Genomic DNA, 288,358 nt, shown 5'->3' with positions numbered 1-288,358 from the left:
CAGGAACCGATGGAGAGGGGACCGCAAGGTTGGGCACGGGGCAGGAGCAAGTATGGGGAGGGGGGGTCTATTGGGGCGCAGTGGCAACTCTCGGGGCGGGGACACAGGTGAGAACGCGGAATGAGTGGGGGTGCAGGGGCAGCTTGTGGGCGCACGCCAGGGCGCGGGGCTGAGGCGCAGGGACAGGACAGGTCTGCGGGGGCTCACCTCCGGGCTCAGGATGGGGACGCCTGGGCAGGTCCGGTGGAGGGGAGAGGAGATAGGGGCCCAGGGGTAGCTGAGAGGTATGACCTAGTCTAGGGCACTGGCCAGGGTCGCAGAGGCAGCTCAAGGACTTCAGGAACAGGGGGCAAACTGAGGCTCGCAGACAAGAGCTGGGGGCGGGAAAGAGGGGAGCATGGTTTTAGGAAGCATGGGGAAGAGCTGGGGGGCCAGCGTCCCTGATGGGGCCACAGGAATGCAGTTTGAGATTGGGTCCCTTTTCCAATCTAGAAATCCTATGGCCAGGCAGCAAAGATAGTGTTCCCTTGAAAAGATTAAGGTTCGTGAGATCTGGGAGTTGGTTCAGAAGCAGCTGTAACTTTTGTTATCACTGGGTTTGCCCATTGCTTATGCCTACTTTCTGTTGAGGGCATCAAACAGTACTTGGGGTGCTCTGTGGAATTCCCTGAGGCCCCAGGAACCCTCTTTTTCTGTTCTAGTGCAAACCTCACTTCTCCAAGAGCTGATGATGGATAGGCCTATGCAGAGGGGGGCTCCCCATTCTCTGATAGTTTGGGGGGACACAGGACTTTGGGGAGTCCCCACCAATAAGTCTAGAAAGGGTGGTCTAATGCGAGCAAAGGAAGGCTGAAGGCTGCAAAAGATTTAGGACAAAAAAAGGCCTAATTCGGATTCTGGCAGACTGTAAAGGAAAGCTCTAGTGAAAAAGGACACAAAGAAACAACCTTTAAAGTGGAGTAAACTACACCTGTTCACAGAATAGAAGATCCACCAGAGGCTGGAACAAAGTTGATATGTTCTCAAAATATTTCCAAGTGGGCTGAGCACTGGTGGGTCAATTCATCCCTGTGATCCTAGCTACTCAAGAGGCTGAGATCTGTGGATTGGGTTCAAAGCCAACCTGGGGGGGGGGGGCGGGGGAATCTGTGAGATTCTTATCTCCAGTTGACCAACAACAACAACTATGAAGAAGAAGATGGAGGTGTGGGCTCAAATGGTAGAGCACCAGCTTGGAGAAAAAGAGCTATAGGACTGAGACCAGACTCAGTTAAAATCCTAGCACAAGTACAACACACACACACACACACACACACACACACACACACACACACACACAGAGTTCCAAAGGGTTTATAATTTTTTTTGACCTGTGTTTCATTCGACTTTTGAGGATGCCTTGAAACAAATCAGTTAGGGTTTTCTATGTTTGCTTGTTACTTGTTTTGGAGCTTGGGGTCTCACAATATCATTCCATTAGCCTCTGGCACCCGTATTCAAATATAGGTATGCTTTATAAGTATACTTTCTCATACTCTTGAGTCGCTGGGATTACAGGCAGACCTTCAGGCGATGTTTTTTTTTTTTTTTTTTTGGCCAGTCCTGGGCCTTGGACTCAGGGCCTGAGCACTGTCCCTGGCTTCTTCCCGCTCAAGGCTAGCACTCTGCCACTTGAGCCACAGCGCCGCTTCTGGCCGTTTTCTGTATATGTGGTGCTGGGGAATCGAACCTAGGGCCTCGTGTATCCGAGGCAGGCACTCTTGCCACTAGGCTATATCCCCAGCCCATCAGGTGATGTTTTTTAAAATGTGGTTTGTAATGCTTTCTTCTCACTTCCTGGAGTCTGGACATATGTTTCCTTTTCTAGGGCACCCTGTTCTCTTGCTCTCTGCCCTTCTTCCTTCCCACCTTTTACCTCTCACCCCATCTTCAACCTTCACTCCATGCCTGGTGGGCATCTCAATACCTCTACCCTGCACTAAAGGCTTCCTTTATCTTTAGCTTTTCCCAGAGGACATATTCTCTCATCCTCTCTCCCCCCCCTCCCTCCCTCTCCCTCCCCCTCTCCCTCCCCCCCCCTCTCTCTCTCTCTCTCTCTCTATCTCTCTCTCTCTCTCTCTCTCTCTCTGTCTCTCTCTCTCTCTCTCTCTCTCTCTCTCTCTCTCTCTCTCTCTCTCTCTCTCTCTCTCTCTCTCCTATTTGGATCCCAGATTCAGTTAGAATTTAGGCCTCTTGAGCTGTGACCCCTCCCCCCCTTTGACAAGTTTATTTCCTGTGTATTTGATACATGAACTCTTAGGGTATTTTCTTTTCCAGTGTGACCCTAGCACTTTGCTTGGTACTTAGATATTTGTTGAAAATAGCCTAACATTTCACCCCGCTGTGGTCCACCCTGAATTCATTTCCCTGTTGTGGTGCTCTTGGGGTTTTCCTCACTGCCAGTAATCCCAGAATAAATATCCTCCTCTCGACCTCGATGTGGGGTGAGCCATCAGGTGTCTGAGCTACAAACAGTCTCTTCCTGTAGAATCCCCCTGTATGTTTAACACTGCTTTTCACAGAGATTTTCCTCATTCTTTTCTACATATGGCTAAGTTTCATCATCCTTCTACAGATGAGAAAGCTACAGCTCAGTCCGGCTCAGTGACTGCACAACTTCATAAGAAAGCAAGTGGAAGCTGGAGGATTTGAACTCAAGCCCCCAGAAGAGAAGCGATAGCCTCTTCCTTCCTTTTATTGCAGAAAGCTCAGGATTTTGACCATAGCTGACTGTAGATGGTCCTGAGGGGTTACTTTTGCCTCCTGTGGTGATTATGGGCTTCAATAATTGTTAATTGGGGGTGTGGGGTGTGTGTGTGTGTGTGTGTGTGTGCATGTGTGGGCACACGCCAGTACTAGGGCCTGGACTGAGGGCCTTGCACTCTGACCTGGGTTTTTCAGCTTAAAGCTGGTATTCTACCACCGGAATCACGCCTCTGCTTCATGTTTTTTTGCTGGTTAATTGGAAATAAAAATCTCAAGGACTTTTCTTCTCAGGCCAGCTTCAAACCACAATCTTCAGATCTGAGCCTCCTGTGTAGCTGGAATTTACAGGTATGACCCCCATCCCCACCCCCAGTACCCAGTGAGGTTTCAATGAAAGCACTTAGACTTAATAATCAATGTATATTTATGCTATAGGTTAATATTACATTTATATTATGTAAGTAATTAATTTAATAGGTGGCTATATTCCAGCACTGTTCTGACTAGCAAGTATGGAGGGATTAGGACTTTAACCTCTGTGGACCTCCATGTTCTTATGCGTAAAAGGGAGGAAAAATAACATTATTTCAGCTTTTAGCAAACAAAAACAACCAAGAAAAGAAAAATCCAAACAAACACAGTCTTTTCATTTTCTTTCATTTTTGTTGGGTTTTTTCTTTTTTTGAGACAAGATCTTGCTATGTTTCCCGAGCTGGACTCAAAGTAGTGATCCTCGTGCCTCAGCCTTCTGAGAGATGGGATTACAGGTGTGTACTACCATGCTGACTTGACCAACACTTCGTATAGCATAATAATTTTCTTTTGGCCATTCTAATTTATCTGGAATTATGAATTTCTACCTGAATATCACAAAGTAGTTTCCTGAAGTCTTTCACAGTCATTGTATTAGCCTCACAACCATGAATGGGAGGAATCACACATGCTAAATATTTGAAACTTGATTATAGCCACTAAAGAGCTTGCTGGGCAGGGGCTGCCCCTCTCACCACCACTTACTTAATCCTTGGAGGCTTCTTTTCAACCTGGTCAAGTTCACATTTGGGATCTGGAAGTGTAGAGTGCCACCTGCTGGCCAAAAGCACACTTGCTTACGATCGCCCCTTCCTTCTTCCTCTGCCAGTTAGTTCAGTAATATCACCCAGCCCTCATCTCCAGGCACCCTGAAGACTGTCTGGAGCGGGAGGAGGTACAGTACTGAGTGTATTTCCCCCACCTTCTCATAAAATAACCAGGCAGGAGCAGGGTTTGCCTGGCTCCCTGGTCACTGCTGAGCCTCTAGGCTTCTGCAAAACCACAGCAGAAACCAAAGCAGAAATGGGAGGAAGGTAGGATATTTAATCAAGGGAAAGGACCTAGAGTAAGGGAATGGTAAGGCTCAGAGCTGAGGGATGAAGGGCAAGTGTGCAGGCAAGTGTACCACTAGCACTCTGCCTTGCTAGTCTTTGCATATCTTCTGGAAAATCTCCTCTCAACTTCATTGTTACTCATTTATTGAGAGCCTGTATATATAGCATCTGATGCTATTCATGCTGTTTCATTAAACTTTATGACATACTATCATCCTATGGCAACCGTGTGTGTGTGTGTGTGTGTGTGTGTGTGTGTGTGTGTTAGTACTGGAACTTGAACTTGGGGCTGGGATGTACTATCACTTGAACCACAGCTCTACTTCTGGCTTTCTGCTGGTTAATAGGCGATAAGATTCTCATGACACTGGGACATGATAAATTATACAGGACTGAAGGCATTCACACACAGTGAGACTAAAGAAGGATACTCATAGGGGAGGGACCTGAAGGGGCAATGTCTATGTGCCTCTGATCATATAAAATAATATTTATCAGCTGGCCGCTGGTGGCTCATACCTATAATCCTAGCTACTCAGGAGGCTGAGAGTAGTAAGGAGTGTGGTTCGAAGCCAACCAGAAGTGGCACTATGGTTCAAATGGTAGAGCACTAGCTTTGAACAAAAAAGAGCACACGGACAGCACCCAAACCCAGATGTTCAAACCCTAGGACCAGCAAAAATACAAAACCAAAATAAAAACAAATAATACTTAACAAAATGAACTCCAGGAATTGGAAAAAAATTCTCTGTGTACATTCATAAAACAATTCTCATGGACTTTCCTGCCTGGTCTGGCTTCAAAATTCAATCCTTAGATCTCAGCCTCCTAAGTAGCTGGGATTAGAGGCTTGAACCACCAGTGCCTGGCCTATAGCAGTGCTCTCTTATCAAAACCAGGGAGAAAATAGTTTTGAAAGGCTAAGAACTTGCATGGCCAGCAAATGGGAAAGCTGGAGCTCAAAGAAGTCCATCTGCCTTCAAAGCCCTAAATGTCATGCTGTCTGTGCTCTCTGCCTTCAGTCTCTTGCATACCGCATGCACACAATACACACATATATGTATTTATATATGTACACATATGTATATGTTTATATTATATGTATATTATATGTCTATGTATATGTTTATAAATATGCTTATATTTATTTATTCTTCTTATTTCTTTTGTTAGGGTTGTCCTCAGAGTGGTCACAGGTTCCTTCTGCCCCTGACTATGACCCATGTTGTAAGGAACTGAGCCAGTCCTGGGATCATTGTCATCTAGACCCACCACTTTTGCACCAACTAAAACCAACTTTGTGGACCACCAGGGTGGCTCATGTGGTAAAGTGCTTGCTTTGCAAGTGTGTAACCCTGAGTTCAAACCCCAGCACCACCAAAATAAATAACAACAACTTTGCTGGTGACCCCAAAAGTCAGGGAATTAATAAATCACCTCCTTTCACTTGACCAACATCCATGGAGGCATTGTTGTGGCCACCTAGGCACAGCTTCTCACCTGGGCCAAACCTCTCACCTGGGCAAAGGCTCCTAGTGGCTCCTCGCGTGCCAATTACAAAGGTAGATATGTGTGGCCTCTGATTTTCCCACAGTTTAGAGGTGTCATGTCTTCTCCATTTTTCAGAGTCAGCTGCTCTCCTGCCCCTTACTTACCAGGTAAGCTTTCCTCCAGCCTTAGTAACTTCAGAAGTGGTATTTATGGTGAGTTAACCAGAAGACAGAAACCTTGTACTCCTTCCACCCCCTTAAGTCACATGGCTTCTCAGCCTCAGTTTCCCTCTCCTCTTCTTTCCCTTACCTCCCTTCAAACCTAGACCCTGCCTTTGTTTTCTTCTCTAATCTATCTTTCATGTATTCATCAGACATGTATTCCTACAATACTTACATGATCATGTCCTCACCCCTTGAAGGGCTTTGGTAGTTTACTACCTGAACCAGGACTCATTCTCCCATCTATCTAACCTCAAACCTTCAAACACTTTGGATCTCTACTTCCCTCTTATGTGTGGCCATGGAAAGTGGCTACATATTCTTTTCCCATAGCTTTACACCCATGTTTCACTCCAGTGCTTCTGTGATCATCCTGGATATATGCTGAAGGTACATACCTTTCTACTTTCACCTTTCCTGTTTTTAAATGTTACCCCTCCCCAACCCACTGGCCCTAGATCAGCTGGTATTTCTGCCAAGAAATTCCCAGACTCTGTCTCCTCCAGCACTTTTCGTTGGTAGTACTAGGGTTTGAATTCGGTATATACTTGCCCAATATGCTTGCATGGGGCTGGGAATGTGGCTTAGTGGTAGAGTGCTTGCCTAGCATGCATGAAGCCCTGGGTTTGACTCCTCAGTGCTACATAAACAGAAAAAAAAATATGCTTGCTTGCTCTGTGTGTGTGTGTGTGTGTGTGTGTGTGTGTGTGTGTAACAGTACTAGAGCTTGAATTCAGAACCTCATTCACACTGCACATTGGCTTTACAGCTCATAGTTGATGCTCCACCATTTTGCTGGTTAATTGGAAATGGAGTCTCATGGACTTTTCTTCCCAGGTTGGCTTTGAATCTCCATCCTCCAAATTTCAGTCTTCTGAGTACGTAAAATTAAATTATGAGCCTCTGGCACCCAAATCCTCGACACTTATTTTATTCTATTGTGCCAGTCCTGGGACTTGAATTCAGGGCCTGGCCACTGTCCCTGAGTTTCTATGCTCAAGGCTACTGCTCTACCACTTAAGTCACAGCTCCAGTTATGGCTGTTTTTTTGTTTGTTTGTTTGTTTCTGGTGCTTAGTTGGAGATAAGAGACTCACAGATTTTACTGCCCAGGCTAGCTTCCAACTGTGATTCTCAGATCTCAGGACATGTAACAGTCGTATTTGATCATACCACAATGTAGACCAACAAAGTGTATCACCCTGCATCCCATAAATATACATGATTGCTTATAAATATAATAAAAGTTTAAAAAACGGCAAATAGCATGATAAACCTAATAAAAATGCTTAGCTTTATATAAGGAAAAGGGAACAGATATAGAGCCTAGCAACAAAAGTGTCTTTTCTAAAGTCTATTCTGTGATTTTGAAATCATATCAATTCTTTGCATAATTAAATGGTTAGGATTCAGGTAAAGCTCAGAGATAGAGTCCTTAGCTAACAGGTGTGAAGACCTGGGTTTGATTCCCAGCACCACACAGAAATTAAGTTAAGGAGCTGGGAATATGGCCTAGTGGCAAGAGTGCTTGCCTTGTATAGATGAAGCCCTAGGTTCGATTCCTCAGCACCACATATATAGGAAATGGCCAGAAGGGGCGCTGTGGCTCAAGTGGCAGAGTACTAGCTTTGAGCTAAAAGGAAGCCAGGGACAGTGCTCAGGCCCTGAGTCCAAGCCCCAGGACTGGCAAAAAAACAAAACAAAACAAAAAAAACAGAAAAGAAAAAAGAAAGAAATTAAGTCAAAATGAAAAGTAATAACCATCTAAACATTGGAAAGAAACTGAAGCAAATGACCTAATTCTATTAAACTTGTATAGTATCTTGTTGATGATATTATCAATCTTGAATATATTAACCATAAGCTACTAAATTATCTTTCAGCCCTGGGAGAATACATTAACAATGTTTAAATCTCAGATGATTAAGAATTATAATCTATAATGTTATTGTTAGTGGTGGAGTCAACATGGTCGATTTTGTTTTGGTGGTGGTATTAGGGTTTGAAGTCAGGGCCTCAAGTTTGCTAGACTGGCTAGTGCTCTACCACTTGAGCCACACCTCCAGCCCTGCTTTTTGCTGTGTGTGTGTGTGTGTGTGTGTGTGTGTGTGTGTGTGTGTGTGTGTGTGTGCTGGTTCTGGGGCAAGAACTTGGACCTGGGTGCTATCCCCAGTCATTTTTTTTTGCTCAAGGCTGGTGCTGTACCACTTGAGCCACAACTCTACTTCTGGCTTTTTTTGATAGTTAATTGCAGATAAAATTTTCACAGACTTTCCTGCCTGGGTTGCCTTTGAACCTTGATCCCCAGAACTCAGCCTCCTGAGCAGCTAAGCAGACCTGAGCCACTGTCACCCAGCATTTTGCTGGTTATTTTGTACATGGAATCTAATGAACTTGTTTGTTTAGGCTGGCCTCGATCTGTGATCAAGGGGTGGTGGAAGTGCTGGTCCCACATTGATTAAAGTCCTAGAGCCATTTGTGGCAGCGGGAAGGACCTCTGCTTCCTCATTATGGCATGTCTAGAGTCCAGCTCACAGTGAGTCCCAAATGAAGATCCTGTGGGTTGAAATGAAGTGGCATCAGAGTACCACCCTATTGCTCTGCTGTGCTAGCAAGTCACCACTTAGTTTATTTTTCTTCTCTTTTCCCTCCCTCCTTCCCTTCTGCCCCTTCCTCTCTCCCTCCTCTCTTTATTTCTTTCTTCCGTCCTTTCTTTGTCAGTTCTGGGGCATAACTTGGAGCCTAGGCACTGTCCCTGAGCTTTTATGGTCAAAGCTAATGCTCTAACACTGAGCCACAGCTCCACTTCCAGTTTTCTGATGGTTAATTGGAGATAAGAGTCTCATGGGCTTTCCTGCCCAGACTGGCTTTGAACCATAACCCTCAGATCTCAGCCTCCTGAATAGCTGGAATTACAGACATGAACCACTGGCTCATAGCACCATTTACTTTCTACCAATGGATTTTGACATCTTCTATTCCCCTTTAATCCTCTCCCTAACTGCCTTTCAAAAAAAATCCATTTCACTCATAAGGAAACTGAGGCTCCATGAAGTTAAGTCAGTTCTCAGGATCTCTTAGCTAGTAAATGATACAGCTTGCTCAAAAGTTCCTGGACGATATATGGGTTCAAAGCCATTCAGTCAAATAGTCTTTGAGCAAATCGGTCATTCCTTTGTTCATTTATTAAAAAAACAGTTTATTGGCTATCTGAGGTAGTATATTGGTGATGGGAATACAGAGCTGAATGGAGAATCCTACTCTCCAAGGAGAACAGAGACTCCATTTCTCTACTGCTTAGGATGTGAGTTATACCTTGGAAATTGAAATAAAATATTATGTATAGTTTTAAATTATATACAATTATATATAGTGTGTATATATATATTTAGAAAGAGCCTTGCATATATACATACACATACGTATATTATATAAATATTTGTTTATATTATTAGCTATGATTGGTTGTGTGTAAACCCTGCAGGATGCCCACTTGGAGACCTACTGGGCAGATTACTTAGAGAAACACTGGGAAAACATTGCCTTTTCCTAGAATAGGTAATCCCCAGGTGCTTGTTAAGCTCCAGCCAAGGGCTCTCACCTGTGTTAAGTACTAAGCACTTTCTCCCAGGCCATGAGCATGCACCCTCCACGGGTTCCAGGACTGCCCTGGTGCATCTTCTTTGAGGCAATGACTCTGGTGACTTTTAGTGAATGGTCCTCTAAGGCTCACTCGATGGATTTCGAGCCCCCACCCTGGCATTTACTAGCATAGGACTCTGGACAATTCCCCATTTCACTGCTTCACTTGAAAAATAAGTGTGACAATAATACTGATGTCATAGGATTATTGTTCCCATTAAGAGAGGAAACGTATGCAGGATGGTCACAATGAGTCAAAGGCATGTGAAAACCTACACTGTGCTCCTTCTACCAGAGTGTAAGTGTTGGAGTTTCTCACCAGTGTCTTCTAGAACATTCCACAGACAGGGATGTACTGGAGGGAGAGAGACATACACTAAGTTTCTAACCCTTGCAGCGGGTGTCCAAATCACCCCCAGGCTCAGCTCCAAAGAGTCCAGCTGGGTGCATCTGGTTGGGGAGATTAAATTATTTTTGAATTCCTAACTGAATGTTCTTTTAATGGAAACTTAATGACAAGCATTGAAATAGATTTCCTCCATAACCCCTCCTCCCACCATGCCTGCCCCCCCCCAACCCCCATGGCTCTGGGTTGCACAGTTCCCGATAACCTTTATTCCCTACCCCTGGACTTTTATCTCCCCAATGACAAACAGCCCTTACTGAACAGAAAGAGGAAATTCCAGTCATTGTTCTCAAACTTCTGGCTTCCAAAATAAAATGCTCTATCTCTCCTGTCAAGCTTTGATTGACACGCACTTCCTGTAATGGCAGACAGTAACGGCCCAGGGGCGGACCCAAGGGTTCATTTGCCTTCTTTCCATCAGAGGTTTTCCTCTGTTTGTTCTAGACAGGGGAAAAGCCCCCAGGCTATTCACAGAAGCATCCTGCTGGACCCCCAGCTCTTGGTTTAAGACCAATCTCCAAAGAGAATTCTCTCACAACCAAACCTATCATCCCCTTGGGAAGTTTGTCCTTAAGGTTCAATGTCTGAATCGTGCATGCCTTTTAGTTAGAGGTTTAAACAGTTACTCTACATTGATCATCTCATTTCTTTGACTTGGCCACTTAGAGAAGAATTTTTTCCTCCTATTCTTATTAAAGATGGCATCCCTTAAGTCCTGAAAGGTCAGACTTTCCAAGATACTGTTTGGAATGGATAAATCAGGAAATAGAACAACATGGCAGACCTATCACAATAGTAATACTGATGTGTTAGAGTCAGGAAAACATTTGTGCACTAGAATAAAAAGCTTACCTTCACATGGGCACGCTGGCTTGCTGCTACTTTCTGGTCTTCCCATTTTCTTCACTCACTGAGTTCTTTTTTTTTTCTTTGCCAGTCCTGGCCTTGGACTCAGGGCCTGAGCACTGCCCCTGGCTTCTTTTCGCTCAAGGCTAGCACTCTGCCACTTGAGCCACAGCACCACTTCTGGCCATTTTTTATATATGTGGTGCTGGGGAATCGAACCCAGGGCTTCATGTATGCGAGGCAAGCACTCTTGCCACTAGGCCATATTCCCAGCCCCACTCATTGAGTTCTTGAGCTCTCTTTACCCCCAGATCTCCGAATGCCCTCAGAACTGTCCCAAGTTACCAGCCCCAAGACAACCCATTTCTTAAAGGGCCTTGGTGAATGTATGTTCATGGGTGCTACAGGTTTGATGAGAACTTGTATTAAAGAGGAGACTTCAGCTGGACACCAGAGGCAGTGGCCCATATATGTAATCCTATCTCTGGGGGCTTAAAAACAGAGAATTAAAGTCAGCCTTGGAAGAAATTTCCAAGAAACTATCTCCAATTAACCAGCAAAAATGTTAGGCTGAAGGTATGGCTCAGGTGGTAGAACACACCAGCTCTGAGCAAAAAACAGAATGAAGAGTGTGAGGCCCTGAGTTCAAGCCCTAGTACCAGCACAGAAGAGAGGAGGGAGGAGAAGACAGAGAGGCAGAAAGAGAACAAGTATGGAAGTGCCTTAATATTACTGTTTTATTATTTTTTTGTTGTTTTGCTGGTCTTAGGACTTGAACTCTGGTCCTCAGCACTGTCCCTGGGTTCCTTTTGCTCAAGGATAGTACTCTACACTAGAGCCACAGTGCCACTTCCAGCTTTTTTGTGATTAACTGGAAATAGGAGTCTCATGGCCTTTCCTGCCTGTGCTGGATTTGAACTGTGATCCTCAGATCTCCGCCTCCTGAGTAGCTAGGATTACAGGTGGGAACCATCACGCCTGGCTACCTTGATCTTAATGAAGGAATATTTGCCATGGGAATAACCCAGAAATACACTCATCAGAACCCCTTGTTTTATTCCTTTAACAAAGGGAATAGATTAGTCCTCAGCATTTCACTGCCATTGAGTAGGACAGACCAAAGCATGATGTTGATATGCTTTTGGCTTGAGAGAATTCATTTTCCCACCAGTGCATAAAGGGATAAAGTATAATAAAACCTCACTTCCTGAAGCTTGCAATATTGATTCTTTTGGCCTTGTCAGCAAATTGAGTTGTGGTTCTTACGCACTTACAGCCACAGCATCATCTTCAGTGTGGCCACCTGCATTCCTACCATGACAGCTACTGACAAGATATGAGCCCCTAATCCCATCATAGTTCCCAGGTCAAGGTCAGAAGGACAAGAATGCGCAGGTGGATCTGAACAAAATCAATCCAGTCCTGGAAAGACAATGCTATCCCTTCCAACAATGGTCTTTGTTCCTGTTGTGGCTGCCAAGATTCCTACTGGAGAGGTTTGATGGAGCTAGACAGGAAGGGGTGTGTCTTCAACCTGTCTCACTTCCTCCTGGAGAATCAAACAACAAATGCATTCTACTTCCCTCCTCCCCACCAGTTTTGTCCTTCTAGGACAAAACTGCAAGAATATTTTTCCCAATCGCCTTGTCAGTTAATGCATAATTAAGAACACTTGGAAACTGCATGCAATTTTGGAACTTTATTAATTAACACATTGAACACATCTTTTTATATTCCTAAGCAGCTTAGAATTCCACGTTTTCCCACAATACATTCAAAATAAGGAAGGTAGAGAAATGAACAGGACATTCATATCCAAGCCTTCCCTAAAAGTCCATTAAGTTGGTCCCTTATAAAAAGATGTGGCGTTGGCTCTCAGAGACAGGAATATCTAACAAAGTCCTGTAAAGCCATATCCCACTCCTCTGTATTTCCTATTTCTCTTTCAGACATAGAATTTCAGTATAAGCTCTAGGCAGAGAAACACTGGGTTATCATTGCATCCCTCCCCTAGGTCAACTACAGCTCCACAGTCCCTATCGCCATCTTGGAAGAGCAAGGAATAAGTACACTTTTAATAGATTTGTAGTGCCTTCACTCATTTGTTGTAAATTGAAAGAGCTATCACTAGTCGGCTCAACTCAAGCATTCCTGCCTTACAGAAAGATGTTCATTGATATTCTACAGTATAGATTCAGCCTATGTCTAAATGTACCATGTGAGATCATTTGGACCAAAGCCCAGGGTGGGCCACGGCACTTGAGCAGGCCACAAAAACAAGTTCCAGTCATGTGATTCCTCCCCACTATGGGTATGGAATGGTGCAGAGTGTCTGGGCTGTGTCTTCTCTTTCCCTTTCTCCCCACATGACCCAGACTCCACTGAGGGCTCCAAACACCAGAGCTGGAGAAGGTCAGAATTTCAACCATTCTCTGTATAACCATCTCTGGTTGCCATCAGTGAGTTAGTTCACTGCCCTTAAATCATGAGACGTTTTCTTCATTGATAGAAGTCAGTATTAAAATAGAAGGAATGTTTTTCTTAGACATAGAATCAAAAGCAAGAAATAGAGCTGTCTTCTGATCCTGTCTAAAGCTTTGAAATTCTTCAAGAAGCCTCTACAAAAATATCTCCTTTAGTCTGTCAAGATGGCAGATGATATTTGTCTATCCTCCATCAACATTACGTGATCTCAAATAACCACATTCAAGATTCCTAGTGAGCTCCTCTGGCTTCTGTATGCAGTTTCACACGAAAGCATCACATGCTTTAACACGGCAGGGCTCTGTGTCCTGTAGGATCACAGTTTGACGGTCGTTGTACCAGTAGTCCTAGCCAGTTCTCTTTCCACTTTCAGACACTCCAAATGCTGATCAGTTCATAATGCCTCTGGTCCCTTACGTCCTTGAAGACTTCTTCCTGTTGAAAAACCCACTGCTACATTTTAGTGTCATCGGTTTCATCAACTTCTGATAGGATGAAGTTGGGGTTGTCGTAGCCTCTCTTCATCCTAGCTCTGGCATCTTTCTCGTTATAAAGGCACATAGCACAGTGAGGAGTCTCCACTTCCACTGTCTTGCTAAAGTTGTGGAAGTCGACTCGGTATTTCCCTTCCTTGGTCTTAGAGACTATCGGAACAAAGCGGTAGCCCCAGAGCACCTCCTCTGGGACATAGGATGTGCGAACTTGGCAAGTAGCACTGGTCGATTCCACTGTGCCATCTAAAAACACCACTAGTTCAAAGTCCTGCTGGGAAAGGGTTTCTGCTGCCATGTGGAAGAAAGGGCTGTTGTGGTCAATGATGTGGTAGATTGTCAGTGGGGAGATGAAGAACAAATTTTCATTGCCAGCATCGACTACAAAGTTGATGTTGGTCTGGTCCAAAATAATGGTCTCTCCTTCAGGAGTGATTGTGGTCTTCAGGAGCTTTCCATATATGTGGCTGCCAATAAGAAGGCTCTTCCTAAGATTGGCCACTCGAATTAAAAGGCAGAGTTTGCCACCCCGCTTGCTGATCACTGCATGTTTGCTGAACGTAATGGTCTTGGCACGTTTTTTGGGTCTGGAGATCTTGGCTAAGATGGCGCCACACATGAATGAATTGATGATAACACCAAGAATGGACTGGAAAATGAGCAGAAAGATGGCAGTGGCACATTGTTCTGTCACACACCTGAATCCATACCCTATGGTCACCTGAGTCTCCAGAGAAAACAGAAAGGCTGAGGTCATGCCATTAATATTCTCCACGCAAGGAGTGTGATTGTCAGCAGGATGGAACTCTGGGAGATCTTTGTGGACATAGGCTACCACGTACCACAGGAGACCAAAGAGGAACCAACTCCCCAGGAAGGCTGTGATGAACACCGTCATTTTGTACCTCCATTTGAGCTCAAGCACTGTCGTCCAGATGTCCACAAAGAATATGAACCTGGACTGTGCATTCACATTGCCAAATTCTATGTTACACCTTCCATCTTTGGAAACGAGTCGTGTTCTTTGCCGAGAATGCCCAAAACAGCGAGCAACAAACCATTTCCGGAGATGTTTGAACATCCTGATCTACAAACACAGCAAAGGAAAAGAAAATAGGATTTTTGTCAATAACAGTCATGAATCAGATAACAGACATACCTATATACAAATAGGCCATCCAGAATGCAGGCTTACTAGTGGATACCCCCATGCTATTCTCAGTACAAACTTTCCACTGCATGACCATATTTCTTAAATGTAAAATTTATGAGAGAGACGTGAATTGAAGGAAACTCAAAAGTGGTATAGCCAAGAATTTCCTGATTTCAATCGTCACAACAGACCTGAAAAAATTTTGTGATAGCCAGTTATGACCTGTACTTTATTTGATATTATCATTGCAATCTCCTTCCCTTAAAATTTTTAGCCTTCTGCTTAGCTGTGATTACGAAATCGTAAGTTCAAGTCCTGCTTATATTTTTGTGACATGTAAAAATAAGCAGCTGCTGGGCACAATGGTATATGCTCATAATCCCAGCTACTTCAGAACATAGACAAGAGTTATAGTTAGAGACTAGCCCAGGTAAAAAGTTAGTGAGATTCTAGCTCAAAGTATAAGCTGGGAATGCTGATGCATGTCTATAATCCTGGATACTCAGGAAACACATAGAAAGATCTTATCTTAAGGTCAGGCCCAGGCAAAAATGTAGGAAACACTGTAAAAAATAACTTAAAGCCCAAAAGGGCAAGATGGTGCTAGTGTTGAGCTGAATAGCTCAAGGACAGTGCCCAGGCCCAGAGTTCAAGCCCCAAGACCAACAAAAGAAAAAAAAACTAAGCCCAGCTCCAGTGGAGCTACTCAGGAGGCTGAGATCTGAGGATCATGATTTAAAGCTAACTGGGGCAGGAAAGTCTGTGAGACTCTTAACCAGAAATCCAGAAAGTGGCACTGTGGCTCATGTGGTTGAGCTGAAGAGCTTAGAGTCAGTGCCTAGGTCCAGAGTTCAAGCCCCATGACCCACCAAAAACAAAACAAACAAAAAGGGCAAGATGGCATAGCTCAAGTGGTAAGCACCTAGCTAGCAAGTACAATGCCCTGAGATCAAAATCCAGGCAACACACACACACACACACACACACACACACACACACACACACACACACAGTATAATGTAAGAATGACACGTTCTGTTAGGCATTGGTGGTGGTTCACGCCTCTAATCCTAGCTTTGCGGGAGTCTGAGAGCCTCAGATCTCAGAAGTAACAGGAAGGCAGGTGAGATTCTTATCTCCAAGTAACTATCCCCCCAAAAGCTAGAAATGGTGCTGTGGCTCAAGTGGTAGAGCACTAACCTTGAGCAAAAAAAGCCCATGTACAGTCCAGATCCTAAGTTCAAGTCCCAGGATGGGCACACAAATGAAGGAAGGCAGGAAGGCAGGAAGGCAGGATGGCAGGAAGGCAGGAAGGAAGGAAGGAAGGAAGGAAGGAAGGAAGGAAGGAAGGAAGGAAGGAAGGAAGGAAGGAAGGAAGGAAGGAAGGAAGGAAGGAAGGAAGGAAAGAAGAGAAGGAGGGAGGGAGGGAGGAAGGGAGGGAGGGAGGAAGGGAGAAAGGGAGGAAGGGAGAGAGGAAGGGAGGGAGGGAGGAAGATTCATCAATATATCAATATACTACCTAAAATGCCCAGTGTCCAGCTACTGATACTCATATATCATGAGACCTTCTGACTCAATTCAGTTTGGTCATTTGTCATATAAAAGAAGCAAGACTCAGAAATTTTACATGACTTCTCCAAAGTCATGGAACAAACCAGCAACAAGAGAGCTAACGTCCGCTCCCTGGCTGCACCTCAGAGGATGTGGGCCACAGTGCCCCTCATAGTCGCTTCCCCATTCTAAAGCTCGATTTTCCTAAAACACTTTAAGACAGGCACAATATGGGTGAAAATCTTTTTTGTACCGGGCACGGGTAGATCACGTCTTATCTTAGCTGCATAGAAAGTTCAAATCTGAAGGTTCTCAGCCAGCCCAGGCACTAAAGTCTGTGAGATTCAATCCCCAAAATAACCAACAAAACGCTAGACTGGAGGTGTGGTTTTGGTGGCCAAGCACCAGCCTAGAAAGGAACTCAAGTGAGAGCAGGAAACTGAGTTCAAGATTTCAGTATTAAAAAAAAATGTATGTTTTCAAATGTTCGGTAGTATTTAGAACAAAGCTTTCTCTGTGGCCTACAAAGTCTGTTTCTAGACTTTTTTTCTCACTGTGTGCTGGTTTTTCAAAAGGTATTTTTCAAAATACTATTGTATGAGACTCACTATCATTAACTTCATCTTTCCTTCACTGCGGTTGAGCTATAGAACGGGGGAGCATTGACTTAAATTGCATTTCATAAATGCAAAAACATGTCGCATTCATTCCTAGATCCAAGCTTCCCACGCAGTCTATGAAAGCTTACTGTTTATTCCATTAGCGAAGGAATTCATATCTTCAAAACACAATCTGAAGCTGAGTGCTGTCATCTGCAATTGTGGCTATCCAGGAGGCTGAGATCTGAGGATCACAGTTCAAAGCCAACCAGAGCTGTGGCTCAAGTAATAGAACAGTAGCCTTGAGCAAAAAAAAAGCCCTGAGTTCAAGCCCTAGTATTGGCGCACATATACACAGACAAACCACAATCTGTTTAATGGTTTCTGTTTGACAGAAAAATAGTAAAGAGAATTTCCCCCTAAACAGCCAACACTAGTGAAACTCAGGAGTTATAAACACCTGACCACATCTTCTCCTATGCCAAAGAAACTCAAAGGTGTATCCACTAGGGTTAGCAATATCTTTGTGGTATTTTTTTCATCCAATGCAAATAAGTTTTTTAAATAGATTTCAAAATCCCCCTCTTTCATAAAAAAGGTATTTGGTCATGAAAAAAAAACCAGGAAGTGAAACCCACTGAAGTGATAGCATGTAAACCCAAAGTGATATTCCAATGTCTCCTTCATAGCTTTGACCTAGATCATACAGGAAGCCAATGCTCAGTAGTAGTGGTAGAGACAAAAGTCACAGATGTGGTGATTTGAAAATGTTAGGGACTGGCTGCGAAGACATGAGAGAGCCAAAGGCCTTGCCTTGCACACACTCAGAGGGCCATGCTCAGCTCTCACTAACCTCATGTCCCCAAACGGGATGAGGGGAGGGCCCCAGTTGAGATGCAAAGCGGGAGATGCAGGCTCCTTCCCCACCCCAAACCCCAGCTCTTCACTGGTCCTGCACAGACATCCTTTTGCCTGGCCTACACCCACTGGGGACTGATGCCCTCGCTAAGGTATGTGGATGTTCAAACTACTTAGAAAGCTTTCCACTGAGTGGATCTTACCTACTGCCCTGCTCCCGCAACCCACATTTCCCTATGGAACCAGGAATGAACCACATTCTCTTTGTCAGATGGTTTCTAATACACCAGTTTCTAAGCTTTTCTTTCCTAGCATCCTTTTCCTCCAGCCTTCTGGAATTCCCTGATATCTCTTCTGGAATAGTCTGGATTTCCACAACTGTCTTCATCAAACAGAAGTTATCTGTCTAGTCTTGCAAAGAGTGAAACAAAAGCAATCCATCACCTTCGATGCTTTTGCAGATTGTCTGAACTTACCAACGTCCTAAACACACTCTCGCTGGAATCATCCATGGCTGGAGAAAGCAAGGAAGTAGCAGCATTAGGTGCTGTGTCGAAGCCTGATGGAATCATTTGGGCCTGGCCAAATTTAGCACGGGTTTCAACCAGTAGATTGATGCTAATTTGTATTAGCTTGAAAAACACCAATTCAGCAGGGTTGTGTGGTTTAAACCAAAGCAAGTGGTTGTTCTCAGCCCTTGCTCTGAGCTGGGTATATATATATTTTCAAACCTCACATGGCTTGAATACCGTCATGCTAAGACATGACAAAGCACCAGCTAAGGTCCGCAGGAGCAGATGTAGATTGGACGCCAGCTTTGCCCTGCTCTCCTTTGCCACGCTCTCTTGCTCACTCGCTGTTCTAAAATCATGCCAAATGACTTGGCCAGAAACAAGCTAGTTATCACCAATCTCCCGGCCATTTCTCTGACACACCAAGATAATGAATTTTCCGAGTTTACAAGATACAGGTGGATAGAGGGACATTAAGAGATGTAGTTGTTAGTTAGATCATACCAGGAAGAAACCAAATAACTACGTTAATCTCTCTCCCAACAAATGGCCATTGTTATGTAAGAAACTAAGACGGTAAAGAGAGCCTTTATTGTTGTTTTAATTCTGGGAAAATTGGCCTTTACTGAAATTGTGTCTTACATGTACTGGATAAGCCAATGCTGTTGATCTATTTGTTCTAAAGTGAGAAAAATTCCACTTAGAGGAAGCAAAGATACAGGATAAATTCATTCACCAACCAAACCTGTCATTCACACAGCAGATACATCATCACACATAACCTACTTTGCTTGGACAGTTGCACTTAATCAGGCCACAGACAAAGCCAATGTATACTTTTTTGGTGATTAGAGATTATTCCTGGTGAGTGGATTATATAACATGACCAGTTTTGTGCATGTGTGTGTGTGTGTGTGTGTGTGTGTGTGTGTGTTTAGGTTCCTTTCTACTGAAATCAGTAAATCTTAAGAGCAAGCACAGGGCTGCACATTAGCTAATATTTAACCAAGGCATCCTTGGTGGTCTGGTAGCACAAGTGGATTGCATTGTTGCCACTTGTTCTCTATTGCCCAAGCATTTTCGTTCTGTAAATAGCTTCTGCTCAGAAAAGAGACTTCTTGAACACTTCCCACACATGGATTGTGTGCTTCTTCTGTCAGATTTCAAAGAGAAATTTCCTGTTCTCAAGAGGCCAACCATTAAGGGATGAGTAAACAAGACACACGGGCAGTTACAACATGGTGTGGTGTGTCCAACCGCAAAAGGACTACATTTCTACAAAATCCCTGCTAGCTGTAGATCCAGCTTCTGGGAAGGTATTCCAACTGGGTGCAGTTGTAATGATCTAATTCATTTATTGGTCACCATTCAGCCATGATATATAGATACTAACTAGCCTCTGGACCAGCCATTGGCTGGACATCACACAACCAATCCCCTGACATCACAGAGCCAATCCTGTGACATCACACAGCCAATCCCCTGACATCACAGAGCTAATCCTGTGATATCTCACAGCTAATCCTGTGGACACCATTCTTACCACCAGTTTGCTCTCAGGCACGTTGGTGGCAAGCAGATGAGCCCACAAACAGCCAAACACAGAGTGATGGCATGATAGGAACAGTGGGAGGCACAGCAGTGACATGGAGGCCAAGGCCTGGAGATGTGTTAGAGTTACACAGACTTGCTGAATGATGAGAAATAAGCAAATCATTATGTACATAAAAGCAAGGAGTTTGCTGTTGTTCTTCTCAGCAGCTGGTGGCTGCCCCACCAGAAGAGATACTCCAGAGAGGAGTTCCTGTGTGACCATCCTATATTTAAGTGTATGTGGATTCAACAGAAGGGACAGAAGGAAGCCAAGTATATAGGGCTGCAGGAAGTTCCAGGACAACAAATTCAAAAGCACTGGAGGGCCTTGGTGTGACCCTAGGCTGGAAAGGCAAGCAAATCCCAGCCTGCCATTTTCTATTCACTACATTTGAATTACAGACCTACAGGAGAATTGGGCTTTGTTCAGAACACCCAGCTAACTCCTATTGTTAACACTGAAGTCTCTTCTGTTGAACAATCCTTACACACACACACACACACACGATTTCCTTGACATATTTTGCTCTTGAATCTCTTGTCTCTCTCTGAAAATACACTCTTCATTTGCATGTAACACCCTCTTCATTTGCAGGAAGGTGCCCATAGCTCAAAGTCACTGCTACAATTTGAAGAACCTTAATGCAAAGGCTGTTTTACAGGCATCCACGGTGATGATTTATTTTTCTTGTGTCCATTCTGGGGCTTAAACTCAGGGCTTGCCTTCTTGCTTGGCTTTTTCACTCAAGGCTGACACTCTAGCACTTGAGCTACACCTTTCCTTCTGGTTTTTTGCTGGTGAATTGGAAATGGAAGTTTCACAGACTTTTCTGCACAAATTGTAATCCTCAGGTTACAGAGTAGCTAGATTACAGGTATGAGGCAATGGTGCCCTGTGAATTGGGGTTTCTTATACACTTATCGCATAGTCTTCCTCCCATCCCAATCCCAGCAGCTCAACAGGCACTCTATCAGTTGTCTGTATCACCTCTGATTTAGAAGTACAAAGGCTTATTTCATTGCTATTAAAAAAAATGCAAAGACCTTTACTACCATCTACCTTTTAGCCAAACCTCTTGCAGCTCATACCCACATTTAGTTACCTTCAGAACATTTTCTGAGAGACAAGCATTTATGTAAGAAGTAGGAAATAGAAGCTTGATGGCCGATGACATGATTTTTCTGTAGTCCCTCAGCAAGAACAGTGCCAAAGAAATTCATGTTTTGGGGAATGTCTACCACTCTGTTGTGGGCCAGGAATTGATTGAATCAAACATTTCTAGAGAACCTTCCATAACCCTGTCTCCCATGAGACTTTGGGTCCTGTCTTAATCAACATAATGGAACATATACTTTATTTATTGAACACCTACTAGGTACCAACTACTATGCAGGTAGCATTCTCTGCTCTCACGTTCCTTCAAGAGAGCCAGTCTTGCATTAAAAAAAAAAAAAGTCATGAAAGAGTCAAAGGCCTAGAGTCTAAGCCCCCTACCAGCACACGCACGCACTCCAGTACCAACACACACACACACACACACACACACACACACACAAAACCAACCAAGTTCCTCTCAGAGATGTAATTCAGTGATTACAATACAGCAGATTTCCTGACTTGAAGGGCTGAGGGCATAGTATTAAGGTTGTCCTGCTCTACACACCTTTGCTAAGGAGCTAAAACCAGTGCATCCAACTGCAACATCAGAGCACTTCCTGTTTTCTATGAAAATCATCTCTGTCAGATGGCTAACGCCCAGCCTGATTTACAAACCTTCAGCTCCTCTAGAAACACGAAGTCACCTAGCTCCCGGAAGTGGCTCTACCATACCCAGAGCCTACAGTAGCTGAGGTGACATTTCCTCTGGTTTGAGAATGCTAGGGACATTCTCTCACCTCTTCAGTATGATTGGGTGGCTCACTTAGGGTCCCCTTGAAGTCCTTTTTTTTTTTTTTAATTTGTTTTGTTTTTGTTGCCAGTCCTGGGGCTTGAACTCAGTCCCTGGCTTCTTTTTGCTCAAGGCTAGCACTCTACCTCTTGAGCCACAGCGCCACTTCTGGCTTTTTTCTAGATATCTGGTGCTGAGGAATGAAACCCAGGGCTTCATGTATACGAGGCAGGCACTTTACCACTAGGCCATATTCCCAGCCACCACCACCCCCCTCCCCCCGCCCGGAGTCCTTTTTAGATAGAACTTGGCAAGACTGGTGGAAACATCTCTCCTGGGCTTGTAGGCGTGCTCAAGAGCACCCGAGACCCCAGGCTTCTTCTAGAAGCACTGAAAAATGTGATGGGAAAATAGAACAAGTAGATCCCAGGACCTTGAGGCCAAGTGCAATTGCCTCTAGGCGTGAAAGCAGCACATGACAGCTCAGGTGCCTTGCTCACTCCATCCAGAGAAGGGAGCTTGGAAATGAAACCCAAGAAACCCTGAGTTCCCATGACTTTGGCTTCATGGACGCCCTGTGTTCTGTAGGTATCTCTGGAGCAAGCCAGGCACAGTGGCGTTTCTAACTAATCCAATGTGTTCTGCAGGAGATAGTTATAAAAAGGTAGAACACCAAGGTGAGCATTCCCCCCAGAATGAAGAGCAGTCACAGGAAAGCTTGGTAGAACAGACAGGCACCATCTTAGGTAGGCAGAGATGTGGATTTGACCCCAGCTCTGCTATTAGATCACAGCCAGATGATCTAAGCAAGCCACTTCGTTTTTCTGAGCCTCCGTTTCCTAATCTGTGAAATGGCCCTAGTCATGTTCTTCCGAAAGTCATAGGCTAGACATTGCTGGCTCATGCCTATAAGTCTAGCTATCAGGGAGGCTGGGATCTGAGAACTGTGTTTCAAAGCAGCCAGTGCAGAAAAGTTCATGAGGTGAGATGCTCATTTCCAATTAACCAGCAAAACGCCAGAAGTGGAACTGTGGTGGCTCAAGTGGCAGAGTGCTAGCCTTCAGCAATAAAGCTAAGGGATTGTGTCTAGGCCCTGAGTTCAAGTGCTAGAACAGACACCAAAAAAGTATCATGGCATGATTTACATGCAATGATACATATGAAGCTCCCAGAACACAGCCACCAAACTATGCACAATGGCCCTTTTTTTTTATTGATTCGCAAACGAAGCTAGTTTGATGAGGGTCACTAACTCGGGCCTCCCTTGTGTCTACCACACAGAGGTGAATGGGGTGTGCAGGGTGTCACAGCCAAAGGAGGACCTACATCTAAGAGAGGAGACCAAGGATGGCCATACATCATGTCTATGATGCGTGAAAGCTACAGAGCCTAGTTCCCAGCATGGATCAGAAAGACCTGGAAATGGCAAACATGTTTTCCTCTAGGACTCCAGATGCCTTCTCATGGGGAGAAGAGGATGGAATAGAGAAAGAGAATTATCCTTGGCATGGCTGAACAGAAGTATGGTACCCAGGCAAGATGCTGTATTTCTCTTTCACAGCCATTAGCCACACCCTTTGAAGAGAAGGAAGCCCAAGAACTGTGGGAGAAAATCTGGTGTGCTCATAGCATGATCTCACTCTTCTCCTATTGAAAGCAAACAATATTATTGAACATGAATATCAGACAAGACTACTCTGATCATAGTGGATGCGGCTAAAAGCAAGGCCTGTCTGTAACCTCATCTGAACACAGACAAAAACACAAGGAAAATCCAAACCACAAAAATAGCCAAATAGGCCCCTCTCCTAGCTGGGATGAGAGATTGATACTGTGTTTTTTGTGTTTGGTTTTTTTTTAACCAAGACTAGTATGCTAGTCCTCTCTCCTTCAAGATAATAACAATAAGATTAAGTATAATAACAGAACTGCCCCTACTTCCTTCCAAAGCAAAATACTACTTCCCTAAACTTAAACCCATGTCTCCTAAAGAAAGCCCCAAACCCCACACAAGTCCTTCCTGACCCCTCCAGAAATCTTCCCCAGGCTCTGCCAGGCTATGGAAAGCCCATTTCTGAAACTCTTTAGCAGTAGGCCATGAACCCAGCCAAAAGCCATGAGCTCCTCCCAATGATTGTTCCAGAAGTTAACCTGCACATATACACATTTTATACCTCTGTTGGCATTCTTATGGAACTGCAAAGAATCAAAGAAACTACCAAGTTAAATGTAGAGCTTCACCAAAAGGAGTTAGTTTTCACGCTTGGGATTTAGAGGCTATTTAGCCAACTCCTTTACCTCAGTCCTGAAGTAATTATACTCTCACCACAAAGGCCTCTGTCTCTTCCTGTGTCCCAGTGGTAATGACTTGGGAGCCATGATGTTCCTACCAGTAGAATCAGTATGGGAGCTAGTAAAACTGAACCTGGGATAAGTGTTCTTAAGAGTGTCCCACGTTAGGGTGATAGGTACGCATGTATTGTGGGGTTAAAAAATGTTTTGACTGGACACCAGTGCTTACATCTGTAATCATAGTTACACAGGAGGCTGAGATCTGAGGATCACCGTTCAAAGACAACTTGGGCAAGGAAGTCCATGAGACCCGATCTCCAATGAACCTCTAAAAAGCCAGACATGGAGATGTGATAGAATGCTATCCCTCAGCAAAACAAAGCAAAACCCCAAACAAATATCCTAAAGAAGAGCACTTCTGGCCCTGAGTTTAAGCCCTAGTAGCTGCATGTGCACGCACACAAATCAATGCTTTGAAGGATGGCTACTTCCTCAGTCTACACTTCCAATATCACTTCCTATTGTTTCTCATAGTTGTTTCCTAAGGTCTTGGAAATGCTAGCATTTTATAGCCATGCAAAGAAGGACCTAAAGGGGGCACTCTGTCTCTGTTTTGTTCAGAGGTCAGTACTGGGGATTGAACTCGGGGTCTTACACCAGATAGGCAGGAAATCTATGACTTGAACCATGCCTCTGGCCTTTTATGCTTTTGTTATTTTTGTCCGGTAAGGTCTTATGTGTATGTGTGGCCCAGCCTAGGACCACAGTCCTCTTATCTGCATCTCCCAAATAGCTGGAACAGTAAGCGTAAATCACTACCTCTGAATTCTTGGTTGAGATGAGGGACTCACGTTCATGTTTTCTCTGAACTGGATTTAAACGATAACCCTTCCAATCCTTACCTCTTGAGGGGCTGGGATTACAGGTATGAGTTGTGTGGAGTTTTAAAGACAGAGCAGAGCATCCCTGGGGACAATGAGATTGGTGACCGGAGAATGAGGGAAGCCTAGAGACAAGAGAGAAGACAAACTCACAATTACACTCTTGGAGCGACATGGCTCCTTCTCCAGAGATTTTTCTTTTATAAAGGAATTGTCTGCTTAACTCTAGAGTATAGCACTTTACTAAGGGAAAGTATTGCTTTACTGTGCATGAGTGGACTGAGCAGGAGGTAATGGTAAATTGAAGTAGAAGTTGAGGTGCTCAGTCCAAAATAGATGAAGACCAATTATGTGTTGAATGGAAGTTCCCTGTCTTGCAGCTCCAGGAAAGCTATGCAACCTTCATCAACAGTGACCCCTGGAGCTCAGTCTAAGCAGTGCTCTGTAGGGTTAGCCTGCAGTGTTGTGTAACTTTAAAAAACAAAACAAAACAAAAAACATGTATTGAATTATCTTATTTAGACATCATAGCAATTTCAAAAGCCTGAGAACTAATAAAGATTGGGCAATGTGGACAAGGTCACAACGCAGAAAAGCAAAAGATTAGAAGAATCTGACCTGCCTGACTGATGCGTCTTTACTTCTAAGCCCTATGGCACACTCTGAAGAGCGGATAAACAGTGTTGAAGGAAAGGCAAACATTTAATCAGCACCAGCTCACTCGGTGCTGGGAATGGTGGCTCCTCACACATCTCTGTGCTGTGTATAGAAGGATAAGAGCTAGTGAGAGTCTGAAGATGTTATGGGCACTGACATGGAAAGGCAAGGAATGCCTGATTAATGGAGAGTGAACAGGTTCCCACGAACCAGGAAGAGCATGTGCAAAGACATGGAAGAGGAGGAGAGGCACAGGAAATATGGTTGGGGTGCTGGATGGAGAAAGCCTAGAGCACACTGGATTGGACCCAAGAATACACACTGGAAAAGGCCACAGGCCCAGATGTCACTAGTCTCATGATGCTAGGCAATAAAATTGAGTTAACTGGGTATGTGGCTGAAAATTTTATAAAATGAAGCATTTCCCCTCCATCATGCACAAATTGTCCTGGCTCAGGAAATAGTACAAGAAGGACATCTTCTATTTGAGATGTGTATTGACTTTTATAGGATGAATTCTGAATCATCAACAGCAGCATTTGATATATTGGCCAATGGCTAGTGTGCACATTCCAGGCCCCCCACCCCAACTCAGTGGGTGAAGAGCAGCTTTCCTGATGGTGAGAGGAGTCCTGGCTACTCACTGTTCTAGCGGAGAACAAAACCTTCACCTTAGCCTCAGTGCCCAGTTCACTCCCAGGACGCAGCCAGGAATACAGAGACAAAAGACTCAGATGGGGGGTTCCAACCTTGCCCCATTCCAGCTGTGACAGCTAGGTGAATCTCTTAACCTCTGGCAGCAGGCTTGCTTCACCTGCTGCTTCTTCCGTTAAGAGTACTTAATACTCAGATCTCCATCACCCTTCCTCACCTGACTTGAATGTCATTTCTGAGATTTACACGTCGGCTAAAGGTTGAGGGATTTCCTGCCTACTTCTGTCCCCCTGTAAGTCAGAGCATCTACTTTCGCAATATTTGAGTATAGTCTACTTTTTATTTGTAGTATGAACTATGAGTTAAATTTACCTGTTTGCCTTTGTGCTCTCTAGGGACAATGGCCTCAACTGTCTCTTCTTCTGAGATGTGCCCCGTGTCTGCCTACCCCAGTTCCAGGCAGAGACAGAGGCTCAATTAATGTCTATCTGTCAGGAAGGTAAGCAGATACAGAGAGGTACAAATGATTCCCTGTTCTTGGCTTTCAAAAGGGGCCATGTGAGGGGCTGGGGATATAGCCTAGTGGCAAGAGTGCCTGCCTCGGATACACGAGGCCCTAGGTTCGATTCCCCAGCACCACATATACAGAAAACGGCCAGAAGCGGCGCTGTGGCTCAAGTGGCAGAGTGCTAGCCTCGAGCAAAAAGGAAGCCAGGGACAGTGCTCAGGCCCTGAGTCCAAGGCCCAGGACTGGCCAAAAAAAAAAAAAAGGGCCATGTGGAAGGCATCTGTCTGGGTTTTTGATAGCCTTCTGTACCCCACCGCTTGTTTATTTACAAGTCCCTATGCAAACAAGCCATTTGTCTCTGAAGAGAAGCGATGCTTCTCAAAGCTGCCAATGTGAATAAACCTCTGGACCAATCAGAGCTGCTGGATTTGAGATCTCAATTGTTGGGTTTGGTATCTGCTATACTGTCTTGTCAGGACACAGGATTGTGTGAGGGAAGCCCAGCATGGAACATACTGCTAAACTACAACGCAAATGGTAACTGTCTGGAAAGACAGAATATGTCCTTCCAGAAGAACCCTGGGTAAAATAATTTCAATCAGGTTGGACGAGACAAAAAGGGCCCCCAACCCCCCCCCCACACCCCCATGGAGGGACCCCCATGTGTCAGTTCTGTTTCTGGTGGACTTGACTTTAGCACAAGTTCTCAGACCGCTTAACTTGGTCTCTACCCAGACCTTTCTGGTCAGTATCCTAACTGGTAAATTCTAATTTCCAGTGATTTTTAAGATTGAACATTAAAATCACATCATGATCCACAGACTTTTCTAGCTGGGTGGTCTATTTATTCTCATTACTACTGAAAAGAACACGATTACACTGAAAATATCATTGTACATGCCTGGAGGTATAATCTTACATGAAAACCAAGAGATGATCTCAAAAGTATGTGACCAGAAATTGTGTGGAGGATGTGCCTTCACACACACACACACACACACACACACACACACACACACACGGATATTAGATACTGAGAGGAATCCTATAGTGGATTCTTGTGTAAAGTGTAGTTTTTGCCAATCAAATAATCATCCTCTCTCTTGTTTATCTTGTAATGGTGTGTGGCGATAGGGGTTGTTTTGATGGAAAGTGGAGAGACACATTTATAATAACCCTATTCTTAAGTTTCACATATTGAGCCATCCACTCCAAATGGCACTGTAATTTAATGAAAGAATCGAAATGTTTACAAAAAAAAAGGTTGTATTTATTACGTGTGTAGAGATCCTGTTATTAGTCCAACCCTTCTAGTTTTTCTGTGGTTTGGTTTGGTATTACCTCAACTCAGCCCTTTCCAGACCAGAAAGGAATGAATTCCATGTGGACAAGAGGCCTGAACATACTCCCTGTCTGTCTGAAACAAGAAAGCTCTCTTTGCTTTAAAGGATATGTATAGAGTTCCCCAACCTTGACAATTTATAAAAAAAATGGGGTACAGTTTGCTAGTGCCATGAGTTAGATGCCTAGAAATCAGTACCCAAGCCGCTGTATCCACAGGCTATAAGGTCGGCTGAGCTCAGCTTGGCAGACAGGCAAGACGGAAGTCATGGAATACCCACCCATTCCTGGTTTTAGATGGAGATTTCTGAGGCCTTCTAGCTCCACAGCTCACTGCCATACCTCATCAGTGGCCTTCTGGGTGAGTTGTAACCAGTGGGTTTGTTGGGGAAAGGGACTCTGAAAGTTGGTTACTTATGAATGCTAACATGGGGTACTCTTGCGTGTCTTTTGCTCCTCTGTAAAATGGATACATTCATATGTATCTATGGCTGGTTATTTATTTATTTATTGTGCCAATGCTAGGGCTTGAATTTAGGACATCACATTCTCGCTTAGCTTTTTCTGCAAAGGCTCTCACTCTACCATTTGAGCCATATCTCTCTACTTTTGGCCTTTTGCTTGGCTAGTTGAATAGCACAATCTCTCAGGCTTTTCTGTCCAGGCTGGCTTTGAACTGTGATCCTTCAGATCTCAGCCTCCTGAGTAGCTAGGATTACAGGAGTAAGTCATCAGCACCCGGCTCATATGTATCTTACAGATGGACAGAAAGGACTTTGGCCATGCTGGGATCTAGGAGGTCTTAACTCTGCCAGTGCTAAATACTACCTGTAGCTCTAACTTCCCCTCCAAGTTCCAGCCTCATACAGAATGGAAAAATCCCATCATGCATCATCCATAGTGCCTTTAATTCCGGGCCTCTTTTCTCCATTGTCAAGGCTGTGCCAACCTCAGGCCTCCACAGGACAGTGGACTCCCTGAGAGCTGGCCTTCCCCTGGATCCTACTGCCATACCTTTGGAGCCGACAAAGGTCAATGATTACCAGTTTTGGCTTGAATTCTGCCGAGCCATCAGGGTGGCATTAATGGGGCGGCACATCATCCACCCTCCCACATCCAAGTGCTTTCTGGGAAAGCCCTGAGGCCCACAAGGAAGCAGAGCCAATGGCCCTGGTGACCTTTGTTCCATGACACAGAGCCGTCCTCTGGCACACACTGGATTCCACTCTTCAAGGCTCTTCTTGCAGGCAGTTGGCATGGACCCCTACTTGTCACCCGGCAGAGCCCATCCAGGAAGCCAGCCAGCTCAGAATAGGGACACTATCCCATGGACTTCCCATCTCCTGAGGCTACTACAGCAAGACACTTGAGCAACTTTCAGCCTGATCTTCTATCAGTCTCTAGAACAAGGAGGGAAAGCAAAAGGGGACCACCCAGAGTCATGCCGGGCCCAGCGACTGCAGCCCTCACCTCTGGAAAGACCAGTGGAGCCTACAGCAGGCAGGCCGCTGACGCATGTTCAACCATGCCTTTCCTCTCTTCTCACCCAGTCCTGTGTACACTGACCTGGAAAAGGTGAAACAAAATTCCACTCTGTTTCTCCTTCTTTGCCCTTCTGTCTTAATTCATCAAAGCTGAGAGAAGCTCTGCATTCAAAATGATCCTGTACCTCTCTGAGCTTCAGTTTTTTCATAATGAACCAGTGATTATAGGTGCTTTGTTGTTCGGTGGATTAAGTTAAATATGTACATGTTCATACAAAAACTTGTTATAGGAGTTAATAGTAGCATCATTATTCACCATAGTTCAGAAAGAGGACACAAACCATCTGCCTATCCACTGAGAAATCCAAAAATAAGACATGGTATACGTAATGGATGGAATATCATTTGGCCCTAGAGAGGAATGAAGTTCGATACAAGATTCAACATCTATGAAACTTGAAAGCATGATGCTAAGTGAAAGAGGCCAGAGGGTCTATGTTTCTTTTGACATGAGAAGTTTAGAGCAGCCAACTCTATAGAGAAAGATAAGAGTGGTCCATAGATAGCTGCCCAAGGGTTGAGGGGAAATGTGAACCAAGAATGACAGTTAATGGTTACAAAGTTCTTTTAGAGACGGTGAAAATATTCTAAGATCGCTTGTGGTAATGGTTATGTGATTTTGTGAATACACACACACACACACACACACACACAACTGAAATACATTTCGAATGGGGAGTATTATGGGAATTATATCTCCAACGGAAATGCACTTCTTTAATGGGGAGTGCAATGGGAACTATGTCTCAGTAAGGCCAATGTAGGCAAAATTGCATCTCTGTCACATGATAGAGACTCAATAAATAGACTCTGCCACCCACATCTGGCATCACAAGATCTCATGTGAAGTGGCACCTCCCTTTCTTACCAAGAGGCTATCTGATCCTGAAGGCATCACAGCTAAAATCACCTTTCTCTCTTAAGAACCCTGGTGTACACGTTTTCTTCTTGGGCTGCCCCTCACTACTAACATGGAGTTGAGCCAGCAGCTACAGCATCTCCTCTCTCAGGGTCTGGGTTAGTCCTCCAAGGTTGACCAGGTGGAGTTCAAGGAGGTGCACAGGAGGTAGAGCCCTAGCCCCCCCTCCCACCAACCACTTCCTGCGCCTGGGCTCCTCCCATCATCCCCAGACACCTAGGCCCCTCCTACCATCCCCTGCCCCTAGGTCCCACCATCTTCTGATAGAGGGCCTAGAGTCCTTCTGTGAATGTGATCTGAGCCCCTGGCTGGAGGGCGACACCCAGCGTGACTGCCTTTACGGGCTTCCAGGCCTTCTCTTCCCACCAGAAGATCAGACCAGGGAACCCCCTGGCTCTGAGTAGCCACAGGCATATATGAGAGAGATTCCTCCCCTGACCCATGCATGCACTTCTCCATCTCTAGGCCTCCCCTGTAAGCATTATGCCACACCTTGCTTCATCCATAACTCATGCTCAGATTCATTCTTTTCCTCGCTCTGCTTTTTTCTTATTCTGTTGGTTTCTTGCTCTGAAGTCTTATATTTCTGGAGCCAGCTGAACTCTGCCTCCCTGGAGGCTTGGCAGTATATCACAGGTTAGCCGGAACCAGCCAAGACCAGTAAACTCCTGCATGCCCCACAGGTCCCCCATCCCATTTCCTCCTCTATCCTGTCTGACTCCCCCTCCCCCCCCACACACAGAAAGAGAAGGATGAAGATCCCCAAGCAAGGCTAGGAGGAAAACTGATATGGAGACAGAAAACCAGCCATCACCATCCCAGGAGATTGCCCCATTTTGTGAAGCCAGTGGGACAATGTTTCTTGTGAGCTTCCTGGGAGCTGGTGGCTCACACCTGTGACCCTACTTACCCCAGCAGGCTGGGAGCTGAGAATTGAGTTCGAATCCAGCCTGGGCAGAGAAGTACACAACACTCTTATCCCTAATTAACCAGCAAAATGCCAAAAGTAGAGGTATGGTTCAAGTGGTGGAATGCCAGCCTTGATAGAAAAAGCCAAGCGAGAGTTCAAAACTCTGTACTGGCACACACACACACACACACACACACACCACCACCACCACCACCACCACCACCAGCACCAGCACCAGCACCACCACCACCACCACCACACACACCGAGTATACAACAGATCACCCTTTCTCTATTTTCAGTGGTCCACCTTAAAAAAGAGAACTTCCAGCTGATTTCACACAGATCATAATGACCAGTTTGATAGCATAGCACCAGGTCCTAACCTCTATCATATTATATATCATAATTTCATGATGTGTCTGGGGGAAGAAACTCCAGTAAAGCCCTGTCAAGTCATGAGCCCTGAGTGCTTTGGAAAGAAATGAGGGCATTCTACCTACAGAGCACGTGCAGGCTCCCCACGATTCTGGCCTTGAAACTTCTGTCTGAGGCTGACTTGAATTCCAGCTCTGCTATTTGCTGGTCCGTGACCAGCCATCGCCTAGGGGAGTTTGCAGAGTTAATTTCCCCCATGTAATCGATTAGAGCTGGAAGACAGAAAAAAAAAAAAAAGAAATCACTAAGAAACCTAGGAGCAATAAAGACCCTGGTGCTCATTGCAGGTCCTTCCCTCCCTCCCTCCCTCCCCTCCTCTCTCTCTCTCTCTCTGTCTCTCTCTCTCTCTCTCTCCCTCTCTCTCTCTCTGTATCCTAGGACTTGAACTCATGGCCTGGGCACTGTCTCTGAACTTCTTTGGCTCAAGGTTAGCACTCTACTACTTGAGCTACAGCTCCACTCCTGACTTTTCTAGTGTTTAATTGGAGGTAAGAGTTTCATGGTCTTTCCTGTCCAGGCTGGCTTGGAGCTGTGATTCTCAAATCTCAGCCTCCTGACTAGCTAGGACTATAGGCATGAGCCACTGGCACCCGGCTTTTTTCTTTCCTTCTTTCTCCTTTTTTTTATTTTTTTTATTTTTTATTCAAATTTTTATTATCAAACTGATGTACAGAGAAGTTACAGTTTCATACGTTAGGCATTGGATACATTTCTTGTAGCTTTCCATACAAATTGAATATCTTCTAGCTCATGTAGATTTGTTTTTCCTAACTCACTTTTCTCACATCCACACTCCTAGTAACTTTTCATTGTCAGCAATAAACTTTTCCTGACATGTCCCACCTTGCTTTACTCCTCCGAGAATATAGGACAGAAAGAGGATATCCAGAAATTGTGAAGAAGTTTTCACAACTAGGCTTAGCACGGATGACAATTGTGGCTCCATGCCACACCTGAAGGAGACAAGGTCTGAGCTGTGACCAGTCTGATGACTGCAGACATTGCTACTGGAAGACCAGTGAGTGGAGTTGGCAAAGCAAAGATAGGGGTCTGACAGGTGCCTGAAAGGCAGGGATGGGCTGGAAGATGATGTCACCCTTGGTGTGAACTACATCAAGTCTACCATACTAACCGGATATATTACTATACTTTGCCGCAGTCACTCTTTCCATGAACTCTTCAGTATCTAACCTGAAATAGTGCCCATAAGTGAGCAGCAGTGTGGTAGCTCCAGTCTTGACTTCACTTCTTTCCATCTCTTCTCACTACCAGCTGTAGGCTTGCCTGTTTATCTGATGATGATCTGAGTTCAGTTAATGTCTATCTTAGAAGCACAGGAATTCTACAGATAGTATTAAATGCCTGCCAGTGAAGGTCAGTTGGATGAGGGGCCTAGGTGTGCAGTGCCTATCCACTCTATACTGTGTGTATGTGTGTGTGTGTGTGCTCCAGTACTAGGACTTGAACTCAGAACCTCAAGGTCTTGATTGGCTTTTCCCATTCAATGCTGCCACTCTTCCACTTGAGCCACACCTCCACTTCTAGCTTTTATTCCTGATTTTTCTGATTGGGTTAGCTTAAATGTATGATCTTCAGATCTCACATCTTGACTGACTAAGATTACAGGCAGGAGTCACTGGCACCCAGTTTCTGCTACTGTTTATCACCAATAGCATGCCTGGGGCCTGAGCAGCCTCCCTAGTGGGGAAAGGATGAATAGAGAAGACTACTGGAGAGAGAATAAGCTCTTCTCCAACTTGAAGCTGAAGTTATGTTTTACTTGCTCACCCAACTAACAACCAGGCAAATATCCAGGCCTGGTGTGAAAACCATTCATGGCGGATTCAATAAGTATAGGCACTGACTCAGACAGGGCTAGTCCTTAAGAATTGGATGCAACTGTAGACATTTTTCCTTCATCATTTTAAGCATGGAATGGGACATGCATCTCCTGTGTTTTGAGTTCCATTGTGTGCCTGAAATCATACATAAGAAATGAACACAATTCTGAGCATTTGTTTATATTATCTTAAAAAAAAATCTACTCTAGCGTTTATTGACTTGCCAAGGGTTTACAAGGTTTAAAGAGTGCAAAGAGAGAGGTACTTGGGGAAGGACTGGAGCCAACAGAGTACAAGAAGCTTTGGGATGAGGAGGGAGACAGAGGATATGGGCAAGTGAAGCAGTTGGCAATGGAGAGAAATGAGCAAATACAGTCATTATAGTCAATTGACATACATAGGTGGAAATGGAACTGGGTAAATTGAGGAGATGGGGGAGAATGATGAAAGGGTGGCATTGGCCAAAATGCATTGTATTTAATGTTGAACTGAAATCCCCTTGTGTAGCTACTTAAAGAGATATATTTTTTTTTTTAAAAAAAAGAAAGAAACACTATGAACCAAGTAGAAGCACTCACAGAGACCCCACACCACGCCAGTGAAAAAGGAATACAACAGTAATTCCTGAAGTGAAAGGTATAGGAGAGAATCAATTAAATGTTGGAACCACATTTAGCCATGTTTTGTTGACACTTCACCTCTGTTAGAATGGCTCATTCTCTCTGGCTTAGTTGTAATAAGTATGTTGATGGATGAATGAGGAAATGGCCAAGAGGTGTGTACCTTTCATAATGGTTTGAAAATGAAATGAGACAATGTGTATTTAAAAACACTCTGTGCTGTATAACATTCTCTTGAATCTAGTTGAATCTAAGGTGCACGGGGGCGGGGGGTGGGAGGGGGGGAGGTGTCCTCTAACTTATGGAAGAATCACCCAGAACTAGTAATCATGGGACTTATGGTACCCTTGGCATTGTTTATGGGTAAACTCAATAGTAACCACTACTTCATGGCCTAGACAATATATACTCAGAATAATAACTATTAGTTATTCCCATTGTGGCAAGGAAGAAATTAAAGATCAGAAAAGCTAAAGAAGTCAACCAAAGTGTCAGAAGGTTAAAATTCAGTCTGGTGTAGTATTCAACTGGTGTCATATCTCTCAACCGTAGGTGTTAATTATTGGGTGGACTTCATTAAAATGTACTCCTTCCTAGGTAACTTTCTGTGACAAAGGATTGGCAATGTATGTGCTCTGCAAGACCCTCATAGTGTCCAGGGTAGTCACCATGCCAGGTGACTAAAGGCATACCCTGAGGAATGGGTTTATCCTGGAGAGTTAGGGTTGAAAAGTTGATCCTTGCTTGACATGAAATTACCACAGTACAAAGGAGCAAACCCTATTCAGTGCCTGGTCTCTGCCATGAGCTACGGTAGGGCATCGCAGGAAGTATTTTATGCAGTCCTCGCAGTGACTGGAACTTGGGGCCTGGATGCTATCCCTTAGCATTTTTTGCTCAAAGATAATATTATAGTACTGAAGCCACAGCTCCACTTCTGGCTTTTTGCTGGTTTGTTGGCAGTAAGTATCTCTCAGATTTATCTGTTTGGGTTAAGCTTTAAACCTCAGTCTTTGGATCTCAGCTTCCTGATTAGCTAGGGTTACAGGCATGAGTTACCAGCGCCCAGCCAGATGAGCAAATCCTAACATCTGTCATGGAGGTGGGCCAAGCAGGGAGGGAGGCCTAGGGCAAGGCTGCTGATTTTCTCACTTCCTTTCCTTCTTTATTTGTTTCCCTTGTCTTTGCTGGTTCCTCCCTTCTTTCCCTCTTGTCTAGATTCTTTGGAATACTGTTGTGTATTGGGAGCTGCTAAGGGATTGGGTACACAACATTATTAAGGCTGATATTAAGGGAGGCAGTGGGAAATCTGGACAGATAATTAAAGGGAACCTAATAAATACAATGATGATCGATTGCAATAAAGACTTAGAAAGAAAATGACTTAGACGGGAAGTGACCTTGGTGAGGATCAGTGGATGGGTGCTGGGTGCTGATAACCCAGTGAAGAGGAGCCAAGAAGGACCTTCATACTCTACTTCACAGACCTGCTTCCTGCCAGGGTGCTGCTTAGACACTTGTAGCATTTCACACACACACACACACACACACACTGGTGAGCTCTGAGAGAAGGCCTCTCTAGCCTAGAGTGGGCACAATTAAGCCTCCATTTCTCCATCTGTCAAATGGTACCAATAGTATCCGCCTATCGGCGCCATCGTACAGATTTTGGAGAAGTAAAGCCAGCTTTGCAGGACTTCAGGAAAGTGAATGATTTGGATTTCTAGCAAGAAGGGCTCACTTAGATGAAAGAAGTTAGGACTTGTAACTGAAAGAACAAAGTTTCCAATGAAGACTTTTTGTTGTTGTTGTTGTTGCCAGTCCTGGGGATTGAACTCTGGGCCTGGGCGCTGTCCCTGAGCTCTTTTTGTTTAAGGCCAGCACTCTACCATTTGAGCCACAGTGCCCCTTCCAGCTTTTTTGTGATTAATTGGAGATAAGAGTCTCACAGACTTTCCTGCCATGGCTGGCTTTAAACCATTATCCTCAGATCTAAAACTCCTGCATAGCTAGAATTACAGGCATGAGCCCCCAGTGCCTGGCTTCCAATGAAAACTCTTACCTACGCTACCAGTCTAATATAGAAGCAATAACAATCCATTTGGCCTAAATGCCTGACACTTCCTTGGTTCCACAGTGTGACATGGTTTATAAATTAATATAAAAACAAATTGTTTAAATGTATCAGTCCCTTGAAGCATAAAATGAGCTCGGAAACTCAGGAAATCCCTTTGCCATTACTGAAGCAGAGATTCCAATGGATTCTGTCTCAAGAAAAGTCACCGAATAGGTTAGTTGAAAATCAGTCTTCCACCATCCTAAGTATAGGCCTTTGTGACCTGTAGCAGCTGGGCCAAGGGACAGGGGACATGAGAGCCCAGAAGCAAGATGACCCCAATGGACAGACAAAATAAAATACAAGAACAGAAAGAAGAAAACTTTGTCCAGAGATGCTAAGAAAAATGAAAGCCAGAATGGCTTCAGGACCCAGGCAAGACCAAGACAGAAGAAAGCCTAGTAGGGTGCAGAAGAGCTGGCTTTGCAGGCATGAGAACTGGGTGAGAACCACATGAACAGGCCTCACCTCAGCCCCTTCCTGGGTATAGCACTTTCCACCTAGAACACTAGGAAGAGCAAAACCCTACTCTGTTTCATGGAAGGGATTATTCTCTTAAGTCTGGGCAGGAAATGCCAACAGCATAGACAGAACTAGCATTTCTCTGTGGGCACCATGCCTTCTCTCCAGCCTGGTACCAGGCAGAACTTAGAGAGGATTTAATATCATTTGATGAGGAGTTTTGATCTTTGTAGTGTGTGTGGGGGGGGTGCCAATACTAAGGCTTGAACTCAGGGCATTTTTTGCTCAAAGCTGGCACTGTACCACTTGAGCCACACCTCCACTTCTGTCATTTTTTTTTTTTGCTGGTTAACTGGAGGGAAAAGTCTCATGACTTTGCTGCCCAACCTGGCTTTGAACAGCAATCTTCAAGTCTCATCCTCCTGAGTAGCTAGGATTCCAGGCATGATCCACCAGCACCCAGCTGAGTTTTGATCTTTTTGAAGGTGAGGTTTATGATCCCCTGTGGTGACACGACAGTGGCAGGGCCTAATCTCACTGACAGCCAGCGATCACAAAGGAACCAATTTATACACAGCCATGTGCTGCATTACTAAGCCAGTAAAGGTACTGCCATGTTCTGTAGGATGGATTGGACAGCCCAGTTAGTCACTGTCCAATGTGCTCTATGGTTTTCTGGTGTGCAATGTGGCACATTGCATCTACCATCACACCCGTTCTCTCAATGTGACTGAAACTTCTGCAGGGTAGAGACTCCTCTTCATGCTTTATACACAAGTCACTGAAGTACAGTCTTTAAAGGAGTCCTTTACCATGATCCTATGACTGGGCATGTGCCTTATCTCTGAGCTTGATTCAAGCTCTCTATACTCCATGCATAATTCATCAGTGAGCCAATCCTCTGAAAGCATCGGAATCTCTGGTGCTTGAATTGAGTTGCCTAGGTCTCCAAGCACGAGACTGGGATCACTCTAATCTCTCTGAACATCTCACCATTGGACTCCATCTCCACAGGGCCACATTTCGTGGGGACTTTTCCCGTGAGGTGCTAACAACAGTTTATTTGAGGTTGCCAGGTTCTATAGGGCTCTCCAAGGACAAATAGCAAACCTGAAGAGAGCCAGAAAGCTCCCAAGAATTCATCAAGGGCAATGAACCGTGAGCTTTCCCTTAGGGGGAGTCACCTGAGAGCCTGTTGGTTGTTCTAATTCGGCAAAGACCATATTAATCTGCTACTTTCAACTATGTTTGCTGCATATTTAAATGGTCTCCCTGGGGATAAAGTGGCACGTACCCCGAGATAGCCTGGTAAATACAATTCCTGAGTCCAAGCCAAAAAGCATGGGTGTTTGTGCAATGGAAGGAGAGGAGGGGGCTGGAAAATTCTAATGAAATGGAAAGTTCTTGCTTATATTTCAGAGTATTTTAAACAGGATCTCAAAAGTCTAGGTGGGTCTCATGTAACTAACTGGGATGCAAAATTTACAAGAATCCTTCCTGTAGAACATAATGTGGGACAGATGCATGCTGGGATTGATTGTGTTGCATCCTGGGAAACTCACTCCAGAAAATAGCAAGGAGGTTAATTAATTAATTTATTTATTTATTTATTTATTTATTTATTGTTGAGTAAGGGAATCATTGACCTAAAGAGTTGCTGGACGATGTCAGACTAACATTTTTCCTATAGCCTGTGACCAAGCTATTTCCTCCTCTGGGCTTTAGTGTGTTTGTTTTTTCATTTATACAAAGGATGAACTAGACTCAAAGATTAAAGTTAATATTTCAGAACATTTTTAACAGGATGATGTTGTATTGGTTTTGTATTTGGCAGCAAGAGTCCTTACAAGAGGTTGGTGAGAAGAATATATGTGGGGCAGAACAACTTTGAGTCCTCAATCATTTTGAAGTTTCCTGTTGTCTGCCATATTCATGGCTTATACCTGTAATCCTAGCTGCTCAGGAGGCTGAGATCTGAGGACTACATTCCCAAACCAGCCCAGACAGGAAGATACACATGACTCTTAGCTCCAATGAAATGCCAAAAAAGCCAAAAATAGAGCTGTGGCTCAATATTAGAGTACTTGCCTTGAGGAAAAATGGCTCAGGGACAGTGCAGAGGCTCTGAGTTCAAGCCACAGGAGTGGCTTACACACACACACACACACACACACACACACACACACACACGCCATCAGGAATTTGCATTGCTCTTCTTCCTTTTTTCTGGAGGATTCTAACAAAGTGTTGGCAAGAATACCTGACATTGCTTCTAAGCATCCTTCACAATAATCTCAGGAGAGGAGAAGGCAGTATAAGTGTTCAAAGGAAGACTTAAAAACTAGTCAACCTATGTCAGTATCCTTAGCTAGCTAGCTACTGGGAAAACTCTGACTTAATCTAATAAGATTCAAGCAAATTATTCAATGGTGACTTGAGCAAGTGACACAATGCATCTTTCTGGCACATTCATCTTCCTGGGTTTTGCAAAAGCTAAGCTGATATCACTGCAGGCCCCTATCAGGACTTTAAGGGTCAGTGCCATCTACAGATCAAGACAGGGGATTGTTTCACCATAGTAAGTCAAGAGTTGGACCCAGAAGCACTGATTTTTTTTTCTAGACACACAGACCTGTGGGAATTCACTGCATAGTTTCAAGGATGTTTACTGGAGTCAGACAGACTCAGTGCTGAATGCCAGCTCTGTCATGTACCACTCTGTGCCACTTGGTCTAGCACTTCTCAAATAGGGCAACATGAAAGGCTGTCACGTGTCTCAAGGTGCTGCTGTCTTTAGTTCTGGAGCTCAGGAAGGGCTTGAGCCATAACTTTCCAGCTGCAGCAGCCTCATCCCTACACCCCAACATGCCTCACAAACGCCACCATGCTCTATGGAGCCAGGGAGGGGACACTGTGGCAACACTGGCTCAAGTTCCCTTTACCTCCCTGCTGAAAGAGACTGAGATGAGGAATGACCCCCAGGAAAGATTCAGCCCAGGAGCTATCTTAGCTCAACCTAGGGTACAATTGGTACCCCATTCATTGGTACAATGAATGAAGGTGCAATACTAGCCTCTTACTGGGGTTGGAGGTGTGGCTCAGGTGGTAGAGTGCCAGCCAATGAGCGAAAGCATCATATATGGAGCTCAAGTCTCCATCTCAGACCAACAAAGAAAAGAGAAACCAGAGCCTCTTACTCCTGACACGGTTTCAACCTGACTGTGCCACAGTAAGTCTGATCTGCACCCCACAGGGTGCCACATGCTGGTGTTTAGCAGAGATTCACAAATGAGATGACCACAGATTCAAAGCAATTCTCACTTAAAACCTGGACACCTGGCAGGGGTTGGCGGAGGGAAGACACACCGACTGTGATTTCTCACTGGGCTCAAGTCTATCTTCTCCCCAGATTTATGCATTTCAATGATGCACAAAAAGGAAAGAAGAGAAAGTATTGGAAATGTGTTTCCTGCCCAACACTACCATATATACACTCCCAGGGTGCACTAGTTCCTTTCTCCGAGTCTGAGCCCCTGAGGTAGAGCTGGCAGTGTTAATTGTAAAGAAAACACTCTCTGCCTTAAACTGTGCTCACTGTGTGGGTTTTGGAGTCATTGTCACATCTCAGGCTCTACTTTGCCCTCAGCTGTCCCCTTCAGTGCCAACCACACACTAGGTCTTGATTACTAGGCATATTCGTAATCTCTTACCTAACGTCCCTAGCAATGCTCTGACCCACCTTACCCTCCACATGAGGCAACTGGCTAAGATGTGATCATGTCTCCTCCTCACTGTCTTCCAGTCTTCCAGGCTCTTTGGTGTCATCACTTGCTCTCTATGACTTCATGACATCATGGTATTTCTCCCATACACCTTCACTCTGGACTGCAAGTTTCCTCAGCAAAGCACCGTTTCTAACTTACAAGCTCTCATCAGGCTATGTATTAGCATCCTGGGGCCTCACACCACACACTGTAAGTTTACTTACTATAAACTTGTAGAAAAGTAAAGGAAGAAAAAATATTATATGTGAAGAGAAGCAAGATTGTTGTCATCAAGGCATCTTTAACGGTGTAGCAAAGAGGAGTTCAGTGTGAGTCAAACACAGGACCAAACTGAGGAGACACAGAAGTAGTTTCATGAGAAACAATTAGGAAGCTTTCACTTTTTGAAGCCACAGGGCACAAGGGGGGAAAAAAGCAAAACATGTGAGTCACAGCTAAATCCTTGGAAAACCACTGAGCTGTGAAAAGGTCCAGAGTAGATCTGTAACCCAACCCAGAAAAATACCTTTCAAAGGAAAGAGCAAGGACATGCATGGGGAATTTTGAATCTGCTTTAAGGAGAAAGTTATGCTTCACTTGTCATTATAAGCATTTTATATTAATTTTTTAATGTCAGAACAGACAAAAGAAAGCAACAGCATCCAAGATTCAAGACCCTTACATACGCAACCCATACATTGTGATTTTTGCAAGTTCAGTCTTATACCTAAATAGACTTGATCACTTACTATGCAGAAGGAAATCCATCGTCATGACCTGAATAGCAAAGAAGAAGAAAAAATCTTGGCATAGCTCAGACTTTCCCAGATAACCCTATCCATTTTTCCTTTTAAAAGCTGACCCAGTGGGGAAACATTTACGCAAAACAATGACAGGGAAGATGTTAAAAGCTGTGCCTATGGCTGAAGTGAACCAAAACTTGTAACAGAAGGGGTCTGATGAGCCATGTCTATTACAGCTTCCACACACCAATCACTAAGGATCATTCTGTTCTTGATGCCCAATTAAAGTGTAAGGGAGATCCTATTTTTCCTGTATATTCCCAATTGCCAAAAGCCCACCCTCTTTAGAGCAACTATGTACAGACTCTATCAGATTCCAGGAGCTCCTCCTCCTGCCAGAGCATAAATACACATACACAGCTGGATTCACAGTCAGAGCGTTTGTCTCAGCAATACTTAGAGAAATCAACAATATCTTTAGGAAAATCCAAATGACACAAAATTCCATAAAGTACCATGTCCAAAAAATGTGCAAAAGCACTAGGGTGGAGATAAACAAAAAAAATGCCTTACTAATTTGCCTTTTCCAGGTAGGCCTTTGCCAAGCTGGACCTCACTAGCATCTTTGTGGAGAAAGCCCCCTAGATGGGTCTGGGAGGAATAGAAAGGTTGCCTTCACACACAGGTGCTCTATGCATATCTCTGGTCCAAGAAGACTGCAACAGGTCTGAGATGCCTTCCAGCCACAGGGCTGTGAAATGGCCAAGCAGATATAATCCCTCCTACTAATCTACCTATAACCACCAGATCATGAGCATCCCAGGAGTGATTTAAAACCACACTTTTGTCCTTGGGGAGTGGATGGACAAGTCTGTCTACATTTGTGGTAGGAGAAAAGAGGGCTAAGTTTCCATGAGAATTAACTCAACCAGACTAATTTTTTTCCTGCAAAGAGACAACGAGACAGTTCTCCTCTTACCTCCTGGATTGCCTGTGTAAATGGAGAGACAACAACTCATTTGCTTGGTCCCCCAAAATGCAGCCAAATCCTTGATGAGAATAAATCCTTGTACTTTTGATCCAATGGTTTAGGTGTCCAAGGTGAAGGTACTGGGGAGGGGGTGGGGAGGAGACCCTGTTGGTTTTTATGAGTCTGTGGGTCAGCTCAGACTGGCTGCCCTGACTCATCTGTATGCAACAGGTCTCAAAGAACATAGTTTACTTTATAACCGGATCCAAGGGTAGGCGTGGCAAATGGGCAAGATACACCAAAGGTGTTGAGCTGCCAAGGCTAATTAAGAATGATTTAAGGAAGCACATGGTGGGGGGAATCTGAAGGCCAGTGTTCATGGGACCATGTTTAAATCAAATGAATGAGCTTCCAAGGGGCTGGTTGCTCTAAGGTGGGGAGTCAGGAGGCTTTAAGAAGCCCATCTAATGTGACCCTCCCCCCCACCCCACCGCTTTCCTGCTTAATAACTTACTCAGCTATCCTAAAAGTCAGGCCGACCTGGCTTTCCTTCGGCCTTTCTCTTGACACTGGCTATAGGACAGCGTAGAACTTTATCACACAGACTTTGCAGTCAACGGGCAGGGCTGAGCCCCTTCTCCAAGAAAGAAAATGTGGTGGGAACAAAGACAATGTGGGTAGGATATTGCTCTTGCCATTGGATAAACCACATAGAAACTCAGGATATTCCACCCCTGCAGTCACCTCCTGTGGTTCCTCTAGAGAGGGAGTGCTCCTTTTATATCACTCTGGGTTGTTCCCTTCCCAGTTTCCTCCAGGTCAGGCTGCCTTCTGTGAACCCTCACACTGCTCCCCCGTCAGACATATCAGAACACAGTCTCCATAGTACGCTAACCCTGTGCACTGGACAGCAACCTGTGAATACAGGCTGTCCACACATTCCTTCTGATGACATGAGATCCCAGCCTTTAATTAGGGAGTGGAAGTTACTGCCAGGCACACCAGTGGCTTCCACTTGTAATCTGAGCTACTCGGGAGACTAAGATCTGAGAACTGAGATTCAAAGCCAGACCAGACAAGGAAGTGCATGAGACTCTTGTCTCCAATTGACCAACAGAATGTCACAAGTAGAGATTTGGCTCAAGAACACCAGCCTTGAGCAAAATAAAAGCTAAAGGACAGAATCTAGGTCCTGAGTTCAAGCCCCATACCAGCAGCAACAAAAGAAAAAGGAGGAGAAAGAGGAAAAAGAAGGAGGAGAAGAAGGAAGAGGAGGAGGAGGAGGAGAGGAAAAGGAAGAGAGGAGGAGGGGGAGGAAAGGAGGAGAAGGAGAAGGAAAAGGAAGAGGAAGAGGAGGAAGAAGAAGAGGAGGAGGAGGAGGAGAAGGAGGAGGACAGGAAGAGGAAAAGGAGGAGGAGGAGGAAGAAAAGGAGGAAGAGGAGGAAAAGGGACAGGAAGAAGAGGAAGAGGAGGAGGAAGAAAAGGAAGAAAAAGGAGGAGGAGGAGGAAGAAGAGGAGGAGGAGGAAGGAGGAGGAGGATGAAGGAGGAGGAGGAGGAGGAGGAGGAGGAGGAGGAGGAGGAGGAGGAGGAGGAGGAGGAGGAGGAGGAAGGGAAGTTATTAGAAGCTCAGAAAAAATGTTCAAGTAGCATCCTAGCTCAGAGACCCTGTGCCAATGACAGGCGCCACGCCACTGTCTCCCACAGGAGACCTGATACATCCCGATGTTCACAGGATAAAATAGACATCAATGCAAAATTACAGGAGAGAAGAAAATTCCACCTTCTGATATATGTATAAGTCTGATCAGACAGATGTTAGAGAGAAGGAAAAAGAACAGTCAGTAGCTGAGGTCTTGCAAATTGTGATTTAATCTGCAGTTTGAGAGTTTCAGGAGGTGATTAAGTCATGAGGACCACAGCCCTCAGGGATGGTATCGGGACCCATATAGAAAGGGCTGGATGGAATGGGTTCTCTTTCTTCTGCTGTGGAGGCACAAGGCGCACCTGCTTTTGCCTTTCTGCCTTCCACCATGGAAAGATACAACATTGAAAGGCAAATGTTAGAAATAGAGTACACCATCTAGATCTAGGACTAGGAGGAATACCTTTTGATTGCTTACAAACCACCTCCTCTTGTATATTTTGTTACAGCAGCACAAGCAGATGGGTGTAAGTAAAACCTGTTATATGGCAATATTTCCCATGTGATGTTTGATCATAAAAGAACTTTATCAGGAAATAATAGTACCAAGGGCAGTGGGGGCGGGGAGGGGAGAACAATAGGATGAAAGAATCAAAGCTTATACTAAGTGTAACCTTAACCTTTCCCTCCATACAATGTTTCCTTGTGGATACTCCAGTTCCCAGAGGTTGCTTTCCCATCCCTAGGTCTGTTTCGTCTTCTGAAAACACCTCCTTTCTCAATCTCCTCTGTGTGGCTCTCTACCTACCTTTCCTCATCTTCCAACCCCATCTATTGGGATATTCTCAAACGCCATACTCACCCTACCCAATTTTAAGCAGAACTGGGTGTGAAGACCACAAGGACACAGCCTGCAGACCTCCAAAAGTAAGGAGAATAGGGCCCTTACACGTGCACTGAAATGACCTGAATGAATCCCTGCATGGTCACGTGGACACTTCCCTCAGAGGCCACGCCACAGGCTGGGATACTTCCTCCATCCTGCCCTCCCTCTCTCCTACATTTTAGGGTCACCTTGAATCACAGCCTGATGGCTATCTCTAACTTCCTTCCAATTTCTTCTCATCTGTACACTTTTCATCCATTATATGGCCTGTCTCTTGAAGAACCCTATTGGCCTGTTCAGACAAGATGGGAAGGGTCACCAGATTTGGCAGGAGAGATGTGGCGATCCCACAGAATGGGGGCTTTATCCATTCAATGTGCCAAGCAATGGTCCCAGGAGCTGGTGCTGTGCTTCCCCACCAACATGACTGCGGGTTTACCTTTTCATCCTGCCAGCTATCCAGCCCTTAGCTGTAGCAGGGCAAACACACATACCAACACGCGCTTCTCAAAGGTAAACAGTACGTCTCACAGATAGTGCAGAATAAACCCCAAATGAGGAAAATAAATGTTTTCTTAACAGCTTTATCCAATGGCAAGGTAGGAACCTCTTACACAATGGCCCCAGAAAGTCTCATTATTATGCCAACCAGGCAGTGACCTTTTCTTTGTCCCCTACCTCTTGCTCCCAACCTTCAAACCTAGGCCCCTTTGTACTTCCTGGGAATAAGAAGCCCATTGCTAAGCAACAGGGGAGGGCAGAGCTGATGCATTCTTTCTGTTCTATAGATCTTAGTGTTTAATGAGCAAGTAAAGACTATTGACTTGACATATTGCTGGACTTCCGTGAAATGAATAGGACTCTTCCCTCAGCCCCCCGCCCCATATCTCTTGTAGAGATAATCTCCTCCTACTCTGACATCTGTCTGTGGCTCCACCACCTCTATAGGCAGAGAGAGAGAGAAAGAGAGAGAGAGAGAGAGAGAGAGAGAGAGAGAGAGAGAATATCCTAGGTCCTCAGACACAGCAGGTGGTAGCAGAGTATGGAGGTTCCCCCACACACACACTGTCTAACTGTATTGACTTTGTTGACAAAAAGCATTAGCCTGAATGAGGATCAAAGTCCAAAGAGTGATTTCCTTAAGGTGCTGATGGCTCTCGCCTATAACCCAAACTCCTCAGGAGGCTGAGATCCGAGGGTCACTATTCATATGAAGCCAGTTGAGACAGACTAATCTGAGACTCTTCAGACAAAAGTGATAAGTGGAAGTATGGCTCAAGTGGCAGTCAAGTGAGAACACAAGGCCTGTGTTCAAGATCTAGTAGCACACATGTGTGCACACACACACACACACACACACACACACGCATGCATGCACGCACTCACAGGAAATTTGGAGCATACCAAAAATATTGCCCAATTCAGATCCTGTTTGAAACCCAGAAGCCTTTAGCGGTGCCTGTCTGGTTTAGGGAAAAACTAGACATTCCTAGTCATGCAACAGACAGGGATATATGACAGATTCCAAAAAGCAAGACTCCCGGAGCAGGTGAGGGAACAGACCACGGAAAGCAGGCAGGGTTTCTTTTTTTTGCAAAACAGAACTGAATTCTGGGTCTGAGGAGGGGAAGGAGCCTAGTGAACAACCTACAGAAGGGCAGCCAGGCAGGGCAGAGTTCTTCCTGGTGTGAAAATGGAAGGGGAGGAGCTTACACAGAGTGCTCCCCTCTGAGCTAAGACTCTGCACACTGCCTCAAGGTTCCTGGTGGCACCCCTGTTCCCATGTCCAGAGGGGTCAAAAAGAACTCTTGTTCCTGGGTACGTTTCTGGCCTGTGATGAAGCTGAGGTTCCAATTCAGACCTATCACTGTTAAGACTCTGGTACCATAGGTATTCTATGCAAAGTCCCAGGTTCATTCTTTTGGTATTCAGGTGGAGGGGAGGGGTAAACAACAGAATCTTAAGCTAGCTGGGAGCTGGTGGCTCACAAATCTAATCCTAGCTACTCAGGAGGCTGAGATCTGAGGATTGCAGTCTGAAGCCAGCTCAGGCAGGAAAGTCTGTGAGACTCTTCTCTCCAATAAACAATTTAGAAAAAGCCAGAAGGGGCACTGAGGCTCAAGTGGTAGAGCACTAGCCCTGAGAAAAATCAATTCAGGGACAGCACCCAGGCTCAGAGTTAAGCCCCAGGACCAGCAAAAAACAAACAAAAAACAATCTTAAGATTAAAATATAGTGAATTTAATGAGTGATTTTTTTTTCTCTACAGAAATAAGAGTAAAGAACTCAAAAGGTAAAAAATCCACAGAGAGTCAGAAAGGAGAGAATATCAATCAGGACATTTTAACAAAATTTAGGAAGCTGGAAACAAATGAAGACTTCAGAGTCGCAAGCCATAAGCCCTAGCCTGTTAAGAAAGTCCGCACGGGGTGAGCTGGGAGCTTTCAGAATCTAGAGTCAGGAGAGCCCAGCTATCTGCAGGGCTGATGTGCTAGGCTGACAGAAGTAGCCAAAGCAAAAGAAAGCTCGGTAGTAGAGTCCTGGCAAGGATTGCAAAACAAAAAAGATAAAATGAATTGGCACAATCTTCCCCCTCTGCTTTTAAGATCCTGTTGTTTGAACTTGGGATCTCACAATTGCTCTTCTGGTGCTTTACCACATTAACCACACCTCCAGCCCGGGTTTTTGCTGGTCCTTTTTTAGATGAAGTCTAGAGGACTTTTTTCTGGCCTGGAGTCACTATCATCTGGATCTCAGAGTCCTGTGTAGCTATATTATAGGTGACTGGCAGAGGCCTTTTTTGTTTTAATCTTTGAGGAACTTGTAGGAAATAAGGGAGAAGGAGCAAACATTGAGAGAAGGTCTCTGTCTCATTCTGTTGGAACCTCTGGCCTCTCTTGAACCACAATTTTCAAGGCCACAGAAGTACGCCATCCTTCTTTCAGGCGAAAATGGTGCCCTAACTGTGAGTGACCAAGAGGTGTTCTTACCCATCATGCACTGGTGGGTAGGTGGAAAGGTGGAGGAGTCCTCCATTTGGCATAGTCAACATCATCTGTTGGAGTATCACTCATTTGCAAAAATTGGCCACTAATCTCCTTTCTAAAGGTTTGTGTGAAAGCAGGGCCCTTCGTCTCCAAATTTAACGCCAAAGCTAATGCTCAGGTTCTGGACCAGCAACTTAGGATGTGGGTTTTACTTTTTTTTTTTTCTGGTAGTCTATATTTCCCTCTCATTAACACTGTCTTGGAGAGAGCAGGTCTTGTTTATCGATGTGAGAAGCATCTATAACCACCCACATGTGTCTCATAGTCAGACAGGAATAGAAAGCAGTGTCAAAGGAGAGACTTCAGCTTTTTGAGGTACACTTATCCCACAGCTAGGATGGCAAGCACTTTTTTTTTTATTAAGAACAAATCTTGAGAACTGTGAGCTCAAACTTTGATCCTCTGGATCTCAGCCTCCCAAGTAGTCAGGATTACAGACACGAGCGACCAGCACCAGGTGGTGGTGAGAAAATATCACCACAATCTTACCCATTTTGCAAGGCAAGAACCTTGACAAGTTATTTAAACACAGAGAGCCCAGGTTGAAATATTAACTTCACCTTACTACATACTACTGCCCTGTGCCTTCCATCTGTAGTTAGGGTGATTGTCTTCTCCAGGTGGTCCACCCCTGGGAGTGCCCTGATTTGACTTAGAGATGTCAGTGCTGGAGAGTCCATCACCATAAAAACACATCGCCCCCCTACTTCCCATCCCTCCTCCTGCCTCCAGCTCCTAAATGGGACAGCACAGGACCAAAGATGTGGCTCCAATAATTCTCTCATCTTTCAGGCATGCTTTTCTTGAGAAGCACTATCTGATAAGAATATTGGAAACATCCAAATGTGTTTGCAACAAAAGAAAACTAAAGAATCCACTGAGGTGATGAGAAGAAAGGTGTGTGCTAGGTTTTGTAAAGAGTCATCTGCAACAAATAAAATGCTTTCTCTCCAAAACACTGGCTGCTACTTCAAGAGGAACAAACCAACTCATTCAGTGAGAAATTCCTGGTCAAGAGATTTTCCTATTTTTTAAGTTTTTGGCAGAACTGGAATTTTAACTCAGGGCCTTGCATTTGGTAGGCACTGTAGCCACATAGAACCTTGTAGGCACATAGAACCTTGATCCTCCTATTTTATACTACTTCTTGTAGCTAAGAGCACAGGTGAGTGCCATCATACTCAATTTCCTCCACTGAGATGGAATCTCACAAACTTTCCAGCCTGGGCTGATCTAGAACCTCAGTCTTCCCAATCTCAACTTCCCACAAAGGTAGAGTGACAGGTCTGAGCCATCAAGTCCCTGACACCCAATGAATTTCTTTATAACAGGGAGACTTCAGGCATTGCTTATTGGTATAGCATTTGCCTAACATGCACAAGGTCCTACGTGCTATCAACCAGTCATAAACACACACACACACACACACACACACACACACACACACACACACACATACACCTTGTTGAAGGAGTCACAGTAGTCACTTTGAGAGTTCTAAAGATGAATAAAACATGGCTCTCCTGTCCTTCAAGAGTTCAATATTTTATAGAGGAGAAGTTGGTGATAAACCCAGTGAGGCAGAAATATCCAGGAAATATTACTAACACATACAAGAAGCAATTACTTCTAGCTGGAAAACTTCCGGAGGATTCTTCCATAGTCACATGTAGGAAGAAAGAATTACCGTATATGGCCTTGACAAAGGTGGACAGTGGATACAGAAGAAATAGATAAGAAGCCAGAAAGCAGAATCAGAACACTCTCAAGAAGCAACTTCAAGGGAAAAATGAAGGTAGGTTAAGCAGAGCAGACAAGTACAGAATATCCCGTGGTACCCACTGGGATTTTGACCTTCAAAATCTGTAGGGATAAACATCCTAATGCAGGAGCCGTGGATCTCTCTATAAGTTGATGCTCATCATTTCTGTTTGTATTTTATATTATTTATCTTCAGGAATGTTGCCATGCTATACCCAGAATTTCCTATCTACCACTATTGTTTCCTATTTTGACATTTCTAGAAAAATCTTTTGTGCTGGTATTGGACCAGAACCCCTCCGGATCTTGCTCTACTTTCTTATTTATGGGTGGTTCTCTATTGCTTGAATCATGTCTCTGGTCCATCTAGAGTAGTGCTTGGCTTCGATAGAGATACTTTGCATTGTAGGAAGACAGACCTGTGGGATTTCCCTAGACTTTTCCACTGTGTGTTTAAGATATTGAGTTCTTGATTCTCCATTGCCTCACATGTACCCCCACAAAATTGGAAGTCAAACTACATAAATTGACACATTCCTGGCGGGTCAGCTCATGTGTTAGCTGAATGCTCTGGGAAGTGCAGGGAGGGGGCAGATGCACCTAGGAGGCACCCATGCCAGGCTAGCATATTCATGAGTCCCAGTACACATACCTTGGGCTGGAAATTGCCAGGATTTTCAGGAACAAAGTAGGGAACACTATCTATCCCCAGCCCAGTGACCTTGAAGTTGACCTTTCCACAGCCACATTGGCAGATGTGGACAGTCTTCCCCTGCTGTAATCAAGCCCTCGCTTCAACTCATGGTTCAGAGATTTTCCTCCCCACCCCCATACCTATACTCATACTGTGGGGGGAAATCTTTGATACTCAGGATAAACCACAAAATCCAGGTGTTGCTCAGAATATGGAGTCATCAGTCTGGATCTCATTGGCTTCGGACCTGGGTTTCTACTGGTGCTGTATGCCTTACAGGCCCTGGAGGTTGGGTCATAAGGACTTCCATCGGAGGTTGGGAAAAACACATGTTAGAATAAGGGCCTCAAATGAGCCTCAGGGAGCATGGGTAGTAGGAAAAACACTGAAGTTGAGAGTCACAAAATCTAGGCTGGAGGTATGACTTTGTCACCTCATGAAAGTACAACCTTGGGGTGCTTACATAACCTTCCTGAATCGTAATATACCACTTTCTATTGTGCTGTGTAGTATGAAAATCCAATGTAAGCAAGGACTGGGAAGTTCTCTGGTCATACTCAGCCGTGGTCATCTAGTACGTACTCAACTGTCACACTGGGGCAGAAACAATGGTCTCAGTGTCCCAGGGGACAAGGTGGGGTGGTGAAATGGAAGCGGTGGGTAGCAGGGTTGATTTCTGAAGGCTGAAAAAGACAAGCCTTGATTTAGATTCAGGTCCCAGTCTGCAAGACCATCCACCTTTAATAAAGGGGTTTGGGGGTTCTAGGACAATCATCACAGAGGCCTCTCTTGATCTGGGCATCACATATCATGTTCTTTTCTAAAAAAATAAAATACTCTTTTTGTGAGTGTGCTTTTACTTTATCTATTTGTTTTTTGATTTTTAAAGTTATCTTTAAGCAGTTGTTCTAAGGAGCTGACATTCCCCAGTCCCCCTATTCAACATTCTCACTCATCCCTCTCAACCCACTTTCTCAATTTTAGGTTATGTATTTTAGGGTTTTTTTTTGCTTTTTAACAAATAAGTTTATGTTACAGTGCACCTTGACCTCTGTCATAACTTCAAAATCTTCACCATCACCCCACCCCACTTTAACCCACCATTTCCCTTCTATTGTTCAATTTTGTGGTATGGACAATGAATTCATGCCTGCATTCGCCCCCTCTTTCCCCACTTCATTCTTCTGTCCCACTCCCCTTGTCTCGACCCTACCTTCTTGCAAGTACCCATTTCCTGATACTTATTTTGTTGGGCTGTTATGTATGTGACCCATTAAGCAAGGAAGAGTAGCTGCAGAGGTGGCTCTGGCCCTACAAGGCCCACAGATAAATTATCTGTCCCTATTACTTCAGTTGCACTGGTATCTTAGAGCAGAAGTAGCCTAGGGCACACCCATTTCCTATGGCCCACCCACACCTGGGCACTCCAGCCTTACCCTCCCTGCCTAGCAAGCAGAAACCAGGAGCCCACATCCTGCACCCCCTCCTCTGGTCTCATTTAGTAAGAGTCTCCTGAGGAGGAGGATCCCCCCTTGGCCTCTCTCTCCCCAACAGACTCAGGACTTGGTTCTCCCTTTAAAGATGGCAGTAGGTCTAAGGATTCCCAGGGTTCTCTATGGGGTAGGTGATGCTCTAAGAACAATTGCTCAATGAGTGTTTTTGATGTTACTAAAAAGGAAGGCAGGTGGCCCCTTTCTCTGAGACTTAATGTTACCTTGTGTGAGTCTCTAGTCCCCTGGCAGAGGCAGGGAAGTCACGCTAGCAAGTGAGCGCCCTTTGGTCCCATCCAATCTCCCTTCACCAAGTGTTTCAAGAGGCCATGGCAGCTGAGGGTGAGCCAGGGAGGAGTCTAAAACCACTCGTCTCTAGATAAAGCCTAATATCAGGAGAAAGATAGAATGGATGACATTGACCTAGGAGCACTGGGCTCATCAAATGACATGTTGAATGTTAGCCCCTTGGAACAACTACTTGAAGACAATAAAATTACAGTTTAAAAAAAAGCAAAGAGAAAAACCTTACCTCATTGTGTCCTTAGGCAAAGAGTGAACCAATACAGCTGAAGAAAAAGAAAAATTCAGCCCTAGATTCACTGGGAGACACTTTCCAGGAAAAGGCCAAGTTCCCAGCCTCTACCATTCCAGCTCACTGAGCACCCCCTTCCTCCTTGCTTAATAGCCCAGACTAATCAGCACATCCCTGACTGACTCTAGGTTCACCTAGAAATATTCCAATCGTGCTTTGGCTCCTAATCCAACTCCCCCCTGCAGGGAGCAATGCGCCCATCAAGCCATCCTGTGGATTCTAGTCCCTAGCACGGTGACAGGGCTCACTGTATATTCATTAATGAATTAGCATTCTCATCTCGATAGACATCAGAAAGGCAGACTGTAATTAAGGAAGATAGATGTTCTCAGGAGATGACTGTTCAGGAAATCAGGTATCTGAATATTCAAGAAACTTTGGCAAATACTGTAAGGTATGGCTCTCCTGGAAAACAACCAAGCTGACATCCATGGAAACACCCAAACATCCCATTAGCTGTGTCCACAGAAGAAAAGCTCCCTGTAGGGACAGAGAACACAGTCTCACCATCTCTACATGGCCAGAATCTAGCCCAAAGCCTACTGCAGAGCAAGGAGTCAGCAGATGTTTGTAGAACAGATGATTAAAAATGAATAAATGACCAGTGCCAAGATGATGAATTAAAGAAATGCTTCTAAAGCCCAATACTGGTGGCTCACACCTGCAATCCTAGCTACTTGAGAGACTGAAATCTGAGGATTGTGGTCAGAAGCCAGCCAGGGCATAAACGTCTGTGAGATTCTTATCTCCAATTAACCAACTAAAATAATGTTGGAAGTGGAGGTTTGATTCAGATGGTAGAGTACCATCCTTGAGTAAAAAACCCAAGTGAAAGATTAAGAGATCCCTGAGTTGAAGCCTCAGTACTGGAATTTAAAAAAATAAAGAAAGAAGAAAGAGAGGGTGAGGAAGAGGAGGAGAAGGAGAAAGAGAAGGAGAAGGTTCTACTTTCACTGTCCTTAGAAATCCCCAATGGCCTAAAACCTCAAGGGTAAGAAGATCTGGAGAGGAGCCAATAATAACAGCATTGACATCCAGAAAGCATACGTGTTCCATACTTGTACCATAAGTTATTCACCTTTCCACTCCTGTAACAAATATCTGAGCAATTAAACTCAAAAAGGGATAAGTGTGGGGTGGTTTTTTTTTTTTTTTTTGCCTTGTAATTTATATGTTCCAGTCCATAATCCTGAGGGCTCTGATGTTTGGGGCTTGTGACAAGGAGTGCATCGTGGCACAACAAAATTCATCACTTCAAGGTTGGGAAGCAAAAAGGATGGGAAGAGGAAACAACTGAGATCCAACAATCCCCTTCAAGAACACACCTCTCAATGACCTAAAGACCTCTCAGGAGGCCGCACCCTTTAAAGGTTCTACCACCTCCCAATGGTGCCCAAACTGAGGACCAAGCCTTTACATGGGCCTTTGAAGATTGTCAGGATTTAGCATGAAGGAAGAATCTAACACAATTGACACTTCCAAATCCCAAACTAGAGAGTTGTCTGTGGTGTGTTTCTCTGTGGAAGCGCAGTAAGCAAAGCAACAAAAAGAAGACAGGGAAAAATAAAAGTCCCTTGACTAAGAAACATACCACATCACTTCATGGTGAGTTTATAATGACCCCAAAGAAAGGGAATCGAGTAAACATATCTACACTCCCAACTCTCATCACCTTCATTCCAGTCGGCTGATGGGCAGGATTCCAACCTTCAAGTATGAGATTTAAAGGGTCATTTCTGAGGAATCTATATTTAAAAAAACACCCAGAAGCCTTGCAGGTGTCCATTACCACCCACAGCTTCCGGTCTTCACACCAGGTTGCCAGGTTTCTGGGGGAAAACTAGAGAGAAAACACCGGCATGAAAAAGCATTTTAGTAGAAATAGAGACTAGTGAAGAGAAGGAAGCTTGAAATAGAGTGGTACCAAAACAAATAAACTTTCAGAAAATAAAAAGGAAGAGTATGGGAAATTAAAACATGACAGCAATAACAAAAATCTCAGTGGAAGAGTTGGGAGAAAGTATTGAGACATAGAATAAAAAATACAAAGGGCCAAAAGTAGGAGAAGAAAAAGCAAATGAGAAGTCTACAGTATAAATCAGCTCCCAACAGAATTTTGCAGACAACAATACTCCAACATAGTATTGTACCCACCAAACAATGGAATATAATCCCATTACTAATGAATAAGATATGGGAAAGGTACAATAGTGATGATGGCAAAGAAGCTAAGTTTCCATCATCAATGGTAAAAAAGTTAAAAGCCAATCATAGACAGTCATTAAGACAAGTAAGTCTAATAAAAGTATTATAAACCTGTCATCTGGAGATATACAATAAAACCAAGAGGAACAAGGAGCCAAAAGAAATGAAAGCGGTGGCCTGTGAAGACTGAGAGGTAAAATAAGATGCCTGTTTTCAATTCAAACTACTTAGACCAATCGGATCCTTCAAATATGTGTGTGTGTGTGTGTGTGTGTGTGTGTGTGTGTGTTCTACTTTAACAAAGCAAAAACTAAAGATGAACTCTGTAGTCTCCCTACTGTAAAATTTTCTCTTTTGACCACGAGATGGAGCTATTGACCCCTCATGGAAACAGTAAGCAGGCAAGGGTCCATGCATTTCTAAGGATTTTTGTTGGTTGTTTTTTTTTTATTTTGTGTTTCTTTTCCAAACCAATGAAGTTAGAAACAAATTAGCCCCATCCATTTTCTCAGCTTTCCAAATATTATTCCCTTTTACAGAGCGGGAGGAAAAACTCATTTGCCCCTTGCAGTGTCGTAATTGAAAGCTCAGCATGGAGGGGACAAAGTCCAGAGCCCTACAGCCACTCCACCTCCTTCTATCTAGTCACACCCAGGTTGATTTCAGTTAAAAAAAATTTTTTTTTAAGCCAGTGGTGCAGCTACTCCTGGATCCTATCTCTGTGAAAATCAAGCTTCTCTTGGAGCAAGTCAGGTGGAGCTTGAGATGCTGCAATTCTGATATATTCCCAGAAGGTGTCACTGTCACTGTCAGACTTTGCAACATTGTGTTGAAATTCCTTGCCACTGTCACCCTGGACCACCCCTCTTTCAGTTACCAGGCCACCAAGGTTCCCTCTGCCTCACAGACTGTGCCATACGGCTTCACCTGCTTACAGTTTACTAAAATCTTAAGTTCAGTTTCCTGATCGCTGTAGCACACTTCACTGTGCGACACCCACACATGCTGTAGTATATAAAATGAATACAAATTCCTTCTTGGCAAGGTTCTGTGGGATGGTAGCACTGGACGATGCCCATCTCATTTTCCTCCATCCCTTCGTGGTATCACCACATGGAGCTGCTGTCCTCTTGAGCCCGTTGAAGGCCAACAATGAATTGTCAGGCAATCTTTTCTGTCCCTGGGGGCTCACTTCCTCCCAACAAGAGTCATTGATTGGGCTGGGGATATGGCCTAGTGGCAAGAGTGCTCGCCTCGTATACATGAGGCCCTGGGTTCGATTCCCCAGCACCACATATACAGGAAACGGACAGAAGTGGCGCTGTGGCTCAAGTGGCAGAGTGCTAGCCTTGAGCAAAAAGTAGCCAGGGACAGTGCTCAGGCCCTGAGTCCAAGGCCCAGGACTGGCCAAAAAAAGAGTCATTGATCATCTGCTACAGTATCAGATTCTGTGCTTGGCCCTGAGAGTTGGTGGGGCTCGGCAGTGACCAAGACAAATGAGGTCCCCACAATCATGGAGGCCCCCAAATCATTCATTGGAAAAAAAAATACCCACATGAGTAAAAAATACACAAACCACCCCTAGAGAACTCACAATGGCTTTATGATGCTCCCCAATCCTGAAATCTATAATAATTACTTCATATAGACAGAATAAAAAGTCCCGTTTCATTGCTTGGGACACCAGGTCCTTCTAAGCAAAGATGCAAAGATAGACAGGCATTCTGTTTTTCTGTCCTAGCTTGCTAGAGCTGCCATCACTAAAGACTGTACCGTAGGACTGAGCCCTTAAATAAAAAAAATCATTTTTTTTAATCAGTCCTGGGCCTTGAACTCAGGGCCTGAGCTGTCCCTGGCTTCTTTTTGCTCAAGGCTAGCACTCTGCCACTTGAGCCACAGCGCCCTTTCTGGCTGTTTCCTGTATATGTGGTGCTGAGGAATTGAACCTAGGGCCTCATGTATACGGGGCCATATTCCCAGCCCCCAAATAAGAAAATCTTGTTCACCCTGTTGTGGTGACTGCAAGCTCAGATCAAGCTATTGATGGGTCTGGTTTCTCCTCAGGCCTCCCTCTCTTGTCCTCATATGGTCTTTGCTTTGTGCAGAACACCTTTGGTGCTTTTTTTTTTTTTTCCAATGTCCCCTTCTTACAAAAGCATCCCCCAAATTGGATTTGTCCAAATGGTCCCATTTTCATTTAAGTGTTTCTTTAATACAGTTATCTCCTGAAGTACTAGGGGTTAGGATTTCAATCTACAAATTCAAAAGGGACACAAACCAGCCTGCATAACAATTAGAAAGATGATTTTACAATCTAACAAAAGTGAATCCTACTTTTTAAAAACAACTCTCTGAAATCCACTATTGTTATCTGTGTTAATAAGAAGCTATACTTACGTGAGCCTGTTTCCTCAGAAGGTTAGGAGCATTACAAGCAATTATGGCTCAAAGCACAGAGTAGAGCACAGAGCATAGTAGGACCTTAGTTAATTCTAACTTCTGTCATTGTTCACCTTTCCCTTCGTTGTGGTCCCTAAACACACGTTGCATGGGGACAGCCAGGCCCCTGTCTCCTTTCTGGCCTAAGTTCTTGGCTTAGTTCTCTCTGTATAACCTGGCAGACAGAAGTCAACCCTTAGCTACTCTTTCTAAATGTCCTGGATGTACTTGGTAATTCCATACTACCAGCCAATTATCACCTACAAATTAAAAACCCCACATTGTTAATGTGCCTGCTAACCTTTCCTGCCCTTCCAATTAGTCAGGAGGCATCTTTATCAAAGCCCATCAATTATGCTTTGTAGTTTTTGTCTCACAACATCTACTAAGATGTCACAAACACAGCAGGCCTTGATCAATCAGAAACAGCATGTAAATTCAAAAGGACTCATTGTTGTCCCCCACTTCTTATTTGGGAAACAGGGGCTAGATTGCCAGTCCTAGAAAATACCTAAAACCATGTAAGCATCAAACCTCTACATGCAGTCTTTCCTCTTCATCAATGTACCCATTTAATACTACCCCCCCTCATTCTAACTAAGCATTTCTAATGCAATGTGGTTGTCACTTTTGCATTGTGAGTTGTAACAATAAAACGAATAGAAATTTATTTTTTCCTCTTCCTCAACTTCACAGATAGAAGTCTTCTTACAAAGACCACAGCATCCTGGGGCTAGACAAGTTTTCTTTCCTTCTTAGGTTGAGAATACCCACCATCTCACCTAAAAGATGCACTTTATGGCTTCTCTTCACTTTATGGCAAATAGGTTCCTCTGCTCTTGTGTTTTGGAGTCATTACTAAGTAAAATGATGTTTCCTTAAACATTTACTTGAACACAGTATTATCACCGAGCACAAGGGTACCCCAACAATCAAGCTGATAACCTGTAGCTAGCAGGTGCCGGATAGAGGGACTGGTTCACCTGCTGGATGGATCAGACTTCATCACGCTACTCAGAATGCCTTACAGTTTAAAACTTAGTGATTTATTATTTCTGGATTTTTCTGATTGATGTTTTCAGATCACAGCTGACTGCATGTAACTGAAATCCAGGAAAGCACAGGTGAAAAGGAATCATTATGTATATGGCCAACATTTACTGACTGATTGTGTGTGTGTGTGTGTGTGTGTGTATGTGTGTGTAGTGCTTAGTATAAAGGCATTGTGAGAAAATGAAGGAAGAGGTGACACTGTTCAAAAAGAAGTGGACTTGTTACCTGACTTATGTGACTGTCCATCACCTTTAAAATAAAAATTTTTAAATAAATGCATAAATTAAATTTACTTAAATAAAACAAAAAAAGACATTATGAGAAAGAGAAACATTATCAGGCTAGTGATTCTGTCTTGGAAGAAAAGGAGATGATGTGAGGTAAGTGTAACAGCATTGGTAGTGTTTTGTTTGGAGTGCTATTGAGGCTTGAACTTAGGGCCTCATGCGCTCACTTAGTGTGGGGTGGGGTGTCAGTATGGGGGCTAAAATTCAGGACCTGAATGCTGTCTGTCCCTTAGCTTTTTCCACTGCAGGCTGGCACTCTACCCCTTGAGCCACATCTTTACTTCTGACTTTTTGGTGGTTAATAGGAGATTGAAGTCTTTCCAATTTGTCTGCCAAATCTGCTTTGAACCAATGTCCTCAGAGCTCAGCCTCCTGAGTAGCTAGAATTACAGACATGAGTCATTGGTGCTTGACTTATTCTCTTCTCTAAACTGTGTGACAACCACATGACTACTTGTTAAATAGTGAGAAATTGTATTTTAATAATTAATTCATAGCTGTGGTTTATCTGAGAGAGTCTCCTGACCTAAGGAAAAAAGCACGTCAAATATTTGTCTTGCCCAAAAAGAGATTGAGTGAAAATTTCAAACAACAACTCCACAAACTCTTTTAATTAATATTTTATCTGGCAGAAATATTTATGAGACATTACCAGTTCCATACACGCAAATGGAATTTCTATAAATAGGAGAAAAAAACAATTTCCTGTGAGTGTCATATTCCAAAGAGAAATTTTAATTGTGAATTCATCTCCTGCTTATGAAGGAAGGTAAGAGGCAGATGAAAGGGGACAGAGGAGGTAGGTCTGCGTGCTAATTAACAGTGGTCATAGCCTTACATTCTCTGTTACTTTCCAGCATCTCAATGATCAGACAATAAGATAGACCCCCTTTTGAAGCCCCCTGAGTAGTTTAAAAATCTTTCCATCTATTCGTAAATGCCATTTCTGATCTTTGGGTGACCTTAAGTTTGCACCGAATTAGTCAGGACTAGAATGACCATACTTCTCACTCTTCAGGTCCTGGCTGAGAACTGTTACCTGGTCCAGGTTTATATTACTGCTGGAATATTTACAGAGTGAGGTTTCCCAGACCATTCAAGTTGTTTTAAATCAGATAGGCACTGGTTACTTAGGAGGCTGAGATCTGAGGATCACAGTTCAAAGCCAGCTCAGGCAGGAAAATACATGAGACTTTCCTACCCACTCAGGAGGCTGAGATCTGAGGATCACAGTTCAAAGCCAGCTCAAGCAGGAAAGTCCATGAGACTCTTATCTCCAATTAATCACCAAAAGGCCAGAAATGGAGCTGTGGCTCAAGTAGTAGTGCACCAGCCTTGAGCAAAAAAGCCAAGGGACAGTCCCCTCCCTGCAAATCAACCAAGGCAGAGGGAATATTACAGTCTTGATACTTATTCAAAGGCCACTCACTGCTGCTCTGGGACACAGCTCTTGACCATGATGCTTTGACTGTGCTATGTGGACTGCAGTAGTCACATAGCCAGGCCTCTACCAAGGACTGGGAAATGAAGGATGCAAACATGTTCTTCTCAGGGATACCCATAAGATCAACCAGCAGCCAACATAGATGAGCTCAAAGGCAGGCCAAGGCTCCTAAAGGAGACAGAAAGTCAGGGCTTAGTGTGGTCATGCTGAGTCACCAGCCTCTCTACAGAGAATAGAGGGGTGACCCCAGGGCAGGCCCTGTCCCCCCATTACCCCAAGGGACAGGGCAGAGGACTGCAGGTTCTGCTGTCCACGGCATGGACAGATTTGATGCACTCCAATCCCAGTGACATTTTTCTCATTGTTCCTGAATCTACACATCTCTCCCTTACAGCGATCATTCATGTGATAAACAGGTGTTGGGAACGCCACAGGCTTTCAGTCAGGGCCTGCATTGAACCCCAAAGGCTGGGTAACAGACACAGAGAGCCCAACTGTCACCACCAAGTAAGACCAGCCACACTGGATCCATGAAGCCCCAGAAACACCTGCTGGTCCTCCCCAGACACCACCCCTCCCTTGGCAGGGTGGGGTCTGCCTGTGTCTCCCCTACAGCTCAGACAAATTACATAATAGATTCATGTTCACATCTTTCCTCAAGATGGTGAGGCCCAGGAGGTAGAGAAGTCCCAACAAGGTCTAGGAACTGTTCATCTCGATCATCAGAGGGTCATTTCCCTGCCATTTCTACCCAGCTGCAAGACACTTGTTCTGGGGGAAGATGGAAGGGCAGAGAGAGTCTGGGGACAGCTGAGCTCCTCCTCCTCCTCCTCCTCCTCCTCCTCCTCCTCCTCCTCCTCCTCCTCCTCCTCCTCCTCCCTCTCCCTCCCCCCCCCACTCCTCCTTTCTTCTTTCCTTCTTCTTCCTTCTCCTTTTCCTCCTTCTGGTACCAGGGCTTGAACTCAGGGCTTTGCTGTCTCCCTTAACTATTTGCTCAAGGCTTTGCCCTCTACCATTTGAGCCACACTTCCACTTTCAGCTTCTTGCTGGTTAATTGGAGATGGGAATCTCATGGACTTTTCTGGCTTTCAAAGTTGAATCCTCAGACCTCAGCCTCCTGAGTAGTGAGGATTGCAGGTGTGAGCTTCTGCCTTCACCTCCAGCCAGCCCATCACAACCCCCACACCTCCATTCCAGCCACAGCAGTGGGGAGCTGACACCCAGACTCCAGGAAATGGCCCCCACCTGATGCTCTCCATCTCAGAAAAGGTACCCATATCCTGCCACCCATCCTTACCGCTCAAGGTGGGGTGCCTGCACAGCCCCCACCCCCCAAGCCTCTCACCTGCTGCTTCCTCCCCATAAACTCACTCTCATGCACGCGGTTGCTCAGGCAAGGGCACACGCGCAGGGGAGCGGGGGGGGGGGGGGATTCCCACACAGGCGGCAGCCGCTCGCATACATTGATTCACACACACTAGCACCCAGCTGCCCCACCCTTGGCACCTGCGGAGGGGAGGCACCCCAACATCAGCCGGGATGCAGCAGAGATTGACAGGAAGCTGTAGAGGAGGGACGGTGGGTTGGCAAAGGGAGCCCAGGGGAGTTCCCTCTCTGCCTCCCCCCTCCATCCAACTCTTAGGAAACATCGGGTGTCTAGGGGATCGCCTGTAGCCTCCGCCCCTGCCCCCAGTCACTGCCTTCCACCGCCGATGGCCCTTTAAATAGCGTTATTATCTAGAGATCCTTTTGTATTGGGGAAGAGAAGAGAAGCCAGAGAACCGAAGGAAGAGGGAACTAAGGGAGGGAGGGAGGAGGGCGAGAAAGGAGAAGGGAAGGAGGGCGCAGGAGCCAGCGCCTCTGGTAGCTCCTGGCCAATGAAGGGACGGGGTGGTCTAGACACCGGTGCCCACAGGACCCACGACAAGGGAGAGGCTCTAAGCAGGGTCATGGCCAAGGCTGCAGAGCCCTGTCAAAAGCCCTGATCTCCCTGCAGCACCCAGCCTCTGAGAGACAGCCCAGAAGTTCGCATCCTGACAACTCGAAAGCTCCCATCTGGACAAGTAAGTTGGCTGCTTTTCCTCCCCCATTTCCTTCCCGGCTCTGAGCTTCTGGAAGGTAGGACTGACCTTCTCTGGGGTGCCCTGTATCCCAGGTAGCATACTTCTCCCTCCCCACTCTCCAGGCTGCCAGACTGGGGACAGGTGGGATTCAAAACCATGGCTCAGAGCTGGTCCAAAGTTCAGCCAGGGAAGCTGAAACTATCTTAAGCCTTGGCTGCCCCTGGGTGGGGCATCCAGCTTCCTGAGGGCTGCAAACATCTGTGCTCTAGTCCCAGACCTCCATATAGGTGGCGGGGAGGATGGACACAGACCGAACCATCCATCTTTGGTTTATAAGCCAGGCACGTAGGAGGAAGAGAGGAAGATTTGACTGCCCTTGATGGAAGGCTCAGAGAGGGTCAGGGTGTGGTGTGGGTGGCCGTGCCCTCTGCTTAATCTTGCTTTTTCTTTGAAGTGTGGCCACATTGGGAACTTGGTTTGTTATTTCTGCCCTCCCTGCTGCCAGGTCGCTTCCTGTATGCCTCCTTTCTTCTTGCTAAATGTCTCTTAGATGGTTCAGAAAGGCCAGGGTCTGTGCTCCAAGGTCAGAAGATGGGAGAATAGGGAAGAATTCTTGTCCTGATCTTTTTTTTTTTTTTTTTTTTTATCAGTTGTGAGGCTTGAACTCAAGGCCTGGGCACTAACCTTGAGGCTCTTGGTGCTCAAGGCTAGTGCTCTACCACTTGAGTCACTGCACCACTTCCGGTTTTTGAATGATTAGAAATAAGAATCTCATAGGAACTTTTCTGCCGAGGCTGGCTTCAAACCATGATCCTCAGATCTCAGCCTCCTAAGTAGTTGTGAGCCACTAGTGCCTGCCTTTGATCTTTTTCTGTTCATGCCTGGGTTGCTGCTCTGGGAGCCCCTGAAGTTATAGGGTAGACTTAGGGCAGAGTGGCCTCCTCTGATAGAGTTTGGAACCCCACCCCACCCCCAAACAGGAGGTTGGGAGTGGATGGAGAGGGGGAGGGTAAACACTCCCCAGCTCCAACTACTTATTCTCTTCTGATCCTTTTAAAGAAGCAGTTTCCCATCCTTTACCAGGTGAGAAATGGCAGCCCAGAGAGGTTGTGTAACTTTGCCCAAGGTCCTCAGCTTACAAAAGGAGAATCTCTTCTGTGTCCAACTACAAAATATACTTGCTCTTCATCCGAAACAAGCTCTGATCCACAGACAGAGACTGCTCCCATGTGGGGAAGAAGGGAGTGAAAAGAAGCCCATCTGTATGGATCCTAGCTAGGATGGAGTTCAGTGAGTTTATCCTGACCCCAGTCATTTGAGACAGAGCTTGCTTCTTCTCTTGATTTCTAGATGAGAATGAAGCTAATAGAATTGTGAGCACTGAATGTAGTGTTGTTATCCTTGAAGCCTTCTGACCTCTGGTTTCAAATCCAGGGTCTTTCCATGATCAAACACCAACCGCGCAAGCCTTCTCAGATCTATGCTTTCAGCTTAGAAGCAGCTGTGTATCCCATCCGCTGGCTCTCTGAATTCTGGGGGATGAATAGAACAGAGTCAGAGATGTAGGAATCCAGCCCTGGGCTGGGGTCTAACAGGAAAAGCTTCCTTGAGATTACAAACTACTGATCTGAGATGCTTTCTTCTGCCCTGGCCCCAGGGCCTTGAGGGTGACTGTGGTTCCTGGAATTCCTACAGAGAGGAGAGCCAGCCTTCAGCCACAGCTCTCCAAGGTTGCTCTCAAGTACCTACTCCCAGGCAGCATTTCCTACTTCCGGTGGAAGGTCTGTCTTCCACAGAAAACAAGTGCCCTCTAGCAAGTAAGCAGTTCAGGAGAAAGCAAGGAGGAAGGGAGGGCAGTGAAAATGGGCCATGTTGCTTGCTCCCTCTGCCCAGGGCTGGCCCAAAGCTGAGCTGCCTGTTCTGTCTGATGCAGTAGGGTTTCCCAAGCTGGGCTGTGTCCCCCCAGAGGCTTGTCCTTGTTCTGTGGGTCCAGCAGACACATCAGCATGGCTCTGTCCCTGGGTTCTCTCAGCCTCGCTGCCCCCGGTACAGGCTGTTACATAGCAAGGTCCCTTAGGGGTTTTCTTCAAGCACTTGATGGGAGCCCCCCAAAGGCTGTGGTGATCAGTAAAGAGATTTATTCCATAGAAGGGAGTGGGTACCTCTTTTCCACTTCTTATATATTCTTAAAATGACAGAAACTCTGACTTTCACGTGTGGAGCAAACACACACACACACACACACACACACACGTGGGTATGATGTGCATGCATGCACTTAAAAAGCTATACCTACTTCTGTTTTGTTTTTTTAAAATTTTAATTAATTGTTTTGTTTTTGTGCTGGTACTGGGACTTGAACTTAGCACCTGAATGTTGTCTCCTACCTTTTGCTTTCAAGGCTGGTGCTCTACCACTTGAGCAACAACTTCACTTTCGGCTGTCTGATGGTTAAGTGTATATAAGAGTGTCCTCGGCTGGCTTTGAACCTCGGTCTTCATATATCAGCTTCCTGAGTAGTTAGGATTGCAGGTATGAATCATTGGCACCTAGCTATTCTGTAAATCAGTTTAACTCACACTTATTTGATCATTTAGCATGTGCCAGGAATCATTAAATTTTGAAGACCTTGAAATGAGATCCTTTTGGGCAGGCGTATGTTTTCTATTTCTAAGAATGTTTGCAAAAGCTTATTTGCATTTCCTAAGCCAACACTGATTGGATTTTTAGATGGGAGGACAAAGGAGAGAAAACAGGGGGCCGGGAGTAGTTCAAAGGAGTCATTTTTAGATTAAACTTGCACCCTGTGCGAACTACAAACTAGCCATTGAGAGCTGGCAGTATTTGTAAGAGAGGACAAATCAGACAACCATGATGACAGCTTGTCCGTAGCCACAAAAGAAGCTTTCTGTGCCTTCTAACCAAAGAATGAGAGTTCAGACACAAAAGACTGTAAGCTCACCTTTGAATAAAATTACGTGTGTGTGTGTGTGTGTGTGTGTGTGTGTGTGTGTGTGTATTTCAAAGCAACTAGGGAAATGGCTATCTCTGAGATTATTTTAAAAACAGAAAGGACAGAATCCCTGGGGACAGATAACTGGCTTCAGTATCTACTTCCTCCTACCTTGACATTCTGATAAGGGAGCTATTCTCGCCCCTGGAGCCCAGAATGGCAGCAAGCCTTGCCAAGAGCTGTGTTGAGTTAAATGTCAGAGCCAAACCTTTAACCCGGGACCCTGGAGATGCTGGTTGGGGCTTTCAGTGTTAAGTTCCATTATCATCCTAATCACAGCAGTCTGGGGGCAAAGGTCAGGGAGAATGTGGTCAGTTGGCAGGTGGTAACAGCAGGAATGGGCCACCAAGGATAAACCCATCTGGTGTAGGAGGGGCAATGAGGCTGAGGACATTGGAGGTGAGGAGAAAGGGGGTGAGGCTGGCAGGCTCACCCCCCTGCCTTTGACTTGCTTGTTTGGGGCTTAATATACTTCCAGCCCCTAACCTCTCACATTTCAGATTCTCAATCTGACAAACCACCAAGTCCCAAAGCCATCTTCCTACATTCTCTCTTGGACTCAGAAAGGAAGCAAGAAGAGGGGAGCAAGAACCACAAGGACTTCTCATGCTGCCTAGGACCTCAGATTCCCCACCCCCACCCCCACCCCAAACACAGACACACAATACACTCCACCAGACTCTGCCACTGAGCATTTGGCACCGTGATAAGGGACTTAAGCTCAGGAGAGCAACAGGCATGAGGTGCTTCCTCTGCTCCAGGAAATTGACCATCTCCAGGGCTAACACAAGCTGCAGGTGTCCAGGCCCAGAGATCATGACAGCCAGGTAACTGTGCGAAAGCCAGCAGCCCCACTGAGCACCAAGATACAAGGCCTCTTTGGCCCAAGTCAGGTGGCCTGGGTTGTTCTGCAGGGAACTCTTAGTCAGTTGGGCTCAATAAGTCACTCACATCTTTTCAAAAATTGGTGTGGAGCCCTGAGAGAAAAGATACAAAGAGAGAAGCTGGTGCCTCATCTCCAGTGGGCACAAAGGGAGAAGATGGGATTCTTGGCAAAGGGTTCCTGCTGAAGAATAAATTATAATCTAGGTGGTAGGTGCTGTGAAGATGTGCAGAAAGCTTGAGGAGGAAGAGCTGGCTTTGGGGCATCAGAAAAGTTCTACCCGGTCTTCCAAAACACACCTGCTGGTGCATAGATGGAGGCTGCCCAGAAAGCAGCTTAGAGAGGAGACAGCACAAATGAGACGCAGGGTAATGCAGAGGAAGGCTGGAAGAGGGAAGGCTAAAAATGCAAGCCTGGGCCTGGGCTTGGGCTCCTGGGAGGCTCCTGGCCTCCATCGAGTCACCAGCAGATGGTTTTGGAAGACCCAGTAGGACTTTGCTGAGCCCCAACCCCCAGGCCTGGCAAAGCCAGCTCTCCCTCCCCTGGCTCTCTGCACATCTCCCTCACAGGACCTACCTAGGATGTAATTTATTCCTGGGGGATGCCAACCCTGCCTCATCTCTGGCCGCCTCCTCCCACTCCTTGCAAGTGCTCACACTTGATTACATTTTGCTTCCTCCCTTCCTTCCTGTCTCTGTTTGGCTCTTTCTCCCTCCACTTTTATCTTTTTTTTTTTTTCTCATTCCTCCTCTTGGCCCTACCTGCCTTAAGCACTGCTTTAGCCTAGTCCCTCTTCCAATTATATTCATTCTCTTTTTTAAAATATAGATATTAAGTGTTTTTAATTTTAGATAATTGTAGATTTCACTTACAGTTTAAGAAATAATGCAGAGCACCAGTTCATGTCCGTAGTCCCAGCTAATCAGGAGACTGAGATTTGAGACTCAAGGTTCAGAGCCAGCCTGGACAATCTGAGAGACTCTTATCTCCAACTAGCCAGCAAGAAGCCATAGTGAGTTTGTGACTCAAGTGGTAGAGTGCTAAAGCTGAGCAAAAAATGCGAAGCAAAACGTGAGGCCCTGGGTTCAAGCCCCAGTATCAGTATTAATGATGTATAATTAGGATACACGTTGCATGTAAGCTTTTAGGACGGCTTTTTTATTCAATAAAATTTTCTGGAGATTTATTCAGGTGTGTGTGTGTGTGTGTGTGTGTGTGTGTGTGATATTTATGTGTAGTAGCCCACATTATGACTGTACCATAGTTTATTTAACCATCTACCCATTGGGAGATATTTGAGTTGTTCCTGGTTGGGGGTTACTATGAATAAACCTTCTCTGAATATTTGTGCACTGGTTTTTGTGTTAACCTACTTTTCACTTCTCTTGGATAAATGCCCAGAAGTATAATTGCTGGTTCATATGATAGTTGTATGTTTAGTTTAAAAAACAAAACAGAACAATGTCAAAACTGTTTTCTATTGTGACTTCCATTTTACATTCCTTCAACTGCTGTAGCAGTGATTGAGTTTCTCTATATCCTTGCCAAGATTTGGTGGGGGTAATATTTTTTTTTCTTTTAGCCTTTCTTATAGATTTGTAGTGATATCTCACAATGAGTGATTTTTGTTGTGGTGGTGGTTGTTGTTGGGAGTGGGTCTTGTTTGTTTGATTTATTTTGTTTTCCTTTTATGAGAAAGGATTCAAGCATATAGTCCAGGTGGGCCTCAAACTCATGATCCTCTTACCTCAGCCTCCAAAGTACCAGGATTACAGGCCTATGCCACAATGCTCCTACTTCACTGTGATTTTAGTTTGCATTTTTCTAACGATGAATGTGTAAAGTCCACCCCCAGAGGTCTCCATGCAGATGTCCCTGTTTAAGTCTGTGCCCAGTACCTGTGTTACCTAGGTAACTGGTACACCTGGAGGCAGTTACCTCCCCCTTCTCTGAGGTCATATCCAGTCCACCTGGCCATGCCTCCCACCTTTTCCTATATAATCCAGCTCAACACGAGTCCCCGCTCTTTTCCCTTTTTGCCCTCTTTCCTTTTCTCTCTTGCTCTTTCCTTTTCTTTCTTTCTTTCTCCCCTTGTCTTCCTCTTTCTCTCTTTTCCCTCTTTTTCTCTTCTTTCTTCCCATCTGTCTCCCCACACCTCCATCTTGTGTGGGCTGGCAATTTGCTCTCCCCCCAATAAACTCTTCTCTGATTCAACCATGTGGTGAGCCTTACAGAATGAGGCTCACCATTTTCCCATGCACCTATTTGTCCTCTCTACATCCTTTTCCGTACACTGAGTTTGGCCCATTTGCTAACTGAATTAGGTTTTGTGTTGTTGTTTTGAGAGTTCTCTGTGTAAGATAGATACTAGTCCTTTGTCAGATGTGGGGTTGTTGAAGGTTTATTTTTCAGTTTTTCTTATTAGGTATTATGCAGTCTAAGAACTCTTTGACCAGCTTAGATTTTATAGCAGTTTGCCCATATTCTTTTCAAAAGTTTTGTAGTTGTATCTTTTGCATTTAAGTCCAAGATCCATTTTGAGTTAATTTTTAAAATAATGTCTGAGGTCAAAGTTGGTTTTTGCTTTTGGTTTTTAATTAGTTGGAAAAGCTATTTTACTTTGCACTTGTGTGTGTGTGTGTGTGCGTGTGTGTGTGTGTGTGTGTGTGTGTGTGTGTGTGTGTGTGTCCTGGTTCTGGAACTTGATGTCAGGATCTAGGTGTAGTCTTTGAGCATTTCTGCTTAAGACTTGTGCTCTATCACTTAAGCCACAGCTCCACTTTCTGTTTTTTTGTGTGTGTGTGTAGTACTTAATTGGACACAAGAGCCTCACAGGAAGCTGGGCATTAGTGACTCATGCCTCAAATCCTAGCTACTCAGGAGGCTGAGATCTGAGGATGGCAGTTCTAAGCCAGCCTAGGCAGGTAAGTCCCTGAGAGTCTTATCATCAATAAATTACTCAGAAAAATCTGCAAGTGGTGCTGTGGCTCAAGTGATAGAGTGCTGGCCTTGAGCCAAAGAAGCTCAGGGACAGTACATAGGTCCTGAGTTCAAGCCCTGGAACATTCTCTCTCTCTCTCTCTCTCTCTCTCTCTCTCTCTCTCTCTCTCTCTCGTGCACACACACACACACACACACACACACACACACACTCACACGAGCCTCACTGGCATTCCTGCCAAGGCTGGCATTGAACCAGGATCCTCAGATCTCAGCCTTCTGAGTAGCTGGGATTAAAGGCATGAGCCACTGGCACCCAGCTTACTTTGCACTTTTTCTGAAAACAAATTGAACATCGTTGCAAAGATTATTTGGGGTTCTCTGTTCTTCCAATACCAAATTAGTCCTGTTCACTGTAGCTATTTAATAAGTCCAGAAACTAGTAAGTTGATTCCTTATTCTTTTTCAAAATTTTATTTTTGACAGTTGTGGGGCTTGAGCTCCGGGCCTGGGCACTGTCTCTAAGTTCTTTCGCTCAAGGCTAGCACTCTACCACTTTGAGCCACAGCACCACTTCCACTTCCGGTGTTCTGGTGGATAGTAGGAGATAAAAGTCTCAACGACTTTCCTGCCGGCTGGCTTCCACCTGTGATCCTCAGATCTCAGCCTCCTAAGTAGCTAGGATTACAAGTGTGAGGTCCTGGTGCCAGGCTCAAAATTATTTTATCTAGGCTATTTGTTTGTCTTTATTAGTTTTAGATATTTATCTCTATCTAAAAGCATCTGTGAGATTTTGTTAGGAACTGCATTAAACCTGTTTGTCAACCTGAAGAGAGCTGCCATCTTTACTCTGACTCTTTCAATACACTAACACCGTTAGGTGATTACCCCTTTTGTTTGTTACTTTGTACTTCTCAGAAGTTCTTTTTGCTCTGCCAGGAGCTAAAACTGTGGGACCTTGGGCATTATTTCATTTCTTAGGCCTTTCTGGAAAATGGATCTGATAGCACCTGCCTTGAAATGACCTGGAAAAAGTCAAAGAAAAAGGTGGCAAACAGGAAGGGCCTAACAGGAGATGTTCAGTGATGTGTGTCCCCTCTACCAATTCATTTATTCCCCCTTTTTCCCCAACTCTCACTCTATGTCCACTCAGTTGTAATTCACTTTGTCTTCCCCCTACATCCTTTATTCCACCCTCCCCACACCGTCTTCCATTCTCAATCCCTTACTCTAATTCTCCTCTCCTCTTCTCTTCACATTACCTCTCATTCATTCTCCCATGGCATTCATCTCCTTCCTCTCTCTCTGGCCCTGAGGCCTTTCCTCTTCCTTGCTTTCTGAGACCTTGAGTAAGAATCCAGAGCCACTCACCCTGGGTTTTAATCCAGCATCTTACCCTTTGTGCCTCAGTTTCCTCCCCTATAACATAAGGAGAAATAGTAACTGCATCAAGTATTTGCAGAGAGAACAAATGAGTGAATATAAACAAATCATTCAGAATAAAATCCGGTATTACAGTATGCCCTGCCCCCAGTAGGTTTCTGCTATAATTCTTAGGATTGTCCCTGTTTATGTCTATTTCCCTGCCTCTGTCTCATACCTGGTTCATCTTTCTCCTCTCACCATCCCTTCTTTCTCAATTGTTTATAAACTGAGGCTTGTTCACGTGTTTGCCTTCTTGCTGCTGTCTTCCATGTCATATTCTAACCATCACTAAGAAGCTGGCACGGGCCCAGGAAATCTGTCCCTGGGGCCATAGAAAGGAAACAAGTGGTTTTTCATTTTGATTTAATTATTAATCCTCTTTATTATTTAATGCAGAGTGCATACAGTGTGGGGTTACAGTGAAGAAGATGTAACTGTGTTGCTCGCTCTCAGAGAGACGGCATGCAGGGAGAAGTACAAGACAGGCAGATAACACATGTAGGGAAAATGTGAAAGGAATTAATTTGATTTTTATGCCCTTTTATTCGTGGTTTTGTTCATACATCTTCTCCAGAGGCCTAGGAGAGGGCCCGTGGACTGTGCTAGAAGACATAATGAAGTATTAGAGTGAACAGATGTGAGGGGCTTTGTGTGGGCCTCCCAGAGCTGGCCAGGTAGGACCTGGGAGCTAAGCAGCCGAGGTGTTGAGTGATAAGAGCACAGTCCTGCACCCTAGATGAACTGTATGAGAATCAGTTACTTCAAGCTGGGTGCTGATGGCTCATGTCTGTAATCCAGAAAGCTCAGAGCTGAGGATAGAGGTTTGAAGCCAGCCCAGGAAGACAAATGCAAGAGACTCTTATCTCTAATTAACCAATCAACAAAAAAGCCAGAAGTGAAGGTAAGGATCAAGAGGTAAGGTACCAGCTTTGAGCAGAAAAAGCAAAGCACTATCTCTAGGCCCTGAGTTCTGACCCCTAGAGTGGCACCAAAAAAAAAAAAAAAAAAAAAAAAAAGATAAAAGGAGCTCACATTGACTAAGCTTTTCAGACTCTACACTCCATGCCTCAAATTAGGCCAAATATCAGCTTAAAAAAAAAAAAAAAACAAACAAAAAAACTGCCCCGATAGCTTTTGACTCACTTAGATGTACTCAAGTGAGATCTCTTAAAACTGTTTTTTTTTATCTCTGTATTTTATCTAAAGAATTAAACTCCCCAAGCAAAATGCAAGCTTTGTCTCTTCTTGTTTCAGACAAGAATGTTGTCTTCCTTGAAAAACCCTTAAGTAAAGCACCGTTTAGGACTCTATTTTCCTTTTTATCTCTCTTATAAATTCTCACGTGTTTTTATTTCTTTAATGACAAAATAATCCACGACACTTCTAATTGGACACTGGTTTGTCTCTAGATACCCAGGAAGTAATGCAGGCAATTTGATTACTTCCTTCCACTTGAAAGAGGAGGGAGGTGGGTGAGAAAAGGATGCAACTTGAGTCATGGTGACTTTTCTCTTCTTTATCTGGGCTTATTGAGGTTCCTGAGGCCTCATTCACCTTCTAGTACCCCCGCTGTGACAGAAATCTTAGCCACTGCTAGGCCTGTGGTGAAAATGTTCAGTGTTTGTAGTTCATAAAACATCACAATCAGTGTTTCTGAGGTCAGCATCCTAGTAGTAGCCAGCATTCGTGTGCTCTTAGGCAACGTAACCTGGGCAATCCTACAATGGGAGCCAACCCAAAGGCTCTAGAAGAATGCAAAATAGATGAGAATTGCATTTTATAGGAATAAACTTGTCCAACACTAATATTGCTATTATTTTATACCACATATCTGATCTTAATCCATGCCAATTTGGATCACAGGGGCAAAAGTATATTACACTAGAATCCAACAGGATAGAATTTTCCTGCTGAAATGGTAGATATGTCTTTAATCTGGTGAATTATTATGGATTTTCATTTCATACAGAGAGAGATTCAAAGTGGGGGACGTATGGAATAAGATGTGATTCAGAGTATAAGATGTGAGATTGGATGCATGTTTTAGGCAGTAGATCACCAGCCAATGAGCAAAGCATCAGATATGAGTTTGAGTCCCAATCTTAGATAAGAGAGAGGAAGAGAAAGAGAGAGGCAGAGAGAGAGAGACAGAGAGAGAGTGTTTAAGATGTAACTAGGACTATAATTCAGAACCAAGGTCACATGGCTGTGATGGACAAGAAATGGGAGACTGGGTGATTGAGGGCTTTGGAGTTAGGCCAGGGTCAGTTCAAAGTGGAAAAGTGGGGTTCTGCTACTTCTGAGCTGTGTGACCTTGGGCAAGTTCCCTCTCTGCTATGAATCTTCTTGAGATAAATGGAGCACTTGTTTCAAACAGAAGCAAAGCCAGGCACCAGTGGCTCATGCCTGTAATCCTAGCTACCCAGGAGGCTGAGATCTAAGGATGAAAGTTTGAAGTAAACCCAGGCAGTTAAAGCAAGTAAGATCTTGCTGGAAGTAGAGCTGTGACTCAAGTGGTAGAGTTTCATTCTTGATTGAAAAAGCTAAGGGACAGCACCCAGGCCCTGAGTACCAGTATGTATATGTGTGTGTATATACATATATACACATGTGCATGTATACATACATATGTACATTTATACATACATATGTGCATACATGCACACATGCATATATAAACATGCATGAATATGTGTGTGTGTGTGTGTGTGTCACACAAAGGAATGCAAAGGGCATGGGGAACTAGTCCTCTCCACCTTTGACTTCCTTCTCAATAGTAATCCTACCTGTGCTGATGACCTAGATCCAACGGCTCCCCTCTGAGAGACAGAGATGCCCAAGCAGGGAAAACCTGTGAATCTGTGACTGCAGGGTTGGGGTGGGGGTTCTATCTGACACTGGGCCCCTCACCCCCTGAGGAGATCTAGCTGCAATACCACCAGTTCCCTGTGCAGCAGCCCTGCAGTGAGACCCACGTATCCACAGACAGCTGTCTGGTGATGAAGTGTCCTGTCTGACACCAGCTATTCCTGGATCCACATTGTCCCCTATGTCCACAGCCCCCCAGAACCCCCCTCCCAGATCCTGGCACACCACACACACACCTCTCAGCCACAGAGGATCATTTCCACTCTGGCCAGGGGAGAACTTAGAAGGAGCCCTTTCCTGGGCCTTCAGCTTAGGGAAGAACTAAAAGGATGGTGCATTCCCACAATGAGCCCAGGACAATGGGGAACAGGTTGGGCATAAAAATCAGCCCCCGCACTCTGACTACACCATGTGACAGAGCTCCACGCCCTGTGCCACCATTCCCTAACCAATAGGAATCAACTCCATCCATTACATGTGGGCCAGGGACCAGCTTAGGACAGCACCTGCTACCCCCACCCTGTCCTTACAGTCCTCTTCCTCTGAAAGTGTTTGTAGCATTCACAGTCTGAAATCTCTTCAGGTTGAGAACCATTAGTACTGTCCGTGAAGGAAAGGTACCTAAGATGCTGGTTTGTGAGGAGGCAGAAGCCATACTATAGGTGAAGGCTGGTCTAGCCACCATCTGCCCATCTGCCCCACACAAAGGGCCATCCCAAGAGTTCCATTAGGGCAGAGAGAGAGACAGAGACAGAGACAGACAGAAAGAGAGAGAGAGAGAGAGAGAGAGAGAGAGAGAGAGAGTCCCATGGAGCCAAGGCTGATAGCACCATGTATCCAGTAGGAGAAGCTTTGATACTCTGATGTATGCCAAGCACCAGCTGTGTCGGCTCCCTGGGGGAACATGCAGATTTGGGGAACTCCAAGCCTCATGAGTCAGGCCCTGCACTTCAGCAAGCTCTCCCTGAGAGGAAAACACAGGAGAGTCATGGAAGTGAGTCTCTACCACCCCCCACCCCCCACCCCCCCCCCACCCCCGCCCCGTGGCATAGCATGAAGCAAATTCCCAGTTCACTGACTGACTAATTGAGTGAAGGAAAGAAGCCTTGCTTCTCTGGGCAATCGCACCTACTCCATCCTGTTACACGACCCAGACTAACAGGAGTTAAACAACCAGGAATTCAGGAACCGACCCTTTAAATTGATAGAACTCGAGAATAAGTTAATGGAACAAATAAGTTGCTAAATGATGAGGTTTTTAAACAGAAGACCCAGTGGGCTTTTAAAGATTTTCTACTACTGGTTTCCATGTCATTAAACCTCAGAGTGCACTAAAGAGAATTTGGTTTTTAAGACTGGAAATTTGGCAAAGCTAGGAAACCAGGAATGGGCCACAGGGATAATCCTTGGGGTGACTTGAACACAAGATCTAGGATGCTGGAGCCATGGACCCACCCTACCCTCACCCCCTCAAACAAGAGGGACTTTCAAGGGAGGGGCCTGGGCTTTGTCTGCCTTGCATCCCGTTTCTGGGCCAGCTTGCTGGATCCCTTCTCACCAGGTCCCTCCTGGCCTCTATTCCTCTATTCCAGCTATTCCTGCTTGGAGTAGGAGGAGGCCCCCACTCCCCTGGCTTCACTCCTGGTAGACTCTGAGCGGGTGACTGCCAGGAGACTACAGGGGAAAGGAGAGGTGAGAATTGCTTTCTAGCACCAAGAGGGGCACTGTCTGAGCCTGTCTGTGGGAGGCTGTGTGGTTCAGGGAGCTCCCTGTCCTGCTGCACTCTGGAGCTGCAGGTCCCCCAGTTGCCCAGTGCCCCCCAGGCCCCAGGCTCCCACTCCTGTCATTCCAAGGCAGTGCAATGGCACCGAGGAAGCTAGAAGCAGGGGTGACAATGCCAGGAACAGACCACAGTGCAAAGGAAGCTCTCCAGCCCAGCACCAGCAAGGTTCTGCCTCAGTGGGGACCAACGGAAGAAAAGTTCTTCCTAGCTTCTTGGGGGCTCCCAACTAGGGTTCCGTGGGAGCTGGAGACATTCTGGAGCCCTGCCAGCCATGTCCACTCCTCCAGGCTCAGACACTGAGGACATGTGCATCCTAGCTCTGCTCCCTGCCAGAGAATAATCTTGTGGTTCTATTGGTTCCAGGACTGGTGAATAATAAAACGATTACTCCTTTGTGTAAATGGTGTAGCATCTGCATATAATCCATTAACTCTTCTGTGTGAGCCAAATCAGCTCTAGATTTCTGATGCTGACTTTTTTTTCATATGTTTTGAAAATATTTGTACCAAATTATCTTTTTATTTAAAAAAGACTGTATTCATTCAGTAAAAAAAAAAAAACCCAAAAATTATGCTTTTGGCAATAATCAGGGATTGCTGTCTAACTAGTTGAGCCACAACTCTTTTCGCCTTTGCTTTAGTTTACTTTTCAGATAAAGTCTCACTTTCACTTTGCTGTGGTTTTCTGCCTCCATTCTCCAGAAGCTGAGATGATAGTGTGCACAGTGGTGCCTGGCTCTACATGATTATTTTTTCTGAATATTTTTGGTCTGTAGTTGATTGAATCTATGAATGTGGAACCCACATATACAAAGGGCCAGTTAGGAGAACGCTTATAAGCCAAGTATTATAAACTTCTCAGCAGCTCTCTTTGATGAGTTCTATCATCCCCATTTTATAGATATTTGAGGCTTACAGGAGCGACTTTGAGTGCCTCGGTTTAAGGAAGAACAAGAACAAAAGCAGGTGACCTGATGCTTAACCCTTCTGTACCCAGCAACTCTTCCTGTACTCTTCTCTATTCAGCTCACAGTTGTGCAGAAGTCCAGCCGTGGGTGGCAATGTCTCTATTTGCTCAAGCCACAGTCAAGATGGCTTATGGGGTCACTCTTCCCATTTCAGACTCACTCCCCAGCTCTGGTGGTTGTTGGAATTCAATTCTTCTTTCAGTGAAGAACCAAGGTCTCTATTGCCTTTTTCTTTTCTTTTTTGTCAGTTGTGGGGCTTGAACTCATGGCCTGAGCATTGTCCCTGAGCTCTTTTTCTCAAGGCTAATGCTACCACTTCGAACCACAATGCCAACTCCAGTTTTCTAGTGATTACTTGGAGATAAGAGTCTCGTGGACTTTCCTGCCTGGGCTGGCTTTGAACTGTGATCGATCCTCAGATCTCAGCCTCCTGAGTATCTAGAATTTCAGGCATGAGCCCCCAGCACCCAGCCCCACTGCCTTGCTGTCTATCCAGCTGTGCCAGTCCCTTGAGGTCACCACCTCCTTGCCACATGGCTCCCTCCATCATTAAAGCAACAAAGGAGAAGAAAGCTCCTTCTCCTCTAACTCTAGTGATTTAATCCACTGTAAGGAAAGCTCAATCCTTTCCAAGGGCTTTAATGATTAGAGACTCATCCCCCATGACCTTTCTGGGTACCTAGGAAGCTAGAAGTGAAAGTGACAATGACTGTGACAGACCATCATACAAAGGAAACCCTTGCACCTGCACCAGCAAGGTGCCAACTGGGCCCTGTACCAGAACCCAAGCCAGGGCATGCAGGTCCTGTCCTAAATCCTCAGACTGTAGATTATTATAGAGAGGTATAATTATATAATTATACTCTCTGCTAACCTGGACAGCCCTTGGAGAGACTGGGAAATCTATCTATTCATCATCGTTTTTGGAGCTTTTTCATATTATAACAAATGATTACACTCATCAGATTCCTGCAGAATAGTACTCAAATATGTTGCTATGAGCTATAGAAATGTCTCCTCCATTACTTTCACTCCAATCTCATCCATGTTCCACACCCCAGGGAGAGCAGATGTTGGCTTGGCTGATGTGAGAAAGGAGAAGTGCATGGATGAAGATGTTTGTGACCTGTATTTTCGTGGAGAGAGACAGTCTGAGCTTAGACTTCCAACCAGTTCTCTCTAGAAAACTCCACTGATCCCCAAGCCAATTGCCTATCATGTTACTACACCAGCTGCTGGTGTTCTAGGCCACCCTAAGACACAGAGCCTTCTCCTGTGCTGGGTGTCTTTTTTTTTTTTTTTTTTTTTTTTTGAGATCCCGTTAAATGGATGACACATTCACTCACCCATCAGCTAAAATACGACTCCTTTTTTATTTGGTTTCTTTTGAGTCTCTCTCCACGTGTGTTTTATATCAAAGGGGTTAAGCCTCTTTGCTGGACTTGAAGCCTTCTTTCTGAAGAGCTTTCATTGTGTCTCAGCAAATCTTCCCCTCCATGGGCACAGAGAAGGCCAGAAAAAGAAAGGCAGTAACAGGGTGAGGCGGTAGAATAGAATCCACTCAAGTGTGCTCGTCCTGTGTCCTGCAGAGAGCAACCCACAAGCCGGTGCCTTTCTTCCTGCCTGCTCTCTACACACATTTCTGCACAAATCCAAAGTTCAAAGAGGCAGTGCTAGAATATAAACTACAGAAGGGCTGGGTCTGCATTTATCTCCTCCACTGCTTTATGGTCAGCTCCCAGCCGGAGTGGGTGGGGGCTGAACTATAGTAGTTCCTCAATTAGGGTTTGCTGAATGGAAGCCTAATGAATAGATTCCATCTTGGAAACCTGATTAAAGTCCATCTTTGTTGTTCTGAAAATCTGTTCAGCTTGATGGGCACAGACTGGAGACCAGGACATATAGGATGGGCATGTAGCTTACCATTCAAAGAAATCTGAATCATAAAGACTCTGTGCCAGGGCTGGGGATATAGCCTAGCGGCAAGAGTACCTGCCTCGGATACACGAGGCCCTAGGTTCGATTCCCCAGCACCACATATACAGAAAACGGCCAGAAGCGGCACTGTGGCTCAGGTGGCAGAGTGCTAGCCTTGAGCGGGAAGAAGCCAGGGACAGTGCTCAGGCCCTGAGTCCAAGGCCCAGGACTGGCAAAAAAAAAAAAAAGACTCTGTGCCAAGCAGCTAAATGCCTACCCTGCGGATTAGCTTCAGATCATTGGTTCAGGTGCTCCTTGCTTCTCTCTTCATATCCAAAGTGAGGCTTATGATTCATTATAGTGTGTGTGTGTGTGTGTGTGTGTGTGTGTGTGTGTGTGTGCCAGTACTACAGCATGAACTCAGGTCCTCTGTTCCTTAGGTCTTTCACTCAAGGATGGTCATTCTACCACTTGAGCCACAGCTCCACTTCCAGCTTTTTACTGGCTAGTTGAAGATGCCAATTTTATGGACTTACCTGGCCAGGCTCACATTGAACTGTGGTCCTTGGATCTCAGTCTCCTGAAGAGCTAGGATTATGGCTGTGTGCCATCTGCTCCCTGCTTACCTTATTTAAATTCAAGGAGCATTTATGAATATATACAACTATGTAACCTGATGGTGGAGAGACATTCTGGAAACAATGCACCATTTGATGATCATTTTGTGCAAACATACACAAATTAAAGTGGCTAAGATGGGCCCAGCACCATGGCTCAAGCTTGGACTTCTATCTACTTGTGAGTTGGAGCATAAGGATAATATTCAAAGCCAGCTACAGCAAGAAGCTATCAAGATATCATGTGAATCAATAAGCCAAGTGTGGTAGTGTGAGTTTGTGATCCCAGCTATGCCAGAGTCATAGGTAGGAGGATATCTGTCCAGACTGGTCTGAGCAAGAGAGAGAGACAGACAGAGAGAGAGAGAGAGAGAGAGAGAGAGAGAGAGAGAGAGAGAGAGAGAGAGAGAGAGAACACTAAAGCAGAGAGGGCTGAGAGTATGGTTCAAGTAGCTATTAGCCTGCCAAACAGGCATGAGGCCCACTGTTGTTTATGCCAGCCATCAGTGATCCAAGTGTCTTTATGCAGTTCATGACTGTGTGTATAAACTTACAATTATATCATATATGCTTTCTAGTAATCATTATAACACCTCTCGTATCTGGAGAGTCATAGCATATTGTCTGCGATTTTTGGCAGAGGAAATTGAGGTAAGAAACATGAGGATTCTTGGTCCAGAAACTACAGGTCAAGTTGTTGAACACTGAGCTAGAATCCAAGTCTTACCCTGAATAGAGCAAGAAATCCCTTCCATGAATGATTCTGGCACACGTGGAGATTGTGTCAATGTCTTCGTGGGAAGTAAACAGCCTTTCCCTGTCTGACAGCTATGGAGAGTGTTCAGCCCTGGCTTGAGGTGTCCTAGAAAACATCTTCACATTTCTACAGCAGTGCCAGCCTTCTCCTACAAGAACATATGAGAGTGGGTTTAAAAATAAAGAAGGAAACAGTGCAGAAAATCAGCACAAAGCTGTTTTCCCTCCAGAGCCAGAGGGCAGGAACGAACACTTTCCCAAGTGCCCTGCCATGACTCTTTCTCACGGCCCTGCCCCAGCCCTACCTAGCACCTGTATGTGGCTGGGAAAGACACAGACATAGACAGGGTCTCCAGGAGTTTATGAGGCTGGGAAGGTGGCAGCCTACCACACCAGCTCAAAGCAACTCCAAGGAGGTTTTCACTACAGAAAAAAGCTAGTCTTGGTTCTGAACCAAATTTCTTAAACCCCTATTCCTTGCACCCCAACCTAGGAAGAGAAGAGTCCTGTGTGGATTCTGCACAGTAGCCCTATACATGGCCATCCTGGTCTCATTTGTCTTTGTAATGGCCATGTTCAGGAGCAGGGAGCAGGTGGCTCTGCGCAGAATGGCAAGAGGCTAATGGATGGCTAAGACAAATAGCCCTTAGAATCGCTCTTCCCTATGACATTTAAAGGCTTCCTTGAAATGGCTGCAGTCACCAGGGTAGCAACAGATAAGTCAACCAGTGTCTTCTGATTTACCCAGGATGGGTGAAATCATCTTGATTGGCCAAGGGTACAGTGACATATAGGCCATTCCAAGAGCAGTTCTATCCATATCTTGGCATTCTACCTACTTACCCCCATGGCTGGAGTCACCCCCAAAGTGGAATGGAAGTATTCTCACAAAGGACTGTCCCACACTGTGCCAAGTTGAGGAAAGTACTGAAGCCAAGCGGGTCAGAGGAGAAGGTTTACTGGGGGAACTTGTATCCTCGGGAGAGTCAGTGGTCTGATAGTGCCAGGGTGTGAAGTTTTATGGAGATTTTATGGAATTTGGCTCAGGTTCAAGGTAGCTTTTACAAGTGAGGAATGTGTCTGATCTCTCAACGCTTAGAGCAACAGTCTAAATCAGTGTATTAGTCTCTGAAAATGTTGAAGGCTTGGATTTGAGCCTGTCTGAAGAAAATAACAGTAGGTCCAGGCACAGAATGGTCAAAGGCAACCATTTCTGGTTTCTGAAGAATGAGAGTGGGGCGGGAATGAGTAAACTCCATGAAACTCAGGAACATTTTTGTGAAGAAAGACGGAGTGACAATGTCTCCTCAAGTGATATCTCCCAGAATCCAAGCTCACAGAATATTCTGGAAGGGGCAGTTCATCAGTCTAAGCTTGAATGATGGAACATCACTGTCTGGGGAACACTGTACAGTCAGGGTTTGAGCTCTACAGTGAGCCCCAGGCTGTGTGAGCTTAATTACTCTGACAAATGGACCCTTTGTAATTATCTGTCTGGTAAATTTGCAGAAGGATTAAATGTGGTAGGAATAAATGAGCTTTATGGCAGGATTAAATATACATAATCCTGCTATAAAGCTAATTTACATCCATATGTATGTATGTATTATATATGCGTAATTCTTACACATTGCCTGGCTCCCGGTGTCCAGAGATTCAAGCAGCTCTCATTAATTTGCAGAGATTCTTTGGGTTCTTTTTCTACAGAATCTTGAAAACACACTTAAAATGGGTTTCAGTTCATTGTAAGGGAAAGAGTAAACTGGGTATCACCGGTGTTTGGGGGTGTCTCTTTGAAATGTGACATAACCTCCCAAAGTAGTCTTTTTTGAAAGCCTTGGGTCCTGTACATCTCAATTTCATAGGGAATAATTTGATCAAAGTTTTAAGGGTGGAGCTACGTGGCAATTTGTCATTTTAGTGAGCTCTCAGGCAAGCCAAACTCCCCACGCAGACAGCAGGCGCTTCCACTTGGTGAATCAGACCTACGCTGCCTTTTCCTTTCTGTCTGCGGCTTTAAGAATTAGATGAAAGAAAAGAGGCAGACAAGTATAAAGGACGGAGCACAAGCTTTGCGCCAGGTAAGCAGGAATCCAAATGTCAGCTTTAGCACTTTCTTGTTTGGCAGCCTAGGGATAACCACTTCCCCTGTTTGGGAAGCTGTTTTCTTAATTTGTCATCTGTTCATTCAGAAAGTTTTTGAATACATAAACCTGGCCAGACTGTATTCTAGCTGCATGAAATGTACCAAGAACAAAGGGACCTTTTGTGGAATACACCTTGTAATGGAGGGAAAGGGCTCATTCAAAATCCACAGACTACACAGTCTATAGAAGGGATGGCTATTGTGGTTACAAGTGGCACTCTGTCTGTAGTGCGTATAATATAGTATGTATTTAATAGATTCTGGTCCTCATTATTTTTAAATTAATGCCATATTTCTCTAAATCTTTTACTTATTTCATGTGTTCCTTGCCTCTACTTGTTCACTCAACAAAATTGTGTGTGAGTGTGTGTGTGTGCACATGCATGCACACGCACACACCAGTCCCGGGGCTTAAATTCAAGGTTTGGGTGCTGTCCTCTAACTCTTTTGGCTCAAGGCTAGCACTGTGTCACTAGCTCAAGGATAGCTCCACTTCTGGCTTTTTTGGGTGTTCATTGGAGTTAATGGTTTCCTGCCAGGGCTGACTTTGAACAGTGATCCTCAAATCTCAGCTTCCTGAGTAGCTAGGATTACAGTTGTGAGCCATCCAGGCCCCCAAAGCTCAACAAATCCAACAAAGATCACCCATGAGCACCCCCAGGCTGGAGTGACTATTAATCTTGGTTCTCTGGGAATCACAAGAGCCCTCTTCACTCACGATAATCTTTTTATTTTATTTTATTTTGTTAGTAACTCCACGTGTCCCAGCTATGGCTGGTGATTCTAGGAATGCCATGAACCAGGACATGGAGATTGGGGTGACTTCCCAGAACCCCACGAAGATTCCGAAGCAGGCTCGTGATTATGTACCCATTGCCACCGACCGCACTCGCCTGCTGGCCGAAGGCAAGAAGCCCCGGCAGCGCTACATGGAGAAGAGCGGGAAATGTAACGTCCACCACGGCAACGTGCAGGAAACCTACCGCTACCTGAGTGACCTCTTCACCACCCTGGTGGACCTCAAGTGGCGCTTCAACCTGCTGGTTTTCACCATGGTCTACACCATCACCTGGCTCTTCTTTGGTTTCATCTGGTGGCTCATCGCGTACATCCGGGGTGATCTGGACCATGTGGGTGACCAGGAGTGGATTCCTTGTGTGGAAAACCTCAGTGGCTTTGTGTCTGCTTTCTTGTTCTCCATTGAGACAGAGACCACCATCGGCTATGGCTTCAGGGTCATCACAGAGAAGTGTCCAGAAGGGATCATTCTCCTCCTGGTCCAGGCTATCCTGGGCTCCATCGTCAATGCGTTCATGGTGGGTTGTATGTTTGTCAAGATCAGCCAGCCCAAGAAGAGAGCTGAGACCCTCATGTTCTCCAACAATGCGGTCATCTCCATGCGGGACGAGAAGCTGTGCCTCATGTTCCGGGTGGGCGACCTCCGGAACTCCCACATCGTGGAGGCGTCCATCCGGGCCAAGCTCATCAAATCTCGGCAGACCAAAGAAGGGGAGTTCATCCCCCTGAACCAGACCGACATTAACGTGGGCTTTGATACTGGCGATGACCGCCTCTTCCTGGTGTCCCCACTCATCATCTCCCACGAGATCAATGAGAAGAGTCCTTTCTGGGAGATGTCGAGGGCTCAGCTGGATCAGGAGGAGTTCGAAGTGGTGGTCATTCTAGAAGGGATGGTGGAAGCAACAGGTAAGACATCTGTCTTCTTTCTAGTCCAGTTACCAGCCAGGAACAAGGGTCACTGGGATATGGAACTGGGAAGTTTGTGTGTGAGAAATCGCATATAGTTTGTCTGGTCTCTAATGTGATTTGAAAGGTTCTGTCACTCAAGTTGGAGTAAATGACAATAGCTTGCATTGCTGGATTGGTCCAACTTTCAGAAACAGATCTAAGATGTAAGCACATATAGAGACTGGAAGCCTCTCATGTTCTTGGTAGATATAAACAGAGGCCAAACAAGAACAGGTGCTCCCCTGACAGCTACAACTCTCCTTGAGAAATCTGGGGTGATACGAGGAACTGAGAGTTTTTGTTGTTGTTGTTGCTGCTGCTGCTGTTTTGTTGCCAGTACTGAGGTTTGAACTCAGGATGTGGGCACAGTCCTGAAGCTTTTTTTGCTCAAGGCTGGTGTTCTACTATTTAAGTGACACCTCTACTTCTGACTTTTTGCTGGTTAATAGGAGTTAAGAGTTTCATGGACTTTGCCTGTCTGGGCTAGCTTCTAACCTTGATCCTCAGATCTCAGCTTCCTTAGTAGCTAGGATTACAGGTGTGAGCCACCGGTGCCTGACAGGAGCTGGTGCTTTAGAGCAGGACCTTGTGATTTCACACGCACTCCAAATATCATCACCAGGAGGGGAAGTGTGCTGTATGCAGCCTTTTCTAAACTCATGGGGATTTGCACTCTTCTTCCTTAGAGACACGTGTTCCATTGGCCCCTCCTTGGAGCAGCCTCCCTCCCAAAGGCAAGCATAGCTTTGTTTGCATAACCAGTGCATCCACACAGAGATGTGCTATCCACTTATATATGCCTGAAAAGATGGCCCCTTTGTCCAGACTGGTGCTCTCCTGCTCAGCCAGCAGCTGGGAGCCGTGGGCTTCCACATTTCTCAGCCACACAGCCATGTTTAGCAGATGGCTCTGAGGTGGCTCCAAGGAACATGGTGCCTAAGGAAGCTTGAGTTCTGCCTAGGATCCACACATCCCATCCCACATTTTGGGGCAGGGTTCCCCCAAGGAGGAGAGCCTACTTACAACATACCACAGCCACATCTTCCTCCTCCTCTTCCTCCTTCATCTTGTACCAGGTAAGCCAAGCAGCAGGCCAGGCCCTCACTATGTTGTCCAGAGAACTCAGGCATCCTCAGAATGATGCACCTTTCTATTCTTAAGTTTCTTGCAGACACAGGCTAGGTCTGGCTTGCATTTTATTTTACAGATGTGGATGCTTGGCCTTGAGTACCTGAAGCAGACACTAAGTACTCAGATCCAGGCCTTACATTCTCAAGTCCACACCACAGAGGCCCCTCAATCTTAGGGCCTCTTAGTGGCCAAGCATACTTGCCTAGCTTTGGAGAGCTGGTTACTGGATGGAGGACTCAGTCAGGTCTCTAGTTTCTCAGTCAGTGGAACCAGGCAGGGGTGCTAGCAAGCTCTAGGGACTGTGCCAGAGGGGCTGCTGGGCCATCTGCTGGGGGCTGGAGCCTGAACAGGCAGCATATGGTGGCAGCTGTGAGAGCCCTTGGGGCTGAGGACAGGCAGAATGTAGGAAGCTGCCTCTTGTAGAGGGCTGGAGACACTCAGGTCACTCTGCCCTTGGTGACAGAGTCATAATGAGAATGTACGCGCACTTTCTTGGAATTTGCTCAGATCAGAGGTCAAGAAGGAAGGATCAAATGAAAGGCAGGGAGGCAAAGAAGCAAGCTATGCCACACCATCCTCACAGCTGCTATCTCTGCTAGTGGGGAAAGCACCCACATCCCTCCCCCCACCCCACCCCGCCGCCCCGAGACTGATTGCTCACTCTGCCCACAGTCCCCTCCCACGAAGCCAGAACACAAACCTGCCCTAATTGCTTGACCTCCTCCCCTCAACCTGGGCTACTCTGTCTCCATCAGGAGAGGCAGGATTCCGCCCCCCCACCCCCATCCCCTGGAGAGACCCTGAGAAGTCAGGAGGCAAATCACTCACATATCTGTTCAGAACTCAGTACCTGAGGAGCTTAGTTGTCCTCCTCATGAAACCAAGAGTTTAGCTAGATTCGAGTAACATATACTCTGTCGCAGCCTACCTGTGTGAGTTTGGATTCTTGCTCGACTTGTCAACCCATCAGGAATGCTAATCTCACGAGGTTGTTGGGGAGAATGTATATAATGGAGCACCCAGGCAACGTGTCCTCCCTGACACTGTCCTGGAAAGTGACAGAATGAGTCACGAGCAGCCAGGGACAGAATCAAGAACTTTCTTGCAAGGCAGCTCGCTAGAAGATGAGCAGGCACAGCTCAGAAAGTTGGTCCCAAAGAGGTTTTGGTCCTTGGTTTGCTGTCATCTCGGGGGCTCTGGGAGCCAGTGGTTTTAGATGGATCGGGGCCCAGTTTGGAGGTGGAGGATTACACTTCTGCTGGGGCTAGGGAGTATGCAAAAAGGAATAAGGATTGAATGGAGAGGCCTGGCCTAGACAAGCCTCCCCATGACAGTCAAGAGCAGGCCAGAAGCCCATTGAGTTTGCAGTCCCCTGGGGGTGCCTGGGTACCGGAGCACAGGCAGGTGGGAAGTAGCCTTTGGCTTGGGTTTGGTTTGTAGGACATCCTCTCTCAGAGAAGTGTCCAAAGCGCACAAACTCGTCCTTTCCTAAGCTCAAAGATGAAATAGAAAGCTGTTTTCCTGTGATCCTATGCTCAGAGGCTTCCTCATCCATAAACAAGGCTGAGAGAGAGAGAGAGAGAGAGAGAGAGAGAGAGAGAGAGAGCAATACCTAAAAATAACACAGGCATGGCAAGGGCTGTGTGGGGAGGGCACGGAGGCACCAGAACATCTTCAGATCAAGAAGTCTGTCTGGGAGGGGGGTGATTGCTCCCTTTCCTGTGTGTGCATATGGGTGTGCACGAACATGCACGTGTGCAGGAGTGTACATATGTGTCTACTCCATCTGTCCATATGTGTCTTCTCCAAACAATCCCCTTATGTTCTGAATATCTGCTGGCTCTTCTGTGTTCCTTCATTCTGAATTTATCTTTATTTTAGCTCCTCTCCTGCCTCCCCTCCTGTCTCAGTCTTCTGTACCTGAACACTAGTTTCAAGAATCAAGTCTTTGCCTTCAACTATCCTCCAAATTATTCACTCTGGTCTCTAGAGATGTGCTCTGGAATTTTGCATGTTTGCCTCTAGTTTTCTGCCCCCGTCACATCCTGAGTTCCTTGAGGACTATGTCTTTTTTGGCACAAATAGATGTTCAAGAAATGCTTAATGAGAAATAGGTGCAGTGGTAGGGCATCTGACTGTGGAAATGCTTAATGAATGATTGGTAGGTTATTGAATAGATGGAAGGATGGATGAATGGATGGGTAGGTAAATAGGTGGATGGATGACTGGACAGACTGATAGATTACTGTGTAGATGTAAAGATGAGTGGGTGAAGGATGGGTACATGAGTGGATGGATGGATAGATGAGTAGATGGGTGAATTGATGGATAATTGGATAGATTGATAGATTACTGGATTAAGGATGTCTGGGTGAAGGATGAGTACATGGTGGATGGGTGGACAAATGGGTGGATCATTAGAATGACAAATTATTGAATAGACGGAGGGATGGCTGGGTGAATGGATGGATAATTCGATAGATAGTTGACAAGATGGAAGGATGGGTGGGTGGATGGATGGATGGTAGATTGTATCATAGTGCATGTGACATCTATTTTCTCAGGTATGACCTGCCAAGCACGAAGCTCCTACATGGATACAGAGGTGCTGTGGGGCCACCGGTTCACACCAGTTCTTACCTTGGAGAAGGGCTTCTATGAGGTGGACTACAACACCTTCCACGACACCTATGAAACCAATACACCCAGCTGCTGTGCCAAGGAGCTGGCAGAAATGAAGCGGGAAGGCCGACTCCTCCAGTGCCTTCCTAGCCCCCCAATGCTCGGGGCCTGTACTGAGGCAGAGCAGGATGCAGAGGCTGAACAGGATATACAAGATAAGACTGATGTGCTACGTGGGTCCCAGGAGACCAGGGGCTCGGTGTGAGGACTCCGCCCTCCCCACAGCTTCCCCTTGCTACCCTCCATGGCACTTATTATAGAGTAAGGGAGAACAGAAAGGGCAATGAGCTGTGGGTGTAGTTTGGAGGCCCAGACCCTGTGGACCCCCACTCTGTGGGGAGAAGCAGCATATATACTCACCTTCACGTCAGGCTCAGGGCCTCTGGACAAGTGGCCCAGGCCTAGGCCCCGGGGGCAGTGCTGCCTCTTCTCAAGCTTCTGTCCACACTGGATAAAGGTTGGGCCCGATGGGTTTCCAACAGTGAGAGTGGCGATGTGGCCTCTCTCTTCTCTCTGCCCACTGGCCCCAGTCACTTCCCTCTCTGGCTCTCAAAACCCCCTCTAGGGACTCTTGACTCCCCCTCTACTTCCTACCACAGAGTCATGTCCATAGATCAGGGAGGATCCATTTTGCCAGATGAAGACTCTGGCCTCCAGCTTGGGGATGAGTTCACACCGAGCCCTTGTGAACCAAGGGCTTGTCCAAGTCATAGGGGTAATTTTAAATCTTGAAATCGGAGGCCAAGCACCATGTACTAAGAGCTACAGAGTGCAAGGCCCTCCCCCGTCTCCATCATCCATTGAGTACGTGTGTTCTATACCACGCTGGTGGCGTCTACTGTAGTAACTGCTTTAGAGGAACTCTGAGCGCCGATTAGCACAGGCACAGGCCGCACTGTGACTGTCCAGCTCACTCTCAGTACACGGCGCCCTCCACTTCCCACCCAAGGGAGTTGGTTTGTGTTTTATTTTATTTTATTTCTGTGGGACTTTTTTGGCCCCAGAACCTCCAAGTGATTCTATTCTTCATTGTAGTTTTCTCCCACAATCCGGAGCACCTGTGATGGAATCCTGATGGAAAGCTGACTTGAACAGGGTCATATGGAGCCCTGAGGTGGGTGGAGGCAGGGCAGAGGGGAAAGGAGAAGTGTTAAAAAACAACAACAACAAAAAAAAAAAAAACAACTTAAGCATCTGGAGCTGGGCTTGATGTCACACACCTGTAATCTCAGCATTTGGGGCGGAGACTGAGGCAGGAGGATCACTTTTTTTAGGATAACCTGGGCTACACAACAAGATCAGATCCTCTCTCTCTCTCACACACACACACACACAAAGAAGAGGAAGAGGAAGAGAAGGAGGAAGAGCAGAAAGAGGAGGAGGAGAAAGAGGAGGAGGAGGAGGAGGAGGAGGAGGAAGAGGAAGAGAAGGAAGAGGAGGAGGAGGAGGAGGAGGAAGAATCTCTCCCAGTCACTACTTTAGTGCTCAGCCCATATCAGGGTGTATAGTGGGAGGTGAATCAGAAATGACAGGTGACTGTAGAAACAGCTGCACTGTCAGCCCCAGCTGGACCCAAGTCCCAGGCTGGTGCTGAGAAGCTTCTGAAACTTACTTCAACAGGATGGGCTAGGCAAGGGAAGAAAGATGAGAGCCAGGGAAGGGGTGGGGAAAGGCTGCTTCTTCCTACTTTGGGAGAGAATCCAGGAAGGAAGAAGGTTGAGAGAAGGAGTAGAAGACTTACAATCAACAGCTTTTGAGCTTTTTCTCTTTCAAAGGAGGAGGGGTGCAGCTTTTCACTCAAGATTAGTGCTGTACCACTTCAGCGACAGCTTCACTTCTGGCTTTTGGGTGATTAATTGGAGAGAAGAATCTCATGGCCTTTCTTGCCTATGCTGATTTAGAGCTGCTTTCCTCAGATCTCAGCCACCTGAGTAGGTAGGATTGCAATGTGAGCCATCAGCACCTGGCTAGAAGTTCTCCAATAAACATGGGACAATTAAATACAGAGTCTGATGGCATTTCCATGGCTAACCTTCAAATTACTGCTCCTCCGCACAAACCACTTGCTGTAGGTCACAGTCTTTATTGCGTGGCTCAGAGCCCATATCTCAATGATTGCCAGATTGCTAAGCCATACTTTAAAGACTGGGTCCCTCAGATTGAGCCACTCCCAAATCCTAAAGAAATAACACATTTGTCAGACTCTCAAAGTTTGAGGCACTGACTTCCTGCCTTAACTCTCATGTATCCTCACATCATGGAGAAACTTCTAGATCAAGAAGATAAATTTCAGGGCTGAGAATATGGCCTAGTGGTAAAGTGCTCACCTCATATACATGAAGCTCTGGGTTCGATTCCTCAGCACCACATATATAGAAAAAAGCCGGAAGTGGTTCTATGGCTCAAGAGGTAGAGTGCTAGCCTTGAGCAAAAAGAAGCCAGGGACAGTGCTCAGGCCCTGAGTCCATGCCCCAGGACTGGCAACAAAAACAAAAAACAAATAAACAAAAAGAAGATAAATTCTCACAGGTCTTCTTCTCTCCAACAATCTGGTACCTGCTAGATGTTGTGCTATTGCCACAGGACCAGAGTAAAAAGGACATTGGCTCCACCTCTTCCATTCAGATCCAGCCCCCATGGCTTCTGTGAGATCTGGGAGGCCATCCCTTCCCACTATTACTTTCTGCTACTTTGAGATCCCAGCTCCAGTAGCTGACATTGATAGGGAAGACACCCTATTTGTCGGGGCACTTGTCCTATGTACCTCTGTTCACACTTCTATCTTGTGGCCTGCCTCAACTGTGTGTCTTCTGTCATGCAAGGACCACAACAACTTAAAAACAACTTAAATTGCTTGTACTGAAGTTGCCAAAAAAAAAAAGAGAGAAAAAGCAAAAGTTGCCCACTGTGTTTTTAGACAGTGCTCTGAAAATATCTCTGAATGTATACCACTGAATGAACCCCATGGCACTTCTGCATGTTGGCATTTGATTTTCAAAACACTGCAGAGAATGTCTTTGAGACCCTTTGTTACCAATAAGCTTGTGGAGGTACAAAGAGGTACCCTAGCTTGCTTAAGGCCAGAGAGGAAAGGCAAGCCTTTAGTACCAAGAGCTTTCTCAGCAGCATTCCCTAGGGAATAAGGAAAGCTTCACCCCTTTGGATGGTGCCAGGAGATGAATGTGGGGTGTTTGTGTGTGTGTGTGTGTGTGTGTGTATGTGTGTGTGTTGGTGTAAAACTGAGGCTTCCATCCATCAGCAGCATTCTCCTGTGGCTGGATAATTGGAAAACGCCTCATTCTGATTCCCCGAGAGCTAATGAGCTGTGAAAAGAGACAAGACAAAGAAGAATTGCTTTCAGGAGAGAAGCTACTTTACTCTGCTGGACTTAGGTTTTTGCTAATGACATCTCCTTAAACTGCTGGGTCCAATCTTTTCTTCCTGTGTAGGATTTGCCAGTCTTCTTATGAAAAAGGACACCATTACACTGCTAAAAATAACACGTAATAAAGTGGATTCAACCTCACAAAAAGAACTACCTTATTTAAAATAGATGACCACTGGTTTCCCATTCAGATGCATTGCCAATTTGGGGGGAAAAAACAACTCTTCATGGTGTGCTTTAGTTTAAAAGGGCAACGTAAGCATCTAGATGGAAACTGAAGTGGATGTATGGGCAAAGATGAAAAGACACAACTGCCCCAGGCATCAGGGTTCAGTCCCAATAGGCAAAGATCAATTCAAGATGGTGGCAAATGCAGCTAAACACAGCAGTATGAATTCACGTATTAGCCCGTTCATTATGCCCTCAAGTAACACCCACCTGTTCATTAATGCTAACTACTCCAAATCTATATCACCGGAAGTCGTGAGTAATTTGAAAATATTCTCTTCCTTTGAGGCCTTTAAAAACACCCACTGTAGGGACATCCTTGACGGATGGCCTGACGTCACAAAATAATTGATGTGATGAGCTGTGGGAGGCAACAGAGGAAGCTGTGGTGGTTGCCACGAACGCAGTCTACAAAGCAATATTGTGGGTTGGGGATGGGACAGCACACTGCAGTGTGTGGTCACATTTCCCATGAGGACCCAGTGCCCACCCTGCATAGTAACCAGACAGAAGCTAATGAGCTCACAGAACCTGCTGTTAGCAGTGGGCATGAGCTCCTGGTGACACTGAGGGCACAACTATTTTCCAGAACTGATGGAGGGGAAAAAAAACTAGGCCTGAAGTGGCTGGCACCCCTTTTACTTGCAGACTACACTTCAAGTTTTGTTGAAAGTTAGACTCCCACTAAACTACATACATGTTCATGGGGACTCATGGTTCCTAAATTTGCCAGTCAACCCCGAATTACAATTTGAGGAAGAACCAGACAGATTTACCCAATAAGAAGCAAAACATTGGAACATTACACTCAACCCTTTCCCCCCAGACTAGAAGATCCCCCCTTGCCCTATGAGTCAGAAGATCAGCACGCGTGTGCACAGAGTCCACGTCTCTTCAGACCCACTGGAGTCCAGCAGGAGGTGTGTTGACTTGTTTGTGGTAAATAAGCACTGAGTTTGGGAAGTAGAAATTTGGCTGATTCCCTCCTCTCTCTCTGTCTGTCTCTAGAGGACTGTTTACTTTTACTCAGAAGCTGCTGTTCAAATAATCCTAAAGTCCTCTGTGGTGGAGGCAAACATCCTAATTCCCAGGGGGACATATTACTGAGAATTGGGGCTTCTTTCCTCTATTCAGTGACAAAAGCACGAGTAGAGAAGGCCAGGCTGAGTGGGGGAGGCTTGCTTCCAGGATGGAAATGGTTGATGTCTATGTACTATGTACTTGCTTTTAGGGTCCTTTTGTATGCAGGTCACTAAATGTCACTGTGATCTTCTCAATCATCCCTTAAGTGAACTCACTTCCTGGAAGCCACTGTCCGGACAGCTCCGTGTGATTTGGACTTTGAGGGAGTCACGTGTCCTCTCCTCACTGGGCTGTGGTTACCTGGAGATGTGAGTAATCGCAGCCATTCAGGAATTCACCAGCCATCTGTTTGCCTCCCAGAGGGGAGCCCGCTGGCTCTGGCCCACAGAGACATCTGGGAAAGCAGGAAGAGCATCCACTCCGCTGACTGCACCCCAGTGGATGAGAACCGGCTGGGTGACTCCCCTGTTCATGCCCATCCAATAATTGCATTTGGCCGGGCTCCCTGCTCTCCTCATACGCAGCCCTCTCCTTCAAAATAACCAGACTAGAATGCTCCCCTCCAATAGGCCCCCATCTTCAGGGGTTCTTGTCACCATTGTGTATATGAGGAGGGATACCTGTGGGGGAGCTGTTCCTATTTGTGGGCCCCTGTGTCTCACCCAGCAGAACCTGGACGTGAGCCCACTAGCCATCCTTTCTGATCATTTCCTCTGAGCTCAGTAGAGCTTTGATAGCCAATCCAACACCTTTCTCATCATAGTAGAGGTTGAAAAATATGCACCAGAAAACAATAGCTCAGTGGTAGAGTTCCTGCTTAGCATGTGAAAGGCCCTGGGCTCAATCCCCAGCACCAATAAAGAAAACAGAATCTGACTCCACATAAAGTCTAAAGGACCTCTGACTTGCTACTACTTCATTTTTCTTACACATTCCACCACCATACTTACCGAGTATCTGTTCTAGAAGCAGGAAGAGGCACTGTGGAATCAGTTGTGATCAAGACTGACTTAGACCATCTGGACAATGAGAAGAAAAATGCCTCTGATTGGAGGATATTTTTATATACAATGGAAATTCATGGCTCACAAGTCTGACGGCTGAGACATCCAAGATCAAGGAGGCCCGTTCCTCACAGGTGATCACTTCAACAATGTCGTCACATTGCAGAAATGCCAAGTAACATCCTTCCTTTGAAAAGGGCCCTAATCTCATTGCTGAGGGCTCTACCCTCATGACTTAATCATCCTCCCAATACCTAATAGCTGCATGTCCCACATACTAATACTGTCATTTTAGGGGTCAGTTTTTAACATATGAATTTTGAGGTGACATAAGTATTCAGACCATAACCAAGATGATACGGTTTCTCATCTCCATGGAATTTATTGTCTAGTAGGAGAAGGAAGAGATGGAGAAAAAGCACACAAACTAGAATTACCCCTGCTAAACAGGTATGAAGGAGACCAAGACGCTGAGCTGGAAAGGGGCAGGACACAGGACTCTTAAGGGATCTAATTTGGTGCTGAAACCTAAGATAATAAAAAGAACTGAGCAGGCAAAGGGGGCGGGGGGGGGGGCGGCGGGGTGAGTGGCTCTATCGGAAAGGAGTGGAATGGGACCTGTGCGATGGTATAGCCAGCCCTTCATCTCTTCCTGGGCATCTGGGTCCTGGGTATGTGGTGGCACTTTCTGAACAGCTCATTCTGGCTGGGTTCAGTGATGTCCTCTGAGGTCTAAATGCAATGGATCACTTGAGCCACTCTGAGAAAATTCTTTCTAAGTATTAAGTATACATCTCCTCTAGCTTTTCTCCTTTTCTCCTGGGTACTGACACTAGAATTCAGGGCCTCATGTTCTTGCTCGATTCGCTTGTACTTTACCACTGGAGCCATACCTCCCACTCAGTATTTTGCTCATTCATTGGAGATAGTGTCTCACAGATTTTTTTCAGCCTGGATTGGCATTGAACCTCAGCCCTCCTATTCCCACCTCCTGAATAGCTGGGATTCCAGGTGTGAGCTAGAAGCAACCAAATGTCAGATTGTTTGAGGGCCCTCCTGAGCCCCACCTACCACAGCCCAAGTCCAACTTGCTCCAGGTCACACATGTGGCTGGAAAGCAAGTCACAGGGCCAGGCATCAGGAGTCAAGCCATGCTGGGACCACTTCGGATCCCAGAGACAGCCTTCGCTGCACAGCCTTAATCCTGATAGCGCCTCTGCATCCAAATAGGCAGCAGCCGAGAGAGAAACCTGGTCTCTGACAGCATCTATTGTATAAGGGAAATGTATTCTGCAAGGCAGTGCTACTGTGTGACAGACAGGCATCCTGAACACTGCGATGGAGCCATGTGAAGCTCTCCCTCCCTTCCCCCTAATGGCCTCTCCTCCTCTCCTTCATCTCCCTTTTCCTCTTCTTCCTCCTCCTCTTTTTCCTCTTTTGGACAGACTGTGTACCCCAAGTTGACTGTATGTCTCTGTCCTAGTGCCTCAGCTTCCAGAGCACTGGATTTATAGGCACAATCTCCTTCTTCACCTAAAATGAGATTATACATTGGATGTGGGAAGGGGCTGAAAGGAAAGCCTTGGGAGAGGCTGGAGGCATGGGAAGCTGCAAAGGCCTAGAGCAGGTTTGTCACATTAAGAGCAGTGGGCCTACTGGAAGGTTTCATTGTCTTACATTGGTTGTTCTGGTCTGGTTTGGAGAATGGATTGGGAAAGGCCAGAAGTGATGGTGCCTTGGACTAAAAGCAGTGGAGCTGAGGAGCTGAGGAGCTGAGGAGCTGAGGAGCTGAGGTGCTGAGGGGTGTAGTGCAACTTGAGAAAGTCACAAGCAATCATCTACAGAACAATCCATCATAACCAGGGCGGACAGGGTGCCCTCACCCGGCACTCTGGCTTAGCAGATCCCAGAGCCTGGCTGCACTGGAATAGAATCTAACGGGGTAGAAGGAGATTAAGTATGGGCTGGTTTCAGACCAAATCACTGACTTTGCACGCTTGCATTGGTGGAGACTCAGAAGGCCTTTGAAGTTACACATGTAGACTCAGAAGAGCAAGGGAGAGTCCTGGAGTCATGGGCTTGTAAATGGGGCTTGCTGCTGACTTCCCAGATGAGATCTTCCTAGAAGAAAGAAGAGCATGGACAGAGGTGCTGCAGGGGACCTTTGAGGCACTACCACATTCAATGAGAGGAGGAGGAGTCCCAGAAGGAGGCAGGAAAGGAGCTCTCCTTCCAGCTTTAAGCAAGCTAAAAAGACCCGCCTAGGCACCAATCAACCAATCAACAGGCTGCATCTAGAACCCTTGTGATCATCCAAAGGCCTCCTGCTCTGAAGTGGCTCGGCCCGCCTAAGGTAGAGCCACCTTCAGACTTCCCACTACAGTTCCCCTGCCCACTCCCAGAAGCACCTACGTCCTAGTTTGGCCATACAGGAGGGTAGATGCTGGTTCCCTTCTTCTCTCCCTCCCCACTCCTCTCCCCCCTCCTCCTTCTCTGCTCTGCTCCCATTCCCCTCCTTTTCCTTTCCCTCCCCTCCACTCCTTCCCCCTTCCCTCCTCTTTCCCCCTTCCCCTCTCCTTTCCCCTTCCATCCCTCCCTTCTCCTTCCCCCTCCTCTTTTCTCCCCTCCCCTCCCCTCTTCTCTCCACTTCCCTCTGAATGTGGCTGAGGTTTCTTTTTTCCTGCATGCCATATCATCTAGGCTGTTCTGACTTTTTCTCCTAATTAGTTCTTTTTTTACCTGGTAGCTTTGTGATTTCTTTTGATTTCCACTGCCCATTCACAGTGCCTTATTTTCATTTTTTGAAACATTGCTTTAAACTCCCTGTCACCCTGTTGGTTTCTATTGTGGTATCTGACATGCAGCTAGCTTAGCAGAATGAATTTACATATTCTCCTTACAGATTTGCATTTCCATTTCCACTGGAGAAAAGAAAGTTGAATCCTAGGAAAGAGTTGGTGGGCAGAAAGGTCTATGGAATGAACTGGTGGTTTCTTTTGCAATTAGAGGTCTTAGGGAGGAAAACTTAAGTAACCCTAGGCAAGGAATTCTGATTATTAATAGCATAAAATTGGATTCCTCCATCACGACCTCCCAACTCAGTTCCACCCTGATTCAATTTATATTTAATTTTTATTCTAATTTAATTTATATTTACTATTCTTAGAAGGATTTGTTCTGGAAGATAATCCAAACTACTTGGTGGTAGTTTCAACGAAATGTCCCAAATAGTTCTACATTTTAAATTAATTTTCAAAAAGTCATTGTATCTTGTGAGTTTGTCCCAGCCCTAGGAATATCATCTAGGCATCTTGAGTTCTTTCTCTCCACAAAACAGAGAATTATGAGGCATGGAAGTGGGAGCAGAAGCATGTTTACTTCAAAGTAAGAGTAAGATACCAGGGGAAATGGAGGAAAGCCTTTTCACTGCAGGTGGGTTGGTTTAAGCCAGACTCCTGACTTATGCCATGTGAGGTCTTGTCTATCTGCTTCCTAGGTGAGGAGGAGGAGGAGAGTATATACTTCCTGGTGTAAGAGAAAGAGAAGTGTAGTCCAGAAAGCAGTAGCCCAATGTAGGCTGGTAAGATTCCACTTTTCTAGCCCTTTATAACCCATTCTCAGCTGTTCTAGCATCTGATTGGGTCATTACCCTTCTTTTCCTCCATAAGTGCTCCAGCCTTTCATTCACTTATTCTGCAGCTGTTTATACACTTTGCATATACACAGTGTATATGCACACTGGCCTGTTTTATGCCCCAAATCACACTAAGCCCTGTTCAGGATTCTACAGTGGCATGAGAGACAAAATCTGGTTGCACCTCACATACACTCCATGCTACACACACACACACACACATACACACACACACACACACAGGGACCCATCTTACATAACGGCTCCCCTTTATTCCTGGACATAGGACAGATGCAAGTTCTTCTAGAAGAGCATCCCTTTCCTCTTTGGTTTGAGTGATTGGTAGTGAGAATGGGGCTCAAATTCATGGACTTGGGATGCTCAGAGGCCTTTAGAAGTGATGGTTGTCTTCTGATGTGGACATTTGATGGAATTATTTGCGCAGGAATCAGACAGTTACTTTCCATGACGGATCTGCTCCTCCAATAGGAGAGACACAGGTGGAAATGAGCCACCATAGAGAATGGTAATAAATTAATCTACAACAAATAGCATCCAGAAAATTGTTTGCCATGGTCCTAGAGCAAAACAATGACCTCAGCTCCAGACTGCCCAGGCCTGGCAGACACACGCTCTGAGCAGACCCGAATCACATCCTAATTGTGTGGCCAGCACTGCAAAGAGGCCACAGTCCAGCTCTTCAGAAACCTAGCCATAGGACAAGGGCAAGCAAGACAGTCCATGTGAACATGGCATCGAACTGGCTGTGCAGATAACCTCTTCCCACTCCCTCAACTCTCCCCACCCGACCATGATGTACCAAATGACAGGGGCCACCACAGATGAGCTGTTGGCAGGAGATCCTCTAGACCCTCCACCTGGCTCTACATCTTTCTTAGCATTTCTTTCCCTATAATATTCAGTTGATTTTTCTCTTATTCCTTGTTCTTTGCCATTTAACATGTGGTCCTTCGGTCTTGCACTCTGCTGTAGCCAGGATGGTCACATGCCTTCAGGATGCCTACGTTGAAATCCTCACCCCTAGAATGATGGTATAGTAAAAGAGTCTTTGAGAGGTGATCAGCATTAGGTCAGGCCATATGACAAGGGTCTTTACAGTGGGATTAAAGCCTTTACAAATGGAGGAAAAGACTAATGCCTTTAATCCTAACTACTCAGGAGGCTGAGGTCCAGGGGATCATGGTTTGAAGCCATCCCAGAAAAAAAGTCTACAAGATTCTATCTCCAATTAGTGAGCATAAAAAGCTAGACTGAAGGTGCGACTCAAGAGGTAGAACACTGGCCAAGCAAGCATGCCAAGCAGGTGTGAGGGGAAGAGGTGGGGGAGAGGACAGACTCGCAACTCAGTGCTTTGTACCCAGGAGCACAATGGCACCTTTGAGTGGGAGGAGATGGGGCTGTAACTGCACTGAGGATGGGGTATGAGAGTGGTTAGTGATCACTGATGTGAGCCAAAGGAATTAAGAAAGGCCACCTGGAGCTCACAGAGCTCTGCATTTTCCCCATGCTTCTGCCTCCAGCTGCCCCATTCTAGGCGTTGCATGCAACTGTATCTCCTGCAATTCTTATCATTGTGAGTGTCAGCCTGGACTTTTCTTGACACTATTCTAGGCACAGCCAAGAATTCAAGGACATCTTTTTTTTTTGCCAGTCCTGGCCCTTGGACTCAGGGCCTGAGCACTGTCCCTGGCTTCTTTTTGCTCAAGGCTAGCACTTTGCCACTTGAGCCACAGTGCCACTTCTGGCCGTTTTCTATATATGTGGTGCTGGGGAATTGAACCCAGGGCTTCATGTTTTTAAGGCAAGCACTCTTGCCACTAGACCATATTCCCTGCCTCAAGGACATCTTAATGTCCGCTATTGACAAGAGCCCAGCCTAGAGTTTGTTCGCTGTGTTTGACAACAGCACCATTTCTTCAAGACCACCTAGGTCAGTGATTCAGCAGGTGTAAACAGGAGCCGGATATTCTGGAATCAAGCCTGAGATCCCCAGCTTGCTTGGTGGTCTCGTGCCACAAACCTATGATCTCCTTCAGGACAAGATCAGTTTTGATGCATGAGGCTCTGACAGCCTCCAGCAGTAGTGCCTTCAAACCAAGTCCATGTGCTTGTCTGGCAGATACTTAGAGGTTTCAGTTAAGGGAAATATTCAATGAGGCTGGCTACTCTGAAAAACGAATGCAGCTGCAGTTTAGAGAGAGAAAGAGATGAGGAAGGACAGGAGGAGATGTGAGGGGAGGCAAACAGAAGTACTGGTCCAAAGTCAATATTGGTGGCTCACACCTGTAATCCTCACTGCTTAGGAGGCTGAGATATGAGGAATGAAGTTTAAGCCAAGCCTTCCCCCCAAAGAAAATGTCCATAAGACTCTTATCTCCAATTAATCACCAACAAAATTATAAGTAGCACCTTCATGTGATATTTAAGAGTAACAATTGGGGGCTGGGAATATGGCCTGGTGGCAAGAGCGCTTGCTTCCTACACATGAAGCTCTCGGTTCGATTCCCCAGCACCACGTATATGGAAAACAGCCAGAAGGGGCGCTGTGGCTCAGGTGGCAGAGTGCTAGCCTTGAGCAGGAAGAAGCCAGGGACAGTGCTCAGGCCCTGAGTCCAAGGCCCAGGACTGGCCAAAAAAAAAAAAAGGAACAATTGGGAGAAGTAGTTAGGGAATGAGAGGCAGGAATGGAGTAGGCCAAGAGATCCGAAGATCAATGGGGGAGTGTCTTTGAAAGAGAGAACGTTCCTTAGTTCATTGTTTTGGAAAATTTGGTCCATGTTTGTTGGTCCCATTGTTTAGAATCTGTGGTGGGGCTGAACATCATGGTAGACCCTGAGGTAGAACAAAAGTGCTGAGAGAGAGAGAGAGAGAGGGAGAGAGAGAGAGAGAGAGAATAGGACTCCACTACCTCCCTGGGTTCCATTTTTTTTTCCTGCTGACCATGAAGTTCCTGTGATTCATCTGAGAGAAGACATGAAGTTGGGAAGCAGCCTGAGTAACTGAGGATGGAGGAAACGGAATCAGGCAAAGGCCCTGGTGTCTGGGGTCTCCAGAGACCAAGGTCGGAGCATCTGGAGGGGATCACAGTACTGTGTGTGCAAAGGGGATGGAAAATGTTCCACGGTACCTGGGGGTGGGGTGGGGAAGCCTAGAGGGAGGAATGGGCAAGGGTGGGGGTGAGCCTGGGGGATTGTGGGTAGGGAACATTCGCAGGGAGGCCAGCTTGGGGGTGTATGTGGAAAGACAGAGAGGAAGAGTACATAGCACCTTCTAGAAGACTGCCTCTGAAGCAAAGGCAGACTTTTGGCAGCAGGAGTTGTGGGGGCAAATGAATGGCAAAGATTGTCTTGGAGTTTCTGACCCTGTGGGGCTGCTTTAACACAGGTGAGGCCCAAGCATGTTTAACAGCTGATAAGAAACACAGTCCATCAGGACATTTCTGTCAACAGCTGACTGCCGGGGACAACGGTCCTGGGAGATTCAGTGGCTTTGCTACTGTCTTTCCTTGCACACATCATCGGTGATGTTTGCAAAAATGATGAAAGGGCCCTAGAATGTGTCCCATGGAATTGACGCTGAACTGAACGGCCCGGAGGAAGGAGGAGACAGGGAAGCAGCACTACGCTGACAGGATTAGGATGAGAGGCTCCGGGCCTGGGCAGAGCTCACGGTGGCCCCCTGGTGGACAATCTGCTCCATAGTCGCTTCCTCTTCCCTGCCTCCATGAAATCCTGCATTCACCACTTTGGCCTCTTCCACAGCCCAATCCCCATTGCTCTCCTGTCTCACCTCACTCTTTCACCAGATAGTGTGAGTGTTCTCTAGATATGCTAAAGGCTATCTGGGTAGCAGTCCTTTATGACTCTGTCTGCCCCCTGACCCCGACTTGATATGAAAGACAAATGGGCAGTGTCTGAAATGATCTCTGTACAAGGCCAGGCTGAGGAGGAAGCCCTCACTGCTGGCCTGTCCTATTAGGGCCCCGGAGCAAATGCTCAGAGACAGACAGGACAGACCGACAGATATCCTTTGAATGAAATCCACATTTCTTATCCTTTGGGGAGAAGGACAGAGAGAGAGAGAGAGAGAGCTGAACCTTGGCCACTGACAATGAAGAAAAGGCACAAAGCAGCAAGGCAGATGGATCTGCGAAAGCCCAGAAGGCTGAAGTCATCCCTGCCTGGATCCTATCTCTGCTCCCTTCTGCTCATCAAAGGAAGATAGGGGCTAATCTCAGAGGCCATTAAAAGGAGCTTGGCACAGACAAGGTATGAGCAGGGCACCGTGGGTATGTTCAGCCTGTGCTAGCATGCAGTCATTACTCGGTGAAAATAACAAGGAAGCAGACTTCTCCTGGGGCTCTGTGCCCAGGCAAGGTGAACCATGAAGGGCAAGCATTTCACACCTTCAAAAGCGTATTTACCACATCTGCCTTTCAGCATTCCTCAGATCTCAGCCTCCTGAGTAGCGAGGATCATAAGTGTGAGCCACAGATACCTGCCTGTCAATCACTCTTAAATATCCCTTTTGCTTCCCCTTCTCCTTTTTCTCTTTATTTCATTTTTATCTTTGGGAGATTCAAGTAAGACTTATAATAGCAGATCACCACTCTGCCATGATTGATTGCCACGATGTCTGTCAGGTGCCTGGAATTCCGCCCCCCCCCCCTCTCTCTCACACACACTCTGGAATGTTGGGGATGAATCCAGGGCCTTACACATGCTAAGCAAGCACTCCATCACTGAACTGTATCATTAGCCTTTGTTATTTGGATTTATAGAGAGATGTATTGCTTACTGTTAGGTTTTTTAAAGTAGGTAGCCGGTAAAGGAGAACGCCACGCGGTATTCAGGCAAGAGAGAAAGTTTATTACCGAACTGCTGGCCTGTGGCCGAGATGATCCATGGCCGGAGAGAAGGGAGAGAGGGGACCACCCCCGCCCTGCTTTATTTAGGGCAGGGGCAAGGGGTGTGGCCAGGTGGATTAGGAGGTGACCTCAGGGAAAGGGGAGGTAACTGCCTCCAGGTCTGCAGGTTACCCAGGTAACTGGGTGGAGACTTAATGAGGTGGGGGCATCTGCATGTAGCCCTCAAGGAGAGGACCTAACACTTACCTTTATCACAGCCCAGCTCTTACCCTTGAATTCACTCAGTAAATAATTATCCCACACTTACTAGGCAGAAGTATGCTGCTAAATAGTAAAGATTCAAAAGACCCAAGAGAAGGCCACTAATCCCCTGCAGCCTAAATTGACAGAAGGACACCAAATGGAACTCTAGAAACTTGAGAGGAAGTGGAAGAGGTTGTGAAGAAGAGCCCTGAGGGGTAATCTCCATCTTCACTGGTGGGTCCTTCTACCACCCACCCTCACCCACCCCCCACCCTCCCTCACACAGGTATTCATGGCATTTTAGGGCATTTCGCCTCTGCAAAGGGATGATGCTGCCACTCCAGTAACCATGGAAACAAAACTGGAACTGGAGGAACAAGAGGCTCCTCAAGGTCATCGGTACCAAGGACAATGGAGACAAAAAGCTTCCTCCCCTCCTCCTCACTGCTATGCCTAGCTTTACCATTCCTGTCAGCCTGGGCCTCTTTAGATTTTTCTGTGTGTGTGTGTGTGTGTGTGTGTGTGTGTGTGTGTGTGTGTGTGTGTGTGTGTAACCAGGAACCAGGCCACTCAGAAGGCAACTGCTTTTCCCTTTGGGATATGGACAAGGACACACACACACACACTCACACACACACTCACACCCCTCAGGCTCCAGTAACTGGAGCTACGGGCTTTGAATAAATAAACGTCCCTTGCATCCTTCCTCTTCAGAGCCACCAAGGCTCCCGATGAGTCATAGTCATTACCCACTTCAGGACCCACTTCATGACTTCCTGGAGTCAGGGACTGCCGCCTGGAGGGCCCTGAAAACAGAAGCAGGCTCGGGGATGGTGAACAGGTGGCCAAGTGGGTGCTTTCCCAGCCCCACTGACCAACCTAGAGTGCCGCCTCGCCTCCGGGCACGGTTCCCTTCTCCCTGCTACTCTTCCTCCCCAAAGCCCCCTCGGATTCTCAAGGAACTTCTTCCTTCCAGCAATTCAGGGCTTGGTGGAAGGCTGGCTACTGCCTTGAAGCTGTTTGCTAAGGCTGTGGATTCCTAGCTGGGTGTGCAGAGCTGGGAACAGTCTCCAGTCTCCAGGAACCACACTCTGCCCCCAGGTCACAGCCACTCAGAGTCCAGATACAGAAGTAGGACATGGTCAGCCTTGCTCAGAGCACAGAGTCCTCACCAGGTGACAGACCACAGACAAGTCCAGTCCTTCCTGTCTGGGTTTTCATTAGCATCCCAGTCGTTCTGGGCCTCCTTCACCAGGCAGGGGCTATGGAGCCTGGACTGACCCCAGGCATCTTGTGGGACTCTGGGTGTTTCCCAGGCTCTGCCCTGGGGACCTCCCTCCTCCCGGGGAGACCTATCTGTCCCAATTTCTTAGGAATGAAGTAGAGTGGGTGTTTGCTACAACTTAACGGGGTCCCCCCCAAGGGAGGGGATTCCTGGTTCCCCCAAGAGTCCACCACACAGTCTCCAGCTACAAGATGACAAAAAGATTTATTGGGGAAGTAAAAAGTGAACAAAAAGTGAACCGACCGGCCTTGGTCGCAGACCAGACTCGGGAGCCGAAACTGCCGACCACGAGTGCAGGATCAGGGCCCAGACTCGGGAGCTGGAGCCACCCACATGTGTGCAGCCCAGACTCGGGAGCTGGAACTGCACGCACGTGTGCAGCCCAGACTCGGGAGCTGGAACCGCGTGTACCTGTGCAGCCCAGACTCGGGAGCTGGAACCGCGCGTACGTGTGGCCTTCTAGCCTGGTTATAAGGGAAACATCCCAGCCAAACTTGCCACACGCACGTGACCAATGAGGATACAACACTTACAGAGCATGCTAGGCCGCACGCAGGTGGCCAATAGAGTTACAGTCTGTCTCATAGTATCTATTTGAACCAACCTATCATTCTAGTTAGAATTGACGCATGGATTTGGCGGGGACTGACAGGATGCAGGTGGATACGCCTATGCCTACTCTTAGCACATTCCCTTGAAGCTCCCAGGACTCAGGTGGTCAATTTACATAACTTAACATAATAAAGGGGAGCTTCCCTGAATAGGGCGGGGGAGATCTTAGTAGAGATGGAGTTGGCCTCTGCTCTTATCTGAGCTGGAGTCAATCTGAAGTCCCTCCACAGTTAATGATGGCACTGGCCAGATCTGACCTCCCTATTACAAGGACCATTGCTTAAGAGATTAAAAACTGGGCTGTGTGCTGGTAGAATTCCAGCCTTGAGCACAAAAGGTCAGAGTCAGTGCCTTGATCCTGAGTTCCAGCCCCATAATTGGCAAGCTGGGGCACACACACACACACACACACACACACACACACACACACACAGTAGAAGGACACTTGTCCAGTGAATCGGACTATTTGTTTTTGAAAATATTTTGAGAGTCCATTTTAGATGAAATTATATGCTAATATGACAGCATGTTTAGGGTGGGGGGTTGGTAAATATGGCTATGTGCAAGTAGGATCACCACCCATTTAATAAGTGTACTCAAGCTGGACATCACTGGCTATACATATAATCCTGGCTACCCAGGAGGCTGAGATCTGAGGCTTGCAGTTCAAAACCAGCCAGGTTAAGGAAGTCTATGACACTCTTATCTCCAAATAACCAGCAAAAATCCAGAAGCGGAGCTGTGGCTCAAGTGGTTGAGTACTCAGACTTGAGCCAGAAAGCTAAGGGAGCCAGGCAATGATGACTCAGGCCTGTAATTCTAGCAACTCTGCAGGCTGAGATCTGAGGATCACAGTTCAAAGCCAGCCCAGGCAGGAAAGACCTTGAGACTCTTATCTCCAATTAACCAACTAAAACCCAGAAGTGGAACTGTGGTTCAAAGTGGTAGAGTGCTAATCTTGAACAAAACATCTCAGAGACAGCACGTAGGCCCTGAATTCAAGCCCTACAATGGACAAGAAGAACAAAAAAGCTAAGGGAGCATCCTGGCCCAGAGTTCAAGCTCTGAATATCAGGGTGCATGTGTGGATGCCATACACACACACACACACACACACACACACACACACACACACAAACGTATGTTCAATAATCACAATGAAATGTATGCAGGAACACCCTGCTGCCCAAGTTCCAGGCAGCTAAGGAGAGGATTGTGGGGGTAGAAGAACACTTAGAAAGAGCTCAGATGGATCTAACCAGACCCTATTGACAGGCTCAAGTCCCTATACCCCAAGGAAGTAAAAACTTGCAGTAAAATTGCCTTCTGTTAAAAAAAAAATGCTAATTGCTGACCCTTTCAGGCATGAATGCAAGAAAAATGAAAAGGATATTTGGAAGGACCGAGTGGAAACCTTTTTCTGCACCTCACATTAGAGTGAAGGCAGAAAGGGTATTTGTCTTAAATGTCTCTTGGATGGGAATAAAATGGATTTCCTCCTTTTCTCTCTAGATGTGAATGTTGCTGGTAATAATTCACAAAGCATTTTCCTATTTGTCTGGTACTTCAATTCCCCCAGTAAATGTTTAACTGTGATTGGATGTGAAACAAAACAGGAATTAGCACTGAAGACTTTACCGTGTAGGCAACCTTACTCAAAATACATTATAATTATGGCCCCATTTGAATTGTAATTCCAATTGTGATTTGAATTATGCAGGATGTGAACCATATGAAAGATCAGATTTCCTTTCCCTTTCTTTCCTCCTCCTCTTCCTCCCTCCTCCTCTTCCTCTCTCCTCCTCCTCCTCTTCCTCCTCCCTCCTCCTCCTCCTCCTCTCCTCCTCCTCTCCTCCTCTTTTTTTTTTTTGGCTATCCTGGGGCTTGGACGCTGGGCCTGAGCACTGTCCCTGGCTTCTTTTTGCTCAAGGCTAGCACTCTGCCACTTGAGCCACAGTGCCACTTCTGGCCGTTTTCTATATATGTGGTGCTGGGGAATCGAACCCAGGGCTTCATCTATAGGAGGCAAGCATTCTTGCCACCAGGCCATATTCCCAGCCCCTCTCCTCCTCCTTCTTCCTCTTCTTTTTTTCTGAGTAGTTTATTGGAGATAAGCGTCTCATGGGCTTTTCTTCCCGGTCTGGCTTTCAATCCCGATCCTCACATCTCAGCCTCCAGAGTAGCTAGGATTCTAGGCTCAAGCCAGGGACAGCCTAGATCTATTCTCCTTTTTCTACAAAGAAGTAAACAGAGGGAAAGGAAGGTCAAATCACTTACAAGAGGTCATATCACTTGTAAGAAGCCACGGGAGGATTCTCACTCAGCCGAGCTGGCTCCTGTGACCGCTCTCTTGCCTATTAGTTTATGCTGCTTCTGGTTCAAAGGACTTACTGCTTATTAATGAATGGAACTGTTTCTTGATTATTTGAGTACTTCTGAATTTCTCACAGGAAGCTAAATGAAGTCAACAAGTATGAATTGATATGAGGGTTGATGATAAATAAACAATCAGGGAAGCAGAATAATTCATAAATATTCTTGCTGCTTTGGGCTTTATAATATATGTACATTTCATTACAGAGTTTTATGCATATTTATCACTTTAGATGGCTTTCACCTGTCGAGTTTTAACTAGATTATGAATTTTCTGTGGTTAGAAAGTACACGTTCCTAATACTGGCAGGTCTAGCCCAGGAGAGCAGTGACGCATTCTTAATGCATGTGTCAGGTTAATAGAGGGAGCTCAGAAGAGCTACTTACAGGTCACACACACCACAAAAATATTTTCAGTTATTTTCCAAACTGTCTGAATTGGAAAAACTGAAATCTAAGGTATGTTTTAGGGGTGATGTTTACTTTTCTTTTTGAAGATATTTAAATATATTCTTCTGACTTCGAGAGAAATCATGTAGACATGATTCCTTTTGGAAGGATCCCATAGGCTCTAGGGTTTTAAGAGCCTTATATAAAACAGGAGAATTCCATGTCCAAGCCAGCTGGGCTATAGAGTGAGACTTTGCCTCAAAATTAAAAAAAAAGACTTTGCCTCAAAAAATATATATAACACACATATATACACATACATATATGTGATACATACATATATAAGTGATACATACATATGTATATATGTGCAATGTAATATAGACATATCTATGTATAACATACATAGATATATGTGTGCTTATATATACATGTATTTATGTTATTTATGTGTATATATATATTATATACATGAGGAGGTTGAGATTTAACGGTCCTGGTTCAAAGCCAAAGCCAACCCAGGCAGGAAAGTCAGTGAGACTCTTATCTACAAATAATCACAAAAAGCTGGAAATGGAGCTGCAGCTCAAGTGGTTAAACAGCCTTGGGAAAAAACTAAGGTCCTAGATCCTGAGTTCAAGCCCCAGAATGGCACAAATCTTATACATTCTATGTAAAGATGATGATGATTATTGTTAATTACTATTATTATTTTGAATGTGTGTCCACTGTGGCTTGAACTCAGGACCGCTTACTCTTGCTTGCTTTGCTTGCTCATGGCTGGTACTCTACCAGGGCTGCCAGTCCAGCTCTTTGGCTGGTTATTTTGGAGATGGAGTCTTGTGGACTTTCCTTTCCCAGGCTGGCTTCAAACTCTGATCCTCTGATCTCAGCATCCTGAACTTCTAGGATTATGGGTATGAGCCATTGGTGCTCAGTAGAATTGGCTCAAGTGGTAGAGTGCTAACCTTGAGCAAAAAGAAGCCAGGGACAGTGCTCAGGCCCTGAGTCCAAGCCCCAGGACTGGCAAAAAAAAAAGTATTAAACAGAAGGGCTACAGTTACATAGGTCAGGCAAAGAGTAGGTTGCTTTTTAGACAATGTCACCCACTGTCTCGCAGTTTTCCCCTCCTGTCCACAAGTTGTCTAGTTCATTTCCAACACCATATCCAGTGAGTCCCACTGCTGCATTTGTTTACTCTTTGTACACCTTATGCTCGCAAAGACATATAGACAAACAAACAAAATGAAAAGAAAACAAAAACAGCAGTAAAGAAAAAAAAAACCACTCCTGTTTCCATTTCCTGGAGTTCTTTTCGGTAAATATTACTGTGCTATGATCAGATGCACATAGGCATTGAGCCTTTCTGTTCCTCTTCCAAGAGTAAAATGCCAGAGCTGAAAAGATAGGAGAAAGTGAGGATCAATCCAAAAGTTCCAAACACCAAATAATGAGTGTTTTCAAAGGTTTTTCTTTCCTGTGGAAGAAAATAGTCAAGGAAAGAATGACTTCAACCCTCCAGAAGTAGAGACCACCTATCTCTTTGCAGAGTGAAAGGGCCACTGAGTGCCCAGCACAATTAGTACACTAGGAGCTACATATCATCACTCAAGTACACCACTCCAGGAAGAGAGAGATTACAAACTCCTGGAGCAGAAACCGATTCACATGTAAAGACCAGGAAATACAATGGCATTGGACTTTTCAACAGCTGCCTTTGTTGCCTAGGACCACAAAACAGTGCCATCAAAATTCTCAGAGGCATCTATTTTCATTTAGAATTCTGCACTAAGCCAAGCCTTCAAGCAGTATAAGAGACAGAAATGGATATGGACAAACATGCCAGGCTATAAAACTTACTTCCTTGCATTTTCTTCCACTGAAAAGAGGGGACTTGAGCCGCTGAGTCAGGGTGGGGAGAGAAAGGGGAGACCCATGAAAGGAATATCACTGATCTAGATGTGTTGTAATCATAAATTGGCATGTTGAGTTGAAGCCACTTTGTGTAACTTGAAGATCCTAAAAAAATAAATAATGAAGACAACAAAGAGAAAATAAAAGAAAACAGAGGAACTAGGACCAAGGAAGCCAGAGAGCACTCACCAGAGAGCATGAAGGGAGACCCTGCTAAAACTTAAGAAGCAGGCTTGGAAGATTGTGGTGGGAAAGCTGTGTGGCAAAGAGCCAAGCACCCTTAAGCTGATTGCCCTGCTGTGCTGGGCTGCCCTAGCTTAATTGCCCTTGGTTGTTAAGAGGGTACAGAGCAGTGGGGAAAATGGAAACTCACAGCAGCAAGACCTCAGGGGAGTTGCTTAGGCCCAGAGTGGGGGCAGCCAACGCCTCCTGTTTGTTGAGAGTATTTAAGGCAAGTCCCCTTTGTTGGGGTTTGCCGGGCTGGCTCAGTGGTTTGGGGGAAAGCTCCTCACTGAGCCCATGCTGGCATAGCTCAATAACCATTGCTCCCTGAAAATCTTGGATGGTCTCTTTCCCCGACTGGTTGTTTGGCCTCCTCTCCCCACATGGTAACCTCTAGATCAGAACACAGAGCACACCAGGACCAAGTACTCCAACAAGAGCAGAAAGAAATGGAGCCTTGCTAACATGGAGAAGAAATACCCATTTCCATAGCAGGACTGTGATGGACACATTTGAAATCAGCACTGAATATTGATTAAAGGGCTCTATCCTGGAATAGGAAAGTAGAAGATGGAATGCTTGGGGGGGGGGGATGGGGTGCTGTAGTTTGGGCCTGGAATGTTCCCCCCAGTGGCAGATGTGTTAGAAGACTTGACTCAGCTTGGTGTTCTGGGGGGAAGGGGGAAACTTGATGAGGTAGGAACTTTGGGGAGGTTGTGGGTCATTGAGGACGTATTCTTGGGGCGGTGGGGTATGGGTCAACAGTCTCTTCCTTGGTCTCTGCTCTACTCTACAACATGCTCCTGCCTGGAGGGGCCTGCCTCACAACAGGCCCATAGCCACAGAACAAAGCAATCATGGACTGGAAAATCATGAGCCAAAAATAAACCTTTCCTCTTTTAAGTTGATTATCTTATGCATTTGTTACAGTGCTTGGAAGCTGACTAACACAACATGCATGTCGATTGTGTGTGTGTGTGTGTGTGTGTGTGTGTGTGTGTGTGTGTGTTAGGGTCATAACCTGGCACAATATTGCTAAGTGTTACCCCTAGACTCTTTATTAGGGAATTAATATGTACTGTTCAAAAAGTAAGAACTAGCACATTGTTTAGATGTAGGTGGGTAACGATCAGAAGCAATGTCTAAGGACGATTGACTGTGGGCAGCAAACACTGGGTAACGAAAAGGAGCTGCTGTTTTATTGTAAGATTTGTGATCCTCTTTGACTTTATAAAACCAATTACTTACCTGGCACTGGTAGCGCAAGCCTGTAATCCTAGGTATTCAGGAGGCTGACATCTGAGGGTCATGGCTCAAAGTCAGCCTGGGCAGAAAATTCCATGAGCTTCTTATTTCCAGTAGAGCTATGGCTTAAGTGGTAGCACACTAGGCCTGACCAAAAAAGCCCAGGTCCGGGCCCTGAGTTCAAGTTCCAGGACTAACAGTACAAAAAATAAAAACCAAACACACACCTACTACCTGTGCTGTTTTCCTTATATATAAAAAAAAAAAACCATTACAGAGAGAAGTAATACTGCTTGGGAATCTTCAGTTCTCCAGGGCTTAGAGACTAATTCTCATATTCAACTGGACATCCCACTACCTTTCACTTACACGATTGCTATGTCCATTAAAAGCCACATGGAGACTTGTCCCCAGTGTATCAGTGCTGAAAGGAGCTGGGGCCTTTAAGAGACATTTGGGTCAGAGAGGATCTACCCTTGTGAAAGGATGAACACACTCACTTTAGAGGGATGAAGTCATCACACGAAGAGTGGACTATTAGAAAGCAAGGCTGCCTCTCTTCAGCACAGGCTCTCTTCCCGCTGTTTCCTATGAGTTCAGCCCTCATGGTGCACCTGAGGCCCTCGCTGACCCCACAGTATTGGAAATGACATTACACTACCGATGAGACAGCTGCTATAATGTAACAGACTCACACAATGATATTTCACCCTATGCAGAGCATGTTCTGATAGATCAATTCCTCGTCCCTCAGTAGCTCTCAGGGGATACAGTCACACTTACCTCCTCCTTCTGCAGAGATGACAAAGGAGGCTTCAGGAAAGAGTTATCCAAGTCACATGACTAGCTTTCTCAATTCCAGTTCAGAATCGGGAAGCATCAATAAAGTAGTCACTTGATTATTGATAAAGATGCTGTAAGGAAACCCCCACATTTCTGATATCTAGTCCAGATCATTTTCAGCTGAACAGGGTTTCCAGAAATGAAGAAATGGCTTGTGATTAAATACTGCATTCTCTTTGTTGGTATAGTGTGGTTCTCTAAGGAATTCTGCAGTCAAACAAGCCTGATTAATCTATTATTTTCCAAACTAGGGTTAGACTGGAACCCCAAACTGGCAGATACTAGAGGGGGGCACTGGAGGGGATAAATCATTGACAGGAACAATGGTCCCTAAATCATGCATCTAAATTCATCATCTGAGAGAAGTTACATTTACAATATAGTCCTCTGGCCTACCAAGAGACAAGTAGCATAAGTAGGCTAACCATACAAATCTGTACTTTGAAGAGTTTTGTAGGGAATCCTGATGTGTTCTCAGGTCCTTACCTATTGCCAGGACTCAAGAGCCTGGACTTCACAAAAACTAGAGGAGTTGGATTTGTGTGTGTGTGTGTGTGTGTGTGTGTGTGTGTGTGTGTGTGTGTGTGTGTGTGTGTGTGTTCCAGTCCCGGAACTCAGGGCCTAGGCACTATGCCTGAGCCTAGCTCAAGGTTAGCACTCTACCACTTGGAAATGGAGCCACAGCTCCATTTCTGACTTTTTTGTGGTTAATTGGAGATGAGTCTGATGGACTTTCCTACCTGGGCTAGCTTTGAATCTCAACCCTCAAATCTCAGCCTCCCGAGTAGCTAGGATTACAGGCATGAGCCATTAGCACCCAGCTCTAGGTTCAAGACATTTTATACTATATATATTTAAAATGGAAAGAAAGGTTAAAAACTTAAATACATGAAATCATTCTTGAGCACTGTCAAGTCTAGTAACAAAATGCTACTCAGATTTTTCTCTAGTTTGTTCATCTTGCCTTTTAGTTGGGGCTGATTCTCCAAAGTAGCTGAACCATGATCATTTACCATCTGAGTATTTTCTGCCAGATCCTTTTGTTCCTAACACTATGCTTGTGAAAGTGGAGTGGAAAGACATGAGGAAATCACCTGTTGAAGCACTTAGCCAAACACTTGGGAAAGATAAGTGACATGTAACAGACCTTTGTGAAGAAAGTGTTTCTATAGCACCCTCTGGTGGCTGCTTGTGAGTAATGCACTCTATTCAGTAGAGGCACATCTGAAGATACTTGTGTTTAGACCATTTCATTCCTACAGGGCTGCTAAGGGTAGGAAAACTAAAGTTTGTTAGAATCATTGTTTTCAGTAGGCCATTTCTTTCTTACACTTTATTAACACGATCCTGGCTCACTCACTTTGATTAGTGCAACAAACTAGTTTTGGAGTTCAGCACTGATGCTTTTGCCTGGCTTCAAGGAAGCTACTACTCTTGCATTTTTCAGTCTTTTAAAAGAAGGATCACAAAGCTGGGTGCCAGTGATACTGGTTGTGTAAGAGTCCATGAGTCTCTGATCTCCAAGTAGCTACCAGAAAGCCAGAAATGGAGGGAGCTATGGTTCAAGTGGTAGAATACTAGCTTTGAACAAAAAAGCTCAGGGACAGCACTCAGATCAAGTGCCAGGAATCACACACACACACGGACCACAAAAATCAGAGTCAAATACCCTTTATACTCAATGACAAGCTTTAGGCTGGAGATGAAGCCTTGCATGTGCAAGGTTCTGGATTTCATCTCCAGCATCCTTCACCTACCACCCCCTCTCCCCAACAATAAAAACATGAGACCATTCAGGAACTAACTCATTTGCATTTTTCTATATTTTACCATGTTGTGGTACATAGGTTTTAGATGTTTATTGAAAATGTTATCGACCCTCCAGGATATAGAAACAAGAGACTTTTTACTGTTTTTTTTGTTTGTTTGTTCATTTATCTATCTTTGGGAGTGTAAGGGGAGGCACAGAAATGGAGGGACAAGTGGTGAACAAATGCAGCAGTGGGCTCACTGGACACTATGTTGAAAATGAGCTTTACGATGTGTGGGAAAACTGGGAGAGAGTGAGGGAAGAGGGAAGAGGAAGAGGTGAGATACGGTTCAAAAAGAAATGTACTCGTGACCTGACTTCTGTCCCTGTAACCCCTCTGCATATCAACCTTATCATAATAATAAAAAATTAAAATAAGAAATATATTATGGGCTTTGATTTTTCCTTCTGTCTTGAAGTTATCCCATCGCATCTTCTCAGTTCCACAATCTAAGGTGGTCATAGGGTGTGTGTGAGTATTGACACATCATCCTTTCTCTTTTCCAAGCAATTCCACTTTCGTACTTTCCAACGCTGCTCAAAGTTGACTTTGGAAAGACATTACGACTCATTGGACCATGGTTCAGGACTCTGGCAGTTGTATTGCAATCTTGTCTATCTGCCCTGCCTTTTCCTGTGGAACCACCAATACCAGTAGTCTAAATTTGCTTCTAACACAGGAGAGTAAATCAAATGGATGATGAGATTCATCGAAGGATATTAGAGCATGTGCTTTCTTATATATTCGTGTGGTGCAGTTTATGCCTTCAGCAATTATTGATGCACAATTATGCTAGAGCACTGTTAATTAAACTTGGATAAAACAGTAAACAAGCTCCTGTGTTCTTGGCCTTCACATTCTAGAGTAAATACAATCGACACATAAGAAAAGTAAATTAGGGTGAGGAGATTGAGAGTAAAGAGATGCTATTTTTGATGGCGGATTGAAGGAAATTGTCTCTCAGATGGTACTTTCTGAGCCAAGAGCTGCAGGGAGGGAGCAAGGCATGCAAACCTGTGGGGCCAGGCAAACTAGGTACATCGGGCAGCACAAAGACTGAGCCCAGCCAAATGAGGGGGTACAAGCCTGTAATCCCAGCTCCTTGGTAGACCGGGGTGTGGTGGGGAGACAGGAGGATTTTGAGTTCAGGGCAGAAATAACAACAACAAGGCGGTGGGAGCTGTTACCTAGCAAGGGCAAGTTCCCAGATGGATCATCTGCACCGAAAGAGGAGCGTGGAAGTGGAGTTGCAAGTTTAAGCGCAAGGCGGCCCTTGAAGCAGCAGAGGCAGGTGGCGCGCTGGAGGTGGTCATAGCTGTGACTCAGGCAGCGCTCAGATTTCGCAAGCATTCTCCCATTTCTTCGAAGCTGGATCATAACCTAATTTCTTTTATTTCCAGAAGCTTCTTTCTATCCCAACAGGCCAGCTTCTTACTTGGAGGCAAGAGTCTCTAAGAATGAGAGATTGCCAAGCAACCTGTCAGACCTAACCTACGCTGTCCTCCCTACCCTCCGATATATTTTTTTTTCTCAAAGAACGATTACTCCTTGAGTGTGTCTGGGTTTTTATCCATTGCTCTCAGGAAGCTACATCATAGTTCTCTTCAGGATGCCAGCATCATCAGCAACCAAGGTCAGTGGGAAAATCTGAGTGCAGAGTACAATGGTGTGGTCAGGAAGGCTCTAGAGGCTCTCTGGACAACATTCTGGAACCTTCCTGGCTTCTGGATTGCTTTTCAGCTACCCACCAGACCAGTTTCTCCAGTGTTCTTCCCCATTGTCCCAGAAATGATTGTGCTTCCCGTGACAGAGGTATGAGGCTGCGAGGGATTGTGCAAAGACTCTTATCCAAGATCACCTTCACCCATAGTGGGAAATATACCTTTATCGTGTGTGTGTGTGTGTGTGTGTGTGTGTGTGTGTGTGTGTGTGATGCTGAGATTTTGGTGGCGCTAACTACAGCAGAAACCTAACCTATGTGACTTGCGAACAGCAGCAGCATCTCAAATCCTCAGGCACACCTGGGCCTGAGGGTCCTGGTCTTTGAAAACTCTACTGTCAAAGTTTTAGGCTTGAGTCCCACTCAATCTCAAGGGCGTGGGCTGAGGCATGTCACTTACATATGCTGGACCTCAGCTTCTTTACTTGTGAAGCAATAATAAAAGAATGCTTCCTTACATAATGGTTAGGAAGAGTTAATATATGCATAACAGAAAAACTGTAATTCTAACTACTCAGGAGACTGAGATTTGAGGATTATGGTTCTAAGCCACACCAGGCAGAAAAGTCATGGGACTCTTATCTCTAAGGCATTGGGGCAGAGCAAGAGCAGATGCTTGCAGAAAGTAAAGCCCACACACAGGGAAGGCTTCCAAGGATGATGAATTGTCCCTGAACTGAAAAGTTACTGGATCCCAGGGGTCACAGAGCTCAGAATCAGAATGCATATACTATCCCGTCAGTCACAGCCAGTGCTATCTGGATGAAGGTTTCTATAGAGAATTGGGAACTATTTTCTTTAGGTATTTGCTTGAATTGCATGGTAAGCAATGGCTTCTACAATCTTGCACACCTGCCAGGGCTTTCTTTTTGCTAGACACCCTAACCAGTCCAGTTTCTTTCATAAATGTTGGCACTGAATAGCTGCCTCCTCCTCCTTCTTCTCCTCTTCCTCCTGCTGCTCCTGCTGCTGGTATTGGGGCTTGAACTCTGTACCAAGAGAGGCTTTATCACTTGGGGCGGGTACTCCACTATTTGAGCCACACCTCTACTTCTGGCATTTCGTGGGTTAATTGGAATTAAATCTTAGATTTGTCTGCCTGGGCTGGCTTCAAACCACAATCCGCAGATCTCAGCCTCCTAAGTAGGTAGGATTACAGGCGTGGGCCAATGGTGCCCAACAACAAATGTACAATTGAAATGGATTAAACTCTAAAACAATTGTGCTCCCATAATTTAAGAGTTTAAGAGACTACAACTGTCTTTGTGTTGACTGCTGCATGGTCTTGCGCTCATTCACAGTGAAAATTCTGGGTTATTTATACAGAGGGCTTGTTCTCTGGCTAAGCCCTTTCAAAGCATCTATAATTTAGTCCCTGTAGCAATCATTAGCAGGCACCACATATTGTTATTCTCACTTTTGAGATGAGAAAGCAATGGCTTAGAAAGTCAAAGTGTTTTAGAAATAGCTTTGGAGGATGTTAGTAGAACTAGTGAGTTAACAATCAGGAGTCAACCGTCCAACCCGGTCTCCTTTATTCACAGCATACGCTGTGTCAGAGTGTGGGTCTGAATGTCAGGCTCACACTCATTATGAGCCTTGTGGCAGCGGCTGGCTGCTTAACCTTTGTGCGCCTTGGTTTCTTCTGTGAAACCATGAGTTCTGAGGAACAAATGCAAAGCGCTTACTATGGTGTCTGGCACTGAGTTAGTAAGCATGGAGTTAGTTACTGTTAGCCCTTCAAAACACTGTTGTACTGTTTCCAATGCTGACAAAATGACATTAAACTGAAAGGAACCAATTAATTGTCATCAATGATGTGACAGTTATTGTAAAAGCATTGGGAAGACACAGCACTTGGTTCTCAGAGCTATGTCTGCTTTTCTGGAGCAGGGGTCTGTAACACATAACTGTGCACATAGCAACGATGTGCTTCCTGACCAGCCTGCAGGCCTCAGTCCTGAAAGGATTTGCTGCACAAGACGAGCATAGGACAAGAGGCAGCCGTGTAGACAGGCAGCAGTTGTTGTTGTTTATAACCAATTTTTTTTTTTTTTTTGGCCAGTCCTGGGCCTTGGACTCAGGGCCTGAGCACTGTCCCTGGCTTCCTTTTGCTCAAGGCTAGCACACTGCCACTTGAGCCACAGCGCCACTTCTGGCCGTTTTCTGTATATGTGGTGCTGGGGAATCGAACCCAGGGCCTCATGTATACGAGGCAGGCTCTCTTGCCACTAGGCCATATCCCCAGCCCCTTTAACCAATTTTTTAGAGAACAGAGTTCTCCACAGTGCTTGTTCTGCTCAATCAGCTCTTTTGCATGTCACGGTTATAAATGGGTTAGGGCCTGGTATCTAAACCAGGGGACAGAGCCACTAATGAGAAGTTCCTGTTTTGGTGAATTAACTTTCCATTATGACAAAACACCCATGGCAGTCCAATTTACACAGATCAGTTTTGGCTCAGGGTTTCAGAGTCCATTCCCATGGCTGTCTAACCCTTTGCTGCAGGACCTGTAGGGACCCAGTCCATTGTGGCAATAGTGTGTGGAAGCAGAAACCTGTTTACTTCATGAGAGCCGGGAGCAAAAGGAAGAATGAACCAGAGTTCCATTTTACCCTTCAAAGACATAATCCCAATGACCTAACTTCCTCCCACTAGGCCCCACCTCTTAAAGGTTCTGCCACCTCTCAGTAATGATACAGGCTGCTGCTGCTGGGGCTCGTTTTTAGGTCCAAACCACTATCCATTCTCACTAAAATAATGGGAATCTGGGCTGGGAATATGGCCTAGTGGCAAGAGCGCTTGCCTCCTACACATGAAGTTCTCGGTTCAGTTCCCCAGCACCACATATACGGAAAACGGCCAGAAGGGGCGCTGTGGCTCAGGTGGCAGAGTGCTAGCCTTGAGCGGGAAGAAGCCAGGGACAGTGCTCAGGCCCTGAGTCCAAGGCCCAGGACTGGCCAGAAAAAAAAAAAATGGAATCTAAGAGGTGAATGGGAATAAAGCTCTCTGAACTGGGTATGAGTTCTGATGGTGAGAAAGGTCCTGTTAAAGATGCTGCTTAGTCTAAGTACTGCCACAACCATTAAACCCAGAGTATCATGGAGTGCAGATATTGTACATTTCAGTTTACCTCTAGATCCATGGGCTCAGATTGTCTGCAATCTTGTTTAACTATCTAGGTGTTTTATATAAATTCTGAAGTTTGGAAACTAGGAATCATCAGGATGGATTCCAAATTGGGTGGGAGATTAAAAATGTGGTAAGTGACTGACTCAGGGCTGCAGCAATATGTCTATGTGGTATTATTTTTTTCTTAACTGTGGATGCCAAATGTCCTCTATGGACTAGCACTTTTCTATGGGGAGAAGTTCTCTAGTTATTCATGGGAAATGCTACTGTGTCTATTTACATAGCTTTCTCATAGACTGTCAAAGCTAAGGTCAACACTTTGTTTCATTTTTTTCCTTCTAAGCATCTTATATAGTAGCTCAGTTTCTCAAAGTTGGCTCTCCACAGACCACATAAGGAGGAAAGAAAAGGCTCTAAGTAACAACAACAACCAAAAAATGGATGACACAGAGTCCATATAATTCAGGAAAACCTTCCAGGGCCACTTGAAGAACATCTTTTGCTTTTGAAAAACATAACTTTGCTATACATTCTTACTCATCAATTAAGTTGTTAAGTTGTGAAATTGAAGCTTTATGGACCTAGAAATTATAAAGAATATATATTGAATAGAAAAAAAAGAACATCTTTTGCTCATCATCTGGACAACCTTAATTATTTGATTTCCAAGACAGACTAGGATCACAATGCCAGAAGAGGAAGGTTTTATAGACAAAACCAAGTGATGGCACAAAGAAGCTAATTTTATACACATAAAACATAAAAGGGATATTGCTGATAAAATCATCTAGTATGGGGGAAAAAAAAAACCACCCCTTTTATCTCAAAGTATCCCTGAGGCTTCCTTAAATTGTAGTAATTTAGCCAGGTGCTGGTGGCTCAGGCTTGCAACCTCAGCTACTTGGGGCTGAAATCTGAGGATGGTGATTTGATCCCGCCTGGGTGTGGCAGTCCAGGAGATTCTTATCTCCAATAAACTACTCAGAAGGAGCCGGAAGTGGTGCTCTGGTTCACGAGGTAGAGTGCTAGCCTTGAGCACAAAGAAGCTCGAGGACAGTGCCCAGATCCTGAGTTCAAGTCCCAGGACTAGAAAAAAAATGTAGTGACTTGTAGATAGAAATGAAGAGCCTTGAAGTATATTGACAACAAAGTCTGTGGTTTAAAATATGCTCTGTTAACAATTAAAAAAAATCAATCCTTTATTTTTCAAGAGGTACGTTCTTTAATATGGGAGGAGTGTGGCCACATAAAATGTATTATTGTTGGGCTGGGGATATAGCCTAGTGGCAAGAGTGCCTGCCTCGGATACACGAGGCCCTAGGTTCGATTCCCCAGCACCACATATACAGAAAACGGCCAGAAGCGGCGCTGTGGCTCAAGTGGCAGAGTGCTAGCCTTGAGCGGGAAGAAGCCAGGGACAGTGCTCAGGCCCTGAGTCCAAGGCCCAGGACTGGCCAAAAAAAAAAAAAAAAAAAAAAAGAAAAAAGTATTATTGTTGATGTTCCAAGAGGCCTGAAGTTCCACTGCAGTGGAAAGCCCTTGTTACTTTAAAATGAACTGTTTCAAACCTATAGCAACACAAATGACTAAAATCTCAAACATCACTGATGTTATCTGCCACCCAATTCTTCAGTCAGTGATCAACACACATTTAAAGGTAGGTCCTAAATTCCATCTGTTCCAAGGGAATGTGGTGATGGGAAAATTGGATAAGAAACAGAGACTCAGTGGAAAGGACCTATGACGCCTGTAATCTCGCCTGGGTGGTTTCCATGGAAACATATAATTCAGGTCTGAGGGCTTTGCTGATGTTGTTTGGCTGCTTAAGCCTAAAGACATTACAAACAAAAACAAAACAAAAGCAGTGGTGACTAGGAGTCTCTGGACCAAAGAGGTAAATTCTCTATTTCCTGGCCAAAAAAAAAAAGGAACATGTCGCTAAAACTTGCAAATGAAGAACGATTTGTAATCTCACCCCTCAAAGTCCCGGTTACTATTGAAAACGGAGAACTCTGGCACAGGAAGAAGCTCGGGGCAGCCTGTAGGGTAACTGGATTCCTCCATTCCCATCTTTCGCAATTCAACTCACTGCAATGCTGGCTCACCCTGCCTGTGTCACCAGCCAGCTTACCACGGGTGCCTGGGCACAAGCAATGCCTCTTTTTCAATTGTTTAACTCTGAGGAGAAAATGTAACATCCACCATCTTTGAGAGAACCTATCAAAACATTTGTTTTTTCCATTTCCTCTGCCTTTGGAGGATTCTGGGAGGGCAGTTTGCTTCCTGGGGGAGCCCACATGGGATGAGAGTCTGCGGGGGATGACAGCTGCCTGAGGGGCAGCCCTGGAGGGCCGCATCTGTCCAGGCTTCCTGGAACACACCAAGGGGACCTGGACGCTCTTGGGGACGGTGTTAGGCGGAAGGGAATGTGGCCATGGAGTAGACTCTAACAGAAAAAAACCCAGGGGCTGTCTTTTTTAGAGCACCATTTGGTGTAACAGGCTGTGTTGTATGTAAACACTTGTCTTCCGATGAAAATATCCCCAAACCAATTATCTCATTATAATTCATATCAGGTCAAAAAAGGAAACGCATACACAAAAAGTCTGTTTTAACCTGAAATAGTTCTGTTGATATTTGACCAGTGGGACATTTGCTTTAAACCACGAGATATCTCCATCTCCAAGTACAAAAATCCCTTCTCCCCACCCCCCACCCCCCAAGCCAAACAAACAAGGAAACAAACAAAACCCCAACCCCACAAGTCAGTTTCAATAATTTGGAAGAAATGAAACTCTAAATATTTACAAGAAATAAATCACAAAACTATTTACAAAAATACACAGGCTTATATGCATTAACAATTTACACCAGTTCACAAAAATATTAAAACATAAAAAATACACTATATAAATTAAAAACTCAAAAAGTATGATCTAAGACTTCCTAAGATGCTTCTCTCATGCAGGTCATGGTTGAAAAATCAGGTTTTGCTATCTCAGAATCTAAACTGTAAAACAACCATTAAAAAAAATTCTTTGAACATTAACAGTACTAATCAGATAAGGAGAAAAAAAAGACCCTCTGTGCACACCAACATTATCTTGCACACATTAAAATACATCATTCCCGACATTTCTGTAATACACAGTACTGACAATCACATGCTTCTAACCATTTGGAAGTAACTTTCTGACATACTTTTGCTTTCATTATTTCCTTTCTCTCTCTGCTCAGGTGATATTTGGCCAATGTAGCGAATGTGTGACAAACAGGGCTGGAAACAGAGAAATGGACTTTGCAGGCTCCTTGATGAACCAAAGCAGTGAATTTCCAGTTTACATCGCATGCACCAGCTACTACTTCCAAAGCGCGAACCTCCTCCTCCTCCTCCCCCTCACGTTCCTGGTCCCTCCACACAGAACTAGGCCTTGAATTTTTCAACCTGACCCTACATTTTAAAAACGGCTTTGCCATTATCAGAAATGCGCAGGCCCTCCCTTTGGGACCATCTCAGGGAATTCTTCAAACTGAGTGGGTAAAATATGTGAAGGTATGTTAAAAAGGAACTGGAAATACAGTGAAGAAATAAGGCTCAGATTAAATGTATTAATAGGAAAATGACAGCCCTGGGAATTTTAGCGAAGTTCCTAGCCAGACCTCTAGATTTCAATCTAACCAAACTGTGTGACCAGAATCTTGCCAAAATGGTAAAATTTGGAGACATGGCTATAAAAGTACCAATAGAATTAAATCATGAGTTTAATGCATAAGGCAGGTCCATTTCCTTGTCATAATTCTCCATGTCAACACTGAGAATCTGAGTAACATTCAATTACTGTATGGGTGAAGCTCACGCACAGTAAACGATGCTGAGGTAACCTGGCTCACAGTGATTTGCCATCCAATTTCTACCCCACTTCAGGAAGGGAAAGATGCAGGCAAAGTTTTTCAAATAGCAGAATCCAAAGTTAAGGCTGTTGCTACATACATTAAGTGACTCTAGACTTTTATCTAAAGTTTGCATTTCACACTTACACCAGCAATTTGAATCATTATTCTATATGCAAAATATTTACCTGATAGCTCCAAACCCATAGGATATTATTAACAAAGAAACTGTTCTGATGAGTTAACCTTAGTATTTATAAAATAGACTTCAGTTTCAGGAGTAAACAGTGTGTGTGTGTGTGTGTGTGTGTGTGTGTGTGTGTGTGTGTGTGTGTGTGTGTGTGTGACAAATCCACAAACATGCGAACTGGCCCAGGTCCTCCAGGCCGTCAGTTACCAAAGCCACGTGTCTGTCTCCTTGTCACACTAGCCCCTCTTCCTAACCTCCATTCTGCTGGTACGAACCTTTGGGGCTGGCGTGGTCTCCAAGGGCAATGGGCTGCCTACTACACAAAAAGATGATGGTAAGGGTAAAAAAAAGAAGAATGCTACAGTCACCAGAGAGGAAACTCCTGTGTGTAGCACCTGATAGATCTGCCTGCCAGATGGAAGATTCCTGGCAGGTTTCTCAGCACTGACCATGGATCAATTAGGTCTACATTTCTGATGTAGATGTCTAAATTTCCACAGGCCTTTCTACTTATTGATGTCTTAAGATTGCTACTCTGGTCTTTTATTGCACCTGTCTGGTCAATTCTGGGGAACACAAGAAAACCTTACAGAGTATTTCCATACATAAATGTCTTGTTCTTAAGACTTTTATTTCTTTTTCTGAATATAAATCTTTAAAATGCAATCACATGACTTTTTTAAATTAAAAAGACTGGCATGAATTCTAATCTTTATACAATTTCACAGCAAGAATAGCAGCATGATTTTAGCTTCCTAAAGGATCTCCTCCTTTGCTCTAAATAAAAGATAATTTCCAAGTTCTAAAAAGCCACAACAGAAGCCATCCAGTATATGGAACGAAGCCTCCTGTGTCTTCTACAAACTGAGCATGTAAAACATATGAATGGATATATAAAACTCAAGTATTATCACGACGGAATGAAATGTCAATCTAAGCTCATTTTCTAAATTCAGGACTGCCTTGCTAGTTTGGGGTATTTGTGGTAGGGCAGGCTGAGAAGCAGAATGGAGTCACAACTTTCAAAAGAAAGTCTTGGGTATTAAACATGTTTAACATGTCTACAATTATAAAGAGCTGTTCCTGGAAATGCTGGTGTAGATGATACTCAGAGGGTGACCACACAGGCACACAGGAAGCACACACCATGGGACACCCTGGGATGCACGCGGCAGCTCTGCAGCGCTCGCAGCTGGTGAGAGGGGGCTGTGTGCTCGCTCACTCAGCGCTCACTGCAGGGACCTGCGGTTTTAAACCTATGATCCAGAGTGACTTTAAGAAATGCTAGGGAACCTGTATTCTGGTTTAGAAACTTGTAAATTTACATTCATGAGAAATTGTGTTCATCGAGTTCAACTATGCTGATCTTTTCCTAATGAAAATGAGTTGCTGTTTTAGGAGAGCAAATAGTGTCACTGGAATTAGAACATTATTACATGGGGTGGGAGGTGGGGGATCTGCAGAAAGGCAGCACATGAAAAGCTTGCTAGAGTTTTCTGGTGGTAATGAAGCCCACTGACAATAAGAACTTGGATTGTAATTTTTAAAAGCCCCAAACACCTCGTACAGTGATAAGAGCTTGTGCATCAACCTGTAAGCAACACACAGAAATAAGAAGACAAAGTACGGTTCTAAGTCTGGCATTTTACCATAGCGCTGTGAAATGGCTAAAGTCCTAATTCCTTTACTTAATTCTCACATTACTAGCTGTCTTTTTTAACTGAAGGATCTGAGGGTTTTTGCTCCACTCTAATTTAACATATAAGCCCCTTCCTGACAGATAATGAAATATAATGGAAAGAGTGTCCACCTGAGCAAGCTGTGCGGCCCCTGATGGGGAAGTAGGAACACAACAGGAAATGGAGAAGCCCACCAGGAAATAGATGCAAACTGCTCTGAGCTAGGTAGCAAATGTGCAGATGAAAGGACAAAGTTATATTCCATCAGTTAAAGGCAGTCCTCTGGCTCTTACAAAATAGCCTTGTATGGAAAGTACAGTCTGTGACAAATTTCTTTACTTACTAGCTTTTCAATACAGTGCTTTACAATCATCGTATTTCGTTTAAAGACAAAAATAACAGTTTATAGATGGAAAAGATGGTAATGAAGCAGGAAGGGGAAAGATGGTGACTTGTTTATTTCTATAATTATTTTTTTCCTTTAATGTGGTTGGTCGGAGGTTTTATAGCTTTTTTTTTTAATTGTTTTGGTTATTGAAAAAAAATAGAACAGTCCACTGTCCAGCAGAGGCTGCTTCAATTCTATTGCTCCCCAGGCTCATTCTGCATGGATCTGTGTGTCAGGGTGCTGTAAAGACAACTCTGCGGGCAGGAAGGCACCTTGCCCCAGCGCAGTGGCGTATGTCCTGCTCTGTGGGTGGGCAAAGCCAGAGGACACATAGGCGCCCATGCCACCCCCTCCAAAGGCCCCTCGCTGGTGCTGAGGCAAAGAGTGGTAATCCTCCAGGTTGTCGTACTGGGACACAACAGTCATATTGTTCTGGCGCTTGCTGTGTGTTTGGTACTGGTACACCACGCTGGGGTCCCTCTCCAGGTTCTGGGTGTGATGGAGTTTTAGGCTATGACTCCGCTCTGGTTTAGGGGGTGGGACCGCTGACTGAGCAAGGTGTTCCTCCTCCTTGTAGCAGTCTCTGGAGTGTTTCTCTGGAGCGGGCGGCTGCCTGGTGCGAGGTCGCTCTAGCTCTTTGGAGAGCCTCCCCTCTTTGTGGTTCAGTCTTAAAGACTCCTGCCCTGACATGGTGTATTTCCCTCCAGAGTTATGGTAGCTGCCCGGCTCAGAAGGCTCTGGAATCCCTTTGGGCCCATAATCGAACTGGCCAGCTGTCTGGGGGTAAGGTGGCCCATTCTTTGATTCACACAGTTGCCTATGGCTTGCTTCCTGATGCACTCTGTGCTCTGGGAGGCCACAACCCAGGTCATGAAGCTTCCTGTTCCTCAGGCTGCCTTGCTTCTGCGGGAGGGATGGTTTTTCTGCCTGCGCACTGCCGTAGGCTCCATGGTGGTAGGTTCTATCGAACTCTGGCTCTGGGTGTTTCCTGTAGAAGCGTTCATCTCCCTCAGGACTGACAGCCTTGGCTGTGTGCCGCCCATCCTTCCCCTCCGCCACCGAGAGAAGTCCAGTTTTCCCAGGATCGGATTTACTACGCAAATGGATGACATAGATCCCTCCCAAGTCATCTTGCACAGCCGGGGTCATGTTATCATACTGAGACATAACAGGTCCTTTCACCTTCTGCCGCGTGCGGCTCTCTCTGCGGATGGATTGCATTCGGTATTTTTCCATGTCCTCAAGATCCCATGAGGTGTAGGTGTGCTTTACATCGGCAGCTGGGGGCATGTTGACTACATTATGGTCATTGCCAGAGAAATAGCCAGTCACATTGGCCCGGGGACGTGGGGGCAAACCAGCATAGCTGTACACATTCTTTCCTTGCAGCCTAGGATTGTAGAAAGCAAAATCGCGGTTGGGTAGGCGGTGAAGGGGCCTCAACTGCACCGTGCCGTAGGCATCCACATCACATAGGGCCCCATCAGGGCTATAATAGGAACTAGAAGAACTGGAATATGGACTATAGCGGTAGTGGACACGTCCATTCTCAAAGTAAGGCTGAAGCTGAGTTACATGATAATCTGAGCGGGCCTGGGAGGACTGATATGGCTTATACTGGTATAGGGGTCTTGGACAATAGGCTGGTTCATCATCTGGGGGAACTTCTGTCCGTGAAATGGGAACGGAACGAATCATGGAAGATGGGGGAGCATGGAGGGACTGCACCCTCCGGATGGTAGGGTATGGTGGAATATCTTCAGGGTAACAAGCACCCCTAACAGAGGAGCTTAAAGAAGAAACATACTCAACCCGGCTGCATGGCTTGGAGTGGTGTCCAGATGTGTTTCTTCCTGGGGCCACATAGGTGTTATAATGAGGTCCCATGGAGGTTGGTGGCTCAGATCGGGCACCGTACACCTGGTGCTGCTCCAACTTGTTGTGATGCAGAGATACACTTGAGGGACGGAACTGGCAGTTTGGAGTCATATTGAAATGCACACAGTTTTCTGGACCAAAGGGCTCGGGGGCAACATCAGGCCTAGAGAAGGAGGAATAAGCTATTTTCTGAGAAGCATGCTTAGGTTGTGGAATAGGGAGTGGCAAAGGGAACACTTCCTCCACCGAGGCTGAGGAAGCGGCAAGAAAGGAGTGGTAGTTTGAACTGCTGGTGGCATCTGCACTGTTGGCGTGCATGGCAGCAGCCATTTTGCTTTCCACTGTCCTTGTGGGCGGCACTGGGGCAGCAAAGCCACAGGAGTGGCCAGGGAAGGACTCGGCTCGCATGTGGAGCAGCGGGGCCCTAGGACCATCCCGCACTTTCTCAGGCAAGCCTGGCTGCGGAGCAGATGTGGTCATGGGACACGGAGCAGCTGCACTGCCATCACTGACAAAGAGGGGTGCAGGGTCACTCATGGCTCGAGGCTCAGGGGGCCTCTCGGGAGTGGGAGCCATTCCTTGGACCTGTTGGAAGATAAGACGATCATCTTATAAGTCCATTTTTTTTTAATGCTTCCCCTATGAAATCAAAGCTATTACATTTCTAATGTCCATGTTAAGGCTACTTGAGTAGCAGCTAGAACTTTCTAAGCCATGCAGTTGTCCTGTATCTGTTCCCATGGACATGAGAAGAACTCACTGCTGAGAAGAGACAGAAACTTTAGCATTCTATACCCAACTTTCTCTAATCAATACAGGTACTTGACGATAGAATAAGCTGTTGGTGAAGGCTGAGAAAAATAACAAAAAGTCCTGAAACTCAAGTTTAAAAATACCCAGCCTGATACCAAGGACGTTTCATTCAATAGAAACAGCTGATATTATCTTCTGGGAGGATTTTGAAGTGATTCACCGAGTGAATGGTTTTAAATCCCCAAATACAGGGAAGAGCAGTAATGTGATTTATGAGGTCACTGTTTCTACCCACCTTCTGTCTACACCGTTTGTGACCCAGAGGCCAAATATGACCCTCATAGCAATAATACACCATCTATGAGAAGCAGTTGCCACAAATAGCATGCTCCAGCAAGGACTAGAAAATTTTAATATCTTTCAGTTCAAGGTGACTACCAAAAAACCCTCAGTACTTTTATTTTGAAAATAAGTAAGAAAACTAGAGCCAGACACAGTGACTTATGCCTGCAATTCCCTCATGAGGACTGCAATTAGAGAACATCCTAGGCAACAAGTTCTTTTTTTTTTTTTTTTTTGGCCAGTCCTGGGCCGTGAACTCAGGGCCTGAGCACTGTCCCTGGCTTCTTTTTTGCTCAAGGCTAGCACTCTGCCACTTGAGCCACAGCGCCACTTCTGGCCATTTTCTGTATATGTGGTGCTGAGGAATCGAACCCAGGGCCTCATGTATATGAGGCAAGCACTCTTGCCACTAGGCCATATTCCCAGCCCAGGCAACAAGTTCTTGAGACCCCCCACCTCAACAGAAAAAGTTTAGCAGGAAGCAAAAATAAGAGGCTTATAGTCCAGGCAAAGAACAAGGCCTATCTTAAAAATAAGCAGAACAGAAAGGGTTAAAGTAGTAGAATGCTTGCCTACTAAGTATAAGGCCTGAGTTCAAAGCCCAATATGGCCAAAAGAAGGAAAGAGAGTGAAACTTTAGCATTCTATATACAATGTTCTCTAATCAAAACAGGAACTTGACTACAGAATAATCTGTTGGTGAAGGCTGAAGAAAATTAAAAAAGAAAGTCCTAACATTGCGGGACACTGGTGGCCCATGCCTGTAGTCCTAGCTACACAGGAGGCTGAGGTTTGAGGATGGAAGCACAGAGCTAGCCCGGGCAGGAAAGTCTATAAGACTCTTACCTCCAATTAACCACTAGAAAACTAGAAGTGGAACTGTGGCTCAAAGTGGAAGAGTTCTAGCTTTGAGCAGAAAAGTTCAAGGACAATGCCCAGGCCCTGAGCTTGAGACCCATGATCAACAACTGCAACAACAAAAAACTCCCAACACACTACTGTCTTCTATTTCTAAAAAACCTACAAGATAGAATCTTACAAATGTCTTCAGAATGAAGTGTTTTCATCACGTAGATACGAATGGTGGCACAGACTGACTAAATGACTTGCCTAATCCTACTTGCTCAAGTCACAATCAGTCAGTGATAGAGCTGGCAAAGAAAAAGAACTGACAACATCTAAGGCCTTGTTTGTTTCATTTGATCATGATCTTTTTGTATTACTATAAGGAAATTAGAGGCTTTACAAAGAAAAGGTACCAGGAAGAGTTAAGCTATAGTCATCAAATACCTATTTCTCCCTGAGAGGGAAACCAATAGCCAAGCAAAGAGAGAGTTCAACCTTAAACAGGAACTATATCATGAAGATGTGTCACAGGACTGAAAAATAAAGTAATAGCTGACAAGACAACAACACACCCTGCTGAAAAATAACATACCTTTGGACACAGTACATTTCACACCACTGATTTCCTCTCCTTCTTACCTTATGGGAATTATTTAATCCTATACTGGGTGCTGCTTGTACCTGCCCCACGACTGGCAACTGCTCTGCAGGCCTCTGGGAAGGAGGTGGGGGGAGGGGACGGTTAGTTCTGTGTGTACGCTGAAGGGTGGCAGACGCAAAATCAGCAGCAATGGGCTGTTCAGCCACAGCCCAGCTCGTATCCTTGGAGCTCATTTCAGCTGCTGCTGTAGTTGCCATCACATAAGCCCTGGTTGCGGTGCTGGTATCCTCTTCAGGGGACCCAGAAGGAGGGTAGACTTTGTCCCTAGGCAGATTAGAGGTCATTAGAGATCTGTCTGCAACTTCTGCAGGATGATGGGGCTTGTCCATACTTGCAGCAAGGGAAGTGGGGGGCTGATCACTGCAGAAATGGAGTGGGGGCTCATTCTGCTCCACAAAGGACACAGTTGGAATACTGGTCTTTCCAGCCTGGTCATCAGGAAAACTGACAGGATCATCAGACTTCTCCGAGTCTGTTAAGGGAGCTGTAGTGATTCTGGTCATTTCTGGGTCCCCAGATAAATAGTTTCGAAGTGGCTGATTTCCTGGCAAGTCAACTTGGTGGAGCTGCTCTCCAGATTCAGTTGTGTTGGGATGGGTGGGATCTCCAATAGCTTCTGTCTCTGGGAGAGACTGGTCACAATGCCCAGGTATATTATTCTGGAGGTGGAACTGCTCCGCTGGTCGATCCGTTTGGAAATAGGCCTTATCTAGAGCAACACTACAGTAGGGACCAGGCAGTTTATCTTCAGCTGTAGTCACTGCCACGTCTCCATAACTAGTATACCCAGCCTGAGAAATCCCTGGTCTCTTCAATGACTGAGTTGAGGCTTGCTGCGCAGACTCAGCTAATGCTAGTGCCAACATTCGGGCGACATTTTTCGGAGGCGGTGGTGGTGGGATAAGAGAGACTGAACTGACAGGAACAGGATCCTGAGGGGGATCATGGGTAACTGCTCCTAGTGGGAAATTGGGAAAAAAAATGAGAATGAAAAGGTAGCTTATGTTATTCTATATGGAAAGCCAAACACTCCCCATATGATCATTAAAAAATAGATGCCTTCTGTATTTCAAAATGGCAATCCAAGATCTTCTATCCCACATGCAAATGCTGTTGAGAACACATCTGGTTCAGAAGGAAAACTAAGAGCGTGTTTACAGGTGGCAAGCTCCTCTTGAACTGCTACATAATGGGGACTGGGGGAGATGCAGGTCCCTTACCTGGCTCAGAAAAGGCTGCTTAAAGCACAAGCTTTGCGTGCTTACAGACTGTGATTTAGAATTACATTTGATAGAGCAGGCTGGCTTGTTAACTTGTAAGGCTACAATAAGTATATTTATTAGAAAAGAAAATATTATCAAGAGCTAAGAAGCTGTACAAAAATTATTTATAAATCCTGACTGTTCAAAAGGTAATGGGACTTTTGTAAAAGTCTGCAGCAAGGCCACAGGCCCTTTGGGGAGGTTTGCTTGACTGATTGTAGTTGAGGGCTTTGTGCTATCAGCACCACTCAGAAAAGCATTCTCTTTGATTAAAGACTAGCTGTAGAGCAAGTTTCTCTCTTTAAAAGGCACAGATGACACACAGGATGGGAGATCCCTCTTAACTTAAAGAAAGAATGGAGGAAAACAAACGGTACCTGTCTGAGTCTGTCCAGAAGCTACAGCCTTACTCTGACTGCTCGAGACAGACTGCTCCTCTTTCCCTGGCAATTCTACTTCTTCAGCAGCAACCTGGTCCTGGGGCTGGACTTTAGGTTCACATTCTTCTTGGGCCTCTCTCTCATTTGTTTTCATCTTTACTATCTGGGTGGGGGATCTATTTGAGACATCACTTTCTTCCACACTTTTCTCCCAGGTTGGAGACGATGTATTCTGAGCTGCAGTGTTTGACATAGTACCAATGACTTCTGACACCCGAGGTGGAAGGGTCACTGAAATTGGCTCAGATATGTTCATGGAAGGTGATTTGCTTAACTTCCGTCCTATCTTTGGAGAGAAAGCATAGACAACTTTTTCAGTAAATGTGGATGGCTTAGACGATTTGTCTTCAGTTGGGCTCAAATCCAGGGTAAAGAATGGACTCAGTTTCTCCTGCACTGGAGAGACAGGTTCAGAACTTGCAGTGCTTCCTGGGGTATGAGACTGGCTACCACCTGCTTCCCCATCCTTTTTATTGGCACAGGGTTTATCCTTGGAGTATCCTAATGAATCCAAAAAGGAAGCACCACTCTCTAGGCATTCTGATTCAGCTTTAGGAGGACTACACTGGAATGACATTGGATCGAAATCCAGGCTGGCCACGCCAATGTCTGGTGGGCTCAAGTCAACATCCTCAGCAGAATGAGGAGACACAAGAGCTGGAATGTGGAGCAGCCCCACTTCTTCCTCACTCTCGTGGTCATGGGGCAGGTTATCATAGGAATTACAGCGGTTCCCCAGCATGTCTCCGTTGAAAGAGGCAGACAGCGCATCACTGCTAGACCGGGGTCTTCTGGGTCGGAAGAGCTTGGAGTCACCTGGTAAAAATGAACAACAACATCCCAGCATGAATGTCACAGGTTACTACCTGTAATAAGCCACTTAGTAGAGTGGTAATTACAGCATAAGGTTAAAAAAAAACACAATTCACTTGCTTCCTGCAAACTGCTTATCAAGTAACATAGATTATTTACACTTGTAATATAACACAGCTTCTAGAACAAATGGTAACTAACTGTCACATGTAAGCAGGGGAGAATGAATCATTTCATGGTCTGGAAAAGAAAAGGACTAAGGACTCTTGAATTCTATTACAGGTCAAACACTGACTCCTTGTGTGAGTCTTGTGGCAAGTTTTCCATGTCTTCGTATTTTCTTATTATCACTGGCTTGTATACATACTTGACTTATGCATTGAAATTAATCTCTGGCATTTTGGATATAAACCAGCAAAAAAGGCTGTTTATCATGATGAAAACTTTATGTAGGATATAGTTCTTTAAAAATGAGATTCTCATTTAAAAAGCATTTATATAAAACTTAGCAAATGATTCCTTTCAGATAACTAAAGTTCCCTTTTTAAAAAAGAATAGGCCAAAGAGTGCTTGCCTCGTATACATGAAGCCCTGGGTTCAATTCCCCAGCACCACATATAAAGAAAATGGCCAGAAGTGGCACTGTGGCTCAAGTGGCAGAGTGCTAGCCTTGAGCAAAAAGAAGCCAGGGACAGTGCTCAGGCCCGAGTCCAAAGCCCCAGGACTGGCAAAAAAAAAAAAAAAAAAAAAAAAAAAGAATAGGCTTTTAGTTTCCCACATATACCCCTCAAGAGTGGTAGACAACTTTGTACAATTTTATGCTGTTGCTGAATATTCAGTGTAAAGAATAAATGTTATTCAATGGAAATCATTACAATTATTTAATGGAGACAGAAACTATCTTAACTTAAGTCCATTTACTAGTGTATCTCACTTCTACAATTACTCACTGTAACCATTGTTATTTCTTGCTTGACAGCAGCATCTGTGTGGTTTTTGCAGATTTTCTTGACTGTAGTGCAATTGAAAACCTCAAAAAGAAAGTCCTAAAATGCCAGCCACTCAGATAAAGTGATATGGGAGAACTGTGATTCACAGGCAAAGCTAGCGAGGATCCAGAGTGATAAATGAAGATGAGAAAACTGACCGGGATGATGACATCTTAGGATACTGCACAGCTACATGATTTGAATGTAAATGGACCAAGAAAACCCGTGGAAAATCAGTGTAGTGCTGGATTACGCTTGTAAAATGGATTAAGAAAAATACTCTGTTGCATCATTAGCAAACGAATGATGTGGTATTCTGTTAAAATGGTTTTGTTAGAAAAGAAAGCATATACCTTCCTCTAAAAATCAGTACATAACTACAACGATAACTCAACTTTTACTAAACAGAATATGACACATTTGTTTTCATAATAGTGTAGTTTTGCTTTTTAAGTTATGCTGCAACCAAACATTTTCTTACTATTTGCCTTGAAAATTTGGTGCCATTTTAAAGCAGATTCACTTTAAGTTCCCATCTTCAGGTGGTAATGATCCGTGAGTAATGAAGAACACCTGAAATCAATCTCATCTATGAAATTTAAAGTCAGATTAGGCCACTGTAAAACAAAAGACTACCAGTCTAAATTACAAACTGATTTTGTAACAAACATTATGCTCTCACAGGAAATCCAAGGGAGACATAGTATAGTAACAAGCATTGGAGAAATATTCCTGGTTGCTATAAAACATTTGGCCATCTTAATGTAAACAAATAGAAACCATAAGATAGTTACTATATAAAAACATTTTTGAATTTTAATCTGAACAGTAAAATAAGTATGTACCATAATGTTGGAAAAGATAGTCGGCAGCCTACTTATTATGTAATTATTTGTAAAACACACTCAATTTCTGTGTGTGTGTGTGTGTGTGTGTGTGTGTGTGTGTTTTAAAAGTAATGTAATGGAATAAAATGATGGATGCTTTTAGTCTTACCATCAACTGCGTGGAGAGAAGTAAGAGACTCCTCACTTTTAGCTGAGCGAAGGGTTCCTTCTGCCCTGCCACCTGATAATAAAAACCAAATAGTGTCGTTTTATTATTGTTGTGTACACTCGGTGAAAGGAGTTGCTGTTTTCCCTAATACCAGTTTAAACTTCCAAGAGTGGTTAGTTTCATTTTTACAGTTATATCCAATTTACAACCCCATTATAGAAAGTGTGGCATTGTTCTCAGTTCCTCATGTGAAAAAAATCTCTTTTCTAGAACTTGAACACAGAGATGAATCACGATACCATGCTGGACTCAGTGGACTCTATCCTCCACAACTAGTGTTCTTGTTAGAAAAGAAAACGGGGGACAAAGAGGACTGACTATACCTGTGAAGATGGAGATGGTAGACACCAGGGTGATGCTGCCCCAAGCCAAGAAATGCCAAAAGGAACTGGAGAAGGCAAGGAAGCACTAAGAGCTGACACTATTAGATTTTGACCCTCAATACTGAAAACAGAGTATGTTTCTGTTGTTTCAAGCCAACTCATTTGCCGTAATTCCTACGGAAGCCCTAGGAATCTCACGTAGTGATTTTACATACATTGGAATCACATTTGCTAAACACTTGCATTCTGTCACGTAGACGCAGCACCCAAAATGTCACTTCCATTTCAAGCCCCTCCTCCTTTCTGAGGACAGCACTCACTTCTGTTCTTTGTCTACCATTCTAATTTATTTCTTTTCACTCTCCTTTCATGACAATTCTTCCTTTAAATAATGCTTATCTTTAAGCTGTCTCTCTTCCCATCAAGCATCTGAGTCCTGAAACATGATTTTCAGTACTCTGCCCATAAGGTGTCTCTATTTACCTTCACTGTCCACTTCAAGGACTATCTTTATCATTCCCTCCCCCACAGGAACTGACAATGCCTACTATAAAGACTTATGCAGAATTATATTTCAATAACTGTGCTTCTGTAATGGAATTCATTTGTTTATACATATGACTTTAGACTTAAGACTCTGAAGGCAGAGGTCCTAAATTGTCTATAGAGGTTACATGCATGGGTTTGTTACACAACTGTAAACTATTAATCAAAATTATTTTTGTAACATTACCTAAGGAAGCTTTGGACTGAGATCCTCTGATCTCAGCCTCCTGAATAGCTAGGATTGTAGGCATGAGCCACCAGCACCTGGCTAGTTTAAACTGTTCTTTTAAAACAGTCTTCTATTCTATCATAATAGGTCTACTTGGCCAAATAAGACACTCTCATTACTAAGTCACCAAGTACAAGGATAGCTTCTTTGGTTAAAACAATTATAAACATGAAAGGCACGTTGAAACATGGCTTTGTTGTTTTTTAAATCTGTAAAAATAAAAGCATAAACTTTCAAATACCACATCAGTGTTAATTGCCAATAATACATAACTTAAGTTACAAATGTGCTGTTTTTGCTTGTTTGCTTGTTTTGTTTTTTTTAGTGATATACAGTAAGGGCTTGGACTCAGGGTCTAGGCACAGTCCTTAGCTTTTTTGCTCAAGGCCAGTGGTGCTCTACCACTTGAGCTACAGTTCCACTTCTGGATTTTGGGTCGCTATTAAAGGTAGAGTTCTCATGGACTTTCCTTCCTGGGCTGACTTTGAATCATTCATGATGCTCAGATCTCAGCCTCCTGAGTAGCTAGTATTACAGGCCCGAGCTACAAGTGCCTGACTATATTGTGAAATTTAAATAATAATTTATCAAGTTCCCTTAAGAAATTGGCTCCTTTTGGGGGGGGGGGCAGTCCTAGGCCGTGAACTCGGCCTGAGCACTGTCCCTGGCTTCTTTTTGCTCAAGGCTAGCACTCTGCCACTTGAGCCACAGTGCCACTTCTGGCCATTTTCTGTATATGTGGTACTGAGGAATCGAACCCAGGGCCTCATGTATATGAGGCAAGCACTCCTGCCACTAGGCCATATTCCCAGCCCAACTGGCTCCTTCTGCATGTAATTTATCTTACCTTTTGAGATGAGGATACAGAATTGGTCAGTCTAGAGCATGGCTCAAGTGCTTGTCTAGTGCTTATCTAGTAAGCTCAAGGCCCTGCACTCGCACCCCAGCACCATCAAAGGAGCAAAAACAAAGGAATTGATCATGAAGACAATCCATTTGTGTCACATACAACTATGTACATCACACAGTGAAACTGCTGTGATAATGATAATATGCAAGGTTTGTGTCCAAGTGCCAGAAGGCCATGAGGACAGAAGAAGGTGCAAGCCCTACCAGGAAGACTGCGTTGCAGTGGTAAGACAGGTAAGGCGCGCTCACCTTTCAAAGCCATGGCTTTCATCTCTGAGGGCTCACTCTCATTACGCTGCAACTTCCTTTTAGAGATGGATGACGACTTCCCCAAATTGAAAAAAGAACGCCAGCTGCCCACAGGAGATTTTTTCATTTTATTAGGAGGTCTTTTCCTATGAGAGATAACATAGTTCATCAGTATTAAGATAGACAAGTGCCTATGAATGCATGAATAAATGATAGGAAGAGTCAAATAGCCTAGAGAGGAACAGCTGGAATAATGAATACATTTTTATCATCCCTGTGGCACACTCTACACATTGAGGCTGAAGTATAAAATGGAAGTTAAACATGGAGATTACAACATTAGGAGCTAGTTTTCAAAACATCACACTTAGGTATATCTTTATATTTAGAGCTAACCTCACAATCTATAAAATAAATGGAAATAAAACATAACTGGACACAGGAACTAGTACAGTTCCAAAAATAACAGTTAAAGAATATGCTTTTACATGTGAATGGAGAATATAAGAACAGAATAGCAAAAATAAAAATTAGTATCCATTAAATGGCTAGGCACTGTGTTAAGTCCCTTTTATATATAGTCAGTATGGTTTTTAAATAAAATGTAACAACATGAGACAAGTGCTATTACTATCCTTTTCCAGTAAGTTCCTATAACTTCCTAAATGTCATAAAACTGGTAGGTGATTAAGTTAGGGAAGAAACCCAAGTTTATCTATATCACAATACACACTTTTTTTTGGAGGGGTGCTGAGTACTGGGGCTTGAGCCCAACCAGGGTCTGGACACTATCCTTGAGTATTTTTTTTTTCCTCTTTGGTTGTGGGGCTTGAACTCAGGGCCTGGATACTGCAAGGCTAGCACTGTACCATTTTGAGCCACAGTGCCACTTTTGATTTTCTGGTGGTTAATTAGAGATAAGAGTTTGACAAACTTTTCTGCCTATGCTGGTTTTAAAACTGTGATCCTCAGATCTGAGTAGCTAGGATTACAGGTGTGAGCTATCAATGCCTTGCTGGAGTGTTTTTGTTTAAGGCTGGTGCTCTACCACTTGAGCTACAGCTCCACTTCTGGCTTTGGCGGTGGTTAATTTGATATAAGTTTCTCACGGACTTTTCTGTCTGGACTGGTTTTGATCTATGATCCTCAGATTTCAGTTTCCTGAGTAGCTACTGCCCAGCATAAAACCTACTTTTAAATCACTAACTTTGCAAACTATGGAGCTAAAATACAAAATCAAGATGTTCAAGACAAACGTTCTGACTATTTTTATAGGAAACGAAAGGGACACAGGAATACACTAACACAAAAAGAACAAATCCTAAAATTACATTAATACTAATCAAGTCTAGACAAGCAAGATCCTTGCATTTATGTGCAATAACCAAAGGAGTAGCAGAGACATCATATATTACATAGATTAATCTTGCTACTAGAACCTAGTAAAGAAGATAATATAAACCATGTTATTACCATTTCTGTGGAGCAACCAATAAGGCCCAGAGCTGAACGCTAGGGCAGGCTAGTGGCTCTCCAATTTTCATACTCACTAGACTCTCATAGAAAGCTTGATGGAAGACAGAATACTGCTGGACTCTACTCCCAGGGGTTCTGACCCTGTGGTCTGGGCTGAGATTGAGTAACTGAATTTCTAACAACTAACTAGTGATGCTAATGCTGCTGGTGAAAAGTTCATACTCTGAGGACTGCTGATCTATTCTCCTTAATATGGAGCCACTGTCAAATAAGTAATCATTTGTTCACTACTTTCTGAAAATGCTACTCCAATACAGATTATTTCTAAACAATATTATCTCAGAAAAATCAACCCTATGTTGTGAATATGTATATTTTCCAACAATTTTCCCTGTGACATTGTTTTTTTTTTAAAATATGTGATATAATGTAGGTATTGTTTACATCAATTCTCTACAAAATCTGAAGTATCATTTACATGAAAACTGGTTTTTCTGAGAATGGGCCAGAACTTAATACAGAATTACTAAAATACACAATTAAAAACAAAAGCAGACAAGAACAACAAACATAGCTATGAAAACCATATTTTAAAATAAGATTTAATGAATTTTACCTTTCAAGTGGAAACTCGATTATGGTATGAAATTTCCCTTGAAGTGCAGCAGGCCCTTCTCCAACTTCGATGTATTTATTTTCAGTCACAATTGGAGAGTTGACTTGAGCTTGGGTTCGCGCCTGGGCTTCCTCCAATGAAAGGAGCTTGGTCGATGGAGAGGATACCAGCAGAGACTTGGGCCTTGACAGAGAAGCTTCAAAAAAAAGAAAAGAAGTGAAGAGAGTCAGTTATAGGTCAGGGCACAGTAGTCTGTTTCTCTGTCTACCTAGCTATCAGCTGTCTACTCTTTGGTGTTATTTCAAGACTTCTCCAAAACTTTTAAATGGAAAAAAAAAATCACAATGGTTTGTATTAAGTGAGAAGTAGACCATGACATGCCAGATCAGTGATAATTCAACTGTTTTCCTGTCTTGAAGGACAGCTTGGGCATACCTGTAATTCCTGCTACTGGGGAGGTGGCCACCTGGAGGCGTGGCCCAAGGACCCAGCACAAGGTCCAGGGCAATCCCCAGTACCACGGGGGAAAAAAAGATACCAGAAAAGGCTATGGCTCAGATATTTCTAGTTTAGGAAGTAATTGTTTTCCTGTTCCATACAGTACCTTTATTATATACAATAACTGGCAGTATTTTTAAAATTAGTCATAAACTATCACAACAGATCTGATATGCTATATTCATTATGCAGACACAAAAGAACTCTCAACTCTTTTTTTTTTTTTGGCCAGTCCTGGGGCTTGGACTCAGGGTCTGAGCACTGTCCCTGGCTTCTTTTTGCTCAAGGCTAGCACTCTGCCACTTGAGCCACAGCGCCACTTCTGGCCATTTTCTGTATATGTGGTGTTGGGGAATTGAACCCAGGGCCTCATGTATACGAGGCAAGCAATCTTGCCACTAGGCCATATTCCCAGCCCCTCTCAACTCTTTATTTTAGGATAGAGACATAAATCTGTGATCTTCAAACGTCTCATATTATCAACTGAAATAGTTAATGCAAAGTTTCTGTTACTTTGAAAGTTGGGTTCATGCAAACAGAATCCACCTGCGCCATACCTGCCCCTTCCTGCATGACCGTACTGATTTTGCCACTGAAGAGCACATCTACATGATTGAGGATGAATTCAACAACTACAGACTGAATTCTCACTTCCATGAAAGCTGCTGTCCCACTGAAGCAGGCCGATTCTATCTGTTTTGATCTGTGAGGTTAACAACATTCCATTAGAGTTGCAGAGACAGTAAGGTCAAATGGCACTTTTTTAAACACACAAGTCACAGACAAACCAGAGGAAGAAACTCTACTTTTATAGTCCCTTAACTAGGCCCCAGTGTTCTTCCTTTATAGAGATATTATAAGAACTGCAGTTTTACTTTTTATAGTTAACCTTTGAACACGGATGAATTAAAATTTGTTCAAAACGCTAGAGATACTTAGTTCTACTAAAGGTCATAAAAGTTAAATTCAAGTTACCTGAGCAGGTTTGGAGCCCAGACGATAGCTAGGTTTTTTGCATGCATATTTGTGATAGAACAATAGTCAGCTAGAAGAGACAAGTGTCTCATCAGGAACTCCAAGGTTCTGGAAAACAAAATCCAACAAGCTAACAGAAGGAGCCATTATACAGCAGTGTAGTACATAAAAACTACTAACTGATTTGGAAGTTTTCTTTTTTTTAAATTTAATTTCATTGTCAAGGTGATGTACAGAGGGGTTACAGTTACATACATAAGGTAGTGAGTACATTTCTTGCTAAACATGTTACCCTCTCCCTCATTTTTCTCCTGCTTTCCCCTATATCCCTACCTTGTAAGTTTTCAAAAGCAAAATAAATAGAAGGAAAAAAAGGAAACTGTATGAACTCAAGATTCCCCCCCTCCGCTGCTTATTAAGTTTAAATATTATTAGAAGTGAATCCTCCAAATAAGCTAGTTTCTGAACCAAATGCTAGTTTGAAGTTGTGTTATTCTACTTGCAGCAGACAACAACTAATGGAAAATAATTTAAATATTTCTTGAAAAGAAAAAAAAAAACAATGTTACACCAACCTAAAAATACTTAAAAAAAATTCCAATAGGCACCAAGGAGAGAATATATTTGAACAGTTGATGGGCTTTTGGAATGAACAGTCTTACTTCATATCCTAATGTCCTTGTTTATCTTGTTTACTCAAATTGTGCTTTATTTCAACTGCACAAAGCATTTGTGGAAATTCATATGATCAGCTTAAGTACAATTTAAACGGAATATACACAAAGCAGTATTACTTACCAGCTATACCATGTCTTAGCCTACTCAATTATACAGGAATTAAAACTATTAAAAAATGAATGAGAGACAGAAATATAAGACTTTACTATTAGAAACAGTAAAAAAATTTAAATTGTGAAATTGTGGTCTATACAAAGAACCACAAAGATCCAGTTGAACCTCAAGAACTTGAAAGGAAAAGGAATCTAGACTAGGCAATGAGCTTTTAAGGAGAGCATCATTTACTTCTCTTATAGCCATATCCGTGTAAGGAGAAGGAAGTGAAAGATTGCTGAAGCTATCACTGCAGCCATTCCCTTGCAGGGAGGGGGAAGTGAAAGACTGCTAAAGGTTACAAGGAGTGGCAGTGTAAGAACTGGAAATTCAAGGGCCATGAAACAGGCAACTGGCAACATCTGTCAGCTTTACATGCATTTGACTTTTCAAAACTATGTGCTACATGGAGTACATGGAGTACTTTTTTTTAGAGCAAAAACAATTACATCATATCTCAAGTAAAATTAACACATCATGAAGTCTATTCTGTCTATATTATTAGCATCTTCTATTATGCTACACTTTATTTAAAAGATCGTAAGGGCCAAGCTTATCCCCATCTATCAACATTTTAAAAAATCCTCTTTAAGAAGAAATTATCAGTATTCTGTTCACAGATATCAAGACTGATCCTTAGTGAGATCACACAGTGATATATTAGTAAAATCAAACTCAGCACTAGGCTTCATAAACAATTGAGTTACTGAAGAATGTTCTATCTCCCTCTGAGATATCCTTTAAAAACCTGTCTCAGAAGTGGAGTGGTAGCTCAAAGTGGTAGAGTGCTAGCTAGTCTTGAGCAAAAGGGCTCAGGGACAGTGTCCAGGCCCTGAGTTCAAGCCCCATGACCAAAACAACAAAAATAACAACAACAAAAACTACTTGTCTCCTCAGTCTTCCTTTTCAGGGGCAAATACTTCAGTTCTTTTAAGCTTAAGTAATGAAAACTCTTCAAATTTCCTTCAGTTTTCCCTTTTCATTCTTCAATGGATCCTCAGAGTTCTTTTATTTCATCATAATCCTTAGAGAGCCTACATTAGTTAGTCAATGAATTTATGCAATCCTACTATTTGTAGCATGGCTATCTTGTATTCATATCTAGAATGCTGATTTTGAAATATGTTAATTTTTCGAATGGATTAAAAATGTTGGAGTTGATTTAGTACTGAACACACTGCTGGTTTTAAGTACAGAGATGGAAGCAATGTCATTTTGAGAGGCAATTGAGATTAAATCAAATTGTAGACCATCTGCTGAATTGCTTATTAATAACTGAATTAAAAAATATCTTTTGCTTTTTTGCACCCTATTACTCAGAGTTTCTACTGTGTCCTTTCTTTTATTAAGAGGGAATCTCATCGTCAATTTTATTCTGATCTTCTTAGACATAAACAAAAATATGACTGAGAGTCGAACTGACATGCAAATCAAATTGGGTTTTTAAAAGAAGCAACAGCCAGGTACTGGTGGCTCACCCCTCTAATCCTAGCTACTAAGGAGGCTGAGATCTGAGGAACACAGTTCGAAGCCAGTCCAGGCAGAAAAGTCCCCATGAGAGTCTTATCTCCAATTAACCTCTCAAAAACCACAAGTGGTACTGTGGCTCAAGTAGTAGAGCACTAGCCTTGATCACAGAGAGGCTCAGGGACAGCACCCAGGCCCTGAGTTAAAGCACCACAACCACCATCACCAACAACAAAAGTAGCAACAAAGACCAGGCACTAGTAGCTTATCCTTATAGCCCTAGCTACTCAGGAGACTGAGATCTGATGATTACGGTCTGAAGCCAGGCCAGGCAGGAAAGTTCACAAAAGCTTAGGGGAAGTGCCAGAACCCTGAGTTCAAGCCCCAGGACTGGCACATACATATGCATACATGTGTAGGTACACACACACACACACACACACACACACACACACACACACACACACACAAATAGCAACAAAGGGATATAGTTCCATGGCAAAGTGCTAGCATGAACAAGGCCCTGAGTTCAATCAGCAGCAGCACCAAAGAACAACAAAAAAAAATAACAAAAGCTAACAAACAGGCAGACACAACCCCTAGGTTTAGGTAGTTATCATTTATTCATTTACTATCTCCCTACTGGATGCTCAGCACTGTGCCAGGGTATAGGGATAAGTGCAAAGTCAAAGAAACATATATATGTACACATCCATACACACACAGACACATCCACATACATTTCATTCTGGAGAAATAGAACTTACATTTAAACTTCAAGGAAGTTGACCCAGTTTGAAACCTAAAGGAAACATGACTTACCTGTAGTGTGGTGGAGGGAGCTGCTGGATAACATCATGAATTTTTATCAGCCTTTCTTCGTCTGTTGCTGCTGAAACGGCATCCTGTAACAACCATAATGCAAAACAGTCCAACAGGCTTTGTTGGTATAAATGAGAGTTCTTCACTTATAATTAAGTGTTCATGCTGCACTCAGACCATTTGATACTTTGATAATAAACCCAGGAAAAGTCACAACATCAAGAAGGTGCTCTGTTTTCACACTAAAACCTACTCAATTATATTTTTTAAAAATGACAAACAGTATTAAGGGTGAAAAAAATCTGAGGATCAAAGTCAGAACTCAACAAATGGCAATATACAAACAACAAAGACTCCAGACTAGCTAGCAATAATTACTGTTGTTCCTTTAAACAATCATTTTAATCACATCCCAAACTGACTTCCTATTTGGGACCAAACCAAGCTTCACAGTTTGAATAAAAGCATGCAAAGCTCTGCAACACAACTTGAATCAAAAGTGAGTGGTACTCACAGAAAATTTCTCATACAGCTGGTAGGTGAGCAAAGGGTTTGGGAGTTCTCGGAAGTACAGCTTACAGAGGGAGCCCACAGAATGAATGTCTTGAACGTAAGGTTCTTTCGTCAGGTCGGGAACATGCTCAGAGTCAAATTCATGGCTAACCCAGACAGAAAAGGAGAAAGAAATATTTTACTGAAGGAAAGAAAATACATGGCTTGAAACCAGAAAGTAATAACTTAATGTTCCCTTCAACCTCTGTGAATTGCTCTTTTCTTCCATGTGCTGACTTCACCAATAATTGGTTGTATTTCCTTTATATCTAATGAAAATCATTAGAAACCAAGATGTGGAAATCTCATCTTTTTGTGTATTATGTGTACCAAATCTGCAGCTTGAACTCAGGGCCTGGATGCTGTCTCTGAGCTTTTGCACTCAAGGCTAGAGCTCTACCATTTGAGCCACAGCTCCACTTCCAGCTATTTTGGTGGTTAATTGGAGACAAGAGTCTCATGGAACTTCCTGTAGAAGCTGGTTTTGAACCAGGATCTTCAACTTTCAGCCTCCTGAGCAGCTAGGATTATAGACATAACCTATCAGCATCTGGCTTCAGAGCACAACTTGAATTTTTTTTTTTGCCAGTCCTAGGGCTTGGACTCAGGGCCAGAGGACTGTCCTGGCTTCTTTTCGCTCAAGGCTAGCACTACCACTTGAGCCACAGCGCCACTTCTGGACGTTTTCTATACATGTGGTGCTGGGGAATTGAACCCCAGGGCTTACATATACGCGAGGGAAGCACTCTTGCCACTAGACCATATTCCCAGCCCACAACTTGAAAATTATAGTGGGAATAATTAGTTCAAAGCACTCACATTTAATTCACTAAGTTGCTGTTTTCTTTAAATCATTATATTATAAATAGGTTGCCTTTGGACTTAAACAGTAACTAAGTGTCTTACAAAAGTAACTGGATATGATATATAAGTATCCTTCTGTGTGCCTTTCTTTAATACAAGAAAGGACAATATCCTTTGATATGATACAGATGAGCAGGAAAACAGGACTCTTTATTTTGGTTGGTGATACCAGAAACCAGGATTAAGTGACCAAGAACAAGAATTTCCTCAGATGTAAGATGTATGGCTCACAAATAATTTGCTGAAGCAGGATAAGAAAAACAGAAGAAATGTAACGCAATACCAAGCTAACAACAAATTGTAATAGACAGTAAAATCGAAGAGAGTGAGTAAAACGAAAGTAGTGCTCAAAATACTAGAGTAGATTAAACTCATTCTGCAAGACATTAATTGCTATTCATGTTCAGGCATAAGAACACTTATACCTAGAGAAATAATGTTAGTGAGGAATCTGAATGTAAGATTTACAGCATCTAAAACTGAACTGTTTTAGACAAGTAGCCAAGAATCAACTTGGGCTATTTTCCAAACATGTATCTCTTAAGACAAAGATGAACCTGTAGTCAATTAAAATCCCCATAGGACAGTGGCAGTTGCCATGCATCAAAGTGAAAAACAAAGGATAATGGCATATCAAGAATAGACCATATCCATAAGATTAAGAAGTAAATTTTTTATTGTGCATGTAAAAGGAGATCATTATTTTTGTCTCAGAAACAATGGAGAGGATGTAGACTAATTAATATATGCATACATGAGCATACATTATAGAATTAAGGTCTAGGGATTTTGTTCCTGTCAATTTTAATTAAGAGCCCAAGAATCCAATTTTAATGAAGATATCATTTCTCATGGCTGTCACGGTTTCACCTGCAGTTTGATAAAACCTTTACACCTTTTCAAAAGAAAAAATATTAAAGAGGTTAATTTGAATTTTTCTCTGATATTGCAGATAAATACTACTTAGAAAATTATAGAGAAAACAATATGGATATTATTTTGTATTTTATCTCAACAACCTCACTGTGACCATCGAGGTATGAGAGTAAGTTACTAAACTTGAAAATAACTGTTTGAATGAGCTAATTAGGGATAAATGAGAAAATGCCACGAAAGGTTTTACCGTAGTCTCTGGATATTAGAGGCAACCCCAGAAAGACGATATATTCCATCCACAATGCCATATCTCTCAATGAATGCTGTGCAACTTTGAAGAACCTGGGGCACTAGAGAAAAAAATTGCATATATTACATTGCTAATATCAGGAGAATCAAAGTCATCAAAAGATGAAAATGTCTTAGTTTCTACAAGCAAGATAAAATTTGTAAATTAAAGGAAGGAGGGAATTAACTCACCACAAAAATGATGAGAACGTATTAATTCATTTCATATTTAAACCAGGTAATGACTTCCTGAATAATCAAACTGGCTCAGTTCATATAGTGACAGGATAATCTCTCTACAATCTTCTGCAGTAGACTTATTTAGATCATGTGGCAGCAGTAATGTGAACTGTTTAGCTCTAATACTGTGACAGATTAAAATTAAAATATAGCTAGCTGTTCAGTTAAATTCCATACACAGTAAATGATTATGTAAAGTTAAATGCTTATCTCAACAACATAATTACTTGTAAGTACTGCAAGTTCTCACTTCTGAAAAAGCTCCTTTTATCTCTCACAGTTAATGCTAACCCTATTATGTTCAATGAACAAAACTCTTTTTTTTGCAAGTTCTAGGGCTTGGACTCAGGGCCTGACCACTGTCCCTTGCTTCTTTTTGCTCAAGGCCACTTGAACCACAGCGCCACTTCTGGCCTTTTCTATGTATGTGGGGCTGAGGAATCAAACCCAAGGCTTCATGTATATGAGGCAAGCACTCTTGCCACTAGGCCATATTCTCAGCCTGAACAAAACTCTTAACTTAATTAAAAGGTTAGAGCAATTTCAAAGGGATTTTAATTTCCCACCCTTGGTTTTTTAAACTTTTAAAAAATATATTTTTTCCTTCTTTTGGGGTGGTGCCTAAGCCTCCAGAGTGCTAGGATTATATAAGGCTACATTAACACGCCTGATTTCCTGAGCATCTCATGTAGATGGTCAAGCTACATTCTTTCACTTTTATAGAAATCATATAGGAAAATACTATCAGTATTCCCACTTTTCAGAGAAGAAACTGGAACTTTAGGATATGAAGTTCTGACCAATGGCAACCAGGAACCAGTGACTGAAATGAAACTCTAACCCAAACAGTCCAAGCACAGGACCTTTAACCACACTGCAATGTACTACCTGGGGCCTTAGGCTCTCTACCACATATTTAAATGCCTTAGTTCCACATTTCACAATGCTAGAACAACTGAAATCTCTCTGCTTCCCATATAAACCATTCCATGACTCCTTCAAAAAGCCATTTCCTCTACTGGACTCTCATCCACAATTTTTATCATACAAAAAATCTAGGCTGTTACTGAGACAGTATCACTCATAAGCCTTCATCAAATACTCAACAAGCCTAGGCAACTGCAGCACTATGCTCTATGTGCTTACAGAATTATGTAATTTCCAAGTAGCACTTTTTGATGTATGCTACTATCTCTTCATGGCAGTGAGCTCTTCCAGGGCAAAAGCCAGGCTTTCTTCAACCTTGAACATTCAATACTTAGGAATACAGTCTTGACATAAGGGACAAAATCATCAAGGAGATTACATTAAAGGTGCCCTAAGAGCTTGAAAAGGTGACCTAAGTTGGCAGGGTAGGGAACTCAGGTTTTATATGGAGCTATATTAATGTTCAGTTGTCTATTTCTGCATCTGAAAATGTTCAGGACTTTGAGTAACAAAGAAGGGATATGTTATGTAACAGAAATGAAGGGCAGGTAGAACTGTAGGATATTTTTATGGGATAGCTTTGATATATGCAATCTAATGAACTACAGAGTATGTTAAATATAAATATGAAAGTTCTTTACAAGCTGGGTCCTATTTTCAATATGCTGATTAATAACCTCAGTGTCTTAGGTTTCTAGTCTATAAAGTAGAATAATAAAATTCAGAGTTCGAATGTTTCTATTACCTAAGTCAAATACATTTAGAGATTATTGGAATAATTAACACAATTACTTAAAAAAGGAAAAGCAGAGCTTTAATTTTTTTACGAGGTGAGCACTTTACCACTAGGCCATATTCCCATCCTCAAGAGCTTTAATATTTTTAGAAGATGCTTCTTATTATGCTTTCTCCAAATTAACACATTCACCATAGTACACAAAAAAATGGCCTTAGAAGAAAAACGTTCAAACACAGCATTTTGTTTCCAATATTACTAGGCTCTCTGGGCACGTATTATACAATTTTCATAAAAATAACCTACCATCCCAGAAAAATAGATAACTTTGGATAGATTCTTATATTTATGTGACTGTAGTGTCCTATCTGCTTATATTCTTCCAAGTAAGTATAACAGTTCTGAAAGGACAGAGGCAGAGGTCTTGCCCTGATAAGAGGCCAAGCTTCCTCAGGAATGTTTTATGGGAAACACTGACTGCTTCTTTACACTTCATGCCAAGCACAAAGGCTGATTGTCTATAATCACATAGTGAAACTAAATATATAAAATAGTGTAACAATTGCAATTTCTAACAAGACAAATGAGATTTTAATTAAAATCGATAGTAAAATGGAAAAGCATTCACTTTGACTCTAAAGAAAAAAGAAGTAGAAAGTGTCAGAAAATGAAAAGAGAAGACCTGGTTTTCTTCTCCATTAATATGTATGAAAGCATGAGAATCCAGCATATTATGTCTCAGAAAAAATTCTAGTAAAAAACCCCATTTGATTGTTACTCCTCATTCCCTTAATCATCTAACAAGCTAACCCAATACACACAAAGTTATGATCCAGTCAAAAGATGACATCAGAGCTGGGAATATGGCCTAGTGGCAAGAGTGCTTGCCTTGTATACATGAGGCCTTGGGTTCAATTCCTCAGCACCACATATACAGAAAATGGCCAGAAGTGGCGCTGTGGCTCAAGTGGCAGAGTGCTAGCCTTGAGCAAAAAAGAAGCCAGGGACAGTGCTCAGGCCCTGAGTTCACAGCCCAGGACTGGCAAAAAAAAAAAAAAAAAAAAAAAAAAAATGACATCAGAAACATCCAAAATGATTCTTCCAAAAGGCAGTTAAGAATTGGTCTCACGTATTCTAGACAATATACTTCCAATCTATTTTAACATCTTTAGTTTTTATATGCTCATATAACAGCAGAATATAAAAATTCTTAAAACTGATGATGCTTAAGTTTAAAATTAGTGCTTAAAGGGGGGCTGGTAGTATGGCTGAAATGGTAGAATTCGTGACTAGCAAATGTGAAGCCCTGAGTTCAATCCCTAGAATTTCCACAGGGGGAAAAAAAAAGAAATTACTAAAAAAGGAGCTGGGAATGTGGTTTATCTAACATGCATGAGGCCCCAAGTTTGATTCGTTTCTACCACATAAACAACAACAACAACAAGGATTTACAAAAAGAAGTAGGAAATAATTAAACATAACAAGAACTAATCATTTGTGTTTCTTGACAGTTTTAGTTTCATTTCTGTCCTTCTCACTCATTTACCATTCTGATTCCTCTCTCTATTTACCTAGTCTTACTTATTTTGTGTGTATGTGTATCTGATTGTACTTCTGCTTGAACTTAGGGCTTTATGCTCTAGGCTTGGCTTTTTGCTTCTGGCTGGTACTCCATCCCTTGAACTGGACTGGAGTACAGTAATTTGCTGGTCAGTTGGAGACAGTCTTGTAGAATACAGACCTAATTGTCTTCAAACTACCACCCTTCATGTCTCAAGTGTTTTGAGTAGCTAGGATTACAGGTGTGAGCCAGTAGTACCCAGCTGTCATCCAGATATTTTTTTTTTCTTTTTTTGCTTGTCCTGGGGCTTGAACTTTGGAAATGGGCACTGTCTTGAGCTTCTTTTGCTCAAGGCTAATGCTCTACCACTTTGAGCCACAGCTGCACTTCTGGTTTTCTGGTGGTGAGTATGATGAACTTTCTTGCCTGGGCTGGTTTTGAGCTGTGATACTTGGATATCAGCCTCCAGAGTAGCTAGGAGTACAGGCATGAGCCATGGGCAACTGGCTTCCTCCAGATTATTTTTATGCCCCTACTGCCTGCAGGTATTATGCAAGCATTGCAGAACAAAATGAAATGTCATAGTCTTCTTCAGGGAGTTGGCTTCTAGGTACAGCATAGTGGAACTTAGAAGGAGCACATCAGGATTCTTGGTTAGGAAAATATAATTCCTTAAAGAACTGATTTCATCCTGTATCTTCCTATTGTGCTCTGATTATAAAAAATATCATATGCATATAATAGTTGAAAAACAATGCTCTTGTAGAAATAACTTCAAACACATAGGTTGAAGTCATCAGTTTCCTCTCTTAGGCTTCAAAATACTTTCTTTTATTATGTATTTAAAATACTATTATTTTACCAGTTTTCTAGAAAGTACTCACAATGTTTTATTAGCAAATTCATTTCAAATGTTAAAGAAAATTCTGTTTAACTTTGTGCTGAAAAATGAAACAAGTCTTATAAAAATAAAATCTATGATACCTGAAAGCTTTGTTGCATTTGGTCAGATTTTATGTTAGGGAGAACAGGAACACTGTGCTTACTACGTATTTCACTTGTCAAAAAGAAATGATATATTCACCATGGCTCATGCCTGTAATCCTAGCTACTTGGAGGCAATGAGTTGGAGGTTTGAGGGCATCACTGAAAAAAAGTTCGTGAGATTCCCATCTCTATCAATAGCTTGGCAAGGGGCTAGGATCCAGAATATCTCAGATACAGGTCAGGCCAGCCCATGAAAAAAATTTCATTATACCTTGTCTCAAAAGAAGCTGGCTATAGTGGCCTGTGCCTGTTATCCCAGCTCTGGTGGTAAAGTGTAAACAGTTCAGGCCAGGTCAATTACAAAGCCAAACCCTATCTCAAAAATAGCTAGAGCAAAAAGGCCATGGAGGCATAGTTCAAGCAGTAGAGTATCTGACTAGCAACCACAAAGGTCCATGTTCAAACCTCATCAGTTATTAAAAAAAAGGGAAACATTTAAAACTTCTAAGGTTCAACTAAAAATTGCTGAATTGACACCTGAAAGCTAGGGAACAGCTAAGGAACACAGCAGAACAATCTAGCAATCACTCTCTAGTTATGTTCCCACCTAGGCAAGGGTGCACAATGGCAAGAGATTAAAAATAAATAAAAACATATTGACTCTATAATAAATAACAAATTAGTATAATCTTTGCACAAAAATACCAGTAGGCAGATTTTTAAAATAATCAGCTCTGTAGATAACTGTGATATAATCTTCATGAACTCAATTATGAGCCAGATGCTGGTGGCTCATGCCTATAATCCTAATTACTTAGGAGGCTGGGATCTAAGGATTGTGGTTTGAAGCCAGCCCAGGAAGAAAAGCCCAGAATATTCTTTTATATCCAATTAAATGTCAAAAAGCTGGAAGTGCAGCTGTGCCTCAAGTGGTAGAGCTCTAGCATTGAGCTAAAACAGGTCAGGGACAGTACCCGGGCTCTGAGTTTAAGCCCCAGGAATGGCACCAAAAAATTAAAAATAGGCAAGTAAACTCAATTATGAACACTCTGATAGCCAAAAGTCTGAGATCATGTGAACGAAGCCAGACACTAGAACCACAGAATAAAGGAAATTGCCTTGTCAAGCTCCTATGTGATTTTCTTATAACACTTTGTATACCAAACGTGGGCCAGGTTTGTAACTTGTTCCAACAGGGAAGTGTTCAAAAGTTTAGAAAGTATAACAGGATAATCTCTCTAAGGTTGATTATTCACTAGGAAAACAATCCTCAGAATGAGTCATTCAGAAAACATCATTCTGATATGGGTTGCTTTCTCAGGAAAATCTGGTGAAAAGACTACTTTATTTAGGGTAAAATTTGCATTGCTTAACAACAAAAAACTTAATCCTCTCATTCTCATTCTCCCAAGTACCTAGCTCGGGCAACCGACTTTCTGCCATATATTTTGAATAATGCCTCATTATCTGCTGTGTGTGTCTCCCATCTTCTCTGACTTTTTTCCCCCTTTCCACGATGTGTCTTGATGTTCTCACTGGCCAACTATCCCATGAGAATTCTAACTTGCAAAAATAATCTTCAGGATTTTTGTTGCCTTTTTGACTTTCAGGGAACATATGAAGTTGATATTAATTTGGAAACATCTGTTTCTATTAATATTTTCTCAACTCTCACAAAACACAAAATGGTTTCCATTAAATCATATTACAAGACCACTAGTGTCCTTTAAGCAATAAATAAAGTATTACTTTGGGTGTGATAATATCAAAAGTATTAAACTGGTTTCCACTACTGTCTCTAAAACCACAATGATTATTTTCCTCCAGGATTTAGAATCTCACAAAGCATCTAATTCTGGTCCTTATCAATATCACAAACAGATGTCTCGTTAATATTCTATTATCACTAAAGCAGAAGGTAGAAAGAAGTGCTATTTTAAAATATCAAAAGAGAAGTTTTTCCTTCTCTCCATCCATTCATGCAACCACTAAATTCTTGATCAACAAATTAATTTATAGAAAAAGATCTGTAAATTTTATACCAAACCAGGAGGCTAGTTTCATATTTTAGAATCTCAAAACTGTCCCTGTTTTTCTACACAGAATTAATTATTTTAGGATGTGAGCAAGAGAACTGGCTAAAGAAGCTATCTGTACAGATATAAGAACTAAGGCACGGTAGCAATGTTGCTGTGACAGGTGTGTGCGTGTGGTACTCTTCCTGAAGGGATCAGAAGCATCTTCATGTAAAAGTGTATTATTCCAAGACTTTGTTGCTCTACCTAGTTGAAGAAAGGTTCCTGAGAAAACTCGGCACTGGCTGCTGAAGTGAAATGAAGCAGCTACCACTTAGTCTTACCTACTCTGTACTGATTATAGAAAGCTAATACAGAAAGAATTGGTATTACAAGCTTATAAATTTGACTTTTACCTTCAAAACCAGAATTCAGAAGGTGTTCCCCGAGGTCACAACCAAACACTCTCTCTTTCAAGATTCCTCGCTGCTTTAGCTTCTGTTTGGTTGGACGAGACTTCATGAATGTTCGCAAGAAAGTAATGAGCTTGCCGTGCTTTTTAGATACTAGAAAAATAGGAAAGAGAAAACATAGTAGTTGTGACAAGAGATTACCCTTTTCTTAGCAAACAAAGAAACACACATCTGCAAGGTTGACTGTAAGATAATCTATTACAAACACACTTTGTAGGTAAATTTCAAAAGTTTAGCTAACACCTGTGCTAAAACAAAACATAAACTTTCATAGTTTTACACTTTTTACCAGCCTTTGGTTTTATTTAATAGCACTGCAAACTTAAAGCACTGCAAACTTAATGTTGCAATCCACAATTTTAAAATTAAGTTTGGTAAGCCAGTTACCCTCCTAATGTGTATTTAAGGACCTGAGTTTTATTCTAATATATTACTTCATATAAAGCCTTAACCTAATGTAAAAGTAGATTACATTTCTAGTCAATTTCTAAAATATTTTTCCTGATAATGAACAATTTCATAGCATTTGTAATATGCTTAGTAAATTCCCCTTTCTCTTTTTATAATCTCATGATGGTATAAAGAAATGCCTAGGGGCTGGGGAATGTGGCTTACAGGTAAAGTGCTTGCCTAGCATGCATGAAAGCCCTGGGTTCTATTCCCCAGTACCCCAGAAGTGGTGCTGTGGCTCAAGTGGTAGAAGGATAGCCTTGATAAAAAGAAGCTCAGGTACAGTGTCCAGGTCCTGAGTTCAAGCCCCAGGAATGGCAAAAAAAAAAAAAGGAAGAAAAGAAAGAAAGTATTAAGTGTAACACACACATATATATATGATCAGATTTTTCTATAACAACTCATCTGTAATATACTAAATACTTAAATCTTTGGCAGATCAAGGCAAGATATAATTATCCTGATATGTACTTATATTTGACATGCTTGGAAACTGCACAAAATTATAATCTCCCTTATATATGACAACAGTTTTACTATAAACTTAATGAGAGGCTCTTGACTACTAGTGAAACATTTAGAGCATACTTGGTTAACTTCAGAGTTCACATATATTGTACTTATGGGCCATGAGTTTTATTTTAGTAAGATTGTTCATTATGAGTCTTTTTACGGAGTAATCATCAAACCATTTGTGCTTATTTTCAAATATTTTTTACTTTGAGTTTTATGTAATTTTACTGAGTTTCTGAAAAATAAAGTAAATTTGATTCTGATTTGTAACAATTTAACAATGACATAATAACTTAGAAGAATTTTAGTTTTGATAACATTATTTCTACCTGTAAACACGGTAGATTATTGTTTTTGTAAATCTCTTAGTATCTCTCAGTGAAGTTTCCTAACTTTTTAAATGAAAGGCTATATTCCACATTTTGTTTGTTTTTAATACTACTAAGCGTCTTATAATGCTTCAGCTTCTTATACTGAATTGGTATTCTAGAAATTTTTTTTGTGCATGTTTGTGCCAGTCCTGAGGCTTGAACTCAGGGCCTGTCCCTGAGTTTTTTGATCCAGGCTTGTGCTCTACCACTTGAGCTACAGTTTTTCTCTTTCAGTATTTTGGTGGTTAACTGGAGATAAAAAGTTTCAAAGTCTTTCCTGCCATGGCTGGCTCTGAACTGTGATTCTGAGATCTCAGCCTCCTGGATAACAAGGATTACAGGGGTGAGCCACTAAGCACCCAGCTTAACCATTTTTGTAGAATTAAGTTGTTGTTGTTTTTTACTAGCATGTATTAACTGTATAGAATAATGAGTTTCATTATTAGTTATTGGTATTTTAAGGACAGGAGTAATTTCTTGTTTATTTGTTTCTCTCACTGGCCCATGTTTTTAAGATTTGTGCTAACAGCAGGCATTCATATTCTAATGCTGAATTTGATTATAAAGTATTTACTGAATTTGACAAATGCATATGATGTATATGAGAAATTTTGTCAGATATTTCTAAGAATGCTTCAAAGGAATGGGAATGAATTTTTACTATTAACAATATCAGAGCATCTACTCTACACCTCAGAAAATGTTCTAAGTCTTAAGTTATCAGTGGGAAACAAGAAGGACAAGGTCCCTATTGTCACAGAGCATCTTCAGGAGAGACAGGAAATGAGCAATTCAATAGCATTTTCTCTCCACTTACTGTGTAAACCTAACTGTGAGCTTATATTTCTCAACCATTCATTCCTCATAACATTCTACCTGGAAATAGTACTATTAGCTCTATTTCAGATGAAAAAAATTGAGGCAGAAAATACTGAATTTGCATGCCCAAGGTCTCATGATCACATTGCTTCCTTAAGCAGGTCATATCTGAACCGGAAGCTGAGGGAGTCCATAAGCCAGAAAGACAGTGCACAGAACTGGGTTAGAATGAGGGCAAGGGCAGGGACTACAGGCCATAACAGAGTACAGGTTATATGCAATGCACACACACTAAATGGTTAATAAGCTGGGCTCCTTCACAGCAAAGAAGGACATTTCTTTCCCATCAATTAACAATGTCTTATCTAGAATTATGGGCTGGAATTAATTATATATTGATTTTTATAATTTACTGAAACAGATGTATATGTATTTTTAATTACGATCTAACCAAACCCTCATATCTAATAAAATTCTATTAGTCAGAGGGCAGCCTGTGTACAAGTGGCCTTTCTTTCTAGACATTGATTCTACTTCTGGGCTTGCTAACTGGCTCAGAAACAAAGATGGTTGGCTTTCTTTCCACATTCGGGAAAAGGCTGTGCATTTATTATTATTTTTAATGGTGACACGAAACCTAACTAATTAAGAGTTAAATTAAAACTAATTAAAACACAAAACAAAGACATGGAGGGTGTCACCACAGTGCTGTGCTCTCACATGGCACTCAAGGGCTCTGGAAAATAGTACTGATGGGTATGGGCTCCTGGCTCCCATTCTGTGAGGCCATCTTGCTCTTGTTAACTTTCCCACATTCTGATTCGGAGTGGTAGCAGGAAAGATAGATATGATTCTTTCTTAATGAGCTATATACAAACTGACACATTGAAAAAAAGTAGTTACTCATGATGATGACTTTGTTTGCAGTCATCAGTGATTTCTAAGCTTTCAAAGGAAGATTAAACTATGCTCTGCATATTTGGAGTTGCTGTTACTCAGGCTGTAATTGGCACTTTCACTCGTTGTAGTAGATAGTTGTGGTGGGACGCCCTAGTATTCACAATTATAAAGCCAATTAATTATCAATATAGTAAACTCAACTTGATTAGAAATGCAAACTAATAGAAGACTTCAATTTAGTTAAATTCAAACTTTTGAGGAACTGGTAGCATTTCTAATTACAAATGAGTGTTCTATTAAGTTTCTTTATTTTAAATGTTTTTCTCATTTCTTTCATTTTTTCTTCTCATTTCATTCTTTCTTCTCTTAGCCATTGAAATGGCTAATGAGAAGAAATGGAAATTATTTTGGCTCTCTCTCCATCTCCCCATTGTCTTCCAGTTCAATATTGCTAATGACTCTTTTTTGAGAAATATAACATATTCTTGATTCTACCAGAAGACTTCATCAAGGAAGGCAAAATTTGATTTTTCATGCTCATAAGCCTATTTCTATGGAGAAACACTGAAAAGCTGAATGGGAAGGCAAACCATGAGAGGGTCAAAGTCTACCAAACATGTTGATCTGAGGCCATAAAAATGATAACAATAGTATTCACAGATAAAATACATCAAACAATAAGCAAACAATGATACTCAGAAAATCATAGTTTTATACACAAACTTCTCATTCTAGAGGTAAAACTACATATGTGCACAAAATGAGCTTGTTCATAGCTGTTTAGCTGTGGCAGATTTTATATCTACAATTTTTTAAAAAACTTGAGACAAATCCTGCTAGTCCAGTTTTTCTGGCAGTTACAAGCTTTAACAGAATGATATACACCTTAGTATCAACAGGTAAAGCTTTATGATACCAATAACCAGTTTATGGCAAGACATTAAAACATACATTCCATATACCACAGTGAACTTTGACATGGGAGTAGGACACTGAGGCTTTTAGTTACACAAGTATAATAGTTCACCAGAAGTCCAAAAGTTGTCTTGTGTTTTCATAATACTTCCCCAAATAAGAGAATCAAAGTTCTCGGAACTGATTCTCAGAAATCTTCTAGACTAGTAATATATGACAGATTCAGGCTTGGATTATTTTCTGCAAGTGGAAAAAAAGATGGTTTATATCTAGAATCTGGCCTTGGCATTTTCATTTAATTATACATCTCAAGTTGTAAACTCAGAAAGTAAACAAACACTGAAACTCAAGCAAACAAAACTACAGGGTAATGGTGGTTCATATGCATTAACACACGAATCACATGTAACACCATGCAGACTCCCTGACTGAAAACCAAGGACATAGTGGAGTATGAGTGAAATGCTTGTATAGTTGGAAACCCATGGAATCTTACATATTATATACAACATCTTATCTCTTGCTCAGGTCTCATATTAGATCATTCCATGGAAATTCAGTAGAAGAGAATATAAACATAAGCAAATAACCTATATGATATTCAAGATTGTCTCAGAATATCCCAAATCCTATCATTCTAAGTATCTGATGTACACTTTAATATTTTATATTAAGTCAACAGGAAAAGATTTGAATTTGGAATTACAACAATTTGTTTCTGTTCACACACATGAATACAGAGAAAGGATTTTTCTCATACAATATCAAATTGATTTAATGAGCTAATGTAAAGATTCTGTGCTTTAAAAGAAAATCTAAAGTAAATTTCAAGAAAGAAAGGAAAAAAAGGCAAACAATGAAGCCTATTTGCATTATGCTTAGTTTTATCCAGATCATTATTTTAAAGTCTACCATTTTAATGTTTTTCTAGCTTTGAACAGTCTTCAGAGACCAGTTTAAGGACTGGAAAAACACCACCAGAAGAATCAGGCCTGAAGTATGAGGGTTATGGAGGGTCAAGACAACAAAAAGGACAAGAAATTTCTAGAGCCCAATGTAGTTATGCTTACTTTAAAAGTTACTCAATCTTTAATTATACAGGAAAGCTTAAAGGAATAAGGTGATGAGTATCCATGCACCTGCTCTGATTTTTTGGTTATATCTCTTTTTTGTTCATATTATTCTCCTTGGTTTATTCTCCTTTTTGAAGATAATCCCATACAGAGAACCTTTATCCTAAATTTAGTATTTATCGTCCCTATTCGCGTTGTTGTACTATGCAAGTTTAAGGAACCCAAAACAATGCAGGTTGTCATACTGTATGATTACTTAACATATACATTTTCTGCAACATTATGCATTCTGAAAGTTATCCATAGTACTTGTGGCTCAGTGCAATCATTTTAAGTATATTAACATTTTTTCTTATAAGAATATATCTTCATTTCTCTTTCTAATATCTTGCTGTCATTTAAAGAATTTTCAGTTTTTGCTATCTAAATAAAAAATGCACTAGGCAACCTAAGAAATGCTTCTTTTCTCTGGGTATAAGTGAGAAGAGGACTTGTTTGATACCCAGGCTTAGGATAATTCTTAGGATGAAACACATGCTACTTTTCAACCATATTTAAACTGTGCTAAAATAGTCTCTAAAATGGTTTCCTTATCTCTCTTTATCTTTGCTCTATTTAGTTGTCAATTTTGTTTCTCATTTTCTGCCAAATTGGTCAGCATAAAATTATATTTGCCTTCGAAATGCATTGCTAGTCAGGGTAAGCATTGTTTCATGTCTTCATAATTCCTACTTCACTTTTCCTTTCCAGTGGAAAAACTTTATATCTTTTGTCCATTTTTGGTTCTGTTCTTTTATGTTTTCTAAAAAAAAATGTTGTTGGTTTTTCTCTAGATGACTTATGACTACTTATGTGTTTAGTTTGATTACTAAATAAAATATTGTGCTATGTTTTATTACTTTTTTCCTCTACAGATAACTATTCTCTCTCTACTGATTTATAAAACAAAATGCAAAATATACAGTATCAAAGAGATGTTTCCGAGTTTTCCTCAGTTTTGAAATGTCAAACACTTTCTAAAAGTGTGTGTGTGTGTGGGGGGGGAATGCTTACTTTCTTGCTTTTTGTTATTTTTTGTGCGCCAGTACTAGGGCTTGAACTCAGGGCCTGGGTACTGTCCTTTAGATTCTTCATCAAGGCTAGCACTCTACCACTTGAGCCACAGTTCCACTTCTGGCTTTTTGGTGGCTAATTGGAGATAATAGTTTCATGGACCTTTTGCCTGGCTGGCTTTAAACCATGGTCTTCAGATCTCAGCACTGAGTAGCTAGGATTACAGGCATGAGCCTAGCTCCTTTGTAAGTTTTATTAACTGAAAGATGAGTCCCTTACTTTTATTCTCCAAAACTGTTCTGATATTTTTTTGTCCTGATATTTTTATCCATTCAACAATTTCATATGAATTTTCCAATCAACTTGTCAAAATATAGGAGGGGCAACTTTTGGGAATGTTGCTGAACTGTAGATTATTTTGGTGAGAACTGATGAAAATTAACTATTATTCATCCATGAACATAGTATACCTCTCTACTCACTCAAGATTCCTTTATTTCCTTCAATAAATTTTTGCTAACTTTTCTTCCATTAAGATCTTATATACATATTTTTGTTATGTACTTGTCTTAGGAACATTATGATACTTTAGTAGGAGTACCGAAGATTCAATACAGGGCCTCATGCTAACTAGGCAAGTATGATACCATTTGAGCCACATCTCCATCCCTTTTTGCACTGGTTACTATCTAAGGGGTTCACTTTATGTTTGACCAGCCTGAGCTATATCCTCCTACTTATGTTTCCATACATTATCATGTCCAGGCATTGGTGAGCATTTTGCCTAGGCTGACCTCAAACCTCAATCCTGTGGTCTCTGACTCTCAAGTAGCTAGAATTATAGGCTTGAGTCACAAGACCGAGACTGAAATTTTGTGATTTTTGTTGCTATTGTGAAATGTTTTATTTTCCAAATTTCACTCTTGAATTATTTATAGCTAATATGTAGAAGTAGAATTCATATAGTAACAGTGGTAATACCTCAGTTACACCTTTAGGATTCCAATCTTGCCTCTGCAATTTCTAGCTATTTGATTGTGAATAAAGCACTCATCTTATTTTCCTCATCTTTGAAAAAGTTAAAAATAGGGCTGGGGATATAGCCTAGTGGCAAGAGTGCCTGCCTCGGATACACGAGGCCCTAGGTTCGATTCCCCAGCACCACATATACAGAAAAAACGGCCAGAAGCGGCGCTGTGGCTCAAGTGGCAGAGTGCTAGCCTTGAGCGGGAAGAAGCCAGGGACAGTGCTCAGGCCCTGAGTCCAAGGCCCAGGACTGGCAAAAAAAAAAAAAAAAAAAAAAAAAAGAAAAAGTTAAAAATAACTACTCCTTAACACGATTGTTACTGTCACTTCTTTTGTTGATTTTTTGTTGCCATGATAAAGTACTCAGTGCTTGGCAGAAGAACTTAATAAATAAATGATACTATTTCTCTTTTACTCAGCAACTTTCCTGGCCTCTATTGTTTTTATAACTTAACTGTGATTCTCCTGGATTAATAGATTTTCACAGAATATAAATTTGATTCCTTTTTCCCAATGTCTTTGGGTTTTTTTTGGTGTGACTTCACTGAGTCTCAAAAGCCGTAACCCCCCAACAACAAACACCTAACTTCTCTTCCTGGCTTTGAATTGATTGTTCTCATTCTAATTTTTTCCCCAGTACTGAGGTTTGAACTCAAGAATTCAGGTTTGCTAGGCAGGTATTCTACTACTTGAGCCATTCATCTATCCACTCTTCCTCTGGTAATTTGAGTTAAGGCCAGGCTTTTTTTTTTTTTTTTGGCCAGTCCTGGGCCTTGGACTCAGGGCCTGAGCACTGTCCCTGGCTTCTTCCCGCTCAAGGCTAGCACTCTGCCACTTGAGCCACAGCGCCGCTTCCGGCCGTTTTCTGTATATGTGGTGCTGGGGAATTGAACCTAGGGCCTCGTGTATCCGAGGCAGGCACTCTTGCCACTAGGCTATATCCCCAGCCCAAGGCCAGGCTTTTGATTATCTCAATTATGTTTCCTACTATGCCTGAGAGAACTAACTTAATCCATCATGCCCAGCTACTTGTTGAAACAGTCTCATAAACTTTTTGCCTGGCCTTGAACCACTATACTTGTATTTTACCAATGAAGTCCAGAGTCAGGAGCGGTGGCTCATACCTGAAACCTTAGCGATTTAGGAGGCTGAGATTGGCAGGATTGCAGGTTGAGGCCATCACAGGCAAAGAGTGTTTAATACCCCTTTAAACCAATATCTAGGCACAATGGTGTGTTTCTTGTCATCCTTGCTACATGAGATCCGAACTCAGATCAGGAAAGTCTTGGCTATAAGCTACCTTGAGCGAAACATTTCATGGGACTCCATCTCAGTGGGAGAAGTTGGTGGTATGCAGCTCTCATTTCAGCTATGGTGGAGGAAAACATAAAATAGGAAGCTGTGGTCTAAGGCAGGTAAAAAAAAACTAGATTCTAATCTTGTATAAAAGAGCTGCAGGTGTGATTCAAGAGTACAGTGCCTACCTAGCAAGTTTGAGGCCTTGGGTTTAAGCCCCAAGATCATCAAAAGAGAAAGAATAAAAAAATAAAACATGGGCTTTGGGGTAGAATCCATGAATACAAAGCAATTCCCAATTGCTAATTGCTAAGATACACAAAATGAATCAGCGATGACAATTATCAAGTAATTTCTCTGTATCCATTAAAACAACCCTTTAGTTTGTCCTATTTTTTTTTAAAGTTTTAACTGTGGTAAATTAAATTTATACCAACTTTAGTTGTAGTTTATACATACCTGCCTTTATTTTATTTTATTTTTTGGCCAGTCCTGGGCCTTGGACTCAGGGCTTGAGCACTGTCCCTGGCTTCTTCCCGCTCAAGGCTAGCACTCCGCCACTTGAGCCACAGCGCCGCTTCTGGCCGTTTTCCGTATATGTGGTGCTGGGGAATCGAACCTAGGGCCTCGTGTATCCGAGGCAGGCACTCTTGCCACTAGGCTATATCCCCAGCCATGCTTTTATTTTTTATTTTTTTAAATTTTTTATTTTTTCTTATTTATTGTCAAAGTGATGTACAGAGAGGTTACAGTTCCATACGTTAGGCCTTGGGTACATTTCTTGTACTGTTTGTTACCTTCTCCCTCATTCCCCTCCTCTCCCCTTCCCCTTTCCCTCTCCCACTATGAGTTGTTCAGTTGGTTTACACCAAATGGTTTTCCAAGTATTGCTTTTGGAGTCGTTTGTCTTTTCATCCTTTGTCTCTCGATATTGATATTCCCTTTCACTTTCCTAGTTCTAATACCAGTATATACAGTTTCCAATGTACTCAGATAAGATACAGTGATAGTGTAGTTACAACCACAGGAAGGGGATACAAGAGGATCATCAACAATAGAAGCTATGGTTTCACATGGCATGTTGAAAGTAATTACACCACTGATATAGCAGTCGTTTCCATAAAATGGAGTTCATTTCACTTAGCATTATCTTATGCATTCATAGGGGCAAAGCAATTAGGCTCTTGTGATCCTCTGCTGTGACTAGCCTAAATCTGTGCTAACTATTCCCTATGAGGGAGAACATAGAGTCCATGTTTCTTTGGGTCTGGTTCACTTCACTTAGTATAATTTTTTCCAAGTCCTTCCATTTCCTTATGAATGGGGCAATGCCATTCTTTCTGATAGAGGCATAAAATTCCACTGTGAATATGTACCACATTTTCCTGATCCATTCGTCTACTGAGGGGCATCTGGGTTGGTTCCATATTTTAGCTATGACAAATTGTACATACCTGCTTTTATACACATTTAATAAATATCCTTTAGTTTTACTTTCTCTATATCCTCCTCTCCAGTGACATAAATGAATGTAAAAGACTTGAGAAGGCAAACAGTCCATTTTTAAAAACCAAAAGCTATAGTGTGTTTGGTGGCTCACATTTGTAATCCCAGTTTCTCAACAGGGAGCCAATCTAGAGGATCTCAATTACATGCGAGCCCAGGAAAAAGTTAGTCATAATCAATATCAATAAGTTGGGCCTGGTGAGGTACCTGTGATGCCAGTCACAGGAAAAATCATAGTCTGAGGCCAGCCCTAGACAAACCTCAAGCCCTTACCTGAAAAATAACAAAAGCAAAAAAGTTGAGGAAGTGAGCAAAAATAGACTCAAATAGAGTATCTTCCTAGCAAGTACATGGTCCTGAGTTCAAATCCCAGTACTATAAAAAATAAAAAATACAACAACTAAACCAAACAAGCAAAAAGACCTTAAATCTATTATCATGGCAAATTTCCTTCTGAGAAATTACAATAAATATATATGAACTGTAAATATTAGAATTAAATTTCTAGTAAAGTAAGATAAACACAGAACAATTCTCTACAGGGTACAAGTATATGTAAAGGATCCTAAAAAGAAAGCTATCTTTAGATATATTTGGGAGATGGGGAATGTACATTATCCAAGGCTGAAACATTTGATTTTGGACTTTTGATTCTGAAATTAGCAGCTAACTTTAGTGCTTCCTAGAGGAAACAGTAAGATTTGAACATCAACCTGGTTGAACATAAGTTCTTAGAAGATCAGAATTTTATAGATAAAGATCTATCTTATTTTCCTTTACTACAGTGACTTCCTAAAATCTATAAAGATTACTCTTTATTATGCATATGGCTTAATAGAGTACAATGTCACTTTCAAGAGATATTTTTCTGTGCTACACTGTAAGGTCAGTTATCAGCAACCTATCATAGCTTTCAAACTTTAATATGCTGTTGAAATTATTGTGGAAAAAGATCACTTGTGATCAATATATCATAAACCGTTTTGGAAAGTAAGAACAACCACTCTCACTGCTACAGGCAACAGCTGCAAGAAGCTGCTACATTAGCTGGGGCCAGCTCAGGAATGAGGTTCTGGAATGTGGACAGCTATGACAGTTTGATATCTCAACATTTCCATCTCAATGGGAGGAAACCAGGTATCCAAGAAATGCCATGTTCATTTCATGCTAAATTTAAAATGGAATTGACAGTAATGGCTCTTGACTTAAAATACAGGAAATCTACTGACTGTTACATAAGTCAAACAGGCTTCCATTTTACTGCTGAGGAACAAGAGGGGCTATTTCGAAAGGCAGAATGCAAATCAAGGACATGAGAGATCTAAAAAACAAGGTTTGCAGTGCATTTCAAAAATGGTTTTTAGGCACAGAAGAACTGAGAACAATTCACTTGGAAAAAGACAAGCAGAAAACAAGCAGCTACCTTCAGAATATCTAGCACTACTCGTGTGAATGACATGCTTAAAATATTTGGAGATTTGGGTGCGACTGTATCTTCTTCAGGGTTAAGAATGAAATCAAAGTAGCATCCCGCTGCTGGCCCTCCAAGAGTAGCACAAGGCCAGTGACAGTGCAGAGCTGGCTAAGCCATAGCGTGCGAAACTACCTTTCCTGGGAAAATGGCCATAAGTTTAGTAAGACAGCATTTATATTATACGTATATTATAAGTTTTTAAGAAACTTACAGATTCCTGTTTACAGCTATCTAAGAAGGCTCAAATTTAGATGGTATAATCTTAGGTTCATGTAAGTAAGTTTCACTTTTTTCCCTTGCTCAAAATTATATTCATTAATTTTTATTTAAATTGTCCAGTTACAAATAAATGTATGTGAATGGTTTTGTTCCCAAACTCTGTACAAAAACAAAGTAAGGTCTGTTTTATAACTTGGTGACTTTACCAACTCAGTTCTTATATAAACGACTATGACTAATTTCATTTCTAAAAACAGAACAAAAGGAAGATTTGCATTTTACCAGAAGCAAGTAGGAGGAAACATGAGGTGGATATAAATTCCTGAAGCTAAAAATGTTTTAACACTAGAATGGAATGTAATACACAATTTATAGATTTCTAGCCTGCTAAGGGTTTTTAAATTGTCTAGGTTCTTTTTATCTTGTTTGTTTTCAGGATGAACTCTCACTATTTGATAACTTAATTAAAAAAGGAGTACTATTTTCAGAAGACATTTGTTTGTATATCTCTTATAAAAATTAAAGTATACCAACCACATATCTGAGAAGTTCAAGTGCATTAAAGGTACCAGGACTAACAAAATAGTTAAAAATTCACAAATCTGAGAATTTAGGGCCTCAATGATGTGAAAACTTTCTTTTCTTAGAGATTACTTTTTCTTTTTTCATTATATTAAAATATACTCATGTGCATGTGAATGCCTCATAATCCCTCACACTTATAAGAGACTTTGAAGAATGATGTGGAGCATTAAAATGTTCAGAGGTGTTTTCAGTCCTGATTTTTGTGAGGTTTTATTCAGAAGCAAGTGAGTATGTGACTAAGGATAAAATCTCTCTAAAGGCACAAGTCTTGGAATTTCACTCTGCCAGAGACATGACTGACCTTTAGCACAGCAAAGGTGGGCACAGGCTATGAAAGATCTGGTGGTTACAAGCTAGTCCCTAATTACTTCTCAACTGCAAAATCTTGAACAAATTACCTATAAAAATCTGTTCCTTCACCATACAACAGAATTACAATAGTAACAGCTATCACTAAAGGTTCCTATGATGCTTTACAGGAAATGATATATGCCAAGCACTTAGTTCCATGTCAGGAAACAGAAACGAATTTTACTTTAACAATTTCATTTTTACTTCTGGTTGAAAAGCTTGAGACTTTCCCTAGACTTACCTATATAGGGTTAAGGTATAGAGCTAACCAGAAACATGACTCAGCTTTACAGACCAAATATAATCCAGGTGATTTTGCATGCCCAAATTGAAAAAATGAGCTCACCAAGTAAGGGAGAAAATAGGTCCATTTGCAGATCTTTGTCTTATAATTTTCTTAAATATAAGTAATCTAGGTAATTTTCTATTCCCTTCTAATAAATACCATACAGCATTATTTAATATTTTTAAAGTTATGCTTTTTGGATCATTATATGAATGACAGGTGCTTTAAAAATAATTGGTTATGAAAAAGAAGTACACATTGTAAAGTTGCCCTACTTATAGTTTTGAAAATTAAAACACTGATGGTCATTTAAACAGTGTATCAATCTTCAAAATTAAAACTTCATGGGGCTAAGTTGTGATTCAAGAAATAGTAATTAATGAAGTAACCATGAAGAGTGTTGATCAACAATTTCTAAAGAAATACCACACAAGTCAAGATACTGTCTTAATAATAAAATCTCCACAAGTTAATAAGGAACATTTTATGGGTGGGGAAGGTTATCTTTACTAACGCCAGTGGGAAGGTATGCTAGAGCTGGAGGAGCACAGTGTTTGAAAGAGCAGAGCAGAAGGGTTTATGCTAATTGGAGTAGCCTGTTACAGAGACTGCTAAGCTTTATTCATGCTTGTGCCTATTTTCCACTAATTAATTACTGGCATGGTATTAATCCACCAAGAAAACACTGTAAAATCATTCACACAGACACATATGCTTTAAAAAATAAAGGTATGTTCTTTTGAGCAGGAAACTTTCACTGTATTAACCTCAGGTTAAGAAAATGTTAAGAAAGAAGCTGACTGTAAACAGGAAAAACAGGCATTTCCTAAACCTGTCAAGGAAATAAATACCTGTGTGGTACGAACAAAATCCCACCTCAAGAAGTTATCGCCCCTACAAATAAGACAAATATTCATGCTCAATTATTCATTTTCCAGATAATTAAGGGACCATTCAGATGAGTAACCAAGGTAACACGCGCCCAAATGTAATCTAAAATTAGTTTTAGTGAAGTATTCCAAACATTTGAATCAAATAATTGAAATCGGATTTAAATCTCCTCTCCTTACCTGGTGCTGTGGTACAAGTTTTAGGATCGATTTTAAAATTATTCCAAGTAACTGAACTCAGCAGTAGCTTTTACAGGAAAAGGTGATTCAGTCTTCCGTGCGTAGCTCAGAGGGGGAATCATAATCACACAGGCTTGACCAGGTCCAGCACTGACAGCTCCTAGTCAGCTCTCCATAGCACTTGTGGTGTCAGCTATATTTTCTGCCCCCCTCTCCAGGGTGCTTTTCCAGGGCCCAGTTTTGGCCAGTGTGGGAGGCAGCCAGCCTCCTTTGAGCCTTCAGGAGCTCAATCCTGCTCTCTCAGCAGGACAACTTTACCACAGCCCAGGAACGCCCCAGCCTAAATGCTCACACTTGCAGAACAGGCTTCACCAGCATGGCTCCACCCACCAGCCTCACCATAGGTGAGTGCTTCCTGCTCAGCCAGCACCCTGGTGAAACTGACATTTAACTGTGTCCTTCATCTTTTGGGTAGTTACTTTTTGTCCAGTTGTTGTTATTTGCTAAAAAAGTAGAAGGCAGTATACTCAGTCAAAAATAACTGGAAATTCAGGCCCAACTAAAAAAATTAAATTAGTACATAAACAATATTCAGCCTCATAGATACAGGTTGAGGAAACAGATTTTCATAATCTTTGTCTATATGTAGCTGTGATGGCAGCTTTACTAACTTTTTTAAGTTATCCATTTATACACCTATGTGTGAAAAATTCTAAGAAAAATAATCTCTTATGCATCTGTTGGGGGGGAACCCCAAAGATTTTCCCCAAACAAAAAATCTAGTATTAAATACAATTTCCTGAGCGAATTCTTCCTTCACTGCTCAAGTGTTAAGTAAGTATGACCTAAACTGCATCATGAGCTCCCCCAGTGCTTCAACGCCTCTTACCAAAAACATCCATCCCAAAACAAGGCAAACAACATCCTTGGCAACTATCATGAAATTAGTAGTCAGCCAATCTTGACGTGTGGCTTCTGAGAACATTCTTACTATTTATCTACTTAAAAGCAATACATTAAAGAGATTCACTCCTGGGTGCTGGTAGCTCACACCTGTAATCCTAGCTACTCAGGAGGCTGTGATCTGAGGACTGCGGGTTGAAGGTGGGACAAGAAAATCCAGGAAAGCCTTATCTGCAATAAACTACTCAGATAAGGCAGGAAGTAGCACTGTGGCTCAAGTGGTACAGCACTAGCCTTGAGCAAAAGAAACTCGAGTTCAATAGCCCCAGGACCAGCAAAAAAAGAAGGAAGAAGGAAGAAGGAAGAAGAAAGAAGAAAGAAGGAAGAAGAGGAGGAAGCGGAGGAGGAAGAAGAGGAGAGTTATTATATTAAATAACATTGCTGATCTGTGCTAAAACTCCATTAAATATATAGAAGTGAACTGGGAAAACATCAATATATTTCCTGTTCCAAGTAACTTTTTACTAATTCATTGGAATTAGTAAACTCCACTTTCAGATGCTATTTATGTCTTAACAAAACAATGCCTTACATTATTACTATAATGTTACATACCACAGACACAATTATGCTTCTACACCAAGATCTTATGTTGTTGACTGTATTTATTCATTTCTTCCTTTCTGAACATGGTTATGAATATAACATGTTGATAAATGGTAGGCCACAAAAAGAAAAACAATTAATTTTAAAGCATAAAGCAAAATTTTAATGTAATTTTAAGACATAAAATTTGACAGTGTAGCAGAAACAAACTGGGTTGTGTCAACTACTAAATAGCTGCTTATGGCAAAGGGGAAATCAGTCATTTGTCACTTTTCTCTCCTATTTAGCAAAATAGAGGTATTTACCTATGATGGAATAAGATGTATCTTCATACGGACAGGAGAGGCAACAAGAGAATTCACTGGAAACACAATGGCTACATTTCTATCCTTCAGTTATAAAATCTAGCAGAATGATTTAAAATTTTTATACCATGCCTGTAAATTCTTCCAGCTCCATGGCTGAAAATATCCAGAATCATGTCACTTCTCACTGGCTGCCTTCCATCACCCCTCACCTGTCTGTCTTATCTTAGCAGCCTTTCTTCCCCTACACACATCTTCACCTATCCTTTTCTTTTACTTATTTGTTTTTAATTTATTTATCCTTTTATTTATTTGTTTATTATTGGTGCAGGGGGCGGGGAGGCTAGGATTTCAACTCAGGTCCTTAAGCTTGTGAGGCTGGTGCTCTTCCACTTGACACACTCTTCCATCCCTATTTTCAGTGGTTATTTTTGAGCAATAGTCTTGTGAACTTTTCTGCCTAGATTAGCCTTGAACCATACCATTTCTACTTTCACCTCCTGGGTAGCTAGGATTACAGGTGTGAATCACCAGCCCTCATCTGTCTTTACCTATTCCTAACTCAGCAACCAAAATAATCCCTCTAACAAAGTACATGGGAAAAACAGGCCACATAGACGAGTTAATGCCAGTATTCTTGGAGTACTTTACACTCTAGACCAAAGATTTCATATGTAGTTCTTAGACAAACAGACTAAGTTCTCTAAACATAAATTACAAGGTGGAAGTTTAATTCTAAAATGTAACTTAATCATAAATATTATGATGGATTGATTCAGCAGGCATTTTAGTTGTAGATTGACTCATATACATCCTATAGGGATAGAAAGATAAATAGGACATTTTTACTCTTGTAAGCAGTACTAAAAGAATTTAGTGAACAAATAGAATGAGTTCATTTACATTTGATCAGGGTTAGCAATGGATGGGTCAGGGAAGCTTTCAAGGAAAAACTGGATGGTAGCCTGAATCCTGAAATGTCTTTGCAATACAGTATCTATATATTTATAGGCTTGTCGCTAGACTCTACATGGTTCCATTAACCTATCTGTCTATACTTGCATCTATACCAGGACTCTATTAGAGAAGTTTTACACTAAATTTTGGTATCTGCTACAGTAGGTTTCTATTTATTTAAAATTATCCTGGGTATTTTTTTTCTATACTTCTATATAAATTTTAGAATCAGTTTAGAATCAATGGTCAGTTTCCATAGAAGTCCCAACTCAAACCTTGGGGCACATCTCCATTTCTGTTCCCTGGGCATTTTCCCTTCCTCTGAGAATAGGGCAACCTCTCCCATTTCTTTTTTCTGTTTCACTGGAGTTCAGTAACTGCTTCCTGCTTTATTAACTCTCTAATGTTTCAAAGAGTTATTTTTTATACTTCTGTCCAACTTTTGTGCTGCCAGAGAGAAGCTTTAGCTAAATCCCTAGGCTTTCATTTCCAGATATTCATACTGCAAAAGTACATTTTGCTTTTCTTCTCACTCCTCCAAACCTTCCTCCTTTTTCATTCTTTCTCAATGTGGAAAGATGCAGGATTCCAGTATAAAAGTTATAAAGACCAAATGTTGTTTCTAGGGAAAAAAATCTTAAGTATGAAAATGGAACTAGTACATTAGCTTACAAGAAGATTACACATGCAAAGAGAACAATCACTGAAGAAGATGGAAAGGAGAATCTCTAGAAGGAGAAAGAGGTAGAAGGGAAACAGAGAGAAAAGAGAGAGAGAGAGACAGAGACAAGAAAGAAAGAGAACAGAATCTAAGAATGAAATTGATGTGTAGATGAGAAGAGAGCAACAACTGGACAGACACAAATATTTAGCTCAACTCTGACTTTGCCTTTCTAAGGAATTACACTATTGGAAATCTCCCTTGAATCTATCCTGTTTCCGTTAATATATCTGTATATACTTGCATACCATCCAATGTATTTACTTACAAGTTTATAAGCTAAATGAAGCTTCTGTATATAAGAGAAAACATGGATCCTCTTTCTCTCTCTGAGCCTGACTTAACATATCTTCAGACATTTAAATTTGACAGAATTTTCCCTCATTTACTACAAAGGCAAATAGAAGTATGTACTATTCACAGAGAACACACCTTGTTGACCCATTGGAAAATAAAACATCAGGAAGTGGGAAAGGGGTAGATGAATAAAGAGGAAAGGAGAGGAAAATGCAGACAAGAATCCAATGGATATCCTATAAAAAACTAAGAAGAGTGAGGGAAGGGGTGGGTAGGAGAGGGATATGTGAGAATGTTGAAAGGATGGCATTGATCAAGATATGTTGTATTCATAAACTGCTTTGCTAAATGGAAGCTCCTTTGCACAACTATCTTGAGATAATAAAAAAGACATCAATTAAAAATAATTGAATTAAATCACAATAAAGATAGAGTGAGGTGAATACGATAAATGTGTTTCCAAGATAAATATTTTCATATACTCAGTAAATTAAAAAAAACACCAATATTTAGTGACATAACTTCAGACACCCAAAATGTGACAAGATATATCAACAGACTCTCAGTAAACTCCAAGCAATACAAAAAGAAATATTTATCCTCCCCTCCCCTTCAAGTTGTTCCATCCAATCTTGTCCTAAAATGGCTAAACAAAATGAAGATTTCAGGAGGGTCCCACCTGTCTTCTACTTCTTTTTCCCTCTCCCCCAAATTTTACCATTTTTGTCTTACGACACCATGGATAACTATGGATATTTGCTATCTTGGTCAAGACATGGTAAATCAATTTTATTTTTGTATACACAAATAATTGAACATATTGAGAACATAAAGAACAGCTTTAAAAGGAGAAATTTTCCTATTGCCCTTGTTTTGTAACAGTATAGGGAGCTTTAAGTTTTCACTCTCAAACTATAGCTGCATTTTTCTGATTTGGCATCTAACAGTGACAGATGGTAATGTTAAAAATAAATAGAACATTCAAATTGTTTATACTGTAGGCAAAGACAGTTTTAAAGTGTGAAACAAGCCCAAGGCTGATTGAATTTACATCATGCTTTTCAAAATATATTAAGAATATATATTTTCCCATGCCAACTCTGCTATTCAAACATAAATAACAAAATTTCCTTTCCTTTCTTCCCTCCCTCCCTTCCTCCCTCCCTCCCTCCCTCCCTCCCTCCCTCCCTTCCTTCCTTCCTTCCTTCCTTCCTTCCTTCCTTCCTTCCTTCCTTCCTTCCTTCCTTCCTTCCTTCTATTCCTTTCTCCCTCCTTATCTTCTCTCTATCCCTCCTTTCCAAACTGAGGTTTGAACTTGGTCTCATGATGGCTAGGCAGGCATTCTACCATTTAAGATGCATCCCTAGCTCTTGTTTTGCTCTTATTTATTACTTTTTGTAGGGGTTCATGTTATTGGCCTAGGGCCCACTCTGGACAGCCATCCACCTACCTATGGCTCCAGAGTAGCTTGAGTTATATACATGAACCATCACATTGAGCTTATTTGTTGAGAAGAGAGTTTCACTAGTTTTTTGCCCTGGGTGGCCCTGAGCCACAACTATCCAGATCTCTGCCTCGCAAATCCCTATGACTAAAGATATGTCTAATCACTCCCAGCTCCACATCAATTTATTTTGGTACTTTCAGTTCTAGTCCATTGATCTGTTTAAGGCCAACTGGTTTTCTACAAGGGTATCAAGATAACTAGTAGGGAAGAGATAGCTTTTCAACAAATAGGGCTAGGACAATCAGCTATCCAAATAAACTCTAACACCTGCACAACACAGGTTAAAAATTAACTAAAAATGGATCATAGGCTAACAAGTAAAATCTGGAACTATAAATGACTTAGAAGAAAACAGAAATAAATCTTCACAACCGTGGCTTAGTCTTCTTAAGAGGTACCAACAGCATAAGTAATAAAATAAAAAATAAGTTGGACTTCATTAACATTAAGGTTTTTATGTTTCAGTGGATAATATCAAGAAAGTGAATAACAATCCTCTCCAAAAAGTAGCTATGGACCTACTATATAAAAAAGAAATCTAGGGTATCATAATTACTACTAACATTTACCAAACAAGTACATATATAGTCAGTCTTCTGATAAATTTACCCAAAGCAGGATAAAATTGCCTTGAACTAACTGAATTCTTGGCTCAAGATACAGACATGTTGTTTTGACTTTACTAAGCAAGAAAGTTTTCCCAATGTAAATAAATTCCTTAGTTCTTCTGTGAAGATCTAAGCTTGGAAAGGAGCTATTATTACCTGTCACCTCTACTAAAACACTGACTGATAAAAGTTTTAGAGGCAGAAGAGAGAAAATACCAAATAAAGAAAGAAAAAACTTTTTCTCCTAGTTCCTAGGACCTGTCTAAGGTCCTAAAGACACTTTAGGAAAAGCAGTTGAAATAAATTCTGAGGCCCAGAAACGTTTCCTTTGCTTTTTGTTGTAGGGGACGGAAGGGGTAGAAGGAATGTGCTAATAACTAAGAAAATAAACTTGGTTACTTCTTCCCTCTAATTTTTTCCATGTTTTATTGTTTTCTTTTAAAAATGTATATCATATCAAATATGTGCTCACTAGATATTTTGTATAGTCTTGCTCAGATTAAACCACCCAAACACAAAAAATCTAATTGTCTTAATTTTTTTGTCTACAGCTTTGTTCGCAAATTATGCTACTTACTTATATAGCACCATAAAAGTATGTAGTATAAGTGACAAATGCTTTTTAGTGTTTATATTCAGGTTTTGCTTTAACATTCATAGTCACTGATAAAATATGCATTCATTCAACTGTTACTTTCTAATTAATCATACCATTCCCAGGTTAGTTCTATGAGCTCATTTTTACTCGTTTTATTCACTAGCAAGTTGTATAGTCTTATTATGTAATTGTAAAAGCAAACAATAACAAAGATTAACATGACATATAGTTCTTTAAAACTGTCTAAAAATTGGAGGGCATTTTTCAAGAGAGAAATCAAAACCACTGAAAATGAAGAATGCAGAGTGGACCATCAAGTACAAAGACCAACCAAACAAGCCATGCACTTGTCTGTGAGCTGTTGCTCTAAGGCAAAAAAATCACTTACCTGGTTTTGGCACTGAGTTGGTCACTGACTGGGGAACTTTCTGGTTAATTAACTCCACACAATGACCAGGGAAGAGTCCCACCTAAAGAAAAGCAACAAAGAAAGGATTCCAGACCAGCAAACAGACTAGAGGATGAACATTGCCAAGTCAATTCCAGTAATGTACTCCCCAGGCCCTCCCAAATGATTCTGTTATTCCAAGATTCTGAAGAGCAGATGCCAATTGCACAAACAAATAATAAAACAATCTGTTGCTATGCGTATGTAGAGCTATGTGAGGTTCTCTGCCCAAATATCTATGTCTGCTTTTTTCAGTTTTAGTTTTTCATTCCACAAACTTCTTTTAACCCAGTTAAGATATTTAGACTGAACATAGGCTAGGCATGCTGCAGGTAATTTTTTTCCTCTTTAATAATTCTCTCTGCCCCAAATTTTAATCTAGTTGTATTGATATCTGTTGCTAATATGGTTATAATCTTCCTTAATGACTTTTTAATACTAAATTGAAACTAAAATTATTGTATGAATTTTCTCTTCACTCTCCTGTGGGTTTCATGAAACAAAATGACAAAATTAAAATAAATGTCTGAACAATAGTTCATCTAAAACCCTGGTATTCACTGTGGCTAAAGAGGCAGCAGTACATGGTAAGAAGGAAAGCAACAGAAAAGAAACAGGTCACGGTCCTGAGGCTGGCCACAGGCGAAGCTAGCTTTGAAGAACACAACATCACATTCATCTTACAGCAGAATTGCATAGAGAGCTATAGCTAGAACCCTAACAGGCTGAATCAGAAAAACACTGAGATCCAGATCATCCAGCTAATAGAATAAATGCAGAGATAAACATCCTAAGAAAAAAGCGAAAAGGAAACCTTTAACAATATTTATAGATGTTTTCTTCGATGGGGATAAAAATGGGCTCTGGGCAGCAGATGTTGAAGCTAAAACATGAAAACGACATCACGTTGAATCTCCTCTGTTGACAGACTCTGGGCAAGGATGGAACACACTTCCAAGAGTGTGACTCATGCACTTCTGAGCTGTATAATTTCCATCTGTGTGGGATTATTGTCACATACCCACTTGCTGCGTTCTTATATCAATTTCTGGATCAACATTTTATGGTACTTAATAAAATTATGAAGATATACCCATTATCATGAGCATAAAGTGAGTTGTCACTAGATTACAAGTTTTGCTTAAAAGAACTGGATTTGGCATTTTAAAATAATGTTCTCCAAAGTGATGCTTTATATAACTGCCCTGATGGTGAAATTGTATAATGTATCCTACTCACCATTCTATTTCACTCAAGAAGTAGAATTCTTCCAAGATTGGTCAGAACTAGGTAATAATCACCTTGAAAAATCCATCTTTTTTCATATTTTGCATGTCATCTCTCATAGAATAAAAGGCATAAGTCAATCTTAAATGTGTCATTTACTAAACTGGGTTTTCAACTTAGCTTCTCCATGATACAGTTCTCTATCTAACCATGATAATACTTTGTAAAAATTTAATGTAGTATAGGAAAGAAGGATGCATATAGTAACCATTTGTCAAATATTACTTGTTATTATCCTACTATATTGGGCACTGAAGACCTACGGCTCCTCCATCAAATGGATAGGATGCATCCTACCATCTTTTGTATGTGTGTGTTTAAGCCTCCTTATTTTCAAACATAATTCCTTCAATAAAGTCCTAATTCATTTCAATTTATAAACATCTGCAACTTGCCAAAGAGAAATGCTTCAAAAGTTAGCTCATTCACTTCCTAGGCTCTGTGGTGTGAAGCAAGTCACTTAGTTTCTTAACTTGCACTTTAGGAATATTTTATGTATAGGTAAATATTATATATTATACATGGTATTACAACAGTACAGATGAAAGCATCTAATTATCCGAGTTCTTTAGCTCAGCTATGTTTCATCAAATAAAAACCAGTTTTCTGTCAGGCACCCATAACTCCCTCCCAGCTACTTAGGAGGCTGATAAATGAGGATTGCAATTTGAAGCCAATTGAGGCAGCAAAGTTATGAGACTCCTAGCTCCAATTAACTATCAGAAAAGCTGGAAGTGGAGCTGTGGCTCAAGGAGTAGAGAGCTATCTTTGAACAAAAGAAGCTCAGGAACAGTGTAGAGGACTGGCAAAAAAACAAAAGAAGAAAAATCTGAAACAACAACAACCAAAACCCATCCAGTTTTCTATTACTGTTTTTTCTTTTTTAAAAGAGTGAATGAAGCTTAATGAACTGCTTCAGGGAGCTGTATAATATGTACTAGTTGCATTTGCACCCTTTTTGTTTAATGCACTAGAATTAGGTTTAGGGAACAGGAGGCACAGCTAACACCTAATTCCAATCCCTACTTTCAATATCTTACCTTTTGCACTGTAACATTACTACATGTTATCCATCTACATTTCCAGACACAGCATTCAGATGAAGTTAAGGCATACATGAACAGCGCTGGGCTACTGTAGTGTTTCTTTTTGTGTGAATGGTGGCATCACAGCTGGATCTGGGAACAGCCAACACTTGACCACAATAAAAGGCCAAGATGGTTTGAGGGTCTTTTGCCTACCACTGTGGAGTTGCTGGCTCACCAGCAGCAATCAGCTACCTTTTCTCTTTACCTTTCTATTTCTTGAAGCCAAAGGCCTTCCCAATAGTGAAGTAGTATTTTATTTAAAATGGCTGAATGAAGGAAAACAATTCTGTTTTCCTATTACAATTTTTCACCATAAAATAATGAAATCATGTTGTTAAAATATACAACACATAAGAAGACAATCCTAAACATGAGGTTACTAAACATTTACACTTTCCTAATAAATATATAACCTAGTATTTCCCCATTGTAAGCAATTCTGATAAACCCAAACCGTACAAGTGAGCTCTGGCAATATGATCTAAATGTGTGCTCTTGTTTTTCCAGATTATTCTATCTGTAGCAGTGCTAGAAAGGGAGAAAAGTATTAGGTCAGGAGTCAAAATGAGATTCTTCTCTAGGAAGAATATGCAAAGGAGAGAAAATCCACCCTCTGGGCACATGATGACAAAGAAGTGGGTAATAAAGACATGGTAAGAGAAGGGCAGGAACAATTTATACTAAGACTGGTATATAGGTAGGTTAGGGAGGGGCTTCCAGTATGGGCAATTTCTCCTCAACTCTGTGAGCTAAAGTGAGAAGCTAGAGAAGCTATCATTTCCTGTGTTATTTGATAAGTGTGTAATGACTGACTCCCCATAGGGTAAGTGGCCTTGATTTACAGTGTTTTCCAGTTTTAATGGTATAAACATGTGTGGCATGGCTGGTTTCCAACTATGAGCAGGACACAACTGGACAGAGAACAGAAAAGAGATGCACAGTAGTACTTGTTTATGTAGTAAGTTTATCATACAAATCCATGACATGAACAGAAAAGGACAAAAAACTCAAAAAAAACTATTTTACCACTACTGATTGCAAACTTACATACTCTGATTTTTAATAATGGCTATGATAAACAACTGTCCTACAAAATTTGCCAAGATTTTATAATTGCCATCAATTCACTGCTCATTTAAAGCCAAGCACATGGTTCTATGTCTGTTTATCACTAGTAGCTCCTAGTATTACTCCCTAGTAGTTTGCAAAGTCTGTAGCTTCCCCTCAGACTAAAAGAATGAAAGAGGTTGCAACAGTGAGTGAATCAGAAAAAGAAAAAGATCAGTATAACTTTGAGAGAATGTTAGAAAGGAAACAACTGCAATAAAACAAGTCTTGACCTTTGGCAACAGAAGGAATGGGAGAGAATCCTTGCTCAACAATGGGACCCGATTCTAACCATAGTCTCTGAGAGGCAACTAACGAAAACCTAAAAGGCATTTAACATACAACCTGGTCATTACTGAGTTTCTGTAAAAATTCCTAGTTAATGTGTTTTTAATATAATTTATTTCTAGTGAAACTTCAGGATTATTGCATGGCAAAACATTTTTTTTTTTAGGTTTTTCATTTTATTTCAAGAAAATTAGCCAGGAGTCATTTTATTTCAACTGTGAAGGACTGCCATGAATTATATAAGGTGAATTTTAACTGAGTATGGTAAATTAAGCTTTCCTACACTGTGAACACAACATACCCCCCAAAAGTTAAGTAAGTTTACTAGTTCCTGTGTCTTTTGTATCAAGTGACTTTAAGTCTGGTATGGTGAAGTTCACCTGTATTCCCAGCTCCCTGGGAGGCTGAGGCAAGAGTTCAAGATGCTATCTCAAAAACAAGCGAATAAAACCGAATGTAATTTTTTCACAACCAATTGTTTTTATGGTTTTTTCCTCTAACCTCCAATCTTGCTGAAAATATGCTACTTAGAAGCCACTCATCAGCCTTCAGTCACATTCCTAATCATTTCCATCCCAGGAGAGGGTTCCGGGTGGCAGAGCTTCCTTAGGCTGCTGATTAAGGGAACACAGCTTACCAGCAGCTGCTCTCTCTACCTTTGCTCGAGCAGCAGCTTGTTAGTCAATCTAACTCTCCATTGCTGTTCTTTCTGCTTCACAACAAGCCAAAGCTTGGAGGAAAAGATCATGACAAAATTCTAGAAATATTCTAAAATAGTTAGAATCATTCTGCAATAAACAACCAAAAGTTGATTCTCTGATACACAACCCACACAGATTTGGTTCCTATGTGCAGTCCTTGCTTCCTACACTTTTAATTTTAGGAGAAAATGAAAAAGAGCTATGATTACAGTGGCCGCATACACCACCAGTATCTAGAGGACTATACATGTAGAGAATACAATGATAAACCATGTTGCAGTCCTTTTCCTGGTACTCTTCAATGACTGTCTTCCTGGAATTCATGAGCTGTAATACTTAAGGAGATTCTCATCTGTAGGTTTGAGAATTTTCTTATCTGCCATATTCACCACCCATCCTGGAGCAAGACCAAAGAAAATCTGCCTTGGATCCTTCCGCGTACTGAGCATTTTGAAGAGTTCATCTTTAGTGATATCAGGGAGAACATAACCGTACTTCTTGGCAAGTTCAAGTCTTGCTTCGGGAAACTTGGCAGGGTCTGCCAGGTAACCCCGGTTCTTGGCATCAGTGTAATATAGTACCAGTTCTTCAGGTGGAAGCATTCGTTTGGGAATGGGTTGTCCACGCAGGAAGAATGGAATAGGCTTTCACAGAATTCCTAGACTTCTTGAATCATAGAAGGCTGTAGTAACAACACCACCATTTTTTTCAATTGCAGCAATGGCTAGCTCTGAAGCCATCTGTACTTCAATGTTCACTTTTGCCTGAAATGTGTCAGCACCCTCCTCAACCAGTTGGACCCCATAATCCCTCTTAAATGGCTGGATGGTCACACCTCTTCCACTGACAAGCTGGGTTAGGTCAATGGGTTGTGTTGGATCAACTCGACCCAAATCAATAAGATACTGCAGTCTCTTTAGACTCAAAGGCTGATACTGGCGTCCTTCTGGCTGATACTGGCTATGTCCTTCATTAAATCCATATTTGGGGATTCGAATGTAAAATGGTGTCTGGCCTCCCTCAAAGCCCAGCCTGGGCCAACTTCCTCTCTGCCGTTCTCCTTTATGGCCTCTGCCACATTTCCTACCTCTTCTCCGACCTCCTGGTCTTCTTTCCGGTTTCTTGGAGCCGGGATTGGGCTTCAAGTTAGACAGGGACACACGAGACAAGGCCTGGAGCAGATCGAGAGAGCGGGCCCCACAGCCCTGCGCCGGACCAGCCATGGCAAAACATTTTAAGCTTAGTAAACTACTACTCTTACTCCCAGAGACATATCACATACTTTTTACAAAATCAATTGGGCTTGACTGCACAGAGCCATACCTCCAATATTTCATTTTCTGACTACAAGTTCCTATCCTCACTGATAAATAGTGTCTACAGTCCATGACAGGGATGCCAAAATTTGGAGATAGCCCATTCCCTTCATTCCTAGATTTCCCCCCAGAAGAGTATTCACCTTCCAATTTGTTTTTCTTGGTAAGTATGGACCCAGGGTTGACCATTTAAAATTTTAAATCATATGCTTAGTTTCCTTGCAATATTAATCTTGTGTCAAATAAGTCTAGCAAATCCCTCAGACTGAACCAGACTTCCTTACTTGTCATATGCTTCCAAAGAAAAAAATCATGCTGGGCATAAGTGTCTCACACTCGGAATTCACTCAGGAGGCTGAGATTTAAGGATCATAGTTTGAAGGCAGCCTGGGCAGCAAAGTGTGAGGTTTTGTTTTGTTTTGTTTTTTGGTCAGTCATGGGGCTTGAATTCTGGGCCTGGTAGCTGTCTTTGAGCTCTTCAACTCAAGACTAGTGCTCTACCACTTGAGCCACAGCACTACTTCCAGTTTTCTGGTAGTTAGTTGGAGATAAGAGTCTCACAGTCTTTCCTGCCCAGGGTGGCTTTGAACCATGATCCTCAGATCTCAGCCTCCTAAGTAGCTAGGACTATAGGTGGGAGCCACAGGCTCCCAGCCCTGTGAGACTCTTATCTCCATTTAACCACTCAAATAAAGGGAAGTGGTGCTGTGGTTCAAGTGGTAAAGAGCTAGCTTTGAGCACAAAGAGGCTCAGGGCCAATGCCCAGGCCCTGAGGTCAAGCCCCACACTGACCATAAAAAAAATCATATCATTGAAGAAATTCAAATCAATGAAAACTCAGACTATTGTCCAGAAATGGCTATTATTTTTTCCTAGTACCAAAACATTCTCATAGAATGTATTCTTCAGGCTGCATAATATGACCTTCTTTCAACACCACCCCAGCAGACCTAGATGGCAGATAAGTAAGCCAATTAGTTGGTCTATAATTTTGAAAATAGGTCCAAACCTTTAGTTATTTCTACTCAGCTGTGAGAACTAGAAAACAGTATTTTTCAAAAATAAAAGACACAAAACAGTAGCTTCTCTTGTGCCAAATAAATAAAAAAAATGAGAGAAGTTTAATCAATTCCTTATTTTCTAGTGCCTGGCTCCATTATTTTTTTGTGGAGTTGGGTTCTTTGAGATGTTCCCCTTAAATTACCCTCTCTTATTCTGTTTTAACTCCATTGAAACACCACATTACTTCTGTTTTCTTTGCCTGATTTATATCATCTTTAAATGTTAGCTCCCTAATTTCCATTTAAAATTATACTTGCAGTCAAATTTTAAGAATATTATTCAAGTGTTCTTGAAGACTAGAAACTCAGAAGTAAGTTCAGAAATCAGGGTATTGATCTGGTTTTGGACAGATACACGGCATTCAAAGCTAAAGGAGTAAGAAGTTAGAAGGCAGCTTGTTCCACACTACAGAGGTCTAAGTGTGGAGGAAGCTATGGCCAAGATGATTAAAAAGACAGAAGAACTTTCAAAATATTTTATCAAGCGAGTCAAGAGAAGAAAAGTTTCAGGAAAGTGTCAGGAAAGAGCAAATCAGATACCAATGAAAGTTTAGGTAAGAGGAATAGTGAAGTAAATGTGTTTTCACGCTAATGTGTTTCAAGCTAAATAGAGCACACAAATAATTCAAGAGAAGCAAGTGAGGGTGAAGTGTTTAAGAATGGATTTGTGATAGGTGAATGCTGAATGAAACCAGGACATTCTCCAAAGCATGAAGGGTCATTGAGCTGAAGAAAACTAACATATACAACTCTCTGCTTTCTGTCTTTGTTTACCTAAAACAACAGAGATTCACAGTGGCAAAAGGTTTTTCTATTCTCCCCTCATTCCTGCTTGCCACCTAGAGAGAGGGTACACAATCCCTTTTTTTTTTTTTTTTTTTTTTGGCCAGTCCTGGGCCTTGGACTCAGGGCCTGAGCACTGTCCCTGGCTTCTTCCCACTCAAGGCTAGCACTCTGCCACCTGAGCCACAGCGCCCCTTCTGGCCATTTTCCATATATGTGGTGCTGGGGGATCGAATGGAGAGCTTGATGTGTAGGAGGCAAGCACTCTTGCCACTAGGCCATATTCCCAGCCCCACAATCTCTTTTAAAAAAATGGACACTAGAAGAATCTAGAAGCCAGCCTGACTTCTTAGTTTTCTTTCCACAGATTTTTTTCTCTGTTTCTTGCACTCAACTCTTTTGTCTTGTCACTTCTCTATCAACTTTATTGAACATATCCATATATCACTGAAGACAATAATGCAAGCCAGACTTGAGGCCAGCGCCCATGGGTATTTCCACTGAGGTTTCTTCCATGTTATGTGCCTTGCAGTTGTTAATAAAATTTGCTTGTTTTTGTCTGTGTTCTGTAAGAAGAGTCTATGCCAACTACAAACTTCTGATGGTTGAAGAAAAATTATATTTTTACTCACCCTCCATGAAATGATGGGCCTAGAATCTAAGCTAAATGAGCACAGGAAAGGAATGATGCAGGGGATGGAGATAAGCTTGAGGAAATAATAGAATGATCATATCAAATTCAATACATAACTACTGACTGCACAACAAATAACCAGAAAGATGGAATTTATTTTCTTAGTTAGCTCAAGGAAATATACAATAAGAAAATTAATTACAAGTACTTTAAAACTGTAAATATTTTGCCTTACTCTTCCTTCCTTGGAAGGATTAAGGATAGAGGAAGACACTTCAAAGGCATGAAATAGAAAAGAGCAATGTGTGTTACAAGGAGAGAAATGATAGTTAAATATGGCAGAATGGTGAAGAGCTTATAAAATAAGAGTAGTGAAAAATAAAACTGAAAAAGACAATGATGTAAAATTCATGGAAAGATTTTATATAATGATACAGAGGTAAGAAGTTTCTTTGTAGGCAATGAAAGTGACAAATTCTACATATGAGAGGGGCAGACACAGGTATGTTTTAGGAAGAAAACTCTAGCAATGTGTCTTTCCAAGCAGAAGAAAAGAAAGTAAGAAAGCTGAATGCCATTAAATTGGCATGTGACTGAAAACAGAGCAGGAGATAATAAAAACCTAAAATATGAAAATGGAATGGAAAAGGGTAAATGAGTAAAAGAGACACAGAATTAAAGGAAATAGAAACTATCAACTAGATCAGATGCATGATCAAACTTAGATAAGGAATGCATCTGCAAAGTTTTCTTCTGTTTGAGAGATAAGTGGCAAACTAACTGCACAGTTAAAAATGTACATTCCGGGGCTGGGGATATAGCCTAGTGGCAAGAGTGCCTGCCTCGGATACACGAGGCCCTAGGTTCGATTCCCCAGCACCACATATACAGAAAACGGCCAGAAGCGGCGCTGTGGCTCAAGTGGCAGAGTGCTAGCCTTGAGCGGGAAGAAGCCAGGGACAGTGCTCAGGCCCTGAGTCCAAGGCCCAGGACTGGCCAAAAAAAAAAAAAAAAAAAAAAGTACATTCCATTAAACTAGCATCACTGCAATCAAGATGACAAATATATATACAAACCCAAATGTTCCCTTGTATCTCTTTATAATCCCTCCCACTCTTTCTTAACCCTTCTTTTAGGCAACTCCTAATCTACTGTTACTCTGCATTTCCTCTAATTTTATATGGAGTCATGTGGAATGAACTTGCGTTCCCTGCCTTCTTCCATGCAGCATATTTATTCTGTCATTCATAATGCTACTTTTACAGTGGTTCATTCCTTTTAGTTCTGATGCAGTATTTCACTGTACGAATACAATCACTGGTCTATTCATTGATCTATAGTTAATAGGTATCAGAAACCTTTACAGTTTTGAACTATTACATATAAAACTGCTGTAAACATATTCAAGTTTTGTACCTGGGAATAGAATGGACAGGTCATATAACAGGTATGTATTTAACCTAAGCAAATGTGAAGCTGTTTTTTTTCCAAACTGGTTGTGGTAACTTACATCATGGGCACAGTATGAAAGTTCCAATTCCTCCACAAGTTCAGCACTCCAGTAAGTACAGGGCTAAGCCTTACTGCTGTTTTAATTCACATTTCTCTAAGGGTTACTGATCTGACAGTCTCTTCACGTATTTGCTATTCATGTTCCTTGGTGATGTGTCTATTCCAATTTTTCCTATCATTTCAACAGAATTATATTTCTTAACTAATTTAGAGAGTTTGTGTATATTCTGTACATAAAGTCAGATAGAACATCAGATGTAACTATTGCATTTTTTCTTCCCAGTCTGTGAAATGTCCTCTTATTTTCTTCATAGTGTCATTCAAAGAATAGAAGGGTTATATTTTGATAAGACATACTATATTATTTTATGCATTACTTTTGTGATGCTATGTTTAAGAAATCTTTAACTAATCTGAAGCCACAAGTGCTTTCTCCAATTTTGTTTGTTTACACCTTACTTTGGAATATATAATCCATTTGACTTAAATTTTGCAGATGATGCAAGAAATAAAGTATTTTTGGAAGCAAAAACATTCCATGTTCTTCACTGAGTCAATTTTGTTGAAAATAACTTCCATATATGCAGGGGATTATTTCTAGACCTCTTACTCAGCTCCATTGGTCTTTGTACCTCTATTCTGACTAATGCTACATACTTTTTGGTACTCTACCTTTGTAGTGAAGATGCAAGTAGTGTTACTATTCTAAGTCTATTATTTTTAGGATTTGTTTCTGGTCTACTCTTCTAGGTCCTTGCATTCTCATACAAACTATTTAATCTGCTTGTTGATTTCTGTTCAAGTTTTCTGGGATTTTGACTGGAAGCAATTTGGGGAAAATACAAGCTTAACATGACAGTTTTCCAACCACAAACATGATATTTACTTGGGTCTTCTTTAATTTCAACCAGCAATACTGTACGGTTTTCAATGTGCAGATCCTTTACATCTTTTTTTTCAGATATATCCTGAATTATTTCATATTTTTCATGCTATTATACATGGATCTTACTGTAATTTTCTGGCTGAGGTTAATGCTTCAAGTGTGAGAACTACCTTTAAAGTAAAAAGGTTCTCATGAAGTTGTCTCAAATATTTATAAATATATATTGAACATTCAAAGACTTAAGTTACTTTCTCCTTTTATGTCTCTTAAATTTGAAAATTTACACTGATTTTTTTTTTTTTTTTTTTTTTTTTTTTTTTTTTTGCTGGTCCTGGGGCTTAGACTCAGGGCCTGAGCATTCTCCCTGGCTTCTTTTTGCTCAATGCTAGCTAGAACTCTATCTTTAGAGCCACAGCACCACTTCAGCTTTTTCTGTTTACATGGTACTGAGGAATCGAACCCAGGGTTTCATGCATGCTAGGCAAGCACTCTACCGCTAAGCCACATGCCCAACCCCCTACACTGATTTTTAAAAAGTTGTATAAGCAGGAAGGTAGTTATTATTTATACATTTTATTTCAAAATCATAGGAAAAGCTTTTAGATACTTACCATAAAAATGAGGTGTGAATGACATTATTGATGAGATTAAGAGCTATTGCCTACAACCATATCAATTATATCCATGAAAATGAAAATGCAAATATCACACACTCTGATGCTATAAATTAACGAGAGTTATCCAGGAGAAAATTAACTCAAAACATGAATGGCAGTTGCTAATGGCAACAGTAAGAAAAATGAAAATAGTAGCAAAAAATAAAGAAAATAAAACACACTTCAGGAAAATATACATATGTGTCAGTGATTTGAAAAGGAAAAAAATAAAATTAGAGCTCCCCATTTTAGTGTTCTGGTCCATACTATACACTTAATAGTTTAAACAGAATAATTTATAAAATTTCCTTGTCTCTAGATGTCTGTCACTATAGAAATGGCAGTTTAGAAACAGATGCTTCATTGACATCTTTTCTACAGAAATCTATGACTCATGCCAATAGACTAATAGAAGCCACTAGTGCCCACTAAATTGCTGTGATCTGCATTTTGTCTAGAATGTGTCCATTTCAATGTAAGCTCAGCACTAAACAGCTGGACAACAGATAGGAAGGTATTCCACCCCTGTATGTAACAGCTTCCCCCTTTTGTGAAGAGATAATGGCACCTTTGTCACAAAGAGAATTATAGGTTAACAGAAAGTGTTTAGAACAGTTTTAGCACTCAAGAAGTGCTAACACTTTTATTTGTAGAATTATATATTCTCTTTTTCTTAAAATTATGAAAAAGTTTATGGACAAGATGAGTTCCCATTCCTTAGGAAAAACATTTTGGTGTATTTGAGTAATGATAAAGTACAGTTTTGTTTTCCAGGATATTCGAGCAATAGCATTTCTAGATATGCACTTTTTTTTTTGCCAGTCCTGGGGCTTGGACTCAGGGCCTGAGCACTGTCCCTGGCTTCTTTTTGCTCAAGGCTAGCACTCTGCCACTTGAGCCACAGCGCCACTTCTGGCCGTTTTCTGTATATGTGGTGCTGGGGAATTGAACCCAGGGCCTCATGTATATGAGGCAAGCACTCTTGCCACTAGGCTATATCCCCAGCCCAGTTATGCACATTTTTATAGACTTGTCTGAAAATCAATAATTTCAAAGCAGATTAACCACTTGTAGTATGAAATTTTATCATCTATAAATTGCTTCTTCAATAGTTATATACAAAAACAGTCAGACAATATTCTGGAATAGCAATAAAAAATAAAATAGCTGATACTTGACCAACTTGTAGAAAACTAAGAGGACAGAGGTATAAACTGTCAGTCACTAAGTGGGATTTTTATCCACTATACTAAGTATGCTGCAAATGTGATTTAAAGGAAGATCTATAGCAAGGAGGTAAGTAGAAAACTCTTGAACTGTGTTTAGCCTCTCCTGTGCACAGGATAAACAATGTGCTGCTCACATTTCCTATATGGTAGTCACTTGAGGAACTTGCTAAAACTTTGACTCCAGCTCTATGCTGACAATCAAGTTTTAACATGTTTCTCAGATCATTCTGATGCCAGTGGTGCCACATAAAACTCAATTCTGATCTAAATAAATCACAAACATAGTAATGTTATATTTGTATATTACCATTTATCTACAAAGGCTTCCTGTGGCCTCTGCCTATTCCAACAGCCGTGAGCACACAGGAACACAAATCTAACAGTGATAACCAGTTACTTTGAAAACAAAGAAATAAAGTTGTTGTTGTTTCTCTTGAAGTATATTTCATGATGAAATACCTCAAAAATCAAAGATACTCCTCAAGAGAGAAAGCCATGGATTTCAGAATTTCAAATTACTGGAGTTAATATAATTTCACACTTCCTACTCCTACATGTTTAAGAAAAGAAAGTCATGATGTAATTTAAATATGCAAATGAACCTATCCTTCTGTTCCCAAGGAGAAATTATGATGTGGGTAAAGACAACACAGTGAATAGAACTGCTGACCTTTACCAACACCAGCTGATTGTCAGAGTTCACCTAAAGCATACGATAAGACACACGAAGTTGGCCTCACATTCTCCACAACAACTTCTGAAACCGAATTTTGGGGCCTAGGCCCTGGGATTTAATCTTCTGAATGCTGTTCCCTAGTGAATCTTATACTCACTCAATTTTGAAAATCAGTGGCAAAGAGAGAGAAAACTCTCCCTTGGTGACTTACCTTATAGAATATTTTACACTTGCACAATGCTGTATGCAATTTATAAATCAACAGTTTTTTAATAGCTAAAAGATTGGAATTCATCCACATATCCACCAAATTGGAAAAAGTAAGTTACAGTAGAGTTCCTTCCAATTGAATATTGAGCTACAAAAAATAAAGTTGGGTGCTGATGGTTCACCCCTATGATCCTGTCTACTAAGAAGGCTGAGATATGAGAATCATGGTTCAAAGCCAGCCAGGGCAGACAAATCTGCTAGATTCTTATCTCCAAATAGACAATAAAATGCCAGAACTGAAAGCAAGTGGAAGAGCATTAGCTATGAGCCAAAAAGCAAGCCAATAAGAGGATCTGACTTTAAGACCTAGTACTGGCACACATATAATCCAAACAAACAAACAAAAAATCATTACCACCACCCCTACCACAACAGCGAAACCACAGAGGCATCCACAATCTCCTTTAGTTTCAGATGAACTGGCACTTCTCAAATACTGAATATTTGGACATGGATTTAAAAAAGAGGCATTAAAGATAAATACACAGGCACATCTACAGGCCTAGATTTTGGACAATGGTTTTAAAAGGGAAGGATGAAACTTTTAGGTCTGAGAAAGATATGGAGGAAGAATCTTAACTGCCTATTACCAAATAAAGGAAATCAACCAGAAAAGCAGACCATACTACATATTATAGCCAGAAAAAGAAAAACTAAGATCTATGGTTCCCATGGATCAACAGGAAGGAGAAATAAATACATGGTGAAGTATGGCAGTTTGAAGAGGGTTAAAATACTCTGTGTGAGACTACAATGATGAATATGAGTCATGCGTCAAAATCTGTATAATACTCAACATCAAGAATAAACCCTGGGGGCTGGGGATATAGCCTAGTGGCAAGAGTGCCTGCCTCGGATACACGAGGCCCTAGGTTCGATTCCCCAGCACCACATATACGGAAAACGGCCAGAAGCGGCGCTGTGGCTCAAGTGGCGGAGTGCTAGCCTTGAGCGGGAAGAAGCCAGGGACAGTGCTCAGGCCCTGAGTCCAAGGCCCAGGACTGGCCAAAAAAAAAAAAAAAAAAAAAAAAAAAAGAATAAACCCTGATATAGGGACTCATCACGGAAAGAGGACTATAGACCGATCTCCCTGATGAACATAGACGCAAAAATTCTCAAAAAAATTCTGGCCAATCGACTTCAACAGGTCATCAAAAAAATCATACACCACGATCAAACTGGATTCATCCCAGGGATGCAAAGTTGGTTTAATATACACAAGTCAATTAATGTAATCCACCACATCAACCGGAGCAAGCTAAAGAACCACATGGTTTTATCTCTGGATGGGGAAAAAGCGTTTGATAAAATCCAGCACCCATTTATGCTAAAAGCCCTGGAAAAATTGGGATTCCAGGGAACATTCCTGAATATAATCAAGGCAGTTTATGACAAACCAACAGCAAGCATAACTCTAAATGGTGAAAAACTAAAGCCATTCCCTTTAAAATCAGGAACAAGGCAGGGATGTCCACTCTCTCCCCTGCTCTTCAACATAGTACTAGAATTCCTAGCCAGAGCAATCAGGCAAGAAGAAAATATAAAGGGGACCCAAGTAGGTCAAGATGAAGTTAAACTCTCTCTCTTCGCAGATGACATGATCCTATACCTAAAGAATCCCACAGACTCTATCCCCAAGCTACTAGAGCTGATCCAAAACTTTGGCAAAGTTGCAGGATATAAAATAAACCTTCAAAAATCAACGGCCTTTCTGTATGCTAACGACCCGAAGACCGAGGCTGATATCAGGAAAGCAACTCCCTTTGCAATAGCCCCCCAAAACATAAAATACCTAGGAATAACCTTAACCAAAGAAATGAAAGACCTCTTTGAGGAGAACTTTAAAACCTTGAAAAACGAAATTAAGTCAGAACTAAGGAAATGGAAAAACCTCCCATGCTCCTGGATTGGGAGGATTAATATAATCAAAATGGCAATATTGCCAAAGGCTATCTACAAATTCAATGCAATACCCATTAATATCCCAACACCATTTTTTGATGAAATAGAGGAAGCAATCCAGAAATTCATATGGAATAATAAAAGACCTAGAATAGCAAAAACAATCCCAAGCAGAAAGAACAGTGCTGGAAGAATTACAATACCCAACTTCAAGTTGTATTATAAAGCTATAGTAATAAAAACAGCTTGGTATTGGCACCGGAACAGGCCTGAAGACCAATGGAACAGAATTGAAGACCCGGGAATGAACCCACAGAACTACGCCTACTTAATCTTTGATAAAGGGGCTAAAACAATAGTTTGGAAGAAAGATAGCCTCTTTAACAAATTGTGCTGGAAAAACTGGCTCAACACATGCAACAAACTAAAACTAGATCCTTATGTATCACCCTGCACCAAAATCAATTCCAAATGGATTAAAGACCTCGAAATCAAAACAGACACCCTGAAAACACTAAAGGAAGAAGTAGGAGAAACACTTGGGCTCCTTGGCACAGGACGGAACTTCCTTAACAAAGACCCAGAAAAGCTACAAATCAAAGAAAGGTTGGACAAATGGGACTGCATCAAACTGCAGAGCTTCTGCACGGCAAAGGACATAGCTTGCAAGATAAACAGAAAGCCCACAGACTGGGAGATCTTTACCGGCCATTCAACAGACAAAGGCCTCATATCTAAAATATATGCAGAACTAAAAAAATTACCTTCCTCCAAAACAAAACTGCAAAGAACTAATAGCCCGCTCATCAAGTGGGCTAAAGACCTACAAAGAGACTTCTCCGATGAGGAAATGAGAATGGCCAAGATACATATGAAAAAGTGCTCTACATCACTGGCCATAAAAGAAATGCAAATCAAAACAACATTGAGATTCCATCTCACCCCAGTAAGAATGTCATATATCAAGAAAACTAACAATAGCAGTTGTTGGAGGGGATGTGGCCAAAAGGGAACCCTACTTCATTGTTGGTGGGAATGTAAACTGGTTCAGCCACTCTGGCAAGCAGTATGGAGATTCCTCAGAAGGCTAAATGTAGAACTCCCCTATGACCCAGCAACCCCACTGTTGGGTATTTATCCAAAAAAACACAAACAAAATCACAGTAAAGCCACCAGCACAACAATGTTCATTGCAGCGCAATTTGTCATAGCGAGATTCTGGAACCAACCCAGATGCCCCTCCGTAGATGAATGGATCAGGAAAATGTGGTACATATACACAATGGAATTTTATGCCTCTATCAGAAAGAATGACATTGCCCCATTTGTAAGGAAATGGAAGGACTTGGAAAAAATTATACTAAGTGAAGTGAGCCAGACCCAAAGAAACATGGACTCTATGGTCTCCCAAATTGGGAATAATTAGCACAGGTTTAGGCAAGTCACAGCAGAGGATCACAAGAGCCCAATAGCTATACCCTTATGATCACATAAGATGATGCTAAGTGAAATGAACTCCATTTTATGGAGTTATTGGATTGTTATATGGATTGTTATATCACAGTTGTAACTACTTTCAACATCCCATGTGTATCTGTAGTTTCTACTATTGATGATGTTCTTGTATCACCTTGTGATTGTATCTACACTATCTCTGTAATCTTATCTGAGTATATTGGAAACCGTGTATACTGGTATTAGAATTAGGAAATTGAAAGGGAATACCAAAATTGAGAGACAAAGGGTAAAATAAGAGAAACAACAACAAAAGCAATACTTGCAAAACTGTTTGGTGTAAGTGAACTGAACACCTCAGGGGGGGAAAGGGGGAGGGGGGGAGGTGGGTATGAGGGACAAGGTAACAAACAGTACAAGAAATGTATCCAATGCCTAACGTATGAAACTGTAACCTCTCTGTACATCACTTTTATAATAAAAACTTAAAAAAAAGAATAAACCCTGATATAAATGATGGTGTATAGTTAGTAACCATGTATCAACATTGCCTTATTAATAACAAAAGAAAGGCAAAAAAGGTTTCATAAGCATGGGTAGGAATCGGGATTGTTCTTTTATCCATGTGACTCTGGCCTGGGTGTTCTACAGACCACTTTTCTAGGAACTGAGCTTATGCTAGTAAATTCAGTCAACAGCTAATGGTTGTTGGTAAAAGTCAGAACTTGCTAGTTCTATTTCATGTACTAGAAAAAAAGATGTAAATAACAGAAAAGCTGTGAAGGGACCCATTCTATAAGTAGCTGTTTGATTATTCTGGAAATTTAAAACTGTACTAAAAATCAGACATTAATTATTTTTAAGATAATATTTTAAAGAAGACAGCTTTAGATTCTGTTGTTCTGTAATTAGTACACTAAATTTGCATGGTTGTTTATTTAAAAAAAAACTCATCAATGATTGTGAAGAGAAAACATATGTGAGTCATGATTTAAAACTACTGATCTGATGATGGTCCGAAAAAATGAGACTGTTCTCACACTCTGGCTATGCCACCATTTAGAGATGAAGAAGTAGAAGAGACAAGCAATCTCAAAAGTAAGGAGACAAAGGAATCTAAGTCTAATGCCATTATCATCTTTCCTCCTCCTTTTCCCTTCCTCCCTTCCTCCTCCTTCCCTCCCTTCCTCCCCTCCCCCTTTTGGCCAGTCCTGAACTCTGGACCTGGGCACTGTCCCTGAGCTTCTTTTTGCTTAAAGCTAGCACTCTACAACTTGAGCCACAGTGCCACTTCTGGCTTTTTTGAGGAGTTTATTGGCGATAAGCGTCTCAGGGACTTTCCTTCCCCGGGCTGGCTTTGAACTGCAATCCTCAGATCTTAGCCTCCTGAGTAGCTAAGATTATAGGCATGAGCCACTGGCACTTGGCTCATCTTTATTTTCTAAATGAAGAAAAATTTCTGATGGGTAAAACCACAGGTAACATTTTATAAACAGAAAGATTAATGAAAAAGAAAAGGGTTAAGATTTCCCACAGCTAACTTTTTGTTGCTTACCTGAAATCCATGCTTGCCTCTCCACCACGTACTTAATACTTTAGGGGGCATGTCAATAACAGAAACAATGTCTCCCACCTAGGAAAACCAATTTTTATGTAAAATGATTTAGTTGTATATTTTATCCTATTACATTTCAAATTAACTGTTTAATCTGGATATAGCTGTACCAAAAAAAAAGTACTATTTTAGGTTCTGGCTAATAATTTCTGAAGAAACATACGATCTTAAAAATAATTAAAGAATCATACCTCTCATTAAGGAGAGTTTTACAAAAGGTTAAACAGCATAAAAACTGTGCTATTGCTATTATATGTACAGTAACTTCAGAAGCCAGATCTAGCATTAAGATTTTTTTAATGCTAAGTATCATCCCATCACTATTATGTCTGTCAAATGCAATCTCCAGCTTATGATATATGTTCAGTCTTACTATAGTGTGAATGCTCAATTGGTTAGACATGTTAAATACATTTTGTTTTGTTTAGAGGCACAGTCTTACTATGCAGCCCAGGCTGACCTGAAACCCACGATCCTCCAGCCTCAACCTCCACAGTACTGATAATACAGGCATAATGTACCACCATACCTATCTAAATGCAGTTTTTCCTTAATGAAATTTCCAACCTAAATTTGGCTGAAATCCCATTCTGGGTCAAAGTACTTCTGTATATATTCTAAGCATTTGCAATTTTTCTCAACAGCAGTCTTCCTAGGAACCTGTATATACCATGGCTCTACAGTAGTAAATTTTTTAGCAATTTGTTTTCATGATTCTTTCAAGCCATGAATAAGCCAGCTTCAAAGCTCTATTTGCTAAATCAATATGACATCTTTCAAGTCCTGCATTTCTTTCTCTGTAAAACATTAGAGTTGAGAAGACTTCAGATTCTATAATGTAAAAAAATGGATACTAGTCTTTCTTAAGATGGAATAGCATTTGTCTCTCATCAGCTAATGTATCTTTTAGAGGAAGAAATAATTCACATACTTTTGCAACTGAAAGCAACTTTCATCTATTTTTTAACTACATTTTTAACAAAGACTTTAAAAAGATATCATTATTATTGTTTTTAGGCACCAAAAACACAAAGATAAAGACTTTGCTTCTAAGAGACCCATTGAGACAAACAGAAAGAAAACTTCAATTAAATGTAGTCAGTGACACACTAGAGGTTAGCCATGAAAGCAGCTCTGAATGTCACTCAATTCAGTACTGGGAGTATGGTGTCTATATGGAGTGAGACCAAAGATCACTGCATCTGAGAATTAAAGGGTGAGCACAATCATTTAAACAAACAGAAGTAGAAATCACCCCAGGCTGAAAGATAAACACTACAGAAAGTCCTGGTACATTTAGCTAAAAAAAAAAGTGAATAAACTATTAAAATAGTTAAGAATGAGGCACCTTTATCACTTACCTCTAAAGTCAGTTCATCAGGAGCCCGAGCAATATACCTCTTTATAACATGGGCAGCACCAACAGCAGGAGTGTTGATGGATGACTCCTCATGAACTAGAAGATGGTTCCCCTTGTTATCAATCTGTAGGGAAGAACATGTACTGTGAGATGGTTAAAGACATGGAGGTTGCAAATGTATCCTTGACTATAAAAGACAGTTCAACTAAGAAAGACAATAAACCGAAAAGATCTTTCAAAAAAAAACCCTCATCATTTATTTGGGAGATAATATATACCAGCTAATATAGTACCACTGTGCTACACATATAATCTTTATGCTTTCATTTGATCCTCATAATTCTAAGACATGTATAAATGTAATTGTCATTTCTAAAGGTGAAGACGCTAAAGCTAAAAGATATATCGTAAGTTAAAAAGGCTAAATTATTTTTCCAAGATAACAGAGGCAATATTAGAAAAGCCAAGACAGCAGTGCAAACTGGCTTGGCTCATGTTTCTATTTCCTTTCTAACCTTGCCATCCCAATTACTATGAGAAGGAGAAAATAACTGTACATACATAAATTAACAAATTAACAAACAATACTGAGTAAATTTACTGGATGTTTCATTCTCCATATATGTACGTATACATATATACACACATATATACATACGTACATATATATATATGTGTGTGTGTGTGTGTGTCTATGGAGGGGCTTGAACTCTGGGGCCTGGGCACTGTCCCTGAGCTCTTCAGCTCAAGACTAGAGCTCTACCACTTGAGCCACAGCACTACTTCCGGTTTTCTGGTGGTTAATTGGAGATAAGAGTAACATGGACTTTCCTGCCTGGGCTGGGTCCTCAGATATCAGACTCCTGAGTAGCTAGGATTATAGGCATGAGACACCAGCACCAAGTGTCATTCACAATATTCATAAATCAGAACCTGTGAATAGCTTTCATTTGCTCATAAACAACAAAAAATATTTTCTATGATCAAGTTAACTAAAAACCAGAAAACTTATTAAATATATACACTAATATACTAAACATTAATAACATATAACATTATAATAAATATCAAAATTAATCAATACAGATAAGATTAATAAAATACCCCCAAATCACCAAAGATTTGAAATGAAAGATATTTCATGTATCACATAAACTTCTCCTAGTAGATGAGAATAAATTTGATTTTGAAAATTAAGTTAATATTAAATTTCAGTGAATAATTTTAATATAAATGGTCACCAAAGGTAAGCTAGGTAATACCTCCATCCAGGTAAGGGCAGGTCCACAGTTGATCTTGTTGCCAGCAATAGCTGAAAGGCGTGACAGGTAAGCCATGAGCATCTGAGTGACCGACTGAAAAGAAAGAGAAAAATTCAGTGCAACTCAGAGGAGGAAGATACCACATTCTCTGCCAGAGAAATTGTCCTATAAATTCTAGGGAAAAGTTTCTGTAGAAGTTTAAGCATTTTGATAACTGTAGAATAGCCACTGAAATCATGGGCACTTCCACAGTAATTTGGCCCCTGATCTCACCTGATGGTCAGGGGTCATATCATTTTATACATTCTGGTTTTATGGCTTCTCTTCCTTTTTCTTTTTTTTTTTTTTTAAACAAGAATGCCTAGCTTTCTTTCCTGTCTTGCTCTGAAGCCCTTTTCCACAAAGACTCAACACCCTCTATCATCTTCTCAGCACTTGGTGGGGCAGCAGTAGCACATTCATTCACTTCTACACCTTGCTACTGTGTGGCTTATTGTTCTTAAATGAGAGTTTATGGCAGAAAGGTGAAAGAGAAAGGCAGAGTAGGGAAATAAAGGCAGAGAGACATGCAGGGTTTCAATGGTATGAGTGATCTTTGTGGTTTTGTACTCCTGAGTCTTTGCTGCAATCAGTTCCTCAGGAGCTGGTGATCACTCCTCTATGCCATAGATTTAAAAGCTTTGGGATTCATTTTAGACTTAAAATGATTTCTCCTTGCTGTGCCCATACTGCTCTCCAGGCCACTGTGGCTAAAGATCGCATGAATAATTTTGGTTCTTTTGAGGAAACCTTTTTTCTCTCTTGATTTCAGGATTTTGTTTTATTATTTTGCTTTTAACTACAATGTTGCTTAAGTATGAGTCTCCATTCATATGATGGAACTTAATGGGCAATTTGAATCTGAAAACATTTCTTTATCTCAGGGGAACTGAATATTAATAAGGCTTTAATTGTTTTCTTCCATCTACTCTCTCCCCCTACAGCCCTTTGAAATAGGCACTGCTCTGGCTCTATTCTCCACAATTTCTAACTTCTTAGATTTTTGTCCCTTTCAGAGGCTGTATTCTGTTAGATACATCACATCACAGCTTACCAATTCTCTCCTTAGCTGTGTTCCATTTTGTATATGGTCCAATTATTCAGGCTTGTTATTATTAAAGTTAACTTAAATGATATTTTCATTTCCAAGACCTATTTTGCTTTACAAAAACATGCTCTCATGGATTTGACAGATTCACTCCCCCTTGGAGGAAAGTAACTTATTTTCTATACACTGTACCTACTTTAATTCTAAACATCTTATTAATGTATTCAATTATTAAATAAAGTCAGTAATCCCGAATTCTAAGTAGTCAAAGTTTTTTATTGAATATTAACAAGAACTGCTAGTTTATATGTAGCATTTACTTACCTCTGGACTCTCCTTCAGGCTGTCAGACCGAGGAAGCTCTGAGAGCTGGGAAAACCGTCGGTCATAAATACAGAGATGAAGATGTTTATCAAGTACTCGAAAATCTTCATAACTTCTTTTAACAATCCAACTTTTGCCCTATAAGTAAGGAAAAAAGGTATTCCTAGAATTCATCTTTCCATGAAAATTCTCAGGAATTAAGACTTATTCTTAAAGGTATTTCCTTTATTTATCTATTTATTTATGGTATTTTATTTATTCCTTTTGTTTGCCACAAATGAAATTCTATTAACTTGACAGTAAATAGTTAAAACTCTAACCACAGTTCTATTATTGAAAGGTCAATAGTAGAAAATAAGTACTCTTCATTAATAGTCTTCCTACCTCTAATCAAAGTCCACTGCCTCTCTAAGAATAACCACTAGATGGTATGGTAGTACTTAACATAAAACTTACTGAAATAACTATAAAATAATTTTGAGCAGAAGGCCCCTAAAACTAAAAACATTAACATCATTTTCTTGATTAGTTATCAATAACATTTTCTATGGCTGAGACTAGAAATATACTAAACATCAAAAGTATCCAACTATCCTCCTGAAAGACCCTAATATACAGACTACATAAGGAATTCAAGCAACTTACATATCAAAATACGAATCTGATTTTTAAAACATACAATAGACTTAAATAGACATTTTTTCACAAGAAATTATACAGCTAGCCTAAAGGCATATGAAAAATGATCAGTAACAACAGCACAAGGGAAACACAATCAACACCACAAAGAATTATACCATTTCATTATAGTTGCTATCATAAATTTTAAAAATATGTTAAATGCTGATGAATATATTGAGAAGGAATATAAATCATTAGTCATTATGGAATTTTACAGAAGTCCCTCAAAATTTATTAAGAGAATTTCCACATAACTAAGCATCTTTAATGCTAGATATATAGCTTAATTATTTGACATATCTGTACTCTCAAGTTCATTGTAATACTATTCACAAACACCAAGTAAACAATTTCTGCCCATTAACAGATGAGTGGAAAAAGAAAATGTGACAGAGATATGTATGTGTATATCACATATGTATGTATAGACTATGATGTATGTATATATTACACATTATTTTATTATGTACTTTATCAAATTTATAAATTATATTATACTTATTTATAAATAGATATCTACAATGGATATATACCTCATGCTAAGAAAAATAAACCAGGTACAAAGACAAAAGCCCCATCTTCTTTCTAAAAGGTGGAATCTAAACTAATCAAACTCAGAGATACAGAAAGTAGAACTGTGGCATGAAGGCTGGGAAAGGGATGGTTACACAGAACTGTGACATAGGTATAAGTCAAAGGAACGAAGTTACAGTTATACAGGAAAAACAGATAACTATTTAAAGTAAAATATACATATACATATATGTGTGTACATATATATATACATACTCAGAATGGAGATAAAATATATACATATGCACAATGGAGTTATAAAAATGTGTTCTTGTTTTCTTAGGACATTCTTTCCACACATTTATTTAAAATACATCCTTTTTTTTGCCGGTCCTAAGGCTTGAACTCTGGGCCTAAGCACTGTCCCTGAATTCCCTTTGTTCATTCTACCAGTTGAGCCACAGCACTACATTTAGTGATTAATTGGGGACAAGAGTCTCACAGAGAGTTCCCTCCCTAAGCTGGCTTCAAATATGATTCTCAGATCTCAGACTGCTGAGTAGCTAGGATTACAGGTGTGAGCTACCCGTCCCTGGCTTTGAAATACATCTTTAGTAGAGTTATTGAACTATACAGTTTTATGCTTTACTTGTCCTGCCAATTCAACTTTGTTGAGGTTCAGTTTGTTTTTGTATTATCAAGCACCCTTAAAAATGAGAAGCTCTAGCCGGTGTTGGTTGCTCACACCTGTAATCCTAGCTACTGAGGAGGCTGAGATCTGAGGATCACAGTTTGAAGCTAGTCCAGGCAGTAAAGCTTCTGAATTCTTATCTTCAATAACCACCAAAAAGCCAGAAGCAGTGCTGTGGCTCAAGTGGTAGAGTTCTAGCCTTGAGCACAAAAGCTCAGGGACAGTGCCCAGGTCTTGAATTCAAGCCCCAGGACAAGTGAGGGGAGAAGGGAGAGGGAAGAGGGAAAAGGAGAGAGGGGAGAAGGAGTAAGCAAGAAGGGAGAGATGTGCCAGGACATTATGTTCTCTAGTCTATCATTCTGCATTCTAACTACCTTGCTGGGATATTACTAGTCATAAAGTACACTGAGGAAGGAAAAACACCCTTCAAGCTTCTACCTGGGAGCAAAGGAACATAAAATCCAGCCAGCTCTAGCCATTTTTGTTCCATCACAGGGAAAGAAAGTGACAAGTACCTATGAAGTCCACAGCACAGAGGTACAGTTTACTGACAGACCGAGATGGAACCCTACATTTGACTACAGACGCAGCACCTCCTCCAAACCTTACTACATTACTGTTTCCTGTCTGGAGCTCTTTTTCCCCTTATACCCTGTCGAACAAGTATATCTTATCTGCCTTTCCATAAAAAGTGCAAGATGGGGGCTGGGAATATGGCCTATGGGGTCTATGGGGCAAGAGTGCTTGCCTCCTATACATGAAGCCCTGGGTTCTATATATGTGGTTCCCCAGCACCACATATATAGAAAACTGCCAGAAGTGGCCCTGTGGCTCAAGTGGCAGAGTGCTAGCCTTGAGCAAAAAAAAAGGCCAGGGACAGTGCTCAAGCCTTGAGTCCAAGGCCCAGGACTGGCCAAAAAAAAAAAAAGAAAGAAAGAAAGAAAAAAAATGCAAGATGAACAATGAAGGAAAAGAAGAGACAAACAACAGAAGAAGAGTGTGAAATAGAAGGAAATATCACATCAGAAAAAAATTTTAAACTATGATTAATATGCTAAAGGCTTTAAAGGAAAAAGCAGGAAATATGCAAAAGTAAATAGGTAACATAAGCAGGAAATGGGAAATTTTAACAAAGAATGAAAAAGAAATGCTAGAGACCAAAACCACTGTAACAGAAAGAATGCTTCTCACTGAGCCATAAACAGATTGAATACAGCTGAGAAAAGGATCTCTGCATTTCAGAGTATCACAACAGGAAACTCCCAACTGAAAAGAAAAAGAAAAAAAAAAAGCTAGAGAAAACAACAGAACATTCAGAGATGTTAAAGGGAGTAAAATAGAGAAAGGATGAGAAGCAATATTTGAAACAATAATGACATACAATTTCTCGCTAGGGGTAGATATCAAACTACAGATGTTGGAAACTTAGAGAACACAATAGATGACAAATGCTAACAAAAATACAATATTCTATGCTAGAACATATTGTACTTTAACTTTAGAACAAGATAAAGGGAAAAACATCTTCAAAGAAGCCATGTGGGGGGGAACTTACTATAAAAGAATAAGGATCACAAATAACATCTAACTTATCCTCAGAAGCTATGAAAACAAAAACTGTTGAGAGAGAAAAGAAAACAAATGAGTCCAATTTAGAATTTTGTATCCTCTGAAATTATCTTTCAAATGTGAAAGTTAACCTGTTAAGCAAAAATTTGTGGCCAGCAGGCTTGTTTGACAAGAAACACTAAAATACATCTTCAAAGAAAATTATGTAGATAAGAAATTCATATTATATTTTAAAAATATACCAAAGAAGAAAGAACTCAGTGACAGTAAGATAAAACTGCTTTTGTGATACTGGGGTTTGAATTCAGAACCTTATACTTTGATCACTGACTCAGCCTTTGTTTTACTTATTCTTAGTTGACTAAAGTTTGTTCAAAATAATAACAATACATTCAACCACATATGTGAATGGTGTATGTATGCCTGTACGAAGGTACAATACTTTTCTATAGTAAAGTACTTGTCTAACCTATAAAATGGTACAATGTTATTTAAAAATAAAACTGGATTTATATTCTAGGACAATCACTAATGAAGTTTAATAAATCATGTAACTGAGTATTAAAGAGAAGAAACATCCCAGGTGCTGGTGGCTCACACTTGTAATCCTAGCTACTCAGAAGGCTGAGATCTGAGGGTCATGGTTTGAAGCCAACCCAGGCAGGAAAGTCTGTGAGACTCTTACCTACTAAATAGACTACTACTCAGAAAACGTGATAGAGCTCTAGGCTTGAGCCAAAGAAGCTCAGGGACATCTCCCAGGCCCAGAGTTCAAGCCCAAGGACTGGCAAAAAAAGAAAAAAAGAGAAGAAACACAATAAAAAAAACATGCCCACTAGAAATACAGAAAGAGAAATTGGAGGCATAGCTCAGGTAGTAGAGTTCCAGCCAATGAGTGAAAACGTCAGATACTGAGTTTAAGTCTCAGTCTCTAACAAAAGAAAACCATCCAGACATAAGAGCAGAATTTAAATGTTCTCACCATACACAAAAAGATGAGGTGCTATGTATACTAATTACCTTGATTAGGATAATTACCTCAAGATGAATGTATACATCAAAACATCACATTCGGCTATAGAGTAGCTATAGCTAGTAGAGCTTTTTCCCAGCATGTATGAGGTCCCTGTTTGATCCCCAGCACTACAATTCATTTTTTGTTTGTTTGTTCGGGTCCAGGTTAAACTGTACATATTTTTTTCTTTTCTTCTTAGGTATTGGGTATCGTACCCAGGATGTTACACTTGCTAGGTAAGTGCTTGGCCACTGAGCTACAACAAGACCAACAATTTTTTTTTTTTTTTTTTTTTCTGTTTTGGGGCTTGAACTCAGGGCCTGGGCACTGTCCCTGAGCTCTTTTGCTCAATGTCAGCACTCTCCCACTTTGAGCCACAGCGCCACCTCCAGGTTTTGAGTGATTGGCGATTAAGAGTCTCACAAGGACTTTCCTGCCCAGGCTGGATTTAAACCACTGGCATCCAGCCCCAACAATTTGTTTTTAAAGTAATGTTTTATACCTTAAGTGTATTCGATTTTTGTCAATTACAATAAAGTGATGGGAAGGGATGGTTGGAGACATCAAAGGTGTAGGAGAAAAAAAAAGAACCATGAACAAATGCAACAAATAAACTATAGTAGCAAATATGGCAGATATTAATCCAACAGTAGTCAGTTTAAAAACCAATGATCTAGGCTATTAACTAATACCTATTTTTACATTATCGGAATGGATTAAAAAGCAAGACCCAGGAAGGCCATTTAAATATAAGACAAATAGATTCAATCAAAAGCATGGAGATAGGGATACCATTGCTAACACTAATCAAAGGAAAGCAGGAGTATTTATATTCATTTAATAAAGGGCAGATTTCAGAAAAGTCAAATTTACAAAGGATTAAAAAAGGGTATCAGATGATGATAAAAATGAATACTTTAATAAGATATAACAATCCTTAATGCATATGTTTCTGTGAGGCAAAAACGAATTGCAAAAGAAAATCAACAAACACTCTGTTGTAGTTGACATCTTAACCATAACTCTTGCCAGAAAAGGACAGAGCTTGTAAGCAGAAAATCACCAGGGACATAATTGACTTAGCACCATCAGTCAACTAACTATAACTGAAATCTGTGGACTACTTACACATTTACAGTCTTAAAATCTAGGTCTGCCTCACATGCTGCTCAGATTCACCTGGAACACTAACCAAGCCACTTTCTAAGGCTTACAACACTATTGTAAGGTTAAAAGAACAGCGATTATATAGTGTCTTCTCCCAAACCACATTAAGTTAAATTCAAAACCAGTAATATTAATATGAAGAGAGTTGCAAAAGTGCCAACTACCTAGAAATTAAGTAATACATTATTAAGTAAAATATGAATAAAGGAATTCTCAAAAAAGTGGGAATGCAAAATGAGACAGCTAATTTGGAAAACTGTTAACTTCTCACAAAACTAAACATAACTCTTTCTGTACATACCTCAATCCCAGCCTAGTATTTACCCAAATGAGTTGAAAACTAAATGGCCACATGACGTCCTGCATAGAGATATTCTAGCAGCTTTCTTTACTCACAATAATCAAAATGTAGAGGAGTTTTTTCGCAGGTGAATGGATAACATTACGGAATAGCACTTAGTGCGAAAGCACTGAAGCCTTAAAAAGGTTGGGGGGATCTTAAATTCATATTATGAAGTGAAAGAAACCCATGTGAAAAGGATTCCAATTATGTGATGTTCTATAAAAGATAAAACTATGCAGGCAATAAAAAGGTTAGTGGTCTCTGGACACTAATGGCTCATCCTCTTTATTTTGGAGGCTAGGAGTGAAAGGATCATAGTTCAAGGCCAGCCCTGGAAACAAAGGTTCTAAAAATATGATCTCAAATATAAACAGCACAAATGGGAATGTAGGAGTGGTAGAGTGTCAGGGCCACAAGCATGAGGCCTTGAGTTCAAACTCCAGTAGGGGGAGAGAGAAGAGGTTAAGTGGTTGTCAAGGTTTCTTAGGGAGGAAGGGAATAAGGGAGAGAGGAAGGCAAAGGAGGAGGATAGTCAGAACACAAAAGTTTTTAGGACATAAATACCATTCTGGACAATAGTACAATGATGGATATATGACATTTTCCAAAGTTGAAATATACAACTCTAAGAGTGAACTCTAATATAAACTATTGATTCAGATGTTAATGATGTATCTATGTAGGTTCATCAATTCTAACAAATATACCACTGTGGACATCTTGCAATTGTCTCTTAAAAATGTTCTTGTGCCAACAAAATGTCTGCTCTTCTAGGCAGATTTTTGTTTGTGAAATTAGAAGCTCAACGCATAATCTGCAAAACATCTAAATGTGTTAAATTTACTGAAGCAAATTTCTAAAAATAATCACCTTGTATTTTTAGCAGATATGAAACAAGATCTTTAAATTTTTAAAGACATAACCTTCACAATTCAATTTCTAAACAGCTTTAAGTAAATTTAATCAGAGTATTGTAGAAGTTTGAAAATTTGATAAAGGAATAAAGCAAGAACAACATGCTTTAATATGTAAATCTTCCTCACTTTTAATTTACTTCTATCCAAGGATGCCAAAAATCAGTATTTCTTGATAAGACTAAGAAAATAACATGAAAAAAGGAAGTATAAGTGTTTGCTCTCTTTTCTAAGAAGAACAGTATTTGCACATATACTTGGAAATGTATGAAGTTCAGTTAAATGAGGGAGAAAAGGAGACCTGACTTAAATCTTAGCTGGTCTACCTAAGTACAGAATCTTACGTGATTATTCAACATCTATGAATGACAGTTCACTCATCTGTGAAATGGGAACAATAACAGCTAATTTCACAGAAATGTTATGGAGTTACATAGGAATGCTAGCAACCTGCGGGTGCGTTTTGTTCACACACAGATGTTCTACAAACCATAATCTTTATCCCACTGCTTTAGTAACAATGTTTCCTAAAAGCACTGGGTAGAGGACATCTTTTAAATCAAGGAATGCCTCTCTGATGGTGGAATGTCAAGCATGGAAACATTAGCACACTGGAGATATATTTTGAGGCCAAGAGGCATTCCTTTGAAACCAACTGCTTACCCCGCCTACCATGACATAGAGGAGATGAATAGAAACATTTACGAAATATTGATCTTCAAGAATATAATGTAGAGTATTAGTGATTTATGGTTAGAATAAAAAGGTAATTAATATTTAATACACCTTAACTCTAGTAAGAGTCATGTTAGTATCATATAATCTCATCTGAAAAAGAAATGACATTTTAAGTATTTTATTAAACAATTATCCTTAAAGCAATAAAACTACTCACATAGAAAGAAGAAATTAAAATAGGATTTTCATTAAGGTGGATATTAGAATAAATGAATTTAAATTTGCCACTTTAAAATTTACTTTAAAGTTGATGTTTACTTATTTGCTAAAGGCAGAAGATTTTCAAACTCAATGCCATTGACATCACACTCATAAAGTTTGAATCCTCTGTATTAGAACTTAAAATAATTAGTCCATCTATTTTGCATTTTTTTAGATTATAGAATTTTCAACATTTATATTAGTAAAGTCTCTTTCTATCTCTCTCATACTTCTGAATTTCTTATGATTTTCATTGACTTTCAATAATTTTTCCATAAATACATTTCATAATAAGTATGTGATAAGCAGAAGAAAAAAACCCATGAATTTTCACAAGAAAAAACTGAAAGGAACTTTCCCACAGCAACATCAAGGCAGATACTAACTAGATAGAGTGTTTGTTCATCCACAGACTGATTTGTGAACTGGATGCACTACATTAAAACTAACAGAATGAAAACTGAGGGAGGGAATATCTGAGATACAACTTGCCTGAGTTTACTCTAATGTTTAATATAAGCAAGAGTGGGCTGGGGATATAGCCTAGTGGCAAGAGTGCCTGCCTCGGATACACGAGGCCCTAGGTTCGATTCCCCAGCACCACATATACAGAAAATGGCCAGAAGCGGCGCTGTGGCTCAAGTGGCAGAGTGCTAGCCTTGAGCGGGAAGAAGCCAGGGACAATGCTCAGGCCCTGAGTCCAAGGCCCACGACTGGCAAAAAAAAAAAAAAAAATATATATATATATATATATATATATATATATATATATGAGCAAGAGTGACTTGAATGCTCAGGGCATAATGATTTATTATTCAAGGCATCTGGGAAAGTTTTATCTATAGTTAATAATCAGTGAAACATAGCTAAATTATTTCTGTTGCTAGTATCAGCTATTAAAATTCTTTCTATCACTGAAACTATAGTATGATGGACTAGAATTGTACTCAGTCTGGACTATCTTCTAGGGATCTAGAGTTGAATGATTCACTGAAAGAAGGTATCATATTTTGTGTGTGCAGATAAAAGATAGAGAAAAAGACAGGGGTGCAGTTTGGGGGCTCCTATTCTATGAAGTTACACAAAGTAACTAGAGGGTAAGTGTACTTCTGTAGTTTTTTTTTTAAATTAACATTTGAGATATGCTTGCAAATTTTAGGGTAGCCAAAGAAGTACAAATCATGTTATTCAAAAATTCTGAGTAAAAAAAAAACCCTACACATTTAGATTGAAATAATGGTCCTTCTTTGTTGAATGAGCTCAGGAAAAGTATTAATATTTCTAAGTCTTTATTCCATCATCCATAAAACCAAGATCAGATTATTTTCCTCAACAAGTTGTCATAGAATTAAATGCCATACTATCTGTGTAGTAGGCACAGAAACTGTTTATTGAATTTGGGTCCATTTCCCATGGAAGACAGTGTCTATATTTCTGGACTCAAAATTTTAAGAGACATAAAAAGTTTGAAGGGCAGGCAAAGTCATAATTAAGAGCTTCAAAGATAAGAGCCAAAGAAAGTAGTGACACTCAACCTTCAAAAGAAAACAAAAACTCATCCATTTAATTTGTCACCTTCTAAGATAACATATAAGAGAACAAATGATTAAAGGACCAAAAAATTCAGTTAAAGAATTTTAAATGTATGTTATTAAATGTAAAAGTAGGCAGAGATATAAAAAATGTGAACAAATGATGGTGATCTAGTACAATCTGAAGACTGGGCACTTCTCAAATCTGTTCCAGACTGGAAATTCCACAGAGATGTAGACTCTGCATGGCTTAGAGAAGTTACTTCGGTACTTGGACCTCACTACCACACTTGAATAATTAGAGAGTTTGGTTGTGCGCCTCTTAAGTTGTAAAAAATGATTCTAGTTATGGATGAAACACATGATAAGAATTCAGAGGTAAACCATGGGAAGGCTTCAATGATTACTTCCAGTAAGGGAGACAGAAATAAAAGGGCATTATAACAATGTAATAAATTACTACTTTGATGTAATAAGTAGTACCCCAAGTTGATCTAAAAATTTTAAAACAGGTTGACCAGGAAACTATCTATCATCTAGGTCATTAATACATGTAAGAACAATCAAGCAACAATTATGAATTCTAACACATGGTATATCAAAATACCATGCTTACTCTTTAAAGGCAATTTTAAAACACATAAGAACTTTTAAAAATGAATTTTTTAAAATATTTCATTTTATTTATTTATTTATTTGTTTATTAATTGAACACAAATTTTTTGACAAGCTGTTGTGTAAAAAGGGTACAGTTACATAGTAGGGCAGTGTGTACATTTCTTGTGATATCTTACGTCCTGTTTTTCTATCCCTTCTCTAGGTCAGGTAGACATATATACAATATACAATGTATCAAGAACATATACAGTATTCACAGACTTGGTCTAAAAATGAATTTTTAAAAGCATAAATATTTTTGACATTATGGTTTGCTCACAGAAATAAAAGTACTTGCATTCTGGAAGCTATGGAAACTGATAAGAAGAAGGGTGCTAAAATCTGGCAGGCTATAGAGGGATTAATTCACTCTTGACATAACAATCACGGTTTATAGATAAGAGGATTTCCATTTATTTACTACTAACAGGTTATCAGAAAATCATTTGCTGTTGTCACTTAAAAATCAACTGACCATGCACTGGGAATGTGGCCTAGCAATAGAGTGCTTGCCTAGCATGCATGAAGCCCTGGGTTCAATTCCTCAGTACGACATAAACAGAAAAGGCTGGAAGTGGCACTGTGGCTCAAGGTAGGATAATAGCCTTGAGCAAAAGAAGCTCAAGGACAGTGCTCAGGCCCTGAGCTCAAGCTCCAGGTCTGGCAAAAACAAAACAAACAAACAAACAAAAAAAACTGACCTATGTCCATAACTCTCTTAATAGAACTGCCCTTCATCACCAAGGACCTGAGATTCTTCTGTCGCTTTTCTTTGCTTACTGCTCTCCCTGCTAGATCTTAGCCACTCCTATTCTGCTTAACTATTTGCAGAATTAAATATCTGGCTTAAAGCTACAAATCACCAAGATTAAAAATCAATGTGTATGAGTAATGTCTGTGTACTCTATGAAAAGTGGTAGACGAACAGCTACTATGTCTTCTTTGGCTCCGTCTCTAATGTATTAAACTCCTATATTTAAAACTGGCACTCTATTACTTGAGCCTTGCCTCTAGCTCCTGATTTCTACTGGTTAACTGGAGATAAAGAATTTCACAGATTTGTCTATTGGATTTGAGTCTTAATTTCTGAGTAACCAGGATTATAGGTGTGAGCCACCGAGTGCCTGGCTTGGAACTATTTTAAAATGTAAGAGAAGATACACAAGTTGCAACCTAAATTGTGAATTCCACACAGCAGTGTATAAGCACATTTCTTTTGCATTTTTGCAGGATAACATTTTGTTTTCTTATAATAGTCATTCATAGACCAATTTCAAATACCTTTCTGTGAGTTATAGTCCTGTAGGCAATGTGAGAAATATACTATAGTAAGGAATTTAATCATCATTCAAAATAATCCTTATGAACTCTATGACATGTAGAGGACACATGCACACAATTACCTGGCAAGCAATCTGCACGAGGTAGACCAGCTCTTTAGATTCACAGCCATTTTTCATTACTTCATTTTGTTCTTCTGAAAGTGAAAGCTATGTCACAGAAGAAAGGGAGGAGAAAGAAAGTCATGGTTAATGAATAAGAATACACTAAGCATCACATCAAACCAAGGTAATTGTTTGGTCAATAAGTGAGGAATTCAGGATTTGGGGAAGGGGGCACTCCTGGGGCTTGAACTCTTGAGTTATTTTGCTCTTGGCTAATAATGCTCTACTACTTGAACCACAGTTCCATTTCCGGCCTTTTAGTGGTTAATTGGAGGTAAGGGGCTCGCAGACTTTCTTGCCTGGGCTGGTAAGAGCTCAGATCTCAGCCTCTTGAGTAGCTAGGATTACAGGCATGAGATACACAGCTGAGAATTCAGGATTATAAAAAGTACCATTCTATGACTTGTCTTTGCAGATTTTCTAACCTAGCACAAGTGCATAAAACTAGAATACTGGTAGTAAATACAGTATAATACCCAGAAGTATATGTATGAAAATGGAGCTAGAAAATTTGAGGAGATAGGTAGGGTTGAAATTGACAGAAGGGGTGACACTGATCAAGATGAACTATTAAACACAAATGGACAAGTTAACTTGAAATCCCCTTGTACTGAAGGTAATTTTTTAATTAAAAAAACCCACCCACTCCCACATACATGTAAACACATTCATTCCAGAGTGGGTCTCCATTTCCTTATTACATGTGTGAAAGGAAGACATTAAGCAGGGTACTGAGATACAGCATGAAACACTTAAAAGAGCTTAGGCTCTATTATAAGGACGGCAAACTGGCTGCCCAGAAAACAGACTGAGCCTCCAAATATGTTTAATTTCAGATTTACCATGTGGGCCTGCACACTGGGTTTTATTTTTATTTGAACAAGCAGCCAACATGCACAAACTGAGAGGTTTCATATGAACTCACTTGGGTTCATAACTCACCTGGAAAGGGACATGACATAAAAATACTTCTCCTCATTATGGATATTAAATAAGATAATGCACAGAAAGTCTTTGCCAAGGTGACTGGTACTCAAGAAGTACTTAATATATAAAATGTAATGTTGTTAACACTATAAAAATATAGTTAATGAAGATACATTATTTAGTTAGGAAAGCAGTGTCACTGGAAGTTGTTGTTGTTGTTATTATTATCACTATTATTATTGGTCCTGGGGCTTGAACTCAGGGCCTGGGCATTGTCCCTAAGCTTTTTGCTCAAGACTAGTGTTCTACTACTCAAGCCACAGCTCCACTGTGGCTTTTTCAGCAGTTTCCTAAAAATAGAGAGTCTCACAGACTTTCCTGTCTGAGTTGGCTCAGCCTTCTGAGTAGCTAGGATTATAGACTTGAGCCACAGGTGCTGTTTAATTTTTGTTTACTTATTTTGTTGCTTTGCTTTAGGTGCCAAATCCAAGAAATCATTGTAGAATCCAATAACATAAAGACTTGCTCCTATGTTCTCGGTCATGTTGTATTGTTTTAACTCTTGGAACCAGTTTGATTAATTTTTGTACATGACGTAAGATTCTAACATTATTTGTTGGCTTGTGTAAGTAAATTGTATTTTCAGCATCATTTGTTGAAAACACTTGTTTCTCCATTGAATGGTGTCAGTCACATCAATGAAATTCTTTTTTTTTCAGTTTCTAGAATAATATTTATTTTAATGATAATTACATCTGAAGATTTGAAAAATGTTAAACATGTAAATTAGAACATATTTATAAGTCAAGTAGTTAATATCACGCATTCCTTCTATAAATGCTTTACCAATAAAATGTGATACAATAAAGCTCATATTAATAAACAAAAATTTTCATAAATTTTGATCAACATAAGTTTCTGGAAATCTACATTACCAAAATTCTAAAAGCTCATCTACATCATGGCTATAGTAAATAATGCTTCAATAAACATGGTTGTGGTGGTGGCTTTAGTGTATGATTGTTTATATTGGATTGCTATAGAAAAGTGGAATTGCTGGATTATAGGGTATTTCTTTTTTTTTCTTATTTATTGTCAAAGTGATGTACAGAGAGGTTACAGTTTCATACGTTAGGCCTTGGGTACATTTCTCTTTTTTTTTTTTTCTTATTTATTGTCAAAGTGATGTACAGAGAGGTTACAGTTTCATACGTTAGGCATTGGATACATTTCTTGTACTGTTTGTTACCTCCTCCCTCATTACCCCTTCCCGTCTCCCTCCATGAGTTGTTCAGTTGGTTTACACCAAATGGTTTCGCAAGTATTGTTTTTGGAGTCATTTGTCTTTTTATCCTTTGTCTCTCGATTTTGATATTCCCTTTCCCTTCCTTAGTTCTAATACCAGTATATACAGTATCCAGTGTGCTCAGATGAGATACAGTGATAGTGCAGGTACAACCACAGGAAGTGGATACAAGAGGCTCATCAACAATAGAAGCTATGGTTTCACATGGCATGTTGAAAGTAATTACACCAGTGATATAACAGTTGTTTCCATAACATGGAGTTCATTTCACTTAGCATCATCTTATGCGTTCATAGTGACTAGCATAAACCTGTGCTAATTATTCCCTATGAGGGAGACCATAGAATCCATGTTTCTTTGGGTCTGGCTCACTTCACTTAGTATAATTTTTTCCAAGTCCTTCCATTTCCTTACAAACGGGGCAATGTCGTTCTTTCTGATAGAGGCATAAAATTCCATTGTGTATATTGACCTACATACGAGATTTTACTTTGGGCCTCTCTTCTCTATTTCATTGGTCTAAATGTCTGTCTTTATGATAGTACCATACTCTTTTAGTTGCTATAGTTTTGCAGTAAGTTTTGAAATCAAGAAACAGTCCTTCAATTTTGTTTTTGTTGCTGTTGTTTTCTTTTGTGCTATTACTGGGGCTTGAACTCAGGGCCTTGCACTATCACTCATCTTCTTCACTAATGGCTACTGTTCTACCACTTGAGCCATGCCTCCAGTTCCAGCGTTTTGCTGGCTATCTGGAGGTAAGAGTCTTGTGTATTTGTCAGATTGGCATGGCTCTGAACTACATCTCAGCCTGAGTAACCAGAATTATAGACACAAGCCACCGGTGCCCATCTAACTTGGTTCTTTTTGTAAACATTGTTTTGATTGCTCGAGATTCCTTGAGAAGTCACAATAATTTCAATATGGGTTTTTCTATTTATGAAAACAATGTCTTAATTACTCCTGTCTCCCAAAATTTGTCTCTCACCTCTGCCCTATCCTTCTACCCCGGCTGTCAGGTTTCTGGTTCTAGGCCTCATTGCACCTTAATGCAGAGTGGATGATTCCAACAGTCTAACCAGCCTTCTCCATTTCCCGTTACACACTGGGCACAGTATTCTTTTCTCAAAACGCAGCAGTACTTTCTCCACACCTAGTAATTATAAATGAAGCCCACACACCTCAGATAACCACTAAAGGACCTCCATGGTATTTCTCCAAGTACTTTCCAAACCGAATGTTCCTACAATCATTTTTCCATTCATCATCTTCCCTCCCAGGTACCTAGTTTTCTTGCCTGAATGCCCTCCATTTCTCTCTATGTATCCAATTTCCTTCTAGTCCTCAATAAAGATAAATCTTTGAATAGCACAGGAGATAACCTCTCTCACATATGTACACCTACAACCACTCTCACAAAGCATTTACTTTCTCCTATCACATGCTGATTAGTATGCTGTTTATTTTCCCTGAAGATAGACTATTCTGTCAGAAGTATCACAGAGGTAGTTAGCATATACAAAATATTCAACAAAACCATCTGGCATGGACTGTTTTAAGACATTCTATATACAAGTCTGAACACGAATGTGTTTTATGCAGTACCTACACCATAAGTACCAAGTATACCCACTATAACGATTGAGCTATATGTGCCTGTATTTGTGACATGAACCACAGTGACCTAAAGAACAAGTTAACAATATCTCATACTGTCTCTATTAGGAATAGCAAGATTTTCAAATCCCCTATTTCTAAATTGTTCCAGATCTATCTTTGGCATTATGTTTCTTGTATAGACTACTTCTATCACTATGGAAACCAAACAATTCATGTTGTTAGGTTCTTTAAATATACAACTCTACTCAGAAGCCTCCAAATGTTCATAAAAGTACTTTCTGTATATGGAGCATGGGAGAACAGAGAAGGTAAAATATAACACTCCACCCACAGCCCAAACCATTCATCCATGCCTAATCAACAGACTGCAAAGGGCAAAGAAAGAGTTCATTCATCTTTTCTAGCTCTACAACAATTGCAAATTAATTGTGGCATACCTATGGACTTTAAAAAATCTTTCCGTTCATGTCAGTGGCCTCAAGGAGCAGGAGACATAAAAAAAATAACTTTCTCCTTCTTAGCATTATGTAGGCCATTCACCTTACCTTTAATTTCAAATATACAACACTGAAAATATGAATTCGGAACTACACAATTCAGGGCAGGTGGAAGAGTGACTATAAGAGTGAGCCCAACTGAAGAGTTTCACTCATCCCAAATTCCACCATACATGTGGAGTATGTCTGGTTCTCCCTCCGTCCATGAAGAACTGGGACCTAAGAAATCAATGTAAGTTATACTATGAGCAAATAAAAGACCTGATCCAGGGCTGGGGATATGGCCTAGTGGCAAGAGCTCTTGCCTTGTATACTTGAAGCCCTGGGTTCGATTCCCCAGCACCACATATACAGAAAATGGCCAGAAGTGGCGCTGTGACTCAAGTGGCAGAGTGCTAGCCTTGAGCAAAAAGAAGCCAGGGACAGTGCTCAGGCCCTGAGTCCAAGCCCCAGGACTGGCAAAAAAAAAAAAAAAAAAAAAAAAAGACCTGATCCAGTGCTTCTATGAGGTGAGAGAGGTATGTGTCAACCTGTGGCAAGCCAACATGTTACTGTATAAGTAGGATAACATTTTGGACCCTTCATCACTTCAAACTCAGCAATACTATTTTTCAAGCACATTTCATTTGATTCCTGTAAATGAATCACATGTGCAATCATGACTCTATGGTAAATATGTGTGCATATTTATTTACTTATTTATAATCTAAGCACTTTTACACCTCTAAGTCTTACACTGCATAAGATCAAATGAGGTCAAGTTACAAACCAGGTCTTACATAATAGCTAGCACTCATAACTCAGTTCCTGAATTTTCATTTCAGAAGAATAGTTTACTATAAGAGAGAGTACTGCCACAGGATGTAGAGAAAATTAAAACCAAAATGTTCATTTTTTTTAAGTTGAGGAAAATTAAACTTTGTGTTCAGGGCAAGAATAGTGAAATATTAGCATAATTTTTGTTACAGATGGTTGTAGTATTTTAGCTTAAATATCTACAAGTAAATAAAATGCAGAAAACAGACTTCATTAGTTAGTTCATGTTTATGAACAGAATTTTGGAAGGGCTCAGCGCTGCCTCAAACCTGACAACATTGCTGGCAGTCAGGGTGAGCACGCTACTCCCATGGTCCCAATGAGGTCTGATTCCAGCAAAGTGACACCTTAGAAGCTCTGCTCTTTCAAATTGCTTCCAAATTTACTGAGCAACCTAGTTTGTATTTTATTATCTTAATTCTCACAGTGCTCTATGATGTGACAGAAACAGATCAATTTGTTCCTGCTCAACAAATAAGGAAACAGAGGACTACAGATGCTAAGGAATTTAAGATCACAATTTATACTACACTATTATAATTATAAGCTTTCAGTTACATTAAAGATACAAGATATTTCAAAACTATGGCTTGTAGATTCATCAAAATAGTAATTCTAAGCCAAATGCAGTGGCACAAGCCTATACTCTGAGCTATAGGACGAAGCTGAAAAGCAGTAGGATCCTGATTGGAGAAGAACTTGGGCAAAATTCAGTCTCCATCTCAATCAACAGGCCAGACAGGCAGCATGCTTCTGTCATCCCAGCTATGGCAATGAGATGTTGTAGACTGGAAAGCAGAGCAAGATATTTTATAAAAACTAACCTAAAAGCAAAAAGGGCCTAAAGTGTGGTTCAAGTGGTAGAGTACTTGCCAGTACAAGCCCTTAGCTCAAACTCTAGTACTGCTCTAAAAACATTTTTTAAGTACTTCTGCCAGTTTATTCTTTTCCACATGCAAAAAGAACATGTGGAATAGCTCTAGATTCAGATGGCCTTGATTCAAACACAATAAACTCAAAACCAAATTATGTTTTGTTCAACCACAATTTCTTTATTTGAAACTATTGTGGTGGATTAACAAGACAACGTGAAATAGAAGTCCATTTTTAAGAATTATGCTTCACTATTCTTATATTTAGGTGAAACTTCACTACCTCTTTCCACATTTCTCTACATCAACCCAAGATACCCACAGCAGTATTCCCCAGCCCCTTACTGAAGAGCTCTTGCATACAAAGCTCAGGACACAGGTATTAAATTCATAGTTTCCTAGACCTGATTTCTGACAAAATCTGAGATTTTGCATTGAGGTTTACCCAAGACTTCACATAAAACTGGGTGAAAAGAAAGACAGTTGACAGCTTCAGACAATCAACTAGATGATTAGAGGCAATGTAAAACAAATACATCCACCCATTGTACTATCTTGAACACTAGATGGCAGTATAACATAAAGCACAGCAGAAGAGTTTAATGATGCAAAATAATGATGCAAGTTGCAAGAGATATCGTTCCCTTCTTATTGAAAACTATTTTGTGTAATGTGAGTAATTTTTTGGATATGAAATACTATAACAGAAGAAGTGAAATAAAGACACTTAAATTTACCTTGTTTTTTTGGTTGGTGGGTCAGTCATGGGGTTTGAACTCAGGGCTTGGGAACTGTCTCTGAGGCTTTTGTGGTTTTTTTTTGCTCAAGGCTAGTGCTCTACCACTTTGAGCCTCAGCTTCACTTTCGGTTTTCTGGTGGTTAATCAGAGTTTCATGGACTTTTTCCTGCCCAGGCTGGCTTTGAACAGCGATCCTCAGATCGCAGACTCATGAACAGCTAGGATTACAGGTGTGAAGAATTACATGACTGAAGAATGTGAGTTGGGATATAATAAAAAGAATTAAGGAAACAACTGACAGTTTGAATAACCTGCTAGATAACAGCCCTACTCAGTACAAGGTTGAAAACCTATTCCTGACACCCATCACTTTTTACTGATTTTGACCTCAGAAAATACTTCGTCTCACACTAAAAGTGAGAAATATAAGATTCAATTTCCAAGAACACGTTTAAGATCTAATGTGTTACAATTCTGAAAACAATATAAAGTAATACGGAATATAGATTGAGGCATTACAATCCCTACTTTACCTGTTACCTTACTGGACAGCATGTTGTACTGTCTGAAAGTTAACATTACTATGTTTGGGTTTTCGGTCTTTCCACTCAATTTTTACATAAAATGTAAAATTATAAATAGAAAGCCAGATTTGCTGATTATATGCAGTTTTGACTAGTCAATGTCAATTAAAAACAAAACAAAACCCAATACATTAAAAAAACAAAAACAAAAACAAAACCTTCAGTGGCTGCAGCAGCTCACGAGGAGTGTTGGGGAGGAAACAGCCCGCGCTGAGGCTCGCGTGCCGGCAGCGCTCGTTCCGCTCCACCCAAACGCACGAGGTCAGCGTACGTTACTCACCGTTGCCTTGAGCCACCAGGGTCAACGGAAAGCTGGAGTCCCAGACCCTGCTCGCTGGACGCCATTCTGAACGCTCCTCAGGGACAGCTACCCAAGCAATCGTGGGCGTCCACGCGTCCCTGTTCCTGTCCCAGCACCGAAGGGGCCTGGGCAGCCGGACCCCAGCTCGCACCCTGCGGCCCTCGCAGTCTCTGCGGGTGCACCTTATCTACCTCATGTTCCCGGCGCATCTCCGCAGAGCCTCCAGAAGGTCTCCCCCGGTTGAACGTGGGGCTTTCCACAAACGCTTTCATATAACACCTCGGAGATGCTACCCGATCCACCAGGCCAAGTATCCCATCGGGGCACTGCCCAGGGTGTGCTGGGATGAAGGTTACCAGAAGGTTGTCAAACGAAGGATGGTGTGCAACCCAATGACGGTGAGGATCCCTCCTCCCAACAGAAAACGACTGCGCAACTTTTTCCTGTCCTCACCAGCCAGTAATGGCCCAGACCCATGTGCAAAGGAGCTGGCAGCTGATGCCAACGTAGAGAGGAAGAAGAGGACTGTGGAGGAAGAAGAACAAATATTTCTCGATGGTCAGAAAACCAAGAGAAGACGCAATGACAGTAGTGGTGGTGGACATTTGGCTGGTGATTCCCTTATGACCATTAGAGCCCCTGCTTCTCATACAACTAAGCCGGAGGCCCGGAAGAGAAGTCTCACCTCTGAGAGCTCAGATGACTCAGTATCAAACTCCAAAATAAGCACACACATAGCTGGCATCCTTAGCTTTGGTGACCGCAATGCCATCAGTAGTTCATACAGCTCGACCCTAGGCACCAGCATCTCACAGCTGTGCAAGAGGAATAGCTCCCCCTCCTCAAGGCCCCAGGTATTGGAGAGGCCAGCCAAAAAAGCAAGAGAAGAGGAGCTGTGCCAACCTTCCAGTTCTTCAGCTCCAGACACAGTGTCTGAAGACAAGGTGACAGACAAGCTGTCTCAGGGGAAAAAGGCCCCAGATACAGACACGAAGAAACAGCCAAACTCAGGGACTTTGTTGTCCATAACTGGGAGGTCTGGAACCCGCAAACGGAAGACTCAGCTGCTGCGCCCTAGGAGAGGGGTCCCCCTGACTTTGCCTCCAGCCCCCCAGGTTGGCTATACTGTCACTGCTGAAGATCTGGACCAGGAAAAGAGAGAAAGGTTGCAGAGGATTAACGAGGCCTTGGAGGATAAGGACAAAGACAAGGCCGTCTCTAGTTCTGTCATGGAGAAGCCACCCACCACTCAGCCTTCCCTCACATCTACCGTGCCTGATACAGGGCCTACTTTCTCGTCAGCCTCCCTCCCAGATCCAGATGCTCGCTTGCTGTTAGAGAGCTGGAAGAACATGCAGAATTGCAGACACACGCAGGTCTTCCCCAAACAAGCTGGAACAACCACTTCAGCCCTTGTGCCTACCAAGACTCCCAATCTTTCTCATGGCCCTATAGGCACTTCATTGCCTGGATTGCAACGGAACAACTCTTCGGATGCTCTCCTGGGGCCAGCACCTACATTCTCCAGGACCCAAGTCTTTGACATCAAGACACCTGCAGCCCCTCAGGCTGAGACACCAGCTATAGCCCAAGGACTCCCTGCCCCACTCCCCACTACTGACCCAGGGATGTTGTTTGTGGTGCCATGCCACCTGCCTTCCAACCCTTCATGCTCTGCAGCTCCTGACGTGTCTTCTGCCTACTACACATTCCAGATACTTTTCCTTTCTCCAAATAGAAGTGATAGTGGCAGTGCCTGCGTGCCTAGCCCCTCATCCACAATGGCATTGGCTTCCAGCTCCACCTTCCCCACCAAGACCAGCACTACCATCACTGGGGATTCCAAGCCTGTCATTGGCAGCATAGTGCCCTCTAACTCTGTGCCTTTGTCAACTCCCTTCTTCAAGCAGCCGACCTCTACGGCCACCACTGCCCCTGTCTTCACGGGCCTAGCTACTACTACCTCCACAGTGGCTTCTGTCACTACTACCAGTTCATCCACAGAATCAGCTTCCAAGCCCATATTTGGCTTTGGGGTAAATGGTGTGGCTAGCTCCAGTGTTTCCACTTCCAACTTGATCCCGTTTGGGGCTGCTCCTGCCTCTGTAAGTGGATTGCCCAAAAATGAGAACTCTGAATTCAACTTCCAGCAGCCTCTGCCTGTGTCTACCTTAGCAGCAGTCACCTCATTTGGCCAGCCCCTTTGCAGTGTTACTCTGATGACCAGCAGCAGCAGCAGCAACACTTGCACTACCACTACAATCACTAGCTGCAGTGGCTTCCCCACCTCACTCCCCACCACACTTGCTGCCACCACCAACCAGCAGTACTTGACCTTCCCTAACATTACCACCCCCACCTTCAACTTGCCTTTTGCCTCTAGTGCCAAGTGCACTCCCCAACCCTATCCAGGACCCAACACCCAGCCTGCATTTGGGGCCACACAGGAACAGCAGCAGCAGGCCACCGGCCCAGGCTTTGCCCCAAGCTCTGGCAACTCCTTCACTTTCGGAAACACTCTGGGCCCATCTGCAGCACCAGCATCAGCACAGACCCAGTTGGCTACGAGTGGCTCTGAACGGATTGCGTTTGCTGGTCAGAAAGGCACAGCCTCTGCTTTACACACCTCTGCCAGTATGCAGCCCACCTTTGGAGGCACTAGCACAGTTTCCTCTTTCAGGATAGTAGCGTCTGGCTTCCCAGCCCCCACCCAGACCTATACTAGGACTAGTAGTTCCACATTTGGCAGGTCCACTCCATCTCCTTTCACATTTGGGGACTCAGCAGCCCCAGCTGGCAGTTGGAACTTAGGGCTGGATGCGGCCACCCCAGGCAACAGCAATAACTCTGGAGCATTCAGCTTCAGAGCCAGACAGAGTAGGATCTCCACGCCCTTTGGGGGTGGGCGACTGCAGCCTCATCTTCGGAACGTCCTTAAACCCAACCAAGGATTCCTAGGCATCCAACCCTTTGGATCAGCAGCCCCTTCATTTGCCGGTGGTACAGGGTCCAAGAATCCAGGGCCTCGACAGATTCTACAGGCACGAAGGCAGCATTCTCGCAAGAAATAGCATGTTCCTGTCCTCCCTCCCTGCACCTCCTCACACAAATCTGGGCCTCACAACCTATCAGAACCTCTGTCCTTCAAGTTCCTTAAAAAACTAAGTCCAGATCTATAGCTTCAGCCATGTACTTCCTGGAGGAAGCAGGTACCTTGGTAAGTGGTAGGAGAAGCCCAAGTTGGTACCTTTACTCAGGTGAAACTGAAGATCTAAAGAACATCTGTCCACATCATCCACTTGTTCCCCAGACTTTTGTGTAGCATGGAACTAGTTTAGCCAGGCCCCTCCCATTCCAGAGAGCTGTCATTACTGACACATATGGGGTCTATCCCTGTGATCTCTAGTGTGCATTTAGTGGAATGGGGAAGTGGACCAACCCTAAGCTTTACCTGCTTGCTTGGTCTATAAGAACCCATCCTCTATCTCCTCAGGCATTCTCATGTCCTATTTTTGCTCCTTTATCCTCTTGAGTCATCTGTAGGATTTGTTCCTATGTGACCATGAATCTTGCCTTGCCTTACGAACCTCAGTGGTTCTGCTCCACCACCTCCTGCCCAGGCTCAGAGCCCTTGAATCCAGTAAAGAAACTCCCAGAGCTCTCAGGATACTGACTGCTCCTTCCATACCTGCCTCTCACCATGTCATGGCTCACATCTGCCTGTCCAATACTGCATATTTCCAGTCTAATCCTGTGCGACCGCCTGATGCTCATGTGTGCTGCCCTTCTGGGGGAAGAACTGAAGTGAACATAGGGAGGCATGTCCCCACTGTGGGCCTGTGTCTTGGCATTTAAGGCTGGAGCCCAGGGAAGAAAGACCTTCCCTGCATGGATGTTCTACCACAAACCCAAACTGACTGCATGGAAGCATCCCCAGTGTATATCAGGCAACTGGAGGAACTCAGACCTTAGTTTTTTGTTTTTTTTTCAAATTATTATCAAACTGATGTACAGAGAGGTTACAGTTTCATACGTAAGGCATTGGATACATTTCTTGTACTGTTTGTTACCTTGTCCTTAGTTTCTTGTTCCTCACAAGACCCTCTCCAGCCTTCTCCTTGTGCCTATGTTTTAAAAACAATCCAGTCCCAAACCTCATGGCCACACTGGCCTTTATTTTCATAAAATAAGTTTATTTAAGCTATGTTGTCTTTTACCTTCAAGTTTGGTTCACTAAAGTAAAGTATAAATGCTGGTGACTAGGAATTAGTTGTACACTGAATCCTGTTTGAAGAAGAGGCTCAGTGCTGCCCCTGCATTGTCCAGGGAGCTGAGTGCCTTCTGGACATGGAGAAAGGTAGTTCTTGTAACACTGTGGCATAGCTGTAACCAATTCTCAACAAAGATGACAGGCTGGATGTCAGTGAATGTGCAAGTGCTGTCTGTATTGAACGGGAATGGAAGGCGTTAGATGACCATAAATAAATCCTTGCCTTGTATACCCCGGTGAGTACTGCTCCACTTCTCCTGCCTAGGATGAATGTTTCATCTATAACCACTTCCCATTCAATCCCAATAACATGATGGCTACAGACTGTTAGGCTGGCAGAGCCAGGGAGAGACCGTCACTCTAGAAACAAGCTCCCAGCATACTTTATTTGAGTGAAGTTTGAGATTTTTAGTATGAAGGTTTTTCTCCTTGTATCATTAAAAACCAAAAAAACTGAAAGCCATGTGCTGATGGTTCATATAATTCTTGCTACTCATGAGTTGGGAGACCTGGAGGTTCACAGTTAAAAGGTCAGCCTGGGCAGAAAAGAAACACTATAAATTAATGAGCACAAATCAAGGCTGAAAAATGTGCTTCACGTGGTAGAAACCAACCTAGGATACTCCAAGACCCCCAAGTTCAGACCCCACAAGGAAGTGAGCATATAAGAGCAATTGGTCAAAAATCAAAGAAACTTCTTTTGGCAATAATGGGAACTGAATTCAGTCTGTGTTTTACTGGCAGGTGCTCCAGCACTTGGGCCCTATCCCTAGACCTCTCAAACTTCATAATACATTTCAATTCCTGGTCACAAATTAGGTAGGCAGCTCAGTTAATGCGGAGAAGCTCTCAATCCCAACTTAGCATCATCAGTTTGTTTAAATTCTGTGATCTGCTAAGTATTTTCCTACCTTTTTGTGATACTAGGCCCACCAAATGCAAATGGTGGGTGGATACCCCAAAAAGCAAAATTTGTAGCAAACCCTTTCAAACCAAAACAAGTACACAAGTGAAAACGTTATCAACTTTTGAAAGGCAAAAGTTGTCTGGCATTTTAGGAGAAATGAGTGAAGCATCTGTAATACATCGCTGAACTCTTCCCATCCTGAGAACTCGTGTTTTTTCCTCAGCAGTGGTCTTCTTGAAGATATATACTCAGAGCAACCAAGGGCCTAGTCTTCTCTAATTTTGGTGCATGGGAGAAATGGCAGGCTCTTAGGGTCTCTAATGATTTTGAACTGTGCCATTTTTGGAGTGGGATGCTATGTACAGTGTGACTGTTTTTCCTTCCTATATGAGTCAGCTTTCCATTACTATAACAAAAGGCCTGAGATAATTATCCTACAAAAGAAAAGTGTTTATTCAGTTCATGATCTTGGAGGTTCAAATACATTTTTAAAGTAGGTTCTTTGGATCAGTACCAGAGGTCCCAGGTTGGAATGGCAAGAACATATGACAAATCAAAATTACCCACCACAAAGCCAGAAAGTACAGAGGAAGGAGCCAGGGTTGCACAATCACACTTATGTCCCCTCCCCCTCAGGACCTTCCACTAGGCCCTATCACTGAAGGACACACCACCACCGAGTAGCACCACTCTGAGGACCGCAAGGACCTTTTTGAGGAACACTTGTCCACACCATTGCATACTTCAGTGCATCTATTGTTGGGTTTATTAGTCAGTGATGTGCCAGATTGTTCCATTAGACCTTCAGATCCCTGCATGGTATTTGAATCATGGACAGTGGTCAAGCTGAAGTTTCCCTGAAGATAATTACAGGAAGCTTATACTGCCTTATCTTTCCCATGTCATCTCCACTTTTTACTTTTAGGAAGTTCTGATAGAATTGTTTAAATTTTGCATATCGGGACAGATGGTCATCTTCATTTTTAAGAATAGTCACACATTATACAACCATATTTTATTTAACAACAGAGTGAATATGTGATGGCAATGCCATAAGATTATATGTCTAATACATATAGCTCTCTTGGTTTGTGTACTTTATGACACTTGTCCAGCAATGAAATTACCTAATGAAGAATTTTCTAGATAATATTCTTGTCATTAAATGATGTCTGGTTATTGATGGTTTGGATTCAGGATTCTGTGCTGATACTTGTTATTCCTTTGGCTTATAACATCCAGTCTCTTGCAAGAAGTCAATTACTAATCATATTACCATTCCCTTATACCTTGAGACATTTTCTTCATGCTACTGACAAGAATTTTCTTGTTGACTTTTTAAAAATAGCAGTTGGACTATAATGTATCTCTGTGTGGTTATCTGTCTGTCTGTCTCTGTGCGTGCTCTCTCTCGCTCTCTCTCTCTCTCTCTCTCTCTCTCTCTCTCTCTCTCCTGACTCTGATAGTACTAGGGCGGGCTGGGGATGTATGAAGAGGTTATCTCACCATTTCTATGATTTTGTTTCTAGACTCTCCTTGCTCATTTGCTGGTAGCCTAAAGTTTGCCAGAAGTGGGACTGTCAACTTAATCTAGAAAAACTGTGGGTGGTTTCTGCTCCTCTCCAAGTATCCATCCACATAGCTACCATCAAAGCCAAGAAGTTTCAGCACTCAGCTCCATCTGACCAAGTCTCATGCAGCAACGTTCTGAAAATGTCATTGACTGAGCTAGGAAGGGTGTTGGGAGCAGTCCTGTGTTCCACCTTCCCTGTCCTAACCTGAAGGTAGGATCATTTCACAAATAAATTTCCCCAATTTCTTTCTTTTTACAAAAGGTGTTCCGTTTTTAATTTCATAAAATGTTTGGTTTTAACAACTTTGTATAGTTTTAATCCATTTTTGCACAAAGGAATTGTTCATCTCTTCCTGCTGTTGTTACTAAAAAAAAACCTCTTATTCTTTTTGTTTAATGTTTACCACAGATTCTTTTCAAGATCTAGCCTGTTGTACTCCTTTGTTTTACAATGCAAAGGTGCAAAAAAACCAGCTCTGCAAATGCATGTTAAACCTGTGTGCACCTTAACTGGCTTTCCCTCTTCCGTGGCCTTTATAAAGCCAGAATCCCTGTCTGCATCTATACACTGGCATCAGTTCCATAAGCTTCAGTCTTCCCTTTTACCTGGTCAAAAATTCCCATAAGTGGGGCTAGGAATGTGGCTTAATGTTAAGAGTGCCTAGCATGCATGAAGCCCTGGGTTCAATTCCTCAGTACCACATAAACAGAAAAGGCCAGAAGTGGCACTGTGGCTCAAGTGGTAGAGTCTAGACTTGGGCAAAAGAAGCTCAGGAACAGAGCCCAGGCCCTGAACTCAAGCACCAGGACAAGCAAAAAAACAACAAAAATTCCCATCAGTGGATGTGGGAACTACAGCATTATCTATAGAAGACTCTTTTAAAAGCCACAGTTAGTGAATACTACCCACAATTCTAGCAACTCAGGAGGCTGAGATACGAGGATCATGGCTCAAACAGACCCTGGGTAGACAAATTCATTCCGTTAGACTTTTATCTCTAATTAATCACAAAGAAGCCAGAAGTGGAGCCGTGGATCAAGTGGTAGAGCACCAATCTTGAGCAAAAAGCTGAGTCAGCTTCAAGGTCCTGATCTGAAACCCAATATTGGCACCAAAAAAATACAAATGAATAAATAAATGAAAGATTTCAGGTATGATTTGCTTTAATTCCATTTACAGTGACAAGAGATTATAGCAAAACATTTTTTCTTTTATTCTTTTTTTATAGAGTTTTCATTTCTTTGAAGTTCATTCTGGAGTTGTGTTCTTTTGGTAGTTGGTAGTGTCACATTTGCTCAATATTTTCATGTAACTTCAATTCTTGTCACTGTTTTACATTTGAAGAAGCAGTCATCTCTTTCAGTCTTTACTATCTTTGGAAGATTAACATCTTCACTAGACTGCCTACATAGGGATTCTGAGAATCTTTCAAAACCTTTCAACAAATATTCCCACTTCACACCTCTTCTTACGTGTAGGAAAAGAATCAGTATGGTTATAAACTTCTTTCTATCCTGAAAAGCCAGACTGAAAGCTGTAAGCTTCCCATTTCTTTTCCCTACCCGGTTCCCTAAAATGTTAAAACTTGTGAAGTCATCAGCCTGAATGAGAACCTGGCATTTGTTATTGTGTCTGTGTGGCACTTTGGACAAGCTATAGTGGTACCAGTGAACCATATGGAGAATTTAGGGAGCCTGTGGCCCCCTGTTATGTCCTATGCACAATCCCTAGAGCAGTTAGGTTCTGGAAGCTATCTTCCTGCTCTTAGTGGTTCTGACTCCCCTCAGTTTACATGGAGAATTGAGAAAGAATATGGACTTGTTGATTAGCACTGCTCATGGATAGAGAGGCTGGGGTAATGACTCACTGTAGAGCACTTGTGACATATTCAAAGTTTTTTCCACATGGTTTGTAACCCAAGTACAGTCAATGCAAAAACATTAATGTTTAAAAATCAAATGGAGCTGCCATGTCGCAGCAGCTGTAAGGACTCATATCCAGTGTCAGGGAAACAGGACAGTGTTGCTAGGCCTCTCAGTGTTGAGCATTAGGTGATACTTCTTGCCATGGAGACAGAGCATGACAAGGGCTTGGCCCGTGTTTTATCAGAACATAGCAGCACATCAGCAAACCTTCTTACATTGACTCACTTCTAGCTCAGTTGACCACAATCAAGTGAAATCTAGAGCCACAGACCCAACATGCTAAGTATGATTTCTGTGGACATGCCTCATGGGCAGCTACCTAGGCCAGCTTGTCCAGCCACAGCTGATCCCAGTCTCTATCCCCTAAGAGGGGAGGCCTGGTGTTCAGGAGAAGCCAGGATGCCATGCTCCTGCACATTCCCTGAGGCCATTACAGACCTTGCAGATCCAGCATGTCTACTGCATACTCCTCTCTGATCTTAGAACCTCTAAAGGTTCCCCCTTTCCTTCATGTCAGACATGATGACACCTAGAAGACAATATCCAATCCACTAGGACCAGTATCTTCTTGGGTCACTGCCCAAGATGTGCTGGGATGAATAAGGTCACAAAAAGGTTGTCATAGGATGGTATACAACCCAGGGACAGTGGGATCTCTCCTCCCAGCAAAAAACTAATGTACTGTGCAGTCTAAGCACCAGATCAGAAGAGCAACAATCGTCCACCACAGGAAGTTATGACCCAGGTGCATGTGCAAAGGAGCCCCATCCAATACCCTCACAGAATGGAAGAAGAACACCTAGGAGGAAAAGCAAACCTTCCTTGATGGTGACGAAACCAAGAGAAGACACAATGGCACCAGAGGCAGAGGACATTTGGCTGGTCAATCCCTAGTGGCCAACAGAGCCCCTGCTTCTCATTCACCTAAGTCATACACAGCTGACATTCTTAGGTTTCAGTGACCGCAATGTCATCACTAGTTCATACAGCTCTACCCTAGGCATCAGCATCTCACAGATGTGCAAGAGGAATAGCCCTACTTCCTCCAGGACCCAGACGCTAGAAAGGCCACCCCCCTCCTAAAAAAAAGAGAAGAGAAACTGTGTCTTCCTTCAAAATTTCAACTTCAGAGAAGGTTTCTGAAGACAAGGTGCGAGATAAGGTGTTCCAGGAAGAAGAGGTCCCAGATATAGACAAGCCGAAGCAGCTATCCACAACAGGAAGGTATGGGACCCATATGCAAAAGGCTGCACCCCATGAGAAGGGTCTGCCTGACCACGCCTCCAGCTCCCCAGCTTGGCTATACTGTCACTGCTAAAGATATGCACCAAGAAAAGAGAGAAAGGCTGCAGAGGCTTAAAGAGACCTTACAGGACAAGGGCAAGGCCATCTCCAGTTCTGTCACTGAGAAGGCACCTACCACTCAGCCTTCTCTCACATTCACCATGTGTACTACCAGCAGTACTTGACCTTTCCTAACACCACCTCCATCATCTTCAACTTTTCTTAACCAGTGGTGCCCAGTCCACTCTTGGGCCCTACTTTCTTGCTGGCTTCCCTCCCAGATCCATGCACTAAACTGCTGTTGGCAAGCTGGAAAATCATGTAGAATCACAGAGATATGCAGGTCTTCCCAAAACCAGCTGGAGTAGCCACCACTTCAGTCTCCAAACCTACCAAGACACCCAGCCTTTCTCATGGCTTTGTAGGCACTTATTGCCTGGACTGCAACAGAACAACTCTTCTCATGCTTTTCTGGGACCAGCACCTACATTCTCTAGGACCCAAGTCATTGATACCAAAACACCTGAAGCCCCTAAGGCTGAGTCAGCAGCTATAGCCCAAAGACTCCCTGCCCTACTCCCCACTCCCAACCTAATGATGCTGTTTGTGATGCTATACCACCTGCCTTCCAACCTTTCATGCTCTGCAGCTCCTGACCTGTCACATGTCTTCTGCCTGTCCCACATTCCAGATCCCTTATCTGTCCTCACATAAAAGTGATAGCAGCAGTGCCTTGGTGCCTAGCCTCTCATCCACAATGGCAACCACTGCTACCTGTATTCTCCCCACCATGGCCACCCCAGGGTCCTTGGCAACATATGGCCACATAGCTCTGTGACCTTGTCAACAACCTTCTTCTCCAAGCAACCAATTGCTCCAGTTAAGGCTCTGTGTGTTATACTTTTTCTGGCCACTGCTCCATCTATAGTAGTTTTTGTCACCACTGCCAGTTCATCTACTGACACAGCTTCCAAGCCTGCTATTTGGCTTTGGAGTGAATGTTGTGGCCATTACCATAACTTCTTCTTCCTAGACTCTCCCCTCTGGTGCTCTGGCTTTTCTTATATTCCATTTTAGCAATGGTCCTCAGCAGCAGCCACAGACTGGGCTTCCAAGCCTGCATTTGGCTCTGGGGTGAATGCTATGGTTAGTGCTACCATTTCCTTCTCTCAGGCACTCCTGTGTAGGGCTCCCCCAGCCTCTTATTACAGTTCAGTGAGCCTACAGACCTGAAGCCCTCAGCAGCAGCCACCTCTTCTAGCCAGCACTTCCCCAGTGTCAATCCTATGGCCAATAGTAGCAACAAAACCACCTGCAGTGTTTTCCCAAGCCCATTCCCAACCATTCCTGCTGCCAACGCCCAACAACAGTACATGGCCTTCTCTAACACCACCATCCCTATCGTCAACTTTCCCTGTAACTCTGATGCCCTGTCCATTCTGCAGGCCTGTGCAGGAGCCCACACTCAGCCATTTAGGACCATATAGGGACACCAGTATCAGGCCCAGAGCTCTGGCAGCGCCTTGATTTTTGGAAATGTTCCAGAAGGCACAGTTCTCTACCTTCCACACCTCTGCCAGTCAGCATTTCACCTTCAGAGGCACCAGCATGATTTCTTCCTTCAAGTCAGGCTCCTCTGGCTTCCAGATCTCACACAGATAACTGGCATGGAGACTAGTAGTTGCATATTGGCAGGTCCACTCACCCTTTCCCATTTGAGAGCTCAGCAGCCCCAGCTGGCAGTTGGAACTGTGGGCTGGGTGTGGCCATCCCAAGCACCAGCAGTGCATTTGGAGCATTCAGCTTCTGGGCCAGACATAGTGCGATGGTAGGCACCTGTACATCCTGTGTTGGTAGTGGGCAGCAGTCTTGCCTTCCCAATGTCGTCAGATATAATCAAAGCTTCCCAGGTGCCCAACCTTTTGGATGTGGCCTCTTCATTTGACAGTGGACCAGGTTTCAAGACCTCAGATACGAGACAGATACCAGAGGCCCAAAAGGAAGCACAGCCACAAGAAGTAGATCCCGTTTCTGCCCCTCTCCCTACACACCCTTTGCACAAATCTGGACCCAGCACCTGCCAGAGACTAAGTTCCATGAAGCAAACCAAGCCCCAGCTTCAGTGGTGTCCCTCTTAGAGGAAGCAGTAGCCTTGGTGAAGAGCAGGAGGTGGCAGTGACAGAAGCTCAAGCCTGGTACTTTTACTCAAACAGTCGTTTGGTTCCTCAGGGATTCTCTTGCCCCAATTTTGCTCCTTTATCCTCTTGAGTAACCTGTGGGATTTGTTCCTTATTATATGACCTTGAATCTTGTTTTGCCATACAGACCCCAGTGGATATGGCTCTACTCCCCTGCCCAGGCTCAGAGCCCTCAACTTCAGTAAAGAAGCTCCTAGAGTACGCAGGACGCTGACCACTCCTTCCAGTGTCTCCTTCCACACCCACCCACCACACATCACCCCATAGGTCACGTATCCCTCTCTAGACCACACATTTCCAGCTTCATCCCTGTGCTACTGCCTGATGCTCATGTGTGCTGTTCTTTGATGGATCTTCTGGAGGAAGGCCTGAAGTGGACATGTGGAGACACACTGCCACTGTGGCCTTAACTATCTTCAATCTTCCAGGCCTGGCTAAATCAAGGTAGAAACTGATACTGCTTTGTGACCACAGTTCTGAGACCTAGGCCCCAGGCATTTTGATATTTAAGGACTGGCAGCCCTAGGAAAGCAAAGGCCACCTCTGCATGGATGCTCTCCCACACACCCATCCTGGCTGCAGGGGAACATCCAAAGTGCATATCAGGAGCCTGGAGGAATGCAGATCTTAGTGACTTGTCCCCAACAGGACCCTCTCCAGAAACCATGCTGCCCCAAACCTCCCTGCCATACTGGCCTCTTTGGTAGAAGTAGAGCGTATATATCTACAGTTTTTAAATTTTGAAATATTTTTTTCACAAAATAGAATTGTGTTTTCCTATTTCGGCTGTGTTGTCTGTTACCTTTCCTCAAGTATAGTTCACTGAAGTGGTTAAGTATAAATGCTGGTGACTAGAAATTAGTTGTATAGTTAATTTTGTCTTCCTAAAGGAGAGGCTCAGTGCTGCCCTGAATTGTCTGAGGGTCTGAGCACCTTCTGAGTGCAGCCATATCTCCTGTGGCAGGGCACTGCCCTCCTGTTCCCAGGAGCTGCTTTCTGACTGGCTGGACTTGGCCATATGGAGCTGAGGGAAGAGTCTGGACCCCAAGCCCCAAACCCTGTCAACATCAGAAGGTAGCAGTAGATTCTGTGCTAAATAGGCTCTTCTGGAAAGAACAGAGTTAGAGAGACTGGCATAAGGCGGAGAACCTCTCTATGTAGAGTTGAAAATAAAAAGGTGTTTTGTTCCTTTTAGCCTATTTTGAAAAACAGAAGAATGGTATTTGTTCAATCCCCTGAGAAAATAGTATTTTTAAGTTCTGCCTAATTTTTATTTTTATAGGGTTTTCACATTAAGCTGCCAATGACAGATAATAAAAGTAGCTCAATGTCAACAAATTAAATTTTATAATCATACTTGAACATAAGGCTAATAACAGACAAGACACTTTAGAAAAAGAATCAAATGGAAGCACTGTAATCTGCCAAATGTCAGTACCTTTAGTAATGAAGAGAGGGTAGCACTAGATAGGTTATATAATTTCAGAATTGAAAGCCGTAACATAACCCAAAGACATGATATAGGACAAGAAAAGGTGGGAGAGTGGGCTATCCTTAGCTGATCAGTATGTTAGTATGGTTGCTGATATTACCTGTTAACTTAGCATCAAATACTAGTCAGTACTAGACAAGAACAAGATTTAACTCATCCAGTAAGACCAACAGAAAAAAACTCCATGAAAGTGCTACATCCATTACCCCGATTCAGGATGTCAGTGTATCAAACATACCTGTATGCTGCCAAATTCAACGTTCTCATAATGAAAATGTGCACATTCCGCCATCTTTGGAAAGTGACCCTTCGTGAATGGCAACCTGAAGTACATGAAAATAAATATGAAACCATAAAGTACAATATTCAAAATTACTACATCTAGGGAAAAATGTAATATTAAGAGGTCATGCAAACAAACAATTTACTAACAAGATATAGTATATTCATAAACTGCTTTGTTAAAATGACAACTCTTCTGTACAATTAAAGATAATGAAATGAAAAAAACTAAGTGCATGCATATAAGCCATAACATCCACATAACACTATTCAGAAATATATACTTTAAATGTATATTGCATTAAGGACACAGAGCTAACAAAAAATGAAAAAAAGAAACCATCACTATACTTTCCTATTCTTGCCCTGAGTCAATGCCCACAGAAAAACTTTTATACTTTTGGCAAATGCTCTCAATACCAATGGTGACCCTCCAGCTTCTAACCAGAAGCAGTATTCACAAAACCAAGTACAAAACAGGATATTACCTGTGAATGTTGTCACAGCCCATCAGTCCTGGTGTGGTGGACCTGGATACAGAATGGACATTTTTATCCTCCTCTTTCCTCTACTTACAAATGAAGAATAGCTATCTATCTAACCTTTCTTTACGAAGTGAAAAGATGGTTTCCCTAAAATCACATGGGAAAATTTAGGCATTTGTTGCACGCACTTAACAGACAACTTAGTATCTACTTCAAGCTTCTCAAAAACAAACCTGGCATCTAACAATCCCATAACTTAATTAACAAAGCTAATTTTTCTAAATGAATAAAAGCATACATTGCAGGTACCAAAAGGACACACATGCTTGGATTATTCCTGTTCAACAAATGCAAACTAACAGACACTGACATTTCAAAATAAAAAATAAAGTATATTTTTTAGAAAGGTAGATAGGATCTGCAGGCTTGGTCCATTAATTGTTGAGTCTTTATTTATTTATTTATTTATTTATTCATTCATTCATTCATTCATTTATTTATTTTGGCCAGTCCTGGGCCTTGGACTCAGGGCCTGAGCACTGTCCCTGGCTTCCTTTTTGCTCAAGGCTAGCACTCTGCCACGTGAGCCACAGTGCCACTTCTGGCCGTTTTCTGTATATGTGGTGCTGGGGAATCGAACCCAGGGCCTCATGTATGGGAGGCAAAGTACTCTTGCCACTAGGCCATATCCCCAGCTCCTTGAGTCATAATTTAAGTCTTAAGGGTATAATTTACTGTATTTCTGGGAAGAGCTTATTTGGTAAGCAAACACACACAGACACACAGACACAGACACAGACACACACACACACACACACACACACACCACAAACTCGTTCAAGAGGTAAAACAATTTCCATTTGCAAAAACTCATTTAGAAAAAATTATCCTTACTTTTTCACATGTTTATTAACCTTCATACTCGCAGTATTGCTACATGTCTTAAGAGTAAGATCTCCAGGAATCTCTGGGACATCTGCTCCTCTTGCCTTAAAAAACAAAGAAGAGATATATGATGACCATTAGTACTAATATTTCTTTAAAAACCAGATTACTGTGAACTTTCCTGGTTTTTCCAACTTTGTGCCAATAGCAAAACATTTCCATTTAATAATTTCTCCTTAAAACTGTGACATTCAAGTTTGAATTAAGAATAAGTACAAATACTGGCCTAATTTAAATATCTGGCTTTACCATATAAGAAAAAAGTTTCTGTAAAAATAAGAATTTTTCTTGTTTTGGAATCAAATTTTAAAATCAGTGTTACGAGTCTCAGAATAAACTTAAATCTCTCCTGATAGTTGTTGGAGCAGTTGAAATTCTTGAAAGAAGCAGCTGAAAGACTTGTCTTGACCATAATAAAAATCATTCATCATCCAGTGCCAAAGGGTTACATCCTCTTTCACGGAAGTATTTTTGGAAGTATAGAGGCACTATTTTTACAGTCTGCATTTCAATTTCATTGAATATATGTTCTAATCCCGTAGTTTTCACTTTCCACCCAAAATTGGAAAGAGAAAAAATATGACAGATATTTCACATATTTTGGTATTACAAATACCAAAAGATGAAGCTGGGTGCTGGTGGCTCACACCCGTAATTCTAGTTACTCAGGACACTGAGATCTGAGGATCTCAGTTCAGCGCCAACAAAAAGTATTTACAAGACTCCATCTCCAATTACCAGCAAAAAAAATAATAAAAATTAAAACTGGACTAGAGGTGTGGTTTAAGTTGTAGAGCACCAGCAGTGTGAAATATTCAGTGAAATTGTAAATAACTGAGTTTGAGTTCTGATACCAGTTTAACAACAACAACAAAAAAAGATGGAGACAACAGCACCCTAGAAGATAATGAGGGTAAAATATGACCATACATACAAAATTTTGGATTAATGATAATATCCTAGATGAAAATTGTATAACTTCTTTTTTTTTTAAGCTTTATTCTGTCTTTTTTTTGCCAGCCCTGGGCTTGAACTCAGGGCCTGAGCACTGTCCCTGGCTTCATTTTGCTCAAGGCTAGCACTCTGCCACTTGAGCCACAGCGCCACTCACTTCTGGCCGTTTTCTATATGTGTGGTGCTGAGGAATCAAACCCAGGGCTTCATGTATGCGAGGCAAGCACCCTTGCCACTAGACCATATTCCCAGCTCCGAAAATTTTATAACTTCTGAGTAAGTGAACAATATATTTCTAAAGAAACATAAAATAATGGTTATTTTCCTCAAATCACTCAGCTGAAAAGACTTTTTCAAGTAATACTCTGTAATGACGAGGATCATCTGTGTTGCTAGGGGGACCATAGCCAAAGACCTTTTCATTTTTGATGATGTATGTTTGTACACTAAAGCTTATCAGACACAAAAGGTTGGCTGACCTTAAATTCCTATTAAATTTTAAATAGTTTTTCAGTATTCTGTAAATTACAAGATTTGAATTAAAATGATAAAAAAATTTAAAAGGCTCCACTGTATTGGATAGTGAAAATGTCACTTGATAGACTGATAGATCATTGCAAAACGATTGGGACAGGCCATAGTTTCTAATAAACAGGTAAACTAGAATGAGAAACTACCCAGACCATTATCCCCCAGCAGGAAGCACATTGTGTAAGGAACAGATACATGTGCAACTGAAACTGACTGCCACCTTAGGTGAAATATGTCACTTGGGCAGAGACAGATGCACAGATGACAGGGAAACCTCTGCCTAAAAGGTAAATGATAATAATGAACCAGAAAGCTTCAGAGGACTGGAGAAGGCACAATTGCTCCACTAGTTCAACCCATTGGCAATACACTATTTTCCTTAGCCTAGCAACAATCTAAGCACAATCCTCGCTGCTCAGCATGTTTTGTGAACTAATACAAACAAACATTCTTACATGGCCTTACTCTTTTAAGATTAAATGAATAGAATTAAAAGAAAATATAGTACACTATTACTCAACCACCTAACAAACTAATAATCTCATGTATGGTTGGTTTTTTTTTTTTTTTTGCAGTCCTGGACCTTGGACCCAGGGCCTGAGCACTGTCCCTGACTCTTTTTTGCTCAAGGCTAACATTCTGCCACTTGAGCCACAGTGCCACTTCTGGCCGTTTTCTGTATGTATGGTGCTGGGGAATCGAACCCAGGGCTTCATGTATATGAGGCAAGCACTCTTGCCACTACGCCATATTCCCAGCCCTCATCTGTATTTATTTATTTATTTATTTATTTATTTATTTTGCCAGTCCTGGGGCTTGGACTCAGGGCCTGAGCACTGTCCCTGGCTTCTTTTTGCTCAAGGCTAGCACTCTGCCACTTGAGCCACAGCGCCACTTCTGGCCATTTTCTGTATATGTGGTGCTGGGGAAGTGAACCCAGGGCCTCATGTATGGGAGGCAAAGTACTCTTGCCACTAGGCCATATCCCCAGCCCTGTATATTTTTTTTAAATATAAAACTCTTTAAGTTACTACTGAAAATATGTAGCTTGAGTCACTTTATGCTGTTGTTCCTAATCAAAGATTAAGCAAATTTTCTTTTCAAAAATAGTTCATTAAGTGAAATTCATTCATAGAAAATACATAATTTTGCCTATTTACTCATATTAGTATCATTGCTTAATTATGCTTCCAAAATGTAATTTATAACATCAACTACACAGAAATGGCATCATTCATCAATAGGGAAAAAAAATAGAAGTTTATCAACACCAGGCATGGTAGTACCTGCCTGTAGTCTCAGCACTGAAGAGGCAGAGACAGGACTATAAATTTAAGGCCATTCGAGGCTATAAATTGCAAGGCCTGTTTACGAAAAATGTGCTCAAAAAAGATTTAATAGATTGTTTTTGTTTTTGAAACAGTTTCTCCCTCCTTATGAAATCCAGGCTGGCTTCAAACTTGTAATTCCAAACTTTTCGAAGTCTCAGCCTCTGAAGTGGAGATTAGAGATATAAAACACCAGCCCTGGAATACTTCTTCTTTTCACTATGTAATTCAAACTAAAGTGTTCATTGCCACTTACATAGATGCCATTGTCAAAGTCCAATTCAAACCTACTTATTCCATTTAAACCTATGCCAATAACTCCGATAAATACCAGGAATTTCCTATATCTTTCACAGGATCCATCCTTTACAATGCATCTTATCTTTTCATTCATTTCTGACTGCAAATTGTCTTGTCTTGTTCTCTAAAGTCTTTTTATTCATTAAGGGGATAAATTCCTTGAGCAAGAGCCAATGAAATATGTAGACACATTTATTTGTATCTTATACCCCAAATGCCATAATTACCCTAAAACAGTCAAAGAAATAAAAAAAAAACTGTAGTTACCCTAAAAATCAGTTTTTATGAAATTTATAACTAAAAATATAATTCTTTGTTATCAATAACACCATTTCTTATGTAATTGTACCATACTCTTTTTTAAATGTCATTCTACAGTTTGCCATAATTTTATTATAACTTAATATTGAAAGTACATAAGATATAAAAGTAAGCAGAGTATTGGTTTTTTTCTTCAGATGGATTTCAAAATTCTTGACGTTTGCTATCTTCTACTGACTTATTGGAAGGATAATAGACTTTGAATGAAAATCTACTTTTTGGAAAAGAGCCAGGGTTTATGCAGAGACACTCAGTATTAGTTATAGTGAAAGGGTCGTATTTGTCTGCGATGATCAGTAGATCAGGCACAGGATACACTCTCAGTGCATAGTCATGCCCCCAGTATACTGGGCAGACGTACAGAGGCAGGGGAGTCAGATGTCCTTAGGATAAGAAAGTCTCCACAAAATGATTTGGAATATCCAATTGCTACTAGGAAAACGGACACAGTTTCTGCACATTTTATTCACTAAGTCTTCACGAAAAATAATCATTTCTTGTGTACAGTATTGAATTCTGCAAGGATTAGTGGTAGAAACTGAAAATGGAACCCTTTGTCTGAACTCACGAATGATGCTTTCAGCAAGTGGTGGCCTTGGTAAGACTGACCCAAATCCAGGATCCTTTGGGCCAGGTACAAACACAAAACGACTACTTTGGTGAATATTTGGGTATTCACATATTATATCTGCCAAAGTGTTCAGGGAATCTTTCAAAGCTTGAACTTGCTAAATGATCCTTCAGAAAACCTGACCTTATTGACACCATTACCTACTATGGGGGAGATTGAGTATCCATTTATCGCAGTGACACAATCACTGAGAGTATCGTTGATCTTTATCTTGGCAACTCTTACAACACTATTTCTTCACCTTCCATTTATAGGTAGGAAAGTAAAAGAGCTTAAAACAATTTCATACTTTTAACAGGCATATGTATTTTGCAGGCATATTTTACATGATGTATTTTATTCTTGAATTTTATATTTTATATGCATAAAGATATAAAGGCAAAGAAAGTTATATTTCTCTAACACAGAATATGCCAAGATTTTTAATAGTTAACCTTGAAATGTATAAGCCTGGAAGCTGAAGAACTTGCTTCTTGCTGGAATCTGTTTATGTCTTATCCTCTAAAGGATTACATGCTGAAGGCTGAAGGTTTGGTTCCTACCATAACAATACTGAGAGGTGCTGAAACCTTCAGAGATGATGCTTAGTGAGAAAGGACCAAGATACTTCCATACCACCTCAAGAAAAGATGAAGGCTCTGTGACAAGGGTGAGTCAAGTCCCATGAGAATGGGTAATTATAAAGCAAGTTTCATCCACCCAGAGTGGCTGCCTGAGAGAAGATATTTCAGCCTCCAAAATCATATGACAAAATAAATCTTTTTCCATCCAGTATTTTGCTTTTTGTTTTTTATATAAAGTCTTTCTATTTAGTTCAGGCTGGTCTGGATCTCAGGAGTCTTATAAAGCAATACTAACAGAGACAATATGATACTGAAGTAAGGATAAATAAGCCCTACAAATACTCTTGTACAGGGGGATATATAAATTATAGGTAAATTGAATGAATTATAAGTTATGGCATATTTAGTCAAATGAATTCTGGTGCTTAGAAAATAGCTAATTAGTAACGTATCGAAAATGAATAAATATGTTATCATACTATGTGAACAGGTACCCAGAGGAAAGGAAATATTGCTAATTTCCTACATTACAATGAGGCCTATGAATAGGAAAAATTATTCATAGAAAAGGTACTGGTGTTAAATCTGACCTGTTTAAATACAGAATAACCTAAGTGCTAAATAATGTTGTATACCTTAGTGTTGGGAGCTTCACAGACATATACAAGACATCAAAAGTAGAATATGGACTGGAATCCGGGAAAACAAATTTTTCTTCCTTTTATTTGTTTTTCTACGGGTTTTTGGCACAGAGGGAAAACTGACCAGCATAGTAAGACTGACACTCCAAATAGCAATATCAAGTATCACTGGACAAAAGGACCAGTCTTCCCTTGAGGGACGAGGTAACAAACAGTACAAAAAATGTATCCAATGCCTAACGTAGGAAACTGTAACCTCTCTGTACATCAGTTTGATAATAAAAATTAAAAAAACAAAACAAAACCTGCCACTGGACTTAGGGCTGGGCTTTAACGGAAAACCAAGCACCAGAGGAATGAAGTGAATTAAAATACTTACATACAAAGTAACCTCATAATATCTGCCATTCTAACTCCAAGCAATTTAGGTAAAGCAGCATAACCAAGAGGAAAGCAAGATATCCAAGAAGACATCAATGAAAAGAATGAAACTTTAAATACTTCAATGAAGGAAATGTAAAACAAATTCAATAAGAAGACAGAAACGATGAAAACTTCAATAAAGGACATCAAAATCAACATCAGCAAAGAACTTGGATGCCTGGAAGGTTCTATCTCCTTATTACAATGCACAGCTGAAAGCATAGTTAATAGAACAAATAAAGCTGAAAACAGGGTTATCAGGAGTTGAAGACAAAGCAGAAGAATTCAAACAAAGATTCAAAAGCATGGGAAAACACTCAGAACATAGCAAAGGGACACTTAAGAACTGGCAGATTTGGCCAAAAAATCAAATCTGTGCACAACTAGGATAGATGAGAAAGAAGATTTCTAAACTAAAGGCAATGAAAACCTATTTAACAAAACAATAACAGAAAACGTCCCCAGGATTCAAGGCAGAATTTCACCCAGAGAAGCATACGGAAGCATACAGAACTCCTAGCAGACAGTATCAGAGAATAAATACTTCTAGACACACTGTAGTAAAAATGCTGGACTTAAAACGCATAGAATTTTTTTTTTGCCAGTCCTGGGGCTTGGACTCCGGGCCTGAGCACTGTTCCTGGTTTCTTTTTGCTCAAGGCTATATCACTCTACCACTTGAGCCACAGCACCACTACAGGTTTTTTCTGTTTATGTGATGCTGAGAAATTGAACCCAGGACTTCATGTATGCTAGGCAAGCACTCTACCACTAAGCCATCTCAGCCCCTAAAACACATGGAATTTTAAAGCAGCAAAATCACAGAGGGAACTCTACTACCGAGGAAAGGTTAGAATAAGAACACATTTCTCCATAGCAACTGTGAATGCAAGGAGAGCCTGGAGTGGTATAATTCAAGCTCTGACTGACAACTGACAACCTAAACAAGGGTACCCAGCTAAACAACATTCACAGTTTTTGTAGAAACTAAAACTTTCACAACGAACAAAAACTAATGGAGCACATGACACTAAACCAGCACTACAAAGGATACTAAAGGGAAGCACATGATCTGAAGAAGACAATCAAAGTCAAGGAAATACCGCATCCAATAAAAATCACGAGCATACTAGTTCAGTAAACAAAAAAAGAGGAAGAATAGAAGCTATAAGAAAACTACAGAATGGCAGGAAACATGACATATTCCTCCATGGTAACATTCAATATCAATGGACTCAAGTACCCAAAGAATGAAGAGTACAAATTGGTTCAAAAAACAAGATATTACCAATCTCAGATCTCAAGCTCTACTATGGAGCTATAATAACTAAAACAGCATAAAAACAAGCCTGAAAAATCAATGGAACAGACAAGAAGACCCAGAAATAAGAGTCAAACACTTAGGGTTATCTGATATTTAACAAGGGAGTCAAAAATATATAGACTCTTCAGTGGTTGGTGCTGGGAAGACTGGACATCGTATATAGAAAACTAAAACTGGATCCCCGATGCACCAATATCATCTTAAAGTGGATTAAAGAGGGGCTGACACTCTGGAAAGTGGTATGGAGATTCCTCAAAAGGCTAAACATAGAGCTCCCCTATGACCCAGCAGCCGCACTTTTGGGCATCTACCCAAAAGACCACAAACAAGAACACACTAAATCCACCAGCACTACAATGTTCATCGCAGCACAATTTGTCATAGCTAGAATATGGAACCAACCCAGATGCCCCTCAGTAGACAAATGGATCAGGAAAATGTAGTATATATATACACAATGGAATTTTATGCCTCTATCAGAAATAATGACATTGCCCCATTCGTAAGGAAATGGAAGGACTTGGAAAAATTATAGTAAGTGAAGTGAGCCAGATCCAAAGAAACATGGACTCTATGGTCTCCCTCATAGGGAATAATTAGCACAGATTTAGGCTAGTCACAGCAGAGGATCACTAGAGCCCAATAGCTATACCCTTATGAACACATAAGATGATGCTAAGTGAAATGAACTCCATGTTATGGAAACAACTGTTTTATCACTGTTGTAATTACTTTCAACATGTGATGTGAAACTGTAGCTTCTATTATTGATGACCCTCTTGTATCCCCTTCCTGTTGTTGTACTGCACTATCTCTGTATCTTATCTGAGTACATTGGAAACCGTGTATACTGGTATTAGAACTAGGAAACTGAAAGGGAATACCAAAATTGAGAGACATAGGGTAAAAAGACAAACGATTACAAAAGCAATACTTGAAAAACTGTTTGGTGTAAATCAACGGAACAACTCGGGGGGAAAGGGAAAGGGGGAGGAGGAAAGGGGGAATGAGGGAGGAGGTAACAAACAGTACAAGAAATGTATCCAATGCCTAACGTATGAAACTGTAACCTCTCTGTACATCAGTTTGACAATAAAATTTTTTTTAAAAAGAGGGGCTGAGAATATGGCCTAGTGGCAAGAGTGCTTATGCTTGCCTTGTGTACATGAAGCCCTGGGTTTGATTTCTCAGCACCACATATATAGAAAATGGCCAGAAGTGGTGCTGTGGCTCAAGTAGTAGAGTGCTAGCCTTGAGCAAAAAGAAGCCAGGGACAGTGCTCAGGCCCTGAGTTCAAGCTCCAGGCCTGGCAAAAAAAAAAAAAAAAAAAAGTGGATCAAAGACCTCAATGCTAGTCATGAAATTTTAAAACTATTCTAAGATGGGGTAGGTGAAATTTTAGAAATTATAGGTATAGGTAGGAACTTTCTGAAAAGAGTCCCAGGGACACAACGAGAGAGACTTCAAAAATGGGATTACAACCAAATAAAAACTTGCTGCACAGCAAAGGATATAGTTACTAAACTAGATTGCCAACAGACTGGGAGAAAAATCTTTACCAGCAATACATCAGACAAAGGCCTCATATTCAAAATATACAAGGAGCTCAAAAATGTAACACCTTGGGCTGGGGATATAGCCTAGTGGCAAGAGTGCCTGCCTCGGATACACGAGGCCCTAGGTTCGATTCCCCAGCACCACATATACAGAAAACGGCCAGAAGCGGCGCTGTGGCTCAAGTGGCAGAGTGCTAGCCTTGAGCGGGAAGAAGCCAGGGACAGTGCTCAGGCCCTGAGTCCAAGGCCCAGGACTGGCCAAAAAAAAAAAAAAAAAAGTAACACCTTCCTGAACTAATAAACCAATGAATAAATGAGCAAAGAAGCTTAAGAGAGACTGAAATGGCCAAAAAGACATGAGGAAATGCTCAATATCCCTGGCCATAAAGGAAATCCAAATCAAAACAATTTTGAGATTCCATCTCACCCCAGTTAAGTTGGCCAACATCAAGAATTCGAACAACAAATAATGCTGGCAGAGATGTGGGAGCAAAGGAACCCTCTTTCACTGTTGGTGGGAATATAAACTAGTACAACCACTCGAAGGAAGTTTGGAGATTCCTCAAAAAACTAAACATAGAACTTCCCTATGATTCAGCCATACCACTCTTGGGCATCTACCCAGATCATTACAAGTCAGGATATAGTAAAGGTATTTGTGAATCCATGTTCACTGTTGGACTTATTCACAATAGCCATGTTATGTAAATAGCCCAGATGCCCTACAATAGATGAGTGGATGGGATAAAATGTCAAACACACACACACACACACACACACACACACACACACACGAATTTTATACAGCCATTAAAACAAGATTTGTAGGGAAACAGACAAACTTAGTACAAATCATGCTTAGTGAGGTAAGCTGATGGTACATCTTTTCTCTCACATGTGGAAACTAGGCCTAGAATATTACTGGACATGATAACCTATATAAGACTCTAGGTATTCACACCCAAACAGACTAAAAGAGGACACCCTTAGAGGAGGAACCTAAAGGCATAATTCCTCCGAGCGTTTAAAATACTATTTATCAAAATGAACTCCATGGGCTGGGACTATGGCCTAGTGGTAAAGTGCTTGCCTCGCATACATGAAGCCCTGGGTTTGATTCCTCAGTGCCACATATATAGAAAATGCCAGAAGTGGTGCTGTGGCTCAAGTGGCAGAGTGGTAGCCTTAAGCAAAAAGAAGCCAGGGACAGTGCTTAGGCCCTCAGTTCAAGCCCCAGGACTGGCAAAAAAAAAAAAAAAAGAACTCCAGTTCATTTCATAGTTTTGCATTTTTCTGTGACTGTTGGTTAGTAGAGGTGTTCGTCTTGGCTTTGGTTTTTTTTTTTTCTTTTGGGGGGGACAGGGAGGCACAGGAACGAAGGGAGGAAGGGTGTACAAATGTAATTATGCTATTTAGTATATACTATGTGAAAAATAATCTATGTAACTTGTGGGCAGGGATGGGAGAGGGAAACTGAGGGAGAGAGTAGCATTGTCCCCCAAAGAAAAGTACTCATCACTTGACTTATGAAATAGTAGCAGCTCTGTACAATAAAATTATATTTTAAAAAACATACTAGACAAACTAATGAGTACCAATTACCACAAAAGAAAGGGGGTATATCACAGAGGTCCTTTGTTCTTAACCTCCTGAACATTTTCTTAAAAGAGAAATAAAAATACATATGGTATGTTTGTCAAATATATACAGCAGGCACTGAAATGGACACTAACACTGAATGATGGAATTCAGAGAGATTGTACTAAGCTACAAACAGAAGTTGAAACAACTGAAGCTCACTGAGAATAAAAACTAAAGCCCTGAGTATGTGCTCAAAACCAGGTTACATAAGGATGGGAGTGAGAAGCTCACTTTGGCAAGATTAATGTAACCAGATCTAAAGCCAACAGTTTACCACAGCTTAATATAAGCCAAAAGGATATCCTTACAGTACAAAAGCTAATGCAGTAATATGGTGTTTCCAACAAGGGAAGTACTTGTTTCCCTATAATCTGGGCCAATTTGATCCACCTAGGAACAGTTCACCCACTTCAAGAAAACACAAGTTGATATGAAAAACTTTTATTCTCTCTTTTTACCTAACCACCCATCCTGAAAACTAGCCTATCATTCCTCCATTGATGCCTATCTTGAAAGAATCTCTTAAATAGCAAAATGTCCAGATCAAGCACTAATGGTGCTGGGTAACTGCGAGGTGCTTCAGCAGCACTGTAACAGGCTGTTCTGAAATCGCTGAAAGGCTGGCCGCCTCCAGAGGTAGCCCCACCCCAATGCTCTGGTGTACACATAACACAGTATTAAAAGGATATTAATACCTATCCCAGGCTTCAAACTAAGGAGAAATAGGAGACTCAAAGTTGTTCAACACACAATCACGAGCTGAGTAAAATTATTTGATTCAGCCTTTCCAAGTGAAACAAGAAATACTGATTTTCATTGTATGTTAGTCATAGTATTTGAATTAAATTGCATATGTAAAACTGTTCAAAGGCAATGTAATATATAAATGAAAAAGTTAGTATAATGAGAACCATACAAATTAACAGCATCTTTTTTTTTGGTAAATAATATGGGGATCTCTATATTCTCTGGATAAGTAATGGGGTGGGGGAGAAATTCTCATGATAATATTCACTAAAGAGAATAATACAAAATAAATTTAGGGTCATATTAATCAAAGGAATACGTTCTATTCTATAAAATATTGTGTATCATTAAGTATATTTATACTGTTCTCACTTAAAGAACACATATAAATCACCCCCCTCCCCAGCAGTCAGTTCCAAGGAACATTAATAGATTTAAGATTCCTGAATTATCTTAATTTTTCTACAAATAAATGCTAACAGATGCAGTAAATGAAGTGTATTGGTAGATACAATTCTACGGGGTGCACTCTTTCTACCTGCTTGGTATTCATTCAATCAATCTAGGCACTGCTGGGAAGTGAGTCTCCAGATATAATGAAAAATCTCAGATCAATAGATCCTAAAATGCAATAAAAACAGCAAAAAGTATATTCTGTAGAGCTCAATCTAATAACATAAGAGATACTTCAAAAACAGAGGATTCTCCAGCTGGAAAAGAAAAATCAAAGAAGATCTGAGGCATGAGTTATTGCTGGAAGTTTGGAAGACTTATGGAGCCAGTTGGAGAAGGAACTGGGGTCACCTCTAGTAGCAGAGACGTGGCAAGGAAACAAGTCCTCTGAAATGCAACCACAAGACTGCACACCTGAGTGAGGTAAGAAGCAGATTCCTTCACAGCACCTCCAGATGACAATTCCAGCCCAGTGGACATGATGTCTGCCCTAGGAGGCCCTGACCCAGCACATGCAGTTCAGCCTTCCCAGATTAATCAACTATGAGATAATAAATGACTATTTATTTTCAGGCTCTATGCTTGTGATTGTTTCATAGGCTGCAACACAAAACAAAATAGTATAATAAGGGTGACCCCTAAGACCCCATTAGATCTTCATTGACCTCATGCTTTACATGCACATTCTTGCACAGTTAAAACTCTCTTCTAAGGTCTGATGCCAGACTCAGAAGCTCCTCTGCATGCATGACCACCGGCCCCTTTCAAACCTCCTGCAAAAGCTTTCTCCCAAGGTAAGCTGTTCACTTGAAGGCAAATTCTGGAAAAGTACAAATTCTGCACAGCCAAAGGACAACAGAAAGGAAGTACTCAGATCTGCCTTGGTATAAGTCAGCTCCATTCTCTCCCTCACATCCTGTCCTTCAAGAATGCATGCTACAAGCCATTCCGTATGCAATTTTGCATATCTAAAGAAACAGCTAACAGCAGGGATGGGAAAAAGCAATTTGGAAAAATTATTAGCATCATTAGTGTAATTATAACAACTCCTCTACTAGGCAAACAACATCTGGTTAATCAAGCAAAATGAACACATTTAATATATTAGCAAAACTTTTAATGTTCTGCAATTTATACTTTTTTATACCTGAGACACTTCCTTCCCATCATCTCATTCCCATTTTCCCTGATCACATAAATAATTTTATTTATTTAGATGGCATGTGGTTCTAAGAGCATGTGCAATTTGATCATATATTTCACAGATAGTTTCAGGGAAAATGTGTGAACAGTATACTACTGCCTCTATAGGTACTTCATTCAAATAAATTACTCCTCTTCAATATTGCTAAAAAAAAAAAAGGATACTGGCCTGCTTTTACAATTGTAAGGATATTTGAATTAAAGGAATAAGCAGCCAGATTCCAATTACATATGACACTCCAGTTGAGACCTGTTACAACTATTATTCTTCTAATTGCATGATATGTGTCATTTTGTGCTTGAATATTTTGTTTAAGGGTTTATTAAAATTATACATAAAAGGAACGACCTAAACTAGCTTAGTATTTGAAATGTACGTTTCCATTCACTAACTACAAGTGAAGTGATAGGCTTACGCAAATCCTCCAATTTTTCAAAGGGTTTTAAGCTTACTCTTATGGAAGTACCAATTTTCAACTTTGTTGGCCAAAAAAATTGCAATTTCACACAATTTAATCTAACATATTTCTCCGTGCTCTTAGTACTTCATTTGTTATACTCAATGATTAGTATCACTTGATTCATGTCAGATAATTTCCATAATCTACAGCCAGAATGGCTTGCACCATGAAAGCTGTGTTACTGACAGAATGAACCACAACAAAAATCCAAAAAAAGTGTTTATTGATGAACTCTGAATGAATCAACAAAAATCCAAGCCCCATATTTGCCTATTAGCTGATGATTGCATCTGTGGTCATTCATAAAGCAACAGTACACAAAACATTCAGGTTTTAGATTTTGAAGACTATGGGGTGATAAGCATCCTAAATTCTCCTGTGAATTAAAATTCATCCACCAATCATAATTAAGCAGTTACACATTACACACAGTAATGAAAGAGAAAATGATATTCATTTTTGGAACATTTGCAAAACATTTTCTTTTATGAAAACTGAATTTTTTTTTACAAGATGATGAATAAAAGGAACAGTTTAAGTGCTATCCCTATCTGTCCACAGAACAATCATGAAAATGTATATTTCCTACAAAATGACCTATTCTTCAAGATTACTCAAGCAGTAGTAATCCAGCTGTTCTATCAACTTTCATTCCTGTTTAGAAGATAGGTAATACAGGGGAGGGGGGGGAGGGAAATGCCCAGTTGTAAAAGCCTGAGAAAAGTGTACCGACTATTGCCAGAAGAAGAAAACAAGAATGTTCATATTAATGTCCAACAAATGAAATAATGTCCAACAAATGAAATAATAAGCAGGAAAATTCTGGAAGTCACTTAATGTGTATAACAATTGATAATTTCATTTATGGAACAAATATTACTGAGAATTTACTACCTCCATCACAAATAAGAAAACAGTAAGTAACCAAAAATGACAAAGTCCTTTTCCCCATGGAGCTTACCTTATAATTTGAAAATGATATGTAAGTATCTGTAAGACTACAGAGAAAATTAGTTCAGGAGTAGGGCTAAGGGGAAGGGGTGGACAAGTGAAGAGAAGGGGGAGAATGCAGTCAAAAAATCAATTTAAGGAAAGTAGAGGAAGGGGTGGGTTGGGAGGGAAGTGTAAGAATGTTGAAAGGGGTGACAATGATCAAAATGCAGCAAATTCATAAACTGCTTTGATAAATGGCAACTCCTTTGTACAACTACTTAAAAATAAAAAGCCTGCAAAAGAAAGACAGCAGAGAGGAGAGTCAATTCTTCATCTAAGATGATGAATAAAGTTAAAACCCTAGCTCTTTTTGTTTTACTTTTTTTTTCGAGAGGATCACATTTTAGCCCATGTCTAGACTTGAACCACAATCCTACTACGTATGCGCAGTTGGGAACACGGGTACTCACCACCATACCTTGCTTACTGATGGAGATGGGGTTTTGCTTATGTTTTGCCGGGGCTGGCCACTGGCCTAGATCCTCCCAATCTCTGCTTCCCACGTGACTGGGAAAAGCCAAAGTCCTTTCTTGTTTTTTCCAAGTCACTTTCATTCCTTTGTTTAGAAAGCACTTTTCCCAGATCATTTGTAAGGCTTGCTTGGTCATTTCCAGTGAGCTATGCTTTCCTAGCAAGCACAAGGACCAGTACTACCCAAGCAAATAAAGAAATAAGCAATATGAAAACATCTGATTAGTAACAAATACAAGGTTTCAAACAAGAGTGGCGACATAAAGTCATTAACACAATACAGTTGAAAGGAAAAGGCTTAATTCAGGAAGCAGGATAGATGACATAGTGAAGATCTGTGGTGGATGGTACCAACAAAGCCCTTAAATGTAAAGTGATTGTTTGCAAGTAACATGGAATCACCTGCACAGCAATACTGCAGAGCTGGGGGGAACAAACACAGAGACAAGCGCAGGCTCTTGTGGATGCCCACACCCAGCAGAAAAGAAAAGGAGGGGCAGGCCTGAAGGATGGGCCCTCTAGGAGTAAATGGGTGTGTGCTGAGTGAGCAAGTGTGTGCATACATGGAGTATTTCCAAAACACACATTCTGTGTCCACAATGTGGGGCTATATTTTTCTACCACTTTAAAAAATGTTTGACATTTTGGCAGTGGAAATTTTATATCATGTTTTCAGATGCATAGCTGTCAACATAAATGAGCATTCTCACACTCTCATCCAGAATTTTTTTAATTTTTTCTTTGCCAGTCCTGGGCCTTGGACTCAGGGCCTGAGCACTGTCCCTGGCTTCTTTTGGCTCAAGGCTAGCACTCTGCCACTTGAGCCACAGAGCCATTTCTGACAGTTTTTTATATATATGGTGCTGAGGAATCGAACCCAGGGCTTCATGTATACAAGGGCAAGCACTCTTTCCACTAGGCCATATTCCCAGCTCCTAGAAAATTTTATTTTATGCTAACAATAATTTTATTTGCCCTGAGTTCTGACTATATACTAATTGTAATTCCTGAAAAGGAAACTAATGTAAGAAAGTAAAAATATCAGAATCAACAGGATCTCCTCTGAGAACGTTGAAATGGGGCTCTCAATTCACTTGGTCAGTTACAAAGTGCAATATTAAATCAATATTTAACAACATTTTGATTTTCATTGCACTGATGTACACATTTTTAAAAATATCAATCTGCACACACATCATGTAGCTCATTCATACTGAATTACTCTCAATGCTGAAAATAAAACGAATACAGAAAACATAACTGATTAACTAAAATGATTGTAGAAATAGAAATCTGGTGATCAAGAAAGCCTGCCTCTCCGTTTTCTTCTTTCCCAACCTTTCCTTCTTTTCTCCCATGTGCATATACAAATGCATAAGCTCTTCAGATTATATTGCATCTTAATGTCTAAAAGCTTCTAATATGCAGTCACCAAAAGAATTTTTTAAATAGTTGCAGATAATTTACTAGCGGCAACTTAGAGAAATTCTGTAAATCTTTAATGGATTACTTTCCTTGTTTTTTTTTTTTTTTGAAGGAAGAGATTGGTTGGAATTTGTTCTAGTTAAGTCTATAGTTTGAAGAGACAAGCATTTCAGTATGTTGCCTAGGCTGGCTCTAAAAACCAAGTCTCAAATGAACCTCCTACTTCAACATTTAAAGCAACTGAGATTACAGGCAGAGGCCACTATACTCAGATTTCTTAAAATACATATTTGTAACAAGTATTTATCCTTAAATCACAAATAATATGGCACTATTTATGATTTTATTGTCATTTTGACTTTCACTCACTTAAACTCTTAATTCAGAAATTTCTGATTCTCTTTTAGATATGAATGTCAAAATCTAAATATATAGCTGCACCGTACAAATCGATAAAAATTGAACATTTAAGACCTTTTTTTTCTAATTTTTATTATCAAACTGATGTACTGAGAGGTTACAGTTTCATACGTTAGGCATTGGATACATTTCTTGTACTGTTTGTTAGCTCCTCCCTCATTCCCTCGTCCCCCTCCCCCTTTTCTTTTCCCCCCATGAGTTGTTCAGTTCATTTATACCAAACAGTTTTGCAAGTATTGCTTTTTTAGTCATTTGTCTTTTTCACCCTTTGTCTCTCGATTTTGGTATTCCCTTTCAGTTTCCTAGTTCTAATACCAGTATACACAGTTTCCAATGTACTCAGATAAGATACAGAGATAATGCAGGTACACCACAGGAAGGGGATACAAGAAGATCATCAATAATAGAAGCTTCGGTTACATACATCAATTCAAAAATTAAACAAACAGAAGTGTTATATGAAAACAATTCTTTTAATAATAAATTCCCTTCTTGAGATTTTGTTTTATTTAGCTTATTACTGAGAGAAAACAGGGACAAACTTTCTATCATTAGTGTCTAAAATGAACAGGACGTTCTAACAAAAAGGTAGTCATCTCAAAGTCATGATCTTCTTGTCATTCACTCCATACTTCTGCAGTCTAAGAACATGATATTGAGTGTGGTGCTTTTCTCTAGAGGAAGAACTACAGCACTTGCTCTCAAAGAACTTACACTCAAAGAAATCAGACTACAAAATAAGACTACAACTGGGCACTGGTGGCTCACACCTGTAATCCTAACTACTCAAGAGGCTGAAATCTGAGGATTGCCATTCAAAGACATTCTGGGCAGTAAAGTCTGTGAAACTCTTATCAATACACTACACCAGAAAAGCCAGAAGTGGCACTGTTGCTCAAATGGTGGAGCACTAGCCTTGAGCAAAGAGGCCTAGGGACAGCACCCACACCCTGAGTTCAAGCCCCAGGACTGGCAAAAAATAAGACTATTATAAGCGGTTTACACTGATGATGTAAATAGTAATTTCTATACATGTTTAGACAAATCAATGTGAACTTAAGAAGAGAAAAATTCAGTAGTTTAACCAGTATACTGCACATTGTTATGGTATTTTAATATTATTATTAATAAGTATTTGCACAAAGGGGTTATAATTCCATGTCAGGTTATTATGCATTTAAATGCTTCTTGCTCAGTGTCACCCCTTCCTTCATTCTCCATTTTTCCACTCTCATCCCTACCCTCAGTTTACATATTTCTTGTTTTACATGATGTAACTGAATATAATGACTGTATTTGCTACCCTTCCTCCCTCTATTCCTCTACTCCCTTTTATGCACCCCCTTGCCCAAAACATGTTTCTACTTCCTAGTATGTGTTTTGATAAACAGTACATTTGTTCTTCAGAGGAGTTAAACCTTTGGAATCCTCCCCTAAGTATACCATCCTTTGGTCTGTTTGTTTCTATGGAAATGCACTGATTCCAGTATATGTTATCATGGCATCATTTTATTTTAGATCTAGCTTGCACATATGAGAGAAAACATGTGCCATCTGTCTCTCTGAGCCCAGCTTACTTCACCTAACATAATTTGTTCTAGGCCTATCCATTTCCCTGCAAATGACACAGTATTATTCTTTCTAATGGATGAGTAAAATTCTATTGTATAGAGGTATCACATTTTTAATCCATTATACTGCATCTGGGCTAGTTCCATAACTTAGCTATTGTGAACAGTGCAGCAAGGAACAGAGGTGTGTAAGTATCTTTACTGTATTCTGACTTGTAATGTTCTGGGAGATGTCCAAGAATTGTATCTCTGGATCATAGTGTAGTTTTATGTTTAGTTTTTGAGGAATCTCCAAAGTGCCCCATAGTGGTTGTACTAGTTTACATTCCCACCATTGGGTTCCTTTCTCCAAACATGGCTCCAGCATCTGATATTATTGTTCAAAGTCTTGATGCTGGCCATTCTCACTGGGATGAGATGGACTCTAAATGTTGTTTAGATTTATATTTCACTTAGAGACAGGGATGCTGAGTATTTCTCCGTGCGTTTATTGGCTATTCTTTCTTTTTCTTCTGAGAAACCTCTGTTTAGTTCCTTTGCCCACTTATTCATTGGGTTATTAATTTGGGGAAATTTTAGTTTCTTGGGCTCTTTGTGTAATGTAGATATTAGGCCCTTGTCAGATATATAACTGGTAAAGATTTTCTTCCAGTCTGTTGGCTATCATTTACTGTGTAGAAACTTCTTCCTTCATTTGTTGTAGTCCCATCTGTGAACTGTTTGTACATTTTAAGAATGGCCACTACATAAAAACTAATGTTACCTTTCTTTCCATATATTAAACTCAACATATATTTATTAGAGGGTAGGAAAATTAGGAAAGACTTAAAAAATAGGCAAACAAATTCCTAAATGGCCTTCCAAAAGAATGCTGAAACCTCTAAGGATTACATGAATAATAAGAATATGGGACTTACTAGGCCTTTTAATTTTTTGACTTAATAGAGAATGAAATAAATTTATAGAAAAATGATAATAATTCAATAATTTCTGACAAAGAAATGCTTTTTGCTCATGGCAAGAAAAGAGCTCCACTTATGTTTTGGGGGGTGGTTAATTGGAAATAAAAGCCTCATAAACTTTCCTCCGCAGGCTGGCTTCAAACCTCAATCCTCAGATCTCAGCCCCTTGAGTAGCTAAGATTATAGTTTTGAGCCACTGGCACCTTCATCAATTCACATTTTTAAATTATGAATGTACACACATCATGTAAAGTAAGAAGAGATAAGTGGATTTTCAATGTCACACTTTGAAGAAAACAACACAAAGCCAACTTTTTTGCAACCAAATTATACAGCAAACATTGTTTTTACTGTACTGTGACACTGTGGTCATTCTAAAAGAACAAAATCTACATCAACATTACTAAACTATGCAATGACCAAAATATTCTCAACTCACAAGAAAGCAACACTCGGAACAATCCAGAATATATTCAAGAAAACACAACATAAGGACAATATTATAACTTAAGTTATTTTTAAGTAGCTCATTAGTTCACCACACAACAACAGCCATTTACAACTATGAGTCAATTAAATTATGTCTGATTGCCATAGCCAAAACTATGTGTCAAAAAAAAACTGGCTTAAATTCATTAGTCATTTTGATGACAATAGTTGAAGAGTTGAGAACTTCAGGGGAAATCATCAGTAGTCAATTTGAAAAATAAGATAAATGATTTCAAGTAGTTTTCTTTATCTCTTCATGAGTGGACAAATGTCACCAATATGCTTCAGGTGTTGTCGAAGTAAAAAGAATCAGCCCCTATGAACAGTATTTACATGATATTTGGAGGATAGAATACTCAAGAATAGTGAGCACACACTGATTCAGTAATATTCAAAGTGGAATTTACTAAGATACATACAAATGATGTTGGTAAAATGTATGTGGAGTAGGAAAAGGCTTAGTTGGACATACTTTTAACTTCTACTCCTGAATACTCAATTGCTTTCATAACCATATTTTCCCGTAGTCTTTATATGTATCTGATTACTTTAACCTAAAATTCACAAGGTAAAACACTGTTTATGTAAAAATTACTATGATACAATCTTTCAATGACTAGTATTCTTAAAATTCCAAGTTATAGCTACTGCCTATACTTTCCAAACTAAACTATGTATTCACCACAATATTCTCAACTCACAGAAAGATAACACTCTCAAAAACTTAACGCTTATAAAACAGCATGCTGCCAACCAGATTTTTTTCACTAAAACACAAAATAATAACAAGATTACAATCTAAGAAATGTTATTAGTAGCTCATTTGTTAGCCAAACAAGGAAAGCTATTTACTTAAAGACATACGAAAAAAAGTAAAAATCTCCCTAAAATAAGGGTGATTTTCATGCTCATGCAAATTTGCTGTAAAAATATTTTTCTGAGCTCAAAGTGAAGACTCAGCAGGAATTTTCAAATCATAATGGAAGTGCAAAGTAAATTTTCATATTGCAAATCCCATTTAACTGTGCAGCTGAAGCAACTCCACCTAATCTTCAATTGCAAATGATTAAACTGAAATACAATGAGATGGTAAAGGCAAATGTAAACAGAAGAATCTTATAGAAGTCCATAAACACGAGTGCTGAAAATGCCTAATCAGGATCATGTGCTTATGAGCTTATGTGAGTGTTGTAGATGCTATCTGAATGAAGGACAGTTTCAAAACTGAAGTAAGTAAAATCTCATAGATCAGCACTAACAAATGAACAGTTGCACCATGATTTGCTGACAGAACTCCAACTAGATAATGTTATTCCCACAAATAATTTCATTGTCCCTATTAATAGACTTAAATTATAAAAGGTTCTAACAAATTAAATGAGCAACTCAAATAGATTTTGTAGAAAATTACACTTAGATTTTCCATCTACTCCTTAGCACAGACTGCTTTATTAGCAACTGAGTAAGTATATATATACCATTCTTCAGGTAGAGAAGGTCAAAACACATGAAGTCATCCTTCATATCTCTTTATATTCATAAACAACAACTACTGGCTTTATCTATAAAAGGTATATTGAGAATGTAGCCAATTCTAACAATAACTGTTTCTATTCTCATTCAAGTTACCACCACTATCTTACCTATAGTAACACTTACCATCTGGCCATCCCCTGCTCACAGCAATCTAAAATTAAAATTCCAAGCCTGATCATGTTATCTCCTGGGTCAAAAAACCTCCAATAGTTTCCATTTCACTCAGCATTAGTAAATAAAGTCTTTGTCAATGGGTCACAAGAAACCGTACCTTCTGCTGTGCACCTACTTAAAACTACTTCTTTGTCCTTGTCTCTTCCTGTTCTTCCTCTTGCTCCAGGGAATTTCAGTTGCAGGTGATTTCCTCTACTTGTGTATGTTCTAGCTTACTTTGTAATTCTATGCCATGGTCTTTAACTTTCACTCCACTGCCTAAAATGATGTTGTCCCAGATATATACATGATGTTCCTTCACATCTTTCAAATGCCTGTTCAAATCTCATCTTCTCCAAGAGGCCATATATACCACAAATAGCTCATTTGTTAGCCAAACAAGGAGAGTCATTTACTTTAAAAAACCTTAAACATAAAATCTTCCTAAAATTAGGGAGATTTTCATAATTCAACATAACCAGCAACCATTTTTTCACTATCCAACCATTCAAACCCATTAACTCTGCCCACAGTCTACAACCAATGCCTAAACTGAAGTACTTGCTCAATAAATACTTCCTGAATGAATGCAATGAAACACTGCACATTTTCTGGTGAATAATGCTTCTTCAGTTCCTTTTTACTTATGTAAGTACAACATGCATACATACACACACATACATACATACATAAGATATTTACCATTGCACTAAGTGTTTCTTCCCAATCAGGACGCTCTCGAGGGTGAACATTTCTATGTAGTTCAGGAACAAAATCATCCTCTTCAGAATGTATTGAAGACTTCATCTTCCTAGAGATCAAAACATGAAAGATTCTTATAAGATTTTCTATGTCCATGAAACTGTTCCAATAAATACAGAGAAAATAAATTTTTTGTTTGTTTTTAGGTTTAGTTAGAAGAGCATGAGTAGCCAATGATCTTTCATTTCTACCTTGGCTTTCAGAGATCTTGTCTGATATAACACATAACAGCTTTCTACTCCAAGAGATAAAAATATGGTTTGTAACTAGTTAACTACAATAGTGATTATTGGACCAGGACTTATTTATCTATCCAGCACAATGTAAACCTTGAAATGATCAACAAAGGCAAAAAAAAAGTCCATAAGACTCTTACCTCCAATTAGCCAGCAAAAAGCCAGAAGTGGAGGTATGGTTCTAGTAGTAGAAAATCAGCTTTGAGCAATAAAATCTCAAAGATATCACATAGGCCTCTAAGTACAAGTTCAGGAGTGTGTATGTGTGCGTGCACACATGCACACACACACACACACACACACACACACACACACCTGAAGTAATTGTAGCTACTCAGGAGGCTAAGATCTGAAAACTGTGGTTTGAAGCCAGCATGAGACTCTATTCTCCAGTTAATCAGCAAAAGATTGAAGCAGAGGTATGGCTCAAATGCTACAGCACCAGCCTTAAGCAAAACATGCCAAGGGTGAGCAAGAGGACTCAGTTGAAGCCCTGTACCAAAAAAGGAAAAACACAGCTCTAAACTAAACATCAGGGATGGGCTAAGATGGAAGTAACAAGAATTCAAAAATCCTTGAATGGCACTGAGAAAATCAGAAGGTAAAATTACTCTAAGTCCTCAGCTTATGAGGTAGAGAACAGAACATAAAAGAAATGGGAAAACATAACATCTGGGTAAAATAACATATTCTATTTCAAATAATAATAGAAAATATAGATATCCAAATGAGAACATGGAAAGGAAAATTAATCATTAGAGAGAAGTAAACATGTAATAACTCCCCCCAAGTCAAGAATCTAGGAAGGTTTCATTTACTCTGACTATAATCTTGCTAAGATATTGGCTTGATGTATTTTACTCGAAACAGAAAACTTCCAGGTGTCAGTGGCTCTTGCTGGTAATCCTAGCTACTCAAGGAGGCCAAAATCTAAGGACTATAGTTCAAAGCCATCTCGGGGAGACAAATCCATAAGATTTTGGTCACCAGTTAACCAGCAAAAAGCCAGATCTGGAAGCTTGAATGATGGGACACCAACAGTGAGCCCTAATAAAAACAGCCCTTGTTACCTATTTGGACTATTTAGTATCTTCGAACTTTAGGCATCACTCCAAATAAGCCAAAGAAGAAATAAAGCAACCAACTAGACAAGTGCTAGAAATATTATTGGTTGAATAGTGCCATAAACTAATTAAGCCATCCCCCCCACCAAAAAAGTTAAAGTATATTCACCAAATCATCCAGCTTAACTGGAGTCAGATATTTCTCTTCTTAATTTAGTCAACTGTCCTAAATGCAGATATAAGCAAAGATTTGAAAGACTCGAGCAACTACAGATTAAAAATCTAAAAGTGTTTTACACTGTGCTTCAGTTATATACCATTATTTCTTTGTCACCATTTCAAATTACATGTTACTTGCCAGGCTGTCTAATACTGATATTAGAAAAAGAAACTAAAGTAGATTATATTATTAACATTTCTACATCCCAGTGGCAGAGTTAGAGCCTTCAATAACAGTGCGTTAATGGTAATTCCTAGGTGTTTTGGAAGTTACATTCTTAACATTGTCACACTATGGTGGTTGCTAACTTTACCTTTATGTTGGACAAAATCTACTCATGAGTACAGAGAAACATGGCAAAGAAGGCATTTCAAACCTGAGAAGTCAGTTTTACCCTCTTAGAAGTTGCTATTTAGCAGAGATTAGCCTCTATAAACAGAGAACCATTTTTTCTAAAACTAAGTCTTTCATTTTCAAAGTCAATTACACTTGGGCTTTATCATGTATAAAATTTTACATAACAATACTATGTATTGTAAAGACTATGTAGTTCTCTGAGCCATAAATTTCTTATCTGGGAATCGAAAGATATTATCTACTTTATACGGTTTATAATATAATCAACAGATGTCCTGTATATAACATCTTTAGCCTAGGACAATTGCATGTAACAACTCCTATTTATCTTTGACAGAATTAAAACACTTAGGTTTTTCTCTTCTTCCTTATATTGGCCCTCCCTATTTACAGGATTCTTCTAGATGGAACAAGTCTTTCACACGCTAGGCAATCACTCTACCACTGAGCTACAGCCCCAGCACATGACGACAGGGTGTCACTTTTTCAAGTAGTGTAAGACCCTCTAAATAGGCTAAGAATTATTTTTGCCATGGTGATAAAGTAAAAAATAATACAGGTTAACTTCATAGTACAGATGAGAGAACTGTCATTGGTTGAAGAATCTGAACTATTGCTTTAGACAGTTTATCAAAAGATGGTAGAAGAAAATTATCTCCCCTCTTAGAGTAATGTCCTTTCTCCTAAAAGCAACTGATAGCTAAAGCCACCAGAAACCTACATTCTAGGTGCAATGGACCTCAAATGACATGGTATTAATTCTTCTAAAAGATTCATGTATATTTGTACAGATTTTAAAGAAACAAACTACAACTTTGTATATACATTTACTTAGTAAGTTGATTTTATAAAAACAATTTTCATCTAATATAGTGTACTATGGCTCCTCCTATCCAACCCTTCACCTTCCACACCCACACATATTTTCCTGCTGGGCATTCAGCAGGAACACGCTGTGGATATTGTGAAAGCCCTCCACTGCCATACTTCCTCATGCCTTGCTGCTTAATAGGTGAAAAAAATGAGGCTTTACCAACTTACTTTGTGGCATTTGTAAGTAAGATCAAATCTCAAAGACACCTTTGATTTGGGAGACCGATAGTAATACCCCAATACGTAATATGAACCAATGTCCTTTGAACCATAGCTTCTTAAAACAATGCATACACTGGGCTCAGTTTTTGAGACTCAATATACTGTCACATACTCATGAGGGGAAAAGGAACAACCTTACAGAGATTGGCTTGTAAATGTCAAAAGAAAGTACCAGAATAACTTCTGCTGCTTAACCAACAAATATAGAATTTTAGTACTAAAACTATCATCAAAATAAATTCCAAATTGTTCCTTTCTTTGACAAATACCAGAAAATTACACAACTTTAATAGGTCAAAGAGTTTCAACATCAACAAAACAAATATTACCTGCTAGGGAGACTCTGACAACACATTCAAAACCACAGGATATGTGTAACAGCAGCACATACAACTGTATCTTATATTAACAAAGTGGTAACATACTTTGAATATTAAATTATTGCTCTAATATTATTAGTCCATTGTAGGGATTGAACTCAGGGCCAGAGCACTGTTTCCAAGCCTCTTTGTGCTCAACAGTAGCTCTCTACCACTTAAGCCACAGCACCATTTCCAGGTTTTGGGTGGTTAATTGAAGAGATAAGAGTCTCATAGTGACTTTTCTGCCCAGGCTGGCTTTGAACCGTGATCCTCAGAGCTCAGCTTCTGGAGAAGCTAGGGTTACAGGCATGAGCCACCAGCACCTGCCTCTTCTGAAAGTTTAAATATAGTTCTCATTTATTTTAAGTCCTGATCAACAAATTCAGTGTGGACTATCAAAAATTCCAAATATATACATATGTGTGTATAATCTCTGTTATGTACCTAGATTTAAAAAATTAAACTCTCTATATAAAGAGATCCTTTAACTTCAGAGAGATTCTTTTTAAACATTAAACACAGTATCTGAAGCAAATGATATGTACACCTTCCCAAGTACTCATTGCTAAAATTACAAGACATTTAATTGCCCATGTGGGTGGTACTGATAATACGTAGTACAACCCTCAAATTTCATCAAGATATTTTAATACCTACAGATATAGTCAGTCATTAGCCCTGTTTAAATTTTGTTTCAAGCCAGAATAAAGCTTCCTGAATATTTAAATAGAACATAAGTAACTAACAACTAGCACCATATTCACAAGCATTGGTAAGACCTCTATTATAACCAGTAACACTAAACTCTTGAGAGATATTTAACCAGGAGGCATCTTCTAAAATATTTAATTATGAACCTAGAAATAGTTTTAGGGATTGGGGAGGAGGTGGAATGTAAGATCAGAGACAAGAATAAGGGCCAAAGTCAGAAAATAACCAATTCATACTTAAATCAGTATCACACATGTGCGTAAGCTGACAAAGCTAGCAGACAGGTAAGTTTGTGCTTGCATGCGCACACACATAAATACAAACAGACAATCTTCAGAACACATTCTAAGAAAAAGAGGAGAAGTCTATTAGATACAAATTCAGATCAAATCTCTGAGATACAAATCAGACACAGGAAAGGTACTAGTAGTTCATTATGAGTGCCTACTTGAAATTCCTGAAATGCTACTACCAAACCTGTCTAACACCTTCTTTGTGGTGTTCTAACAAGTCATTGAAAATACATTTTACAAGCTCAGGGCAAGTTGCAGAATGAAGAATGCTCTATACAACTCAAAACCTGTCCCTTTGGCCCCAAACCTTCTCCCAGAGAAAATAACATCTTACTGAAAGTCTTATTGAAGAGGATGGAGGGAGGATTGAAAGAATGAAAAGGAGAAGTGAGAGCCAAAGCATAAAAGAGGAAAGAGAAAACTCAAATTCCTTAATTACCTGAAATTATCTTCCCCTTCTCCCTCTTCACCATCAGTCAGCTGGGTCATAATTTCAGAATCCAACCAAAAGACACTGTCATCCCCTGAAGTGCTACTCTCACTTTCTATCTCCATCCTGTACTTTAAATTTTTAAATGTCAAGGCATGGGATAGAGAGCAGCAATGTTGAGGTGCGTTGGCTCTACCAATGCACACTCAGATGTGCGGCTGCTCCACCAGAGGTGAGTGAGAGATGGTGCTGGCTTCATCACCACCAGGGACAGACAGGAAATCCCAGGAAGCACACTCACTGCATCTGACTGTGCACCTGTCACATCTCAGACCCTCCCACTGCCTTAGGCTCTATGACCTACATACCAAAAGCAGAGTCCAATTGAGGCAGTGACTTTTTCACTATTCATTTTAATAACTATTTTTCTCTTCTCAAAACTTCCAGGAAATAAGCTGTAAATAGGTATTTTAAAAAAAAACAAGCATTTATACATATCCTTTTCAATCTCAGATATAGGTAAACAGAATGCTACAGAGCATAACTATACATAAAGGAGTCCTGCCTGAGCCAGACACAACATGCGGCACAGTTACGAGACCTCAAGTTAAGGACAATCTTGATGATAAGAGAAGATAGGCATTATCTAAGCACATGCCCAGTCCCACGCCTTCTATACCAGTCTTCCTTCCTATATGGTAATAATGCCATATAGACCTTTACTTAAGAGTGCAGCATAAGGTCTGGGAATGTGGCTTAACGGTAGAGTGCTTGCCTAGCATGCATGAAGCCCTCAACACCACATAAACAGAAAAGGAAGGAACTGGCACTGTGGCTCAAGAGGTAGAGTGCTAGCCTTGAGCAAAAAGAAGCCAGGGACAGTGCTCAGGCCCTGAGTCCCAATCCCCAGGTATGCCAGAGAGAGAGAAAGAGAGAGAGAGAGAGAGAGAGAGAGAGAGAGAGAGAGAGAGAGAGAGAGAGAGAGAGCAGCATAAGGCAGAAAAACCTAGTTTGCCTAGCTTGTCCATAGTTCATGAAAGAAAATTAAAACTCATCAGTTTAATGACCTGGACAATTACATAAAATTTAAAAAATTACACTGGAAGCATCTATGTTAGCAATAAAACTAACTAAGAATGAGTAAAAACAACAGCATCTTTAACACTGTAACATTATGAAAACAGCTGTATTGGTGCCAATCACTCTCATGCCATATAGTCATGGTTACTTGTCTTCTACTGAGCAGTAACAAACAGCTGAGCCATGACTTTCCATTAAATCTAAGCATATTGTAAGGGAAAAATAAAGGAAGAAGAAACAGAGGGAGGGTATGTAGACAGGAGGGAGAAAGTGGAAGTAAAGAAAAAAAGGGAAGATAGAGAAAACTGCCATTCACTGAGCTGCTCTTGAATTTCTTACTTTGCTTATACAACACTCTTTCCTTCCTACAAAAATACCTTACATAATATGTGCTGTTCTAATCTCATGGCTCTGAAAATGTATGTACTTTCTAGTCTACTGGCCAGAAACTCAAATTTGTTTTCAAGCCTGGAAATAAATTTAGGACTCAAACTGCTCACGTCAACAGGTAATTTGGAAAAATTCCCTGACATTTTGCACAGACAACTGTAGATAGATTTCCCAGCAATCTTCTCTTCCAGGAAACCATCTTATTTTCAGAAATAAGAGATCAACAGGAATATTTATTGTACTACACTTTATAAGAACAAGAGAGAATGTCAAAAAACCAACCTAACTTGCTCATTAAAATCAAATACACAATGAAATCACTGAATATCCACTCACATTACTTGTGAGTGAATGAGAACACAAAGTAGCCCTAATGATCATGATATGGAATAAACAATGAGACAGACACATATGAAGGCAAAAGAAAGAGGTAAACATGTAGAATACCACATGGACTATATTATCATTCACACTTTCAGGAAGGAGGAAGAAGAAACAAAAATGGCTGCCAAGGTACTCAGAATTTCTATAGAAGGAGAACATTATAGAAACAATGTCTCCACGAAGAAAGCTGCTTAACAGAGAAGATAATAAAAGCATTTTTCTACTATATTGTGCACATATAGTTCTAGAAAAAGTTTAAAATTTTAAAATTATTTTATATATCCCTCAGTAAATAACTGCATTTTACATACTATCTCATTAAAAATCTAGCTCTTCTTTTTCTTCTAAACAATCCTACTGCCTCTGACAAGTTTTCATGTGTCTCCGTCCCTTTTTATTATTCCTTTTGTTCTTCTGTTACCACAGGTGCCATAACTCACTTCTGCAAGCCCTTCAAATATGAAGAACTAACTTGAGCATTGACACACAATACTGAAAGGACAGTGTGCCTTATATAAAACCACTGTGGAAATTGCTTTCCTTCTGCCCTGCTGTCATTTCAGAAACCCCCACTAGACATGGCTGTTTCATTCTCATCCTACTACTAATATAGGCACCAAACAGACCTTGTAGGAATTCTTTCAGCCTCTGCTGAAAGGGTTTCAAAAAGTGTTTAAGGTCAACATATATTTGTTTTCTATTCTCTTCTTCAGCAGCCAATGAAAATCTAGCAGAAAACATGAATGAGTGGTGGGGAGGTTGGGGGGAGGGGATGGAACACACTCCATACTCCCAAAGAAAACAGGACAGTTCTGACCCATCTTAATCCTGAATGGCGTAAAAACCTTCACACTCCAAATGCCCTGGTAGTTAAGTCCTAACCTAACCAGAAGGGAAAAGCCTAATCCCTTTGATAGGAATGCAAGGAAGAAGTGCTCCAACCAACAGTTGAAGAATGCCAAGTTAGAATGGATTCTTTAAGAGAAATGTTTAAAAGCAGCTGGTCTTTCTAGCAGTAGTAGTAAGCAGTAGTAAGCGCAGCAAAAATACCAAGCAATCTATATGCTAAGCATTGTGCTGAGTCCTTTCCACAAATATGTAATTCTTACAACCACTTTGAGAGGCAAGAACCATCATGATCCTCATAGAAGAGGTGAAGAAAATAAGATTTAATATACTTACTTGTCCAGGGTTACTCAGCTCAGAGCTCCACATTAAAAAAGTGCTTTTCATGCACTGGGAAATAAGGCATAATCAAGAAGACAGGGGCAGGAAGTTCAAGGACAACCTGGACTACATAATAAAACCCTGACTCAGAAGAAGGAAATGTAAAAGGAAACATGCTTTCCAAAAAATCAGCCCCAAACCTAATCATCATGTAGGATGTTATTTTTGAAAAGAATATGTGGTTTTCACTTTGAGCCACATTCAATTGCTTAGCCTAGACAACCCTGATATCATAGTTCTGTTATGAGCTAACTAAACATTATACATGTACTCTATATATGTCTACCTATAATAAAGTTTAATTTACAAATTAGGCAACGAAAAGAGATTAACAACTTTGCACCGATTTTAGCAACCTCAACAGATGATTTTTTTTTCTTAAGAATTTTTACCTTTTTAGGTAAAGGAAATGCTTTGCAGGTTTCCTTTGCTATATCCAAATTGTGTATATCACTACTTCGCACTCTGCTGCCATTATTAAATAAAAGCTATATGAACACAAGTGCTACTGTACCACTACAGTCCACTTAAGTAAGATGACTACAACATGGCTAATGAGCAAGCAGTATATACAGTGTGGATACAATGTACAAAGAGATAACTCACGTCATGGCAAGAGATTTCATCATACTACAGGGAACTATCTACAATTTAAATTTAACAAATTATTACTGGAACTTTCTAATTAGTACTTTCAGACCTCAGTGGATCACAGGTAACTGAAACTACAGAAAGCAAAATCACAGATAAAGGGAAACTGCTACACATTTAAAGTGAGACGGTAAGATAATTCAGCATAGCATTTCCATTCATTTATTTAAACATTTCTATTAGCATTAGTTATACAAATAAGTTAAATTTTTGCATGTGCATACATATGTGCTCATAGCATTTCTACAAATATAGACTACATACTTAATATCAAATTCAACCTGTCCACAAAAATCAACCCAGAGAAACTTTGTTTCCTTTACTCAGAGGTACAAGATTCTCTTATGAAAGGGATGAAAAGGCTGGGCACTGTTGGCTCACAACTGTAATCCTAGCTACTCAGGAGGTTGAGATCTGGTGATCCAGGTTCAAAGCAGGCCAAGCAGACAAAAATCAATGAGGTTTTCATATCTAATTAACTGGCAAAACTTTGGAAGTGGACATACGGCTCAAGTGGTAGAACCCAGCCATCAGTGGAAGAAGTCATGTGAAAGAGCATGAGTCCCAGAGTTCAAGTCCCCATACCCTCCAACCACACAAACGAAAAAGAACGTGTATCAACATTATCATATCACATCAAATGAAATTTACCAGAGGCTACTAGAACAATATATACATCTAGTTAGCCAAGAACACAAAGAATAAGTGTGTTGTATTAACTTCAGAATTCCATCATTACAACCAATAAATATAAAAAGCTCTTGCATTACCACATATGCCAGAATTGAACCTTTTTCACTAGTGAAGCCACCATTCCCTCAGTCCAAGAGACTACTCTACAAATAAAGTAAATCAAAACTATTCAGCTGTTAGTTGTTAAAGTAAGTTTATTTTATCAATGAGCTGAAGACTACTAAAATATAACAATCACATGTAGAATTCAAATAAAAAGAACAAACAAAAACACTAGGAAAAAGTAATAAATCTTAACAATCTTTCCGAATGATCAGTGGAGAGTAAAACAGTATTTCAGTATTTGTACCTAAAAGAAAATCTGCACGTCTGGGGGGAGTAGGTCACATTACTGACAATTAGAGACTAATTATGTCACAACTGATATTAGCCAAAATATCTCATAAAGATAATAAAAGTTGAATATTTTTTTAATAAGATAGAATTATAGGAAACATTGGAGCTAGAATTTTGGTTAATATGTCATGGTCGGTGAAATGCTGAAAAAGGAAACTCTATATTACTCTTACAAATATAGGGCCATATAAACGGAGGTGTTGGCAAAAACTGAATCATAGGTAGGTACAGCTTTCCTCATGACCACTGTTAACTAGACTTCCTCCTGATCCTACTCAAAGAACAATGACAAATGTACATTCGGTTAGTATTGATCAGTGAAGAAGCAAAAAATCATAGCAGACTTCACCTCAGTGGAGAAGGGAAAGACTAGGATGAAAGACTGAGGCTATCTGAAAATGCACTAAGCCTGCATGCTTTAACAACACAGGGCATTAATAAGCTCATTGAGTTTCTCTCACCAAACTAGTTGAAGACACACAAATAAATAAAGTCTTTTCAATATACTTTTTTACCTACTGGTATGTTTCCCTGGTTAGCTCATTCTGCTGGTTTAAGACTGCAGTGATTTTACACCTTGCTTCAAAATTTATTCTGCCTGCTACTGTGCAACCACTGAGAGGGGAATGCAAATGCTAAAAGTGGACATAAACAATGACTAGTTACTTACAGTATTAGAGAATGTTAAACTACATACAAAATCACAGCCACCATATCCTCAAGTAACAGAAGCACTTGAGGATATTACTATTATTATTATACTCTATTACTCTTATTTAACTTAAGTATACTGCTACTCCTGGTATCAATGAGTGTTCCATTTGTATTTTCATAGAAAAAGAGAACTAAATTCTTATTGGCTCACTTAATTTATACTGGAAACAGAAAGGCATTTCTCCAATTCTCTTCTGTTATATAAATTTGTTCTGGTAAGTTTTATCAATTGAAAATTAATAATAAAGTAAATATTATAAAGATTAAAATAGTTCTTCAGTCAGATTTGTATTTAAATGTTAATGATGTGTAAATTAGTGATTAAATATCTGCCTATTTCTCTTTTGCTGGCTAAAACTAGACAACAGTATTATCTGTGATACTTTCCATCTGATGTTTGCAAATGGACAAGTGAATACAAAGTACTTCTTCTGATTATCTCAACAGTACTTGAAAAATAATACCATTGTTTTTAAAGGCTAATTCAGTCCCTTGTATTATATCACTATATCCTTATGATAAAATAAGCATAGCTAAAAACAGAGTTAGAATTAGTTACTGATAGGTAGCACATAAAGCTACCATTTCTTTATTGCAGAGAGATTCAAGTTATGATGTGCACAAAAAGTGACAATAGTCACTTTTGAGTTACCATGGTTTAAAACTAGAAATAATTTTGATTTTGTAATCTAATGAATTTGAGTTCAGATGACTTCAATTCCTTTGGGCCACATTATTACCTATATCAACTTGAGGGATTTAAGATTTCCAAATTTTAATTTTCCTTCTTAATAAAAATCATATCCAGTCATATTGTTGAAGTGATGAAATGAAAGGGCATATTTATAATATCTATAAACAATATGTGTTCAAAAATGTAAGGAATAATAAAAAGAAAGATGCTTCAGGAAGCCAGTTTATATATTCCAAAATATTTAATTCCTTTAAAAGAGGAATTCAAATGATCGCTTAACTGGGCATTTTATTTCCTTGTCATTTATTTCATCTCATTTACTATCTATTTACAGAGAATATATCACAGTCCCTGGCCTAGGTGTTGTCCCTCATCTTTTTTGCTCACCGTTAGCACTCTACCATTCAAGCCACAGCTCTGGCTTTTTTGTTACTTAATTGGAAATAAAAGTCTCACAGATTTTCCTGCTTGGCTGGCAACATTTTTTTTTTATATTTACTACTAAATATTCTGATGATACCCTTCATAGTAAATGCTATACAACACATGGATTGTTAATGCCATTTAATCTAATACTCAGATATTTATTATGAAAATTTTCAACTATGTTAAAAAATTTATAAATAACAGGATAACAAACTAACAGGTATCCATTACTCCATAGTAGCAGTCAATTGGCAAATCTAATGAGTATTCCCATCCAACTGGATTATCTTTAACAAATCTAGATGTTTTATCATTTCACCTTTAAGGAAATCAACATTTAACTGTTAGGAAAAAAAAACCTTATAACAACTAAAATATTACAATATCTAAAGAAACTACTAATTTCATCAGAAATATCTGGTCAGTGTAACCGTTTTCCAAACACCATTAAACTTTTTTCTCTTTACCATTTTTTTTTTCATTTTACTCATTTGCTCAATTCAGAACATCTACCTATGATAAACTGGTTAGTAGGTCCTTTAAAACTCTCCTGAAGTTTCCCCTTTTTCTCCATATTTTGGCAGGAGGACACAGGTCCTACAAAATTTCTCACATTCTGTATCTTGCTGTTTATGTCCTCACATTGTTTTTCTATAGGCTTTTCTGGCTTTTGTATTTACTGTAAGTCATCTTTCTTTTCCTTTTTATGTCATGAATGGCAGCCAAGCACTCTACACTGAGCCACACTACCAACCCGATTATCAATTCTTAAAAATGGCAAGTATTAACTATATTCACATGCTAACGAGAAGGTCTTAAGTAAATGGGAAAGATAATTTCTCCTGCACTGATTTTGCTGGATTTAAAAAAGACCCAGTTCATTTCAAATGTAAAATACAAAGAGGCATATAATAAAAATACCACGTTGAACTAATATTGAAGCTTAATATTTTCAAAGCCTTCTCACATTTCAAAGTAAATGATAAATGACGAGGGGCGGGGGAAGGAAAAGCAGGAATTTAGCATCTAAAATGCAGATTTAGGGAACTTTCAAGAAGACAAAACATATGCATAACTGAATTCGCTACAATTCTTCAATAACCATACAATAGAATTTGTTTTTATGCTTTTAGAAGAGACCATTAGAAAAGAAAAAAAAAACTTTATCATTTCTGTTGCTTTTTTTTTCAGAACTTTCTCATGTTTTTCTTTTTTTGCAATAGGTTCTCACTATATAGTCTATGTTGACTGCAAACTGGTGATCTACCTCTGTCTCCTGAATGCTAGGTGTGCGCCACCATTTATAGACTGATATAGCTTCATGTTGTCTTTTGTGAGATTTGTAAGCCTGAAATAGAACCAGTATTTCCGTTTTGAAAACCTGTGGTTTTGACCAGTGGATCTTTTTTTGTTTGCAGTTTTCTAAGTAATTTCTTTCTTTAGAATTCAGCTTATGTCCAGGCAAGTCTAAAAAGGTACCTCCCAGGCGCCTAGACAGATCTTCCTGCTGCCTGGGTATATATATAGATGTTACTTCCTTTCTTCCCCACCTGCCTTCCTTTTTTAAGCCGTCATTTTGCCTTAGCTGCCCAGATGTCATCAGTCCCTTTCTTCCCTAGTCTCTAAATTCTTCTATGTGGCTGTGTTCAATGAAATTATAAATACGTTTCACTTTGAGGTTTAAATGATGAAAATAATAACTCAGAAACTCTCAAATATTTAATTTTACTCAAAAATAATTTCCTTCTTTATCTCCCCCTGCCCCCAGGTATTGGGAATGTTGCTCAGGGTCTTGCTCTCTTGCTAGGCAAATCTCTCAAGTAGTTTTTGCGTCATGGTTACTAATGAGAGTATACCTATCCTTGACCTGTTTGGGAGCTGGCACATTAAAAAGGCTGTCAGGTTTTCTGTTCCCAAACTGTTCTTTTGAAGAAACCATGCTGTGAAGTGACTCCACAGATAATTCCTGACCCACCAAACCTTTTCTCAAATCAGTCACCATTATAGAGAACAGTCTAAGAATGTCTCTTCTTTATAATGCCTTTCTATGATGTGCATTAGTTCATAGGAAGTTGGGAAATAGGAGCACGGTAAGCTTTTATCTAATTATTTTACTACCCACTACAGTGCACCCAGTTTAAGACAACTTTTTCCCCTTTATTACCTTTTTTTTTTTTTTGCCAGTCCTGGGCCTTGGACTCAGGGCCTGAGCACTGTCCCTGGCTTCCTTTTGCTCAAGGCTAGCACTCTGCCACTTGAGCCACAGCGCCACTTCTGGCCGTTTTCTGTATATATGGTGCTGGGGAATCGAACCCAGGGCCTCATGTATACAAGGCAAGCTCTCTTGCCACTAGGCCATATCCCCAGCCCCCCCTTTATTACCTTTATGTAGTTGTACAAGGGAGGTACAAAAGGGATTTAACAAATCTGCCTTCAATACACCAAAAGACAACTTCTGTCATAATCTGGATGCAAAATAGTGCAGGACTAACTCTGTGTGCACACACATTCATACCATGTTTATGCTTTTGAACAACAGCACTTGCTCGTCTTCTTATACTTTGTCCTTGTCTCTGTAATATAGCAGCCTCCACAATTCATACATGTCTTTTTCTCAAGCAACCATCACCAATATTTTCTGTGAGGGTTTTAGTCTTTGTCATACTAAGATTTGATCTCAAGGCTCAGCATTTGCTAAGCAAGAACTCAACCAATTTAAGACATACTCCTAAGCCCATTTTGGTTAACTTACTTTTCTAAAAGTCTTGAATTCACACCTGAACCATCCTGGACTGAAATCCTATTTATGCTTTCTGTACCATGCCCAGATTTCTTATCTAGGTTGGCCTCTATCTTGGAACTTCTAATTCTCCATATTGCTGCATCCAAGTAGCTGGAATTACAAGTAGTCCAAGCTTGTTTGTTTAACTCATTAAAAAGTTGATGTGCTTTTATTTTTACTAGGGTTCAAAGGCCAGCTTTGACTATTATGATGCTGTTGCTGTCTCAAAGAAACAAAAACTCCTGGGGCATATAATACAATAGAAGTTATTCATTCCAGATTCATCTCAGCGCCTTCCACATGCTACACTCAGAATTTCCAAGAAACTAGAAAAGCATGTTATCTTACTCTACTAAGCTTGACTGGACATACAAGCATCAGAATCATCTGAACTTAAAAAAAAAAGATTCCTTATCCTCACATAGATTTCCTAAATCTCCATATATTAGATCCTAGAATGTGTACTTGAAGAAGGTCCTCAGTTTATTTTGTTTAATGATCATATATTTAAAGAACAAAAGCACAAAACTAAGCCCCAAAAGAATGTTTTTACTTTCTGCAGTATCAATAATTCAAAGAAAAAAATGTATCATCCCCAAGTAAAGCATGCTATCACTATTTCAGAACTGAACAATTTGAACATGGAAGGAGTACTCATCCCAGATGCCCTACAACTAATAGTTTAAGAAAATATGATACAAATGTGCATGTGTGTATAAAAGTCTGCTTTTAAGAAGTTTATACAGCATTATGAAAATATTACACTACTAAAACCGTTATTACAATATAAAGACTTACTTCAAGGGAACCATTTTCAGATTTGTCATTAAATATTTGCATTTCAGTGCAGTTAAGAAGGGCGCGCTGTTTTTGATATGTTCAACAATGTGCCATAAGATGGTGTGGGTGAACCTTGTACATCTGTCACAGTCATTTTTTTCCAGTAGTTAATGACTGAGAATCCCATTACACTGTTGCATGTTGCCTATGGCTTTGACATGTAGTGCTGACAAGCGGAAGATTAAACTTTAGATAACAGAAGTAGGAAGTGGGAAGAGAATAAGAGTGAAGGGAGAGGTGACTGAGAGCAAAGTCTATTACAAGCATGTATGAAACCTTTTGTACAATTAATATGTGGCAATAAAAGGCATTTATTATTTTGCAAAAAAAAATAGATACTACTGGTAGTAAACCAATCATTTATGTCAGTACCCTTCCCGGGGTACCTTTCTGGTTTAAATGTAGAAGCAGTGGTTTTGTCTACTTTCAGTAAAACCTGAGTTCACTGAACATAGCAGCATGTAATACCTTGGAGACATCTTTTGATTGCTCTATAACTCAACTGACATCATTTAAATTTCAAATAGCAGAGATACCAACTGACTAAAAATGTGAGACATACAATAACAGATAGAACCTTTAACTATTATACTTCATTTTATTTGAAACACAGTATTATGAAATACAAATCTTTGATGAGATTTGGATAATAAATTTAAGAAATTATTTATATGTTCTGTGGACACAACTAAGGAGAAACGCCAGAAGGAAACATCATTTGTGACACTATCACATGCCCAAATAAGGTTTGTTTCTTTATACATAAAGTGAGAAAAATTTTGTCCTCCAATTAAAGCTCTTTTTGGTCCGTATATTACAAATGTTTACATATATTATATGTGATATTTTGAAGTTTTAGTTGAATAAAGTCAATATGTTCTAATTTCCATCTAACATGTTCTGGTTGGACTATGTTGTGCAGTGGTAGTAGTGATACCATTTATCAACTGTGCTAGGTTCATGTAAATATGTAAAAGGGAAATGTTAGTATACAAATATAAACTGTATTCAGGTAAATTAAGAAGTATGATTGGTGATCATGTACATGATACTGAAACAGCTTTTTAAAATTGTTTCCTTCAAACAATTGTACAAAAAGGCTTTAATTCAATATGTCAATTTATGTGTCTAGTGCATCTTGATCAGATTCGCCCTTCCCATTATTTTCTCTCTCACCCCCAACTAACCCATCCTACCTATTCTCATGTTATCAAGTGTCAGTTTTCCCATATGTGCATTGAATATTATGGCCATATTTGTCCACCACTCCTCTTTTCGTTCATCAGCTCCTCTTCTTTTAGGTTCTATCTTCTTTTAGGTTCTCCATTAAGACATGTTTCAGCTTCCTGGCATTCATTTTGTTGAACTGCTGGACAATTGTTTAAAAGCTACACCATGGACTCTCTCATTCTGACATATACTATTCAGTTTGATAATACTCAGTTTGACCATGCATATGATTATGTATATGTTTCTAATTATGTTTATATAATATGTCTAACTTCCTTCCTCATATAAAACATGTGCTCTTTGTCTTTCTGGGCCTGGCTTACCTGACTCAGTATTATTTTTTTAAATAAAAGTCTTTAATCACATTTATTTTACCTTGTTATATGTATGGATCTCAAAAACTTCTAAAAGAGAATTGTGTCTCCCTAAAAAACCATAGCTCCATTTTCTATTAGTTGCTGGGTACTTTTTTAGGAGAAAAAGTGTTGTAGTTTTAATGATTTTTAACACTTCCAGTTGTTCTGTTGTTCCTGGTAAAGCTCCCCAGAGAAAACCACAAGGAACCAAACAAAAGCACTGAGAAATTCTGATTCGCTCCTGTAGGAAAGTTGGAATAAATTTTGCTCATTATAATCTCATTTTAGTATCATTACAACATTAAAATCTCCATCCAGGAGACATCCTTTGCACCATATTTAAACCTAGAAAGTATGATCTTGATCTGAGAATGCTCAGGAATGTACCCACCTCTATATTGATCATTCCTCCAGAATGACTATGCATTGAGTTTTCCCAACAAAAACTCCTTGCTTCCTTTGTTGGGGAAGACACTGCTTCAGTAGTCGGTACCAGTGGTACAAATAATAAATTTAAACACTGTTTTCTCTTGGTTGGGCTACACTGGCTTTGTACCCATCAAGGGACAAATCATTTGAAAAAATATATGACTAACCCAAAGGGACAGTGTCTAAAATTAAACAACCAATCAAGAAATCAGGACAAGTAAAACTTGTCAAGGTCATTGAAACCAAGAAAAGTCAGAGAAACTGTCACATAAAGACATAAAGAAGCATTAGGACAAAGGGATGATTAAATGGTACCTGGTTGGACTCATAGAACAGAAAAAGAACACTAGGAAGAAATTAAAGAATTCAAATATAGGGATTATGTAATAGCATTATACCAGTATTTGTTCATTACATATGACAAATGTATGATAGTTATTAATGTAAAATGTTAGCAATGGGGGAAACTAAGTATGTGAAATCAAAAACTGTTGTAATTTAAAAAAGTTCTTTTAAAGAAAAAGACTATTGTAACAGAAAACAACTGGGTTAAACATAAAATATATTTATTGATTTGTATCTCAGAAAATATCTAAGGGCTGGCACCACTGAAAGCACAGAGATTCAGGGGTTCAGATGATGTCAAAAAACATCTGTTTGCTGCCTTCACTCTACTCTCCAGATGTAGACTACTGTCTTGGGCTTCATATACACACACAGCTTTTCTACACCATTTGTTTGAAGAGGCAAGTCTGTTTAAAACTGGCTAACATACTAGGCGCTAATTTGAATGTAGCATTTTTTTTTTGTATTTACTTATGCTTGACTTCCCAGCACTGAGTTGGGTCAGCAAAAATCTGCAAAGGACCAGGTACTATTTTAGGCTCTATGGACCATGCTCTCTGGAACAACTGCTCTGCTCTGCCTCTGGAGAAGGAAAGCAACCAGGCAATAGTAATAATGGACATGGCTGTTTTCCATTAAAACTTCATTTACTAAATCAAGCCAGGGCTTAGTCTGCCAACCCCAAACTAAGTGAAGGAACAAAACTGCACAATGTTGACCCAAGCCACTTAAGACACTTAAAATACACACTTTACAAGACGATGAGCCAGAAGCACCTGGTGAGTGTGGCTTGTTGTCTTGCAACTATCCCTAGATACTAAGCAGCCTCCTTCTACTACTTCAGGATAAGGCATGTGGCTACAGTCCTTTCAACCACAAGTAGCCACCACCACCAGTCCTCCTCACTCTAATGTTACTGTTCTTCTTAATCACAGGGCTATTAAGGGCGTCATAAGGGTCAGAGTTAGGGTTTCAGTGACTCACTTTAAAAATAAAAATTGCTTTCTCATAAGTTTATTCTAATACAGGAGTTCATATATATGTAAAGTGCATGGAACATATCCTGGCATCAGTACTTTTTACATGTATTAACTTCTGCTTTTTGACCTTGTAGTAAGTTTCCAAGTGCTATCGTAACAAATCACCTCAAACTTAATGAATCTAAACATGTATTTATTATCTTACAGTTCTTATAGGTCAGAAGTCCAAAATCTGTCTGGGTGAATCAAAAGCAAGATATCTGCAGGCCTGGCTCTTTATAGAGGAGAGGACTCCTTTCTTTCCTTGCCTTTCAGTTGCTAGATACTATGACATTACTTGGCTCATACTCTTCTTTATATCACTCCAGCTTCTTGCTTCTGTAATTACAACTGCTACTCACTCTGATTCTGCTACCTCTCTCATATAAGAATCCCTGTGATTCTTAGATCTACACAGATGGTCCATGATAATCTCTCCATCTCACATTCGTCCATTTCTTCACATTTGTGAAGTCCCTCTGCCATGTGTAGTAAACTGATACAACTTCCAAAGTTATGTCATAATCCCAAGAGTTTATGAATGGTATCTTATTTGGAAGAAAGATCTTTACAGATATGATTAAATTAAGGATCTTGGGAAGATAACTTAAGATCAACCGCATGCTCTCTAAATGGCATCCCAAGGATCCTTCAAAGAGAGGGGCAGAGAGAGTTCAGACACAGAAGATGAAATGGTGAGATTAAAATGAACAGAATGGGGATAAGGGGGGTGCAGCCACCAACAAAGAATGCCAACAGCTATCAGAAGCAAGAAGCCAGGACTGACTTCCTGACCAACCCTGGAGCTTCTAGAAGGAGAGTAACCCTACCAACAACATGCTTTTAGAGAAAGAGTCACAAAAATAACAACCCTTTATACCCCATATCAACTAACCATTGGGTTACACTGGGAAGGGAAGATACACTCATAACATGCAAGATCTGAAACTCAGATTACATAGCCACTCAAGAACTTGACACTTTAATTTTTAAAATAATTTTTCCTACTATTTGGGGCTTTTATTTTAAAATAGTTTTATTCTGAAAGTTATACATTTTTCTTCTCAGCAACAAATACAATCTTCAATTGTGTATACATGAAAATACACAGGTAAATTATTTTCTCACACTTATCCAATGTTTATATAGTTATAATTATCAACTATAAAGATTGTTAAGGATTTACAAAGCATATATTCCATATGTTGTTATTATTTTTATTGAGTTCAGGATAAGGCATCTTTTCTATAATTTGCTTGTACAGTCAGATAGCCTGCCTTACTCAGATATATTATACAAGATTTTGACTAACCATGTTCAAATACTAGACTAAATGTGTTTAACAATAAGTATTTCAAAAACAAAAAATGTGTATTATCACATGTGCATTCCCTAGCTCACTGATTCAGAGAAGCTCTCAGTCCCATCATCAGGTGCATTTAAATTGTTGTGTGATCTGCTGTGTTTTCTTGAAAAGAAAAGCAAAGTCAAAGTTCAGCAAAAAGAAAACACTAGGAAGAAGTTACTCAACAGGGAGAGATGGGGACAAGGGGAAAGGGATGGACAAATGAAGAAGGGGAAAATGCAGTCAAGAATCCCATATATTATATATATATATATATATATATATATATATATATATATCCTCAAATTAAGAAGAGTGAGGAAATGAGTAGGTAGAATAGAGATGGGAGAGAATGTTGGAAGGGGTGACATTGATCAAGATACATTATATTTATAAACTACTTCGTTAAATGGCAACTCCTTTGTACAACTACTTAAAGACAATTAAAAATAAAACAAAAATCCATAAAATAATTTTGTGAAAAATCAGGCCTCCAAAAAAGCAACTGATGCCCAAAAATTAAGGTAAAAGTAAATGAAAATGTTAAAGTTATTCAAAGGAAGTATGTCTTAAATGAGACTATATGTCATTATGAGTAAAGCATCTTCAGTTAAGTACTGACTAGGAATTTCCTATACAGTATTCTTTTTTTTTTTTTGGCCAATCCTGGGCCTTGGACTCAGGGCCTGAGCACTGTCCCTGGCTTCTTCCCGCTCAAGGCTAGCACTCTGCCACTTGAGCCACAGCGCCACTTCTGGCCGTTTTCTGTATATGTGGTGCTGGGGAATCGAACCTAGGGCCTCGTGTATCCGAGGCAGGCACTTTTGCCACTAGGCTATATCCCCAGCCCCTATACAGTATTCTTGAAACTATGTATTTGCAGATACCTAGGGTCTGTCCTGCCTTGTAGATAAAAAACAAAAATCTTATGTTTAAGCTGTTTCTTGTGTATGTGCTGCAATTTATGTTTTACATAAAATACTATAAAGTAGAGAATTTGTCACAGGAAGTAGAAACAACATTTTCAATCTGACAAGTTAGTTGGTCATATTCTCTTATAATCTGGTCTAGACATATTTCTCCAGGATTTTTAAAACATTTCTACTTTTTAATGTATAAGTTTAATAACATGAGAATTTTGTGAAGATAACACTAGAGCTTGCTCAAGTTTTGATAGTCAGACCACTTTACTTTCTGCCAAACAATTAATATTTAGTCTCATACAATGAGAAAGGAGTCTGAAGAAAAGCTCCTACCTGCAAATAAAAAGAACATAAAATCTAGAGATTAGTAATAGTCAGATAGCTATACACAAACACAACACTGATTCAAAATCCCATAGACTTCAGCCCATTAGGCTAAATTAAAAACCAAAAATAAAGCCTGACAATTGCAGCTTTCAGTTACATCTCTTTACCCAAAAGCTTGTGAACAGTGAGAAGGAATTCTATTCTGGGAAATGAGGACTTTATAGCTACAGCACTGGCATAAACTGCTTAGGAAAAGCAGACGAGGCAGACTGGATCGAGTAACAGTAAATTTGTTTTTCTCATTCTGGAACATTCTCTGGAACAGATTAACTTCTAAAACCAGAGTATCATTAACTGAGATAATGCCATTTAAGTCCTAGAGTGTTTATTCACCATTTGGTATATTTGCAAGAAAGCACAGAATAGACAAAACACACACACACACACACACACACACACACACACACACACACACACACACCCTCTAGCACCGAGCTTTGAAGCAAAATAAGATCGTGGCATGATATAGGGCATGGGATCAGGAATTTTGAGAACTCTGATTGATACTAAAAAGATACATAAATAAAGCTTTAGAGGCAAAGGAGAAGGGAGAAGAACTTATTTTAGTCTTAGTAAACCCATACCCAAAAAAGTTTACCTTTCACTCTCAGACAAAACAAAACGCCACTTTATGCAGGGGGTTACTAACTAGAAAATGTACACAGCTTTTTGTGGTTGTTGGTTGGTTGGTTGTGGGGCTTGAACTCAGGCAGGCCTAGGCACTGTCCTTGTCTCTGTACTCAAGTGCTCTACCCTTTGAGCCACAGTGCCACTTGCAATTCCTGAGTGGTTAATTGGAGACAAAAGTCTCTCAAGGACTTGCCTGCCTTAGTCTGGCTTTGAACTCTACCCTCAGATAGACCTCAGCCTTTTGAGTAGCTTGGATTACAGGTGTAAATCAACACCCAGCCTGTATATAACTTTGGAAAAGGAAATTCAAATGTTTATCTGATATGATTGCTTAAAGTCAGGGAAATTTATCCTCAATGAAGACTTAAAAGTGTATTATGGGCAGAATGCTGGGAGGTCATTTTCAAAAGCAACACAGAAGGGGAGCAGTTAAGTATAAGGCAAAAATTCCACTTAAGATAATTAACAGTTTCCCTCTGACCCCAAATAGACCTACTATACATAAGAAATAAAAATGAAATTGTGAACTGTGAATTACAATTACACACTATCCCAGTCTTACCACATCCAACAACTTTATAGCAAAATGGTATCAATTTCTCCAACAGCTGAACTTTTTTTTAATTTTTTAAAATAATATAGAAAAAAACTTTATAATCAATATGGGACAAGCCCATAGAAAGAAATCAATATTAAAAACTCAACATTAAAAAACCTGTTAAATCACTTGTAAAGTGAGAGGAGAAAATGTATTTAAATTTTGCTGAGCCATAGGCTGATTTTAACAGTATGAGAATTCAAGATTCCTCCAGGGCTAAAGTCTTGCATGGTTTAAGGCATTAGCTTAAACTACTGTAAGCTGTTGCACAACAGTCACCTGCAGGCCACTCAGGATGGAAGTTCCTGGTCCAATTCTTAACCAAAAAGGTCATTTCAACACAGAAATCTGGTTCCTTTCCTTTACAAGGTGAAGTGCAGAATCTATAAAGGTAATATTTTTGTTTCAACATATGTGTGTGTATTTACTTCAATCATTATTCAAGATAAAGCTGCATTAATTGTACAAAGGTTCTCAAATCTAACTACATATTAGAATTGCCCAAAGTGCTTTTAATCAGAACAAATGTGAGACTCGCTACCAAGGGACAGGGAAAGGGCATCAGCATGCATTAGGTCCCGAGGCTATACCCCAAGACCACTCACTCAGAAGACACTTAATGTTCTAGTTGTTATGGAGAGAGATATACAGGAAATAAAAATGAATGAAATAAGGTCTAGGAAATAAAGGCATGGATGTTTCAGATACATAATTCCCCAATATGATATAAAAAGTGAAAAATTACATTACTCACAAAAAAATCAGCAAAGCCATTAAAGTCAAATTTTTGATAGAAACAATCATCACATAAACTTTTGATTACAACATGACTTCAGTTTATTAATGGATAGAAAATTTAAAATAAACCAAAAGTTAAGCACAGTGAAGCACACCTATAATCCCAGCAGCACTCAGGAGGCTAAAGCAAGAAGATTAAGTTTAAAGCTAGCCTAGGCAACATAATAAGATCCTGTCTGAAAAATAAAGAGGCAAAGAACAGAAAATGAGCTAGACTTCTCCATAATGAGAATAAGGAAAAAATACATTAAAAAATTTGGCATCCAACCCCAACTCCACTATATTCAAAGCTTTTGGAATTGCTTTACCATTCACATATGTGTGCACACGGGTGTGTGTGTGTGTGTGTGTGTGTGTGTGTGTGTGTGTGTGTGTATTCAGTTCTGGAGCTCTAATGCACCCATACACCATGAAGAATTCTGGGAAGACAGAGAACAAGGGACATGAAGGCAGGCACATGCCCACAATGAGAATGCAAGGAGACCCCAAACCACTATTTCTGTTCCTTCTAGATTGTGTCCATAGTGTCACTGCAGACACTACTATCTTTTCCTTCTATGACCCCATTGAGTCACTGCCCTCTTTGCCAAAGGTCAGGCCCAACCTAGCCTTTGTTTTTCTAAAGGGAGAGGAGGGGGAAGGGGGACCTGGGTACTGTTAGGGCCTGGGTTCTGTCCCCAAGATTTTTTGCTCAAGGCTAGAACTCTACCATATAAGCCACAGTTCCACTTGCCACTTTTTAATGATTAATTGGAGATCAGAGTCTCTCACAGGCTTTCCTGTCCAAGCTGGTTTAGAACTGTGATCATCAAATGACAGCCTAGTGAAGAGCAAGGATTACAGGCATCAGCCACCAGCACCTGGCTAACCCATTCTTTTGATGGCAATGTGGGACCAATGACTTCTGGAATGTTTTGACAACTAAAGCTATTGGCAGCATTTACTGGGAAGCAAAATAAAGAAATGACACTGAAGCATTAAAATAAGGTGTTTCATAGTCACAATCTCATTTTTAAAAAAGAACTTCTGCTACCTCGTTGCATATTCACCCATGCTGCTACCAAGAAAAGATATGACAAGTGAATGTAGGAGTTAGAAAATCCTCAAAGAGGACATTTATATAATGTAGCAATTTACTTGGTCAAGTTTTACCAGTAAGTACATGAAAACTGACAACTTAATCTTTTCTTGAACATGCAGGGTCAGAAAGATGAAACCATTTTCCCAAGGACACACAACTACTAAATACCAAAGCCAGAATTTAAATCTGGATCTTTTAATCACTACTGAATTAAAAGACAGAAAACTGCAGGGTGTTTGGTGGCTCATGCTTCTATAATCCTAGCTACTCAGGAGGCTAAGAACTGAGGATCACAGTTCAAAGCCAGCCCTGGAAGGAAAGTCTGGGAAATATTATTTCCAATAAACTACCAAAAAAACAGATGTGGAGCTGTGGCTTAAGTGTGCATGTGTGGGTGCATGCCCTGCCCCCCCCACACACAAAGAAAATTTCCTACAAATTAAAGTGGAAATACATTCTAAGGCTTATAAGGTTAATAGTTCAAAAATATCACAAAGAAAGATTACTGATTTATGCATGACCCAGAAAAGCTACACATCTAGGAAATAAATTTATATAACAAAAGAGAAGGAAAACAAAGCTCATTACTCTCAATCTTAATTTTTGTAAGTTTAAATAGAAGTAGGAAGAAATGTTGCCACTGCTACCGTTCACAACTTTCTTTTTAATATCCTCTTATATAACCACTCTGGCAAATGATTCTCCATAAAACTTTACTTCAGCTATTTATCCTTTAACAATGTAGTAGTAGCTACTTTTTTGCTGGCACAGTTAGTGTACAAACAAATCACATGGATCCTGTTAAAATTCAGAGTCTGACTCAATATTGCTGAGAGTGTGCATTTCAAAGAAAAACCTACAGGATACTACAGTACACCCTTGATTAACAAGTCTCACACATTGCTGTGTAGTCCTACATTGCTGTGTAGTCGTATGCACATGACATTATTTTTAATTTTCTTGTAGCTGTAATAAAACTTTTAAAAACACAAATTTTTCATAATGTAATCCAAAATATCCCAATCATTATCAGTTCAGCAGGTAATCAATATTTTTAAATCAATGAGACAATCTTATTCCTTTTCCATACCAAGTATTTGAACTTTCACGCAGGAATTTTCACCATACAGTAAACGTTTTAAAATAGCCACTACTCAATGCTCAGTAGCCAAGCAGGGTTATCTGCTGAAAAGAACAAGCCCACAAGTCTGAACTTAAACTTTTACTTTCTTGTAATGAGTAAATGCAACAAAATTTCTCATCATCCTGTCAGGTCTCCCACCTCTCCCCACCCCCACTCCGCCCCCAGTGTTCTCTCTCAGTAAACATATGGTCCTTTCCCTGTAAGTCCCCACAGCCCAGGCCCAGGTAACAGGTGCACCTGGGGACCATGGGAGGTTCCCCCAGGCTCTGAGGTTGTCACTGCAGCTACACCTCCTCCCTGCCCTCTCCCTATATATCAGTCTCCATCATTAGTTCTGCCTTTTTGTTTAGTTCCCGGCCTCCTGCAGCCTTTCCCTTGCTCCTGGTTCCTTTGCCCCTCTTCCTTTCCTTTTCCCTTCCTCTGTGCATCCCTTGCACCCCCTGCATGCTTTGATCTTGTGCAGGCCAGCAGTTTGCTCTCCTCCCAATAAACTCTTTTCTGCCCCAACCATGTGGCTGTCTCCTATCAGCTGAACCTTATATAGTCCACTTGATAAAAATTTAGTCATTCCTGCTAGGAAGGTGGCTTTGTGGTTGACTGCTTGCCTGGCATGCATGAGTCCCTGGGTTTGATTCCTCAGTACCACATACACAGAAAAAGCCAGAAGTGGCACTGAGGGTCAAGTGGAAGAATGCTAGCCTTGAGCAAAAAGAAGCTCAGGGATAGTGCCCAGGCCCTGAGTTCAAGCTTAAAGTATGTCTCAATCAGTAAGAGTACTTACTAACCAATAAGAAGGCTGAGCCCAAACCCTATACTACCAAAGTTTAAAAAACTTATAGTACCAATACCACAAGCAGGCACAAGAGTGCCTAGTTATTTCTTACATTTTCCTTTCATCTGGACAGGAATGACAGTGGAAAGAGAAAGTGATATTTTTAAGACAATCCAGAACAACTGAGGGAGTGGAAAAGACAGCTGCTTACTTTTATGAATACAGACTTTTTTTAACTGACATTTTTTAAAGTCTAAAATAAAAATCTGGCTTAAATATCAATTTAAATATCAAACATGCACTTAACAAAATAGCTAAGAACGTAAAGGACAGCTGATTTAAAACAAAACCAAAGGTGAATTCAACTCTTCTGTCAAGGACAAACAAGTTTCTATATGCCTGGATTTCCCCAAAGAACATTAAGCAATTAAAACAAGGTATATCATGTTCTCCAAAAACAGTTGCAGACAAAGAATGAACTGGGTATCTATGTGCCTACCTATGACACTTAACCCAAATTATGTTTTGGCACTACTTTGAAGCAAGCATGGGCATGTATCAACAACAGAAATATGTTCTGCAAAATGCATCCTTAGGCCATTTCATCCTGGTGTGAACATCATATAATATACTTACAATGTTCTGTGGATGGCACAGTGTAATTTACATCTAATAGATAACAGCTAGACATGAGCCATGGGGATACACAAAGAAATCTAAAGTGAAGAATTCTTGATTAAATGCCTACGTGTGGTCCTCTCCTTTTTCTCTATTTAGCTTCTTTGTCCTTTTATTGATTGGGTTATGAATTTGGGGGTGGTCAATTTCTGAGTTCCTTGTATTATTTTGTATATGAAAACTGTGTTGACTGTGTAATTGGAAAAGATCTCTCAGTCTGTTGTCTGTCTTTTTATCTTCGTAACTATGTCCATGGCTGTGTAGAAACTTTTTAGTCTGATGTAATCCCATTTGTCAAGTCATGTATTTGCTGTGCCCCCAGGACTTTCTTCAGAAAGTTCCTACCTATACAGTTCCAAGGTTTTATCCAAGTTCCAAGGTTTATCCTACTCCCTCTTGTAGTAGTAGAGTGTCAAAGTTTCAGCTCTGATGTTGAAGTCTTTGATCTATTTGAATTGACACCGGTGCAAGGTGACAGGCTGGTCCTGCCTACTAGATCCAAAATTAATACTCAAGGAATGATAATTGGCTATTAAGTATTTAAGCCAGGTATGGTGATACATGCCTATAATCCCAGCACTTGGAAGATGGAAGCAGGAATATCATGAGACTGAGGTCAGCTTAAAGAGTGTCTTAACACACACACACACACACACACACACACACACACACACACATTGAGATTGAGAAGAACACAAAGAAAATCCTAGACAAAAAATTTCAATTCTGGATATATAGGAAAATACCATTAAATCAACTTCTTTTAATGGATATCAACAGCACACTAACTACACCTAGATTCAAAGTATTCTTTTCAAACACAAGTAGAATGTTGAAATTAAAATATACTGGACTATAAAGAACAGATCCAGGACTCATATTTCAAAAGACTGAAATTATATGAAATAAATATATAGCAACAATATAATTAAATTAAAAATTAGTAACAGGAATATCTAGGCAACATCCAAAAATGTGGAAATTTACCAACATATAAATAACCAATGAATAAAGAAACAAAATTAGGAGAAAATTAGAAACTACTACACATGATAAAGAAACTGCTAGCTCAAAACTTGTGGGATGTAGTTCGAATAATGCTTAGAAGGAAATTCATAGCAGTAAATCTATACATTAGAAAAGAATGTTTGAAATCTACAGTTTAAATTCCTACCCACAATCTAAGGAAAAGAAAGCTAATTAAATTGAAAACAAAAGAAAGTAAAAACAGAGATGAGGATATGGCTCAGTAGTAAGAGTGCTTGTCTACCATGTTGAAGGGCCAGGATTCAATCCCAAGAACAAAACAAAAGGGATAGGGGGCATAGGCAAATATAAATAATAATAGAAGCAGAAAATAAATTAAAAAACAAACAGGCCAGTTTCAGTAGTTCACATCTATTCAGGGATTCCAAATCATTCAGGAGGAGGAAATTGAGAAAAATCTACCACTTTGAGCTACAGCTCCACTTGCAGTTTTCTAGTAGTTAATCGGACTTTCCTGCCCAAGGCTGGCTTTGAACCATGATCCTCAGATCTCAGTCTCCTAAGTAGCTAGTACTACAGGTGTGAGCACCCTGCCTTATTCAACTTTTAAAAGAAAACTTTTAAGTTACAGGCCAGGCACATGCTGTGGAGGAGTCAGAGATGGCAGGATCACAGTCTGAAGACAGCCACGCAAAAGTTAGTGACACCCTAACCCAAAAACAAGTCAGGCATGGTGACTCACATCTGTATTCCCAAGTCTCTGAAGACACAGGTAGGATAGAGGATGCAGTCTGAGGCCACTCCAAGCAAAGTTGGCATGAGACTTTATCTAGAAAACAAACTAGAAGGAAAAAGAACTCCAGGTATGGCTCAAATGGTAGAATACTTGCACAGCAAACTGGAGCTTCTGAGTTCATATACACGTAAGCTTGGTTTGTAGATATGTGTGAACAAAATGACATTTTCCCAAGTGACTTACAGTTAGTTATTCAGTACTGGTATAAGAGCACTGGGTCTGAAACTGGGTCTCTCTGTAGCCTTCCACCAGAAGCAGTACTTTCAAAAACACAGGTCCCAGGCCTGGAGGTATGGCTCAATTAATAAAGCACTGCCTAGCAAATGCAAAGCCCTGAGTTCAAAGCCCAGTATTGCTAAAATTCAACAAACAAATAAAATGAATTTTTAAACACCATAGGCCCTTTTCAAAGAAATCATCAAAATGGTCAAAAGTAACTATTTTATAAAGGTGTGCAGATCTCACTAGCCATTAAGGAAATGAAAATTAAACCACAATGAGATACCACTGTACATCTGCTGTGAAGGTGAAAACTGAAGAGCAATGGACACAAATGCTGGTAAAGATGAAAGGCAGCTGTTCTCAAAGTACAACCAAGTCCTTTCAAAGTTCTGCCAAAATAAGATTTGTTTTCTTAATAATGTGCCTTTGGTGTTATTTAGACTCATGGTACAAAAGCAAATGGTTAAATGAATAAAGGTCATGCATTAAGTTATACCAGCAAGTTATTATAGTCTTCACTCTGTACCTACATTTTCCAAAGCAAAATCCGGTTTCACCACTATACTACAGGAAACAATAAAATTATGACTTTTATTCTCATGTCTGCCTCTAACTCTAGAATGCCTTTGATATTATCCTATGTGGTGAAATGAGAATTAGGCATAAAGTACTTCTTAAGTATACAACAGAGAGTTGTCTCAAAGAAAAGCACCTGAGTGACAAGAGATATAAGCTCAACTAGCTCCATTTTTCAAGGAACACCATTTTTACTGTCAAGAACAGCACATAAATAAGGGTTGCTCAAATGGTGATACTTGGCAGATATTTTATTGCAAATGAGTGAAATGAGGCTGACACTTCAGGGAAAACAAATGTCACTATTTGTTGAAAGTGATAATATCTGAACTTTCACATAAAAGTTAGCTTTTTGAAAAATTTGTATCTGATAACATGAGCTTGACAACTTGATGGATTCTGTAAAGTTATTAAGGACACACACACACACACACACACACACACACACACACACAGTTTCACATGTGCTTGGCACTCAGAAAAAAAGTTTACTTCCAAGTTCACTAGGTTGTTCCTTGTAGCTGTACCATGGAAGTTCCCAACAGGCTATCAGCCAGAGGCTATTGTCAGCTTCCAAAGAACACTAGCATTCCCTGTCACATGTCTCTTTCCCTTCTGGGAGCCAGTGATGCAAGCCCATTACCTCATACTTTCAATCTCTTACATCCCCATCTGCCACCAGCCTCTAAAAACTCCCTCTTAAAGGCCCCTATCATCAGACTGCCCCTCTTCTTTGCCTCTTAGGGTCAACTGAAAAATGCTTCTATGGGAGTACTCAGATTGCTGTTTGACTCACTAGGGGACAGAAATGAAAGGGAGAGATCTTTAGAATTTTACCTACTACATTTCTCACAAGTTGCCTGTGGCCAACAACTGAATGTCATGAGAACAAGCTTTCCCAAGGAAGCACATAGCTCCTCAGTCAACTTTGCCAAAACTTTGGAAACTGTTCCACAGTAGACATTCTCTCACCCTGCCTTTTTTACTTCCTTCTCTTCCACAGGGACTAGGATATATACAGATCTCTTCTTTTAAATGGGGGAATGGAGGGGGGAATGTCAAGCCTGTGGCATATAAAAGGCCCCAAAACTCATTTCGTACATAATGGGAAAGACATATATACTTTTCATTACCTGTATCTTTTCATCTGCCTGTATCTATAAATTTGTAAGGCTGACGAATAGTGTTATAGATATCCAAATAGCCCTGGCATTAAGTGATGAAAGTGTTCTATCCTCATGACTGAGGTACGGATTAACTACATGTATTCATTTGTCACACTGGGCACTTAAGACATACATTTTATCATATGAAAATTATATTCCAATAAAGGTAAACCTATTCTAAATGATTATCAATGTTACTAAGGAAGGAGAAGCCCTTTTCTTTTCGAGGTATGCACTGAAATAGTTACAGATGACATGTCAGGAATCTGCTTCAAAATAAAGGTAGGCAGTAAGAATGAGTTTGGATTTTCTTTGTTTTTTTCTTTTCGTTTTACGCTCTTTTTGTTTATAAAAAAGGATCTCACTTATCAGACTGGCTTAGAATCTACAATCCTCCTTCAGCCTCATAGCACTGTGGTAGTGGCTTCAGATGAAACAAAATTAGTTCTATACAGAAGCTACTGAGCAACAGATAGGCAATGGGAACATAGAAGTTTCCTACATTCTATCTTTACTTTTGTTATCTGAGACAAAGGTTCTTGATCTAGCCAACTCCTGGCAGTGGATACATGATGACAAAAAAAAAAAAAATTGTTGGTTGTAATGGGAAGTGAACTCCATAGCCATGAGTTTACTAGTAAGCAACTTTACCACTTGAGCCAAGCCCCAGTCCTTTTGTGTTTTTAGTTTATTTTTAGGATAGGGTATCACATTTTTGTCTGGGACAACTGCTCCTCTGACTTTAGTAGCTGAGTTTTATATGATACCATGATAAAAAGTCTAACATATGCTGGTTTGAGTATAAATTGGTGTAACCAAATTTAAAGATTACTCTATCTAAAATCTATCAATATTGAAACTACCTACAACTTTCAAAAGAGTCACTCGGTTTTAGAATACTCTAAAGAAGCCATGTATGAGGAAACACAAGAGATTGTTCAATGAGCATAATCTACAACCACAAAAATATTTGTAGCAATCTAAATGTTTTCATATGGGATGATAAAGTATGGAATACTCATATTATGAAAATGCATGCAATAGTTAAAATAAACTAGGCCTTCATGTATTAATATTAATTACTACTAAAAACTGATCTGTTGCATCTACAGTCGACCTGGTTTTCAACAAAGGTACTAAGAACAAATATTGCGAATGATAAGAGTTTTTCGAGGCGAGCACTTTACCACTAGGCCATATTCCCAGCCCTAATAAGAGTTTTTCAATAAATCAAGTTGAAAATATTGGGTACTCACATAGAAAATAAACTCAAAATGGACTAAAGATATAAAACTATGAAAATACTGAAAGAAAACATAGGGCAATGGTTTCAGGACACTGGGATAAGGGTTTTTTGGGGACAAGACCCCAAAAATACACAGAATAAAAATAAACATAGACAAATGGAATTATATCAAACTAAAAAGTCTGTATATGATCTGGATATAAAATGTTCCTGAAAGCAGTATTCAGCGGTGAGTGTATGAAAAAGGCTCTAATTTCATCAATAGATTACTCCTTGGTTGAATGACAGATGAATGAATGGGCTATTAGGTTTTAGGAGCTGAGAACTAACTGAAGGAAGCAGGTTACACCTTGGGGGGAGGGGAAGAGGTTACAATGTCTTCAAATGATAAATATTTTTCTTCCTCTCTCTCTCTCCCCTCTTCTCTCTCCTGTACACACCACACACATTCTTGGCCACCAGGAAGTGAGCACCTCTTGTCTGTCACACGCCTCCACCATAATGATTCTGCTTCACTGCAAGACCAGAACACAATGGGGTGAAATGACAGTAGACTGGAACCTTGGAAACTGCAAGCCAAAACAAACTTTCCTTTTTTTAAGCTGTTTTTGTCAGGTATTTTGTCACAGCAACCAAAACCTAACACAATTCTCCAAATGACAACATAAAAAATGGCCAATAATTAAGTTTGTACAATTTTTGCAGTTGACTTCTAGAATTCAGGGACTATTAAAAATAACAAGATAATATATGTCTAAGTGGAAAGATGGTGCTATTGAGCTTGCTCTTCCAGTAAGAGAAAACCAATTCAGTCCCTGTGCAGAGGTAAAATTAAAAAGGCAACTCAGAAACGAATGAAATTATTAGTGTAAAGAGTCTGATCAGGAGAAATTACAGATTTTGGAGCACAGTACAACATGTCATTTATAAAAAAATGCAATGGTAGTAGTAAAAAACATTTTTAAACCTAAGATCTACTTGCAAGTTAGCTATCTACCTTACGTATTTTAATGACACAGGAATATAAGTTGATTATGCATAAATTCTGATAGGTTACACATAATCCAAATCTGCAAGGCCTTGGGGAGCTATGACTTGGACCAGTTCGGAAATCCCAGACTATCCTTTTTTTTTTTTTTTTGGCCAGTCCCGGGCCTTGGACTCAGGGCCTGAGCACTGTCCCTGGCTTCTTCCCGCTCAAGGCTAGCACTCTGCCACTTGAGCCACAGCGCCGCTTCTGGCCGTTTTCTGTATATGTGGTGCTGGGGAATCGAACCTAGGGCCTCGTGTATCCGAGGCAGGCACTCTTGCCACTAGGCTATATCCCCAGCCCCCAGACTATCCTTTTTTAACACAAATATTTTCTGGAGTCAAGGCTGTGATGCAAAACTAAGCACTTACTTTTAAAACCTAACACCAACCACTGGCAACAAACAAATAAGTAAATAAATAAATTTATATCTTGATGGTAGATAATATACAAGTGTTTTTTTAATTATCAAAGTACAAAACAAAAGTTAAAAATTGAAAATTCATCTCCCATTCAAATTCTGTATAAATGCTACCATTTTTATTTAAAAGGAGAGAAAGGAAAAGTACATATATAATAACAACACATAATTGCAAATGCTTAAAATATCTCTGACAGGAATGAATGCTGTAAACACTTCAATTTTGATCCATCTGAATGTACTAACTAATCAAAAACCATTTTAAATTGTAAAATATAAAGAGACTGCAAGAAAAACACACATAGTAAACAGCACTGGTGGGTTCTTAATGTGGGATTTTTCCAAAGAGAATGTGCTAAAAGGTAGCTATTCTTATCATCTTCATTCTGTACACTCACAATCTGGATGGCAAAAACACTGTCAGCAGATAGGGAATGCATTGTTCAGTGGTTCTGAAAAACCCTATTGAAGCTTTTTAAGAACTGTAAATTAGGTTTTATCATGAGTTAACTTCTTTTCAATTTTGGATGTGGAATACCTATATATATTTTTGATTTATTGCAGCTTGAGAAAGATTTGTTTCTATTACTAGCAAAAACCTGATAAAATTCTATGCCTAACTTCTGAATCACTAGTGACTCAGTTAAATTTTTTTTTTTACAGTAATAAGTTTTATACTCAAGGCCTTACATTTGCTAGGATGGCCTAATACTACTGAGGCACACCTCCACTCCTGTTTTTCACTGGTTATTTTATTTTATTTTTTGGGGGGCCAGTCCTGGGCCTTGGACTCAGGGCCTGAGCACTGTCCCTGGCTTCCTTTTTGCTCAAGGCTAGCACTCTGCCACTTGAGCCACAGCGCCACTTCTGGCCGTTTTCTGTATATGTGGTGCTGGGGAATCGAACTCAGGGCCTCATGTATACAAGGCAAGCTCTCTCGCCATTAGGCCATATCCCCAGCCCCTTCACTGGTTATTTTTAAGATAGGGTCTAGCTTCCTGTCCAGGCTTAAGCCTGAACAGCCACATCTACTTTTGGGATTGCAGGCTTGTGCCACCTCACCTACATAAGACAGTTAAAAACAAAATGGCCGTACTGCTTTTTGATGAAGAATGATGGGTTATGTAAGATAGCCAAATATTTATCTATAAAACCACTCCTTTGTAAATCTAACTAACTACAATGTATATGTTAAAAAGTAACACAGTGATTGTGGTTCCAAGTATAGGCGTCTCAAATAATTAAATTTAAAAGTTTAAGAAGAAAAATACATCAAAAACTGCGTTGAAAGGGATTGATATCTTAAGCAGTAGAGTAGAAGGCCCTGATCAAACCCTAGTACCATTTTTAAAAAATAGACCATCTTCACATGACTTCTCAATATGAAAGTACTTTTTTTTTTTTTTTTGCCAGTCCTGGGGCTTGAACTCAGGGCCTGAGCACTGTCCCTGGCTTCTTTTTGCTCAAGGTTAGCACTCTGCCACTTGAGCCACAGCACCACTTCTGGCCATTTTCTGTATATGTCGTGCTGGGGAATTGAACCCAAGGCCTCATGTATAGAGGCAAGCACTCTTGCCACTAGGCCATATCCCCAGCCCCAATATGAAAGTACTTTGCAAGTATGCTAAGGAACATAAAAATGAAACCTCTTGCTAGAAGACTAAACATTTACATAAAACTGAATATATTATGGTATATAAGTTGTAAAAGTTATAGGAATTTTCCAGATAGATATGAAATTGCAAAACAAATGGAGCCACTTAACTTTCACGTGATATAAGGTATTTTGGAAATTATGAGTTTATTTTTAGTTCAGTAAAAATATATGCATGAGAAAACAGCACAAACATATAATGTCTCTCTTCATAATACCTTAAAGACAACACTGGTAACCAACCACCTTTATACTGGTTGTATCTAGAGAAATCAAGAGAATGATAAATCGTTTTCCTAGATTATGTACAGATAAAGCACACAAGTGATGCAAAATATTCACCACTCCAACTCCAACCTTTATTTCGTTGGGTCAGTTGTTGTTCTTGTTGTTTGCAAGAGCAGAGGGGTGAGGCATGTTTACTTAAGTGTTCTATACCACTACTACACCTCCAGCCTTCTTCTGGTCAATTTTTATCAATGTCTCTCCTTAAACAAACACAAGGTGCTACAAAGCTGCTTTCCCTGTCATTATTCTCTAATTCTCTGTATTTTAGTATACTATTGTATCACAAATGGTTACTTTGCTGCAGTGTTCAGTGTGTGAATAGACAAACTATCAGAAGAATGAATTTACATTTGCAGAAATCCTAATGACAAATTGCAAAATGTCTGCATGACACTTAATTTCATTGTAAAGAAAACATGGAAGTTAACTGCCCTCTAAATTATTTCCAAAATGTCTATTCCATTACTCACCCATTGACTCTTCTTAATCATATTGTTTTAATATTTCTCATCACAGCTTGGAGAAAAGTACAGCACACCTAGTCAAAGGAGGAGTCGAGGTAGCATTTTCTATAAGTAATAACCTATACTTTCAGTATTATCAAAAATTTTAATAGTTACTTTGTGGTTTTTTGTTGGGGGGGGGGGGCAGTCCTGGGCCTTGGACACAGGGCCTGAGCACTGTCCCTGATTTCTTTTTTGCTCAAGGCTAGCACTCTGCCACTTGAGCCACAGCGCCCCTTCTGGCCGCTTTCTGTATATGTGGTGCTGGGGAATCGAACCCAGGACTTGATGTATATGAGGCAAGCACTCTTCCCACTAGGCCATATCCCCAGGCCCTAATAGTTACTTTTATCTAAAATTGAATCATTATTTTTAGAAGACCACTAAGTACAACTTACTGCATCTTACTTTACATTGTGAACAGAGTTCACATCCAAAGTGGACATTTTAGGAGACAAAGCAAGTCTTAAGATATATTAAGAATTCTAAAATACAGCAGGCACCAGTGGCTAATGCCTGTAATTCTAGATATTATTTTATTCTTATTGTTGCCTCTTGGCTGGTTAAAATCAATATTTCATGGAATGAAGCTACTTATCACACTAGAAATAAAACTATAAAAACATATGAAGAATACAACCAAACACCAAAATGTTAATTACAAATAGCTTATAAACCATAAAAAGATCATCTAATAAAACTATATCTGCAACTCAAAAGCTGATTTATAACTTTTCCAGTTTCCTCACACATCAACAAAATGAGAAAACACAGCTATAATACAATTTTAAAATTTAGTAAAACAAATTCCCAAATATATAATTTAAATTGTTTTGATTTTAAGAAACAGAAATGTAATTTCCTTATATTAATAAATTCTAGAAATTTTTAAATTACTTATTATATCAAAACAAATCTGCTTTTTGGCTAGTTCTAGGGCTTGAACTCAGGGCCTATGCACTGTTCCTGAGCTGTTTACTTCTGGCTTTTTCTGATTATGTGGTACTGAGGAACAAATCTGCTTTTAAACATAAGAAAAATGACAAAATGATAGTAAGTACAACATGTGCTAGTGATTAAATTATTCTCCAAACCAAAGACATAGAATGGCAGCTTGGATTAAGAACAACACCTAATCATTTTGTGCCTGTAAGAAATACACCTCACTGGCAAGGAGACAGATAGGTTTAGAGTGAAAAGATGGAAAAAGATTTCCTAAGAATATGGAGCTATAGCAATATGGAGAATAGCAATATTTATATCTGGCAAAACAGACTTCAAGATTATTCAGAAGAGACTAAGGAAATAATTTCATAGTAATAAAAGGAACAATCTATCAAGTGGATATAAAAATACATTAATATATACGTACCAAATGTCAGCACATCTGACTTCATAAAACAAATGCTACTGAACGTAAAAGTACAGACTCCAACACAATAATGGATGACCTCAATATTCCAATCTCATCAATAGATAGTTAATCCAGACACCCTCACAATAAAATCAACAAAGAAACTACCGGATAAATAAGGTAACAAACAGTACAAGAAATGTACCGAAGGCCTAACATATGAAACTGTAACCTCTCTGTACATCACTTTGACAATAAATAGAAAAAAAAAAAAAACATAAGCCAAATGGACTTAACAGACATATACAGAAATAAAAAAACACTCAGCAGCCATGGAACTTTCTCCAAAGTGGGCATTTTAGGACACAAAGCAAGTTTTAGGATATTAAGAATTCTAAAATAGGCCAAGCACCAGTGGCCTGTAATCCTAGCTCTTCAGGAGACTGAGATCTGAGGATCACAGTTCAAAGCCAGTCTGGACAGGAAAGTCCATGAGCTTCTTATCTCCAATTAAGCATCACAAAACCTAAAAGTAGAGTTGTAGCTGAAGTGATAAAGTGCTAGCCTTGAGCAAAAAAGCTCAAGTACGGTGCCCAGGCCCTGATTCAAGCTCCAGACAGGTGCAGGCATGTACACACACACACACACACACACACACACACACACACACACACACAACTAAAATACATATATTTATCAGACCACAGCACAATAAAACTAGAAATCAATAGCAAAAGAACTACAAAACATATTCAAACACATGGCACTGAAGAACACACTATTGAATGACCAGTGAGTCACTGAAGAAATTAAGGGAATGTAAAAATATGCAGCATAACTGAAAATGAAAAGAGAAGTTACTAGAACCTTTGGAGTAGAGCAAAGATAATGCTAATAGGAAATTTTCATAGCTGTGAATGATAACATTTAAAAAACAGTTAGCTCAAATAAATAGTTGAATGGTACAAATCAGATTCCTAGAA

At 41.0% G+C, this 288,358-nt stretch overlaps 4 protein-coding genes, 3 long non-coding RNA genes and 1 pseudogene across 13 annotated transcripts; 5 read left to right on the top strand and 3 right to left on the bottom strand.

The window, feature by feature from the left end:
* Positions 1 to 7,894: 7,894 nt before the first annotated feature.
* Positions 7,895 to 34,758, top strand: LOC125349484. Its single transcript, XR_007210521.1, has 3 exons — positions 7,895 to 7,947; positions 16,663 to 16,667; positions 33,443 to 34,758. It is a non-coding gene; the product is annotated as an uncharacterized LOC125349484 (long non-coding RNA).
* Positions 12,719 to 42,820, bottom strand: Kcnj1 (potassium inwardly rectifying channel subfamily J member 1). 5 transcript variants are annotated; one of them, XM_048343654.1, is made up of 3 exons: positions 42,516 to 42,820; positions 32,056 to 32,202; positions 12,719 to 14,779 (listed from the first exon to the last, which is right to left on the bottom strand). In XM_048343654.1, exon 3 carries the CDS (start codon positions 14,771 to 14,773, stop codon positions 13,655 to 13,657), a length of 1,119 nt encoding a protein of 372 aa, XP_048199611.1. In that variant the 5' UTR covers positions 14,774 to 14,779; positions 32,056 to 32,202; positions 42,516 to 42,820; the 3' UTR covers positions 12,719 to 13,654. The 5 variants fall into 5 exon arrangements, with proteins under 5 accessions (XP_048199611.1, XP_048199612.1, XP_048199609.1 ...); XM_048343655.1 differs by lacking the exon at positions 32,056 to 32,202 and adding an exon at positions 29,651 to 29,746; XM_048343652.1 differs by lacking the exon at positions 32,056 to 32,202 and adding an exon at positions 24,916 to 25,105.
* A 19,070-nt stretch (positions 42,821 to 61,890) lies between these two features.
* Kcnj5 (potassium inwardly rectifying channel subfamily J member 5) lies at positions 61,891 to 87,555 on the top strand. The gene is made up of 3 exons (XM_048340951.1): positions 61,891 to 62,113; positions 82,179 to 83,135; positions 86,873 to 87,555. Exons 2-3 carry the CDS (start codon positions 82,199 to 82,201, stop codon positions 87,193 to 87,195), a joined length of 1,260 nt encoding a protein of 419 aa, XP_048196908.1. The 5' UTR covers positions 61,891 to 62,113; positions 82,179 to 82,198; the 3' UTR covers positions 87,196 to 87,555.
* Positions 87,556 to 119,488: 31,933 nt separating this feature from the next.
* On the bottom strand, positions 119,489 to 255,896 carry Arhgap32 (Rho GTPase activating protein 32). Of its 3 annotated transcripts, XM_048343646.1 has the most exons (23): positions 255,130 to 255,896; positions 250,293 to 250,401; positions 228,443 to 228,537; positions 227,552 to 227,593; positions 227,020 to 227,104; positions 205,431 to 205,517; positions 194,007 to 194,144; positions 192,596 to 192,688; positions 191,335 to 191,457; positions 189,914 to 189,991; positions 171,448 to 171,529; positions 150,594 to 150,743; positions 143,671 to 143,773; positions 141,646 to 141,790; positions 141,132 to 141,214; positions 138,012 to 138,119; positions 137,594 to 137,739; positions 136,539 to 136,734; positions 134,447 to 134,592; positions 132,131 to 132,202; positions 129,270 to 130,148; positions 127,609 to 128,588; positions 119,489 to 125,613 (listed from the first exon to the last, which is right to left on the bottom strand). In XM_048343646.1, the coding sequence occupies exons 1-23, from the start codon at positions 255,243 to 255,245 to the stop codon at positions 123,361 to 123,363; spliced, it is 6,309 nt and encodes a 2,102-aa protein (XP_048199603.1). In that variant the 5' UTR covers positions 255,246 to 255,896; the 3' UTR covers positions 119,489 to 123,360. The 3 variants fall into 3 exon arrangements, with proteins under 3 accessions (XP_048199603.1, XP_048199604.1, XP_048199605.1); XM_048343647.1 differs by lacking the exon at positions 227,552 to 227,593; XM_048343648.1 differs by lacking the exons at positions 171,448 to 171,529; positions 189,914 to 189,991; positions 191,335 to 191,457; ... (6 more) ...; positions 250,293 to 250,401; positions 255,130 to 255,896 and adding an exon at positions 164,558 to 165,744.
* On the bottom strand, positions 175,430 to 177,201 carry LOC125349477 (annotated as a pseudogene).
* Positions 202,888 to 210,133, top strand: LOC125349480. The gene is made up of 3 exons (XR_007210519.1): positions 202,888 to 203,039; positions 205,996 to 206,000; positions 210,090 to 210,133. It is a non-coding gene; the product is annotated as an uncharacterized LOC125349480 (long non-coding RNA).
* On the top strand, positions 213,076 to 216,791 carry LOC125349476 (nuclear envelope pore membrane protein POM 121-like). The gene has a single exon (XM_048343649.1). The coding sequence runs from the start codon at positions 213,326 to 213,328 to the stop codon at positions 216,200 to 216,202; it is 2,877 nt and encodes a 958-aa protein (XP_048199606.1). The 5' UTR covers positions 213,076 to 213,325; the 3' UTR covers positions 216,203 to 216,791.
* On the top strand, positions 253,113 to 271,419 carry LOC125349479. Its single transcript, XR_007210518.1, has 3 exons — positions 253,113 to 253,782; positions 267,848 to 267,855; positions 271,408 to 271,419. It is a non-coding gene; the product is annotated as an uncharacterized LOC125349479 (long non-coding RNA).
* The last annotated feature ends 16,939 nt before the right edge of the window (positions 271,420 to 288,358 follow it).

The sequence above is a fragment of the Perognathus longimembris genome, chromosome 3, assembly GCF_023159225.1.
Source record: "Perognathus longimembris pacificus isolate PPM17 chromosome 3, ASM2315922v1, whole genome shotgun sequence".
Lineage (NCBI taxonomy): Eukaryota > Metazoa > Chordata > Mammalia > Rodentia > Heteromyidae > Perognathus > Perognathus longimembris.
Note: the sequence above shows the minus strand (reverse complement) of the source record. Positions and strands in the feature narration are given on the sequence as shown.

Bases quoted from the DNA above. Each gene is read 5' to 3' on its own strand.
- Arhgap32 (XM_048343646.1), bottom strand. From the start codon at position 255,245: ATGGAGATAGAAAGTGAGAGTAGCACTTCAGGGGATGACAGTGTCTTT. The intron at 171,530-189,913 runs GTAAGCAACAAA...GCTTTTCTTTAG, and splicing joins GAGGCAAGCATGGATTTCAG to GTGGGACTCTTCCCTGGTCA. The intron at 136,735-137,593 runs GTATGGCGCAGG...TTTTTTTTGAAG, and splicing joins GGTCATGCAGGAAGGGGCAG to CTTCTCTGTCAAGGCCCAAG.
- Kcnj5 (XM_048340951.1), top strand. From the start codon at position 82,199: ATGGCTGGTGATTCTAGGAATGCCATGAACCAGGACATGGAGATTGGG. The intron at 83,136-86,872 runs GTAAGACATCTG...CTATTTTCTCAG, and splicing joins AGGGATGGTGGAAGCAACAG to GTATGACCTGCCAAGCACGA.
- LOC125349476 (XM_048343649.1), top strand. From the start codon at position 213,326: ATGTTCCCGGCGCATCTCCGCAGAGCCTCCAGAAGGTCTCCCCCGGTT.
- Kcnj1 (XM_048343651.1), bottom strand. From the start codon at position 18,425: ATGATTCCATCAGGCTTCGACACAGCACCTAATGCTGCTACTTCCTTG. The intron at 14,780-18,329 runs GTAAGTTCAGAC...CTGTGTTTGTAG, and splicing joins AGAGTGTGTTTAGGACGTTG to ATCAGGATGTTCAAACATCT.